Below are 288358 nucleotides of genomic sequence, written 5' to 3' on the forward strand. Positions count from 1 at the left end.
CCCACACTTGGTGTCAGAAGTGGGATATGAGATGGAGGCTCTGATGAACAAAATGGCGGAGGGACAAGACAAACTAGGAAGGATCATGGAACGTTTTCTGGCGGTTGCAGAAGATAGGGAGAAACTACACAGAACCCTATCAACACAAAGCCAGATGCAAGAGTTCACTATAGAGAAGCTGGCGGATGCTCTCAGTCAACAGCGACCCCAAACAACACTTCCATCGGTAGTAATGAAGAAGTACATGACTGGAGAAGATCCTGATTTTTTTCCGCCAACTTCGAACGCATGGCACGATCAGCAGCCTGCCGATAAATGGGGCCAGTATCTTGGTCGCCTCCTCTCGGGGAACCTTCAAGCTGCCTACCAGGCTGCCAACCCCTTGGGTCTCACCCCCTACGAAGACGTGAAACGGAGCATATTGGAAGGAATGGGGGTGGACGATGAGACTTATAGGATGCGACTGCGCCAGATTAAGGATGGAGCGCAAGAAACCCCTAGGGCCTTGTATTATACAGTAAAAGACATGGCTGACCGATGGTTGAACCCCACGGTCTTGACTAAGGAAGAATTAATAGAGAAAATATATCTGGAGCAGTACCTCTCCTCCCTTCACCCCCCCATACAACGGTGGGTCCAACAACACTCTCAGCTAACCTTAGAAAGAGCGGTAGAGATAGCCAGTGCATATCATCGAGCTCAGGACATATAGGACAGGCTATTTCCGAATCGATCATACTTGTATGCACTGATTTACTCTGCCGCGCTGCTGTACTCTTGCATCTCAGCCAATTTGAATTGTTTTTATAGACTGTTATATTGTGTTTTAAACATTTCATGTGTAATTGCAATTTGCACTGCTCTGAACTAAAATTGAATATCAGGGGCTACCTCAGGTAAAGTGTTCCTTACCGACTAGTACGGTTTTTACCTGTAAAATTAACTTGAATTGATATAACGCTTGCTTACCTCCCTGGAAGCAGCATCTGAACGCGCACTGTCCTTGGGGGCTTTATTTTCCTGACTTCCGGTGAGTGCCGGTAGCAATTTTGGGTGCCGGGAACTTCCGGTTAGTGCTCTAGATGCGCACCCACGGGGGCTTGTTAAGAACGGCCACAACGCGGCTGCGCAGCAGGCGCACCATCGGTGCGCCGAAGGCACGACAAAGGCAAGCTCATCTGCGCCCGTCAGCACACCAGCCATGCACAGCGCCAGCCATGCTGCCGGTTTTGATCCTCAATTCGGGTGGAAGCCACGACAGATGTACACGAGGGAGCAACTCCTACAGATAAGGGAAGGTAGGAGCAATGCCTCCCTCCACACCTCCTCCCTGCAGGTTAAAGCACAACTTGAGAAAAGTAAGCTGGGTAGTCTCAATTGTGGTTTGATTAATGCTAGGCCCCTTGTAAAGCACCACCAGGAGATATATATATTGATTGATTCCCTTAAGCTTGACCTACTATTTCTCACTGAAACCTGACTCGCCTGGACTCTGAGGTTGAACTGGGAATGGCATGTCCAGCAGGGTGTAAGGTGCTTCACAAACCATGGGTATCTGGTAGAGGTGGGGGAGATGGTTTGATCTTTAACGATAGCTGGAACTTTGTGCAACTCTCTATTGACGATACCGAGGGCACGGAGCTCATGGGGCTTCCCCTGATGAGACCCAGTGGACACCTGTTCTCTGGCATGGTTTGCTATCGCCCCCCAGTAAAGTCAACCTAATTTCCAGAATTTCATTAATAATTTGTTTAATTTGGCTCTCTCTCATTCCCACATGGTGATTGTAGGAGATTTTAATCTCTGGGCCAATGGGAACACTGGGTCGGCACTTAATGATCTCATGCAATCATGTGAGAATCTGAACCTACAACAATTGGTATTGGATCCTACTCACCAAGGTGGTCACATTTTAGATTTTATTTTTGCCGAGGAAAACACAGCCAAAGTTGAGGCCATCTCGCCTCTTTGCTGGACTGAACAGTTACTTTTACAGTGGCCATCCCCAATAAAAACCAAGACCTTGCTACCGCGCCTAATTATCGCCGAGGCAGGGAATGGAACAAAATGCCTGATATTGCAAAACAAACGTCTATATTCACGGGCACTCTTTTGTTTGACGTAAACAAGCCTGTGGAAACAAACTATTTGGAATTTTGCAAACAGATCACTAAGGCCCTTGATCTGAACCTCCCCGTAAAAAATTTAAAGACTACGCGTAAGCTATCCGCCCCTTGGTTTAACGAGAATCTAAAAAATCTTAAAAAGTGCTGTAAACTGGCAGAAAGAAAATGGAGGAAATGCTATGATACAGCTGATAAAGCATCTTTGAAGGTCATACTGAATAACTATAAAAATGAAATTTCTAAAGCAAAAGCTGAGTTTTTTGCCAACTCAATTTTAAAGGCTCCCAACAAAATCTGTAGGGTCTTTAAGATAGTCGATGAATTGTCCAATCCTGACTTCTTAAAAAATAAAACTATCGCAACTCAAGAACTATGCGAAAGCTTAGCTACTTTTTTTAAGGAGAAAATCTCAAAATTAATTACCGGGTTATCAGAAAGTCAGGAAAATTCATGTGACTCTGTATCTGAGGCTTGCACTCAGCCATTAGCCTTTAAGATAGAGGAAGGGGCTCGCGAGAATAGACCTGCAACTCTAAGCCAGTTTGTTACACCCACGGAGGAAGAGTTTTATAAACTTGCTATGAGCACCAAATACGGGTCCCCGATGGACCCCTTCCCCCACAAGGTCTGGAAGGAGTACGGCAGGGAGCTATTACCACAGCCCCATTGGATCTGCAGCCAATCCTGAGCAGCGGGACAGTTCCTTCCTGCTGGAAACAGGCCATGGTGACACCTCTGCTTAAGAAACCCACACTTGACCCTCAGTGTCCAAATAATTATTGCCCTAGTTCCCTCCTCCCATACCCTGTAAAAATTCTTGAACGACTGTTCAGCAAAACTCTCTCTCTCTCTGTTCCTGGAAACCAATCTGAGACTTGAAGATGTGCAATTTGGCTTACAACCAGGTCATGGGACAGAGAATGCACTAGTAATGGTCTTGGACGAACTTAGAATGCGGGCAGACAGAGGTCAGTCGACTGTTTTGATTCTACTGGACATGTCTGCCGCATTCGACACGGTCAATCATACAATATTACTGAGGCGGCTTGTTGAACTTGGGCTGGAGGCCTGGCTCTTAACTGGCTTCAGTCCTACCTGGAGAATAGGCAACAAGCTGTGTTCCTCCCCCTTTTCTATCGAAATTTAGAACAGTTCAGCATGGGGTCCCCCAAGGGTCATCCATTAGTCCGATCCTTTTTAATATCTATTTAAGACCACTGATTCCCATCATTAAATCCTATAACAAGCTGGTGAATTAAGCAGACGACACGCAGCTCATCTTGTCTCTTTAAGGCAGAGCGTCTACGTCACTCAGTGACTTCCACAAATGCACGCAGAAGACTGCGTGCATTTGTGGAAGGTTAAGGTTAACAAGGTTAAGTATAGCGCGAGTGCAGGGGAAACGCAGGGCTGCATCATATTCCTGTAAATATTGGTGCAGCCCTGTGTTTCTGAAGTGGCGGAGCGTGTCGTTAAGCCAAGGAGGCTAACGGCACTCTCCGCCACTATGGGGGGTCAAGGCAATATCCTACGCGGACGACACGCAATTAGTCTTCCCATACACAGACACGTCCGAGGCAGCATTTAGCAAAATCAGGGGCTGTCTGCAAGACGTGGCCAAGTGGATGAACACAAACAAACTTAAAATGAACGCGAGCAAAACGGAGGTGCTATTCTTTGGTAACTCCAAACATCCCCCTCCGGATCTGTGGTGGCCAACGGAAATGGGCCCTGCCCCATCTCCCAGCCCCCATGCAAAAAATCTAGGAGTAAAATGGGATGAGAAGTTGTCTTTCTTGCCGCATATACAACAGCTCACCACGGGCTGCCTGCATAAACTCAAAAATTTGCGTAAATTTCTGCCTTTGCTACCACTCGAGTGCCGGAAAACGGTTGTTCACGCAACAATCACCTCTCGACTCGATTACTCTAATGGCCTCTATCTCGGTCTACCTAAATATGCGGTGCAACGCTTACAAATCGTGCAGAATGCGGCTGCGAGATTAATAAAATGGGTCCCTTTTAGGCAGCACATCTCTCCGCATCTGCACGAGCTGCACTGGCTACCAGTGGCAAGCAGAATTAAGTTCAAAGTGCTAACCCTGGCTTTCAGAGCGCTAAAAGGCACATGTCCAAATTATCTGAAACTCCGACTTCCTCGCTACCACCAAAAACGTGAGCTACGCTCAAACTCCCTACTCAAGCTAACTGTACCGCACATAAGGAAAGCGAGACTTGGAGGCAGATCCTTCTCGGCCGGCACGGCGAAACTTTGGAATACCCTGCCTCCTGCCATCCAATCCGCTACGTCAGAAGCAAGTTTTAGGAAACTCCTAAAAACCTGGCTTTTTACGCAATAATCCTGCCCCCCTTCCTGACTACTTACTCTTGTTGTGGGACTCGCTAGCGCCGGGACACCTCCCCAGAGGTAGCTGTTCGCGCTCAATAAATTTCTGTATTATTATTATTATTATTATTATATTGAAAGAATTTTCAAAAAATTAAGAACATTAATGGGAAGGTTTTTGCTGCATGGCTGTGACTAACTTTTAAATGGTTGGTTTTATTTCGCAGTACGAGGCTCCTGCCAGGGCAAGACTGGAAACCCAAAGCAGCCCTGGCAAATGTTTTCAGACCTGTCCCTATACGGTGCACACCAAGTGCAGTGAGTGAGCCTGACCACTACAAAGGGGTCTTTGGGATGCTCTTCACCCAAAAAAAATTTGGGAAACAATGGTGCAGTCTACAACTCAGTTATCATTACATATTGAATTGTATTATCTTTTAAAGAATAGTAAATGAAGTCCTTACTATGTACCAGAATACGACAATCTTTTTGGGGGTTCTTCAAATGATTCCCCCACTATCACCCTCCAACAGTGCCTCTCATCTCTTCATAGCCCCTCTGTCACATGTCTAATTGTTTTTATAGCATCTCTCATACCATTGTAGGATGTCAGAGCACTTTACATCACACACATATAAAGACAGTGAAACATACGTATAAATCAGTGTATAGAAAATATCACATAAGGCAAAGGGGAGTACAAGGTTTAGAATTCACGTCATTCATACTGGTAGGCATTTTTAACGTGTGCTTGGTCTGGAGAAGCACAAACTCAGGATTCAGAACATAACACAGTGGTTAGCATTGACTTTAACAATAAAAATGTATTTCCACCCAATTAAACCTTTTGAGCAGCATCAGGATAATGAAAGACTGGGGCAAAACATGTCACTAACTTGTACCTTGCAGTTTCCAAGCAGCTCTTTGATGACAGTTTAAAGGTCACTGTGCTAGATTACGATTGTCACTTATGAACTGCACCGTAACAAACTAATCTCTGTGACAAAAGCAGTAACCCACTGACCTATGCACATAAAATACTGTTTTTTAAAATGCATGGTACCTACATTAGATAACTCAAAGCTGCCACAGGACAAAACTCTCATCTCTCTCCAGCAGGTACATTAATCACTGGTGTTATCTTGACACTTTTATTGTTGTTTGAAAACTGCTAATTATACAAGATACTTTGCACTGCTTTTAAAACTGCTGCCTGCGGACCCCCTGGGAATGTGTCACGGACCTCCGGGGGGTCCGCGGACCACAGTTTGGGAAACACTGTGGTATACCACTTTACAAGGGACTTATAAGTAAATTAAGTATGCCAGTCAGGTGTTATACAATTTTACCATGTTTTAGGGAGTGAACACAAGCACTTTAGCACTGGTTAGCAGTGTTATAGTGTACAGGTTCCTACGACCAAGAAAAATGAACTCCGCAAAACAGGAGGGGAGAAGGCAAAAAGTTTGGGGAAAGACAATCCTAAGGCTGACAGGTCTAACAGGGGACATGTTTTAACACTGCATCTTGTGCACATTTGACAATGCCAGAGAAGTGTATAAGTCAGACCTGTTCCTGACAAAAAACGTTCTCTTAGGGGCACGGATATGAGTTTGTAGACATGGCCAAATAAAGCACCTCAGCCAGACATACTGCACCTTATTTGGAGTCATAGTCACAATAGAAAATCTATAGCAATAAAATACAGTGCATTATTATTACAGCAAAACGAAAAAGTCCCTGAACTAAAAATACAATGGGAGGAATGAATAGGGAAAGCCCTGACATATAGAAATTGGGGGTGCAGCCTGGAATGTGTTAAAGCAGTGTGGAGAATAGGTGACTAAAAGCCCCTCTAGTAATATACATAGATATGTCTTTTTATTATGATTTCTTGGAGAACATGGTGCTGGTGTTACAGATAAATTTGGTCCTAGGTTAGACCTACAAAACGTTCTGAAAGCTATCTGGCAAGTATGTGTTTAATTGTAAATGTGAATGATATATATGGAGACTCAAGGCCAGTGAGATAACGGTCCTGTGTTTCGAACTATTGCTAGAGAATGTCCTTCTTATCCTGTAGTTTACGTTGCCTGTTATTTAGCACTATCAATGTCATCTTAGATATATTTTTAGGGACAAATTCCACTTTTGCTTTTCTTTCTTGTATTTGCAATGTTTATCTTGAATGAATTTATGTGTTCACTATATCTGTTTCCTTAGTCAATATGTGATACATATATATATGTAAGCTTTTGTTAATGCACATGTGAGGACTTTAACTGTATGAGCCAAAGTTCATATTTTTATTATTAGCTATAATAGAGTTTCATCATTGGTAGTATTGTGTTTCTGTTGTGTTTTTCACGAACATGCGTGCTGTAGATTCTTGCTGCTGAAAAGACATTCAGTCCCACATTATTGAATACACCTGATCAATTATAGGTTTAAAAGTCACGTTTTTAAGCACTTGCAATGTACTGGAAGTTGACCTGCATGTAACAAGTAGGGGTAGGGCTTCCACCAGAGATACAGCTTTGCCTCCCATTTTTACTAGTCATTTTTGACAACTGTCAAAGAAATTTGATTCACCAACCTCAACTTCAAATGAGGCAAGCAGTGCCTAAACTTTGAAGCAGGAAGCTGAGAATTCAAACCTTGCCCGTAGGTAGGGAGAATGGGTAATTTTCTGTCTTGGCTAGAGATATATATTTTGATCTCTTTGTACAAACAGCCTACCTACTGTTGACTGTCATAGTTTTCTTTTAAAATTGTTTTTATTGGTATTTATTGTTAAAAGCAATAAAGGCGGCGTATCAAGGATGGGTACAAGGGGACATTACCACATGTACATGATCCAATACAGGCATCATACGTTAGCAACTGCATACATATCATTACAGTAAAATGTTCCAGACACAGCGTGAGGGGTATCACTAGTAAGACTATGGATTGCATTGAAAAGCTCCTGCATAACGGGGCATGTGAACAGCTTGGATGTCCAAACAATTGCTCCCTAGTCCATGAGGGGAATAGACGAAGCTCCAACAAGGCATGGCATTTATGGCCTTAAGTCAGATGTGGGTGAGTCAGAGTGTTGTTGGCGAAGTCAAATTATAAATTGCTCACAAATATCTTTGGGATGAAAGCAGAGGGGCATGAGTTCCCAGAAATTAGACGGTTGCTCTTGGCAGTATGTAACATCATGCAGCCATGCTTTTATTGTAGGAGAGGGTCTCCTGCCCCAGTGTATGGCCACTCTGCGCTTGGGTAGCAGGAGCAACATGGCGGTAAGACGATGGCATATAGTGGGGGTGTCCTTAACATAGACCAGGAGACCTACCAGGGGAGAGTGGTGTACCTCTTGACCAGTGATCATTTGTATATGTGCATACACCTCCCCCCAAAAAGATGCAATCTCCGGGCACTGCCAAGCAAGGTGGAGAAAGGAGTCCTGCGGGCCCTGCAAGGCAGACAATATGGGTCAGGAGCTAACCCCATTTGGAACAGATGTAGAGGGGTGCGACAGATGCGGTGTAAGGATCTGAAGTAAATTAGCCTTAATCTGTAATTCGAGGACAGAAGTTGGAAGTAGGTGGGGTATAACCAGAAGTGTAGATATTGGGTTTGGCCACAATAAGCATTTGATGTCAAGTCTAGAGCACCCATTCCACCTAGTGTAAGTGGGGGAGTGAGAAGTTTCCAGGAAAACATTGGTTGTTTACCGACCCATATTATAGTGACCATACAGGATTTTAAACATTTAAAGAACTGAGACATGAGCAGAAGTAGAATATTGACAAATAGATAAAAGAATTTAGGAAGGATAATCGTTTTTGCCATCGGAAATCTGCCAGCTAGGGATAAGGGTAGTTTAGACCATATAACTATCTACTCCTCGAACCTTGTCACAGTCAGGTCATAGTTCGCCCCCCACAATTCCTCCGTGTTGCCACTGAGCCATATGCCCAGATATCTAACTTAGCAGTGGAGGACAGTCCACCCACTGCTAAGGGTATTCAGTTGGGAATTGTCGTGTGTGTTCAGTGGGAGGAAGTATTATGGATTTGGCAAAGTTTACTTGTATGTCTGAGTAGCCACCAAAGCAGATCCATTCCCGGGTCAGGGGAGCTAGACTTTGCGGATCACAGGTGTATAGGGTGATATCATCCACGTACATTGTGACTACCAACCCATTAGTGGTGAAACTAATGCCCCTGTTTGAAGGTGTTGCCAAGGACTCGTCGTCAATGGCTCCATCGTGATGACAAACAGGAGCAGTGATGGTAGGCACGCGTGGCGCATGTCCAGGAAAACAGGGAGGGGTCGCAAATTAGCCCATTCAGGCTTACCCGTGCAGTAGGAAGGGTGTAAACTAATGTATTTGCTTAATAAAATTAGGGCTAAGGCTGAGCTGGGCCAGAAGAGGAAAGAGGCACGCCCATTCCAACGAATCAATCGCCTTAGTGGCATTGAGTAGGGCAGCTACTGCAGAGATTTGGGGGTCGAGATGATGCAGACGGCCCAGAATAAAGCCGGATTGATCAGGTCGTACTGTCATGGGTAAGTGGAGTTGCAAACTATTTGCAAGGACCTTGACATAAATTTTATGTCAACATTTATTAATGAGATGGGTCGGTATGAATCGCAGAGGTTTGCAACTTTCCCCGGTTTAAGGAGTGCAATAATAACTGCCTCCCTTAAGGAAGGTGGCAGAACACCTGTAGCCAGAGAGACTTGGAGCATGGCAAGAAGGTGTGGGGCTAATAGGGAGGCATACTTTATTTTTTTTTTACAGAGTTTTACATAGCGAAATCTTGACCCGAATCGGGTATCAGAGTGCTTTACATAGCACCAGTTGCATTACATGAGGACACATCCATTTTTGTTAGGCACGGGGCGATTAAGTGATTTGCCCAGAATCACAAGATGTTCGGCGTCATTGCTGAGACTCGAACCCAGTTCCCCAGATTCGAGGTCGACCGCCCTAGCCGTTAGGCCAACTCCTCTCCCTGCCTACATAAAAGGTAGTGGTGAGTCCATCTAAGCCTAGTGCCTTATCACCAGGTAGGCCTTTTATACCTTGCTCGATCTCTCCAGTGGTGATGGTTTCGCAGAGATAGGCCCGGTGTGCCCGATCAAGCTAAAGCAATTGCATGTTGTCGAAATAATCGGACAGTTTGGCTCTGTCCGAAGTCGGAGTTGCAGAATATAAGTGAGCATAGAAGGAGGACATGACATCTAGCAGGTAACGTTGGGGAATGGACGGGTTTGGACTCAGGGGTCAAATAATTCAGTAATATAAGCAGACGTCTGTGGCGCACGTAGCAGGGTGGCAAGCGTCTTACTCAGGTGGTCACCCTCCCCATACTGTCGAGTCTGAGTGTGACAACGTCAAAAATGAGTTTCGAGAAGGGTTTCTTTCTGGATTTGTGAGAGATTGCCCCTAATACTGGCCAGAATATCAGTGTTGTTGGAGTGAAAGTATTGTTCCTCCAGGGTTAGAATATCTCTTTCAAGACCTGCTAGTGTTCCCTGAATAGCCTTTACCAACCCAATTGTTTTGCGACCACCTTGAATGCCATCCAGAGTGTAAATAGTAATTCCACAGAGCCAACATTATGCATAAAATACTGTGTTATTTCTTTGTGAATCTCCTCTCTGAACGCTGCATCCAGCAACGCTCCTGCTGGTAGGCACCAGGTGAAAGCGCAAGGAGGTGCCTGTGGGATTTGAATCAACAATAAGATCGGGGTGTGATCAGAAAGGGTGCAAAGAAAGTGATATACCAAGGAGGTCTGGATCCCTCTGGACACCAACCAGAAGATCAATATAGACCAGGCATTGTGAAAAGCCAAAAGGCAAGTGTTCTCCCCGGCATGAGGATGTATCTGTCTCCAGGCGTCTACTGAGTAATTGTCATGAGTGATCGTGTTCAACGCTATCATGGTGTGTGGATGCAGACTTCTAGAGGCACCATAATGGTGCAGTTGAGCATCCATTATGGCATTAAAACAGGAGTAGTCTTTGACCAGATAGATAAAAAAGTTAAATTGTAGAAGTATTGGAAATACGACCATGGAGGCTCATTTAGTGCATATGCAAAAGGTTTTTCAAAGTAATCAGAGAAAATTGCAAAAATACTTTTTAGAGTGGCTTAAAGTCACCCCAAAACATATGTATCCCTGGCTAAAAGAAGGGACATTCGATGATAAAATAATTGAGCATATTATTACATATGTTAGAAGTAAATATACCGGAGCCAAATTACAAATTAGAAGAGCGAGAAGCCACTTTAGCTTTATGGCGTGTTTATTACGAAAAATCTAAGGACTCAAAAACGTTGATACCCCTAGTACCCTGTCTGTTTCCCAATCCCCGTATGATCCTATGAGCACCTCTCCCAAGATACCTTGTATTTATCCACTGGTGCAGCTACAAGAAACCACAGTGGGTTTTAAGAATCCCAACATTGAGACCCCTTCACAGTTTCCATAAGTTACCCTTAATGTTACCCCACAAATGCCAAAGTCAAAACCTACAAGCACAACTAGGCAGCAAGTAAGGGTAGGTGACTCCTAGTTTTCAGGACAGCTAGAAGCACAGTTCACACTACGTTTAGATCCAGCCTCTCCCCAGGAGGATAGCAGCGAAGAGCAAAGTCCAGGAGATAGTGATAATCAGTCACTGGTTTCATCAGCAACATCGCATTTGTTGCAGAAAAGAGATACAACAGAAAGGGTACTTAGGGAACAAAAGTCTAACTCACATCAAAGAGATGCAGATGATGCTAGATGGAATGACTTTGTGGATAGAGCTGCTAGTATGGAACAATGGCCAGTATCCCAAGAAAGAGATAGGACTGAAGGTAGTCTACCTCCTTGGTGGAAGGAGAATGGGAACGTTATGGTTCAACCGTAAAGTGTTCAAGAATGGCTATCGCAAACTGAGAATAGGAGAGGTGCAATGAAGTGACTAGAGAGAAATATCACGATTACTTTTCAGGACAAAGTCATGGAAGTTTTGGGAGAATAACAAATAGGACAGAGTTTATACATACGCATGTGGATAGTATGGGTGAAATGCTTAAGCCCCAAAAGCTAGGCACCGTACCTATGATGTTTATACTCCAAAAAGCACCCATATCGATTTGGATCTCCCAAAAAGTGCAAGGAGATTGCCTAATCATACTGATATTGGAGCAGGAGAGCAGGAAATGTTTTCTAAAGTTCGGAAAACTCGAGCGACATAGCTTGACCGGTTGCAGTTTCAGGGAACTCATTGTCAGCCAGACCCCAGGATGGGATCTTGTGAGGCTATGGGAGGATTGCACTACATGATAGACTAGTACAGCAAATGAGTGTTCAATCAGTTTTGCACAGCGCTGATCTCACCCCTAGTGAGATAGTTGCTGAAGGAGAGAATAGCGGGTACAATGTTGTGCCATATGTAGATAGTTTAGTAGATCCGTCTGGTTAGCTTCACAAATGTATTAATAGCCACAAGAAGGGTCCTTTGATCTACGCGATGATTGTATTCTTTATGGTGAGGGATATCCAGACTGGGATTATCCCTGCATGCAGAAATGATTGCATGCATGGCAGAAATGCTAGACAGTACAATCCCCAGTGTTCTACTGCTCCCTTACATCAGATGCCTCTGGGACCTGGGGTACCACATTATGTTCCTTGGACACAAATGGACAAGGGAAATCTTGAAAAAGTGTTGCAGTTGCTTACAGAGGGAGCACGGAATCAGATTAGAGCTTTTAAAAAACAAACTATAGGTATCACCTTAGCAGTAGGGGATATAAAGAGTCTGCTTATTTCTGTTATAGGAGATAAAACAGACGCTGTATTTCAAACGAGTGTAATGAGAAATGTTACCCTCACTGAGACTAGATATGATGGGTCTCCCTTTAATTTGGTAAGAACAGTGGGTTGGGATCAGCTGAGGAAAATGTATCCTGATAGGCCAGAAATAGGATCTCTCATGGCTCAGTCAATGCAGCCAAATGAGGATTCCGCCCGTTCCTTACTAGGCTGAAAGAATAATGGACCTAAGAAGCAGGTCAGAGTTGGGAGGTAACAGGAAGAAATGCTGTATTGTTTTGTAACATCCTGATAAAAGGGTTACCCTCTGACGTACAGGATAGTTTAGACAACAGTGGCATTGGAAGCCAAGCCCTGGACAGATATACAAGTGCACATAATCCATTTTTTGCAGGAAAGAGCAGGAGAAAGAAAGGAACAAACAGGAGGTGACAGAGACAGCAGCAGCCATGTTAGTGCAGCAGAAGTTGGCAAATAAAGGAGCAGTAGAAGGAGCTGTATTGGCAGCCGCCACTCAGACGACTGCAATGTCCGTGGGATGAGTCCCAGGAAACACTCAACAACAATACCCACAACTACAAGACAATGTAAGGATGCAGAGAAGTAGTAGAGGAGGACGAGGAGGAATAGGAAGAGATAGGATAAGTCCTCACATGATGGATCAGGTATGTCATTATTGTCAGAAGTATAGACATTGTATTAGAGACTGTAGAACTAAGAGATGGGATGAGCAAAATGGAAGGGTAGGAGTTTATAATCAGACAGGAAACACAGCAGTACAGCCACAACCAAATCTGCGAATCATATATGTGCCTCAGGCGCCATTACAAAATACTCAGCCACCTGTAATGCCTTAAAGACAACAGGTGTCGCCTCAGCAAAATTACCAAACGCCCCCACTGGTGACTCCACTTCAAGAGTGGACCGGGAGGTGTAGTTGTAAGAGGAGGGAATCCTTTCCAGATGAATCCACTGGGAGGATACACACTATGAAGGTGCCTGCAGAGTATTTCTATGTTTCCAGTATTGTCAGTGACACCCAGGCCAGTTGAGGAACCCACTGTGACAGTAGCTATCAATGACAAAAGGTATGCATTCCTCATAGACACAGAACACCTGGATTCTGTATTAGAGAGGGAGACCTTCCGATTTCTAACAGATCAATGGACACCCAAGGTTTGTCTGGGGAAATACCAAGGGTTCCTTTTGCTAAACCAGTGGAGCTGGAAGTAGGAGAGGGGTACATTGATGCCAGCTAATTTCTTAGGAAGAGATCGTATGGCCAAATTAAATATGACTATTCATTTTGAATCTGATGGTACCATGGTTTGTTCTACCCCCGGAGTTCCACCTTTTAGGATTATGGCATTAACATTAGATTCCTCTACTGGAGATCAGATTAGATCATGACCTGCTGATACAGAGGCATTTACTACAGCGGAATATACAAATATAGGAGAGACACCAGAGTTACCGGCAAAGGAGGTTCAGTTACATAAAAAAATTATTTTTCGGCAACAAGGGCAAGACTCTTGGATGCCTAATGCTAAAATAATATTGTAAATAGAGGCTCCCAATCAATCGGAATTTTGGAGTGCGCTACTCACCCGTACGGGTCTCAAGGCGCTGGGGGGTGCAGCTCCTGTAAGTCAAAGAGCCAGGTGTTGAGGGTCTTCCTGAAGATGTGAAGAGTGGGGGCGTGTCTGATTTTGATCGGGAGATTGTTCCAGGCCTTTGCCGCGATGTAGGAAAAGGCTCTTCCACCCGTTCTGGTCCTGCATATGCACGGGGTTTCGGCGAGGGCGAGGTTGGCAGATCAGATGTTTCTCTTGGGTACGTGGAAGGAGATTCTTTCGTTGAGATATTGGGGTCCGGTGTTGTGGAGGTATTTAAAGTCGTGGGTGAGTATCTTGAAGGTTACTCTCTTCTCGACAGGGAGCCAGTGAAGGTCTTGTAGGTATTAGGTTAATACTAGCTGCACATGAGGGTTTGGCTTCAGCACACACAGGAATTACTGCTAAAGTTTCATTATTGCAGCGCTGCTCTTGTTGGCCTGGTTCTACTAGACAAACCAAGGACTTTGTCCTTAAATGCGACATCTGCCAGCAGATGAAGGTCTCTGCCATAGCACGTCCACCACAGACACCTTTATTGATTTCAAACAAGCCTCTCGCTTGTGTCTATTTGGACCACTGCAGCCCCTTAGATCAGATATTCAGATTCTAATGGTTGCACAATCAAGCACAAGATACTTTGTGAACAAGTGGTAATGCTGAAAGATTGCTTGTCACAGGCTCATGTAATACACACATTGAGTCATCAACGTGTTGGTGTTCACGTTGTAGGGAATTCCATGGTGGTTGTAGCCGCTAAGGCAACAGTTCATAGTGCTGCAGTTGCTGCAATCTCTTGTTCTAGATGAGGATAGACAGAAACATCTTGGTGGCTGTCAATGCTGAGCGCAATGACACACAGCTCTTGAAAGGCTTTCCACTCAAGTACTCCTATAAATTAGATGCACAGAACATACCATATACTCATATTCCAAGAGTGGAGGATAGAGTCATACCATATAAAGATCGTAGACTGGGGTTAATACTAGCTGCACATGAGGGTCTGGGTTCAGCACACGCAGGAATTACTGCTAAAGTGTCATTATTGCAGCGGTGCTCTTGGTGGCCTGGTTCTACTAAACAAACCAAGGACTTTTTCCTCAAATGTGGTATCTGCCAGCAGATGAAGGTCTCCGCCATAGCACGTCCACCACAGACACCTCTATTGATTTCAAACAAGCCTCTCACTTGTGTCTATTTGGACCCCTGCATCCCCTTACACTCTGATGGGGCTTACAAGTATATCTTGGTGGCAGTAGATTAATGCTCAAGATTCCTGTGGGTATAGCCATAGTGGTCAGCGGACACCCAAACTTTTATCAAAGACTTGTGAGTCTTCATCGGGACATACGCAATTAGCACACTACATTCAGACCAGGGTCCGGCATTTAGCTCTTGGGCTTACAAAGAGGCCATGGGAAGTTTGGGTGTGGCCTTGCACTACTCCTCTCCAACAATAAGCCAAGAGGGCTTCTGGGTAACCACTGCCCTCCTCTCACTACCGCAGGGGAGGTTCAGATGGAAGATTTGATAACTAAAGAAGATTCCTCTCTTCAACAAGAAACAGTAAACAACAATGAAGTATACCATCTCCCTGTTGCAACAACTACTGTGCAATAAAAAAAGCAACTAGTACAGAAACGTACATTTCTATTTGACACGGACACACCAATAAAGATCTATGTCAGTATGCCACAGATTGAGTCATCTTTGGTTCTACTAAAACTGCTGAACTGACAAAATAGACTGAATGGCATCTGGCTACTTTGTGGACCATGACTCCTCATCGGATTCAAATGAACCTGAGACACCACTGACACCGCCTCTTCATTTCAAGCTACAAGTCCATGCTCTCTATATTTGACTGAAAAAGACATACTTTGCTATATCCTAGTTACACCTTTGGATTACTATTCCTGGTCCTCTGGTTTGGTGACTGTCTTTTTCTTACTTCTGAATGGACATTATCTCCCAGAACGTTCTGCAGTACAATTGGTGAACTTGGCATTAAAACCACGTGCATCTCTGCACCGTGAACAAAGAGATCTGCCCTGGTGAACATTACAGCGGTTCCATTTCCCAAAGGAATAGCATGAGAGAGGGTATCGTATGATGTGCATGGTCCTACTGAACTTTTGGATATTCCGTATTTGTTTGGAATTTCTTTAAATTATATAATGACCAATTGTAATATTTCTGATGATTGGGACATTGATACAGTGCATAATTCGCTAAAAGATCTAGAGCAATCAACTGTATTTTCTTCTGGTGAGTTGTATGATGGTACATCTAATTACAGTGATATGTTTTGTTATCAACAATGTGGTCATCAATTTCTGCATAAAGCAAGTATAAAACAAGTTACTTACCTGTACACTGTGGTTCTCCAGTATTTATATATTTTATAGATTCACATGCTTGAATCTTCCCCGTCGTCATGGTGGGAGTCCCACGGTAACAGTAGAGATAGCAGTACTGGAAAGTTACCATAGACCTCCATAGAACAGAAACCCCACTTTAGTAACCTTTAAGCCTTATTTTATAACATCCAAAGTTCAGCCAATCACAGCAGAGACCTCAGAGTACCCTTCCCCTACACAAGTGTGTGTGTATATATATATCAAAGCTCCATGGTTCCCACCTGTGGAGACGCACTCTGACATCCACTGCAGCAACCTTCATGAGGTAAAAGCCGGATCTGCGGGCGGATCTAGTTTACAGCATGCCTGTCAATTCACGCCTGACGCGTTTCGTGCTCATTGCGACAGTCATTTTGGCATAGAGGCCACACCTCCCACTTAAAAATATGAGCCCTCGAATGGCTGACTTGAATGAGTCCGCGTTGGTTTGTGGGTCTTGTAGTGTGTGCCTCAGTTGTGACTGTCGAGCCTCGGAAGAGTGCAATGAGCACGAAACGGGTCAGGCGTGAATCAACAGGCATGCTGTAAACTGGATCCGCCCGCTGATCCGGCTTTTACCTCATGAAGGTTGCTGCAGTGGATGTCATATATTATATATATTATCTACTGGCGGTCGCCAGTAGGTAGTTATAGTTAGGACCACGTTTCCATAGGAAAAGCGTTTTTTAATGTGCATTATAACTTTGGCGTCATTTGACAAATCTTTACGAAATGTTCCAAAAAGTTTCTCTTTTTTGATCAGCTTCTATCTTGAAAGTATGGGGTTGATTGGTCAAGGGGGGCTGAGAAAAAAGGGGTGTCCCAAAACGTGTTTTCTCAATGCATTTTCCATAGGAAACTTTAGACAAGGCTACAGGTCAAACTGCTGAACAGAATTATGCCAAATTTGGCAGGGAGAAAGGTCTTGGTCCAGAAAGCACACTTTTGTTTAAATGGTGTAAATCCGTTCAGTAGTTTTTGAGAAATATCAAATCTTACAGATATCGATATTTGAGAATTCTGACATCTGATTGGCTGAGGGGTTACAAGCACGAGCTCGCGGCTCATTGGCTGTGAACGGTTGAAACTAGGAAGTGTTGGCAGGCATTTTGTGACTTAGTCCGTCAGCTCGTATCTCTCCATGTAGAAGCCATGGGGTCTGTAGTTTTACCTCTGCGAGGCAACAGTGGCATCTGTGTCTGTGTGAGATACCCCTTTCACGCTACCTCTACCCACATCACCAGGTCGTGGCTATGCCTTTTGAAGCCAGTCCGTCAGCTCGGATCATTGTGAGTCAGTCCATCGGCATGACCCTTTACACTACCCAAACACCACTGCACTACCCTAAACCGTAAAACGCTATCCCCAGCACGACCCCGGACACTACCCAAACACCACTGCACCATCCTAAACCCTAAAACAGTAAACACAGGACGATCCCCTACACTACAGAAACACCACTGCACTGCTGTAAACCCTAAATCTACCCCCAGCTCGACCCACCTACACTACCCGAACACCACTGCACTACCCTATACCATAAAACACTAGCAGCCTGTTAACTCACAGCTCTGCGTTTGGGAGCCGACGGCCCGTAGCTCTCAGTGTGAGAGCCGAGCCCACTGGCTGCAGGTGTCCCTCTGCGAGGCTGCTCAACGGCCCGCAGGTCTCCCTGTGGTAGCCGGATCGCACCTGTCACTCTGTGAACCGATATTGGGAATATAAGGGGGCTCTTAAAAGAGCCTTTGTGTTTATTAGTTGGAGCTACATATAAGTGCAGATGCACAGCTTCAGGTTATTCAGAAAAACTTGATTTCCCTGATCTGTGGAGTGTACTCCATCACTTATACCCAGTTAGTACCTATGCAGTTTAGGAATCCTCCTGTCAGCCCCATGCAATTCTCCAATCACCCATCCAGCACTATCTACTTATCCTATCACTCCGCCAATAGCTAAGCACTTATAAATTCATCATGCACTCTGTTTGCAGCACTGTAATCATTCTAGTTATAGTCATGTGCTTATGGAATGGCCTAGCCAGTAACACAAGTATTGCTACAATATTCTGTGCACTATGCATGCAGACCTCTAAGCAGCTACATACTATTGGTACACTCCTCTAAATACCCAGTTAGTACCCATGTAGTCTAGGAATCCTCCTGTCAGTCCCATGCACTTCTCCAATCACCCATCCAACACTATCTACTTATCTTATCACTGCACCAATACCTAAGCACTTATAAATTCACCATGCACTCTGTTTTCAGCACTGTAATTATTCCAGTTACTAGTCATGTACTGATGGAATGGACTAGTTACTTACACAAGTATCCACTATTATTATTAATAGTAGCTTTCAGTGAGGATATAGTTAGAAATTAGCATTTAAAAAACCTTTGAAATTCACTGAAAAAACCATTGGTTTCAGGGACATTATAGTTAGTTGGACATTTCACCCATACAAACCCATTGAAATTCCGCCGTTAAAGTTAGTTGAGCTAACTATTACTCGTGCAGCCCGCAATGCACTGCTGATGACATCACATATTACATCATTCATGACCTGGTCAGTGACCTGGTCAGTGACATCACTGATTACATCACTGATAGAACACCGAGAAGTTTGAGGATCAATATTTTTCCTGCTGTTGAAGACTTAGATGAACAGAAGGCAGAAAGATGGGAGGAAAGATTGAAGTCCACATCTAAAGAGCTTATGTTAATGCTTATAGAGTTTGCTGATGATCAGAGAAAACCTTTATTGATAGAAATAGAAGAGATAAAAAAAGAGATAGAAGAACTAAACTGTCCAGACAACACAGTTAAAAATTATGAGATATTGGAAAAAGTTATGGACACTTATCAAGTGGAAATGCAAGAGAAAAAGAGGATTACATTTTCAAGAGACGAAAGAGACTATAAATATGGTATATACATATGCAAGGATATTTGATGGAGCATTACGGAGTGAAGATAAGATCTCCAGTGCCAGGGAGAGAAATATCACCTTAAGTGAGACATCTAGTACTGGTCTTAGCAGCAGTGAATCTGATTTGGAAGATACAAATATAATAGATCAAGGAGCAGGAACTAGGTCTTCGTCTTTTTTAAGGGAACTACGAAGAATGCGGAAATTACAATTTCAAACAGGAGGGAGAGAAAGAGAAGTAAAAAGGTGTTAGGCTAACTGCTTGTGAAGAAGGAAAAAATTTGCTCAATTGATTTCTGAGGCTAAGCAGGGTTGGGCCCGGTTAGTACCTGGATGGGAGACAGCCTGGGAATACCAGGTGTTGTATGGTTTCTGTAGCCCCTAAAGGAGAAGGTATAGAAAACATGGAGGCAAATATAATTTGTATTTGTAGAGCTGTGTATGTATTTCACATCAGTGTGTTAAATAGATTTACTATGCTGAATTTCAAGTTGTATTTTGTTTAGATTCTAATTGTAATGTTCTATGTTTGTAAGCAGCCCTGAAGAAGCGCAGTGGAGCGCAAAACACGTGTTGGCTTTGTACAGACTGCGGCTAAGTTTTGACTGCTTAAGAAAAATAAATACCCAACAAAAAGAAATGAACTAAGAAGATTTGATTTTTATTGATGTCTTATGTGTGTATGTCTCAGTGATGGTTTTTGATAATATATATTATATATATATATATATATATTATATATATATATATATATATATATATATTCACTGAAAAAACCATAGGTTTCACACATGTTATAGTTAGCTGTACATTTTACTGATAAAAAACCAATGAAATTCCCCCGTTATAGTTACTGTAGGCAACTATAACTCACGCGACCGTAATCCTCTGCTGATGCTAATACTGTATTTAGACACTTATTTGCCCATGTCTTCTTCCATTAAATTTTAGCTATACATATATTACAAATATTTTTTTTTCATAAAGACACATATGTCATCAGCAGAGCATTACAGTCGCGTGTGTTATAGTTGCCTACAGTAACTATAACGGGGGAATTTCATTGGTTTTTTATCAGTAAAATGTACAGCTAACTATAACATGTGTGAAACCTATGGTTTTTTCAGTGAATTTGCAAGGTTTTTCAAATGCTAACTTACTTTACGCCATTCGTGGCGTGTGCGCCCAGTTAACGCAGTTCGTTCCGTGCGCGCACCGTGCGCGCACAGTGAGTACGCGGTGCGCTTCGCGCACCGTGCGCCCACTGTACGCAGTTAGTGCCATGCACGCACGGTGGTCACGCGGTGCGCGCAGCGCACCGCGTGCCCACATTATGCGGGATGGGCCATGTACGCACGATGCGCTTCGTGCACCGTGCGCACATGGGGGACATATTATGCGCATCGTTGTGAAATGTTTTGTTTATTATTTTCGTTTAGTTGTTAAGCCATGCACAAATGGTGCCATTCGGGCACCATTTGAACATGGGGTGGGGAGAGTGTGGATAATTTTTTTTTTTTAAACAAATTTTTACCGTACGCGTACGGTAAGCGTAATCGGCGATTTTTCGAAAAAAAAAATAATATTTTTTTGGGCCTTGGGGGTTGTTTGGGGGCCCGTATATCACTGCTGGGTGATTATTATCTCAATATACTGCCCCTTTACACATTTTTGGGCTTCATTTATGCTGCCCCACTCAGAGTGCGAGAGAGAAAATGGCGGCCGTCGCTTCCTGGTTTCGGCCGATTCGAATGTTTACTAAGATCTAAGAGCCAATCAGAATCGCGCTTGCGCACATCACCGTACGCGTACGGTAAGCGCACCGTAAGCGCACCGTAAGCTGGCTCAGATATATATATTGATTTAAAGGCTATTTTCTCAGAATCTACTGAACAGATTTACACCAAACCTACAAAAGGCACTTCCTTGACCTGAGGACTACCTCTCTGCCAAATTTCAAGTAATTCTGTTCAGCCGTTCGGGCTGTAGCTGTGTCTAAAGGTCCTATGGAAAAATGCATGGGAAAAATGCGTTTTGGGACCCCCCTTTTATCTCAGCCCCCGCTTGACGAATCCCCCCGAGACTTTCAGGGTAGGAGCGGAGCGTAGCGCCCCACCTATTTTGAAAAATTCGCGAGGATTCGTCGACCGGCGCAAAAGTTATTCAAAATAGAATGTTGCGGATTTCCTATGGAAACGTGGTCCTAACTATAACTACCTACTGGCGACCGCCAGTAGGTAATATATATATATATATATATATATATATATATATATATATATATATATATCTTTTCGTAATCCTTTCTGACAACGGTCTCTCACGATCCAGTCCCCAGAACCAAGGAAGGCGCGAACTCCACTTTTTGCAGTGCAAGTATAATTTTTTATTCTTTCAGTGCACGGCCGCCATGACGCGTTTCGAACCTCCAAGGGTTCTTGATCACATGACACACCACGTCATTTCCCCCCACTTTTAAAGTGACAAGTGCATAGTTTTTTTCTTTTTCTCTTTTCCATTGAAATAATGGAGCAAAAAAACATACTATTTGTGCGGTTTCTGCCATATTGCTAACAACAATAATAATAAATTCATGACAATTGTGTTTACTTTTCTTATGTTTGCATAAATGCCCAACATTATTAAACAGTGGAGATGTTGTTCAAATTTTGATGACTTTTGTCAGTTACTCAGTAACATTTTTTTGACTATATCATTAACATCCGTGCAATGGCCATTGCTATAACTGCATAATGCAAAAAATGCGTTAGAGGCACAGTACATCATTATCTAATATACATATTGATTATTATAACGATATAAATACGAATTTCAAATACATCATGACATAATGACTGTTTATCTCTTCGTTATACTCATGTTGTTCCTGTGCAAAGTACGCTAATGGATGTAAACATTTCCGACTTATGTAAACAATCAAATTGTCATACAAATATGTAAACTCTAATGTTTGTGCAAAATGGCAAAAAAAGTGCTAGTGCTTAAACTTTAACTGTGCCTATTGCTAACTTATCTAGAGGTATATTGTGCAGTGCACATGAGCCCATGTGCTTACCATAAACTCCTAGACTGAGGAAAACGAATCTGGGAGGGGCGTTTTCATTTCTTTATCATGATGCCAACCTTATACCGAAGTCAATGATATTATAGCCACGTATGTAAGTCCTCTGTTGTATTTAAACCATGTGGGCTTTTGCTGTCTAGTTCTAGAATATATTTGGTTTCTAGACGCCTCAACATGGCTTCCCTGTTTCCTCCTCTTCTTGGGGGTGGCACACTATCAATTGCATAAAACTTTAAGTGTATATATATATATAACATGGAAGTATAAAATAGCCAACCGAAAAAAAGGAGGCTAATAGCCACCTACATTAAGCAAAGAGGCGTTGAATTGCAGCTTGCGCAACAGCTATATCTGTCTTCTTCCAACCTTTGCGGCAGTAATGGTTCGTGAATGGGTGAACATTCGCCAACGTTACCGCCCTGCAGATGTCAGGTAAAGATGCTCCTGCAAACAGGGCTGAGGAAGTTGCCACTTTCCTTGTTGAGTGAGCCGGAGTTTTCGCAGGCAGTGGGCACCCAGCCTTTTAATGACAGAAGACAATAGTTGAGGATACCCAACGAGCAATGACAGCCCATGGTAAGGCTTGTCCTTTCCTAGGTGCAGAGAATGAAATCATCAACTGAGAGGATTTACGAAAGGCCTTCGTTCTTTGTAGATAAAATTTCAAACAATGTTTAATGTCCAATCAATGCAAAGCTCTCTCCGCCACCGAGGATGGATTAAGAAAGAACATGGGTAAGATAATAGGTTCATTGAGGTGCTAAGTTGAAGGCACCTTGGGTATAAAAGAAGGATTAGTGCGCAGAATAACCCTGTATGGCAGAAACTGAAGATATGGTTCTTTCATGGTGGAAGCTTGGATTTCCATGATACATCTATTAAAGTAATGGCCAAGAGAAAAGCCACCTCCCAAGAAAGGAACTTTAAGTCGCATTTGTGCACTGGTTCAAATGGAGGATGCATTAGCTGCAAGAGGACTGTATTTAGTTGCCACAGTACTTAATGAGCTTTAACAGGCGTGAAAACTCCAGAGTCCTTTCATAAATTCTTTGAGTCGACTGGACCACAAGGAAAACTGACCTGAATGTCTTCTATATTTAGAAATTGAAGCAAGGTGAACTTTTAGGGAAGAGTGTGAAAGTCCTGACTTGGCTAGGTGCAAGAGATAAGGCAGAACCTGCTCCGGAGTATATGAAAAAGGATGCAAAGTGTGAGATACACCATGTACAGAATCTCTTCCATTTAGCTGTGTAACATTTGAGAGTGGAAGGAGCTCAAGACGTTTGTAGTATTGATGTGCATTCCTCGGATAGGCTCAAGTCTCCAAATTCAGCATGGTGAGGAGCCACGCCGGTAAATGAAGAGTGGGTCTTTGCAGATGAACCACTTGGCCCTGGTTCATACAGAGAAGATTCTCCTTTGGAGAAAAGAGAATTGGAGCACACTCTAATAGGCAATGCAGCTCGGTGTACCAGAATTGCCTTGCCCATCTGGGGGCAATGAGAATGCGCCAACCTGGCTCTTGCTTCATTTTACTGAAGGACTAGAGGGATGAGTGGGAATGAGGGAAAGGGGTAGGCGAACATCCCCGCCCAAGAAATCTGGAAGGCATCTCCCCACGATTTCGGATGAGTATTCCTGCTTGCGAAAAGAGGGCATTTTTTGTTGATGGACGTAGTGAACAGATCTAATGTTGGATAACCCCAGGACTGGAAGACCACCTGCAACTGTTCATGGCATTGCTTGGAAACCCTGCTGAGAGAGTTGGCTCGCTCATTGTGGACACCTGCCACTTGTTACACTCACAAGGAGATGTGGTTGTGAAGAAGCCATTCCCAAATCTACTGAGCTTGAAGGGAAAGTGCTCAAGATCTCGTGCCGCCTTGCTTTCAAAAGTGAAACATTGTAGTAGTATTTTCCGACCTGATGAGCACCGATGAACCCTTGATTTGAGGAAGGAAAGCCTTTAGGCCAAGGAATACTGCCGTGAGTTCCAGAATGTTTATGTGGCAATCCGACTCCTGTTTGGATCATTTGCTGTGTACCTGTAATTCCTGAAGGTGAACCCCCATCCATTGTCGGTGAATGAGCCTTGAGATTGAATTCACTGCGCATCGAGCTGCTCCTGCAGTGGTTGCATGCAGAGACAGCAATTGGGTATTAACAGGATGCCAGAGGACATAATCCCCAACATGGACATGCATTCTGACACAGAAACCAACTTTTTTATTGAGCTAAGCCTTGTTGTTTCCTGAATACGCAATATTCTTTTGTGCATGGTGAAGGCTTTGCCGAAATCCGTGTTGAGGCGTGCACCCAGAAAAGTCAGCAATTTGGATGAAATGATGGGTGATTTTTCCAGAATGAGGTGAAGACCTAGAGACTGGGAGAAATTCCATTTTTGTTGAAATTTTTGCCGCCTGAACAGTTGGAGCTGTTATGAGCCAGGTAGGGTAACACCTGGTGACCGGAACGTCTTAGAAAAGCTGGTATTGGTACCATGCACTTGGAGAAAACCGTGGGAGTAGATTTTAAACCGAATGGAAGCACTTTAAATTGGTAACGGCACCCTGCCACCTCGAACCTGGGAAATTTTCAATGCTCGGGGTGGAAGGGAATATGAAAATAGGTGATCGAGAGAAGACAGACAAATCCCCTTTTTCCATGAGAAGAAGAATCTCCTGGAGAGCGAGCATCCTGAAAGATTGTTTCTTGATGAACTTGTACAGCATTCTGAGGTCCATGACCTGCCTCCATTTTCCTGTCTTTTTTTTGATGAGGAAGAAGTGAGAATAAAACCCCTGATTGAGCTGAATGAGGGGTATTCCCTCTATGGCCTGCTTGAGAAGTAGTGATTTTATCTCCTTTTTGAGCCCCGGAAAATGATGGAGCGGAATTTTCCGCAGTGGACCATTTAGAGGATGCTGACCGAATTCTTGGGTGTGACCATGATGGAAGATGTCTAAACCCCATTTGTCTGAAGAAATGGCGTTCCATTTCAGAAAGAATTTGGAGAAAGTGGGATCAAATTTTCGTGGGGCTGTTGTGGCAGGGCCTGACAAATTTCATTGCCTCCTACTGGAATCCTAGGATTTTCCGGCAGAGTGCTGTCTCTTGCGTCCTGTTGGTCTGGAAAGCATTGGATTGGAAAATTTGGTTGTATGGCTGGTAGGTTTTCTGTAAATATGGCTGGCAATGCTGTTGGAATTGTCGGGGGATAATTAGTACTACCCCTGAACCCTATCCCAAAAGGACTGCAAATAGCATTGCTGGAGACTGCCTAAAGCTTTAGCTGTGTCTGTGTCCGCTTTTATGGACTATAGCACTTTGTCTATATGCTTACCGAACAGGCACTCTCAGGCAAATGGCATATTGAGTACTTTGGCCTGTACAACTGGATGAAAGGTGGTCACCCTCAGCCAACCCTGATGACACAGCACTGCTGCTCCTGCCATCTGGCGAAATGCTGTAGATGAGACATCCATGGCTATCTCAATAAGCTCTGAAGACTCTCTTTCTCCTTCCAACAGAATGTCCTTAGCCTTTTTATCGTCTGGAAGATACTCCAACAGTTCAGAGATGTCTGAGCACATCTGTCGGTCATATGTCCCCAGGGTGACCATGGCATTGGAGGCTTTAATAGAGGGAGCTGCCAGCACAGAGAATCGCTTTCCTATGTTGTCAAGGCGGCACCCTTCCTTGTCCGGTGGAGCTGTACATGGAGACGCCGGATTCTTGGCTCTCCGTTGCGCTGCCTGCATGTGTCAGACCTGGCTCTGCAGGGTTCAGTCGTTGATGAAAAAAGGGTCCACCTCCTGATATTACCAACTCCCTGGTATTGAAATATCTACAGGGCTTTCGAACTATCAGGTGAGGGAAAGGAAGGGGAAGGGACAGCATGGGAATAGAACCTGAAATGACAAAGACAACAGGTTAACACTAGAAGTCTGTCTACTCTCATGCCCTTCTCGCTAATGCAGTCCCCAGGATCTACCTGAAAAAGAACAGCCGACGGCAGTGTACGTGGGTCCCAGCGAGCCTTGCTAGCACTCCCCTGAAATGACAAAGGTTCACGAGAGTTACCTCTATCCCTATACCTCCTCAGTGTTATATACACATTCATTCACACACCTACCCACAACAGTTGGCTTTGCAGTCCCTTCAGATAACCTGGGTTCAAATGGCTGGCAGAGAAGAGACCACAGCTGGATGCAGTACTGGGGTTGCGTCACCACAGCACTGGCTCCACAAGAAATAACACTGCAGCTTCTAGCAACACATAGGGTTCCTCAAAGGAACATATTTTGTCTTTCCAGGCGAGTCGGTAACTCCCAAGCTGTTCAAATGAAAAAAGGGGTGATAATCCAGTCTACTACGGTAATACGCGGTTGCGACCACCGCCGTATTCCACCGTAGCTGGAGGAAGAAAACACACACAAAGGGGACCTGAGAGCGCGTCCGGTAATACGCGGTTGTGACCTCCACTGTATTACGCCGCCTCTCATGTGGACGATAATGCCGTGCTACTCCGGCATGGCAGGGCAAAGGGATGTACGCGAGGGTGCACTCGATAATACGCAGTTGAGACCGCTGCCGTTTTCCGCCGCCCCTCACGTGCTTCTGTGGTGGTAGACACCTGGAAGTTGTAGCGTGGGTCAAGGTTCCGTGGGCACACACGCAGTCTGCATTGACTGCAAAAGTCTCAAAATGAACCGGGGACAGCAATAAGCGGATTAGATCTCTGCCGCATCCCACTCCATTGTATCTCCCGCAAAGTACTCACGGTCCTCAGATGGCCGAGGGAACGACTCTCCGAAGGCTCAGTAACTGCACAGGACGCCTTCCTGATGCTTCGTACTCCACGGCCGCGAGAAATCTCCGAAACGGGAACAGATTACGCGCAACTTCCCGTGCGCCTCTGTCGCCTAAATCCCCCCTCCTGGGCAGGCCTTCTGGGAGTTGTAGTTCGCTGAAAGTTAGGTAGGCACGACACGGTTGCCTCTTGACAGCATGATGACCGAGTCCAGCTTTAGATGACCAATGAGGCATGTGGGCGAGTTGTAAGGGTCCTTGTACATTTTATCCAGTTTTGACATCACTGCTGGAATGGAAGTAGGTATTTTCATTAGCTTGAGTCCTTTCGCCATGACAAAATCGATGATAGAGATTGCCCTGATGGAACGCTGAGTGCCTAGTTTGAAATCATATAAAAACCATTGTTTGTTTAGCCGGCATTAGCAGATCGAAACGTCTGGAGGCACGCTTCAAAAGATCGTGGAATCCACCGATGTCTGCAGGAGGAGAATCCGAAGAAGGTGGGATAGGGGATGGTGGCATGGGGGCTATATAGTCATCCCATTCATCATGGACATCTGCGTCAGAGTGGATTTCACCTTCCTCTATCTGTTGATTGTCCGCATCTTGGATGTTATCTGTGATAATTATTGGATGAGACAAAACCATTTCCCTATTGGAATTGGGAGTACTTTGGCCAGGGAGATCACTAGGAACCTCTTACCGAGGCAAAGGCTTTGTGGAGCATTAACATCTGGGAAACGTCTAAAATATTTGTCAGTCATATGACGTAGATCCGACATTAGGGATGACTGGAACGTTCACTGATGGTTCTCTAAAATGATGGCGTTCCTCCTCCCAATCATCATAAGGGTAGCGCTCTTGGAAGGAATCAGGCTGCTGCATAGAAGAAGGGTCTCTATCTGTAAAAGAATATTCCCCTGCAAGGTAAGAAGATGGATCATTGCCCTCAATGTCCTCATCATCTGAATCTTGACACTTTACTGTATGCAGGGTCAAACAAACCTTCATCTTCCGAATCTTGGTAGTCCAAAAGGTGAGCTGGGGGGCAAAGGGGGAATCTTAGAGAAATCCAGTATGTGCTTGGGCTGGAGGAAGCTGGTTTTTCCCTCAGTTGATGGCCCATCGACGTGCTCGACAATTGTGCCGTCTCCGGTTGAGTCATCAGCGACACCATCGATGCTGCGTAGACGGTCTCCGTCTGCAGGGCCGTCGTCACTGGAGTCATAGATGGATCGGTGTTTGCGGGGGAAACTCTTGCCGACATTGAAGGTCTCGCAAACGATGATGATGTAGTCACCATTTGATGCGATCCTGCCGACGTTGCTGTCATCGACGTCTTGACTGTCATCGTAGTAGCTGTCGCCAATAGGCAGTCGATGGTGCGGAAAACTCAGGTTTTCTTGTGGAGCCTGGATTCTTCTACGACGAAGCCATGGACGAACGCGAAGACTGGTCTCTGACAGGAGTCAGGGGAGCAAAAGCTAGAGCTGAAGAGGATTTTGAAGCCGCCACCTGAGGTTTTTTGTGGTGTTTCACCTTAGATTTACCCTGGGAATTCGAACATTTTAGTCCCCTTGATGGGAAGAGGAGCTGTCTTCCCTTCTTTCTTGAGGAAAAATAAGTTTTTGCCTCGTGTTCAGACTCCGAGTCTGAGGCAGACTTCTTCTGGAGCCACAGAAGCAGTCTACCGTCCCTGTCCTTGACAGTTTTGGCTGGAAAAGTACAGCAATATTTGCTTTCCCTGGGTTAGTGGTCAGGGTAGAGGCAATATAGGCCCTGTTTGTGGGGTCTTCAGAGAACAGCCTACTCTTCCCACAGGTCTTAAAGGACCTAAAAAGCCATTTTTTAGGCTCTAGCATCTTGATATGAAGAAGCAAAAAATATATAAATATAGTCCAGAAATACCTTGAAAGTAGCAGAAGCTGTAACTGGAGGGCTAAAGTTGAAGATAGAACACTGTAACTGAGCAAAGCTCACAGAGACTCCCTATCACACAACGTGCAGTAAGAAATCTGAGGTATGGTGGTTCTGTGCGGGGGAGGGCTACTCTGAGGGCTCGGCTGTGATTGGCTGAACTTTGGATGTTATAAAATAAGGTTGAAAGGTTACTAAAGTGGGGTGTCTGTTCTATGGAGATCTATGGTAATGTTTCTACTGTTGCCGTGGGACTCCCACCATGACTATGAGGAAGATTTACAATACTGGGGAGCCCACGTGTCATTTATAATTTCACCCAATGGGAAGACTGTCCAGCACCACCAAAAGGTAGTAAAAAAGCATTTGTGCAGGAGGTTGCTTATTTAACTGGTTTCGACACATCAGACCCAGTCTCATATTTTACAGGCTTGCACCTACATGTGCAAAGAAAAATATACTAACAAACACCAAGCTGATATACTCTGCTCCTTTTCTTTCTCAGCTAACTCTATAGGGTGTCGACTTTTGGAAAGACACGATAGATACAAAGACTGGTTGGGGGACAAAAGATTGGCAAGTTCAGTGAACTGAGGCCTTGTTTAGAGCATGCCTAATACCAAGCCAAATGATTTTCCTGAACAAAACTGTATGCAACAAACATGTCTTGGAATAACAAGATGAAAGACTTGAACACACCACAAATTCCCACATTTGCACGTTTTGAAAATTGGCAACACTTTACACGCTATGGTGAGGATACACCAAATGCCATGCTTCGCAATGGCTCCTACAATTCATCAGACCCCAATTGGAAGGGATTGTTGGTTTGGGCTTTGGACACTAATGGGTGTCAATCCAGATTCCTGGGTAATGCCGAAGGGTTTAAGATCAAAAGACTTGAGCAACGTTATGTACAATCTGAACATACAATGTTGGGAAGTTATGCCTTGACTGGCTAAAGACCTCAACACTGTCTAAGGTGAAACAACATGTGTCCCTTCCGTCAGATGACCTGGATCTCAGGGATTTCTTGTTAGGACCCCAGAACCCACGTCAAAAGCGCCTTTTGTATACCACATACAATGAACTATGGAAAGTTTCTCAACAGGAAGCTGCTGTGAGGCTGTGTGATATTGATAGGATTAATTTAGAAAAGGCTTTGGCAGTGGTTGCCAATGGCATGACCATGTCATTCTTTAGGATATGTTAATTGGATAACATAGTATCATCTGCAATTGACATAATGCAGCAAGACATGTCTATTTTACAACATAGATAGTCACATCTTCGGTCCACTGTGTTTTTTAAGCTGGATACTTCACATTATACGGTTTGGCCACATGTCATACGATCTCATTGAACCACAGATATTAATGGTACTAAGAGATGCAAAGAATACCATGTTGCAAAATGAAAAACTAGAACGATTACCTTTCACTGTTGAGACGCCATCCACGGATCAGATAATCCATGCACATATTACCCTACCAGTTACGACATTCCAATTCCAATATTGTCTACAACATCACCAGGTAGGCAGATATGAAGAGTTAGGGGAAGGATTTGTGCATGAATACTTGGAATTACCTTTCAAGTTTGATTAAGATTTCTCAGCGGTTCTGACTGTGAGAATGCTCTAAGCGGATCCTTAGTATGCAAGGACATTTCACCTCACGGGGTTTGTAATGTGTCGGTTGTGAACTTGTCCTGTCATCTGAAGGATTTTCTGGCCACCAAGATTCGTCCAGTTTTCAAGCTACTCTCTAATGGAAGTTATTTGATGTTGAGCAATCAAGGCTGTTGTGAAATGGAACCAGACATCACTTATCTGGTGATGGTGTTGGTTAATTCCATAGTGTCATGATCTCGTCCACTTCCTCGCTCCCGACGGCCGGAAGCGAGGCCTTCCACGGGACGAGACTCCTCCCCTCTACTGGCTTCTCACTGAGTAGCGGTCTAGTGGCTGTGATCGACTCGGCCACTGTCATTGGCCGTCCCCCACTTCCGGCGGATTGTGTACTTTAAGCCGACGGACGCCCACGCCGGTGCTTCGGATTCATTCCACGGAGCTTCGCCGGATACGCAGGAGCGTAGCGAAGGCTTTAACAGCAACCAGACCTTCCGTCTGGACCGCGCATGGGCGCCTACAGCTGCTGTTCACCGAGACTCGGGTAGAGTCTCCATCGCCTTTTCTGTTCCCTCTCGCAGCGCAGGAGCGCTATCTTCCTTGCTTCTCCACGACTCGTGCAACGGCACGGAGTCGCCCTTACCTTGCCCCTCCTTCACTAGCGCTGGTGCGCTTCCCCCTTGAGCACCCACGACTTGTGCGATGGCACGGAGTCACCCTTACTTTGCCCCTCCTTCACCAGCGCAGGTACGCTGCCACGCCAGGTTACCCACGAGCTTCCCCCCTTGGACCGATTCCTGGTACCCATAAGCACACAGCGCAGGAGCATATGCTTCCGCCACGCTGACACCCTCTCTCGCCTCCCACCCAGAAGCGCTTGCCGACTTGTCTCATCTTTCCTGCGCAGGAGCGCCACCTTCAGGTAACACTTGCAGTGAGCGATAACCGGGGGGTTAGTGTTTGCGTACCTGTGCCTCTGTTTTCCTTTCCTGGAACCGCACTTACCCCTCTCCTATCTGTCCTGATTAGGTGGGATTCGCGCCCAACCCAAGACCCCGGTTGTTCACGAGAGACGCCCCATCCCGACACACCACCCTCACCTGCTTCGTGGCAGCCTCCCCCAGCTCCCTCTCTGTCCTGGTTAGTGCACTTGGTCCTTCCAGGAGGAAAAGGGTCCAGGAGGGGGTTGTCCTTGTCATCCCTGTGGGATCTCTCCACAACAGTAAGGTAAGAATTGTGGGGACCGGACACATAGTTACTTGTTGCACACAAGTACTGTTTCCGCCTGCCCGCACAGTTAGGGAGGCAACGCTGTGGCCTTCGATAAATGTTTCTAACATACGCTTTGATTCTTTGAGCAAACTGAAAGTCATGCTTTTTCAAAAGGATGTGGCCTTAACATCTGCCAAACAGATGTTTGATCTCCAGGTTGCCAGGTCCTCGTCCATAATACAGATGCTTCTTGATACTAACTTCCCACTACATTTTGGGGAGCTGGTCAACCATATCTTTAATATGTCTGATACAAAAGAAGTAGCACACTTTTAAATGTATTGGCTCTGGATTGGTTAGCACCTTTCAGACAATTTTCTGAGTAATTCCATCAATAATTCACACTGTCAGGAAGTGTTTTTGGAGAGCTTCCGCTTGTCCTGCTACTGGTGGCTGGTATTTTTATTTAAATTTTTCTGCTCCACAATGGATGTCCAGGTTCGACACCAGGGCCGGACTGGCCGTAGCGGGCACAATGCATTTTCTGGGTGGGCAGGAAGAGTGGGGGCCAGTTTTGGACTGGTGGGGGCCGTTTTTGTTACTGGTGCATATTTTGCAGCAGTGCTGCAATTTGGGCCCCCTGTAACAAAAGCGCAGCAGCAGTTTTTCCCACCAGCACCCCCCCTCTTGGGGCTGGTACGTCATAATTGCCAGGGCTGGTTTACGTTCCCAGTCCAGCCCTGTTTGACACGGAATGGAGACAAAACTGCCTGTGCTGCAATGCCATGAGTGCATGATTCATTGCTTCGGCACACCTTGGCTTTGACAACTAAATGAGCATTGGTTCTTATCATTTAGGCCTGTATGGCATTACAGTGTTCAACCTATATTCTGCTGTCTGCTATGCAGTCATGAATGGGTACGCCTCGGATCGCGCTTGGTTGCGCCATTGGACATTGAGGTACTGATGGACCCTTTAAAGGCCCATGGATATTGTTGTCCCCAGTGCATTCCATTGCTGCTGAATGGATTCTTTGATTCACCCTGCGATGCTTTGGCTCCTAGTGAATTGGATACCGGCTCTGCTGAACGCTTACGGCTTTAGTCCTTCTCGGCGGCTGCTGTGGGGACTGGATGGAACCAGCTTTGCTCTATAAACCTGCTTCAAGTTGCACCTTTGGGAACGTTGTCTGGAGTTGCTGGCGAGGGCAAAGTTGCGACGACAACTCGGAACACATACACAATTGGCTATTCTGTTTGCTGAGAACAGTTTATTTGGTCTGTTTTAAAAAATTATAAACAAAATGATGTTTTTCTGGTCTCTTCTTCTACTTCTAGCACTTTGGCTTTCTGTGTGCTTGGTGGCTTTATTTTTAACGAGTTTTTGAAGGTTACTTATAGGTGATTTTGGGCTGGTTTTAGTGTGGTTTTAGATCTTAGAGTAATTTATGGCCCGCTGTTTTTAGATAGCATTTAGATCGACCCTTAGTATGAGGAGTGGGTGTTGTGTGCCTGAGTTATACCCATGCAGAAATGCTGCACATTCTCTTACATTGCCCTCTTTCTGCACAATAACATTCTATGATAAACTTTTGCACATATTCGCGTGCGTGACAATGTGGGATTTGTTTCTTTTAAACTTCTTTGCTTACATATTTAGCTTTGGGAAACATTATCACGATGCCTTGAACACCAAGTAAAAGGCCTTTGCACACGCTATACAATTTCGTTCTATCTTCTTCCACGGGGCAACAGGGCTATATGCAAACATATAACAATGCTAATCTGTATATACATCGCAATGATGCATTTTATTATAAATAAATACGTTTTTCCGGAGGTTAGCCAGAGGAGACACTTCTGCGGACATCAAGAGGTCCTTGCATGCTGATACTTTGCTAAGCAGCTGCCTAAAATCTCCCAGTGAGGGGTGTCCAGTTTGTGACCAAGACAGGGTCCTACATTCTTTCCTGGCAGGTAATGGGGTTGGATCATCCCATGGGGGGATTCTTGGCTACACACTCAAACACACCCTAGACACATATAGTGTAGGGATTGCATAATAGGCGTATGCCTGATTACTACCTTGTTTTATATTCCTGCATTTATACACTGTTTTTTGCACCATGGTGGAACTATACCTGCTATTTACTATTTTGGTGCTTGTAAACACTTTCTTATGCTTCTGTCTACTGATTATCGCAGCACATGTACAATATACAAGTATAAAATTGGTTCAATAAATATATTGAAGAACGTCCCATTGTACATTTTCAGTATATTTCTCTGAGAACAAGAGTGCACGAATGACTGAGAGAAAGGGTTCTAGATCTGTTACCATGATCCCTGAGGGGTCAGGGTTGTCATGTTCTGTGGTTGCCAGAAACCATTTGCTCCCTGTTAGGGTTGGGGGGCTTGTGGGGGCACTCTGAGCTATCTGATCTCTAGACCAACATATACTACGGTTGCATGGAATCAGTCTAGGCACCTCACCCAAAGATTATGTTGTCCACAAATGCCCCAGACCTACTGAGTAGTGGGCACTTCACAACAGAGATGGGTTGTGGAACAGTTGTGGCAGAATCTGTGTGCCTATGTGGCTGCTTGTGTAGTGGGTAGATGCCCCAGAGTCATACATAATTGCTGGAATATACAATGTTTCAGGGTCACCGTAATCAATCAATCAATCAATCAGGGGTTTATAGAGTGCGCTACTCACCCATGAGGGTCTCAAGGCGCTGGGGGGGGGGGGTAGGCAGCTCTGGCTCAGTCAAAAAGCAAGGTCTTGAGGTCCTTCCTGAAAATGTGCAGGTTTGGGGAGCGTCTGATGCTGACTGGGAGCTCGTTCCAGGTAATATAATAATCCACATTTGTAAAGCGCGAACAATCACTCGTAAGGGTCTCTAGGCGCTTGGGGCCGTCGGGAAGATTAAGCAAGCTATTGCCCAGAGTCACATGGTGCTGGGCTAATCTGCCGCCGGCGCTGGGGATTGAACCGTGTTTCCCAGATTCCGGAGTCAGTCGCCCTGGCCGCGGCGCCACACCTCTTCCTGGAATTGGCTGCGATGTAGGAGAAGGCCCTTCCTCCTGCTCTACGTGGGTCTCTACGTGTAGAAGGGTCCTGTTGATGCTGGCATAGAGGGCGTGGGTGATGGTTTTTCTGTGTTCGGGGGGGATATATTTGAAGGTCTTTCGGAAGATGCGGAGGCAGATGCAGCTGGTGGAGGCAACGGCATTGATCTGGCGGGTCATGGTGAGGGAGGAGTCAAGGATGATGCCGAGGTTCCGAGCGTGGTCTGTCGGGATGGGAGGACTCCCGAGGGTGAATGCCCACCATGTGGTGTCCTAGGTGGAGGTTGAGGGTCCCAGGATGAGGACCTCTGTTTTCTCCGTGTTGAGCTTCAGGCAGCTGTCCTTCATCCAGGCCATGACGTCCCTCATTTCTTCCTGGAAGCTGAGCCTGGTATCTTCGTGATCCTTCGTGAGAGAGAGGATGAGCTGGGTGTCATCAGCATAAGATAATATGTTGAGCCCATACGGTCTGACGATGGCGGCGAGGGGGGCCATGTGGATGTTGAAGAGTGTGGGGCTGAGCGATGATCCCTGTGGTACTCCGCAGTTGATCTCTGTGGGTTCGGAGATGAAAGGGGGGAGTCTGATCCTCTGGGTTCTGCCGAAGAGAAAGGATCGGATCCAGTTGAGGACGGTTCTTTGTATTCCGGCGTCGTGCAATCTGGCTGAGAGGGTGTGGTGTGAAACGTGTCGAATGCTGCGTAGAGGTCTAGTGCGATGAGGGCTACGGTGTGTCCCTGGTAGAGTAGCATGCGGATGTCGTTAGTGGCGGTGAGTAGGGCGGCCTCGGTGCTGTGGTTGCCGCGGAATCCGGATTGGGAGGCATCTAGGATGGAGTGCTCTTCGATGAATGCAGTCAGCTGGGCATTTACGAGTCTTTTGCTGATTTTGATGGTGAACTTGAGCAGAGAGATGGGCTAGTAGTTCTTCAGGTCTGTAGGGTCGGCCGTGGGCTTCTTAAGGAGGGACTTGACTTCTGCCCACTTCCAGTCATCAGGGAAGATGCCGGATGTGTGGTTGGCAGGGGTCCGTGGGGGCTCCAGACCGGGTTTTCATCATGGTCGTGGTGAGGAGTTCCACCGTGGCGGGAGTCCAGGTGGTGATGGTCGGCTGGTGGTCAGCCGAGGGGGAAGGGGTGGTGAACGGCGTCTGGTCGCTGAAGTGGTCGTAGAGGGTCTTGATCTTCTGATGGAAGTAGGCGCTGAGCTTGTTGCAGAGTTCCTGGGATGGTGTGACGTCCGAGGCCTCGCTGGGAGGTTTGGTGAATTGCTGTATGATGTTGAAGAGTTCTTTGACGTTTGTTGCGTTGGTGTCGATTTTGTTCTTGATGAAGGTCCGTTTGGTGTCCGTTATGAGCTGGTGGTACTCCTTCAGGGCGCTCCTATGGTTGTTTAGGTCTTCTGTGGTTTTCCGGGTTGCCATTTTTTTCAGGCGTCTGTGGGTGCGTCTGGCGACTTGGAGTTCGGTGGTGAACCAGGTGGCCTTCAGAGGGCGTTGTTTGGCAGGGTGGCGGAGAGGCGCGATCTTGTCGGCGCATCTGGAGATCAATCAACAGCATTCTTAGGCTGCCGAGTTGGCGTCAGTCGTGGTGGTGGGGGGGTCTAGGAGGAGGGTGGAGTTGAGGTGTTCCTCTGTGATTTTGCTCCAGTTCGTTTGTGGTGGGTGGGGGGGCCGGTATGGGTGCAGTGGTGGTGTTGAAGGTGAAATGTACGCAGTGGTGGTTGGTCCAGGGGGGCTGCGTGGTGTGGCTGAAGTGGACGTTTGACCCTCCTGCGAAGATGGGGTCGAGGGTGTGTCCTGCTCTGTGCGTGGGGGTGTTGACGAGCTGCTTCAGTCCGAGGTTGGAGAGGTTGTCGAGAAGGGCGGTGGAGTCGGGGTCGCTGCGGTTGTCGAGGTGGAAATTCAGGTCTCCGAGTAGGATGTAGTCCATGGAGGTGATGGCATAGGGTTCGACAAGGTCGGTGATTGCTGTTGTGGCCAGGGAGCGGGGTCCCGGGGGTCTGTAGGCGAGGGTGCCGTGGAGCGTGGTCCTGGGGGAGGTCTGGAAGTGGAGGTGTTATGTGTTGGAGTGGAGGTCACTCGTGCTGGAGGTGGAGAGTGGGAGGAAGGTCTTGTGTGCGATGTTGAGTCCTCCTCCTGGGCGGTGTGGGCCGTCCTTCCTCTGGATCTTGTAACCGTTGGGGATTGCGGTGGCGATGTCGGAACCGGAGGTGGCATCGGTACAGGTTTCTGTGAAGGAGACGTTGGGCGCAAAGTTGTCAATCAGGTCCCAGATATCTACGGTGTGTCTGTGGAGGGAGCGCACGTTGAGGAGGATGCAAGTCAGAGCTTCGGTGGGCTGGGCGTCCCATGAGCCTGCGGCAGACGTGGGGGCGCTGTAGATGGTGCAGGAATGTTGGCAGTGTCTGCAGGAGAAAAGTCAGTGGATGGTGTTCGGTGAGGAGCTCTGGCAATCCAGGTGTCTTCCAGGGTTGAAAGCGAGGAGGGTGGTGGCGTCATATCGGCGGGGCCCTGGGGAGCCAGGGATCCTGGTGCTCATCACGGACGGGTCGCAGATGGGCTTGCCTTAAGCGCGCCTTTGGCGTGCCAGCGGCGCGACCGTGCAGTGGTTGGCATTTGTAGGGGCAGGGAGGGACGGTCAGCTGGGAGGCAGGAAACGGGTAAGGGCAGGGGGGAGGGGCCGCAGGTGAGCAGCAGCGGGTACCGGGAGATGGGAACGGCGAGGGGATGCGAGATGGGCAGTGAATACAATGCAATGAAGTAAATGAGCAGGAAAAACAGAAAACAACACAGTGAAATGGGACACAAATGCACACTCAATGACACTGACAATAATGAGAATAATAAAAAAACTCCTCCAGGCCACCTCCAATTCAACAAACTACAATTAGAAGCAACCGTACAGTCCATCGGAGTACCATCCACATGATGTAATGAGGGTCCGTGGCTAGCTCCTGTATGCTCCGCTGCAGACCACGTTGGCAGGCCCCCAGATCAATATAATTCCAAGGTCTTCCATTCCCCCCATGGTCACGCTGCACCTCACCTCACCACCCCACTTCCTCATTCGCCCCAGGCAGCTCATGAATGATGCCAATGCCAGTCCATAAATTCAAACAATATCATCAGCCACTCTGTGTCATGCTCAGGCCTCTTGTAGGCCCCATCTCTGAGAACACTGAATCCAAGTTGCCTGTGCTGTCCATGTGGCGGAGACAAACAGTGCAAATCAGCGATTTGCTTCAGCACATCAGCCACCACCTACACTTATGCTTCTGCTGCTTCCTCCATTGTGGGATGATGGCCTGGCCTCTGATGTCACGTCTCCTTGGGCTGAGCTTTGCCAACTATTCCCCCATGCCATCTGCCTCAGGTGGCACACTGATGCCCTTAGTTTGGAGACAGTCCCAGGCAACCTTAGGTGAAGTAAAGACGTTTGTTTTATCCTAGTCAATAAACTTTCAATTTAGCCGGGTACAGCAATGAGTATTGGAGATCTAACACATGAAGGTGTTTTTTAATGTCCATGAAGTAGCATTGCTGCCTCTGGACCTCCGCAGTGTAGTCAGGGTACATATTGACCAACTGCACTTGAGCCCTAGCAATATGTGGTCTCTGTCCCTGTAGTTGAAGAGGTGGACCACAAAGCGACAAAGAGGAGCCCTCAGTGAGGGTGGGTGACTAAGAATTTTGGTATCTTGCCCTTCAGTACCTCCTTTGCCAACCAGTTTATGATGAACACGTCTGGGACAGGCCCCTCCTCTCATTCTGGAACTCCCACTATTCAAATGTTATTGTAATTGTAATTGTAATTGTAACTGGGTTTTATATCGCGCCAACTCACCGACAGGTCTCAAAGCGCTACTGACCAAGTACAGAAACAAAGATGGAGGAAGGTGTATAGGTCTCAGGACAGCCGTCGCCTATAGAAGCGGGAAAGCGTCTTTGAAGAGTAGAGACTTCAAAGACTTCCGAAAGCGGAGAAGATTAGGCTCTCTACGAAGCACCTCTGGTAGTTTGTTCCAACCGATAGGGGCCTGCACTGAGAAAGATCTGCCTCCTTTGGTTGTAAGCTTGAAACGGGGTTGAGACAGTAAAAAAGATCCAGATGAACGCAGGATACGTTTTGGTTCGTAAAGTTCAAGCCTTTCTTTTATATAGGCTGGCGCCTGTCCGTGGATTGCTTTGTGGCAGATACACATGCTTTTAAACTCCACTCTCTGTACCGCGGGCAGCCAATGTAGACGATGGAGCAGGGGGGAAGCATGGGTCCTCCTCGACACTCCAAAGATCAGGCGTGCTGCATCGTTTAGAATAACCTGAAGACGGTTGATGGAATTCTTCGGAAGGCCGAGATACAACGCGTTACCATAGTCTATTCGAGACACTATTGTGGCTGAGACAATGGTTTGCAGCGTGTTCCTCGAGAGCAGGGGGGCGAGTTTACGTAATTGCCTGAGCAGGTTAGTGCAGCAGCTGACTACAGCGGAGACTTGATTGGCCATTGAAAGTTCTTGATCGATTTTCATCCCCAGACTCTTAACATTGGGGCGTGGCTTTGGGGTAGGGCCTAGTTCTTGTGGCCAGAACAAGTCGCTCCAGGGGGAAACAGAGGTCGAAATGACAAGGACTGCCCTTTCACATCCTCTGCACGCAGTTCAAGTATTTCAACCTCCTCTTGGAGGCCTTTCACCTGCATCTGACATTCTTGAACTGTCGGGTGCAGGGCAGTAAGCATGGATTCTGCGTCATCTAATCTGTCCATCCATTTCCGGTGATACACCCTGAGTTCATGCTACTGAGTCAATCTCAGCCTCCAAGGATGTCTTAGCAACCTGTTCAGCATGCAATATTGAGTCGAATTTGCTGGAATGGCCATTCAAGGTGGAATCCAGATTGCTCAGCACAATATCTGCAAGCCTCTGTGGCGATTCCCTTACACTCTCAGGCAGACAGCCCTGCAGGGGCCTGACGTGCTTAGTTTTGCTCATGGCCAATAACTACATGGATAATATGCCAGTCAAGGTGATGATTAGTGGACAATAATTTCACAGGGTCCAAGAGCTGTTCAGTTCAAGGCTGGGGCAGTCCCAGAAATCCCTGTCACATGTCTGGGAAAACAAGGGGGGACATCCTACCCCTTTATGTAAAACGATCCAACACCTTCGTGCCCTATGATGCAGCTTCACTTTGCAGCGAGCAGGAACTGCACACCTGCCCTTCTCCGCTCAGGCTGTATCCCTGTTATATATAGCACATTGTTGAGGGGGGCACCAACGGTGATCCCTGGGGGCCCCTATGAAATCAGGGCATCCCTCCCAACTCAATGGTTTAGTGCGGGGAGAGAACAGAAAGGATAACAACAGATGGCCAGCCGGCTGCAGCAGAACCTCAGTCAAGCACGTCCTACCTTGCTGCCATTTAGGTCATGCCTTCTCAATGGACTTTATAGTGTTGATGGTAAAACCCAGATCGTGTAAGAGGTTTATGGTGACCTGTCGGTGTGCGCGCAACATTGATGTTGTGTTGCGTACATACATGGATGCCCTGCCTTCGCTGGTGTGTGGCTACTACCGCGAGGCATTTTGTGAACACTCGATGTCTGGGGTGACCCTGAAAGGTAACACCTTGAACTGATAGTGCTTGCCACTTACCACAAAGTGGAGTTAGCGACGATGCCTTGAATTAATCAGGATGTGGAAATAGGCGTCTTTGAGGTAAAGTTTCCATGTTGTAGCAGTGGAATAACATCTTGAAGAGAGACCATATGGAAATGTTCCAACAGGATGTATTCGTGGAGGGGTATGAGATCCATGATAGGCCTGAGAGACCTGTTCTTTTTGGGAACAAGGAAGTAGAGGGAATATACTCCTGTTCCTTCTAGGTGTTGTGGCACAGGCTCTATGACCTCTTGGAGGAGGAGTGCTTGAATCTCTTCCCGAAACAGGTATTGATGTTCTGGGGAGAGGACATGTCTGCAATGTTGTATGTTGGAAGGTGTGGAAGGGAGGTCCTAACAGTAACAGTGTTGAATTAGGCCTTAATACCCACTGGTCTGAGGTGTTCCCAGGTGGGACAGAACCCTTGAAGTCATCCCCTGACAGGTGTTGTGTGGTCGGGGAGGGTTAGGGCAAGTCACTGCTTGGTGGGGATGGTTCCTTTAGAGGAGCCGCCCTTGCTGCTACCCTTCGAGCTATTACCCTGGTATGCCCCTCTGAAGTAGCCCCTTGTGGAGGGTTCCTGAGGCTGCTGATGCTGGAAGGAAGTGGAGGTGTCTGGGGAGGTGGCCTTGGAGCGGCCTCAGTAGGCTGACCTGCAAAAGGACGCACAAAGCATGGGTGTCTGGAGGGCACCCATGGCCTTCACAGTCTCTGTGTACATTTTTATCTTTTCCAGCATCACATCAACCTGTAGCCTTAATAGGCACTCTGCATTAAAAGGCAGGTTGAGGAAATGGTGTTAGACATCCGACTTGAAGCCAGAGACACAGAGCCAAGCGTCTGCGTAACAGCACACTGGAATTGATGCTGTGAGCTGCGATGTCAGCAGCATCAAGGGCACTTTTGAATGTAGAGTTAGAAATTAGCTTGGTTTTCGAGACTATCTCATGCCCTCTTTTGAAGTACTCCTCTGGGAGATGTTGAACGATCTCTTCCATCTCATCCCAGTCGGCCGGTTTGTATTGGGGAAGCAGGCCGATGGAGTTCGCGATGCACCATTGGTTGATCGATAGTGCCATTGCATGCCATTACGTGCTTACCAGCTGCGCCAATACACTTGCTTTCTTTGTCCGGTGGTGGCATGTCGCCGGGAGCATGTTTGTGGGGTCATTTGAGTGTGTATGCACCCCCAAAGAGTCTGGCAGGAGTTGAGCCAGATGCAGATTGAGTCAGAATGGGAGGCCTTGTATTTTTTTAATACCGCAGGGATGAATACACACACTTTACCCGGCTCACTAAAATAGCCTGAGGCCAGTTTTAGCATGCCTTTAGGCATTGGGAGGCACTGCATGGAGCGCTGTGAGGAGGATAAGGTTTCTAGCAGAAAAACCTTCTCAATGGCATCCCTATGCATGTCAATCTTATGAAATAAGGCCGCCCTGCCAAGGACCTCATGGCAGGAAGTAGGGTCATCTGCCGGTAAGGGATGGGCGGGGTAGAGATAGGGGTCCATGTTCCCTGGAGGGTCCACATCATAAGAGTCCCAGGCATCATCCTGTGGGGGCATATCATACGGGTCCCCTGTGTGTTGATACCCAAAGTCAGAGTGTGTTGACCTCAGTGGTGTGTAAAGACGTGGGTCAGTGGGGAGAGAAGATGGGGAAGGTGAGGGTTAAGGAGGGGGAGAAAGTAGGGAGGGGACAGATGGCTGAGGCTGTAGAAGAGGGCTGGGAGCCTTTAAGCGGCCTCTGCTTAGGTCACATACTTAAAGTTGCATGCTGAATATTGTGTGCTGATATGATACACAGAAGGCATGATGTTTATAGGATTTCAGAAGTATAAAACCTCATTATAATTCAGTTGCACATGCATTATTTAAATTGAATGTAGGCATACACATATTAGTGTGTCTAAATATTTACTGTGGTCCTGATTAACAAAAGGTATGTGATAACTACAAAAACTTTATATGGTAGATTTACATCAACAAATGTAACCTATTAATGGCCTCTCAAGTATTCACAAACTGCTCCTGGGGTGCACACGTAAATTTAAGAAAGTCCAAGACTATGGTTATTGGAAATCAAGCTGAACATTTTTATCTACACTGAGCAAATACTTGCGGAGAACCCACTTGCCCGACAACTTCCAACCCTGTAAACTTGCCTATTCAGTGACTTTATAGGGTGGAAAAAAGTAAGGTAAAAGATTTATGGATACCCACAAATTTAAGGATTTGGAGTGTCCAGTGTGTTTTGCATTTGCCCCACTCTTCCACCTCTAAACCCTCTTTCTCACATCTCTCCTTAAACTTTGTGTAGCAGAAATCCACAATACAAGCAGAATTTTCACCAGACAAAGTGTAAACTGCGGGCTGCGGGTATGCACTTCTACAGATCCTGATTCTGTAAATTAGAATCTTAGACTGCATGAAACAGATAACTTTTTCCACATTTAAGTTCAACTTAGGTCTGCAACAATGTTTGTGAACCTGGCCGTTTTGATCTTTTAACGTAAGTTGTAGCTATTTCCTTGAGCAAAACACAATGCTAGCCCATTATTACAGCAACACTGTCATCTAACTTATACATAGAGGAGAGTATAAGACAACCACTATAATGTCAGAGGATAACACCTGAATCATCAGTCACAAATTTTGTACTAAATTTAATATCACTGTAAACTGTTTTAAATAGGACAGATCTGGTGAAAATATCTGAATACCAAATTCTAATGTCAGTCTCCATATCTACATTATTGAAACCTCACCTCTTGCTCTCGAACAAAGTGCACCTGATCCATTTTGTCAATGTGATCCTTGTCGGCAGAGGATGTCAAAACATCAGCAAATTTCATTTTATTTTTTATAGGCTCACTAATTAATGAGTCACTGGATTTAGTGAGAAAAGTGGATATCTCTTTGTTGAGCGATTCTCTCACAATGCAGTCTAGTAAAGGCTCTTGCATGATTGTCAAACTTCCTCCATCACAGTTTAGAATCTGGTCATCAGGGGTCACTTGGATACCCGTGTTTAGCCGAACGTTTCTTCTGTTCCATCCTCTACTCCCTCCAGATCTGTTAAATGGTCCCTCTTTGCCTGGTAAGAGATATGGCTTTCTGGTGGTGTCGCTCCAATGGTAGACAGTTCTTGAAAGCTGTTGCTCTGGACTATTAATCTTTGTTGTTTAAAAGATTCCTTCCAGTCGTATCCATAGCCAGACTCATTACTAATTGTATCCGCATCACTTTTACTTAAAATGAACTTGCATTTTGGGGAACGATTTTCAAAATCTGCATCTAATTAAGAAACATAAATAGTTTTTTTGTTTAGATTGTTTTGTTAAACTCTGTATGACTAGTGTACAACAGGAGCTCAAAAGGAAATCTTCACAAATGCATCAAATAATAGTCTTATTATACATATTAATACAGGTGTTTCATATTTGACTGCAAACAATATGTTATGACTGTAAAATCAAAAAAGAGATAAAGAAATGGAAAATTAATTTTAGGTAAAGACTGGGGACTTCTATTATGCATCAACGTTCCGTCTTTAATCACTTAGCAGCCAGAAACTGAACAATAAAAATAGAACAGGCAACAGTTATAGAAAAAGTCACCTCCCAGAAGTTTCGGAGTCTGAACTTAAACATATTCCCACAGTGGTCTCATTGGAGAAGTATATAATGGCAGGGCACGAATATTTCTTCCTCTTTCTTGCTGCAAATAGCAGTTAGATTTAAATGTGTGTTTCTATATGTGGGTTATTGACAATGTTTTTAGTCATTGGTAGGTCTTGTTTGTTTAATAATTTATTTGTTTTATGCAGTTCTTGTCTGGTTGCGCACATTTTCACTGCGACACTCACCTGGCTTTCTACCCCAATGTCGTGCAACTCTTTTTGAGTTTGAGTTAAGGTTTGCAGGGGTCACCCAATGCTCGTTTCCCCACTGGCCGACTACTTGCTTCCTCACATGAGCTGGAAGTTCTTTTCTCAAGCAACAGCAGCTTGGTTTTTTAGGTCTCGCCTAGCGTTGCAGCGCGAATGCGCTGCCATCGCTTTGTGAGGCATGCAGTATATACTGTAGTGTTGAAGCTCCGTGGAAGCTCCGCCCACTCTCTGCCCATTCGCTTTTGTCTTAAATGCTGCCTTCCGATTGGTTTGAGACTTGTTAGTCCCTCCTCGTTCTTCATTTAAATTCTTCCACTGCTATTGGCCCCTTTACTCCTAACACTATTTTCTTCCCTGTCTCCCCACCCCATCGCCCCTCCTTCAGTCTGTGACTTCTCGCCCTCCCCCACCCCACCCTACTCCCGTTCGTGTTTTCTTGCCTGCCGGCACTTCCGTTTTCATCTTTATTATTGCCACCTTGAAATATGCGAGTTCACGATGCGTGCTGTACAAAAACTTCTCATGTTTAATGAACTAGATTTTAATGTTACTCTAAATATTATAAGACTCTAGGCAACATTCGGGGTAGGCATGGCAACTGACGCCTCTTAGTTCACAAACGGTATTGTTGTCGGGTGGGAGGAGCAGCAGTGTTTTAACTCATGCTTAAAACAAGCACTTTTAATAACTTCCTCTCAATTCAGTGCTATAATCTTGTGTACTGAGGTGACGCGCTAAAGAAATGCACTTTTTTGAATTCTGAAGAGACATTAGCACACATTTACATCATGTTTCAAATGTTTCATCATGATTCAAATGCCGATCATTTTCATCGCTCGCCCACTGGCTCGTACACGCTTGGCTTGTCTCCGGCTGGCTCTACCTGCTAATTAATATATTGGCTCGCGCACCTCTAACAAAGAGAGATGAATGGATACATGACAGTGAGCCTGGTAGATGGTAAATAAATAGACTGGTGCAGACAAACAGACAAAGTCAGTCTCCATTGTCTCATGTCAGAATCATCACTTTCAATAACCTGGAAATCTGCCGGCAACTTCCGCATGCCCCAACCTCATCCCCCTCACCTATTCTTAGCAGTAGCGGCAGAGTCTGAGCTGTGCCCTGCTGTTGCAGAGGAGCACGGCAGAGTCTGTAGAAGCGCTGGGATCCCTAGCCTCTCAGGGCGGGCACCTAAGCCTTCCGGGTGCCTTCATACACAGGATGAATGAATACATTTTGTTCTGTGCTTTAGTCACCCCTCTGTGAGCACTGTCTTGTAGATGGAGCTCTGTGTTAATAAACACATTCAGAGAGGTGGTTGTGCACAAACAAACAACAGCCACAATACCGTACGTTTTGAACGTGTAGTTAAATACCTGCTCATCGAGTACCTCATTGGCTGATCATTCCATGGCACTACCAAAATTACATTTGGAAACATTTGTTCAACTGTAAAACACTCCGTTCTATGGGTCATTTAACAACTCGGGGCTTTGGGGTTAGGTAACCTACTTTGGATGCTGTGTAAAAGAGTAAATACAAAAATTAATGCAATGAAACTAAGCAACCAGTACTGTCTAAAACACTGTGAAAACTGACACGCATTCTGGCATTTTGTTTAGTTAATGTTGATTTTCTCATAGATGCGAGTAAAGTACTCTTAATATCTTAATGAAATCTGCACACTTTTAACTAATAGCACCGGGTGACCTTTGACAGCTAGGCAATAAATACATTTTCATGTACCCCCAAAGCCTCCCTGCCTCAACGCCCCCTTGGCAAACTTCATTGCCTCCCAGTGTTTGAAGGATAACCAAGACGCAGGAGAGTGAGTCAAATAGTCTAAAAAATGAAAGAGAAGCCGGGATTCGGATTCACATGCTCCGATCCCGATCGCGTTGGTTAGTCTGTAAGCACTACTTTTATTAATGAGTTTAGTATTAGTAGAGCACCACGGTGTGCATGTGTGGCGACACTTCACCCATGAGGTACGTGCCAAACAGTTGTTGACACAATCCACACTTTGCGTCTTCTTCAATATATTTATTACGAAGTGCAGGACCTTTCCAAGGGATTTTGCAGACTACATACATTCACTCCAAAAATAAAACGTGTAGGTAAAAAACATTGCCATTTACAGCGTCAATAGCTCTATCTCACAAATGCGAGACCTATTTGCATTGCAAATGCTTGTCTTTAGCAAGCTACCTCAAAGAGCCTGATTCTTGGTGACGCTTTCTATTTATGCTTTACATGGACCGAAGGGAAGCGCCTTTCAAATAATTCAATTAGCTGTATTGTTTGTTCACAAATCCACATGCACATTGTATATGTACAGGTATTGGTACCATTCTGCAACATAATGAGCGTCCCATTACATTCAGTAGTACAAGATGATACAGAAAGCTATATTAATGCTACTGAAGAAATATTTAAAGGTAATTTGAGAAATATTTTAAATGATTATGCACAATTTACAGTGCATTTATCTATGGGTGCAACAGTGCAAAACACTGCAAAGCATGTCAAAGAAATTGTTGCGTCTCAGACAAAGTCTGCTGGAGGTAGTAGGTCATCCTATTGTTCTCATGAAGCCGCTGATTGTCATGAAGTCAGTTATGTTGTAAGGTTTCCTAATGAACCTATTCAGAGACAACCTTTTAAAGAGGACTTATAAAGCCTAGCACACAAACATAGATTCTACAGGCTCTTCTGCTCATTGCCATCCGAAAGCAGTTAGTAGTGGGATTTTATTTTTATCCTCATTATGCAGCAGGCAGGAGTTCCCTAGGAGAGGGGACGTTAGAGTCGCGGTCTCCCTACCTATGCGCCCCATACTAAGCAAGACCTTTTCCAACATCAGGTTCCTTGATTGTCACTGGACCTGGTGTATCCCAAGTTTGGATCACAGGTCTTAATCATTGGAAACCTTCCAAGTTATTTTCGGCTCTGCTCAAGTGCCATTCCTTCCCCTTTTTCTCTAGTGGCACCCACATCTCCGCCTTGCTAGGTATAGAACAATCGTAGTCTAGCATACTGCCTCGCTTCCCTGAAAGTCCCCACTCAGTAAGCTCCGAGGAAATAGAAGATACACATTTCATGTGTATCTCCATTCTTGCCAAAAAGACCATTACAAATAAAAAATAATTTCTGATTCTTAGGCAAATTGATGCTTGCCCCTTTGGCCACCAAAATACAAAAAATCATCAGTGCAACGCTTATCTTTATTTCTCTACCTAACATCTCAGATAGAGCTTTGCCAGAAGAGTTGAATACCGGGACACTACATAAACATGTGCAAATCATCCACCATTTCCAGACCACATTTAGGACACGATTTCACCGCTTGTTTTCCTAATAATAAAATATAATAAGTACAATATTGAGGGAGCATGGAGATCCGAATTCCCTCAATTTAAAAACTACAATTAATATCATAAAACATACTTGAAATACAGACAATTCATGATTAATCTAGGCCTATCGCTCTGTCTTTTTTCCAGCTATAATTCAGAGCCCATATACACCTTCCTAGTTTTCTTGCCCGCTGTCTCTTCCTTTCATACATCCCCTTTTCAAGATTAAAAATGGATAAAAGCCATGCAAGCCATAGTTGAAATGTTGGGGCGAGTGGTTCCAACCAAGCTGAAGAAATACAAATTCTAACCACTTCCATGGCCAAAAACAAGAACTACTGACCCCCAGCAGTATTAGTTCTGGTGTTAGCGTGGCTTTTATTGTCAGGGATTGATCCAATACATTTTCTATATCCTTCTCCAGAGTTTCTAGCAGGGGACAAGTTGAAAACATATGTATTAGATCTGCTTCTACACTACTGCAGCGAGGACAGCAAACCCCAGTTAGGCCTCCCCATTGAGCTATCTTGGCCAGTGTGTAATACAGCAAGAAGATAATTTTCCAATGCTGCGCCCGTAACCCGGCTGAACACAGGATAGACTGGGCTAATTTCAATGAGTCTAGAAACACCAGAACTAATACTGCTGGGGGTCAGTAGTTCTTGTTTTGGCCATGGAAGTGTCAGGTGACCCCCCCCCCTATTCAATCGATCCACGGAGTTCCCCCCCACTAGGCCATACATATACTGAAGCACTGCGGCCCAATAGTACATTCTTAAGTCTGGGGCGGCCCATCCTCTCTCCCTAGGAAGTATCATAAATCTCAGGGCTCTCCTTGTCTTCCCAAATGCCCATATAAACCTGTTATCAAGTCCTCAATTCCGTTAAACCAGTGTTTTTTGATTTTCAGCAGTATTGCTCTAAAGAGGTAGAGGACTTAGGGTAGAAAGATCATCTTAACTATATTGCACAGACCAACAATAGACAGATGTAGGTTATTCATCCTATCAAAATCCTTCTTCACTTTTTGGATCGCCGGGGCTAGGTTTAGCTCCACAATTTGCCTTAGCTCTGACTTTATATTTACCCCTAGATTAATTGTGGACTGTTTCACTCCAGATAAACCATGCTATTTATTACTATTTGCGTTTTTTGCTAATTGAGTGAATACCCAGAAATCCACCCAAACGATCTGGTCCCTTTCTCGATTTCTGCTAACGCTACCTGGGGATCAGATGTTACAACCGCCAGATCATCAGCATAGCCCGAAATGTTGGTGTCATGCCCTTGAAAACACATTGGTTTCATTTTCATATTGGCCTCAATTTTACAAATCGAACAATCTATGTAGCATGCAAACATTGAGAACAAGGACAACCCTGTCTTGTTCCCCGTGTGATCAAGAGTAGTTTTGTATGGCCCCCATTTAAACGAAGCCGGGCATCGGGGGCCCGATACATTACCCGTATAGCTCAAATAAAACCCTTGCCTATATCAAATCATTCTAGGGCAGCCCACAGGTAATCCCAGCAGACCGTATCAAATGCTTTTTCGGTTCAAGCAGGATCAGCGCCATAGGGTCTCTAGCGATCGCAGCAGCATCAAGCAGTGTAACATCCCTGCGCATGTGATCCTTAGTTCCTCTGCCCAGAATAAATCCATGCTGCCGGAGAGTAATCCCCTTACCAATAATCAGGCTAAGCCGGCAGGCTAATACCTTTATAAGTATCTTAATAAAACTACACACGGTTCAACCCATAACCAGTAAGGGTAGGCCCTAGTAATAAGAACACAAATGCCAATACTGATATTTTTTTGTAAAATCATTCACTCATGAGATCACACACACGTTATGAGCCACAGCAATTTATTTCTTTTTCAAATAGTTCTTATTTTTAGATCAACATGTTCTTCAAGTGAATAATTTCAAAACTCAATTTTCCAAACATCATTAGAAAAATCACTACACAGAAAGAACATCAACAAACATGTAGAAAAACTAAAGGTAACAAATGAATCACTTTCTTTATACAAAAAATTACACCACAATCACAATTATACAACAAACAGTTATTTTTTTATTTTTTAATATTGCCCACAAAGCTAATTGAGATTATCAAGTTCTTTACTCAGCAGGTCAACACCAAACGGTGCCATTACTGGGCTCCAATGGAGATCATCAATCTTTCAATAATAAGTTTTCTCGGAGCTGGAGTATTATCATAAAAAAGCACTAGTTTGGTGTAAAATTCAATTCAGTCTGTCTATTGCTGCTTGTATGACTCTTTTGGGATATCCTTAAAACATTTAGCCAAAGAGTATAGCCCAATAAAGGCATACAAGCAGCAATAGACAGAGCTGTATTGAAGGGCAGAAAACAGCTTCTGAAAAAGGATAACCCGAAGGACAAATGTGAAAGAACAGTATTTGTATCAAAATACTCCACTAGGAGCTGTAAGGTAAAAAACATAATCCTAAAGCATTGGCCAATGTTGCAAACAGAAGCACAATTTAGAGGTATCTTTAAACATCAACCACTTTTTGCATACCAAAGATCAAGAAATTTGAAGGAACTATTATCTAAATCAGATGATCACGGTAGTTAAACACACAATGGAATCCTACCTTGTCTTAATAGTGGCAATTGTAACAGCATTATCAAGGGTACAACATTTAGACTTCCTACCCAAGGAACTGAGATAAAATTGAAAACCACAGCAACTTGTGACTCAAAAAACATAGTGTATCTACTAAAATGCCCATGCTGATTGGCTTGTGTGGGAAAAACAGAATGAAAAATTAAAGTGAGGTTGACCGTACATCAAAATAATATTCGCACAAGGAATTCAAAATCAACCATTGCTGTACATTTCAGTACTCACAATCATAACATAAGCCAACTAAGACGCTTATCTTAGAAACTGTACCCATAAAAGAAGGCAGAAATAATCAAAAATACCTTCTTCAAAGAGAGGTTTATTGGATTAAAACAGGGGTCTCCAACCAGTAGCTTGTAAGCTACTGCAGCTCTCCAGCTAGCTCTGAGTAGCTCACCTGTGTGAAGCTCATCTTATAAAATTAGAATATACAACACTAATAACATTAGTAGCTCTCATTGAACATAAGTTGCTCTCAGTACAGAAAAGGTTAGAGACCCCTGGATTAAAAGATTGGACTCAGTGATTCCAAAAGGACTCAATGAATGTGTGTACTTTAACTGCTACTTGTACCCTTGAATGAGTTATTTGACGTAATGCTGGAACTTCTGAGATATAACTAATAACTATGTGTATAGTTTTCATTGATCCGTTATATTCACTAACCCTAGTATACAGCAACACTGTAGTTGACTATTTTTCTAATTTTTCACTTATATTTGAATTGATTGGTCACGTCATTATCAGACATCACCTTATAACATGGCGCTTTGGTGCATTTCCGTTTTTTTCTTTTTCTTTCTTATTTACATGCTTTTATTAAGGGTGGGCAGACAACTCCGTTCCGCCCACGGAATGTGCGGAGATTTGCCCTTTCGCTTTCCGCGATAATAGGCGGAGAAACAGGGCAAATCTCCGCACACTCGGGGCATAACGGAAGCTGTCCGCCCGCAGTATTAAATACATAAAGAAATAAATGTTTAAATAACCTTACCTGATCGGCGGCGTCCCCGGGCTTCAAATCTCTTCCAGCTCGTCTTCTTCTGAGAACTGCGCATGCGCGGGAGCCCGCGCATGCGCATTCCTGCCAAGGGGACGCTGCCGATCAGGTAAGGTTATTGAAACATTTATTTTTTTATGTATTTAATACTGCGGGAGGGAGGCGGGATGTGCGTATGGGAACTATGCGGAGAGTACGGAGAATGGTTCCATCTCCGTGCCTCTCCGCGTAAGTCCCATACGCACATTACGCCCACCCTTAGCTTTTATCTTGTTTCAGCATTTGTTAGCTGCCCTTATTTTGACTTTGAAGATAGTAGTCAAACTATTTACCCTTTACAATATGGCGCTTACCTTCATCTCTAACGGGGCCCTTTTCCAAAAGGACTTTTTCTATTTCTATCCTTTCTTTTATTCTATGCTTTGACGGCTTCACTTTCAAAGCATGGAATTGGCGTCTCCTATGGCGCACACTGATACTTCCTCACCCTAATAGGATGGTGTGTAATCTTTAATCCGTACTATCATGTTTTATTAATCCTTTCCGCCCTATGAGAGCACTGACGTTATCTACATAACCTCTTGATTACGGGTTATATTATTTCATTATATATTTTTTTCACTCTTTTCACCTTTTCACATTAAGCCGTAGCACTGGGGTACTATCTTCAAAATCACTGACTATCTTTAAGTTACTCTGAAACATCGCGGTTACTACACTCAAGATTTTCGTACTTCTTGGAGACAAATTTTAAATATTGTGTTTATACTGAAGTACTCACAAAATGTTCACATATTTTGTTTTTCATTAACGTCACAAATATTGTCAAATGGCGATCTTTGGCAGCACTAACTTTATCTTGTAAGACACAGTTGGAATCTGTCACTCGTCACAGCCAGATTTAATTAATGGGTATTTACTTTGTTCACTCATTTTCTGGCATTTCATCACTTTCACTGTTATTTCACGATTTTCGGTTTTACGCGCTCAAGTGCTTTTGACACCACTAAATGTAGTCACTCATCTGAGGACTTTTGGAATGATGGACATTAATATTACTCTTTTTCTACTTATGTCCCTTTCTCTGAAATTCTTTTGACTATATATCAATTGGTTGCACGGTAGTATTTAGACTCATTTGATTTATTATATCCTAGGAATTTCCCCTGACGAAGGGCTTTCCCAAAATGCATTGGGTCATGGAAAAACAAACATTTGATGTATAAATATTGAAATAGTGTGACTGAACAACACTACACAAACTGATGAGATTCTATCAAAATAAATGAAGATTGAATTTAACATTTGATGAACAAGCGTTTATTATTGAAGAAAGTTTACCTAAATTTCCCTATGGAGTGACATGTGGGGATGTCTTTCCTTGTTCTAAAGACACTTTGCTTCCTTGATTCCTACGCCTACTGATCAGAAGGTGATACCCACCTGCACTCTTTAAAGTACTCACAAGGATTAAAATTGTGTATGAACCCAAGGAGTGCGATTTTCTCTCATATTTTGTCTCATTCCTTACCCTTTATTGCCATATCCACCTCTCCTCCATGTGTGAACTCATGTAGCTGACATCCCCTGATGAAGACCTTTTAGTCCTCATATACTAACTAGGCTCCTGGTCGCCCTATCCAGTCTCCTTGCAAAAATATGTTTGTAAATCTTGTAATCACAGCTCAGCAATGATATTGGTCTATAAGATTCACAGAATTGTGGTTCCTTGTCAGGCTTTAATATAACACTAACTGTGGCTTCTTCCCAAGACCTTGTGAAGTATTTCCTCCAGAAAAGTTGTCTTTCAAAAATCCAATGAGTACTGGGAGTACATCCGCCGCCAAGGCTACATGTAGCTCATTTGAGAGGCCATTGGGGCCTGAAGCCTTTCCCTTTGTTAGCTTCCTAATTGCCACCCTTACCTCCTCTTGTGTTATCTCCTGATATAATGCCTTTTTCAAAACAGACAAGAGCTTCGGAAGCAAATCCCTAAACCAATTCTCTAATTGTTCTTCTAACACCTCCAAATCCTCCTTATTTAAGTCCTGATAGAAGTTGGCAAAAGCCTGCTCTATATCTCTCTTCAGTACACCATTCTCCTGGTCTCTATCTACTTTTTTCCTGATAATGTTTCTTGTATTGTCCACCTTGGTTTTCCAGGCTAATAGCTACCCACATCCTTTTATGTACTAGTGGAGGGTTAACTTACTGGCCTCCCATTTCCCTTGCCAGATGCCTTCCAGATAAGTATCAAGCTCCTCCCTTGCCTTCTAATCTCGCTCTTGAATCCACAAATGGATATCGCTGGCCTTCTGAGTTGTAAACTTAGATGTTTGGTCTAAGTTTAGACCAAATGTCTAGGTTTACCTTTGTGAATCGGGCCCGATGTATTTACATGCCTCTATACTTATAATACTCCCTCTAATGAAAACTTTGAAGGCATCCCAAATTATGTGCAGGGAACCTGATCCACTGTTCATTTCAAAATAAGCCACCGTATCTTGTCTCAGCTGATTGATTATCTTTTGATCAAGCAATAGTGTCCTATCTAAGGTCCATCTAGGGAGATCACAGCTCTAGCCCAAGTACAGATCTAACCTATCTGCTGAATGATCAGAAATATGTTCAGGGAGGTGACTCACCCTACTGACTATTCTAGAATCTATAAGAAAGAAAGAAGTTCTGGAGAAATTACCATATTTTTTATTGTGAAAATTGAAACTTTATTCCTACCGGCCCTCTGTCTCCACAAATCACATAAGCACAGACCCTTCATCATTTGCCTCACTTGTGCTAACTTCCTTGGGGAGTTAGCCATTTTCCTTGTGGTGGATGTATCAAGTGCAGGATCATGTATTAAATTAAAATCCCCTTTATCACTATCGATACTGCTAGTCCCAAAAATTGGCAATATAGAGCCTGAAGAGGACCATGGTCATCAATATTCGAGGGTGATAGAAAGCTACTATTGCATAACATACACTATGCACCTGATTTTTAGCTATCAACCACTGCCCAGCGGGATCTGCTATATTGTCTCTTAAAGTAGCCTGGGCAGACATTTTAATCAAAATGACTACCCCCTTCACATAACACATCTGGTCCAAACATGCAAAGTCACTGATCCATCTTTGCTCCTTCTGTGCTTCTTCACACTCCTTCTTCAGTAGATGTGTCTCTTCCAGTATTATTACTCCGGCTTCTGAGAGCCTGAGATCTTCCTCCTTCTGTTTCTTACTGTAATCCAGTTCCCATTCCATGAAAGGAGCTTCAAGTTAATTTCTCTAGCAACCCCTATCATTCTTCCCAGAATCCTTACTTCGCCAGTGCCTAAAATAACTTCCTCAGTAGTCCGCCAACTACCATCTACTCTTATGCCTTATGTCACACTTTGCTACAAATGAGGATTTTTTAAATCTCCTAATGCTCTCCACCCACTGCCACATCTTCACACCATTCAATTGTATCAGCCCTCAACCCAAACTCTCCCGGGAAGGCCTCCACCCAACCCCTCCGGGGAACCATCCCTTGTAACATTTTGGGTACTCTCATTATACCCATTTGAGCCCTCTCTCTAGTGCCATTATCACTTCTTTTATGCCCTGATTTGTTTAATTAAGTTTTCCACTTCATCTGTCTCTCTGAAATTATGCATGCTATTTTTCCACATCATTTTAAGAGTTGCAGGGAACATTAGGTGGGCTGCACAGAGACTTCTATTTGGTGACCATTTCATCAAAGACATTCCAAATTATGGCCATGCTTTCACTATCGACAATGCCCAATCATTTCTTTGTAAGTTTCTGATCAGCATGTTTTTGCCAGGAATTGCAAAAATACTAATTTCCCAAACAATCAAGTGGTATGAGATGCAAAACGTAACCACCGATATTGAGGCCTGAATTCCAGGAAGCCCCCACTCCTCTTTCATTTTTGTCCATAGTGGCATTAACACAAGGCCAAAAAAAAACAGGAGATTTCGATAATGGATATTTTTTGGGTAACCATACATTGAATCACTTTAAATATACCTTACATGTGACTTTATTACTGTATCCTAATCAGTTATGCTTGTTTGTAGGTAACAGTGCATATGCCTTGCCTTATGCTCATGGATTATGACACCTTATCTACCCCCCACAACACCAAAGGAACATCGATAGAATGTAGAACATTGAAGAACAAGGGGCATCATAGAATGTGCGTTTGGGCTACTAAAAAGCCATTTCAGATGTTTATATACAAGTGCTGGTGCCCTACAATGTTCACCTGAAACAAGTTGCGATATTGTAGGAACATGAGAAGGGCTGGACTAGGAACACAAACCAGCCCTGGCAATTCTGCTGCCCCGGTGGCTGGGAGGGGCCAATGGGGGTGCTAGTGAGAACCGGCACTGCTGCCGCTTTCGTTACAGGGGGCCGATTTTGTAACACTGCTACAAAACTGGCCTCAGTAACAGAACCGGCCCCCACTGCTGGAAAAACACCCCCCAACCTTCAAGCCCACCAGAAATGCCCGGTGCCTGCTACGGTCAGTCCGGCCTTGAACATGAGCTATTCAATAGGAGTCCTAACTTTACTACTCCTAAACTGAGAAAAATCCTAACTTTAAGACTTTCGGTATTCACAGAAGACATTTAGGAGTCCTAAAGTTAGGAGTCCTAACTATACTACTACTAAACTGAGAAAATTCCTAATTTTAAGACTTTCGGTATTCACAGAAGGTATTTAGGAGTCCTAAAGTTAGGACTCCTAACTTCTGTGAATACCGAAGTGAGTAAGTGTCTTCTGTGAATACCAAAATGAGTAGGGGCCTTCTGTGAATACTAAAATGGTAGTAAGTTTAGGATTTTGTCTTAAGTTAGTTCTGTGAATCGGGCCCAAAGTGTAAATAGGTCTGGGGCGACGATTCATCATAGGGACAAAATAGTATATCAGCAGGTGCAAATTGCTCTTGAGGGAAGTAAAAAACACATCTAATAGAGCATGCTCTAAAGCGCGGTAATAACATCCATTCCCAGGTATTCTGTATGATGGAGAAGTAATGGGCTCCTTCAGTGGTTCGGAAGATACAATAGACTGTTGATTTCATTATTTCCCTTCTCTCTGTGCCCTTCTGTGGGTTAGAAAATAGTCCTTAATCCACCCTCTATCCTTCTTGGTAATGCTTTCAGGATTTTCAAAAATATATGGCCCTCAAGCAAGAGTGCTCTCTCTTATATATTTCAGCCAGGGGATATTGGGACCATGATGGCATAAAAGGCAATCAGTTATAATTGCTCGGTTAACACCAGCCTCAACATTCGGCAAGATTGAGCACCATAATACTAGAAGGACAAGATTTAACTGGTCTTCCACGCATTCCAAGCCAAGCTCCTGGTGGGTGATAAATGGGGGGTTGAGGGAGGAACTCCCAAGATCAGCCTACAGACTCTATTCTCTTCACCTTGCACCCTGCTTATGTTCCTGTGGTTCCATACCTGCCAAACTGTAGGTCAAAGAAGGGAGGCATTTCCTCTTATAGATTTCCAATAGAGGGATAATTGGTTTGCCCCCAAAGGAAGTGGCCAGGGAAAAAAATAGAACATGCTGTTCGAGAGTAGCGGCCTATCCTATTTGCAACGCATGGAGCCCAAGAACACGCCTCATCAAATGTCAGTCCCAAATAAGGAAACTGGCTTACTCTAGTAATTAATTTCCCCCCAATGCTTATAGGGCGTGTTTTTGTGTTTTTGGGACTGCATACCATTATATAAGTCGTAGAAAAGTTGGTCTGTAGATTTAATTTCTCCATAAAGCTAATAAAGCTTGTTATCAATAGCTTCAGGCCATTTGCACTCCTAGCCAACAGTACGGAGTCATCCGCAAAGAGGAGAGCCAGCATGGGCTTGTTGTTAACTGTAGGTACATCAGCCCCCACATTCACAAGCATCAGTTTAAGCTCATTTATGTGGAACAAAAACAGGATCAGAGCGAGCACTCACCCCTGCTGAACCCCATGATTGACTGAAAAAGTGGAGGAACACTGATTGTTTTTGCCATACCTAACAGACGCATTCAAGTCCCAGTGAAGATGGCGCAAGAAAGCAACAAGGCCAGCTTCTAGGCCCAGCGATGTTAAAATGCCCCACAGCTTCGAACAATTAACATAGTCAAAGGCAGTTAACATGTTCATAAATGCCAGCTAGAGAGCTTTCTTTGGCATCCTTGTATTTAGCTACTAGGAGGTGGAGATTTAAAGACGGCTCAATAATGCCAAGGCCTTTTCTAGTACCCTATTGGGCGGGAGAAATAATATTTCTCTCCAATGTCTAGCAGGTGATTCAATACGATACGCCCAACTATTTTTGTCACTGAGTCAAGGAGAGATATGGGCCAGTAATGCAGCAGGTCACACACATATCCTTTATTGAAGACTGGGACAATAACTGGCTTGCGCCAAGTCGGCAGGATGCCTACCTTGCACACAGAGTTGAAAACATTTGTCAAAAGTGGGGACCAGTACTCCAGATTAACTTTGAGCATGTCCATGGGCACACCATCTGGCCTAGGGGCTTTGTTTATAGGGCTACTTTTGATAACCTTTAGGACTTCCTCAACAGTAAAGCTAAGCTGCAAGGGTAATGGTACGCCCAACAACCCATACTCACTACAAGGGATGATAGACAGGTATATTTTAAAAAATGATCTGTCCAAATGTCAGGGCCAATGTGGGTCGCTACTAGATCGGGGGTTTCCTCCAGGAGCAGAAGCTGATTTGACTGTTTTCCAAAAGGCCTGTGTGTCCCTTGCCTGGCAAGCTGCCACTAATGTACCCCAGTTCTCAACCATCAGGTCAGCCTTTCTATTTTTTAGGGCCAGATTGTAATTCTTCCTGCAAGTGCTAATGGCCCTCTTATCCCTTGAGACTTGTTTTAATTCTGAGCGTAACCTTTCGTTGGATATTTGACATACCTTAACAAACCATGACTTTTTATTTCTAAGCTTGCTGTGTATCAGCTTAGATAAGAGGACCCTAATATCCACAGTTAGGTTGATAAAACTTGTCACTACATCTACGGGCCCCAATATCTCTGATGTAAACGCTGCCACTAGATCAGCACATTCATTGGAAAGCTGGGTTGTTACACCATTCAAATCAGCAGGGTGCCTGACAAGTATGTGTCCTCCACATTTGATGGTCAGGAGCTGTTTACTCCGCCTGATAATATATGTCCCGTTTGTGATGGAAATTAATAAGGCCAGGGGGTTTATGGTCACTATGGAGAGTGGGGATAACTCAGACTCATTCCTATCAGTCCCAGCGGCACTCTGACACTACTGAGGGAATCTCCCAAAAACAGTGGGACCAATTGTGGTGAGTTATACCCACGTTGTACAGGAGCATACCCCAACGCGAGATGGCATACAAATTGATGACCCGATGGTTCTATACCCCGGCATGCCTGCCCACTATGTATCCCTCTGTCTCTCTGCTGGAGATGTACTTCAGCAACGGGCAACTTCTTTCACATCTGGTGGGCCTGCCCCTTCATAGCGATCTATTGGAAAGATATCTTAAGCCACATCATGGGGGTTGTGGGCTACCCACTTTCTGAATCATACAAGACAGTGATACTTGGCATACACCCTCTGACAGTAGCGGCCATAACACACACTAACTGACGTCTTATAGTCCATATGCTGGGAGCAGCCAACCAAATAATTGCCCTTCACTGAAAGAACACCTACTCCCCGTCGATGGCCCAGTGGGTCCAACACCTATGGCATGTGATGGCCGTGGAACTTTTATCTCATTGGGTGTCTCACTCTGATAAAACATTTAGCTATAGCCGGCAGGTATGAGTGAGCTCCACTCCACGCTGGAGAGGCTCACCTATCTTTTCTCACCGCCATTTCTTTATTTTTGTCTTCCTTTTATCTCCCATTCCTTTCTGTGTTTGTCGCTTTGGATCACTAACCTGCTGCATGAAAACCTTGATTTATATGGCTACATACATTATCCTAGTACAAACAGTGTCTACCCCAGTGTAAGGTGAGGTCCCACGTGGACTGTAACCTCTCCCAAAACGGAGTAAGAAAAATGGGTGTATAAGTGTATAAGGAATTTTTTTAAAGAAAACCCACAGTGATGAGAGGCCCGACAATTTTATATTGACAGGATTGAGTGACTGTGAATGACACGGATGTTTCATTAATGTTGAAAACACACACCAGTGAGTGAAAGGAGACAGAATGTGGCTATTTGCCGCCACCACACGGGTAATAAACAAAATTGAATGTGTGATAGACAAATGCAAGTGCATCACACTCATTACTGCGTTTGTCACCTTCGTACCACTACAACACGGGGGTAACAGCACAACGCATGATAATTCAATCATTTCTGAACATGAATACAATGGTGGTTTGTGTTGTCTTTTTCTTTTCCTTCCTCAGATGGAGTGACACCAAAAGCAAACGTTCAAGTTCAACTAAGGAGCAGCTACCTGCCCTTATACAAAATAGTGTAGGGAAATTCTCTTACTATTCCTCATTCCAGGGGGTAACCATTCCCGCCCTGAAGAAAGTCCAGCACCCTTTATGGGGAAGCAGCAGACTGAAACATGTTGGCAATAGGGTTTTAGGACCATAATATCCATTTTGACCCATACTTTCCGTTTTTAATGTCCCTGGCAGATCCAAGAATAAAGGGAAACTGGGATCGGACAGTGGATTTTTTAAATCTTTAACCCCCTGGCCAAACAGGTCTCACTAAGTGCTCCCTGAAATATGGTTGAGCCCACCCTGACTTTTTGGCGTCAGGGTGTCCCGTGATGAAGCTTGACACTACTAGGGTGTGTGAGGGAATATAAAACAAAAGGACGTGCCACCTTTCCCACTTCATAGTGGTGGAATATTCATAGCTTCACATAGGATTTTCCACCAGTGTTAGTTCAGGAATTGTCCTAAAAACGTAACCATTATCAACGGTTAAATAATCAGGAGAGTACTCTTTGTGAAATAGTGCTACAACACAGGAGGGTGCACTCCCCTCTTGAATTCCTCTCGCCCCTTCTCCAAGAGAGTAATCTCTCTCGCTTGATTTGTGTACCACGCTATATATGGCAGCCAGTGATAACCTATCTCACCCGAGTGGAATACTCCTGTTTTACTCCACCCTGGAATAAAGCCCTTAAACTCTTTGACTAAGCCTCCCTCCCATTACAATGCTCACTTACACGTGAAGAGGCCGATTCCTCCCCCACCTGGCTCCCCACCCTTTTCCCCCCACTATTCCTGAATCCCCCAACACCTTTGGCCGGGAGACTCCCGCAACCAACACTTCCAGCATAGCCACTGCAGAATCTATGTCTCACTATGACCTTTCCCAAGTTCAGAGACTGGACTTCCCTTCCTCTATGGTGGAGTGGTGTATCCGTCCTCTCTGCTCTCTTGCTGGTTTGACACTAATATAACCTCAAAGGGGGGCTCTCTTTGGAACCTTGAAATACTTCATATCGCTCCTGTAGCCCTTGATGACTTTCCAACTGCGCACAATTTTGTTATTCTTGTATTTGTGTGTCTTGGACACCTCAATAAACAGATTTTTTACAAACATGTTTTAAACCATATTTGGCATTACAATGCAATATTGATATAGGGACAGAGTGGCTAGGAGCAAGATGGTGGCCGGCAAGTCGGTCAGGTGAGTCGGCTTTCTCTCCTCTGTTGATGCAGCGGCAGGTCTGAACTGCTTCACGAAGAAGGCCGGGGGATCCTGAGGGAGGTGCTCGCTGCCTCGGAACTGTGAATGCGCTGGAGAGTGTTCTCGCTTGGTGGCTGGAGAGACCACGGAGCCTTATCTTTCCATTATCTCGTTGGTTGCAAGCCGCGGCACACGAGTATCTGGCCGATGATGGCGTCGAAGGGCGGTTCTCGAGCCCAGCGGGGGAAAGGCACTGCGCTGACGGCAGGGACTCCTGTCAAGACCAGGAATGCTACGGCTACGGCTTCGGCTGTGGCGGGAGCAAAGACAGCGAGTAGACAAACCCTCAAGAGCACCAGTTCCGTTACCCGAAAGGGCTCGCTAACACAAACCCTATCGCCGCTGGATATGGATTGCAATACAACATCGCTTGGAGGCTCGGCAAAGATGCAGGTAAACACTCAAAATCTAGCCGCAATTGTACCTGCAATCTGTTGACGGGTTCCGAAGAAAGGACCGGCTCTCGGGTTAGCGGTTGCACCTGTGGAAGGTAGCAGTAGAGCGAGCAGTGAGGTGGAGGCTGATTTGGACGGTGCTGCTGGTGTTGCTGGTGAGTCCACGATTCTTCCCGTGGTTGGGTCGATTTCAGTCTCTGTTGTGGGCCCTCCAGATGGGGTTTTGGGGTCAGGCTTGGATCTTCTGCGTACTGAACCCGCTTCAGAAAGCCTCAGCAATCATTCATCAAAACAATGCATTCTGGGGACTGGAGCCTTCCCGATGAATCTCTACAGCCACTAGAGCTACCGATAGTGTCAGGACAATTCCGGCAAGAGCTGAGGTTTTCAACAGCAACGAGAGCAATAAATCACAATATTGATCTTGGCATAAACAGGGTGGTCAGTCATGTCCATGAGAATTTGGAGGCTCTTAATAATTTGGATATCCCTGATAAAATGTATAATCCTGATGATTTTTTTTCTTTGTCTGAGCATTCTTCTTCGGAAAGTTTAGCTAAAGAATGGCTGGAAGATTCCAATTCAGATGATGATCGGAACCCAGACATGTCGGGTGTTGCTATGACGGAGAAACGGGCAGTGCGTAATAAGGCCAGTCTTGTGGTGGATAGACAACAGGGATCTGACACTTCATTGTCATGGGACTACCAGCACTCCCCAAATATAGATACTTTCTCTACCAACGTGGCCGGGACTATTCTTGCAGAGAAAGATCTAAGCTCGGGGGAAATTACGCTCACTACTATCTATGACCTTATAATGGCCCATAAAGCCGAAACTCAGGCAGAGAGTAATCGTGCTCAGAGTGCTTGTAAGCGGCTACAAAATGCAATACGAAGAGTATCTAAGTCTTGTGCTGATATAGCAACACGGGTTCGTGAGACTGAAACTAGGATTTCAACCTTAGAAGATGACTTAGTAGTACAGAAAGAGGTAACAGCATCTCTGCGGTCCCAGAGAGATGATATGCAATGGAAATTAACTGATTTAGAGAACAGGGCTAGACGCAATAATCTCCGCATTCTAGGGGTCCCGGAGGGAAGCGAAGGTTCTGATGCAAGGAAGTTTGTTATTGAGCTATTGAGCGAGGCTTTTCCAGGACTTGGTGAGTGGGACTGGCAAAAGGAGGTGTTGAGGGCACATTGTTTTCCGTTTAACCAAAAGAAGAGTAGGGGGCAGAAAGAAGTTACACCACGGGCTATTCTCATCTCACTCAACAACTTTTTAGCGAGAGAGGCTTTATATGACCTGGCACGTCCTCAAAAAAAAGCCCAAGGGAAGGGCTGTGAATTTTTTGTTAGACCGGATTTTTGCCAGGCCACGGTCGAGACCCGCTGGAGAATGCGTCAGATGATTCCACTTTCCAGGCTAAGGGGGCACAATTCTTTTTACAAAATCCGGCTAGGCTAAAAATAATTTTCAAGGGTCATACACAGGTCTTTTTTTCTGAAGTCAAAGCTAATGAATTTCTACAAACCATATGCCCCTAATGATGATTCCAATAGTGGGTTTTCAAGGCTTAATCTTAATTCCTTGGTACATTGGTATATTGCTATTTTTGGTTTATGTTTGGCTAGGCTTTTTTATTTTTCTATAGAGGCTTGCACTGCATCGAGGAGGAGGTCATGGGAGAGATCGACTCCACATCAAAGGGGATATTTGTCCCCAAGCTCCATGGGTTGGGTGGAGGGGGTGAGGGTGCGGGGGGGGGTTGAGGGGGGGTGGGGTACAGGGGGGGAGGTGGGGGGGTGTTCGGGGAGGGGGGAGAGGGGGGGATGAAAAAGAAAATTGTAACCAGGAACTTTTGTTTTTTGATTATTATAGCTATCGGATATTTCGTATTCCAGCAAATTGTGTTGTTGTTTTTGATTCTTCTTGTTTCCCTTCCTTGCTTTTTCTTTTCTTTTTGAGGTGCAGATCACAAAAGTATCGGTTTCTTGTGCAGATTGTCCATTTGCGTCCCTAAATATTTTTATTTTTTAAAGGCTAGGGGTATAAGAAATCTAAATCATTAAATGAGGAAATTAATTTTGTGTACCCTAAATATTTCTGGGCTAAACAATCCTAATAAGCGGAAGGTGCTAGCTGGGCTAATGAAGTCTCAAGGCTGGGATTTAGTTTGTCTTCAGGAGACTCATATTTCATGGGCTCATAGAGCATGGTTGGGTATGCTCGGGATGGAATTATTGGGTTGTTCGCGACAATCAACCAATACTAGGGGGGGGTCGCTATATTGTCGAAAAAAGGTTTATTGGAATGCTAAAGGAAAAGGGAGGATCCGTGGGGAAGATGGGTGATTGTGGAACTGAGGATCAATGGGGAGGGTCTTACAGTTTGTAGCTTGTACGGCTCCAACCTGGATGATGCCGAATTGATGGACTCAATTAACAACGAATTGGCACTCTGGCCACAACCTTTAGTAGTATGTGGAGATTTAAATATACATTTGGAGGCCGAGTTCAATGTGGATACAGGGCAGCCCTATGTGGGGCAAAAACCTAGTGTCTTCAAAAGCTTAAAGGGATTAATGCAGGATCAGGGACTATGCGATGTTTGGGCTAGATTAAGACCCAATCATCCAGGGTATACATTTTTTTCGGCACCCCATAGTAAGCTGGTACGCTTAGATTATTTTTTGGTCTCAAACTCTATATTGGTAAGATCCTCCATCAAAAAGCTACCAAGAATAATATCGGATCACAATCCTCTTATTTTGGAAATTTCTGGTCCTGACTCTCCCTCATTAATTAATAATTGGTCATTTGATAGGAAACTTCTTTTGGATCAGGACTATTATTTACATATTGAAGAGTGGATTAAAATGTTCTTGATTAATAAGGGATCTGCCTCTGAGCCCATAGTTTGGGACGCTTTCAAGGCTGGGATTCGTGGTGAAACATTGAATTTTGCGGTGCAAAAGAGAAAAAGAGTTAAAGATAAACTCGACAGAAGCTTGGCTATCCTATCGGAAGTGGAGAAAGAGTTGACACAAAAAATAAAAAACAAATTAGATCTAGCAGAATGCCAGGCAAGACTTGCAGCTAAACGATCAATGATTTACCAGCATTTTTCAGAGGAAGTGGCCTCAAAATTCGAGGCTTATAAGAGAGAGTGCTATGAATTCGGGGAGCAAACCGGTAGGATTTTAGCCAAGAGACTACGCCAGAGGGAGTCTCAAAACAGGATTTTAGAAATTAAAGATTTGCACGATAAGATACAGACTTCTCCATCAAGTATAAGGCAGGCATTCAGGGAATTTTATCAAAGACTCTATACGAACGACAAGACTATGAAAGCGGAAGGATATTTAGCGGGGACTGAAAGTCCAGTCCTATTAGAAAGCAATAAAGATTATTTAGCTTCTCTAATCACTTGGGAAGAAGTGGAGTTGGCGCTCCTGTCTCTTTCACGAGGGAAGGCAATGGGTCCAGATAAAATTCCTCTTGAGTTTTATATAACATTTTGCAATGTTTTAAAAATGGAATTGCTTTCTATAATTCAGGGCACATTTGATGGAACGCCACTGAATTCATGGTCAAAAACCACAATCGTGGTATTTAAGAAAAAAGGCAAGGATGCCATGGAACTCTCGTCTTACCGCCCCATATCTTTAATAAATGCTGACAGTAAACTTTTTTCTAAAATTTTAGCCAATCGGTTGGGGAAAGTTATTACCCCGCTATTATCCCTGAGGCAGCATGGTTTTATATCTGGACGAAGCACTACGGATAATATTAGACGGGTGATAGCACTATTTGACTGGGCTCAAGTGACGAAATCCCGAATGGGACTGGCCCTCTTAGACGCCGAAAAGGCATTCGACAGGGTCTCGTGGGACTTCCTATGGTCAGTACTTGCCTGGAAGGGCTTCCCGCCGATTTTTATTGAAGCCATACAGGCTTTGTATAAGAATGCTTCGGCCACTATTAGGACCCTGCGTGGAGAGTCCGATGAATTTGTGGTGAACAGGGGTGCCCCTGCACACCCCTCCTTTTTGCCCTGTACCTGGAACCCCTAATTCTTAAATTTGAGACAGACCCTTTGATATTTCCTGTAGCCTCTCCGATAGTAGCTCCCAAAGTTTTAGCATTTGCGGATGATTTGTCAATAATATCCTCTGACATCAAAAGCGCATTGAACAGAATTGAAATTATAACTAACTCATTTGGCGCGGTCTCAGGGTATAAATTAAACTTAAGCAAGACTCAAGTCCTTCATTCCGAGGTGGGTCTCCCCCAACAGGTCGAAACTGTTTCTGAGGCTGTTTATCTGGGTATTCGCATTTCTCCTGACGACCAGAAGATACCAGAGGTTAATATAGACCCGATCGTGGACTCTTCGAACAAACTTTTACAAAAACTCAACTGTCTACATTTATCCCTCTATGGTCGATCAAACGTACTGAAAATGGTAATATTGCCCAAGTTTCTATATTTATTTCGTGCTATTCCTTTGGTTTTTTCCAACGCAGTTTTCAGTAAGATAGAAATAATGTGTGTACGCTTTATGTGGGGATATAAGAGAACTAGGAGGGCGATAAAGTGGCTTAATCTACCTAGATTACGCGGTGGCTGGGATGTGCCGAACTTTAGGTATTATTATTGGGCTTCCCTACTCCAGTATTTCGGAGGTTTAATAGTTGATGAAGAAGTGATGCACGACCCTGCCCATACTCCGTCAATCTATAAGATGATTTTAGGTAATAACGCCCGATACCTTTTAGTAAGGTTTCTAGAGCCGAGTTACTACAAAAGGACTCGGTTTAAGGTTCTGGAGGCTGCCTTTTTGATTTGGAAAAAGGTACGCATTATGTATAAGATCTCAAAAATATCATTCCTGACTCCCTTTGAATCTATAGGGTTACTCCCTAGTATTTTCCAAGATGTTGTTTCCCGTAGGTGGGGGTTGTCTGGCATTCGGGTTATTGGGAATTTATATGAATCTGGGCAGCTCCTGTCTTTTGCACAGCTTCAGGATAAATTTGGTCTGCGCAGGGGCTATTTTTTCAAATCTCTCCAGATACACAGCTTTTTGGAGCATGCCCGGTCGAAAGGACTCTTTCAGGAAGGGCGAAACAACTTGTTAAAACTGATTACAGCCAAGTATAAAATTGGTCAGATATATAGATGCTTAATTTCCGTTCAACTAGACGATTTAGATGTGCAGCAGGAAAATTGGAAGCGTAGACTAGGCGATGTTCCGATTGACATGCAGTCGATGTTGGAAATGGCTAATTCAGTGCTATTTGCGGGGAGATTGAGAAGTCAATTTTATATGTCTGTTTTCAATCTTTATTATACACCTTCAAAAATTGCTAAATTGGAAGGTGGGACAAGTGTCCTAGATGTAAGCTTTATGCTGCTGATTCAGTACACATGTTTTATGCTTGCCCCCTGCTTGCTGCATTTCTATCTGAGATTCAATACTTCCTCAACTCCTCTCTGGGTATAACATGTAAATTGACTGCTGAAGTTGTATTGTTTGGAATGTCATCAAGTAGTGGAAATGGGGGGGGGGGGGGGGGAAATGCTCCAGAGTCTCGTTTTCTATTCATTTGTATGTCTAATGCTAGATTATGTATTACATCAAAATGGATCGATTCAGATCCCCCCACGTTTTGGGAGTGGAGAACCAGGATTCTGTCTATATATCATTTAGAAACTGCTTTGTACAGGCTTAAACGACTTGGAAAAAAGAGATTCGGATTACAAACTTGGGACTTTATAAAAAAATGGCTGTGATCTTCTTTATTTGCCGGAAATTCCAAATGTATCATTTTATATGTATCCGGTATTGTCTCTTTTTTGTTGTTCCTGGATAAATAAAAAAATATTTTAAAAAACAAACAATGCAATATTGAACTTACCTTGAGAGGTTCCTGACATGACCGAAGTGTCAATTGTGCCAAATCCACTGACAGATTGTAGCTACAGTGTTGTTTATACCAGTTCCTTAATTGCAGTTAGTTGGGGGACAGTGGGATGTCCTCCTCCAGTTCCTCTTGCCTCACTTGGGTGGCTTACCACCTTTATCTTGATACGTGCTCTGAGATCATACCATCTCTTAAGTATCTCCTCCATGGATCACTGGGTCACTCTGACAGAGTTAATTTCTTTCTGCATTGCCCTTCATATTTTCTTTTTCTGAGATTCAGACACTGCGAGGGATGATGGGTCAATACGATGTCAATGAATGTCATGATATGTGCAGGCCCGACAACGACAATATCAGTGAATGCAATGTGAACGTATACCACAGCCTGTGCCCTCATGGCCTCAACAATGCCCGTCAATGCAATGTATATCGTAAGCAGTGCCCACATCAGCAATAGTGGTACCAATGCATGCCATGATTCATGCTTGTACGATAATATTATTGCTGCTAATAAGAACAATGTCAATTTACATTCAAACCAAAGCAAACATACCTTTGACAACACCAGTATGAACAATGTCAAAGAGTAAAATTAAAACAGTATGCACCATGTTGGTAATGTTGGGAATGTCAATAAAAATTACACCAGTGGCTGACATATTATTTTTAGGAGTTCCAATGAACTCACATCATTGCTGTCGGATTCACCCAAGGTGACCTCCCCATCAACCCAGAGTCACAGATACGTGGTCAGGCAGGTCCTGTGAGCCATGTCACGCTTATCCAGTAACAAGTCACTGGTGAGGTCCCTCATAAATAGCAGGCAAACACGCACCCAGGGATAATCCTGAAAGATTCCACAGATAGATAGTTGCACCACAAACAAGTCTGAGGAAATGTGTTCCAATAAAACCCATTTGGCCAAAGACTTGCGTCCCCATGAAAAACCACAAAGCTAGATACCACATGTAGATAGGTACACTCAACCAATCAGGACACGACATGCACACCATACATAGCAATAACAGCCTCCTCACACCGGAAATCTGGACACATTCACACTGGCCCACACTCCCTTCCCCCCGGTTGAGAGCCACCTGTGTCCTTATCAGATGTGCACATGTGATTGATTTATGACCAAGATGATCTTTTGGAATGTAGAGAACATTTTATTGCACCTCATGAACTGTATAAATTGACGGCCAAAACTTTGTACATAGAGAGATTCTGAGCAGATGCATTCTGTCCAGGCTCTCCCGGCCACAGTGTTTAATTAGACCAACTTGTTCCTGTTTTGCCAAATGCCGCTTGTCATTTCATTTATTTAAGACAAAATAATTTCTGAGCTACAATGACTTGCCAAACAGTTCATCATGGTGTCGAGCACACTCCTCTGTTAGAATTTCTAATTTGTTTTCTCATAACTTTAATTTCCTTTTTCTGCCCCCAGCATCCTTGTCACTGTCCTTTCTTGACATTTTTAGGTTTAACAGGGTGGATGGTAAAAACACAGAGTGATTTAATTTGAATACTGTTAGGAGTCTGCCAAATGCCATGCTCGCTATTTGTGAGTCCATTCGGTATTTAGGTAATCCCAAATTGTGATTTCCTAAATACCGAACCAAATAAATATTAATTAGCTACATTTTATGTGTGTTCTCTCACAAAAATAAATTGCGATTACCAAAGTGCGATTTGTACTCATTTGCAATTTGGCAATCGCTATTCATTTGCCTCATACATCTAGCCCATGGTTCTTTCCAGATAAAAATATATTGACCTCCTTCAGTCAATTCAACAAAGCTATCTCTCTGTCTTTAACTTAAACAGAGACTGAAAAAATTGAGGTAGGAATATCATCCTAGACAGATACATTTCAACATTACATTCAACAAAGGCAATATTTCTCTCTCAAGTCTACTCTATCATTAAAAAATGGGGGATGAGGTAGGAAAAAAGTTCAACCTCTAACCTGTGGGCTGACTGGTGCCTGACGTGATGTGAGAAAGACTGGGTTAAAAGGAGCAGGCCAATATTTTCTTACAGCTTGCAGGCTTATTGCAGGAGTGAGGAACACCACTATCAAGACATCAGTGGATGCATTTTGTCTGTTTCATTATCACCAATGTTCTCCGAGGGTAAGGCACTGGGAAGCTCAGGGTGTAACTTTCTATACATTTCCATTGCAGACCAGAGTTTGTTTCAGTTTTCTGAAGGTGTGCAGTCAGATGAGTTATTAAGAATGTGTTATTCAAGTGTGCCACTTTACAATGAGTTTGAGTTTCTGTTGGACACTACTAAAAAGGCAGGACCAACTGTGCATGTATTTTCACAAGTGGTAGGTGTGTCTATTGCATGGCAAAGGTAAAGTGATGTGTAAGGAAGCTGATGGTAGCATGTACTGTTGGGTGCGTTTATCGTTAGCTAATGGCATATTCTGCTTTTTTGGGGTGTTTATTCTGAGGGCTGCCTTAATATGTGCTGTTGTATACTGGAAAGTAAAGTGTCTTGAAGAGCAGTGCTGTTGTGAGGAAGCTGATTAGGAGGCATTTTTATTCTGTGTTGGATATATCTGTAATTCTCATTCTGATGTGGGCTGCTGGGGTCATGTTTGTGATGTGTGATAAGCAAAGATTGCTTAGGAGCATGCTGACACATAATATACTGAATATTGTACTGTACTGGACGTACATGCAGTACACTGTCTAATCCACATTAATGTATGTTTTGCATATGAAATATAATGAGTGATTAAATGAGAGCTGTGTGCTATTGTGAACATTTTTATATCAAGCTATATGGAATATATGTGCTTTGTTGGAAGTATTTGAATCATTCTGTTCAATAATTCTTGTTGAGAGCGATGCAAATAAAACCATACATATACATATACATATATTTGCTTATTTATATGTATGTATTTGGTATTTCGATTGTGCAAACCTAGCTAACAGGCAGTGGAGCACTGCAAAGGTTTAAGGACAAGCATGAAGTCAAAGAGTGATAGGAAAGAACAGGATTGTGTACTGTTAAAGCATTGTGATGCAGTGTTCTTTGAAAGTGGTGCATCCTCAACTTCTAAATTGGAGCAGCTCTGACACAGTCCTGATGGATACTGGGATGCTGTTCCAAATCGTGGATGCATAGATGAAAATGGTCTACTGACTTGACTTTTCTTTTTTACATCTGCTGTCAGATGGTGTCCTGGCTGCATGTGTGACGAGAACCACCAGAGATGGTGAGCATGTCTGCAGCGTAAGCTCAAAAGCTGGTTGTGATGATTCCGTAAACAATGCAGCTGGTTTAGAAGATAGTGCAAGCTGGTAAGGGGAACCAATGGTATTCTATTCGGATGTGGTGATGTGATCATATTTCTTCAAGCCCTGGAAAAGGACATGCTGCATCATGTAGGATGTTCTTAAGGAGTGCTAGTGTGGAGTATGAGAGGCCATGGAATAGGGCATTACCACCACCCAGATGCAAGACCATAAGGGTTTGAACAGCTGTTCTGAATTCGCTTTCTGGAAGAAACAATTTCACTTTCTTTGGACCAGAGAGCTGGTACCAGGCCTTCTTTGTTTTTTATCAATAAGTTCTTTGAGGGTGAGGTTATGGTCCAGGATGAATCCAAGTGACTGTGCATTAACTGAAAGTTGGGGTTTGAAGCAGTCAAGGCTTATGTCATTGAGCCAGGTTTGTAGTGTTTCTTGACTTGGCAAATAACAGGAATTCTGTCTTGGTTGGGCTGAGCTTCAGGTAGGTGCTGGACATCTAGGTCTGAATGGAATACAGGCAGTGGTTGAGGCATTGCATGTCTAAAACAGAGGAGAATATCAAGTAGAGGTATGTATCATCAACATCTTGGTAATTTTGTATGCTGTTATCTGTCAGCAGAGCACCAAAACATTACAAATGTAACATGCTATATGACACAGCAAATAATTTTTGTATCACAGTAACTCAAGAAGGAACAAGATATGTCCTTCTGTCCTGTTTTGCCCTGAACACATTAAATAATTCAGAAATTAGACTTACCTGGTGGAGAGTGTAGGCATATTAGAAAACTTGCCCAAGAACCCAATTATAATGGAAAGACTCTGCAGCACCAGTATGGAGAAGTCTACAAGTAGGAAAAGCAAGCAGCAAAAATGCAACTAAGTATCAAAGTCGAACGAGAGGGAGACTGAGGGCATCGAAAAATGAGAAAAATAACAAAGATGCAGAGACAAAAGGCATGGATCAAACTAAGGATAGAAACTAATAAGTCATAACAACCACACTGTTGGCAGACCCCTGCTTTAGTGCATTTTAGGTCTTTATACAACTCTGCCTGGGTTGACCTTCAAAGGATCTTGCTGTAGTGGCTGGTGTAGTGTACTGAATTATAATGCCCTAGAAATATTTGTCCTGCATGCTTGTAGTTTCTACTGCCCTAGTCCTTGTCTCCACATATGATGTTGTTTATGGCTCTTCAAGAATTGTACATCTATTGACCTGACAATTGTTTTGACAAAGATATTTACAGTGAACTGTGTCTGGATACCGAAGACCTCAGTGGAGACTGTGGAAAGAAAAACAAAAACTGCCTATAGGAAATCGGTCTTTTGTATGTTGTCACCCCAGATTTTTCACCTTTTGCTGAGCCCTACATTGTTACTGGCTTTAAAACTCTGTCACTTTAATCCTGCTAAGCAGTGATAAAGTGCCTATGCTCCCTCTTTAAAAATGGCTGAAGTGCCATATTACTAATTGGTATATATTTTTTTCAAAGCGGAGGTGCACTGAACGTGAGACGCAAAAGTCCAAAATATTTCTTTTCTTGAATTTTATTTCATAGTTGTACACAACAACAGCCAACACATTTCGTTCCTATATAGATAATTAACGGAACTTCTTCAGGGCTGTAACAAACATAAAAACATTTATATAAGATACATTAAAATGACGGACAATGACATAAATTACAGAACTAACATAAACTTGACTAAACATATCTTTTCCAAACATAAAACAATTAAACAGAGTTTTTCTTTTTTTACAATATAATACACACTGAGAGTAACCATAACAACATATAATTTTAATGACATGTTCAGAAGAAAGGACAAAACATTCAATACCTCAAGAAAAAAGACAACAACAAGAAACATATAAAGATTAAAAAAAGACACAATCATTTTAATTAATTGTACTATTGAAGAAAAAGGAAAAAAGGGGGGCAATGCAAGGGGTACTCCTATTTTATATATCTGACTCTATTTATTAGATCTAAGAGAACTAGTTGTAACCTCACCTTCACTTTTTGTAGCACAGTTTCAAATTTCCAATTAATATTTCTTAGATGTAATGTGGATGTCATCTGGTACCAAAATATAAATCAATCTAACTGAAAAAAGGGGGTGGGGGGACAGAAGCAAGGGAGGCCGAATACATTATAAGATCCCAAAAAGATGCCGGTCAAAAATATTTATTTCTTATATCATGATGTTTCTCACCTCGAATAATAAATAGATAGACCGTAACGCTATCCAAGGAAGATCTTTTCACTATTTCTTCAAAAATATACAGCTGAATACCTGCAGCAACATATCTTTCAAGAAGAGATATATTAAAATCTAAGTTCTGATTCTAAGCAGTATTTGAAATGATTACATGAGCCCTATAAGGCTAAACTACATTATATATCTTACCTATGTATATGAAATAGTATGGACCTCAGTTTATTCCTTGAAAATTATATTCACAAATTTTTCAGGCCATATCAATCCTAATTACTGTCTTGGTACCATCTACACGAATCAAAGCAGAATTAATTGTTATATTAAATCAAATATCAGTGCTACAAGTACTTTATACAGTTATTCTCTGTATCTCAGCTTCTTTTTGAGAATATTAGTCTCACCGGTTTAGTTGCACTAGTGTGTCAGGATGGAACGGTTTCAAATAGGTCATCACCCCAGATTACGGGCACTTTTTATATCACTTGGCTGTCTATACACAATAGAGAAATTATTCAAATATCAGCGATAACGGCAGCAATAACCTTCGAGCGATTTCTTGTCGACAAGGCAACTTTTGCCAAAGATTCAGGAACCAAAAGAGAGGATATTACCAAGAGCAGGAACAACCGCAGAAATATCTTCAAACCAGAAGCCAACAGTATTGGAGAACTAAAATACTATACCGGTGTTCAACTTATCATCTGAAATCATTAGCACCAAAACCGAGGCTCTCCTTACCAAAGGACTGTCATTTATCCCTACTGCTACCATAAACAAATTTGAACTGACGAAGGATCTTTTCTCATTTTTCCATAGAATAAGACTTAAACAATTCTTCATGACCAGAGATACCAACACGGATAATAATTCATCAGGACTGAAACCTCCATATGATTTTATCCCCAGCTTAGATCCACTGGAACCCGAAGTGGAGATTTTCGAGAAATCAGTCATGATTAAGGTTCAACAGGCCACCAGTTTTGTCCCAAAACCACTGTTTAATATTTCCAAAAAAAGAGAATATGCATTTAAAAGAACTTAAAAACAATGACAAGGTCATCATCAAACCCTGCGACAAAGAGGGCGGCATTGTTATTTTTGACACCAAACAATATAACCATAAAATGACAGAAATGCTGGGGTCCCAAAGGCAATATAAGAGGATTAGATACAACCCTGAACCCACCCTCAAGAGAAGGATTGCCACACTGGTAGAAGAAGAGGCAGCCAGTGGTATCATCTGGAAGAAGGAGGCTGAATTCCTCACCCCAGTGGACACACGCATTCCCATTATCTATGGTGTCCCTAAAACACACAAGGACGAATCTAACCCCCCACTGAGACCCATAGTTTCTACCATTGGAGCAGCTACTAAACCCCTAGCCAAATATATGGACGTCTTTCTTAAACCTATCGTACACAGATTACAATCGTATATTAAAGATACGGGACATTTAATCTCCAAAATAGAGGACCTTCCTTTCGACGATCAGAGGGATTTTAGAGTCACTATGGACCTTGAGGCCCTCTATACCAACATCCCACAGAAGGAAGCAATGAGGGTCATAGAGGACGTTCTGAACAGAGAGGCCAACTGCGACAACAGTCAGTTTATTCTTAACTGCCTGGACATCGTTCTCAATGAGAACGTCTTCGAATTCAAAGGGGACCTCTCCCAGCAGATCCAAGGGGTCAGTATGGGGCCGACATGTGCCTCAAGTATCACTTGTCTCTACATGGGGGATTTTGAAATCCATCATATCTTTAATGAAATAGCCCCCTTCTTTGAAAATGTTGTCCAATGGGCACGTTTTATTGACGATATCTTTTTCATCTGGAGGGGTCACGAGGAAACCCTGGCGGAATTCATATTGTGGATAAATACCTGTGACCCCATCCTTAAGTTCACTGCACACATCAGCAACGTGAAAGTGGAATTGCTGGACGTATGGGTAGACCATCATGATTGCCATCTCCCAGTGTCATTATACACGAAACCTATAGCCATAAACACGCTTTTACAATTTAGCAGTTTCCACCCCAGATGCCAGAAACAAGGGATCTCATTCAGCCAATTTCTCCGCTTGAGAAGAAACTGTACCACCATGAAAGATTTTCTTATTCAAGTGGAGATCCTTGACAAACTCACGAAAGACTCTCTGAAAAGAGCCCAATATTATGACCTGGCCAACATGTTCAGGCCGAGCAACAAACTGAAACAAGAAAAACTAGTGGATGTAACCAAACATTGTAATCTGGACAACAGAATTCGCCAATTATAAACACCCAATGGCATCTCCTAAACATTCACAATGAGGAGGGCAAATTACACAGACCCCTCTTCGCATTCAGGAGGAACAAAAACCTACGAAACCTTCTGGCAAAGCCAAAAGAACAGAAAACAAAACCTTCTGTCAAAAATCCATCTCTGGCAGGGATCCCATCAATGGCAACCGCAAATGTGGGTCATGCTAGGCATGTACCTATGCTATTGTGGCAGACAATATCAGAATTAATAACAGAACAGTGTACTTGAACAGAACAGTGTACTTAATAACAGAACAGTGTACTTGGCCCGTTGGGCCAGGGATACGTATGGTAAACTGGATGCAAATGTAGGAAAAGGATAGGCGAAGACAAATCGAACAACCACATTGGCAAACACACTGCCCCGCTGGTCCAACACTGGAAGGATCTCAAATACATGGGTAGCGATCTCAGGTGGATGATCATTGAAAAGATCATATCACAGGAAGGAAATGACACTGAGCCATCTGCAAAAACAGGAGGTATTCTGGATCTTTTCTCTCAGGACTGAGGAAAAGGGCCTGAATGAACAGATCCCCTGGGAGAATGCCATCGAAGTGCCATCTATGGGACCCCTTTTTGGGCATGATTAGTTTTCGTGCCCCTCTGTATCTGCTTTTTCCCATGGTTTAGGTCCTGTGGGAACTCCCAGAACTTGCCTGGTTCTTGGCATTTTATCCCCTCATGAGGCAGCCTGCCTCAAATATGGGACTGCCTCTGTATATATGGTTTTTACCATTTGGGTTGTCTTTGGCCTCACATCTTCACCCTCTGTATCTTATCCTATCATGAGGTAGTCCGCTTCCAACTCGGAACTGCCCTATGATATTTGGTTTCTGCCTCTTGGGCTGCCATCGGCCCCACATCCTCCCCCTCTGTGAGGAGTTTTCCCTCCTTTGGAGCTAGCCCCTCTCTATTGTAGCATCCTTGGTGATGTATTCTTTCCCCGTGACCTCATTTTTTCTTCCCTGTTTTTTTCTTGCCATCTAGGTTTGCGCACTGGGGTTGCGCACTAGTTTTCCCCCTGGGGACCTGTCTGACCCAGCGCTATCTCCAGCAGTAAGATAGTGGACTTCCGCCCACGTGGTAGCCGTGAGCCACGACGTGCTCACGTTATGCTGACGCCGCTTACACGTGGTATCCGCGGCCCGGCGGGCCTCACATTTCGGCGAGCTATCCAGTTATGCCCATTGTGACTGGCACTTATTTCCGCTGCGGTGAGTGTTTGTTTGCTTGTTTTTTCTGCGCAACTTGGGTGTGACATCCTTGCCGTGTACCCCGCTGATTTCAGTGTCCACAGGCATTGTTTAGCATTTTCTCCTCGCTCCTGATTATTTTATTTCCAGTCGGGTGACGCGGCCTGTTATTATCCTGCGCGGAGCCAACCACTGACCCTGTTGTAGCCTTTCGTTTTGAGAGTTCTGGCCCCCTTTGTATCTTATCATTTTCTTGCCCGGCCCAGCTAACCGGGATTCCTTTTATCTACCACTTTTGGACCCGCTCTAGTGACTGTATTATATTTGGAGTGGTGGCAGTTAGATTCATCCCTATTGACCAGACTACCTGCGACATTATAATCTTGGGGCCCAGATATTTAGATGTGCTTTTCTGTCTATCTTTTGCCCCAGGTGCAGGAGGACCATTGCTGCCTACTGCCCCTGTTAGACCTGTCAGCCCTTTGGGTGGTCCCTCCTCATCATTATTTATTTTGTCCCACTTTTGCCTCAAACCCTGTTGGTATTTTTCCTTTTTGGGAACCACCAGATTTTTTTTTAGTGTTGCTGCAGATTCAGGGAGCCATTTTATCTACCCCTGGAACTTCTGTCTGAGGGCCTGGAGCACAAAATGGTGGCCACCTGTGACATCACCAGCACCCTCTGGAACCTACTAGAACCTTCTGCAACATTCTGGAGCCCTGTGACAGTTGGAGGCGGTTTAGAATGTTGGGAAGCTAAGACAGAGAGTTGGCAGTTGGAGCTGGCAGTTGGCACCTGACTGGTGAAGAGTGAGCAGCAGAAACCTGAAGGAGGAAGGAGTGAGGCAGCAGGGGTGGAAACTTGTGCCTGGAGTGGGGTCCATAAACCCACCCTTGATACTAGTCCCTACTGACTGAGCCCAGCCTGGAGCCCTGTGTGGGAAGAAGCAAGAAAAACCATCTTAAGGACCTGGACAGCAGGAACAGGCCTTAGAATCCAAGAACAGCAAGATCCTGACCTGGATACTGGTTTCCCTGGAGTCCGACGTCGAGTAGCCTGGAGACCTGGAGCCCGAGGTGGAGAAGCGGCGCTGACTGGAACAGCAGACGTCGTACCCGGAGCCGCCAGAGGTCGAGAGAGGGCGCCGACGGAGGTCGGAGAAGTACCAGAGGTCGAGGAGGAAGTCACCCGAGGTCGAGTGAGCGGCGTCGACGGGGGAGTGAAGTCCACCCTCCGGAGTCGCCGGAGACCGAGGTGAAGCGTGCCGGAGGTCGGGAGTGGAGGTCGCACTCCGGAGTCGCCGGAACCTGAGGAGAGGAGCACCGGAGGTCGGGAGTGAGGTCGCACTCCGGAGTCGCCGGAACCTGAGGAGAGGAGCATCGGAGGTCGGGAGTGGGGATCGCACTCCGGAGCCGCCGGAAGTCGACATCGAGCCAAGGCCGGCCGACGTCATCGAAACTGAGGTCGCCATCGGACCGGAGCCGCCCGAAGTCGACATCGAGTCAAGACTGCCCGACGTCATCGAATCGGAGGTCGAGATCGAGCCGAGGCCGCCGACATCGATCCGGAACCGCCTGCCGGCGTCGTCAAGAACTGACATTGCGCCGAGGCCGCCGACATCGAACCGGAACCGCCTCACGGCGTCGACACGACTCCAGCGGCGTCGGAGCTTCAGAAAAAGGGCAGTAAGTGGAATAGAGGGCGCCTAAGGCCCTGTGGAATCCTAAGAGACTACTCTAGGGGCTGGAGAGGTGCTGGAACCAGCTTGACTGTGCCAGGGATGAGCTGAGACTAATTCAGAGGGGTTGTGTAGAGTGAGAGAGCCAGGTCTCTAGTATCCCCCCTTGATCTACCTCAGTTTAGGCCTCAGCCTTGACCAAGCCAGGGAATAGACACCCTCAAGCCATCCACCTAACCACAAGCTGTGCCTGGGCCAAATCAGCCCATAGTAATCTCAAATGTGATCTGATTCTATAAGTGTCACTGTCAGCTTTTAATTATTTATTGAGAGCACTGTATTTATTATATTTAACCTATTTATTGCTTCACTGTATTTATTGTTCCACAGTATTTATTGTCGCACAATATTTATTGGTTTGCAGTATTTATTGCCTCAGAATATTTAATTGCCTGTATGTATTGCACTTATATTCATGCCTTTATTATTTATGATCACCCCTAACTATTGAATCATTAAGACAGTATTTATTTGATCTGCACTATTTAGAAAGCCTTGTATATTGTGATTGTGTTATTATTTATTTAATCAGCAACTAAGAGAAAAAGAAGATAAACAGAGATATTTTCATAATTTTTACGGTGTAGAGTCGTTTTTGGAACGGATGCACGCATGGTTATTGTATGGGTATGTCGTATGCTTAGCACGGTGCCTGATTCCTGACCACTCGAGCTAAGCTACCACAGTGTGTCCTGGAAAGACCCCGTTACCACCACCCTTTCCGGTGTGGGAGTGGAGTATTTCCAACAGCCCCAAATCATTATTCGAACTAAAAGGGAAGTGGTTCACATGTGACCTGAGGAATATCCACCTTTGTTTCTGGTGTGTGTGTCGCGGGTCCCCACGCAACTCAGTTCTACCCTGCTTTATCAGGTGAGGATCTTCTGGAGTAGACTTCTTTCTTGCTATTTCAGACTTTGAGGGAAATTGAATTTCTTCCTTATTATTTCCAGACTTCCTCATTGATCTTTGGGAGCCTGGCTCCGCTGCATTTTGAGGTGCTCCTTCTTGTGTACTGGCCTGTCATCTGGTTTGCTTTCTCCCCCTTTTCTTATATAATAGGTGGGCTCGCTGAATACCTCAGGTGCTTTCATTTTCATTTTTTTTATTCTTATGCTATTTTTACTCATTTGTTACTGACTTGTTACGCCTACTCACTACCTTCAGACCCGTCCTCACATTCCTGACTGTCAACACTGGGTGATACATTCGGGACGCTAGTTGTTTTGAGTACTTTCCAATATATGTTACCGACGCATTTTGTATCCTGGGAATACCCTCCTTACCTGTCCCTGGGAGTCCCGGGTGTAGTTGCCCTATCTGCGGGGACCATTCCTTACGTGGGGCATTTCCGTTTATTATAGGTACCCCAGGTGCCCTACTTCGCCTGTTCATCCCCATCTCTGCGCCTTGAAGAAGTTGTGACCCATCCCGGGTCGGTCACCGAAACGCGCGTTGGCCTGGCTGTCAATTGACTTATAAGTCTCCATTTCTTACCACCTGATATATACACACCCCCATGGCTAACATGTAGCCTCTTGAGTATTATTCAACCATCGACCATTGATGATCCATGTCTGTTCCGTGACTGCAGCACATTGAGCAACTACTATAAAGCACTGCATACTGAGATGTACATTAAATACCACCCTTTACCCTCCTAGAAGATTTTCTATGGAATCAGTGGAAGGCCATTGAATCCCTTGTTGTGTGAATGAGTCAGCATGAATCTGTGGTATGTATGGTAGGAGTTAGTGAGTGTCTGTTTTGCACCTGTGTACTATTTTCACTTATAGCATCTCGAGGCAAAGGATGTGGTTTTTTATCGCAATATTTATTTCATGTTCTAATGAAACCTTTGACATTTCTTCTAACTGAAAATGCTGAATAAATATAATACTAGTAGTAGTAATAAATATCTTTAATCGATTTTGCATTAAAACCATAAAAGCACATCATGTACAATTCATTGAAAGAAGGGAAAAACATTTTGAGAAGAATAATTGGTTGAGGAAACCGAGACTGTCTGTCTCCGAGGTCTGGGTTAAATTACTATGAAATTTTAGTAAAGTACATAATGCAATACCATTTAAAACCAAAGATAACATTTATGATAAAATTAAGATATTTACAAGTATAAAAACAAATTCATCTATAGCATATTGCAATAACAGTTGACCTATACATGCCGTACACCTATAAGCGGATTGTGATACCCCTCAAATACATTTGGTCAAGTTAATGATAATACTATTTGCATGAAAAAATTCCATCAAGTATAAAACAAAATGCCTTCTACATATTATCACGGTCTTCCTTTCACTATAGATCCTTCAGCCTGGCCTATTTAGTTTTATTCATGATTTTTACTGTCCTGCTTCTTATGGTCCATGCGTGGAACAGGTATCTAGATAGAGCGAAGACCATGTATTCTGTAGTGTCACTTTTCAGGATTCTAGTGATTTCGTTTAAGCGGGTTGCTGCTAAAATCCGGCAAGTGGGGTTTATCAATGTTATTCTTGTTTCTTGATACATCGGACAGAAGTACACGAAATGTGTTTCTGACCATGTTCCAATTGCTAACAAAACTATTAATTGGTAAAATACCATACCTAAATTTTAGGTATAATATTTTAGCAAGGGGCGGCTCAATTTGATTTAAAAATTCCTCTTGTAGCACGTTATCTTGAAAATTGAGGAACCTGCATGACAATTCACCTGCAAGACTCTTGCTGAGCCAGCTAACCATGACGTGATTCCAATAATTCTTTTTATGGTGATTTACCTTCTTTTTTCAATTTTGCTGGGGGTTAGCCACAGATCAAACATGCCAAGTTTGTTCAACCATGTCTTGATGTGGTTAAACCACTCAATACGTCCTTTGGTATCTAATAGTAGTATGTCTTGAATTGACTCTTTCAAGGGTAGTGGTGAATCATTTGCCCATATGTGCATTAGGCCTGGGCGGCAAATTCCGTTCCGCTCGTGGAATTTGCGGAATTTCGGTAACTTCGCGTTCCGCGGAGAACGCGAAATTGCCCAAAATTCTGCTTTCCGTGACTTCGCGAAATTTTTTCTTGTTCGCGTTCTCAAAATGCGTGTTCGCGAGATATTTCTCCCCGAGCACGCAAACAGCAACTGTGAACAGGAAAAAAGCATCGCGAACAAGCAATTCCGCGTGTTCACGAAATTTCTGCGTGTTTGCGGAGATTTTTTACCGTTTTGCGGAGATTTGCGTAACGCGATTACGCAAATTCCGCCCACCCCTAATGTGCATCCAATAGACTAATGGTCGGAGAGCGATTACGTGAGAAATGCTCCTCATTCCTAAATCTAGTCGCATGGGTATGAGTGGTGCGTTTCAGGGAAGTTCCATTATTGATCTGATGAAATTATTTTCAGCCTTCTCAATGGCTGCTACATTTACGTGACCCCATAACTCTGCACCGTACAGCGCAGCCCCTAGTCCCTTTGCCAGATACACTTGAGTGACTGGGATCAATGGTCTGAAGCTTGACTTTTTTAGCTTTTTGCATAAGGCGGATCCCACATGTTGTAGTGAGACTTTTTTGTATTTTGGGTGCCCACGATAGTGTGTTAACAAATCTCACTCCCAAGTAATCAAATAGAATAACTTCCTCCAGAAAAGTTGAGCCCAGTTTTATATTTCGATTAAAAGACTTGTGACGATTAAAAACCATGAATTTCGTTTTTAAGTGATTGATTTCCAGCCCCTGTTCCTCACAACCCCGCCCAACTTGATCCACTAAATTTTGGAGCGCCATCGGTGACCTCGAAATAAGCAGGGTGTCGTCTGGGAAGAGTAGTGCAAGCACCTCACATCCTGCAAGCTTGGGGGGGATCATGCCTACAGTCCCTTAGCTGATCAATCAGGCCATTTATATAAAGCGTAAATAGTGTTGCTGCCAAAACGCATCCCCGCCTTACTCCGCGGCTCACACCTATCTGGTTAGTTAATCCTCTGTTGTTGCCCCATCTTATTTGGGCATCATTTTTTGTATTGAGTCTAATAAGGATCTGCAAAAGGTTTGGTGGTAACCCAAGGTTAGTCAAAGCAGTCCAAAGTTCACCCCGTGGTACCAAATCAAATGCGGCCCTTAGACCTACAAACACCACGTATAGAGAGCCTTTACCTATTTTTACATATTTCCACAGGATCAAGAGGAAGCGAAGCAACTGATCAACAGTGCTTATCTTCTATTGAAACTCTGCCTGCAGAGGTGATAATAAATACCCCTGGCTAATGCATTCATTCACTCTCTTCAGCAATTGCCGACAGAATATTTTCTGTGCTATGTCGATAAGACTAATCGGCCTGTAATTTGTTGGGTTGCCTTTATCTCCTTTCCTGTGGATAGGCACGACTTCTGCGCCCAGCCATGTATCTGGTATCTCTGCTCCACCCAATATGGCATTAAAAGTGTAATTTAAGATCACACTCCATATTTGGGGTTCAGAGAGATAACGGTCGCCCGGAATTAGATCTAGGCCTGGGGCTTTCCCCCACTTCATGGTCATGGTCATGATTGCCTCGTGGGTTTTCTCTACTGAAAATGAAAGTCAGACAGTGTCAGCTCCCTGTTGAGAAAATTCCCTGGGTACTGCTTCACTTTCCTCTGTTCCTGTATATAATCTAGAAAAGTGATCCTCCCAAACCTGTGGAAGGATGTGAAGGCCGTCTTCCACAACTAAACTTTTTGTCCATTTGCAATTAGGTGCCAGAAGTCTGCCAGAAGTCTGAATGATTTCTAGTCTGAGCAGCAGCAAGTAGGTCTTCCCACTGCCCTTGATGCCAGTTCCTATGTGCCTCGTGTTGGGCCTTTTTGTAGGCTCTTCTATAGTTCATAATGGATTCTCTTTGGCCAGACTTTATTGCATCCATCAAGGACTGGCGCGCTAATTTACAATCACCATTGAACCACACATTTGATTTGGACCTTGTGGTTATATTCTTACTAGAGATTTTGTAAAAAAAATATGTTGATGTTATTTAAAAAAATCCTGAAAGTGTCTACAATCATTAGTAAGTCCATGTTATTAGGCCCTAAGGACACCAAACAATTGGCAACAATGGTATAGATTTTTGACAGGGACTCTGCATTGTTCCTTATTTGTGGCCTTTTAATCCTTCTTTTGTTGTTGCTTGTAACAATGTGATTCTGGGGATTTGGTTCCCCAGATGGACGATAGGAGCCAAATACCTCTTTTAATTCTAGAGAGAGGGCATTATGGTCACTATCATTCCTCTCTAAAACCTGCATATCAACAAGGCTTGGCCATAGTTGGATGTCCATCAGGAAATAATCTATTTTTGTTTTGGAATTCTCCCGCCTGTAGGTATGGTGAAGACCGAGATCTGAGATCGATCGACCATTCACAGCTCGTAACCCATATTTGTAGGTAAGGGAAGCCACTTGAAGAGCCACTTTAATGTTCTTAGCTAACTTCTCGTGGCCCAGGGATGGAATGCCCAGTTCCATGTCTTCTTCATCGGTGATGTTTTTAGTAACTTCTAAGGGCTCGAATGTTACATTAAAATCCCTATTGTTATAGACACTTGTTCCTATTATGTGTATCCGATTGTTTGCCTCCATGTAGCCCCCTGGTTTCTTTGCTCCCAGGAGACTGGATTGAAAGTTTCCCTTGTGTTTTTTTATCTCCGACATGTTGCGGATTTATTAAATTATTCAGGCAGTGGGGTTTTGCTTTGCTTTGACTTCACACTTACTAATTAGCCAGTAGAAAGTATCCCCGTTGGGTAGAGATTTTCAGCAAAACTGTGGACTCTTCTTGGAAAAAATGAGGTTCCATTTAGCCATGATGCTCATTTGCCATAAATTAAGCCTCAATTGTAAGAACTTACAAATATAAACATAGCAGGTGCCCCAGTTGAAGCTGCACTTCAGTAAAGCACAAACGATTCTACCGTCTTGGGCTTCGCAAAGTCAAAGCAAGTGTGTTTCCTCTCGTATTCTGTGTTGAAAAAGTATATTAAATCCTTAGTGGAGGTGAATGCATCAGTGATCTTTTGGAGCGCAATCTGATCTGTAGTGACTGTGGCTGTGATAAGTGGTTTCTTTCTTATCATATGCTGGAGAGAGCAGAGTCCATGTTTGTCACTTTTAAATACCGTAAGTATGCAAATGCTCAAAAGCATAGTACCACTCACACACCCACTCTCAGACCCACACAGGCACTCACAGACCCACTTAGGTAATCACAGACCCATTTACAGATCCACACAGGTACTCACAGACCCACACAGCCACTTAACAGACCTACTCACAGACCCACACAGGTACTTTCACACCAACCCACACCCACACAGGCACTCACCAACCCACACATGTACTCATACCCCCACTCACACATGCACTCATAGACCCACACAGGCAGTTACAGATCCATTCACAGGCCCACTCATACACCTACTCACACACTGACTAAGACACTTACATACCCACAACTAATAGACCCATACAGCCACTCATACACCCCGTCATTGCCCCATACAGCCACTCACACACTCACTCACTGTCCATACAGCCACTCACACACCCACTCACCGACCCATACAGCCACTCACACACCCACTCATACATATACCAAAACACTCACTCACTACACATACAGCCACTCATATACCTACTCAATGACCTACATAGCCACTTACACACACAAAGGTGACAGGTTACAGTTAGGAAATTAAATAAAAAACATAGAAATTCACTACATAAACCAAAGGTTACAGGGACGTTTTAGTTTGGCCCAGATTTCACTCATACAAAACCATAGTAATTCAGCAGTTATAGTTACCTGAGCTATCTACAACTTTCACCCCCACAATGCACTGCTTATGACCTCACATATTACATCACTTATGACATGGTCAGTAACATCACTGATGACATCTCAAATGGCATCACTGATTACATCATCCACATAATCACCCCTATACAACCTCTCATATACCCACCCACAAACCCACACAACCACTTATAAACCCACTCACTCAACCATGAAGCTGCTCACACCTTCTCAGTCATCTATACAGGCACTCATATAGCCACTCACTCACCCGTACAGCTACTTACACAACCACTCACCCACCCATACAATAATTCACACAGCTACACGCTCACCTGTACAGCTACTCGCATGCCCACTTATTAAACCACACAACCACTCATACAGCTATTCACTCACCCATATCACCACTGAATACAGCCATACACTCATCCATACAACTAATTACATACCCACTTATATACCCACACAACCACTTACATACCCATTCACACATCCAATCACTTACACACCCACTCACTCACCCTTACAGACATTCACACAGACATCAGTCTACAATGCAGCCACTCACACACCAACTCATTTAACCAAACACCACTTGAACAGACAAACACTCACCCATACAGCCACTCATATCATATACCCACTCATTCATAGTCACTCACACAGCCACTCATTCAATGATTCAGCCACTCATACACCCATGTATTGTATCCTTAGAGCCACTCACCCACCCAGACAGCCACTGACATAGCCACTAACTCACCAATACAACTACTCAACAGCAACTAACCTCCCCATACAGCCACTCACAGCCATTTATTCACTCACACAACCATACACACATCCACTCACCAAACCATACAGCCAATCAGACTGCTACTCACTCACCTATACAGCCACTCACTCGCCCACTTACTCACCAATACAGCCACTCACACAGCCACTCACTCACCTATATGGCTACTCACACACCCAATTATTCACCCATACAGCCACTCACACAGTCAATCACACAACCATACAACCACTGACACAGCAACACACATAGAGCCACTCACAAAATATATATTAGAAATAATATCACTCACTAGTAGTACAAAAATAACTTAACGTTTGCAATAGCTTAGTATAGAAGCTTAACACTCATAAACCTTTTTAAAACCCTCACAATCACTGGATGATTTCTTCAGTGATGTAATTTGAGATGTTATCAGTGATGTCATCAGTGATGTCACTGACCATGTCATGAGTGATGTAATATGTGAAGTCATAAGCAGTGAATTGCAGGGGCATAAGTTGTAGTTAGCTAAGGTAACTTTAACTGCTGAATTTCTATGTTTTTTACGAGTGAAATCTAAGCCAAACTATAAAGTCCCTGCAACCTTTGGGTCTTGTAGTAAATATGTATTACCTACTGGCTGTTGCCAGTAGGTAGTTATAGTTAGGACCTAGTTTCCATAGGAAAAGCATTTTTTGACTAGACTGTATATAAGGAAGTAATTTTTGAGAAATTTAAGTTGAAAATTATATATAAATCTCTGGCCGTGGATATTTCGCAATGATTTTGCAATGAATCGCAAATGCACGCGCCAACAGGAATGCTGTGATTGGCTGAACGCAACCTGAACAGATAGTTGCGGCCACCAGTTTATCATCCGGGAGTGGTTCCTGGACTGAAAATGTATGGGAAAGCTAATACAAGGGGTCAGGGTGGCGATACTATGACTCCATGTTTGAGAAATGGGTGTGATCGTGACACAAGTCAAGTGTTCAAAATTGATTTTTTTCGATAGCGCGCGATATTCGCGACAACACCGTGACGGCCCTGTGTACCATTGCGGGGTTGTCTCGACTGTTGGGACGTCCTCGCGCATATTGGTGGAAATATAAAAAAATATATCACTGAATTATTAATATGCATTGTTATTGAGATATTGAGATTGTGATAGAAGTTTTTATAGAGTTAAATAGGTAGTGAGTTATCAAGTGTGATGGTTAGAATGAATTATTCTTGAATATGGTGGTGGCTATAGAATACCTGCTTCTGCTTTCCGCTTTCGTGACGTAACAGCAGGGATCACAATGATCAACGTTATAGCGATCTCGGGCCTCACCGTGAAAACGGAAAATAGGTTTTAGAGATGGTTGTTCTAGAAATACACTTGAAAAAAAATGAGGTTAAAGTGTAGAGTAATAGACCCCTAGTGTATAAAATACTGTAATATGTGTGTATATATGTCTTTTTCACTTTATGGAAAAGGCTCGATAATCGCAGTTAACGGAAACTTGGTACTAAAACATAAGTTTAAACATGTTATTTATATAGTAATATGTGTAGCACAATGTTTTTATGGATTTTTTAAGTTAACATTTCTGGATGTGCTGGTGGCCTTTGAATGCCTGCTTTTGAATTCTGGTCTCGCGATGTCTCTGCGACCATCGCAACGTCCTTGTGAAGATTTCCAAAAACTGAAAAAATATCTTTTTAACGAAGATTCATATTTCGGGCACTAGGGTGGCTCTGACAAGAGCCTTTGTGTTGATTATGTGTATATGACAGCTACAAGTAAGATAGGATACAGTTTCAGGCTACTTAGAAACACCCTGTTGCCTATGTCTATAAAGTGTACTCTATCATTTCTATAAATTGCATGCATGTCAAAATGCAGATTGTTGTTATAGATACAGTCCATGAGACGGTCTCTGAGGAATGCAGAAACAGTTTTATTAACATGTTTCCTGGCTTTTTTGATTTGACCACTTCCATGTCTGTCTTTGCTATATATTAGATTACACCAAGACAGTGTGAAGGAAAAGCGACATCAGTTGTGCAAAGGTATCTTTCATTAGGATTTCCAGCCCTATCCCAGTCAATGTGCCACCACAGTGCACAATCATGAGGTGAGGAGCTTGACAATCCACAATGGATTTAAACAAAGCCAGCAACTGATGAAACTTTAACCCTCTCTGGCCAAACCAAGTAATCTCCACACATGGCAAACCCAAGTCCCTGGCAATACCTCTTTTTTGACAGCCTCTTTAGCCCAACACATATAGCTGTGGCCCACAACCCACACTCTAAGCATTTTGAAAGTGAAGGAGCAATAGCAGTCAGGAGAAGGCTGGAGATGCATGAGAAAGTTTTACAAATGAAAAGAAGAAATGAAAGTGGAGTTGTTTTTATTTTAAAATATATCTTTCATTGGATGTTGTCAGCATGAAAGTGAATAAAATTAGGTAGTGTGTTGAATGCCTTAGCAAGAAGTCCTATTATTGGCTGCTGTTTAAAAAAAGAAATGTAATACAGACATGGATATGCTTTTGAATCTGCTGTGAAAATTACACCTGTTGAATCTCATTTGGAAGTAGCATGTTCTTTCTAGAATGTGCTGTGAACATGTGACCTACTGGTTCCACTGGGTTGCTAGGTACACTGAGCTAGGAGTGTACTGGGGGGAAGAGTGTTAAAGAGACAGACATTTTTTTTTAAAGTTGTGGCGTTATGACACAATTTAAGTAATGGCGAACTTTAATTTCCAACTCAGGACTATGTAATAAACTATTGTTCAGTATTTCAATTAAAAAAAAAACTGAATCTAAATATCGGTTCGTGCTCCTTTTTTTCGCGATTTCCCCATGATGATCGCAAAAACATCGTCAACATGAGGAGACAGTAACCTCGTTTTGAAAGAGAGGGGAAGGGTTCACAGATGATAACCATTCGCAAGTGGAGAGACAGAAGTCTAAAATGAAAGACATTATTTCATTTGCTGCCTTTCTCATGATCATAGAGTGGAAAGTTGAAGAGGTTGCCATTTTATAGTTGCTTCCTATGAGAGTGCTGTACCATTATTGTGCTTAGTTTTTGCAACTCTTAACAGTGTCAAAACTATCCAGAAAGAGCTAAAACAACAATCTAATCTATGAACTCCATTTACTGGTATGTATGTAACGTTTTAATTATTTAAAAAATGTACATTAGAAATGAAGATGTATATGGAGGTTTGATTAAAAGAGTTATCACAGTAATGTGAGAAAACAATATCAGATGAACTGTATCTGGCAGAGGGTGTGTGTTTAAGATGTTAGTACTGTTGAAAGTTGCCATGATTAATGCCTTTAAAAATGACAATGTTTTAAATGTCTAAGCATCACGTGCAGAACTGATAGATCTATGTTTTTTGCATTCTGGATACTGTAGTGATTTTAGTCACATTATTTAATAGAAGTAGTGCAGTCATGAATAAAACATAAGAAAATGTGCTGTGCCTGTATATAAATAATATAGTAGAAATACTTGTTAGGAAATGTTTATCAATGTGATTTTTAACTTATATGACCAGTTTGCATATGTTTGGATGGTGAGATATGTTTTTTCTGGTTGTAGATAGTGATATGTGTGCTAGCTTCACTTGGCATGTAACCTTTCTTTGAGAAATGCTGACTATATGTTTTAAAGACACAAGAAATATTTGCAATATGATGTAGGTATGCCATAAAGAAAAGGTTTTGGGCCAGATGTACGACCCTAAATTGCATGCGCAAACCCACAATTTATTTGCGATTCGCTATTTAGGAATTGCGAGTCACAAATTACCACGCTCTTCAAGAGGGTGGTAATGCATGATGGCCGGCAGCCGTCGTGCGCAACGGTGCTCGTGTGCACAGGATGGCTCCCGCGCGACGGCTCCCGGCCGTCCTGGCACATGGCACCGGAAATCCCTCTGGTGCAGGCACCAGGGGGATTTCTTTTTTTTCCCAAAAGCCTCAGGAACCGGGCAAGAGCTTCCCCAGCTCCCAAGGCCCCCTTGTGGTTTCTGTGAAATGACGATCAGCGCGCACGTCGCGCTGATGTCATTTCATAGAAACCGAAACTGAAATGTGCTCAGGGGGCTATCTCAGCCACCTGAGCACGTAGAAAGACGGGAAAGGTATCATTAGAAAGGGGAGAATCTCCCCAGTGGATCCCTGCTCGAGGATTGCCCCAGGAGGGTGATCCTCAAGCTGGGATCCACCACTAGACACCATGGAGGGGGGAGCGGCCCCTTGGGCAAGGGCCTTTGCTCCCCCAATAATATTGGCCAAATGCAGTCTTTCTGCCCTCCCTAGGGAGGCAGATGGGGGCAGTAGCCCCCAATGTGCCCCCCCGGGGGGCAAAAAGCCCACAATAAGCCAGGGATTTTTTGGGGGGCAATTTCAATGAGGGTGGGGGCTGCCCAAAATGTGCATGCCACTGCCTCCACCCCGCCACAACTACAGCCTTTCTGAGATGGGGCAGTAGCCCTCAATCTGTCCCCCCCGGGGGGTAGAAAGCCCACTAGACACCAGGGATTTTTTGGGGGTAATTTTAATTAGGGCTGGCTGCCCGCCCAATACGGGCAACCGAATGCCCACAACGCCCCACCATAATTACAGCCTTCTGCCCCCCCCCCCCCGGGAGCAGAAAGCCCCCTACACGCCAGGGATTTTTTTGGCAATTCTAATTAGGGTGGGAGTTGCCCAAAACAGGCATGCCAATGCCCCCAACCCTGCCACAATTACAGTCTTTCTCCCACCTCTGGGAGGCAGATGGGGGCATTAGACCCCAATCTACCCCCCGGGGGGCAAAAAGCCCACTAGAAGCCAGGGATTTTTGGAGGGCAATTTGAATTAGGGTGGGGGCTGCCCAAAATGGGCATACCAATGCTCCCACCCCCTGCCAAAATTACAGACTTTCTTCCCCCCCTGGTGGGCAGAAGGGGTCAGTAGCCCCCAATCTGCCCCCCCGGGGCCAAAAAACCCACTAGATGGCAGGGATTTTTTTTGCCAATTTGAATCAGGGGTGGGGGCTTCCCAAAATGGACATGCCAATGCCAATGCCCCCACCCCCGCCCGCAAAAATTCCAGTCTTTCTGCCCCCCCTGGGGGGCATATGGGGGCAATAGCCCCCAATCTGCCCCCCCCAGGGGGCCGAAAGCCCACTAGAAACCAGGGATTATTTTTGTATTCATGTAGGGGTGGGGGCTGCCTAAACTGGGCATGACAATACCCCCACCCCCCCAGAGAAATTCCAGTCTTTCTGCCGCCATGGGGGGCAGATGGGGGCAGTGGCCCCTGATCTCCCCCGGGGGGGCAGAAAACCCACTAGGCGCCAGCGATTACGCTGGCTTTTTTTATGCCTGGGGTTGGGGGCTGCCCAGAATGGGCATACCAATGCTCCCACCCCCCACAAAATATGGACACAGTCTTTCTGCCCCCCTTGGGGACATATCGGGGCAAACCCCCCTTGATTCCCCCAGGGAAAGAAAGCCCACTAGACAACAGGGATTTTTTTGGGGGTAATTTTGATTAGGGTGGGGGCTGCCTGAAACAGGCATGCCAATGCCCCCACCCCGCCAGAATTACAGCCTTTCTGCCCCACCCAGGAGGCAGATGGGGGCAGTAGCCCCTAATCTGCCCCCCGGGGGGGCATAAAGCCCACACTAAGCCAGGAATTTCTTTGGGGCAATTTGAATTAGGGTGGGGGCTGCCTAAAATGGGTAAGCCAATGCCCTAAAAAATTACAGTCTTTTTGCCCCCCTGGGGGGCAGAAAGCCCACTAGACACCAAGGATTTTTTATGAGGCAATTTTACTTTGGGTGGGGGCTGCCCAAAAAGGGGCATACCAATGCTCCCACCCCCCTGCCAAAATTAAAGACTTTCTGCCCCCCCCCTGGTGGACAGATGGGGGCAATAGCCCCCATCTGCCCCCCCAGGGGCCAAAAAATCCACTAGATGCCAGGGATTTTTTTTGCCAATTTGAATCAGGGGTGGGGGCTGCCCAAAACGGACATGCCAATGCCCCCACCCCTGCCCGCAAACAGTCCAGTCTTTCTGCCCCTCCCGGGGAGCATATGAGGGCAGTAGCCCCCAATCTGTTCCCCCCGGGGGGCAGAAAGCCCACTAGAAACCAGGGATTTTTTTTTGTATTCATGTAGGGGTGGGGGCTGCCTAAACTGGGCATGACAATACCCCCACCCCCAGAGAAATTCCAGTCTTTCTGCCCCCACAAGGGGGCAGATGGGGGCTGTGGCCCCTGATCTGACCCCGGGGGGGGCAGAAAGCCTACTAGGCGCCAGCGATTATGCTGGCTTTTTTTATGCATGGGGTGGGGGGCTACCAAGAATGGGCATACCAATGCCCCCACCCCCCAAAAAATTGCCACAGTCTTTCTGCTCCCCTTGGGGACATATCGGGGCAAACATCTCCCCCCCCCGATTCCCCCCAGGGTGGCAGAAATCCCACTAGGAACAGACTGTTTTTTAGCAATGTGCCTACCTGTGGATTTTGGGCCCTAGCGCTGATAGCACATAGGGAAACCTATCAAACCTGTACATTTTTGAAAACTAGACACTAAGAGGAATCCAGGATGGGTTGACTTGTCTGGCTCTCACCAGGTTCTGTTACCCAGAATCCCTTGCAAACCTCAAACTTTGTAAAAAAAAAAAACACATTTTCCTCATATTTATGTGGTGGAAAGTTCTGGAATCTGCGCGGATCCCCAAAATTCCACCCACCCCGCGTTGCCCAAGGTCGTCCAAGAAAAATGGCACATCACTTGTGTGGGTAGGCCTAGTGCCCGGGACAGGAAACAGCCCAAAACGCAACTTGGACACACCACATTTTCATAGTGACAACGGACCCTTTTTTTGCAAAGTGCCTAGCTGTAGATTTTGAATCGTAGCTCTGCCGGCACATAGTGAAACCTAGCAAACCTATACATTTTTGAAAACTAGACACCCAGGGTAATCCAGGATGGGGTGACTTGTCTGGCTCTCACCAGGTTCTGTTACCCAGAATCCCTTGCAAACTTCAAAATTTGTCCCCCCAAAAAATATTACTCACATTTCTGTGGTGGAAAGTTCTGGAATCTGTGTGGATCCACAAAATTCCACCCAGTCTGCATTCCCCGCGACAGGCAAGGGCCCAAACCTATTGTGGTGACTTGAAAATGTCCTATCACAAAACAACCTGGTTTTGCAAGGGGGGGTCCCATGAGTTTTTGGCCCAGGGCTCGGCGGCCATCTAGAGAAACCTACCAAACCCACACATTTCTGAAAACTAGACACCCGGGGAAGTCCAGCAAGGTACGGCTTGTGTGGGTCCCCCAACATTTCCCTACCCAGAATCCCCTGCAAACCTCAACTTTTTCTCAAATTTCTGTGTGGGAAAGTTCTGGAATCTGTGTGGATCTACAAATGTCCTTCTACACAGCATTCCCCCAAGTCTCCCAATAAAAATGGTACCTCACTCGCATGGGTGGGTAAAGTACCCGCGACAGGCAAGGGCCCAAAACCTATTGAGACGACATCAAAATTAATTATCACAAAACAACCTGGTTTTGCAAGGGGGGTCTCATGTGTTTTTTGCCCTGGGCTCGGCGCCCATCTAGGGAATCCTACCAAACCCACACATTTCTGAAAACTAGACACCCTGGGGAGTCAAATGAGGTATGGCTTGCGTGGATCCTCCAACATTTACCTACCCAGAATCCCCTCCAAACCTCAAATTTAGCTGAAAAGAACACATTTTTCACATATTTTTGTGTGGAATCACTGTGGTGTCACAAATGTTCCACCCCACAGCGTTCTCCTTAGTGTCCCGAGTAAAATGTGTTTTTTTATATAAATGTTTTGGTTTGCAAGGGATTCTGGGTAACAGAACCTGGTGACAGCCAGTCAAGTCACTTCATCCTGGATGCTCCTGGGTGTCTAGTTTTCAAAAATGTATAGGTTTGCTAAGTTTCCCTAGGTGCCAGCAGAGCTAGGGTTCAAAAACTACAGCTAGGCACTTTGCAAAAAAAGAGTCATATTTCGCTGTGAAAATGTGGTGTGTCCAGGTTGCGTTTTGGGCCGTTTCCTGTCACGGTCACTAGGCATACCGACACAGGTGAGGTACCATTTTTATCAAAAGACTTTGGGAAATGCGGGGGTGGGTGGAAGTTTGTGGATCCGGGCAGATTCCAGAACTTTCCACCACAGAAATGTGAGGAAAATGTGGTTTTTTTTTACAAATGTTTTGGTTTGCAAGGGATTCTGGGTAACAGAACCTGGTGAAAGCCAGTCAAGTCACCCAATACTGGATTCCACCGGGTGTCTAGTTTTCAAAAATGTATAGGTTTGCTAGGTTTCCCTAGGTGCCGGCAGAGCTAGGGTTAAAAAACTACAGCTAGGCACTTTGCAAAAAAAGGGTCATTTTTCACTGTGAAAATGTGGTGTGTCCACGTTGCATTTTGGGCCGTTTCCTGTCACGGGCACTAGGTCTACCGACACAAGTGAGGTACCATTTTCTTGAAAGACTTTGCGCAACGCGGGGTGGGTAGAATGTTGTGGATCCACGCAGATTCCAGAACTTTCCGCCAGAAAATGTGAGGAAAAAGTGTTTTTTTAGACAAATATTTAGGTTTACAAGGGATTCTGGGTAACAGAACCTGGTGAGAGCCAGTCAAGTCACCCCATCCTGGATTCCCCTGGATGTCTAGTTTTTCAAAAACGTATAGGTTTGCTAGGTTTCCCCAGGTGCCAGCAGAGCTAGGGTTCAAAAACTACAGCTAGGCGTTTTGCAAAAAAAGGATAATTTTTCACTGTGAAAATGTGGTGTGTCCACATTGTGCTTTAGGCTGTTTCCTGTCGAGGGCACTAGGCCTACCCACACAAGTGAGGTACTATTTTTCTCAGAAGACTTTGGATAACGCGGGGTGGGTGGAATTTTGTGGATCTACGCAGATTCCAGAACTTTCCACTAGAGAAATGTGAGGAAAAAGTGTTTTTTGGGAAAAATGTTTAGGTTTGCAAGGGATTATGGGTAACAGAACCTAGTGAGAGCCAGTCAAGTCACCCCATCCTGAATTCCCCTGGGTGTCTAGTTTTTAAAAATGTATAGGTTTGCTAGGTTTCCATAGGTGCTGGCAGAGCTAGGGTTGAAAAACTACAGCTGGGCACTTTGCAAAAACAGGGTCATTTTTCACTGTGAAAATGTGGTGCGTCCACGTTGCGGTTTGGGCCATTTCCTGTCATGGGCCCTAGGCCTACCGACACAAGTGAGGTACCATTTTTCTCAGAAGACTTTGGATAACGCGGGGTGGGTGGAATTTTGTGGATCTACGCAGATTCCAGAACTTTCCACTAGAGAAATGTGAGGAAAAAGTGTTTTTGGGGAAAAATGTTTAGGTTTGCAAGGGATTATGGGTAACAGAACCTAGTGAGAGCCAGTCAAGTCACCCCATCCTGAATTCCCCTGGGTGTCTAGTTTTTAAAAATGTATAGGTTTGCTAGGTTTCCATAGGTGCTGGCAGAGCTAGGGTTGAAAAACTACAGCTGGGCACTTTGCAAAAACAGGGTCATTTTTCACTGTGAAAATGTGGTGCGTCCACGTTGCGGTTTGGGCCATTTCCTGTCATGGGCCCTAGGCCTACCGACACAAGTGAGGTACCATTTTTCTCAGAAGACTTTGGATAACGCGGGGTGGGTGGAATTTTGTGGATCTACGCAGATTCCAGAACTTTCCACTAGAGAAATGTGAGGAAAAAGTGTTTTTGGGGAAAAATGTTTAGGTTTGCAAGGGATTATGGGTAACAGAACCTAGTGAGAGCCAGTCAAGTCACCCCATCCTGAATTCCCCTGGGTGTCTAGTTTGTAAAAATGTATAGGTTTGCTAGGTTTCCATAGGTGCTGGCAGAGCTAGGGTTGAAAAACTACAGCTGGGCACTTTGCAAAAACAGGGTCATTTTTCACTGTGAAAATGTGGTGCGTCCACGTTGCGGTTTGGGCCATTTCCTGTCATGGGCCCTAGGCCTACCGACACGAGTGAGGTACCATTTTTCTTGAAAGACTTTAGGAAACGCGGGGTGGGTGGAATTTTGTGGATCCATGCAGATTCCAGAACTTTCCACCCCAGAAATGTGATGACAATGTGTTTTTTTGGACACATTTTTAGGTTTGTAAGGGATTCTGGATAACAGAACCTGGTGAGAGCTAGTCAAGTCACCCCATCTTGAATTTCCCTGAATTGTGAAATGTGGTGTGTCCACGTTGCGTTTTGAGCCGTTTCCTGTCGTGGGCACTAGGCTTACCCACACAAGTGAGGTACCATTTTTAGCAGGAGACTTAGAGTAACACAGGATTGTAGAGCAACTGTTATTGCCTATTGGCTTTTGATGCATTTCTGCCTTCCAAATGAAAGACAATGTGTAAAAAAGAAGACATTTTGAAAAATTACCTATAATTCTCATGCTAGTATGGGTACTCCCAATTTTGGAAATTTGCAAATATCTACTGTTTCTAAACTCTATATTTTGTTCCCATTTCAGAAACACATAGGTGTCTTTCATTCTGATCTTTCCATGTATAGATTTTCCCAAAAGAATTGCTATATACCCAGTACATAATAAACAACCATTGCAAGACGCTGCTCAGTTATTGGCTCTGGGTTCGTCGGGTTCTTGGTGAACCTACAAGTCCTATATATCCCCACAATGAGAAAGGTCCAGCGGATGTAACGATATATTGCGTTCAAACAGTTGTCATAAATAGATGAAGTTACAGGTGAAAACGTTGACACAAATGGCTGTTTTTTTAACTAATTTTCAATTTTTCCTATATTTAACTGTTAGTTTCTAAAGAAACCTTAAAGGATGTACACAAATTACCCCTTGCTGGATTCAGAATTTTGTCTACTTTTCTAAAATGTATAGCTTTTCAGGATCCATTATTGCTTTCATATCCATTTCTACCATTAAATGGAAGGAGGTTGAAAGGACAAAAAATAGCAAAAATAGGCTATGTCCCAGAAAAATGCCAAAACTGTGTAAAAAATGTTGGTTTTCTGAAAAAAGTCTGCTTGTCCTTGAAAGCTGGGAAGATGGTGATTTCAGCACCACAACCCCTTTTTTGATACCATTTGCAGGGAAAAAAACAGATGTTTTCATCTGTAGCCCTTTATTCCCATTTTCCCAAAAAAAGAAATGTGCTGTATTTGGCTAATTTCTGGGTCCTCCCAAGGGAAATCCACAAAACCTGGGTACCTTTAGAATCCCCATGATGTTGGAAAAAAAGGACGCAAATTTGGCGTGGATACCTTATGTGGTAAAAAAGTTACAGGGGCCTAAGCACAAACTACCCCAAATAGCCGAAAAAAAGATTAGCACGGGGGGAGGCCTAGCAGTGAAGGGGTTAACACTTTGGTTGATGTTTATTTAAAAACCTAGTACAAAAGGGATAAAGTGGTATTTTAGTGTGTATGAATGAGAACTGAGATATGGTGCAGCTGTGCTGTAGGAGAGGGTGCTATAATAATAAAAGGTAAGTAAATTAAGTTTTGTGTTTTGGTTTGGGATTGGTACATTGAAGTACATGCTTGCAGTTATGTAGGTAGGTTGATTTGTAGATTTAAAACTGCAACATAACATAAAAACTGTTTTTCAATTATTCAGACAGAATGCCTACAAAAGCTTGGAGGAAAAAGGAACAGAAGCAACTACAGTATCTATGCAGAACTGAGACACAAAAGGGACAAAATGAAGAAAAAGTGGTGAAAGAAAAAAGAGCTACTGGTAAGAGAACAAAGTCATTTCTTTAAAACATATGTGGACATTTCCAAAAAATTACGAAATAATGAAAATAAAATTCAAACTATGAGAAAAAATAACAGTGCACACAATCTATATAACAAGAAAAGGAAAGAATGTAACAAAGATGAACACATCTTAACCAGGAGACAGAAGCAGTTTTAGGAAATCAGAGACAGGATGATTTATAGTAGAGTAGTTATAAATCTACTGAGAAATATAGTGGGAGGAGGGAGACACTGAAACAGAAAGAACAAGTTGAGAGAGTAGTAGAGAAGGCCTTTGCTCTGAAGAGGAAGCTTTTATCTTGATTATAAATAGAATAAAGACTCTTGGGGTTGTGCATGAGGAGACAAATCCCGAGAAATATATTAGTGAATAGAAGTAGCTTTTGTACAGTTTTTAGTGGAGAATGCATACATAGTTCTGTACAGAGTCTTCATTTAATGAAGAAAGCTATCTCCAGGATAATAGATTAGTTCATGCTATTGATTACAGAGGATGATGTTATGAAATGAAGAATGGCACTCCTATAGCAAAAGAAGTGATGGTATCTACAAATGTAGAACAAGATATTGGAGAATAGGTACAAGGAAGGTGGAGTCAGTCGCCTGTATAAAAATGGAATTGGAGCAGTGTTTGAGGTACTCAAGAGCAATCCATTGATATATTAAGGACATTTCTACATATCTTTCCAAGGTGAAGTTTAAAACACAAAATAAGTACTTTACAAGGATTGGATTCTTGCAAGATTAGAAAGCATAAAAAAGTTAGGGACACTCACTAGCTTGTTAATCAAACAAAGCGTGCAAAAGCACCTTTCATCATTTCAGGATGTTTGTTGTACATCACTCAACAATAAGAGCTTTAGTACGGAGGCTGTACTATGTGAAATCTCCTGCTTTATGTTTAGGAGAAATGAATAGAGAGCTTTTGTATGGTACTGTGGCAGATGTAGAAAAGGTTTATGGTGATGTGCAGTTTCCTTTCTTTTGGTCCTCAGCAGGATTCTAGGGAAAATGAACAGTTATTAAGAGGAGGAGTTGTAGAACAGGACACAGATATTACAGTTGATAGTTTTGAGAGATTAAAAAATTTAACAAAGTATGGTCTAAACAACCAGAGTACTTTATATGTTGTCAACGCATTCACTGGAAGATTTCAACACAGACTGTTGACTTGTGTTTAAAAAGTGAAAAAGTAAATAATGGTAACTGGCAAACGTTAGCTGTGTATTATTTGTAGAGGGACTGGTCTGTACGGCAAGTAATATGTAAGTGGTGTTAAAATAAATGAGAAGATATTAAAACGAACAACACATAGACATTAGATACACATTTTGTAAGATAATAAAATGCCTGCTAATGTAGAAAAACGATGAATGGCCAAAAATAAAAAAAAATTAAAAATGTATGATTCTTTGCAGCGTTGCGAAGGGCTGTTATGGACTGCTCTCCAGCACTCACTAAAACTCCACAATCCATGCAGTATGATGACATCTGGGACAACTGTGGAGCCAAATCTGGAAGTTGACATTGGACCTCTGAAGGGACTCTCTGCCTGAGTGTTGTTGTGGCAGGTATTGAAGTTCAAGGCTTGAACACTATTGCTGTGGTATGTTTTTAGATGGTAAAGCATGGACGCAGTCCCGTAAAAATATTTTTTATTTGTACCCCTTGACAATGACTTGTGACATATTGTGCATTGCTCAAACCTGCTCACTATGAACTGCTCTTAAAGAATGTTCAAGATAGATAAATAAATGGGCGTGTTCTTCTTATTGTTTTAGTTGAAAAGTGTATTATCCAATGATATTCCTTTATTTCCCAGTGACATGATTTTCTGTTTTGTTTCTACATTTTTTTTGTGGTTTTGTAAAGTTGTAAACCTATTTTCTTAGTTTTATGTTGGAGACATTTTCTATGTTATGTTTTAAGATTATAGACCATGGATGTCCAGGGAAGACATGGCTTGGCAGTTCGGGCTGGACTGTTCCCATGAGGCACAGGGTCAAGACTGATTTGTATATAGCTGTGTCTGAACTGGGGCGGCAAAGTGAGCTAAAGAATGATGATGGATTCAACCCAGATCTGTGACTGGGGGTGAGTGTTTGAAAAGTTTCAGCACTCCGTCCATCACCTCCTTGTGTTTGCTTTGAAATATGAGATTACAGCAAGACAGTGTGAGGGAAAAGCAACATCAGTTGTGCAAAGGTATCTTTCATTAGGATTTCCAGCCCTATCCCAGTCAATGTGCCACCACAGTGCACAATCATGAGGTGAGGAGCTTGGCAATACACAATAGATTTAAAGAAAGCCAGCGACTGATGAAACTTTAACCCTCTCTGGCCAAACCAAGTAATCTCCACACTTGGAAAATCCAAGTCCCTGGCAATACCACTTTTTTTGACAGCCTCTTTAGCCCAATACATATAGCTGTGGCCCACAATCCACACTCTAAGCATTTTGAAAGTGAAGGAGCAATAGCAGTCAGGAGAATGCTGGAGATGAATGAGATAGCTTTACAAATGAAAACAAGAAGTGAAAGTGGAGTTGTTTTTATTTTTTTAGTTTAAAATACATTTTTCATTGGATGTTGTCAGCATGAAAGTGAATACAATTAGGTAGTGCATTGAATGTCTTAGCAAGAAGTCCTATTATTGGCTGTAATTTAAAAAAACAAATGTAATACAGACATGGATATGCTTTTGAATCTGCGGTGAAAACCACACCTGTTGTTTCTCATTTGGAAGTAGCATGTTCCTTCTAGAATGTGCTGTGAACATGTGACCTACTGGTTCAACTGGGTTGCTAGGTACACTGAGCTATGAGTGTATTGGGGGAAGAGTGTTAAAGAGACAGAACATTTTATTTTAAAGTTGAGGCGTTATGACACAATTTAAGTAATGGCAAACTTTAATTTCCAACTCAGGACTATGTAATAAACTGTTGTTCAGTATTTCAATTAAAAAACAACTGAATCTAAATATCGGTTTGAGCTCCTTTTTTTCGCGATTTCCCAGTGATGATCGCAAAAACATTGCTAACATGCGGAGACAGGAACCTTGTTTTGAAAGAGAGGGGAAGGGTTAACAGATGCTAACCATTCGTAAGTGGAGAATCAGAAGTCTAAAATGAAAGACTTTACTTCATTTGCTGCCTTTCTCATGATCATAGAGTGGAAAGTTGAAGAGGCTGCCATTTTATAGTTGCTTCCTATGAGAGTGATGTACCATTCTTGTGCTTAGTTTTTGTAACGTTTAACAGTGTCAAAATTATCTAGAAAGAGCTAAAACAACAATATAATCTACGAACTCCATTCACTGGTATGTATATAACTTTTTAATTATTTGAAAAATGTACATTAGAAATGAAGATGTATATGGGAGTTTGATTAAGAGAGGTATCACAGTGATGTGAGAAAACAATTTCAGATGAACTGTATCTGACAGAGGGTATGTGATTAAGAAGTTAGTACTGTTGTAAGTTGCCATGAGTAATGTCTTTATAAATGACAATGTTTTAAATGTCTAAGCATCATGTGCAGAACTGACAGATCTATGTTATTTGCATTCTGGGAACTGTAGTGATTTTAGTCACATTATTAAATAGGAGTAGTGTAGTCATGAATAGAACAAAATGTGCTGTGCCTGTATATAAATTATTAAGTAGAAATAGTTGTTAGGTATGTATTGGAAAATGTTTATCAATGTGTTTTTTAACTTATATGACCAGTTTGCATATGTTTGGATGGTGAGATATGGTTTTTCTGGTTGCAGATAGTGATATGTACAGTGGGACAGTTAAGTTTATTTAAAGATGCAGAGAACTATATATTTTTGGAAAGATGGCCTGAAGGTGTATATCTATTATGAAATCACATATATGTTTAAATGGAGATCCATGTTCTTCAAGGCTGTAGAAAATGTCATGTATATAGTGAGGGTTATGTATTTCTTTCAACACGCTCTGCTTAACATTGGGGAGGGTTAATAGTGCAGAATGCCTTTTGAGAGTTTGTGTGCTAGCTTCACTTGGCGTGTAACTTTTCTTTGAGCAATGCTGACTATATGTTTTAAAGACACAAGAAATATTTGCGAAATGATGTAGTTATGCCATAAAGAAAATGTTTTGGGCCAGATGTATGACCCTAAATTGCATGCGCAAACGGGTTTGCGACCCGTTTGCGCAAGCAAAATGGCCCAGGGCCATGTACAATTCCTAAATAGCGAGTCGCAATTTATTTGCGACTCGCTAATTAGGAATTGCAAGTCGCAATTAGGAAGGGGCGTTCCCTTCCTAATTGCGTCCGCAAAACAATGTATGAATGTTTTGTGACCGCAATTGCAGTCTCAAAACACTTGTAAATTACCACCCTCTTCAAGAGGGTGATAATGCACTCACAATTGGGAAAGGGTCCCCTTCCCCCCTGTGACTGTTTCTAAAAATATTTTTTAAGGGCAGCCAGTGGTCCCAGGGACCACTACCTGCCCTTACAAAATGAAACAAAAACGTTCATTTAAAAAAAAAAAAAAAAAATGCTTCCAGTTTTCCTTTAAGGAAAGTGGCTGCATAAAAAAAATGCTTTATTTAAAAGCAGTCCCAGACATGGTGGTCTGCTGAGCCCAGCAGTCCAGCATCCCTGGGAAGGCCTGTCATTCTCAATAGGCTCGCAAATTTCGAGAGGCTCATTAATATTCGTGAGCCTCACAACTCGCGACCTCATTGGGAATCGCAAACTGTGTTAAGCACACTGCTGTAAAGGCCAAATAGCGCCTCGCAAATTTTGAGTCGCAAATGAGTCGCAATTTGCAAGCCGCTATTTTTGCAGGTCGTACATCTGGCCCATAGTGCTTTCAAAAGGTGAGAATTGTTGTTTTCAATTTTAGAGACTTACTGATGCATGTGCATGCTAAGTAACAGAGCAATGTATACACTTAGAGAGGCATGTATGGAATTATATACCAAGTGTGATATCAAGACTTATTCAATCACCCAGGTACTACACATGCACTCTTACGATCAAACAGGCACTAATTATGTACTCACTGTACTATGCAGGCAACACCCATGCTTTGTTCCAATCACCCAGATAGTAGCAATATAGTTATGTGAATACACAGGCACTAACTATGCCGATATGGAACCACTGATGTAGTTCCTACATATTCTGAGAATCACACAGGCACTCCCTATATTATGAGGGAATCACCTAGGCACTATCTATGCACTCATCCAATCATCCAGAGAGTATTATTGTACTCAACCAAAAACACATGTATTTACAAGTTTTAGTGAAGAATATGTACTCTTTTGGAACCATGTGGTGAATTATATATGTAAACTGTCACACACTGTTTGCATGTACTCTGAAGAATTAGTGAACTATATGCTGTGATACAGATTAATGTGCAGATTTATATATGCAGTGTTTCCCAAAATTGCAATCTGACTCATCTAAGCAGAAACGTATTGAAACATTAAATCTACCAGTGACACAGTGGTAGAGAGGCACAGAAATAGCTCTTATGTTGTGCTTTCGGATTTACAGTATTGGGACACTGTATACTTTAACACTTTGGTTGATGTGTATTTTAAAACCTAGTACAAAAGGGATGAACAAGTTACTTACCTTCGGTAACGCTTTTTCTGGTGGATACAGTATCTGCCCGTGGATTCCTCACCTTGTGCATATCCCCTGCGCCAGCAACATTCAGAATTTTTTCATAGCTCTCTATGCCGACGAGGACGACGTCACAGTAGCACGGCTCCGCACGCGGATCCGCTGACGTGACTAGATCCATAAGAGGACCTCGTCGGCGTGCTGACGTCAGTTCCGCCCTTTTTTTCCGTGTCTTCGAGGCACACGGACGGACCGACAACAATATATATACAGTATACACAGTACATAATATTCAAAATAAACACACACAGTGTGAAGTCAATACAGAAAAGCAAAAGAAATAACACACTTCCTTTGACAGCAACAGATACATTTTGTCACCTGTAGTAGGTATACAAGGGTGGACAACGGGGAGGCGGGTGGGTCAGTGAGGAATCCACAGGCAGATACTGTATCCACCAGAAAAAGCATTACCGAAGGTAAGTAACTTGTTCTTCTGATGGATAAATCTGCCATTGGATTCCTCAACTTGTGAATAGATTCCCACAGCAGTCCCCACTCCCGGAGGAGGGTGTCCACCCTTCTATACCAAAAATTCCTGAAGGACGTAATATGCAAGGTGTCCGTCCCTCCTCACCTCGGAATCTAATCAGTAATGCTTCGCGAAAGTGTGGAGGGAGGCCCAAGTTGCCGCTCTACAAATGTCCTCCACAGGAACACCTCTAGATAAGGCAGATGTAGAAGACTTTGCCCTGTTCGAATGAGCTCTTATGCCCTCTGGAGGTTCCTTACCGGCTAAAGAGTAAGAGATCTTTATGCACAAGATAATCCATCTGGAGAGGGTGCGCTTGTGCACCGCTCTGCCTTTCCTGCAGCCAATGAAGCCCACGAAGAGCTGGTCATCCACTCGAAAGTCTTTAGTTCTATCGAGGTAAAAACTCACCGCTCTTTTAGGGTCCAAGCGGTGAAGCCGCTCCTCCTCCTTGCAAGGGTGATGGGGAGGAAAGAAGGTAGGAAGGGTAATGGACTGCCCCAGATGGAAAAGAGTTACCACCTTAGGCAGAAAAGCAGCCCTGGTCCTGAGTACCATTCTTTCAGCATGAATGGTCAAGAACGGGGGTTTTGATCTTAGAGCTTGAAGCTCACTTACCCTCCTTGCCGAGGTAATTGCAATGAGAAAGACTGTTTTAAAAGATAATAGCCTTAAGGGACACTTGTGCAAGGGTTCAAAGGGAGAACCCATCAAGTAAGTTAAGACAAGATTTAAGTCCCATTGAGGTACAATAAATGGAGTGGGCGGAAATTTGTTGGTAAGGCCCTTAATGAAACGTAATACAATAGGTGATTTAAACAAGGACGGCTGATCCGGCAAGCAAAGGAATGCCGACAAAGCCGATAAATAAACTTTCACAGTAGCTACAGCAAAGCCTTGCTGAGCTAGAGAGAGAGCAAACTGAAGGATGGTGGATAAACGAGCCCTCAAAGGGTCAATAGACTTCTCTCCACACCAAAGGACAAATTTGGACCACCTATAGGAATAGATAGACTTGGTGGAGTGACGCCTGGGAGACAAAATCAAGTCCACCACGTCAGGCGGGAGAGAAAAAGAATTCAGATTGCCCCGTTCAATCTCCAGGCATGAAGGTGTAAGCTCTGGAGGTGGGGGTGTAGAATCTGCCCCTGCGACTGCGAGAGGAGGTCTGCCCTGAGAGGGAGACGGAGCGGAGGGCACGAGAAGAGGTGGAGAAGATCTGTATAGCACACCCTTCTTGGCCAATCCGAGGCAATCAATATGACTTGGGCCCGGTCTTGGCGAATCTTCCTCAGAACCTGAGGAATCAAGGGTATGGGAGGAAACGTGTAAAGGAGAAGTGAGTCCCATCTCAACTGAAACGCATCCCCCAAAGCTCCCTGCATCGGATACTGGAGACTGCAGAATGACGGGCAGTGAGGGTTATCGTGAGTGGCAAACAGGTCCATCCGAGGAGTTCCCCACGTCTGAAAGAAGTGACGAACCACCTCCGGGTGGAGCCTCCACTCGTTGTCGACAGAGAACTGCCGACTGAGACTGTCTGCACGCACGTTCAGAACTCCGGCCAGATGATTTACCATCAGACAAATCTGATGATCCTGAACCCAGGACCAGACGCTGAGCTTCTCTACAGAGACAATGCGACCCCACTCCTCCCTGCTTGTTGACATACCACATCGCGATAGTGTTGTCCGTCAGGACTTGAACCGAATGACCGCGAAGGGAAGGGATGAAGGCCTTGAGTGCCAAACGTATCGCCCGCAACATCAAAAGGTTGATGTGAAGCAACTTTTCCTCTGGAGACCATAGACCCTTGATCTCCAGATCCCCCAGATGCGCATCCAACCCTAAAGTGGATGCATCCGTTATCACTGTGGCCACCGATGGAGGTAGATGGAAAGGCTTTCCCTGAGACAGATTGCCCTCCACGCTCCACCAAGACAGATCCACTGCAGCTTCTCTGGAGATCCTCACAGACTCCCTGAGATCTCCGTTGTGCTGATACCACTGCCTGCGGAGGCACCACTGGAGCGCCCTCATGTGCCAGCGTGCATGGTCGACCAACAGAATGCAGGAAGCAAACAGACCGAGCAGACAAAGGACCTTCAGGACTGGAACGACCGCTCCATTGTAAAACAAGGGAATCATGTCCTGTATGTCGAGAATCCTTTGTGGAGGTGGGAATGCTCGACACACAGTAGTGTCCAGTACTGCCCCTATGAACAGGTTGCGCTGAGAGGACACCAGAAACTCAATTTGTACAATAGTTGAGTTGTAACCTGCAGATGATGAAGCACCTTCTCTGGCGACTCCGCTTTGATCAGCCAGTCATCCAGATAGGGGAAATCTGGAATCCTCGATCTTCTGAGATGGGCTGCCACCACTGCCATCACCTTGGTGAAGACTCGAGGTGCAGTAGTAAGACCAAACGGGATAACCGCAAACTGATAATGCTGCGACCCTACCGTAAAACGGAGATACTTCCTGTGCGACTCCAGGATCGGAATATGAAAATACGCATCCTGCAAGTCGATCGACACCATGCAGTCCTCCTGTTGCAGCGCTTGAAGAACCTGCGCAAGGGTGAGAATATTGAACTTCTCCTGCTTCAGAAAAAGGTTCAAGATCCTGAGATCCAGGATTGGACGTAGCCTGCCATCCTTCTTGGGTATCGGGAAATACCTGGAGTAGCATCCCTGACCCCTTTCCCGCTCTGGAACCACCTCTAGCACACCTTTATTTAGTAATGTTAGGACTTCCTCCTGCAAGGAAGGTAATTTGGAGGAAATTCCCGAAAGGGAAGAGCATACCCATTTTCTACAAGATTTAGAACCCAAAGGTCTGTAGTGACCGATTCCCAATCTTGCAGAAAATGGGTAAGCCGACCCCACCACAGGATCAACATGATCCAGAATGGTGGATCTAGGGCTGCTTTGCAGTAGTAGGAGGGAGGGAGGGAGGAAGAGGAGGAGGAGGAGGAGGAGGGCTGACGACCTCGTGGACAACCTCTGTTTCTACCCCTGCAGGTCTTATACAGGGTATTTTGCTGCTGCTGCTGAGGCTGCCTGTAGGTCCGAAAGGACGACCTCCCAAAACCTCTGTACCTTCTGAATGAGGAACCTCTAGGTTGAGCCTGCAGGGCCAGAGACTTAGCTGTGGCTTTGCTGTCCTTGAACCTCTCCAAGGCTGCATCTGCTTTCTTTCCAAACATTCCAGAACCATCAAAGGGTAGATCTAGAAGTGTTGCCTGCACATCTGCAGAGAACTCCGACGACTTAAGCCAAGCACTTCTTCTAGTGGCAACCGAAGAGCCCATGATCCTGGCAACAGAGTCCGCAGTGACCAAACCACTCTGTATAACCTGTCGTGCAGCAGCTTGAGTGTCCGACAAGACCTCATTAAAATTTTGCCTGTCCTTCTCTGACAATTTAGGAGCCAGCTGTTTTGCAGAATCCATCAGGGCATGGATGTAACGGCCCAAAAGACAGGTGGCATTTGTGGACTTCAAGGCTATACTTGCCGAGGAGAACACCTTCTTGGCTGTCTGGTCAAGCTTTTTAGACTCTCTATCGCTAGGAACTTGAGGAAAAGCTCCAGAAAACTTTTTCAAACAGGCAGCCTGAACCACCAGACTCTCAGGAGAAGGATGGGATGGTAGAAAGTCCTGATCTCCTGGAGCCGCCCTGTGCCAAACCTCCATAACTGGCTCAGTGATGGCATAATTAAAAGGAAGCAAAGGTTCTACCACAGTGGAGGGGGAATGAAGAACTCCGTGAAGATGTTTGACTTAAATTCAGCCGTTGGGAGCTGCAAGTATAAGAGCTCCGCTGCATTCCTTATAACTGTGTGGTAAGGAACCACATCCTTAGAGGGAGCATCTGATGGAGGAGAAAGCTTCCATTCTGGGGACCTATCAAGGCCACTTGCCTCCTTTAATTCTTCAAAAAAGTCATCCGACTCCTGAAGTTCATCCTCTTCCATTTCCTCTGCCTGATACTTCTGTTCTTCCAAGATCCTCTGCACCTCCCGCCTGGATCTCATCCTCGGAACCGGCGTCGGCGGCGCCACACACGACTCCGACGGACAGAGGCTGTGCGATCTGGAGGCACAGCCTGAGTCGAACGAGGTTGAGCTGGAGCCGGAGATGAAGGTAACGGCGTCAACATCCTTGGCGCCGGGAAATGCCAGGAAGGCACCGCTGGAAGGAAATGCATAAAGGGAGCCTGAGCATAGGCCTGAGGAACCCCCAAATTAAAGGCCATTGGACCCATGGGACCCAAAGGTGCTCCACAGGGGTACATTGCTCTTGAAAAGACACCAAACATGGCATTTAAGTAATGCAATGGGTCTTAACCTGGGCCAGGGAAAAGTGGGTAAGGGCTCGATAAAGGCTCAGGCTGAGGCGTTACCGGATTCGGGCCAATCGGCACCAACGGTGGAGCCAATGGAGTCGAAGACTCATCAGGTATCGGAGCCTCTTCCACCGGAGCCGGAGAATGTGTCGGCGTCGGAGCTGGAGAACGCTCCGGAAAAGCTGCAGGCGAGGCCGGACAAACAGGTGAAGCCGGATTTGAGGCCAAAGGAGAAGGTGAAACATAGTCCTTATGACGCCGAGGACCTGGCGAAGTCGATTTCGGAGCCGTCTCCTTATCTGAACGGCTTCGAGAGCCGTGCCTCTTCTTCTTCTTATGCTTCTTTGATCTTGAAGCATGACCCGATGTCGACTTCGAACCCGACCTCGACCTCGACCTGGACCTCAATCTCGATCGCCTTCGACCTCTCTTCTCCTTCCTTATCTTCGCGATGAAGAGCTTGGCCTCTCTCTCCTTTAAAGCCTTCGGGTTCATCTTACGGCAGCAAGAGCACCCCTTGACGTCGCGATCCGACAACCGGCACCAGACACAATCTTCGTGCGGATCCGTGATGGACATATGTTTACCGCACTCTCTACAGGGCTTGAACCCTGACTTCCTCGACGACATCTTCAGGAAGAAACAAGAGAGGACCAGAAAAATCCAGAAAAACAAAGTAACCAGACAAGCTACGGTGAGTCCCAAAAAACCGTTAGCGTTGACGGCGTGGAAAAAAGGTAACTGACGTCATGGAGAGCTAAGAAAAAATTCCGAATGTTGCTGGCGCAGGGGATATTCACAAGGTGAGAAATCCACTGGCAGATGTATCCATCAGAAAAAGTGGTATTTTAGCGTGTATAAATGAGAAGTGAGATATGGCGCAGCTGTGCTGTAGGAGAGGGTGCTATAATAATAAACGGTAAGTAATGAATTAAGTTTTGTGTTTTGGTTGGGATTGGTACATTCAAGTAAGTGCTTGTAGTTATGTAGGTACGTTGATTTGTAGATTTAAAACTGCAACATAAAATAAAAGGAAAATGCTACTTACCAGTATGCATCTGTTCTTGGCATGTAGAGCTGCAGATTCGTATACTTTTGCATAGATCGCCATCTGGTTTTGGGTTCGGATGTTTGCAGTTTGTTTTTGTCTTGGAAGAAGTCTTTGTAGTCACAAGGTTGGAGACTCCATCCTTTGATTGTTTTTGCACGAAGGGTTACGATGGAGTAGTAAGAAGTAGAAAGAGATGTCCATGTGTAATGTATCTAAATAAGATAGTACTGGAACAGACAGAGGTATCCGGGGAGGCAGGTGGGCGTATACAAATCTGCAGCTCTACATGCCAAGAACAGATGCATACTGAAAGTAACATTTTCCGTTCAAGGCATATGAGCTGCAGATTGTATACTTTTGCAAAGACTATACAGCAGTTACCTCCTCAGCGGTGGCTACCTGTATCTGTTGCAGTGGTTTGAAAAAGTGTTCTTAATACAGCCTGGCCCACACTGGCTTGTTGTTTTGCCTGCACATCTACACAATAGTGTTTTGTGAAGGTGTGTGGTGTAGCCCAAGTTGCTGTTTTGCATATGTCATCTAGGGGAATGATCCCTAAGAATGCCATGAAGCCCCTAGTTTGTGCGTGGAATGAGCTCTAGGGGGAATGGTTAGCGTGCGTTTGGCTTTGAAATAGCATATTTGGATGCATTTAATATTCCACCTTGCAATGCCTGCCTTTGAAATAGGATTGCCTTTATGAGGTGGGGAGAAAGCCACAAAGAGTTGTTTGGTCTTTATAAAAGATTTTGTCCTTTCAGTGTAGTAGAGTATTGCTCTTTTAACGTCTAACGTATGAAGGGCACGTTCTGCCACTGAGTCTGGTTGAGGGAAAAACATTGGGAGTTCAACAGACTGGTTGAGATGGAAGGCAGACTTTGGATAAAAATTTAGGGTTAGTCCTAAGAACCACTTTGTTATGATGGATTTGTAAAAATGGTTCTTGAATGGTTAATGCCTGGAGTTCACTAACTCTCCTGAGAGATGTGATAGCGACCAAAAAAGCCACTTGCCAAGTGAGGAACTGTAGTTCGCATTTGTGGAGAGGTTCAAAAGGGGGACCCATGAGCCTGGTAAGGACCACGTTTAGGTTCCACAATGGAGAGGGCAGGACTCTGGGTGGAATTATTCTCTTAAGTCCTTCCATAAAAGCTTTAATAGCGGGCACTCGAAACAAAGACAAATGTTGTCTGTTTTGGAAATGGGCTGCTATGGCAGCTAGATGTAGCCTAATATATGTATATGCTAGGATACATTGTTGTAGATGCAAGAGGTAGCAGATAATGTTCTGAATAGAAGCATCTAGTGGATTGAGTTTGTTGTTTGTGCAGTAAATGGCAAATTGTTTCCATTTTGCTGCATAGCATGCTCTGGTGGTAGGGCGTCTAACCTCTTTAATGATGTTCATACAGTCTGGCGGAAGATTTAGGTAGCCAATCTCTAAGACCTCAGGAGCCAGATCGCAAGGTTGAGCTGATTGGGATCTGGATGTCTTATCTCTCCATGGTTCTGGGTGAGGAGCTTGGGTGAGAGACATCGTTTTTGATGAGAAACTACTGATAGTTCCAATAGGGTTGTGAACCACGGTTGTCGGGCCCATGTTGGAGCAACCAGGATCATTGTGAGGGAATGCTGTTTGAGTGTCCGAACCACTAACGGAATGAATGGGAGAGGCGGAAAAGCGTAAGCAAATTTTCCTGACCAGTTCATCCATATCGCATTGCCTTTGGACAGTGGGTGTGGATACCGGGACGCAAAGGTTGGGCATTTTGCCTATTGGTGTGTGGCGAACAGATCTATTTCTAGGTGGCCCCACATGTGAAAGAATGGAAGAAGAACTTGAGGATGAAGTTCCTATTCGTGGATCTGCTGTGTTTGTCGACTGAGGAGATCTGCTATTTGATTGTGTACACCTGGGAGGTGTTCTGCAAGGAGATATATGTTTTGCGGAATGGCCCATCTCCATATGCTCTGAGCTAGGTGTGAAAGCTGCAGAGAGTGTGTTCCCCCCTGTTTCTGTTTGTAGTACATTGCTGTCATGTTGTCTGTGCGTATCAGGACAGCTTTGCCGAGGAGGTTGAGTTGAAAAGGTTTCAACGCTAGGAAGATTGCTAACAATTCCAGGTGGTTTATGTGGAATTGTCTTTGTTGGGGAGTCCATATGACCTGAATGGTATGGGTTTGAAGAAGAGCTCCCCAGCCGGTGAGCGATATGTCTGTTGTTAGCACTGTCTGTGGAACCGGGTCGAGGAACGGCTGCCCTTTGGAAATGTTTTGTGTGTTCCACCACTGCAGAGAGCGATGAGTGTGGTCGTCCACCAACAGCAGATCTGTGAGCTGACCTTGAACCTGGTTCCACTGACGTGCCAAACATTCCTGTAAGGGACGCATTTGGAGTCTTGCATAAGGTACTAGAAGAATGCATGAGGCCATCATCCTGATTAACTGCATGAACACTCGTGCTGGCAGGGAGTGTTGAGGCTGAAATTTTTGGATTAGAGCCTGTATGGCGCTTATCCTGACTTGATTGGGATATGCTAGAGCTTTTGTATTGTTTATTGTAGCCCCTAAGTATTGTTGTATGCTGGACGGTTGTAGATGGGATTTGTCGAGATTTACTGTGAATCCCAAAGTATGAAGAAGCTGAATTGTCTTGTGTGTGTCGCACACAACTGTTGTGTCATTTGGCTTTTATGAGCCAGTCGTCCAGATAAGGGAAGGCATGAATGTGCTGTCTCCTTAAGTAGGTTGCAACTACTTTTGGGGAAAGGGGTTTCGGTACTCGTGGACCGCTGAGCCGGGGTGACTGTCTCCTCTTCAGCGGCGGAGTCGTCGGCTTTGGAGACGGGGACGTCTTCTTCATCACCCGATTGTTTCAGCTGGAGTTCGGGGTCTGTACCAAAGACGTCTGGAATCAAGCTGGTTCCGCGAGACATTTCGTGTCGTCGAGCCCGACGATGGCGGATGGTTTCCTTTGACCTGAGTGATGCACAGGCCTTGCAGTTCTTATCTTTGTGCTCGGGGAGAGGCAGAGATTGCACACCTCGTGCAAGTCTGTGTGTGGGAACTTAGCACCACACCCGGGGCATTTCTTGAAGGGAGTCCTTTACATTGACTGCAGGCATGGTCGGCGCGGTGAGGTCCAATGGCCCGCGTCGAAGATGGTGTTGAAGTATGTTTTGAAGATGCGCACCGGAGTGCAACAATGTACATCCGAACAATGGAATGGAGAGTCCTAGAAAAAACGATACGCGTCCATGGCGTGCAAAAAAGGGAACTGACATCAGCATGCTGACGAGGTTTTCTTATGGCTCCGATGACATCACGCGGAGTAGAAAGCAGAGCAGTGCTATTGTGACATCCTTGGCGATGTGGAAGAGCTATGAAAAAAGTTTCTGTGGAATGATGTGCAAGGGGTAATTCAAAAGGTGAAGAATCCACAGGCAGATGTATACATCAGCAACAATTGTATTAAAATCCAAAATAATACAGGTTTCAGTAAAAAAGAAACAGCTGTTGCTGTGGTGGAAATGAAATAGTGGTGTCAGTGCTTGCATTACAGTTCTAGTGTTGAGGATGCATAAGGTTTGAGCTTGCGTAGACGGAGCTTTCTTTTGAAGTATCTTTTTCAAGGGTGAGTATACAGTTATTTTTGCAGTGACACTTTCTCATAGTCCATAGGCTCTTTCCCATTGTCAATGTATGAGTAACCCCCTCACCTACTAACAGAAGAGGAAACTGTTGAAAAAGCTACTACAGCACTGTACCCAGTGTTACAGAGACATGCGCTTGAGTTGTGGCACACCCCCCTACCTTGTGCACTTACCCATCCTTGCCAGGCCCCTTCTTAATCTGGTGCATAAGTTTGGCTGGTAGCCAAAAGGTCATCAGCGCAAGGAAGATAGAGCTGCTAGAAAAAATAACTGTAAACTACTCCAACAACCTGGTTCTTTCCCATGGAACATTTGAATACATTCCACAAAACTGAGAATGAGAACAGAAGGAGGAAAAGGCAGCAGGAGGAAGCCGATATCTAGGCAGTGTACAAAACAATTCATGGACAAACTAGGCATCACTCTGGGAAGTAATCTCATGAGGATAGTGACAGAATTGAATTAAGGTGGCCAACACAGCTGGTGGGCAGATCCATCAGAGAGAAACATGCCTGCAGGATCCCATCAAGCTGGTTTCTCCCTCTTGGATGGCGCTTAGACATTGGATTTGGCTATCCAGATAGAACCAATGAGAGAAGAAAGTGAAACCCTTTGCCACTGGTTGGCTTAGCAAGATTTAAGACTGCATCAATGCTTCCAAAGATTATGAAAAGGTTGGCAGAGCTATGGTTCTAGCAATGTAAAAATGCAAGGCTTTATGATGTTGGGAACATAGGTTATTTTTCTGAAGTGAATATGGTTTGCAGCTAGCTAGTAAGCAGGGCTGAAGTTATTGTGGCAGAAAGGCAGACATCAAGGCATGAACTTTATGTGACAGAGGGCCTTTAGCTCAAATGTATTATGCATGAATCTGCCCAAAACTGGATTAGGGTCGACAGTCGGGTATCCAACCAGAGAAAAGAGGTGACTCAGAACAGTCATAAGGCATTTGACAATCACAGTGGCAAAGGCTTCTCAAGTTCTCTTGCAGCAGGCCCAATGACCACTATGCAAGCCTTGCAGGTGCCCACCTGAACTCCTGATCTGTCCAGATGACGAATAAAGGTCATCACACCATCTACAGAGCAAGTGAGCAGGTTGAGCCTCTGTGGAACGGCGCAGTAACAGAATCTCCTTACAGCTGCCCAGATCTCCAAGTTTTCTGTACAAAGATTGAGGGGGCAAAATCTAATGTTTTAAGAATCAGGTGTTCATGTTGTTAGGTTTGTCATCTGTGGATGGTGTGTGTGCTCTCTTTGAAGCATAAAACCAAATTTGGCGGGGCTATGCTGGAGCCAGCAAGATGACTCAGCACTTTCAGCTTTCTTTGATCTCTCAGGATCAGACGAGACAAAGGAGATGTATTTTGAAATGCTCCTCGTCAATCCAACATTAGTCTATTCACAAGGCTGCACCAGGAGTTCAGTTGAGTATCAGAAGCACTGAAGGCTTGGCTTCTCTAGGATTAAAAGATGGAGTTGAAGAGTTTCGTACTGAATTTTTCACACATTGAAACACAGGTTTACACTATCTGTCGTAGTGTTGTCGACTTCCTAATGTTGTCCCAAATTGCAGAACATGCCACTCTTGACCACCCACTTCAAAATCTTCACTGCAAGCTGAGAGAGTTGCCAGGAGTGTGTGTCTCCTTGAGTTTGGCCATAAAAGATAGATGATGTGTTGCTCAAGAGTACCTTCACCACTCAGGACCTCATCTTTTACAGAAAGGTTTTCATTGCTAGTAAGACTGCCTTCAACTGCTGCAGATTTATTGCACACAATGTATTAACTACAGATTTTTGATGATGCACAAAATCCTAGTTGAGCACCCCCGAAAATTCACGCACATTGACTTCACTGCACAGTCCGTCTACCATGTAGACTTCAAAATATTAGTCACATGATGGACAATTCACTGAAGAACACATGCTAGAAATGTTCGAAACCATATTTTGTTTCTTTTATTTTTCTCCATTCGTAAAATACTGTGGAACAATCCTTCAAACTCCCCCTGCCCCATACTCTAAGAAAAGGCTTACTCCAGCTATTTAATGAGTACATTTGAGTGCACTACTGTTATATCCTTTCTTCCTTTACCTTGGTATGATCTGTCCCCCCTCCTGTTACCCTCTCCCTGGTTTCCTCCACCTGAAGCTCACCTTAGACTGTTGGCACGGTTGACAGTTGAGGAGAGTGGATGGCCAATGAAGCAGTACTGTGACCTATTCCTGTTCCTGTCATTCCTTACTTTCAACACGGACGATGATTTACTGCGAAAGAGGCAGTGTTGGCCATTTCCACTCTGTGTGCTCTCTCCAGATGCAGACAGTGTGACTTCAGGATTACAATACAAAGAAGAAGTACGTGGGCACTGACGGATCAACAGATCGAGATAAGAAACTTAAAAGAAGACAGTAAATTCTACAAGAAGGATTAAGCAGTATACTATTACCGCTCTTCAGGTTTAATTAAGGTGAACCAAGTAAGCACTGTGACCAGTTTGCAAAGACCTGTGAATTTACTTTTTCCGTGTTCCTGATGTGTATTGACAAGACTTTTAATGCGTTAAAAGAAAAAAGAAATGCAAGCTTAATTTTCTCCTGTCAAAAGTAACAGTAATGAGAATCGGGGTGCAACCTACTGCTTTTCTAGATCCTGAGGAGATTCCTGGCATTCGAGCGTGCACGGTGGTTGATGAAGCTGTTACGTAAACCTCTTGCCGCCGCTGCCTTTGCTGAGGTGGTAGTGTTCAAGTACCACAGCGGCAGGGGATGATGAGAAGTCTGTGTTCCTGTTCTGCTCTGACGGTGAGGGACCCACCATTAGAACACCGCTGCACCTGCCGACGCCAGAGCATGACGAGATAGCGGACCCCCGTCACTGAAGTTCAGGGAGGAGGAGCCTACCGCGCAAGTTCATTCCTGGCGTCTTTCTGCAGGGAGTAGCGTCCTTCCCTCTGCCCCACCTTTCTGGTTCCTGTCAAGATTTCTGTGCAGGCACCATGTGGGGACAGCGCACCTTGTACCTGTGCACCAGTTTTTGCCGCTCAGGCGGTAAGAATCAGTTTCACCAATGCCTCAGGAGGACATTCATGTCTCACTTTCAAGAATTTTTTTTAATAGAATAAATAAAAGGAAGGAGAAATTCTCTAAGGACCTTTTTCCAAGATTCCGATTTTCTGATAAAGCTTGTAAGTACTCTTAAACATCGAAACAGCAAGACAATTTTTTGGGGGACATCACTTATATTGTACTTTTCCATAGCGTATTACCAAATATAAAACATTTAGTCCTGGTTTGTCTCCTAATAGTGTTAGTGTGGTAGCAATTTTCAGAGCACTGTTTTGTAAAGCATTTTTCTTAGACATCTAGGGTTCCCCATCCTAAATCCATCTTCCCTCTAGTACAATTTGCCATAGCTGGCTCTACTTTCACCTTTTACTACACTCCCCAGTTACCCATTTCCCACCATCATGGCTGCAGAAAGCATGAGCCAACCTCCTCCTTTCTTAAATGAGTTAGGAGAGCCAGAAATAAGCTGGAAGGAGTGGTTCAAATTGTTTGAATCGTATCTTATAGCCATTGGAGGGGAACGATTTAGTTCAGTATGCAAGCAACACATTCTCCTCCAAAATTTGGGTGTTTATGGGCGTAAGATATACAAAACATTACCAGAACCTGAAAGTGAAGGAGCAGATAAGGGAATGGATATTTTTGTGAGCACTATGAACAAGTTGGAAATACACTTTGGTGATAAGATACATGTAGTTTTAGAGCGCCACAGGTTTTTTAGCAGGACTCAAGATAAACAAGAGTCAGTGACAAATTACGTGGCAGCATTGAGGGGTCTCACCCAATTATACGAACTTGGCAACCTCACTGATTCCTTGATAAGAGCCCAACTTGTTTGTTGTACTAACAATGTTCGCATCCAGGAGAAGCTTGTAGCCAAGAACTCTAGTCTAAGAGAGGCAGTGGCTATTGCTTAATCAGTTGAACATACAGCAAAGTGCATGAGCGAAATGAAGTCAAATGCAGAAGGGGTAGCTAGCATACAGGAGGAGGAGGAAAGGAGTGAGGTATGTAAGCTAAAGAATAGGGAAGGCGTGAACAACAAGACCACTAATAATGAAAGAAGTCTAAAATGTTACAGGTGTGACAGCAGCAATCACCTGGCTAACAATGTGCATTGCCCAGCAAAAGGTGTAACTTGTAAAAAATGCAACAGAAGAGGACATTTCGCAAGAGTATGCAGAGGGGGTGACCCCCATATCAAGGAGGGCGGCAGTGTAGAAGGTTCTATGGTCAAAGGAGTAAAATGTGTACAGCCTTTTGAGAAGAAATATGTTTTACAGCTTAAAAGATTGTTCAAACAGTGTCAGTGTCATTTATCCAAAGTGTGAGGTCATGTTGAATAACAAATGGATAACAATGTTTGCAGATTCCTCTTCCCCTTTTACTCTTTTGAACAAAAATGATTATAAGTGCTTTAGGGAACAGCTAGGGAACACGTTGCAGGAGGCTGGTATCTCACCCACAGGGGACAACAAGGAGCTCATACCCCTTCTAGGAATGAAGGAGATGCATATTCAGTTCAAGGGAGGGGTTACCTATGGAAAAGTATACATTGTAGAGTCGGGGTCCAACCTGTTAGGATGGCAGCACCAGAAGGAACTAGGAATCATTTTAGATCCCAGCAAAAAAGAACAGGTCCTTCTTACTGCTGAGGACCCGGCTGGGGGCAACATTTGTGATGAATTTCCCAGATTGTTTCGGGAAAAGCTGGGCCTTTTACAAAATTTCCAACACAAAATTAAACTCAAGGACAATGCCAAACCCATTGTTCACAAATTGCGCCCAGTTACGCATCTAATGAGGGAGCCTTTAGAAAAAGAACTGAATAAATTGTGCGACACGGGAATTATTCAACCCGTGGAATGTTCAGAATGGTTGGCGCCAGTTGTGATCACAGCCAAGGCCAATGGGGAAGGCATCTGTCTATGTGTAGACTTGAGGAGCCTCAACAAGAGCATCTGGGTAGAAAGACACCCACTGCCGAACATCAATAAGATGCTCAGTACCATGGGACAGGCGAGGTACTTCAGCATCATTGACCTGTCAATGACTTATCACCAGGTGGAACTTCACCCAGAATCGAGACCACTTACCACGTTCATAACCCCTCAAGGTGCGTATATGTTCAGTAGAATGCCGTTTGGGTTAGCGTCCGTTGCTGCGGTTTTCCAAAAGATGATGCAGCAAGTCTTGAAGGATGTTGACCGCTACTTGTGCTTCAAGGATGATATCTTGGTGTATGGACGTACTGTGGAAGACCACAACTGCACACTTAGGACTGTCTTCCAGAAGCTCATGGATGCAGGTTTGACAGTACAAAAGTCTAAGTGCAAAATAAGGGTGACGTTGGTCGACTACCTTGGGCATTCTATTTCTTAAGAAGGGTTTAAACCTAAAGGAAACCTGCTTGGTGCTGTGAGGGACTACCAAATTATGTGTTCACCTGAATCACGTAAAGGATAACAATACAAGTGACGAAAAAGTTTTTGTCTTTATATGTCTTTATGTGTGTTTTGTCTGTTTTTCTTTTACAGGCGTTACTAGCCCCGGAATTGTAGGATGGCTTTGCGGTAGAACAGTGAGTTTTACCGCCCAAACGCCACTGGTAAGGGTGCACCTTAACGTGTGCATACCGCCGTGGTGTTCTCTGTGGTCCTGATGAATGCTTAGCCGATTGGGCATGATAAGCAGAAACATGTTGACCTTATCTTGATTCGGACGAGCCCTGGCTTACCTAATTGGCCGGCTCCTGTCCAACTCACTTGTTTTTATTGGTCTTTGGTTTACCAGGATTAAATTGGTTATTGGTTAAAACCATTCACCTTTTAATTTCACTCCCTTCTCATTCAAAAACCAGCTCCGCTGTAACTCAGGCATCGCAGCACACCAGAGAGGCACTCGGCCTCTCTGGTGGGAACCCGATGATGAAGCATGTCACCAACTAGGTTGGTGAGTGAGGGTTCTTTTAACATATCATTTTGGTTTTTGCCCACGCTGTTACTCTTTGTTTGCTCCTTCCCCCGTTCACTCTTTTGTTGTTGATCTATTAAGCTAGGGGGATCAAGAGTGATTTTCCCTCACCCTCTCTTTGTTATTGTGCTGTGAGGGATGCTCCATATCCAAAAATCAAGGATGAACTCAAGTCTTTCCTAGGGCTGATGAAATACATGACCAAGTACATAAAGAACTTTGCGTCCAAATGCAAACCAGTGCGAGAATTACTAAAGAAAAATAAGGACTTTGAATGGTGTGAACGGCATAAATTCGTGGTGGATACGCTCAAAGAAGAGATCCTAAGTTCGCCTGCTTTGGGGGTTTTTGATTCTAAGAGAAAGACCATCCTTACCACAGATGCATTTAACAAAAGGATTGGGGGCCACACTATTACAAAGAGATGCGAAGGAAGAAAGGATCATCGCCTTTGCTTCCCGGTGCCTTACGAATGTAGAGAAGAATTACTCTGTAATTGAAAAGGAGGCCCTTGCGTGCTTCTGGGCCGTGAAGCATTTTAAATTCTTCCTGTGGCAGCTGGATTTCACCATTTGCACGGATCACAAGCCCCTCACCTTCATCTTCACCGAGAAAGGTATGGAGAACTGCACTCCACATATTGGGAAATGGATTCTTGGGCTGGAGAATTTTAATTTCAGAGTGGAGTTGCCGACTTCTTGTCAAGAACACCCTTGGAAGTGGAACACCCCGAGGAGATGCTAGACAGTCCCATCATGATGGTGGATGACCCAGCAATTACAAAGGATGAATGGAAGAAATGCATGGAAGAAGACGAAGTTTTGGACAAGATTAAGATCAAATTGAGAGAAGTGTGGCCTAGCAAGTGCAGTGATCTGGAATATGAACTCAAAGACTTCTGGGAAATCAGGAATGACTTAAGTGTCATTGGTGACAGACTCTACCGGCAAAATAAAGTTGTACCGCCTGCAGGTCTCAGAAAGAGGATAGTCGAACTTGCGCATGAAGGACATTTGGGACACAGCATTACCAAAAGTAGAGCACGTGCAACCTTCTGTTTCCCTAGAATGCACACCATGGCGGAGCAAACAGTGAAGGACTGTGTCAGTTGTGCCAGAAGTGATAAGTCTAAATCCCTACGCAAGGCCCCTTTGTCCCCTGTTATCGTACCCCTTACGCTGTGGAGTAAACTAGCCATGGACATTATTGGACCCATGGACAACTTGAGTATCGAGAAGAGGTTCATGTTGGTTTTGGTTGACAACACTTCCCATTGGGTCACATAGAAATTTGTAAGTCGCATAAACACTAATGCCATCCTGGATATCCTCAAGGACGTGTTCTCCAAGGAGGGCATACCTTCCACCATAGTCACTGACAATGGTGTACAATTTACATCTCAACTCATGAAGGAATTCTCAACCAATATGAACATCAAACACAAATTGACTGCCCTATATTGTCCAAAAGCAAATGGCCTGGTTGAGATGACAAATAGGATGATCAAGGAACACATTTAACTGGCCAAAACCAACTCTCATGACCTGGAGTCATCCCTACGTGACTGTCTGTGGGCATACCACACCACGCCTAATCTGAAAGCAGGGATTTTCCCTTTTGTTTCTCTCAGAAGGAGAGAGCCCTGCACAAAACTTAACCCTAGTTGGTTGGGAGGAGGTAGAGCAGTAAATCCTAGCCCTGAGGAGCTTTGCAGGAAGATCGACCTGCTCCAATCTAAGTATAAGGAATGGTACATCAATAAGAATGGGGTCAAAGCCCCCAGTTGGAGAGTAGGTGATGTGGTGCAGATCAAGGGAAACTTGAAAGACCCACACAGTCTATGCAAATTCTACCCTCCTTGTCACATTGTAAAAGCCTTCAACAATATAGTTCTCCTTGATAATGGACAATGGTGGAGTTGTGATAAAGTTGTAAAGTCTAAAATGTTTACATGATATGTAGAATCTTCTTCTTTAGCTATTAATTTGTCCCTTGTAAGGAGGGAGGTATGTTATATCCTTTCTTCCTTTACCTTGGCATGATCTGTTCCCCCCTCCTATTACCCTCTCCTTGGTTTCCTCCACCTGGAGCAAACCTTAGAATGTTGGCAAGGTTGACAGTTGTGGAGAGTGGATGGCCAATAAAGCAGTACTGTGAACTATTCCTGTTCCTGTCATTCCTTACTTTCAACAACTACCATGTCGATTTATAACCTGCAAACTCTTTTCTAAAACTGATCTGCAGGTGTTCACCAGATTTAGTACTGCCAACTCCAGATTACTTAATTTCCCATCCTTACCCCTTTCATTTTGACTGTGGAAATCTTCTGTGCAAGCAGATTATTCACGTTCATAAATTCAATCTGAAAACAGAAATGTCAGAAATATGCAATTTCAAGGTTTGCATTGGCTTGTTGACAGAAAACAATTTCCATTCCGACGGGGAAGAACCAACCCCTGGGTTTCCTGATGCATCCCAACGTAGGATGAGGGGAGGAGATAGTCACTAAAGAATTAGTACATTTTACTCTCAATTGTCTTTTGGGTAGGCGGATGTGTATTTATATTCCTTTCTGTATCAGACGAAAATAACCTAACCAGAAAAATACATATAGGTTGCTTGTTCTATTACCCTAGAGAAAAAGTTAAGGCTGCACTATGCATTGTATTCCAAGATTGCAACCGCCAGATTATCCCTGCAGTCTTTGCTTGTAGCGGAAACTGATCTATAGTGGTTCCTGTTTCTGGGCTTTAAAAAGGGATACAGTAATTGCTTCACATTGTCTATGCAACATATCTCATTCTTTCAACGCTCGTTCCTGATTTCATCACAACTTGTTTTATTGCCGACTGATTTCTTCATTCTCCGGGACACCCCATCCATACATAGCCTCAGAGGAATACTTCAATAATTGTCTGATCAGCAAAGCCTTTAGCCTTATGCCCTCATAATGGTGGTGCAATTGGGCTACAGGAAAATAGTGAAGACAGTGACACTAACACAAACTCTCTGTTGTGTCCCACTTTTTCCAGTTCCTGAAGGCCCACTTTTTACAATCCCCACATTCTCACGGATATGCCCTTTCCACAGTTTACTGTCTGTACGGCTCTAATAATCTTGAGAGGAGTAGGGGTTGCTGATTTGATTCCATGTCCTCTGAAGTTTGCTTGAATATAAAAATATATCAAGAGAGTTGCTGGGCAACGTACAGGATCTCTGTTAATTGTTGGGAAGCACATGTTGGTTAATGATTATATATTTTCTAAAGTAATACCTTTTTACCACTACTTAAACCCTGATAAACATTCATAAACCTACCTTTGATCATCACTTCGTCAACAGACTTTCTGGTGCAAAAGGAGAGGTAGTATTGCAAAACTATTTATTAAAACATGTAGTAATACAGATATAAACTAGGACACATCAGGGAAGTTATGATAAAATGAGGAAAGCATACCACAAGATAAATATTTAATATTAGGACGGAAAAACTTACTTTCTTCTCGAAAAGTCTTGGCTTCTAAACAAAACGCAAAGTCTTGTTTGTTTTTCTTCATGAAATCACTGACTTCATCCTGCAATTAATTAATGCACAGCTTGAATTATAATTCGGTCATAGCTTGTAGTACAATTTGAAATTATCGGCATATTCAATGCTCTGTTTTAAGGAGGCCACTAAGAGTGCATATGAAAAATGCTCTGTTCTTAGATAGAAGAGTGAAAGGAAAAAATTTAGCAGTTCAAAGGTTGCCTCAGAGAGAGAGAGAGAGATATGAATATAGAGGGAGGAAGAGAGAACAAAGGAAGGGATTGATCCCAGCAGCATGCATTTCTAACTTTCATATATCTGTAATTTCCCACGCATTTATAGAGCTATTGTACCATGGAGGTTTACACCCTTCGTGTTTCTTATATAGGGAGATAAGGCAAGTGAGGCACAGAAAATTGACAAGGATCACAGAATATGGACAAGCTGGGTCTAATCCATGAACAGTAAAATAATCATTGGAACATATCCCCTCTCCCATTTATGATGTAACCACAGATATTATTGAGATATTTAAGATCAACTTCCTCTGTTAAGATGGCATAAATTGATAAACTAATTGTGGGAATTTATCATAGGAATACGCATTAATTATCTCGCTAATCTCAAAGAACTAACAAGCAAAAGTTACTTGCCCCTAAAGCAAGGTCTCCATTAAGGGAGCAACCCCCTTGAGTTCCTGCTCTCCCAGCGCACAGCTCCGCAGCTATAACCAGGCAGTGCTCTGCCTCTGTTCAGCAAAGACCAAGGTTTAAGGCCTACTCCTGCCTATTCTGTTTTGCTTAGTTTCTCTTTTATCTCCTTTTGTTCGTTTCTCTTTTCTCCTTTTTATTTCATTCTCATCATTTCATCTTTCTTATTTATTAAGCCTTCCCGCTGCTGCTGCCCCCGTGGCCCCTCCCTCGTTTTTCCCGCTCCAGGCTCCCAGTTTTCCCGCCCTCCCCCACCCTTAACTTAATGGAGGCTGCTGTGCGGCCGCGCACAGTGGGCATGCCAAAAGCGCGACAAAGGCAAGTCCATCTGTGACCCGACAGCAACCAGTGCCAGGAACCCTGGTCCTCCGACCTGCCAACGCTACAGTTCTGCGGTCCTCCACGCACTCAACGTCTGCCGCCACTCCCTCATCCTCGCTGAGAGCCAGGACCCACCTCCACCGACTAGCAACAACTTCACCGTAGCCCAAACCCTGCAATGCATCCTGCTCAACGTCCGCTCCCTCCACAGACATGCCACGGAAATCTGGGACCTTCTCGACTGCACCACTCCGGACGTCACTTTTCTTACCGAAACCTGGACCAACGACTTCTCAGGACCATACATTGCGATCACCATCCCCGAAGGCTACCAAATCACCTGGAATAATCGCCGAAACCGCCCCCATGGGCTGCATCGCCACCGCCCATTAGACCAAAGTCTGCCTGAGCACCTACACCGACGGGCCCACAGACCTAATGGATCACCTCCACTTCAAGATACTTCAACCCGACCACCACCCTTCGAGGCACCCTCATCTACAGACCTCCCGGACCACGCTCACCTTTCTCCGACTCCATCACCCCACATGCAATTACCTCCACTGACTACACCTTGCTGGGAGACCTCAACTTCCACCTCGACAGCCGCCAAGACCCCAATACTCGACTCTATCTTCACAGCAGGAAAATCCATCTCCTTCAGCCACACCTCCGAACTCCCATGGACGGACCATCACTGTGTCCACTTCACCTTCAAAGCAAACATCTCCTACAGATGCCCACCCCAGCTCCAAAGCAGAAATTGGAACAAGATCTCCGACGACCAGCTCGCTGCCACCCTCAGTAGCTCCACTCCCGCCACCTCAGACAACAACCCCACTACCGCCGCCTGCACCCTCCACAAATGGATCACTTATTGCACCAACACCGTCGCCCCCCTCAAGCAATCCTTCAACCCTCACGCCAAGAAGGCCAGCTGGTTCTCCACCGAACTCCGAGAATCCAGACGAACCTGCTGATGCCTTGAAAAACTATAGAGGAACTCCAAAACCCCAACAGACCTTGACAACTACAAAACAGCCACCACCACAAACTCATCAGACATTCAAGTAAGAGAGCTCTCCAGGACAGAATCTCCACCCACGCACACAACAGCAAAGAAATCTTCGGCATCATCAGAGTTCGCCCAACCCAACAGTGAGTCCACTGACATCCCCCCTTCCAGGACCTCTATGACAGCCTCAGCGCCTTCTTCCATCACAAAATCAAGACCATATATGACAACTTCAACGACAACAACCTCCATGGAGAACCCTCACCCACAGCTTCCGACAACACACAGCCGACACTGGACAGCTGGACTGCCCTCAGCATCGAAGATACCCTAAAGACTATGAGGAACATCCACTCCGGTGCCGCCACTGTCCCCTGCCCCCATCACATCTACCACAGAGCCGCAGACATCATCGCCCCTGAGCTGCAAAGAATCATCAATCACTACTTCGAGACTGCCTCCTTCACCGATGACTGGAAACATGTTGAGATCAACCCTCTCCTGAAAAAGACCCCACCAACCTTAAGAACTTCAGACCGATCTCCTTACTTCCGTACCCAGCAAAAGTCAGTGAAAAAGCTAACAACAGCCTCCTACATCCTCAACTCTTCCCAATCAGGCTTCAGTAAAAACCACAGCACTGAAACCGCCCTCATCGCCACAACAGACGACATCCGCTCCCTCCTCGACAAAGGAGAGACTGTGACCCTCATCCTCTTGGACCTTTCCGCGGCCTTCGACACAGTCTCACATTGCACCCTAGGCCACAGACTCCATGATGCAGGAATCTGGAAAAAAGCCCTCGACTGAAACCGCTGACTCCTCTCCGACAGAATGCAGCAGTTCAGACTTCCTCCTTTCCTCTCGGAACACACACCGACCACCTGCGGAGTCCCCCAAGGATCCTCCATCAGCCCCACTCTGTTCAACATCTACATGGCCCTGCTCGCAACCATCTTCAGAGCACACAGACTCAACATCATATTGTACGCAGACGACACCCAACTCATCCTCTCCCTGACCAATGAACCGAACACCTCGAAACACAACTTTCAAGAAGGAATGGAAGCTGTCGCCGGGTGGATGAAGAACAGCTGCCTACAACTGAACACAGACAAACCAAAGTACTCACCATAAACCTAGAACGACACCTGGTAGCCCCCCGCTCTCAGGAACCCACTCCCACCCACGGGCCACGCACGCAACTTCGTAATCATCCTGGACTTCGAACCTGAAAATGGACCACCAAATCAATGCCGTCACCTCTTCCTGTTTCCATACCCTTTGTCTCCAATGGAACATTTTCAACCGGATTCCCCTCGAACACAGGAAAACCACCACCCACGCCCTCATCAGCAGCAGACTGGACTACGGCAACACACTCTACGCCGGGCTCAACAAAAAATAGTCCTTAACCTACTGCGCCACTGCAACTTCACCCAACACCTGCGGGCACTTCATTGGTTCCCTGTCAAGAAGAGAATCATTTTCAAGCTTCTCACCTACGCCCACAAAGCTATCCACAACACCGGCCTCGCCTACATGAACACCCCCTCTTGTTCCACGCATCCCTAAAGACCACTCCGCTCAGCCCAGCTTGCCCTTGCGACGGTGCCACGCATCAAGAAGGCCAGAGCGGGAGGCCGCTCCTTCTCTCTCCTCACGGCCAAGGCATAGAACACCCACCCGCACCACCTCCGCCAGACACCAACTCTCTCCAAGTTCCTGAAGGACCTCAAGACCTGGCCCTTCACCGAATCGCCATGAGCGTTCAGCAACTGCACAAACCCTGGTGGACCAGAAAGTCCTAATGAGCCCTGGAAGACCTCAGGACCTACTTGCCATCCCAACGGTACTCCGTAAGCGCCAAGGAGCTGCATGCACCCCCCCCCCCCCAGCGCCTTGAGACCCTCCCGTGTGAGTAGATGCTCTTAATAAACCTTTGATTGATTGACTAGCTTAATGATAAAGGTACTTGGACCCAAATAACCAAATTGAGGCACTACATATGTTGCAGTCAATGGTTATGGTAACTAAATTTCATCAGAGCAGGATTTGGGACTATCCTTGTACTAGTAAACACCATTCCTAGATATGCTGCCTGGGGTGATGAGAGCTTGGGGTAGAAATATAAGGAAACCAGGACTGAATAGAGTCCACTATCAAGTGGTTCATGATCTCAGAGAAGATTCTCGTTATGGAGAACTGCTACTACATGCAAGTACCAATTACCTCTCAATTGTTGGATCTTCACTAATACCTGTAAAGAACACTCATAAGAACAGCAAGTTAATACTTATACTCACAAATAGTGAAATAGAAAAAATGCAGACACAGAAGTAGAACTGCGCAGATATGGATTATTTACTTTACCTAAAGAGGATCCAAAGAAACACCTGGCTCACCTGGACATCTACTCTGAAGCCAAAGTCTATTCTGACTTGCCTTGAAAATATGTGATTATTTTACAGGTAGCTGCAAAAGAAATAGTAGTTGGTATTTTAACTCTAAGTAAATAAGCCTTGGGCTATTCTGAGATGGGTCTATTTTCACTCTGGAAGTGAGGGGTTATACAGAAACAGTCTAAAAGGCAACAGGGTGCCTAGATGTTCCCATTCCTATATGAAAAGGCACATAATTGCCAAAAGGCATGTTAGTGTTTCTTTTTCTTATTTATTTAGGTTGGCAAAAATACAGAAGGCATGACTGCGTTTATTAAATTTCAGAACTGCTCATAAATGCATGGTAGCATGCTGAATAAACACAATGCATAACATTAATAATAAAGATTAGTAAACGCCCATATGTTATGATACGACAATACAGTTTGATTATTTCTGCAGTATTCTTAAAAAATCTTTTTAAGCAATCTCAGTGTTTACATAAGCAACTAAGATTAGTACATTTATCATATATTATAATACTAAGATCTGGATCTTGCCCCAAATTCTTAAAAATCTTTGCAAAGATTTAGTCTTACACAAATATTTTCCAAGTTCCAATAAGGATGATTTGAAGTTTTCCAGGCTTGTGCAATTAATTAATATGCAACCAAAATCCTCAAGAAAACAATAGGATCATAAACATGTTGATTAATCCCTATCATAACTACTACTGAGTCAGAATAACCTTATATTGAGGACCTAATGAGATCTGGAAAAGCTCCCGATTCCAGGACAGGATCAACCCTAAGCAGGCAACAAACATATGAACCCTGTTGGAGGGGGTTGTGTAGCATTGGGCGCCTTTATGATTGAATCCGAGCTCGCACTTATTTAGCTTATCATGGGTATTATAAAAAGTAAACATATTACAATAGTGCTAGAGACTGTATACAACAACTTTGATTGCATTAATACTCAATTTAATGGAAGTCTGCAATGTATTATTAGAAATCTTTTCTCAAAGCTATCTAGACAATTGAAGTGCCCAGTCATCAAGAGTGATTGGGCTCAGGTTCGAGAAAAAGGGGCATAATAACCCGCTATTTTGCATTGATATTTTCCCAATAGAGCATTACATAAGCAAGGTTGTACATAATATACAACGTCCATATTTTCTGATAATACTAATGCCCTTGGCAGTAAATAATGAAAGATCTCTTTGGCGGTTTTTCCATCTCCCATCTTCTTGGCTAATTAGTTGAAAATATTTTAATATTCCTTGCAAGAACAACTGATGTACAAAGGTGATTTGAAACCGTGACAACCTCATTGGTAGTTCAATATAATTGGAAGTATGCTGTTCCACGGAGGGATAGCCATGCAATCAAGAAAGTTTGAGCTTTCTAAACATATCAAGCCAAACCCAACCTAAGCCCCATAAAGTCATGAGAGTTGGGAAGTGAACAACGCTTCAGAGAATGCCGGGTCTGGTGTCTCAGTGGACTAATATGTCTACTGCAGGGGCCTTTGTTCGACCTCATGGTCACATGTTCAAATCCCGGCGGGTCCACTCAGCCTTTCATCCATTTGCAGTTGATAAAATGAGTACCATTGCGTTGGTGACAATAAACATCTGTTATTCAGCGCCAAGATGCCTACGGGTGAACATGTGCTTTACAAATAAACATGTCATGTTATGAGTAGGGGCAAATAAAACAAGCATTTGCAATGCAATAGGTCTCGGATTTACACGAGTTTAAGCTATTGGCATTGTAAACGGCAATGCCTTTTATTTAGGTTTTAAAATCAAAAACAATAATACAAGGCATCGTCATTTACAATGTCAATAGCTCAAACTCGCGTAAATGCGAGACCTATTGACATACTGTGAAAACAGCTCATTTCTTTTGAGTAGTTCGGTGCCCTGAAGGAACACATTTTTAACATACTCCTGTTTGCATTAGTTGCCAAAGAGGCGCCGCTACTTTATTAATTTCAAGGTGTCAAGGCAAGTTAGGAGAGAGAGGTGGAAGCGTGCTTTGATTTTACAGTTAAGCAGCTATCATCTGACCTTTCACAAAGATTATTATCTACGCAATAAATCTCCCATGTATCTTCACACGATGTAAATGTGTGCTCAACATGCATTTGTCAAATAAAACAAATTGAGCAGCCATTAAAACTACTTTTTCTTGTTGAACACAATGCAATAGGTGTGGCCCTCTAAATAACTAGATCATGGTTGTGTTTGCACAGAGATTCCGATCCATGGGTGATTATGAAACTGAAAAACATTAACAGTTGTTATTTACCTCAGGAGGCGGGACTAACAAGCCAAACACCAATCATAAAACTGAATTTATGAATAAAGCCTGCATTCAGACCAGGTGCCAAAAGCCTACATCTTACTATAAGAACAGTATGGACAGTATTTAGGCACCAGCCAGCATGTGTACCACCTGACCATCGATAACATGCGAGCATTTAAAACGTGCACACGCCTGCCCCCTCAGAACACATCTTAATTACCAGCATTCTGCGCCGACTGTAGATCTGAAATATTCTTTTCATCTGAAATGATAAGATAACGTAACCGCAGCAAGCTCGAAGCATTTGAGATTTATAACAGAGAAGGTATTATACCATCTTCTCTAGTGGGTGTGTGCTACCTTCGGCACAAAAATACTTTACTTATCAGCAAGGAACAAAAGGAATGGATATTATTTCAGGCTGCCAGCATTATTTATGCTGCACTGAAACCTTCATTAAAATGTTAGGCGGCAATTAGAAGCTCCGGCATAAATCTGACTGCAAGCAGGAACTAATTAGATGTTTAGGTGATCGTTCTTACACTTATCTTGTTTGCTGCAATATTGTGATTACACAGTCATTTGCATATTTCTCTAGAAAAACACATCAAGTTATTTAGTGCATGATTTATCTACACAGAAACACCCTTAGTGTGGAGTAACCCGGCACCTTAATTTGTGCCGGGAAGAGGTCACACGTAGGGTTGAATAAAATGATATGTTTTACACTGTTTGCATTAACTTGATAGCATATCAATATATGGAATATGCGTTGCATTTGTAATGTTTAGGTCTCGCCTGACCCAGCGCATGCGCTGGTCTGGCGAGACTTATTGAGAGGGGTCCAAAAAGTGCTACCAGGCTAGCCTAGAGCTACAGTGCATGTGCGCGGGTGCGCGCGCCGTGCTTTACCGCGATTACTTTCACTTTCGTGGCCGCTTTGATGTTTGATCGTGATCGCTTTCACTTTCACGGCCGCACGGCCGCTTTGCATAGCCAATAGGTCTCGCTTTTGGGACGTTATAAGTATTTAGTTATGCAACTGTTGCATGGCTAAACACTTACAAGGTCCCAAAAGCGAGACCTATTGGCTATGCCAATGCTTGTTACGTGTGCCGGTGGGTTCAGCTAATTGCAAAGCATGACAAACACTGAAATGAATGGTTAGTGTTTTCACTGCCAAACAGCATCGCCCCATTAAGGGAAAAAGAGGCTCTGGTAATGGAAAATGGAAAGTCGGTATAAATAGCACGGAAGCAGCATCATGAGAAGAGGTATTTCTTACTGTTTGTATCTCAGCTTAAAAGCAACGTGTTTTAGTACTGTGGTGACTACTTTTTTTCAACCGTGGCTTTTATAAAATCACAGCGACTCTAATCTAAATCTGGACAAAAGAAACTGTATTTAAAAGCAAATGGAACACGCTAATGCTTTTCTCCAACTTTTGGAAGGGATTTAGAGTGTCAGGTCAGGGCAACCCTTGTTGTATACGCTGGTTGGTCTCTGAGCTTCGTAGAAGCAAATGCACCAACAATGTGCAACGACCGGCCCTACTCACCGGACTGCGAGGCTCTGATCCCCCTCTGTGGCATTGGTGCAATTGGGGAAGCTCAGTCTTCCTCTGTGCATGGGAGCCCCGCCCACACTACGGTGCGAAATGCCTGACTTTCGGTCTTTGCGACTACGTTTCAGGAGGTGGGCGTGCTAGTGACTGGGCACTATTTTTAAAAAAGCATTTGCAATGCAATACGACTCGCATTTACGCGCGACGTAATGCATTACAAATGGCAGCTTCGACGTTTAAAAGAGCATGAACAGGAGTGGGGGGGTGAGGGGCTGGGCGAAAAAATTGCAAACTGCGGGAGGGGGTGGGGGGACACACAGGGAAGCAAATACTGTTCGAGTAAAGGAGCTGATAGCCTCGGAAGGAGCAAAATGACGACATAGGCGTCAGGAGGAGAGACTATCAACCCAAACACCAATCACAAAACAGAATTTATGAATAGAGCCAATCAAAAAGATGGGCAGAAAGTGGGTGGAGCTTCCCCCACTATAGTGTATACAGCATCTCTCGAGAAGACAGCGCATGCGCTGCCTAGCCCGAGACCTAAAAAAGTGAAAGCTCGTCGTGGTTTATAATGAGTCCTGACAAACGAGCTGACTAATCCTTCTATTTCTTAAAGTATGGAAGATAGCCTGGAGTAGCCCTGAACAACAATAATAGCGTGGCAAAAAGAATCATCTTGCTAATATTCTGTCACCCTATTAACGTAGTGGGGAGTCTCTCTCAGTTAGCCAAAAGTCCAATACTTTCATGGTAGAGTGGCTGACAAGACAATAATTCTCCATAGGTGTGGGTAAGCCAGACCCACGAGTAACAAAGCGGTTTGACATATGCCAGGTTGGAGGTATGTATATCTACTGAAATAATTTTCGTTTTTTTCAACATTAAGCTTATACTCTGATAGTGTTCCAAAGTGATTAGTGAATTGGTAACACCTATATTGCTTTAGGGGTAAGAAACAGGAGATCATCAGTTTGACTGCCATCTGGGGAGTTCAGATAATTTCTATTAAAGTGTTGTGTAACAGAGATTAGCGTTTTGACTAGGCCTGGGCAAAAATTCCGTTCCGCTCGCAGAAATTGCGATAATTTGACATTTTCGCGTTCCGCGGAGAGCGCGAAAATGTAAAAATTTCCGCAATCGGCGTCTTACCAGAATTTTTTTTCTTGCTCGCACTGTAAAAAAATACATTCTCACGTGCTCGCGATCGCCTTTCCTGAATCCCCGCGTTCGCCAAAAAGTTTTCCCGATCCGGTCGCGTTCTCCACGAGATGTTGGATTGTTGGTAGCCATTTGCGCTGTCTCGCGACAGTTCGCGCCCGCATTAACGTCATTCGTCGCGCGATCACGTCATTCGTCGCGCGATCACGTCTTTCTTCTCGCGATCATGCACCGCGAGAGTATGAGATGATTGAGATCTCGAACACGTCATTCTCCACCGTGAGCGAGAGCGTGAGCGGGCGGGACAAGTGAAAACAAGATGGCCGCGCCCGTGAGCAACCGCATGGGTAAGTTGGCGAGCCGCGATCACGCAGAAAATACCGCAAACGGGACGGAAAAAAACTTCTGCGTCTTTGCGATATTTCCGCGTGTTTGCAGAGATTTTTAACATTTTCACGATAGTTTGCTAAAGTGAATTTCGCAAATTCCGCCCACCCCTAGTTTTGACATATAGGGCATATAAACAGGCTGACAGCAAGCATTATTGTTGAGTGTCTCGCTAACATTGACTTGGGGTGAGGTATGCCAATTGGTTGGTACTACACCAGACAGATGTTGATAAATTATCTGAATCATTATGCAGAGTCTTCCAGGGATCCATACATGTTTTTTAATTTTCTATAGAAAATGCCATTGGACAGCGTGGTAGGCATTTCATGCATCCAATGCTCCGTAACGAGACCGCACCTGCACTTTGTTCCTGGACCCCTGCCCTGCACTTTGGCCACAGCCCCAGGAGGAGGGCGGAAGGTACTTTAACCCGGAGCAGGTCCCGCAGTGCGGGAGACCGCTCCGCAATGAAAATGCACTTGAACTTTGTTCCCTGACCCCTGCCCTGCACTGCACACTTTGGCCACAGCCCCTGGAAGACGGTGAAAAGTACTTTAACCCAGAGCAGGTTTCGCAGCGCGGGAGACCGCTCCGCAACGAGACCGCACTTGCACATTGTTCCCAGACCCCTGCCCTGCAATGCTCACTTTGGCCGCGGCCCCTGGAGGAGGGCGGAAGGTACTTCAACCCAGAGCAGGTCCCGCAGCGCGGGAGACCACTCCGCAATGAGACCGCACTTGCACTTTGTTCCCAGAACCCTGCCTGCGCACTTTGGCCACGGCCCCTGGAGGAGGGTGGAAGGTACTTCAACCCGGAGCAGGTCCCGCAGTGCAGGAGACCACTCCGCAATGAGACCACACTTGCACTTTGTTCCCGGACCCCTGCCCTGTGCACTTTGGCCACGGCCCCTGGAGGAGGGCGGAAGGTACTTCAACCCGGAGCAGGTCCCGCAGCGCGGGAAGCGCACGGGCTCGGCCCCGGGTGAAGACCGGGCCAAGACAGGCCCATCTTAGCCTATCATAGACCAGAAGAGGCCGGGCTGGGCCACGGCCCTTAACTCTGCGCTTAAAGGTACTGTGATTGTGACTCTATGACAAGTTAAGGAGAACATTTAAAAATGTCTGAACTTTCATTGACTCTTCCCTCCTTCCATCTGGAACAGTTTTGGTGGACTATATTTTATTACTTAAATATTGTAGTTTGGTAAACATCATATCTCATAGCCATATTCCATAGCCAGCCAATACTGATTGTTGTGATTGATTAATATATACACTTGGTGCGCAATTAGTGCCACGGGGAAGAGAAAAACACCGAGCGCCAATGTTAAAACGCACCCTAAGCCAGGGGGACAGTCTTGCCAGACTTTATTAAGTTATTTAACGGGCACTATGGGAGTCATTGAGCAGCAGATTATTACAGTCGAGGAGTCCCTGAGTACGGGGAATTTAGGTGTGGAGGGAGCCACAGTAGAGGGTAATATAGTACAGGGGGGATCCGATGCACATGTAGATGCACCCAGGAGCCCATTAGGCATAAACGGCTGCATTGTAAATATATCGGATCATATATCAGGAAGCGATCAGGAGTAAGATACTTAACCACAGACTAGGCGTGCCAGAAACCCTGACCCCCCTTCCCCTTAATAATAAAGGTTACAGGTTCATTGGTTAGGGAGACCCCCCTAAAAGCACAGAAAAAGGCCACAAAAAAGGATAAGACCTCGTCATTACATAAACTAGATAGCTGGGAAAAATCCTTAGCCAGTTCAAATGCATGTACACAGAACGAGGTGGCAAAGATACAAATTAAATTGGAAAAATAAAACACCTTTCTCAGAGAAACACTAAACAATTTAACATGCAGAATAGGAAAAATGGAAGAAGTTTTATCTAAATGCCTCGAAAAACCTCTGAAATCTGGCGAGGAGTTAATAGATGGTCACGTAAGCAGCCAGTATGGATTAACTAATAACACACAATGCCACATTACTAATCTTGCTCGTGACAGTCAAAGATTCAACACATGCATCACACATTATAGTACAACAGACTACTACCCGGGAGGTACTAACCACTAAAATCGCCCCGGCCCCAAACATGCCGATGTATCCCCTAGGCTCCAATGGTAATAATTACAATAGTATCCGAGATCGCAATGAAGGGGAGTGGCACAAAATATATTTGGATTTACCACCAGCAGCAACCCCTTATGTAGTGGTACTAGCTAACGTTCGAGTTTACAACCTGTAATGGTCGAACAATGGGAGATTTTAAGGAATAAATCATTACATTGGTTGGGTGTGAGAACGGGCTTAACGGAGAGGCTATTCGATGAATTTAAGATGGTCAGGAGAGTGAACTGGGTAGGTAGAAAAAGTAAAAACTTGGCAGAAGATTGCGTGGTGCTGACCTTTAAAACCCTGCAGCTGGTGAGAACGATCCTAAGCAGAGCAGGAAATCACACAATTTCTGGGCAGGGTGTCAACTTAGTTCCATTAGGCTACTTCAACCAACCACCACAAATTAAAAATGTCACTAAACACAGGGAATTTCATACAACAAGTTATTTACATCGGTTTAATGTTCCTACCTTTAATCGCTTTGAGACACATACTTACCTTGAATCAGTCGATTGACCACGAATGGTGGAACCATCGCAGGCTATAGCACCCAGTAGTTCGGGTGCACTACCAGATAAATTCGGTAAATATCCTCCCCCAGGATGTAGTTACGGTAGTTAATGTAGATGTAGAGATAGTATATGATTCAATTATTGACACTCAGGCTGTTTCCACTTTCCCTCCTTCTATACAAGCTAATCCTACATTAACTGACACCAAAAGTGGGACAGGAAATGACTGTGGTGAAGAAGGGATGGATAATTGCCAGTTCCTGTTTTGGAATATTGCGGGATTACAAGCTAAGGTGACCAACACTATATGGATGGAGTTTGTGAGCAAATTTGATATTCTCAGCCTGCAAGAAACTTGGGCGGTGGATCCCATCCATATAAGTGGATATAAAACCTTCCACACACCAGCAATTACATCATCTTATGGTAAGGTAAAAGGGGGTCTCTGCACATACATCTCAAATTACTTGAATATAACGAAAATTGTATTAAACGTTAATGAACCATATTATCAAATTATAAGCCTTCACTTTGAATACGCATTCTGTATAGTCATACTGAATTTTTACAACAATGCTACCCCAATGTTGATTGAGGGAATACTGAGATCTAGGAGCCATCATTTATATAACCTACAGTTCCATGTTTCTAATGATGTATTTGTTATCTGGGGTGGGGATTTTAATTCTCCCTTGTGTCAACATTCTGACAATGAGGTTCGTGGTATTTCCTATGTAAAAGGATCTAGTTTCTCACACTTCCCGCAAACATTGTATGGAAATTTCTTGAATGATGTCATGTTTACTTTGGATATGGGTTTTGCTAATGATCTGTGTTCACCAATGGCCCGCTTTTGACCCACGTTTAACGGTCGAGGAATTTTCTCTACTATTGATTTTATATTAATATCAAGCAGACATGCCTCACGTGTTAAGAATTTCAATACTCATGAGACTGCTCTAAGTTGCCATTTTCCCTTAACTGTAGATGTGACAGTGTACAACCAAGGCATCAATGCTAGAGCTGTTCCATCTCACTCAGTAGATAATATTATCCTGAGTAGGCAAAATGGATATGCACTTAGATGGGCAAATTTGGACTCTGAGGAATTTATTAAAAGAGTTGGGCTGAACTGTAAAGATAAGTTTTTAACATGTTTGGATGAGAAGTCGTCCGACTAGGAAATTATAGAAAATGTTATTGCTATCTCAAGATATGTTAAAGAAGCACTTTGTGTTAAAGCTAAAAAGCAGGTTACCCATAAATAGGGTTGGTTCGATACTTACTGTATAAAGGCTTATTCCAAACTTAAACATTCCCTACATGCTACAGTGAGAAACCAGGAGTATATCAGAGAGGCAAAAAGAGAATATAAGAGGGCATTAAAAGTGAGAAAGACAGCACTAAAAGAGGAAGCATGGCGTACTCTGCAAGAAGCCTTGGAAAATTGAGATTCCTCTGCCTTTTGGAAAGCCGTAAATGCACCCTTTCTTCTGGCTGATAAGGATATAGCAACTATCGAGATTGCTATTACTGAATGAGAATGGATATTACACTTCTCAAAATTGTATGATAATTCAGCAACAGATGCCCAGGGCACTATGTCAAATATAACGGACAGAATGCCTGCTTTCGAACCCCTGGAACTAACACTTGATTTTAGTCTTAGTGAGGTCAACACAGCAATAAATTCAAGTTCGGGTGGCAAAGCTCCATGGTATTCCGGTGGACCTTTTTAAATCCAATTTAGGACTATAGGGGCTACACAGGTTTTTAATGCATGCTGCTCACGAGGTCTACTATCAACCTGGTACGAATCCGTAAGTGTGCCAATCTTTAAAAAAGGCGATAGGATGAATCCAGCCTGTTACCGGCCCATCTCGTTGCTCAACAATTAAGGTTATCGGGCAAGTTCTATTGGATAGAATGCAGGCATGGGCAGAGGAATGGGCTATTATAAGTGACCTACAATATGGCTTCCATAAGGGCATGGGCACAGTCAAACAGGGCCTAAATTTACATATAGTATTAGATAAATATACTAGGGCAAAAGGGGGAAGATTATTTATGACCTTTGTCGACTTAACGGCGGCGTTCGACTGTGTTATTCATGATAAGCTGTGGCCGATTTTAGAGAGTATGGGTATGGATGTTATAATAATTACTTTTCTGAGGCAGCTCTATTCAGGGGCTAGGACGAGGGTTCGGTACGGGATGGGCGGCGAATGCACAACGCACTTTAGTGTGTTAAGAGAGGGAGGCAAGGCTGAGTCCTTGCTCCGTTCCTCTGTACATTATACATAAATAATCTAGAAACTGTTTTAGTTAAGGAGTGTAGGGATATGCCAACAGCAGCTAAGCACCCTATCCCTGCACTCCTATATGCGGATGGCGCGGTCTTAATGACCCGTACGCCGCTCGGTCTCCAAAGGGTTGTTAGCTCCTTCTCTAATTTTATGTCAAATTTGGGGCTTAGGATTAATTAACTGTTACAAAACGTTCACAATGAACTGTGGGGCGGGTTCAAATAAGAAGAGTAATACCCTTTTTATAGACTCAAGGCCCATCGAGTGTACTAAAACATTTTCCTATCTAGGGATTTTATTTGATAGGTCAGGAAGTTGGACTCAGGCAGTTAAAACTAGACGGCTGTTGTTTTCCAAGTCACTGATGGCACTTTCTAATTTTAGTCGTAAATTAGGTAGACGTCCACCTGTGGAATTGCTACGCATTTATAAGGTAAAATGTGCTGGAATCTGGGGCTATGCTGATGTAAATGCTCTGCAGATTGCGGAAAATTTGTTTTTTAAGTTCCTTTTGGTAGTTTCGGACAGTACTTCAAATTATATTTGTCATTTGGAATTGGGCATTCCATACTTGGAAGACACGATTAAGATTCAGCCTGTTCTTTTGTTGCACAGAATTTGGAGCACAGATGAAACTGCTTTTAATCTTCATGTATTAACTGATGCTCTAGGGATGGACGGGGTCAAACACATAAGATGGCTAGAATATGTCAAAATGTTTTTAATTAAACTTGGACACAGAGAATATTTTAATGAGCCATACTCTATGTGTAACGTGTCTAGGAAAGATCTCAAAACTAGTTGTACACGTTATATGGGTGAAACTAGAGCTATAATTGAACTGAAAAAATCAACGGTTCAAGCCCACCAACTTACATTGTTGACCCCTAGTACACAACCGTATATTTCTTTAATTACTGGCGATTATGACCGACTCCTGTTGCCACGCTTCAGACTGAACATCATACATAGATCCTTAAGTTTCTCTGAACTAAACGACTGGTCTAAAGACCTATGTAAATGCCTGTGCGACGATGTCGCTATACAGTCAACTATACACATATTATTCTTTTGTAAATATTATATCAGACCGAGAAGGGGATGGATTATCCAGGTATTACAGAAATTTGGACTGAGACAATGTCGCCCAGCATTATTGGCATTGCAACTTTTGGATGAAGTAAACGTCATTGCTGCTGTTATAGCCTTTAAAAAAAATGTTTTTAATTATCGTAAATCCATGATTATGTGATCTTATTTAAGTATTTAACATGTGCATAATGAAGCTATGATATGATTGTGGTTTTATAGTGGAATTTGTCAATTGTACTGTGCTTTTATGGTTATTCTTATGGTAACCGAATAAAGATCTTTGACTTTGATAAAGGAACTTGGTGGTAACCCGGTTAGTGTGACCCATAGTATCCCATCCTGGAAAAAATCCATGTTGCCATGATGAAACTATTTGAGCTATTTTAGAAATTACGTCTGTGAGAGAGAATTCTAAAGTAGATCTTATAATATGAGCAGCGCAAAGAAATAGGGAGATATGAGTCTACTAACTGGGGTGGGTTACCTTTTATTATTATTATTATTATTTTTACAGAAAACCATTATCTTAGCAAAGTTCAATGAATCAGAAAAAGACCCTCCTTGCTATAAGTTTGAAACCAGAGCATGAAATAGCAGAAGTGCAGTAAAAGTCAGTTGCTTAGGCCCTGGGCGCTGTTTGATAGTATTGCTTATTTCTTGCATAATAAATGTGGAGTCCAAATCTATCTGATCTTCTAGCACCATGGTAGGTAGTTTACATACATTAATAATATCTGAAGCATTGGAACACAGTAGCTGGGATGTATATAGTGATTGATAATATGAGGAGAACTCCCTGTTTATCCCACTACACCAGAGACAATTTCACCCTGGTCAGTAAAAATGTCAAATATGCATGTAATGTAGCACACTTTTAGACATCTTAATACAGGACAAGACATGAAAAGCTGAAAGTACACTTTGCATACGTTAGAGACAGTGACATTTGAAACAGAAACACGTGTAGTAGAAGCACCGTAAAAGCATGCTTTAAATCGTGAGATGAAGAAAATTAAGTAGAAGCTTGAGACCTTGCATAGTAATACTACAACAAGGCTGTGAAGCTTATGAAGAACTAAAAACAAGACTTTTCTAGTACGAATTTAGAGAATCATACATTTCTATGAATATTGATAAAAATTGTGGTAGTAGGGTATTTCTAACGTTAGCTATTTTCATGTAATAATGACTAATGAACATTTTATATATTCTTTATTATGAATTGATTTAATTTCACTATATGTGACATTGGTTTAGAGCTCATGTCATTTAAATGTGCAATGCTAACTTAAAGGCCTTTTCGAAATGCTTTTCTCTAGTGCTGATCTTTCTCCGGATTTAACACAATGGTTAATTTTGCTCTAGAGAAAAGTTGCTTTATTGATTCTGTACATGTGTAATTCCTGACATTTCTTTTAATGTTTCTTCAACGTTCACAGTGTATATTCCCGTGGGAACAGGATTTCAGCTATAAAACACAACTTTGTATTTCTTGTATGTGGACTTTCAAACTCTAGTTTCTCATGATTAAAATGGGAAAGCATCTCAAAGTTTCACGTATCTCAGGTAACATTACGTGATTCTGACCATACAATGGTCTTTCGATGGTGGTGTGATGCCACATCACTGAAATTGCTTCAGACTTTATAAAAGAAGAAACCTTAAAGGAGGGGCAATGCCATATTTTCCTTTTATCCTTCCAAGAGGATCCTAATTCTGACCGATTTTTAATGAACTTTTCTCTTACTTTTGGACTGCATTACTGCTGCTACAGTCAGTAGCTGATGGACTGAAACCACCTTTGCCGAACCATTATTTTGCATTTTTAAATGTTGTATATTTCTTTGTTTATGCTTATGGACTCGCCCTTAATGGACTTTAAGTTTGAATCCTTCCCCCTTTTTCCTTAGGACCTGAGCTGTTAGAGAATTAAACCATCCTTCTCCCTTAATGGTGGTGGGACTCTATAATTCCTAAGTGAATTTTATTTAGAACTATTCAAGAAGGTGTTGCCCAAATCTGTGGTGCTTTAATGCAAGCTGTGATATTCTTGACAGAAATCCTTAAGAAACTGCTTATTGCAATGACCTTCGAATCTTTAATAAATTAACCAAATTAATCTAATATTTGTTTGTGTCTATTGTTCAGTCCTCTTGGTTCTTCCATTTAATCAGTGTTATTCTACAAATTATTTAAATGCACTGTTGGGAGAATCAGAGAGCTTCATCAGAACATCAAGTTTTACTTGTTTTATTCTCTGTTGCTATTGTCGAGGTTTTCGTTTGTATAATTTTATCTCAACTTAACTTCTTCAGGAGGTTGAGTCTCCCAGTTGCTATTCTTTATTTCTACAGCATGGTCTTAAGAGTGGTGTATCTCAATCTGAATTTGAATTTGTGAGTTGGCTGTCAATTAATGGTCCTCATTGAACAGCTACCGTGGTGTTTGGCTACCCTTATTCCCACCCCTCCTATCAGTGGAGAAAGATTCACCAGAGGATCATTGCCTCTGTGGTAAATGGAAGTGCTGTGGATTGTCTAATCATAAAGGGCTTAGTACGGTTAGAGTATTAAAAGAGAGTAAGCCCACAATAAAAATGTTACCATGCTTATAACTAAGAACCCCTTATCCGACTAGCTTAGCGTCACATTCGTTATCCGAGATTTAGCTCGGCGGTCCCAATGTATAGACAACCCAGAACATGCGACTTAGTTATTCTCAGGAATGGTGGGAACCCAAAATACCCGTTTGCACATATATATCAGTCCACAACAGAATAACTAAGACACAGTAAAGTTTAAAGAATTTATTCATAAACCTCGAGTCCTGTTATACAGTACTTTGGCTAACATAAGCAGACAAATGGTTAAGATCATTACCATTGTTACAATTCCATAGAAAATGAAAGGAGCGATCATATTAATAATGACAGTGGAAAACAACCACCCTCCTTTCTCTAGCAACTAATAAAATATTATTAGACTAATAGAAGGTCTCATAGGCTTGCATAGGGGACCCCATACCGTATAGATCAGCTTAGGTGTATCACATCACAGGATCAGCTCAGTGTTCTCTGCAACAGCCCTTCTATCGAATGCCCTAACAATATGCTGCGCTGTAATATTAAAGCCCACGACTTTCTGGTATTTGCAGCTGCGTGCATGTTATGACTAAACAGTGGTACGATCACCCTGAACACAATCAGCCGGCCCCGTCTAGTGTCCTAGAACAGTTCTTTACTCGATGTACAGACCAAGGGCACTAGCAACTGTTAAGGATGTATAAATAACATTCACTTGAGACAAGAGCGAGTCTGCATTTCTCAAATGAATAACATGTAACAACAGGGTCGAGTGCAAAGGTAGCAAAAGCAACAAGATGGCTTTCCAACAGCTAACGTGATTGAGCTAACTTAGCACTGTAAATAGGGAGTGGCCTAAAACCACGTGACAATGGGGTGCGCCAAGATGACACCCACTGATTGACCTCAAGTTTTTACCAAGTGCTTTAGAGCAGGAATCAATCAACTTGCCACTCTTCTTGAGGGCCCACATAAACAAATTAAGACAAATGCATGTAGTTCAATCCTTCCCCCTAAGGATATGAAATATAATGGGGTCAAAGAAAAGAGAAACTTCTTCACCCATGTGCTGCATAGTTGGAGGAAATAAAATCAAACATGAAGCAAACAGAGAGGAGGGTCCAAAGACTAGATTCAAAGAAGTTGTCAAATGAGGTCAAGCTCATTCGCATGGGGATGACATGTGGGAGTCATTTTGCATGGGAGTCATTTTGATTAATTCATGAACTGTGCAATTAAGTCAGTGGTGTACCTAGATAAGGAGGCAGAGGAGCTTGCCAAAATAGCCAGAGCAGAGCACGGACAGAGGAAGAGGATGAAAACGTCTTATTGTTATGTGTCATAAGGGAAGATTGGAAATCCACTGCAGAGGGAGGCTGGGCAATATCAAAACAAAAGCTTATGACTTTTTGGGACAGCATGTGTCACATCATCCCAGAGGAGGAGAGAAGAACTCCAAGTTAACAACAAGGAAATGTTGGCTGTGGGACTTAAGGTGCCATTTTGATTCCTGGATGTGCTCATTGTGTCTGTAGACGAGAAAGTGCATGAATTCTCTCATTCTAGTATTTCACAAGGCTTAATGGAGAGGAGAAGGTGGTATAGAAGGAGCTCCAGCTACTTGGGAACTCAATAAGTCAGGCGGTGGAGTGATTTTTGGCAGTGACTGCAGAGCTTCAAGAAAATTGACTTCTACACTTAAAAGACATGTTAATTCCAGCATACCTTTGTTCTCTCCCAATCCTTTCCCTCATATTTCACATGCTCTTCTAGATATGAGAGCTAGTGATATATGATCTGATTTTGTTCATCGCTGGGTATATTTAATTATATGTACTGCAATGGAAATATTTGATGTAAACTTTGACTCTATACAAGGTTTAATGTACTTGATAACAAAAAAAAAAGATTTTAAAAACATAGAATGTGTGAGACAGTCAGGTTGAAGACCTCTCAGCTTCCCCAAGGGTGTTCATGTTATCTAGTGGAAGATATATATGCCTGTAAAAAGGAAATTCAGGAACCAGGCCACAAAATTCAATGGTTTTGGTTTGTGGTGCAGAATTCAGTTCTGCACTGTGGACTACAGATCAAGGCTAGGCTGATCTGGTAGATTAACTCTCATTTATACTTATTATTATTAAGGAGTTCTATATAGCACTGGCCAGACATGAGGGTATCGGAGCGCTTTACAACAGATTCAGAGCAGGTATCAGACAAGAAAAAGGCCCGGCGTGCTGAGCAACATTGAGGTAAGGAAGTCCCGAGATAACTTCGATGAGTGCATGATGTCTTGGGCTGAACTTCATTCGGGGAGGGAGAACGAGGTAGGGATCGGAGAGAGGGGAAGAGGATTGTCTTTGTGAAACATTGTCAGGGGGCTGCAGAGTATAGGCTTGTGCGTTTCGGTGGCGTTTCTCTGTTCGGGAAGGCACGGTTGAGGAAGAAGCCTTTTAGGAGTCTTTTGAATTTTACAATGGAAGGGATAGTCCTGTTATCAGCTGGGATGGAGTTTCAGATTTTGGGCGCGTTTCCAGCAAATGATTGCGCAGCAGTTTTTTGTTTACGTGTTTTCATAGGGATGAGTAGTAGGTTGTTGGGGTTTCTTGTCTGAACGGCTTTCTTGAGTTTGGAGGCCAGGTATTCAGGTTTCCCAGTGTGCAAGGCTTTGTGTGTGAGGCAGGCAGTTCTAAAGCTGGCATGCATTTCGACTGGGAGCCATTTTAGTTCTCTGTGTGCGGGTGATATGTGATCGAATTTCTTAACTCCGGTGACCATTCTGGCAGCAGCATTAAGAGTTGTTTTGAGGGGGGCTAGGTGGGATTTTGCTGCACCGGTGAGGACAGCATTCCCATAGTCGAGTCTAGATAGCACCAGTTATTGGGTGGCTTGCTTGAGGTCCTTGGGTAGAATGAAGGGTTTTATTTTGCGGAGTAGCTTTAAATTGAGGAAGGCACTCTTTGCAGGGATCTTAATGTGTTTGGCCATGGTCAGTTTTGAGTCTAGGGTGATTCCATTTTTTTTTTGTAATTTTCTTTATTGATTTTTATATCATCAAAAAGCCAGAACACAAACATTATATTAAGTATGAGCCAATTAGTTATATCATCAGATAGATCACCACATAACCAATACAGAAACATAAAATTCTATTCATAACCAATTAAGAACTGGGGACCATAATTTTAACCCAAGTGCCCTTCTATTCTTGCCCTTTGTTTTGTAAACAGCAGTTTCCAAATGATAAACAGACAATAATTTAGCTCGCCAGTAGCTAAAGACGGGTGGTTCAGCATCCAGCCAGTGCGTAGTGATACAGCAACGAAAGATTGACATGCATATAAATAAAAATCTATCCTCCAAATCAGTTCTTAAACAAACGCTGCTAGTTTGTACACCCAAAATAACAAGTTCTGCTGATATTTGTGTTTGGACACCTAAATAGTTTGACAAGAAATTCTCTATATCTCTAATAAATAGACTTAACTTTGGACACAAAAAAAACATATGTATCGTGTCTGCAGCGTTTAAATCACAGCGGTTACACTTATTCACTTTACCTGGTGCCCATCTCGCTAGTTTAGCAGGTGTATAGTATAAATCATACATGGACATAAAATGTTGACTCATTAATGATCCATTATATAGCGTTTTAAGAGAAATTTCTATAACTCTATGCATGTCAAGTCTTTGCACATTAAATTTCTTTATCCATTTATCTTCCAGCATCGGTATGTCATCTTGATAATTCGCCATCAGCAATTGATAAATATGGCCAATTCTTGGTCGTTTCCGAAGTGCTTCAATAATTTTGACCTTCTGAAACGCATTTTGATTTTCAGAACAATTTCTATCTAAAAAACTCCGAACTTGTAAAAATTTAAAGAATTCTAATCGTGAAAGACCATATTTTTGTTGTAAAGACAAAAAAGACATTATATGTTGACCCTCCATCAAATCACCCAGTAGACTTATGCCAGCCCGATGCCATCTATATATAATAGGGTCTTTAAAGATATCTGGTAACAAAGGGCAATTAATTAAAGGTGTATAATAGTTTAAATTAGTAGCAAATCCAATTTTTTTTTAAATTTTCTTCCAAATCTCAAAAACGGCTAAAACAATTTTAAATTTGGTTTTCTTATAATAACTCGGTTCAATAATGCGAACTAAACATTGACGTGCTTCCTGTCCCAATAGCATCTCATAGATTGAAGGTCTTATTGCCTCATCCAAATAAATTTCTTTAGACAACAAGACACCCATATTCTGTAAAAAAATGGACCAATAATATAATTGAAAATTAGGAATTGCCCAACCCCCTCTATCTCTAGGTAAAGTAAATTTTTTTAGAGCTCTTCTAGATCTATGATAGCTCCAAAGAAACCTGGAACAAATTCTTTTAATCCGATTAAATATAGATATGGAGAATAAAAGTGGGATAGTTCTAAATAAGTACAAAAACTTTGGAAAAATAAGCATTTTCAGGACGTTACTGCGACCATATAGTGATAAATGAAGATTGTCCAATTTCTCTAAGGTTTTGTTAGCAGAGGCAATTACAGTATCAGTGTTTATTTGAACAATTTTGTCGATATCAGCAGTTATTTTTATTCCAAGATAAATAGATTCCGCCTCGAAATGCATATCTTGTGGGCGTCCAAACTCTGAGTGAAGCAGTTGGGTCTTAGCAACGTTAAGCTTATATCCAGAGTACCTACCAAAATACTCCGAAGCTTGTATTAACTTGGGGAGGGCAGACTTAATATCTGAAGTGACAATAGCTATATCGTCTGCATATGCAAAAACCTTATAAGCTATGTCATGTATACAGACTGGTTTTATTCCAGCATTATCATCCAAGCTACTTAAGAATGGCTCGATATACAAGGCAAATAACAGAGGCGATGTAGGACATCCTTGCCTTGTCCCCCTAGTGATTATGATATTACCAGAGAGTTGGCCTGCTATACGAAGCGCTGCTTTTGGATTTTTATATAAAACCTGAATAGCCTTAATAAATTCCACCGGAAAGCCCTTCCAAACTAAAGTTGACCACAAAAATTTCCAACATACCCGGTCAAACGCTTTTTCAGCGTCCAATAAAGCCACTGCAACAGAAGAGCTTGTAGCCTGTGCCCAATCTAATAAGGAAATAATCCTATTAATATGATCTGTCGTATCACGCCGTGAAATAAATCCATGTTGTCTCTTAGATACCAGTAGAGGCATAAAATTATTTAATCTGTTTGCAATAATTTTGGAATAGATTTTGCTATCCGCGTTAAGAAGGGATATCCGTATCTAGCTTCCCTTTCTTCAAAAAAATTACTATAGTGGCCATTGACCAAGAAGCCGGAGAATTACCCAAAAAAGCTTGTTAACACACTAGCAATAATTCATTTTTTAGCATATTCCTAAAAGTACGATAGAACTCCAAAGGAATCTGATCCGGACCCATTGCTTTGCCCAAAGCTAAGGCTAATATTGCTCTTTCAACTTCCTCCCACGTTATTGGGGCCCTTAAACATACTGCCTGTACTTCGGTAAGTCCTACGGTTGGGACTCCCGACAAATAATCCTTCCCATCATAGTCTGAAATCTCAGTAGACGTGGGTTTATAAAGGGATTGATAGAAGTTTTGAAAAGCCCCCAGAACCCCTTCTCTCGTTTCTTGCAAAACCCCATTAACGTCTCTAATTTTTGTTATATCGTTATATGCAGCTTTTAGCCTTATTCTTTTAGTCAGAACTTTTCCAGTTTTTTCGCCAAATTCGTATGCCAGCTCCTTATATTGTTTATATTTTAAGGCTATTTTATCCGCCAGATTAGAATACACTCTAGCCCTATTTACAGCCAGTTCTTTTTGAGCACATTCTAAATCCTTACCCAACCTAATTGTCTCAGCCAATTTCTGTTCGGATAACATAACCATCCTAAAATCTTCTTTATATTTACTTAACAGTTGTTTACGTCGTGATAGGGAGAAGCTAAGAGTTTCCCCTCGGACTACTGCTTTAAAAGCGTCCCATATAGTTTGTATGGATGCTGTGCCTTTATTGATCAAAAAAAACTCCTGTAACACTTTGACCATAAATTGGCGATATTCCCTATCTTCGAGCAAACTCCGTTCAAAAGACCATGGATGTTGCCTATTCTCTATTTGTGCATCAATTAAAAATCCCAAAACTAAAGGATTATGATCAGATATAAGTTTAGGTAAAATCTCTAACTCAATTTTACCTCGATATTGTAGAGAGACAAAAAAATAATCTAATCTAACGAATTTTTTGTGCGGAGCAGAATAAAAAGTATATCCTAAATCATTCACATGAGTTGCATTCCAAGTATCAAACAGACCATGATCTATGATTAAATCCCTTAGCGCTGTAAATAAACGGGGCTTCCTACCCTTATATAATGAAGATGTCCTGATATTTAAATTGGCATCGAGATGGATATTCAAGTCTCCACATAACACTAAAGGCTGTGGCCATTGGGCTAACTCGAGGTTAAGAAAATGAATAAGTTCCGTATCATCCAGATTAGGTCCATAAAGATTGCATACTGTAAATCTACAATGTCCAACCTGACATAAACTGATCACCCAACGCCCCCATTTATCCTCTGCCGATTTGACACATACCCCCAGACCTCGTTTCATGAGGTTAGCAACTCCCCTCTTCACTCCTGTTTGTTTAGAACATGCGATCAGTTCTAATCCAAGTTTCCTCAAACAGTTCCTTTTAGCCCATGGTATGTGTGTTTCTTGTAAGCAGAGTAAATCAACATTTATAATCTGAATACATTTAGTAAAAACCTCTCTTTTTTTCACATCGTTTAGTCCGCAAATGTTAAGTGAACAAATTTTTATTTTCTTAGCCATGAAACCGAATTAAGAAACCGAGTTTGAATAATAAGACCAACATCTTCTCACAATACCTAACCGAAATAATTAAGATGATATATTGTTTATAGCTTTTTTTACCCTTAACATGAAAATTTAAGTTTCCCGACTCAAAGAATTCGTGTGTCCAGGCAGTTGATGATTTTTCACCCCCCGTGCACCCAACATTCAACACCCCACCACAACCCCGAAAGCCCAAACCTCCCCTCACCCCCCCACATCCCACCCATCCCACTCAAACCACCACATGAGGCATAGGGTGATTCCAAGTGATTTTACAGAGTTAGCCAGGGTGAGATTACCATTGAGAGTATCAATTGCTTTTAGCCATTCTACGATTTGAGGGTTTTCTTCTTTGTTGGAGATGAGGAGGATTTCAGTCTTATTAAAGCATGTTCCCTTCCTAAGCATAAATACGAAATTGCAGAACTGTTAGATAAGCAACAACTAGATCTCCTATTTATTACAGAAGCGGCCCTGATTATTGCATAGCCACCCCACCAGCTTTTCAGTGTACAGACACGATAGATTAAAGAAAAGAGGTGGTGGGCTGGCACTTATATACCATGACATTTTCTCAGTTAAAGGCGAGATGGTTCCTTCCACGGTATGCAAAGCATTTAGTTTTAATATAGCACTTTCAAAGCAACAATGATTTAAAGGCATGCTCCTCTATCATCCTCCTAGACCCAAGGGATAATTTAGGGCACATACTAGAGACCACTGCCTGTGAAAATAGTTTCACTATATTAGGGGATTTAAATTTTCACTTAGACATTATGGACGACAAGGACACAGTAACTCTCATGGACACTTTAGGATCTTCAGGGCTCTCACAAAAGATCAACTCTTCCACTCACTCAGCCGGTCACATATTAGACAGCTTTTTGGGTTAAGCATTCAGGACCTCCTGTATATAATTTATATAGGTATATATTCTTTGTGGGCTCTGGAGATCAGCCCTAGGACTTGTCTGCTTCTGCTTAGGGACTTTTTTTCTGTTCCACTGCCTCTTTTTAACTGTCTTGATAGAAAACAACCAGTAGAGGTCAGTAAAATATCAGAATTGCTTTCTGCTTGTTCAACTGCCTCTATTTAACTGTCTTGATAGAAAACGACCAGTAGAGGTTAGAACATATCAGAATTGCTTTCTGCTGAGGAACTTTCTTTCTTTAAATTATTCTGGCAATTGCCTTTATTTAACTTTCTTGATAGAAAACGACCAGCAGAGGTCAGTAAAATACCAGAATCACTTTAGCATTCTCTACATTTCAGTCCATAGAAATTTTCTTCCACGAGCACCTGTAGACAATAATTTTTTTTTTAAATCTTGTATTTTCAGTGATATGACCACCGAAGGCCAAGATTTTATATTAAAAACAGAGCTTTGGAGTATACCATTTCCCGAAGAAAGGCAATATTTTTCTCCATGTGTTCCCATACCTAGCATGCCACGCAGTTTGGTGCTTACTTTCCTTCCATGTTAAAGAACAGTAGATGTTTCTGAACCCAGGCTAATGCACTGCATAGCAAAATACATATAAAGTCCCAAAGGTGAGACTGACTGCATTGCAAATGCTTGTTTACTAATAATTAGCAGATCATTATAAAGGAGGTTCTTCCTCTGGTTTGGTCTGACCACCACGCCATATTATTTGATTTAAACTTACTGGAACGACCATCTCACACCAAACCATGGCTTTCTAAACAGTTTAGATCCTGGAAAAACATAGACAGCTCTCTCCTCACACTACATCTATCCAATTCACACCACTAGAGTTTTCTCCAGACACAGATCAAGCATCCCAGAGCTATACAGACTGGCTTCAAACCACTTTTTCTAAATCGGTCCCATACAAGAAGATATACAAAAATAGAAAAAATCCATCACCCCCATGATTTTCCGAAGCTCTGAGGCTCAAAAAACAGCAATGTAGGCGACAGGAAAGACGTTGGCGATTGTACTATGATCCCCAAGAGAAAATGCATTACAAGCAAGCTTTGTCCGACTACAAACAACTCCTTGTAACGTAAAAAAGTAACTATTTCACACAAGAAATAGAATCCGCTCAGGATTCCACTAAACAATTGTTTCAGGTGGTGTCCAAACTTGTGACATCACCAGAAAAATCACTCCAACACTGTGACTCAAGCTTTCTGTGATTCTCTAGCCCAGGACTTTCATGCAAAAGTAAATCAAATTTACTCTAAGTTCGAGGCTTTCCCTTCTACTGAGACTCTACCTGACTTAGATAAGGATAGGTCCAAGTTTTTTGCTTTTATGGAATTCTCTCCGGTCATCTCAGAACATTTAGCTGCCATGGTGAGCAAAGCCAAATCAGGCTCACTGATCCCTGCCCACAGTCTGTTCTGAAATTCATTCCGGACCTAATAGGTGCTAATATGGCAAATATTTTTAACACTATGTTTATCACAATGGAAGAAGGCTTCTATTCTTCTGCTGTTAAAGAAATGCAACTGATCCCAACAACTATCGACCCATCTCACGTCTTCCTCTGCCTGCTAAACTGGTTGAAAAAGTAATGAATAGTCAACTTACACAATACATTCAAGATAACCAGTTGCTGGAAACACAATTCGGGTTCAGAGCCGGTCATAGCACTGAGACAGCACTGATCAAAGCCAATGAAGAGACATAAGGGTCGCCCTAGACAGAGGAGGGGCAGCAGCTCTTATTCTCTTGGATTTATCAGCCGCTTTTGATACAGTTGATCACGAGCTGTTGATCAACCGTATCACCACTCTATGCATCAGGAATAGGGCTAAATCTCTGCTGACATAATTTCTGTCTGAGGGCATACAATCAGTAAGCTTGGGCAGCTGTGAATCAGCCACTTTCTCTCTCCCATGTGGGGTGCCACAGGACTCTTCCATCACCCCCACGCCGTTTAATATTTACGTCACTGAACTGGCACTTGTAGTCAAATCCTTTGGCCTGGTGCTTACCTCCAATGTGGATGATACCCAAATAGTTCTGTTCATTTATAAAAATGGGTCAGCCGTATAGGCAGCGTTCCATAATGGTATGCTACCAATTAGCTCATAGATGTCCAGGCACTGCTTAAAACTGAACTTAATGAAAACTGAGGTGACTGTGTTTGGCCAAAGCAACAAACCTGGGTGTCATATTAGATGGCAAACTGAACTATAAACCCCATGTCAATTCTCTGGTCTCTTCCTATTTTTACATATTCAGAATGATAAAATAACTGTTTCATTTTATTCCTGCGGAAACAAAAAGGACAATAATCACTGCTTTAGTCATATCTAAACTGGACTATTGCAATAGTCTATTGATCAACACGCAGGAAACTATTCTTAATAAGCTTCAAATGGTACAAAATGCAGCCGCAAGGATTCTCTATGGGACCCCCAAATATAAATCTGTATCTAAGGTCATAAGACAATTACATTGGCTGCCAATGAGAAGCTGAATAAAATTCAAAGCACTGTGTATTACCTATAAGGCAATACACAATACAGGCCCTGGGTTTCTGAAGCACTCGTTGCAGATTTACACACCTGGCAGACAGTTGCGTTCCTAAGGGGCAAAACTTTTAACCATTGCTAGAACTTACACAACCAAGTGGGGAGGTAGAAGTTTGGTGGTAGGAACTACCAAGCTGTGGAACAACTTCCATCCTCATATCAGATCCCTGCCCACTCATCTCTTTTAGAAGACAGCTAAAAACCTGGCTTTTCAATAAGTAGCCGTCTCTGACTCAAGATCAGACAGCGTCAAGACACCTTTCGGACTCGGGAACAGATAGCGCCAAGACACCTTTTGGGTATATGTACGCTTTACAAATTTAATTAACATAACATAAAAAATTTTGTTTGCGCTCTCTTTTCTGAATAAAAAGATTAAAACCTAAGAATTTTATTACCAATTAAATGACACTCAATCTACGCACCTTAGAAGAAAAAAAATCTGACTCACCCTCATTCAAAGCTTTCTGGAGGACTTATGCTTTTTATGTGTTTAGAATATACTTTTTTTAAACATGCTGGTTGTGTGATGTCCATAGCACCAGCAAGACTGTCGGCCTATACATGAGTCATCTTGAAAGGGGGAAGAATGGGTCAGCAGTAAAGGTGGGTGAGATCAGTGTTGCATCACACGCCACCTAAGATTATCTTATATGGTAAACATAATTTACAAGTGAAATAAAAAGATGAAGAAAAGTAGAAGCACACATATCTCTAGGTTTGCAGATATCCATTGTTTTGTAGTACACATAGTGAAACAAATGGAAAAAGGGATCAAACTGTAACTTGATACTAGGTAACACGGTAAATTTAAGGGAAGCGTCACTAGCCTGGCCAATATAGAGGCTGCCTAAGTGCTGAGCTTCGATACAGGCTCTATAGTCCACCAGAATCCTTGGCACAGGAACCCAGACAAAGGCCTCAGCAACTTCCCAGGACTGCGGGAGTGTGGGGGAACCGCATTGGGCGTTAGAGCGGTAAGGATTCAACCTGTAAGCAAGGAGGGTCAGCCAATGGAGCCGGTGGCCAGCGACGCCCCTGGATCTTGACCGCCAAGAAGTGCAGGACCTACAATGGGTAGAGGTGGCAGGCCCACGAGGGGTGGAGGCGTGTTAGACCTGCGTACCCTGGATGGAGCTGAGGCTGCAGGCGACTCACCTTAGCGAGAGAAGATGAGAGCCGGAGGGGTTGCGGTCGAGGTGTTACCCTGGCTAGTTGCAAAGGCTGGGTGGTACCCTCTGAGTGGAGGAGAAGGACCAGGTGGGGACTGCGGTTGCCCCGAGGACAGCGAGATCCCCCTGAAGGAGAGTGGGGCCCAGTACTGGAGCAGCGGGGCCAGCGGTAGGATTAGCCCAGCCGGAGCACCTGTGGGGGCTGACAGGATCCCTGCCAGGCCAAAGACCAAGGTGCCCTGGATATTGATGAGTGCCTCGAGCTCCTGCAGCCTGTGGTGGGGTGGAGAGGTCCCCCTCTAAGACGTGAGAGCAAGGTGGGGGCAAATGGTGCTTGGAGATTACCCCCAGGAGTTTGTCCATAGCGAAGAAGTAATGCCTATTTGGGGGCCCTGATGGCAGCCCTTGCAGGAGTGCTAAGTGACATGGGGCCCAATGCCACCCAGGCAGTCTGTGTGGGGGGCCCTCCTTTGGAGGTGGTCCAGAACTTGTGGGCTGCTCGTCCTGTGCTACGCATATGCCTTTTGAGGTGTTAGTGGCTGCAAGCCGGCCTGCATCAGTGTCTGCCCCCTCCCCTCATGGATACCTGTCAGCTAGATCCTCATTATCTTCAACGTGATGAGGTGCACTACATGACTGAAACTAGACCAACCATCTCTTACTCCTACAGAGGCGCACCTCAAACAATGGAATCCTCCAAACTGGACGTTATGCTCCGGGCATTGTAACCTCTCAGATCTCTCTTGAAGTAAAGATTGACTCGGTGGCAGTGGAATCGACTCTCTTGCGTGATGATCATCATAAGTTCTCAGACTGAGTCACTCAATCAGAGAAAACCCTGACCGTGCTCTCGCCTCAGATGACTGGCATTCAGGTTTGGGTAGCTGACCTCAGTAAGCGAGGCATGTTCCTGGATGACAAAGCGGAAGATGCAGAGAGCCGCTCCGAGCGGTGGACATGGCGGAGGGCAATGAGTGTCCTTGAGCAGACGAATTCCTGACACATCTGGCTCCGTGAATTGGTTTCGGAGCAGGAACAGGCCCCATATTTCTCAGTGGAGCTAGCCCATATGGTGCTCACTTGGCAGCTCCCACCGGGGGTGACACCCGGACCCATGGTGGCCAGGATTCTCCACTAAAAGGCGCTATCCTGCAGAGGGCTAGACAACCGGATTACATCATCAGTGACAACCATAGAATTCTCCACTTTCCGGACTACACCCTAGCAGTCCAGAGGAGGAGGAGTCTATCCTAGGAATCAAACAACAACTATGTGACCTGGGTCTGCAGTATGCTCTACTCTTTTCAGCTAAACTCAAAATCAAAGATGATCAAAAGACAAATATTTTCACAGACCTGGAAGATGCCTGGAGTTGGGAAGCTCGCGATTCATCTGCAGAGGCTGGAAGGTCCTGAGGACACCCCCATGGTCGCCTCAGATGTGCCGGCATCTGTACCAAGGGAGTCCGCCGCGGAGACGAGCATTGTTGACCGCACCATCAGCAACCCAGGTCCTCAACAGCTAGTTTTCCGCTCTGAACACAGGTGCAGTATTCCACAGCTCCCGCCCAGAGCGCTCTGGTCCCTCTGGAGGGGAGAGGTGGGATGATAACTCCCTCCCTTCCCCCTCGACCCCCGGGGTCTTAACCCCCTGCCTCACGCGACCCCACAGACTGCAGATGACATTATCTGACTCCTCTGTTTAAGGCTGACCCCACCGCCCCGGAACTGTTACTTGGGATTAGGGGCTGCCTACCTTGGAGCCCTGGCTGCCCTGAATGACCTGGCACACTGCCAGATCAATGATCCACTGGTGCCTGACAACTGATCCTCTGAATGAAGACCGGGTCATGGCACCTCCATTTTGCGTACCTTCTCACCATGTGCCCATAATATCCTTTCTCTCCATAAGCCCGGTCCAACTTTGAATTTACATTGCCACCTAGCACGGCCAGACCCCATGTATGGACGGTCACACTGAGATTTAGATGGCAACCTCAGGGACTGTTGTCCATAGTATTTTCTGTTGTTGATACCCTGTTGATGTCTTGTACACTGTTTTTTTGGTTACCAAAACACTCTCTGCACATGCACTGCCTTCCCAACTCTGATACCCTTTATCCCAGATGAGTCCACGGACTCCCACACCCCATGGGAATATATGGGGAGTTGACTGGCCATAATGCCCCAACCCTGCACTTTTCAGATCATCTCCTTGAATATTATAGGCATGCATACTCCCATCTGCTGTTACAAGATACTCTCCTATCTTAAACACAGGCTGGTTATCATAGCGTTCCAGCAAGAATCTCACATTACGCTCATGGAAGTTGAGCTTCTCCAGCATTGCTGGAGATATCAAGTTTATTCCACTAGCTACTCGCCGTATTCTAGAGACACCCTAATCTGGATACAAACGGGTATTCCCCTACAAGTCTCAGCCCAGAAGATAGACCCAGAGGGCCGCTATGTTCTACTACAGGCTAAACTAGATGGCACCATCCTACTATATTTATGCTCCAGATTTTGACCAGATGACCTTTTCCCACCCCCTGTCGAACTAATTGTTGCATTGGGCTCACCTGCCGTGGGTTATAGGTGGGGATTTCAATTGCGTCTACACCCCTCTTTCGAAAGATCTCACTCCCCACTTCTGACAGCTTCTAGGATAGCTAAAGCCCGTAGGCTTTCTTCCCAACTTCACCAGTGGTCCCTTCAGGACACCTGGCAACCTTTATGTATGCTTAGATCACATAGCATGCTCCACCTCAATCTGCTCCTTGGTCTCCTCCCCTATCTGGGCAGGGAGCTATCAGACCATAACCCTTTATTGAGGGGCTTCCACTGGGGGAAGCCTCCCTCCACAATTCCCATGTGAAAACTACAGCCACTGCCCTGGGGGACCCCACCTTTTCTGCAATGATATCAGTCCAGACTGCAGATTATTTCGAGCATAATGTAAGGTCTACCTGTTCCCCGACCACAGAGTCACCTTGAAGGTGGCTCTTAGAGGAGTTTGTATCCGCACTATATGCGGTGAATGGCGTAGCCTCTCGGGTGTTCTGTTTCAAGCGGAACAGGACTATTTGGCTGTGGAGAGACAAACAGTGGATGACCCAGAGCGGCCAGCCTACTGAACACCGCTTTGGGAGTGGGAGGCTCACCTATTGGAGCGTCTCCATTGTCTGGGCTACCAGGCATACATTGCTGGACAGCATTCACAGGGTGACCAACCAGGCCGACTTCTGGCCTGCTAATTCAGAATGAATCACATCAGCCCTCTATACTACATCTCCGTCGGGAAGTTGGCGCCGACCCTTACTCCCAAGAAACCATCTACGAGACCTTTGTTTATTCCACACCTCCCTTCATTCCACATAGTAAGGATTCTGGATGCGGTCCTTCTCCCAACCCTCTCTGCTCTCAAGAGTCTTGAGACAGATGCATCCCAGTGGCAGATATTAGGGAGGTAATTATGGGGGAGCCAGGGACCGATGGGTTTCCAACAGATTTCTACAATAGATATGCAACCACTTTGGCCCCGCGCCTGGTAAAATTGTTTGACACCATACTGGAGTCGGATCATCTCCCACGGACCATGAGTGAGGCACTACTGCTCTCCCTGCTGAAACCAGGGAAATATCCCCTAAGCCCGTCCTCATACCGTCCGATAGCTATTTTAAATAGGGACTATAAAATCTTCACCAAGATTCTGGCCTTTAGAATACAAAGTGTCCTTCCACAACTGATTCATTCAGGCCAATGCGGATTAGTTCTGGGCCGTAATACAGCATATTCTGGAGGGGGAGCAGCCCAACTGGCCACATGCGGCTGCCCTGGTTCTTGACTTGGAGAAGGCTTTCAACTCGCTAAGCTGGGAGTATATCTTTACGATGCTTTGTTGCTTTTTTCAAAGCCTGTTCCTTTAAACGTATTAGGTTACTTTACGAAGCACCCACGGCAGTGGCAGCTCCTCCGCAAAGGCGGAGGAACGTTGCCCCACTAATTTTTTGCAGTGTAAGGAAAAATAAAAATGATAATAACTCAATGTTATTAGTATCTTTATTAGGCTCTCGTCACCCCTTTCGTATTACTCGAGATTATTTTGCTATCGTGGTGCATCCGCCCTCCTCACACTGGACGGCTCTATCATTTACTTCACACGGCTACCTACACCTCTTCATTGGTCACACGGATGTGTCCAAGACTCGCATCCCGTTTGATGAATCCTCATAAGGTTCTTTGTCACTCAGGGGCCATACCGCTCGCCCTACATCCTCACCCACAGGGGTTCACCACAGGGATGTCCCCCGTCTACAGGCAATTCTACGGTACCACAGGGACTTATTAACCCCCTTGTGGACAACCTAGCCGGGTTGGAATTATCACCGTCCTCACGATTTCTCCGCATCACCCCGCAGTTCCTTACAGCCCTGAAGAAGTCACGGGATAACTCCCTTGTGTGACGAAACACATGTTGGCTGGTTGTTTTTCGTTGTTGGATCATTAAAAACATTTAATCATCACACTGGTGTGGACCGCAGATACTGTCAGAATACGAGACTCTTTACACCAGAAATGTATCCTAATTACGTGTGCCCGGGACAGTGTCTCTCATTATTGTTGTGGGTTGCTTGACTCACATATTTATGGGGGTTACAGGGTATTTCCCCCTACCTGGCAGCACCGTGCATACACAGATCATAGTAAACACAACGCAAACTAGCCTGAGCGCCAATCTTCCAGTCATTACTAAAAACCCTACACCGATAGACTGAAAAAAAGTAGACCACACTATCAGCTCTAAACAGGATGGACAGTCTGAAGTACTTACACTAATGGCTCAAAGTACGCCAGCGGGCACCAACGGTAGAAACATGATGGTGTGCCCAACCCTTTTTAAAAATGTAATTTGCATTTTCCTAAGAAGTTACCAAAACACCAATACAAATGAAACATTGCAGAAATAATAGATACAAAGACTGATTCCAAACCACAATGCTGATGAGATGTCCCGCAGAACTATCAGGTCCACCCAACCCTAACCAAAGCGGATGTTCAGTTTGGGGGACAGGGTACATAGCTGTATTTCTGGCAGAGTACCTTGCCTGCAAAACCCTAAATTGGGTCATAAATAAATTACACAACAACAACTTCTTTCCATGCACCAAATTGTCTCTATTATTACACTTAGTAAGGAATAGGTTACCTGTGAAATATCAGAGGCTAAAGCACTGCTTTCATATTCGAGGAAAGAATCTGCAATAGGCAGATCCAGAGAGCAGCTAGCAAAAGAGCTGAGTTCTTCATCAGCAGTGATCACCAAAGGATCTTGAGTGCACGCATTCTCATCTGATTTACTGATTTCAGCAAAAGGTGCCAACCCTTGACTTTCTTCTTCTTTAGATCCAGAGGGTTGGAACATTCCTAAAAAATAATGGTGTTTTTCTTTAAACTACAGCAAACATGCAAGCAAACTGCACTAGTTCTTAATCTCACTCACTTTCTCATTTGTACTTTGGCTCATAAAAACCATAGGTTTAGCATAGAAAAAAGAAAATACTGTGCATTTATATTTATTAAGAAGGTCCTGGGAGAATGCCAGTACCTGGAGTCTTGGAAATGTGTGCAGATTTAGACCACCTATAATGACAGAACGCTGCTGCAAGGGTCTAAGGGTAACAGCTGAAATTATTATAGGTGGAGTTGCATGCAGTCCAAAATATGTGCCAGTAAAAGTCAAAGGAAGGAAATACAACATTTGCCAAGAGGCCTTCTACTACCTATGAATGTTACATAAAATGGCATGCCAAGTTAGGCATTTGATATACAGGGGTACATTGATTTTCCATTTATACTTAAATTAGCTTTTATTGTTGCATAAGAAAAACAAAGCGAAGACACTTTATAAAGCTGTGACATCTGAAAGGTTCAGCTTCACCATGACGAGTACATTTTTTTAGAATAAACTCCCTGTAGCCCACCCTCCCCCGGGTGCTCATCAAGCCTTAACTATTAGAGAGATCATGTATTAGCGGGGTTTGTAGACGGATTGTTGGAGTAGCTCATTCTGCAGGACTAGTCAGTCGGAGCAACTTCAGATATCTGGGACAGGTCAACTCCGTAGACTCCTGTGAGAGTAGCGTGATAAATGGTTGCCAGATATCCCGGTATGAATGCCCTTGCTGTGTAAGTGTTAAAGAGAGTCTCTCCATCTCCTGAACATACAAAACACGCTGTAGCCAATTCTGCCGGGATGGCACCTTATCTGTTCCTCAATAAGCTAGGATGGACTGGTGTGCCGCTCCCAGTGCCAGAACTATATGTCTGCCCCTTTGGGATTTAAGTGGGTATGTGAGAGGGTTGGGAAGTCCCAAAATGATCTATGAGGAGAATCTAGGCAGCTGGGTATTAAAGTGAGTAACAATGTCAGGCAGGATCTCATTCCAAAACTGTGTTAGTCTAGGGCATTCCCATAGGTTAGGTACCAAAGTTCCAGGGGAGTCACAATGCCTCCACACCTATCACTACATGCTGGATTCCCTCTATGCAAGCGAGCCGGGGTAAGGTACCAGTAAGTGGCAATTTTCGTTGCAGTCTCTATGCTGGAGGTGTTAGATGCTGTATGTCAGGCACGGTAATAAACATCCTGCCACGCTTTAGGGGACAATTTTCTGCCATCTTCTGATTCCCACTGGACCTGCGCAGGGGATTTTGACCTAGACTCCTCATGTAGCAGTATCCCATATAATTCGGAAATGAGGCACCTGTCTAAGTCCTTGCTGAGAAGCTAACACTCGAATTTTGTCCGTTGCCATTGTACGGCCTCCGTAATTGCTGGCTGCATTAGGCAATGTCTGATTTGTGTATTTCGAAAGCATTCCCTTTCCGGGATAGCAAAGTCAGCATGCAGGGAGACAAATGGGATGGGGCCTTCTGCATCGAAAAAGTGGCCTATGGCCCGGCAGCCCACCTGTTGCCAAACTTGGAACAGTGTGCTAATCAGACCTGAGGTAAAGTCGCTATTTCCCACAACTGGAGTTATGGGGGAGGGAAACAATGTAGGGCCTCGCCGGGTCTCCAGACTATCCCAAACCCTCAGGGTGGGCGTGGTGATGAAGGATAAGTAGAAATTCACGGGGCGGTGGGTGCAGGCAGGAAACGGAACGTTCCGATGAGCCATTCCTGCTCTCTCCATAATCAACCACACCTTCTCCGACTCAGTGCGATACCACTCTACCAAATATCAAAGCTGTGTCACCTGAAAATAATGGATTAAGCATACAACTGCCAGGACCACCTCGATCAGGGGGCACCAACTGCGATTGGATTTTTGATCCAGGTAAGTTTACCAGCCCTCATGAAGCACTGTAGTGTACCTTGGAGAGTCTGAAACATTCTGGATGGGGGCTGTAGGGGGATTGTTTGGAAGGTGTAGAGAATCTTGGGTGGAATCGTCATTTTAAGGGCGGCAACCCGCCCGAGCCAGGCAAGGGCGTAAAGCTGCCAATGTGCCAAATCAGCCTTCACCCTCCAAGTAAAATCTTGATAGCTAAGGATCGTGATCCTGGCGTCAGTCTGAGCCAGCTGGATACCCAGGTAAAGGATAGATCCTGCAGCCCATTGGATCGAGTGATTCTGGGTCAAGTAGTCCTCTACGTTGTGTGAGACTATGAGGTGTAGGGCTAGTGATTTAGCAAGGTTCATATGGAATCCCAACTCCGCTCCAAAGTGTCTCAACTCAGTTAAGAAGCTAGGCAGGGCCTCTCGAGGGTTGTCTAGGTAAATAATAATGTAATCTGCGTATAATGTCATTCCTCACCCCCAAAGCTTACCCCTGTGAAGTTCGGGTTATCCCTGACCCTCTGGGCAAATGGCCTCATATAGAGCGCAAATAGTAGGGGAGACAAGAGCACCCCTGCTGCGTGAAACTGGGCTGAGCTTCTCCTATTGACTCTGACAGAGGGCTTCGGTTCCCCATAATGGCTAAGAGTCCAGGCGCAGAACCGTTCCCCTATGCCAAAGTAAGCCAACATGTCGGCTAAGTAGGGCCAGTGAACGCAGTCAAATGCCTTTTCAGCATCAATGGAAAATAGCATGACTTCTCTCAGGGAACAATTGCTTTCACTATGAGATGTAAAATCTGTTTGGTGTTGTCTGCGTAATGTCTGTTGGGTATAAAACCCGTTTGATTAGGGCCCACCAGTCCGGGCATTAAGGGTGCGAGGTGGGCTGCTAATATGCCCGTAAATAATTTCACCTAAACATTTACGAGGGAAATGGGTCAATAGGACACACTGTGCTACTTGTCTTTGCCTGGTTTCACGAGGACCACAATGGAAGCTTCAGTCATTGAGGGAGGAAGCGAGGCTGAAATTATGATGGAGTTAAATACTCTACTAAGGAGCAGAGCTTTGGACGAACAAAAGACCTTGTAAAAGGCCACCAGGAATCTGTCCGGACCAGGTTATTTAAGGGGTTTCTACCCTGTGATCACTGATATGACCTCCTCTTTCTTATTGGACCAACGAGTCCCGCTGCCTGCTCTTCTGTCAAATGAGTCACTTTGGATTTGGATAATTATCTATGTTAGGGGTGGGAAGAGCCTGTGCGGAGTAAAGGTCTTTGTAGTATTGCCCGAACAGTGCCACCACAGGCCCGTCCCCCTCAAGAAGAGCTCCCGCTTCTGTCAGTAAGGAGTTCACCATGGTAGATTGACGTTGGGCCCTGAGTTTATTCTCCAATAATCTTCTACATTTGCTCCTCCCTACATAAAATGAGTGTCTAAGGTAGACATTGGAGTTTTCTGCGCTATCTAGATCCAGCCTTGCTAGTTGTTTCTGGGTGGACTAGTTCCCTAACCTGCTGCAGTAATTGTGTACGTTTGCACCTCCTTATTTTGGTGTTAGCAGATGAGATGGTGATAAATTTCCCCTGTATGACCGCCTTCAGCACGTCCCAGAAAATCGAGATAGGGTTATCAGGGGTGTCATTAATTCTCAAATAATCCCCAATCGTCCTCTCTATTTGCTGGATCACCCCGGGTCTTCGCAGGAGGGTCTCCCGCAGCCGCCAGGTGCGGGTAGTAGTGTCGCTGTGTAGAAGTATAAGGTCTAGCAAAAGGGCAGAGTGATCAGACAGTGAGCACGGTTCTTTTTCCACCAAGTTGACTGCCATCTGCACATCTCTAGAACCCAGGAAGTGGTCCAATCGGGCATATTATTTATGTGCGTGCGAATGTAAGTTGTAGTCTTGCATTAGTGGATGGATATCCCGCCATAGATCCCTCAATCCCATGTCCTGGAGCCAGAGGGTACCATCTGCTGTATTAGCTCCAGCCGCCCCTGCCTCTGGGTGGAGCAGTCCAACTCAGTATGTAAAACTAGGTTAAGGTCCCCCCTGAGCACACCCCACCGGTCCTGTGTTGTCATAGTGTCCGCTACTGCCTAGCGCAAAAACTGTTCCTGTCCCTCATTGGGTGCTTATAGGGATCCTATTATTAATGTAGGTGAACCAAAATGGATGCGATAAATCAAAAGATGGCCCCTATTTTCTGCTACTTTGGACCCCACTTTCCCTCGAAAAGAACGTGACAATAAAATTGCCACTCCTGCTGCCCTACGTACCAAGGAGGAGAAATATTGTTGGGGAAAGATTCTGGACATGAGTCTATGCCAATCACTTGCTAGTAGGTGAGTCTCTTGTAATAGGAAAATAAAAGCAGGTGTATGTTCTAGATAGGAGGGGATAGCGCATCAGTTAACGGGATTATTGAGGTCTTTAACGTTGAGAGTCACAACCCTCAAATGTTTTTGTGGAGATGCCATACTGTAATTCTCTCACGCGAGAAACCTGCATCTCAGCTCCAGAAGGAGCCCCTTCCTGCCTAGCACTAGGAAGGACCCGTCCACTCCGCATGTAGAAAACGTAAAATGACTAAGACCTAGTGATGAGCACCCCAGAACAAATACCTCAACAAAAATGGAAACATCCAGTGTCCCTGGAACAAGGAGGGGACCGAAGTATCCAACCTCAGTCCAGTGGTGAAAAGACAGAAGGGGACTGTGGCCATTACTTTTCAGCCCAATGCAGTCCTCCCCCTCCCCATGCCGCCCGACCCCCAAACAGCGCCCCACAGGATCAAGCTGCAATATGCTCAGACGGGGTCTCTTGAAACAGAATACTCTGTAAGCTTTTCCAGCAGAGCATTTCTCTCTGAGGCGATCATGGGGGAATCCGGCCTTGCCCTCCCAGGCCTGACAGAGGCTTGTCTCCATCTCAGGCGCCTGTCAGCTCTGCGCCCCACAGACGCCGACCCTGGCTTGACTCCTCCTGAGTCTCAATCTGCAACAGCTGACAAGAACCTGTGAGGGAGCAAAATTGATTAAGCTATGCATGCCATCAAAAGATGATTTGAAAGGGGTGTCCCCAGGAGTATGGAACATTTTTGTCCCTGAGGAATGCTGTAACAGGGCAAAACTCCTGTGTCATCTGGAGTGTGGTGGCTGAGAGATCCTGGAACAAATGTAATGTTTGACAACAAAACTGTCCCGGCAGAGATTCTCGGGCTTTGCGGAGAATCCATTCCTTTAAGGGGAAGTCATGAATGCAAGTCAAGATATCTGTAGGCAGTGTCTCTCTAGGCCTCGGGCGGACCACCCTGTGGGTTCTGTCCAGGCAAATCTCTGAGGCTTGTGTGTCCCTAAGGATCTGAGCGAATAAAGCAGACATGTAAGCTTTGATATCTTCTCCTTCCGCTGCCTGTGAAACCCCCTTATTCGTATGTTGTTCCGTCGGGATCTATTTTCCAAATCCCCCGTGTGGGCCTGTAGGTCTAACTGTTGATCTGAGAGACTCCTGTTGCAATTGCTCTATTTCTTCATCCCTGGTAGTCTTATGGTTTTCTAACACATCCATTCTATCTCCACTGTCCGTCACCTCATTTCGAACTGCTTGCAGCTCAAGCGCTAGGTCTTTCTTTACCGCCAGGAGGTCATCTTTCAGTGAGGCAAACAGGGTCTCCAAGTATGGGCGCATGACTGGGGCATCTAGATTCTCTTTAACTGGCGAGGCCACCCCTCTAGATGCCATCTGGCAGTCCCCCATATGGGGACCCGCAGTCTTCGCAAATATGCTCTTGAGGGTGCCCCCTTCTTATTGCGTGTGGACGTCATCTAGCTGTTCAGGTCAGGGTCAATATTCAGATGTCAGGTGTCCACAGGGCAAGCCCCCCTGGGTCTTTTTTCCTACATCCACTACTCCAGCCTCAATCAGCCATGGTCTAGCTCACTAGGGAGTGGGCTCTTTCCTGTCTGTAGGCAGCAAAGCCCAGAACTCTTCTATTATATAATAATACTTCTTCTTAGCAAGGAGAGGGAGATTAGGCACTATAGTCTTTTCTCCATTGTCTTTCTATGATGACATCTCCCTTCATGACATATGGTCTAGCTGCTATGTTGACTGTATTTGTACTATGCATTTTTCTGCTTGTTGTGGCACGTATACTGCATACTAGGGCATGTTAGTTAAAATAAATATTTTCAACTGTTTCGTGTCTCTGCAAGATCTCATTGTGGACAAGTACAAGAGAGTGAGCTAAAGGGTATGTCTTGTTACCGCGATTCCTGACAGATCTGGGAGTGTTGTGTTCTGGGGTATTTGATTCATTTGTTTCTCTGTGAGTGAGTAGGAGAGCAAGTAAAACAGTATTTCTAGTCGGTCCTGGGTTTGTTGGTACTAGGGTGGTAGGAAGATCCAGTCCCTATACAACAAGGTCCTATATTCCTGTGCATAGTTCTGTATTTGTGAAGAATACCTGCAACATGGCGCCACCAACGTTTGATCTGATACTTATTCGTGATACCCCTGAGTAGTGCTTGTGCTTGTCCACAATCTCCTCACACCGGTTTCCAGAGACATCCGTGGTGTGAGGGCTTAGCTTCCTATATTTGTGTTTCATAGGTTTTTCAAGCTTGAAGTTTAAAAGGTTTTGTTTCTCTTTCTGACCCAATTTTGCGCTATCATTCTACAGGTTTATTCTTTTTCGTTTTTAGTATGGCGGTCGCTATTACGGCACCTAACCGTGCGGAGGTTACAGCCTTCTTGACTCAATGTGGAGTCCCCAATGCGAGGGCGTCCTTTATCTTTGTTGTCAGGGCAGATGCAGCTTACCGCTTCAAGGCTTTTTACGCTTGGGTTACATTTCCGGCAGTGGATGGAAATGATAATTTGTTTCATGAATACACGGCCGCCGTGGTTCAGCTGAATTATCGCCCTTATGCATTACTTGAAGTTCCGTTGATGGTCTGGGAGCATACCATCTGGTTTAATGGCGCCCTTCCTCACCCTGTTTCAGTCATCCATTTAGGCCCCTTATCATTGATGAGGCCACTTGGCCAGTTTTGGCTGGTTTTACACCGCATCCAAATTATCTTAATGTGACACTTGCAGAGCTACGTCAGTTACATAGAACCCTGATTCATATACACAGAAGCATCATACAATTTATGTCACATAATATTCAAGTGGCTCCGGTTGGAGCTGCTCCTCAGCCACCTGGACATGGTGGTGGTCTTGTCAATATGATTAATTCAGTGATGGGTAAACGTCCTCAGAATAGAGATGATTTGCAATATTGGCTGGCAGAAAACTTTGAGCAACTCGAGGCTGTTTTTCCAAATACTACTCCAGTTGAGAAACATAGGTTCCTGACAATGAGTTTACCGAGTGGTATTATTCCCGCTTTGGCTGATTGCACCACCTGGGGGACGGTGTTTGCTGCAGTGTACACACTGTGCTTTGGCACCCCTCCATGAGCGTTCTACCTAGCGTTCTGAAGAAAGTTTGAAGATGAACACGGGGCTGGTCCAGTCCTGGAATTGGGGATGGGATTAGTAGGAATGTTCCCTATTGTCTCTGAAATGACTCTGGCCAAAGTCAAAAGTGAGGCAGTTAGCTTGCAAGTGTATCAACGCCTCTCAGCTGTGGCCGACGTTGACAGGCAGCGGCAGTTGCCAATTATTATTGCGGATGTTTATACATCATTGGATTGCAATAGTTTGAGAGTAATGCCTTTTACTCAGGTACAGAATAAATGTCCTCCTGAAAAGGAGAGTCGCCCGGTCTTTCCTAAAAAGGCTTGGAGTAAAAATATGCGGCAGCAACAACAGAAGCCTGGCTCTCGTGCTGGTTCGCCACCACCTGACGCTTCTGAACGTAGATATGATTTGCACTACCGCTCTAAAATTAAGACACCCGAGAGGTTCCAGGTTCCTGATCCTCATTCTCCTCGTTCCTTTCAGGAATCATCAGATCAACAGTTCGGTAGGGGAGAGCGTCAGGATAGCAGACAAGGCGAGTCCAAGTAGCCACGATATGACCCGCAGGGCCAGTTTGACGTAAAAAGCCAAACCGAAGGTACCACTTCCGTATCGTGCCCCATTTCAGAACAAAAAAGCTGCCTCTTTGACTGCGAAGTATGGCTCAGACAGTGAGAACCCTGCTCCTTGACAGGAGTTAGGCGGTGACCCACCTGGACAGCGCAGCAGAGGTTAACATAGTGCGGCAGACACTCCACCAACTTCTGGAGGCGAAATCAACTGACACTTTTATTACAGTAGAAACAGCTGATACTCGAGTCGCTGCTCCAGATAGACTTTATGGAGTAACCCTCCAGATTGAAGGTGATATTCAATGCCATATTAAAGCAGTATTTGGGGAAAATCTCACTTCTTCTTATGACATTTTGTTGGCAGAGGTTGATTGGCCTCCCCCTTTTGTCCTAGCATCTTCTAGAGGGGAAGATGGTATTCTTGCAAGTTTTTCAAAATATGTTCCAGATGATGACAAAATGGTTTATGCCTCCAAGTGGGCTTTAGCCTTAGCCCCGGCATTATATTACAATCAGGCAGGTTGGGACGAGTGTTCCCCAGTACATGTGATTTATTTGTGTAGCAAACCTCAGCCCCAATTAAACGCGACGCGAAACCGTCCATAAGTGACATCTTGACCAAATTGGAATATCAGGGTGTGATTGAACCCTGTATTTCATCAATGAATAACCCTCTTTTTCTGAAATTGAAACCGAACGGTTCATATTGTATTGTTTTAGATTACAGACATTTAAACAGTCATGTTCGAACCTTTGCGGTTCAGAACACACATAGCTCTGCATTCGTGAATAACATTGTTTGAAAAAAGTACAAAGCCATTTTGGATATTTCCAATGGATTTTTCAGTCACTCTTTGGCTCCTGAGAGTTGCGATTTGACTGCATTCAGTGCGCTGGGCAATCAGCACCGATATGTGAGATTGCCTATTGGATATTAGAATAGCCCTGGTGTGTTTGCGGCACGCATAGTGTCCTTTTTGCATGAGATCGACCCTGATGCCTTCTTGTACATCGATGACATATACTTGACGGATGATGAATTACACCCGCATCTCTTGTGTGAGGACCGCATTATCACACATTTTGCAAACTTTGGTTACAAATTTAATTTTGCTAAGTCTCACATCGCCTTCTTGGCAGTCCTTTTTCTTGGTTACAAACTCAACAATGAAGGTCGGGGTTTGCCCCCACTTTCAGGAGAAATGTGCTCAATTGCAACCTCCATCGACTCTTAAAAAATTGCAATCTTAGCTGTTTTTTTTAATTTTGGGAGGACATACATTTCTGATTATGCGCAGCGTGTCAAACCTCTTTACTCTTTGATACAACCTTCTTTCTCAGCTTCCTATTGGCTTCCGGAACATACCCCAATTCTTCCGTCTCTGCAGTCTGATCTGCTTGTGACCCACTTCTTGTTAACACAAGACAATTCTACAAATTTGGTCATAGGGATTGTACCAGGGGTGTACAATTTCACTTACTTTCCGTTCGATGAAGGAGACACGGTCCCCATTGCTTATAAATCGCATTTGTACACTTCAGCTGAGATGCGTTTCTCTTCTACAGAAATCATTTTGATAGCTGTCCAGATTACTATTCTGAAAGAACGCTCTCTGGCACAGGGGAAACGCATTTTCATGGTCTCGCCCGTACCTGCTTTAGAAGCAGCTATGAAGGCTAGTGTTCCAAATTCCAACGCCTTGCATCCACGTTGGATACAATGGGCAACTGACGTCGGCTGATGTCAACTTTATCTTTGACCCTCCTTTACAGACACAGGAGTTTTACAATATGAATATGTTCTTCCTCCTCCTTAATCATTACTCCCACTTGATCAGTACAAATGTATTATTTACACTGATGGTTCTGCGCAGCTGGCCATTTGTTCTAAACATGCTAATTCAGCAGCCTGAGCTATTGTGGCTGGTACGATTGTTGATGGAGATTTTAAATCCTCCTTAGTGCACACACAGTCTCTTGGTGATTGCAACGCTCAATTGGCGGAGCTACGTGGTTTGGTTTTGGCTCTCAAATGTGCTAATCCTGATGTTCCTACTCTTGTAGTGTGCAATTCATTTTATTGTGTACAATCCTATAATGACAACTTGTTCTTCTGGACACAAAACAATTTTTGTGATTTTAAAGGTAGCGCACTTAAGCATAAAACGCTTTGGGTTGAAGTGGCCGTTCTTAAGGAGCGCTTGCCACTCACACATGTTATCCATACTTTGGGCCATCAACGCATGGGAGCACACGCTGTTGGTAATTCATTGGCTGATAAGGCAGCCAAATCTGCAGTAGCCACTTGTTCAGTAGCAGCAGTCACTAGGTCCATGACTAAAATTGATGATGATATTTTAGCAGCTATTGCTGCTAAGCAGGTTGGAACAGAGTATCCCTAAAGTTTCCCTTCACGTCACACATATCACTTGTGGTCTGATCAGCTCCAATTTGCAACTATTCCATCCGCTGGGGATCAGCAGATTCCCAACGAGAACCGCAGACTTTCTTTAATTATTGCCGCTCATGAAGGTGTGGTCGCTGCACATGCCGGAGTAACTGTGGCAATTTCACTTTTACAGCAACATTTCTGGTGGTGTGGTTTAGATCAACAGGCACGTAAATATGTTCTTTCTTCTTTCTACTGTTGCATGTCCACCCCACACTCAACTTTACATCTCTAATCAGCCGCTTGGCTGCATGTATCTTGATCACTGCGGTCCTTTGATATCTGACACTGCTTTTAAACACATTTTGGTTGCAGTGGATTTGTGCACTAGATTCCTTTGGGTTTGGCCGCAACGTAGTGCTGACGCTCAAACTGTCATTAATTAAAGATTTGCGTGTCTTTGTCGGTACATTTGCCTGTGGCACCTTCCCTTCTGACCAAGGTCCTGCGTTTGCTTCCAAGCATGCAATGAAGTCTCTGGGGGTGTTGGTACAATTTTCATCTTCATATCGGCCTGAGGGCAATTCAGTTGTGGAGCAGATGAACTGTGACTTAAAGCAATCTTTGACAGCGAGAGTCTTAGGTACTGGCAGGGGTTGGCTGACTCATCTCTATGGAGTCCGACGTGCACTAAATATTCTCCCTAGGAGATCTTTGGGTGGGCGGATTCCATACAAATGCTCTTTAGGATTAAAATGTTAGTCCATCATCCCCTTTGGTTTTATTAAAATGTTTGTGCCAGACCTTGATGGTCTGGGCGTTGTGGAGGCTGCCGCAACCTTTGACGTAGGCAATCACTGTCCTATGTTATAGGATCTACAAAAAGCTTTTGCTTCATAAACAAGAGCCCAGTTGCCCTCTTCCGTGGATCCAGCGGTGCTGATTCGTGTTTCTGGCTGGCCTCCTAAAATTGGAGATTTGGTCCAAGAACAGGTGGAGAACAAAAAAGAATTTGGTCCATCCTACCGTGCACCGGTCAGAATCCTTGGGTTGAAAGGCACCTGTAGTGTGATACTGCCTCGTTTGCCTGGGCGTAAGGAGAATTGTTACATTTCAATTGAACATGTCAACCTACACCATATGGCCGATACTGAATAGTATGCCTCCAAGTATTCTGCGTCATGATCTCTCACTGAATCCGATGGCTTCTGTTTCTCCGACTACTCCCCAGCAAACCGAAGGGGGGATGGAAACTTAAATTGAATTATTGCCTGTTTTTCCTTCTACATCCACATCTGCTGATACTGAGTATGCTTCTCCTCCAGTCGAGGTCATAATTGACATTCATGAGAGTACCATACATGATCCATCAGATGCTGCTCAAACCCCTGTTGTTTCAGTTGGGGTTCAGTGGATATTATATGGACCGCAACAGCTTTTCTTCTGAAACGTCTTCATCATCCTCGTCTGTGGAAAAAAGCCCTACACGTACCAGTCTTTTTATCTCCTGGTACAAAAAGACATACCTAGTCCCACCCTGGACAAATATCTGGATGGTGCTTACGATGATATTCCTCTTCATGTGGATTGGATTTTTGACTGTGTTTTTCCTACTCATTAATGGTCATTTCTTTTTCTTTTTTTTTTATTTCTTTTTTTTAGGCATGGGGAGATTAATTGATTTGCCCAGAATCACAGGATGTTGAGCGTCATTGCCGAGACTCGAACCCGGTTCCCCAGCTTCGAGGTTGACCGTTCTAGCCATAAGGCTACATCCTCTCCATTATTTACCTGAACGCTCTGCTGTGAATGTTGTTGACGGAGTTCTGGCCCCTCACACGTCGTCCCATATAATGAAAAGAGACCAAGCCCTTGTCAATATGTCAGAGTTCCCTGTTGTTGATGGCATTGTCTGGGATAAAGTATCATACGACATCCATGGCCCACTGAAATTTGGAACTTTCCATACGTCTTCCGTGTTTCCTTGGGAGATGTGGTTTTGCCCGACATACATTCAGATGACTGGGATGTTCATGCCGTTTAATCATTGTTCTCTGATTTAAAATATTACGCTGCTTTTGACACTGAGGATTAGTATTTGAATTCGGCTAGTTACGCTGATTTATTCTGTTATCAACATTATATCCATAACTTTTTACATAAGACCAAAATGCAGAGACCCTTTTTTAATTATAATTGAGGCTCCCTATTTTCCGTTTTTACTGATTTTTGCAGATAAATACAGACAGAAAACCATCTATTTTCCTGTCTGAATTTATTTGTAACCCCTTCGCTGCTAGGCCTTTCCCCCCCTGTGCTAAGCCTTTTTTTGGCTATTTGGGGTAGTTTGCGCTTAGGCCCCTGTAACTTTTTGACCACATAAGGTATCCACGCCAAATTTTTGTCCTTTTCTTCCAACATCATGGGGATTCTAAAGGTACCCAGGGTTTGTGGATTCCCCTGGAGGGATCCCAGAAATAAGCCAAAATATAGCAAAAATACTTTTTTTTTTGTTGAGAAAAACGGGGAAAAAGTGCTGCAAATAAAAGCGTCTTGTTTTATCCCTGCAAATGGTATCAAAAAAGGGTTTGTGGGGCTGAAATAACCATTTTCCCTGCTTTTATGGAATGACAGACTTTTGTCAGAAAACCAAAAACGTTTACACCGTTTTGGCATTTTTCTGGGACATAGCCTATTTTTGCTATTTTTTGTGCTATCAATCTCCTTCCAGTTAATGGTAGAAATGGGTATAAAAGCAATAATGGATCCTAGAAACCTATACATTTTTGAAAAGTAGACAAAATTCTGAATTCAGCAAGGGGTCATTTATGTAGATCCTTCAGTGTTGTTTTTTTATAGAAACTAACAGTTAAATATAGGAACAATTGAAAATTAGTTGAAAAAAACAGCCTTTTGTGTCAACGTTTTCACCTGTAACTTCTTCTAATTATGACAACTCTTTGAAAGCAATATACCGTTACATCCGCAGGACCTTACTGGTTGTGGAGATATATAGGACTTGTAGGTTCACCAAGAACCCGACGAACCCAGGGCCAAAACCTGAGCAGCGACTTGCAATGTTTTTTTATTATGTAGTGGGTATATAGCAATTACTCTGGGAAAATGTATACATGGAAAAATTGGTATGAAAGACACCTATGTATTTCTGAAATGGGAACAAAATATAGAGTTTAGAAACAGTAGATATTTGCACATTTCTGAAATTGGGAACACTCATACTCGCATGAGAATTATCAGTCATTTTTCAAAATGACTTCTTTTTTACACATTGTCTTTCATTTGGAAGGTAGAAATGCATTGCAAGTCAATAGGTAATAACAGTTGCTTTACAAAACTTAATTACCCTACGTCTCCCAATAAAAATGGTACCTCACTTGTGTGAGTAGGCATAGTGCCCACGACAGGAAACGGCTCAAAACGCAACGTGAACACACCACATTTTCACAATGAAAAATTACCCTTTTTTTGCAAAGTGCCTAGCTGTAGTTTTTTTAACCCTCGTTTTGCCGGCACCTAGGGAAACCTAGCAAACCTATACATTTTTGAAAACTAGACACTGAGGGGAACACAGGATGGTGTGACTTGACTGGCTCTCACCAGGTTCTGTTACCCAGAATCCCTTGCAAACCTAAAACATTGACAAAAAAACACATTTCTGTGGTGGAAAGTTCTGGAATTTGTGTGGATCCACAAATTTCCACCCACCCCGGGGTCCCCAAAGTCTTCCAAGAAAAATGGTACCTCACTTGCATGGGTAGGCCTAATGCCCGTGACAGGAAACGGCGCAAAACGCAACGTGGACACACCACTATTTCACAGTAAAAAATGACCCTTTTTTGGCAAAGTGCCTAGCTGTAGCTTTTGAACCCTAGCTCTACCGGCACCTAGGGAAACCTAGCAAACCTATACATTTTTAAAAACTAGACACCCAGGGGAATCCAGGATGGGGTGACCTGACTGCCTAACACCAGGTTCTGTTACCCAGAATCCCTGGCAAACCTAAACAATTGCCAAAAAAAACACATTTTCCTCACATTTCTGTGGTGGAAAGTACTGGAATTTTCGTGGATCCACAAATTTCCACCCACCCCACGATCCCCAAAGTCTTCCGAGAAAAATGGTACCTCACACCACAATTTCACAGTGAAAAATGACCCTTTTTTGGCAAAGTGCCTAGCTGTTGTTTTTGAACCCTAGCTCTGCCAGCACCTATGGAAACCTACCAAACCCACACATTTCTGAAAACTAGACACCCAGGGAAACCCAGGGAGGTATGGCTTGCATCGATCCCCCAATGTTTCCTTACCCAGAATCCCTTGCAAACCTCAGATTAAGCTGAAAAAATCACTTTTTACGCACATTTTTGTGTGGGAAAGTTGCTGACACAAAATTCCTACCACCCAGCGTTCCCCCGGGTCTCCTGATAAAAATGGTGCCTTACTCGTGATTTTTTCATCTAAAATTGAGGTTTGCAGGGGATTCTGGGTAAGGAAACGTTGGGGGATCCACGCAAGCCATACCTCCCTGGAAGCCCCTGGGTGTCTAGTTTTCAGAAATGTGTGGGTTTGGTAAGTTTCCCTAGATGGCCGCTGAGCACGGGGCCAAAAACCCAGGTGACCCCCTTGCAAAACCAGGTCGTTTTGAAATAGGCAATTTTGATGTCGCCTCACTATGTTTTGGGCCCTTGCCTGTCGCGGGTACTTGGGCCTCCCACACGAGTGAGGCACCATTTTTATCGGGAGACCCTGGGAAACACTGGGTGGTAGGAAATTTGTGTCAGCCTGGTGATACCACAACTTTCCCACACAAAAATGTGTGAAAAAAGTGATTTTTTTCAGCTAAAATTGCGGTTTGCAGGGGATTCTGGGTAAGGAAACGTTGGGGGATCCACGCAAGCCATACCTCCCTGGAAGCCCCCGCATGTCTAGTTTTCAGAAATGTGTAGGTTTGGTAGGTTTCCCTAGATAGCCGCCGAGCACGGGGCCAAAAACCCAGGTGACTCCCTTGCAAAACCAGGTCGTTTTGAAATAGGCAATTTTGATGTTGTCTCACTACGTTTTGGGCCCTTGCCTGTTGCGGGTACTTGGGCCTCCCACACAAGTGAGGCACCATTTTTATCGGGAGACATGGGGGAACACTGGGTGGTAGGAAATTTGTGTCAGCCCAGTGATGCCACAACTTTCCCACACAAAAATCTGTGAAAAAGTTGATTTTGTCAGCTAAAATTGAGATTTGCAGGGAATTCTGGGTAAGGAAACGTTGGGAGATCCATGCAAGCCATACCTCCCTGGAATCCCCGGGGTGTCTAGTTTTCAGAAATGTGTGGGTTTGGTAGGTTTCCCTAGATGGCCGCCGAGCACGGGGCCAAAAACAAAGGTGACCCCCCTTGCAAAACCAGGTCGTTTTGTGATAGGCAATTTTGGTGTCGCCTCACTACGTTTTGGGCGCTTGCCTGTCGCAGGAACTTGGGCCTCCCACGCAAGTGAGGTACCATTTTTATTGTAATACTTGGAGAAAGGCGGGGCATAGGACAGTTGTTTCTTTCTGCAGCGTGAAAAATTTGGCACAATAATGCAAGGAAAATGTTACAGACATTTTGAGGTTTGCAGGACATTATGCGTAAGATAACGTGTTGGTATCCACAAGAGAGATATCACCATGTATTCCCATGGGTGTTTAGTTTACGACAATATCTACAGTTGGTAGGTTATTCTTAGATGGAATGTACACCTTAGCAGAGAGACTGCAAAAGACAAAGATTCCTGCACAGCCATCTGTTCCTCAAGCACACACACATACTGGTTGGATTTGGCACGAGGGCGAGTGATGGTTCAGTATATAAATTTTATTAACAAGACATTTCATAAAAATGAAATGCACTGTCAATAATTAAGCAGACAAAAAACGGAACCAGTGACTAGCAGCTCGTGAGCTGTAAAGCCACGGCAAGGCACCAACCACTTTACAGGCCATTCACACACCTTTCATACGTGATACACACAAGACCATTCACAACACCAGGCACAAAACCGACACATTACAACACTCACAAAAAGGGACAAGGTACACCCTGCTTGAGAAAGACAGAAAAGACAAAGATTTCTGCACAACCACTTATTCTTCAAGCACACAGACATACTGGTTGGATTTGGCACGAGGGTGAGTGATGGTTCAGTATATACAGTTGTATTAACCAGAGATTTCACAAAAATGAAATGCACTGTTAATAATTGAAAGGACGAGAAACTGAACCATTGACTCACAGCTTGTGAGCTGTAAAGCCACGCCAAGGCACCAACCTCTTTACAGGCCATTCATATACCTTTCATACGTGTGACACATACAAAACCATTCACACCGCCAGCCGCGGGCCCAGCACATTACAGCACTCACACCAGCAGACAGCGCCATTCAAGGGCCCATCACTTTCACACGCCCACATTCCTGATACAGCAACCACACCAGCTCACGGATTGCATAGAGTGGCGTTTGGTTAGCAGTGTGTGTAGTGACCAGCATTAAGTCACTACTCACACACCGCCAGCCATGCGCCAATCCATGCACTCTGCCAGCCAAGCGCCAGCCCACTCACCGCCAGCCAAGCCCCCATCCACGCACACTGCAGCCAAGCGCCAGTCCACTCACCGCCAGCCAAGCGCCAGTCCACGCACACTGCCAGCCAACCGCCAGTCCACGCATACCGCCAGCCAAGCACCAATCCACGCACACCACCAGCCAAGCGCCAGCCCACTCACTGCCAGCCAAGCACCAATCCACGCACACTGCCAGCCAAGCGCCAGTCCACGCACACCACCAGCCAAGCACCAGTCCACGCACACCGCCAGCCAAGCACCCATCCACGCACACTGCGAGCCAAGCGCCAGTCCACTCATCGCCAGCCAAGCACCAGTCCACGCACACCGCCAGCCAAGCACCAGTCCGCGCACACCACCAGCCAACCGCCAGTCCATGCACACTGTCATAAAACAAAATTTAAACAAGAAATAAAACACAAACCAATTGCAATTAGATACAAAACTATAACTACAAAAACAACAGCAGTAACTAAAGACATCATTCTATTGCCAAACGTGAAACTGAACAACTATATAAAATCATACTGACCAGGCAGTACACTATTAGACTCACGGTTGCTCCCAAAAACTCTTTTTAGTGTGATACAATCTGAAACATGAGGGCACACACAGCCAAGGATAAGAAGGACAATCGTCACAGTGCATACAACTCTCCTTCCGCACACCTCTTCGCAAGCAGACTCTACATCTCTTACAGGGATTGTTTTTTTGGGGAGTGGGAGGAATTAAATCAGGAAAGTGGCCATCTTTCAATCTATTAGAAAAACAAGTAAGCAATAGGGTCTGAGGGATCACACGACCAGCCTGGACAAGTCCCCCTACTAACAATATATAAACTCAGAAGTCCAGGGGTATGGAACGGCAAAACAACCAAGAAAACAAAACGAACAGATAGTGCAGTGAAGCTCAAAGAGCCTGAATGAAAATAAACTAAAGCCAAGTCAAAAAGTCCTCATAAAGAGGACATAATCCCATCACCCACAACAACAAGGCTGCTTATCACAGACTGCTGAAACTGAACACAAATCAACTTTGTCTCAGGAGAACACTCCTTGTACACAACAGAAGCATTGAAAGTTGCTAGATTGAAGAGATGGATGGGCAACTTTTTATACCAAATGTAAGACTTACGAATAGCCGTGTAAGGTTCCTGCCTCTGATCTACTCTATCAACACCACCCATCTGCTTATTGTAGTCTAAAATGCACACAGGTTTGCGTACTTCAGCAAACTGACCCCAGACATCCACAGGTAAAGTACTCTCATCATGGATGGTAGTCAGCATGTACACATCCCTCCTGTACACAAATTTCACAGATAGTAGTTCATCACTACGCAAGGAACTGCACTGTCCCCTCTGAAGTTTTTTGGAAAAAAGCTTTTTTGGATAACCTTTACGGTTAGAGCAGATTGTGCCACAAGCAACAGTGTCCACTTTGATCAATTCCTTAAACAATTGCACAGCAGTGTAGAAGTTATCAAGGTACAAATGGTGGCCTCTGTTAAACAGTCCTCTAGCAAAATCCCACACAATTTTCTCAGAAACTCCAAAAGTGGATGGACAATCAGGGGGGTCAACAGGGGAATCCCTACCAGTGTACACACAGAAATTAAAAACATATCCTGTCCTACTCTCAGACAACATATACAGCTTAATTCCATAACGTGCCCTCTTGCTTGGGATGTACTGCCTAAAAACCAAACGCCCCTTGAACAGGACCAAAGACTCATCAATAGATATTTCTTTCCCTGGAGTATAGATCTCTGAAAATTGATCTACAAAGTGACGTGGCAACGCCAAAGTATTGTCAACAAAATGCACCATCCAAAGCAAAAGTAAATACCGATCACGGGTCATAAAAGCAGGAAATATGGCCGTTGCAATCAAGGGACTGGTAGACCAATATGAAGCCATGGACGGCTTCCTTATCAAGCCCATCAAAAAGATCAAACCCAAAAACTTCTCCATCTCATCCAGATTAGTGGGAGTCCACCGGGTAGCTCTAGAGTGGGGCTTAAGTGTGGCACTGTTGTCCCTCAAAAACTGTTCAGCGTACAAAATAGTCTGCTCAATAATCTCAGCCAAAAATACATCATCCATAAACAACTGAAAAAACTGTATAGGCAAAAAAAATTCACAATCCACTCTACACCCTGCATTCACACTAAAGGCAGACAACACCGGCTGCACCATGTTTGGATCAACCCAGAGTCCAGCACTTCTAGTAGGAAGCCTTGCAGCCTCAGGCAGCAAAACCAATTTCTCTTGCTGCACCATCGGCACATTAGTGTCCCCCTCTAAAACAGGCACATCATCCGCACTGAGAGCAGCTTCATCCGCACTGAGAGTATCTTCATCATTCAATGATTCCATGTGGTGAGAAAACTCACTGCCTGAATCTTCCCCTCCCTCCTCTCCCTCAGACGCACTGTCAGTCTCATAATCCTGCTCAGAGGAAGATTCAAGAAGCATACCAACCACCTACTGAGCAGTCATTCTACGGCTAGCCATAATCCTTACTAATAAAGGTACCTTGTCAAACAAGTCAACAACAACAAACACTTTGCAAAATAAGTAATAAACAAAATGCGTCTTTATCAGAAAGACCTATATACTCCAAAACGATACCACTCACTTGCCAGAAGCAGCTAGACTCACCACCACCTACTCTGCACAGACACAGTAAGGATCAACAATATCCCACTAAAAAAGAAAGGAAAATTACACAAAAGACAATGAAAAACACATCGCAAAGAATTTCATGCTCAAAACACTAACTAAATATGCTGCCTTTATGACACCACTTACAAAACAATTCATTCATGCATGACAATAATACTCAAATGTTTTTCTTACAAAAAAAATGCAACTACGCAAAACTGCAGAACAACCACTGCCGATACCACAAACATGAATCAAAGGCTTTACACTACAATAAAAAGGAGAAATAAAACATTAGAATAACATATGCAAATAATGCACTAGTCCCCATACTATCCACCAGCCAAGCACTGGTGGTAGGTGGGCCTAAAAGCATAAGGCCGATCTGGCCCCACAGGGAGCAGAATCAGCCAAGAAATTCACCTTCATAAAGGGGGAGCGACCCTTGCACAAGTGGTCGCTCCCCAACACCAACATTTAAAAAGCCCTGGTGTCTACTGGCTTCTGACCCCTAGGGGACAGATGGGCCTGAAAACATATGGCAGATCTGCCCCCAAAGGGGCAGAAATGTCCACAATAAATACTCCATAAAGGGGAGCGACCCTTGCCCAAGGGGCCGCTCCCAACACCACAAAAACAATCCCTGGTGGCCTAGTGGGCATACAATAAAATTAATTGTTTATTTGGGTCGATCTGCCCTTCCAAGGGATCAGAAACGGCCCAAATAAATGCTACCCAAAGGGGAGCGACCCTTGCCGAAGGGAGCGCTCCCCAAAAACATATTGCTCCCCCAATAGGAGCGACCCTTGCCCAAGGTGCCGCTCCCCAACAATGCTAAAACAATCCCTGGTATCTAATGGCTTCTGCCCCCCTTGGGGCAGATAGGCCTAGAAACTCACAAGGCCGATCTGCTCCCAAGGGGGGGCAGAAACGGCCAAAATAAATGATCCCCAAAGGGGAGCGACCCTTGCCTAAGGGGCCGCTCCCCAAAAACATAATTTTATTTTTAAAAAATCCCTGTTGGCCTGGTGGGCACAGGGAGCAGACCCACCTAAACAATTTGCTCCCCTAAAGGGAGCGACCCTTGCCCACGGGGCCTCTCCCCGATACAAAAGGGCATTTACAACAAAAAAAAACATCCCTGGTGGCCTAGTGGGCACACACCTACTTTTATTTTTTTTAATCAGATCTGCCCCCCAAGGGGGGCAGACCCAATTAAACAAATTGCTCCCCCAAAGGGAACGACCCTTGCCCAAGGGGCCGCTCCCCGACACGCAAAGGGCATTTACAAAAAAAAAACATCCCTGGTGGCCCAGTGGGCGCCACATACTTTTACTTTTTTTAAATTATCCGATCTGCCTCCTCCTTGAGGGGGGCAGAAACAACTACACATTTTTCTCCCAAGGGGAGCGACCCTTGCCCAAGGGGCCGCTCCCCAAAACAGAGAGGGCATTAAAAAAAAAAATCATGGTGGCCCAGTGGGGTCACACACACCTTTTTTAAAAATTAAATATTACGGATATGCCCCCCGAAGGGGGGTAGACCCAACTGCACAATTTTAGCCCCCAAGGGGAGCGACCCTTGCCCAAGGGGCCACTCCCCGACACAAATTGGGCCATTTAAAAAAACATTCCTGCTGCACGATTGCGCCCCAGACGCAATCGTGCAGCAGGAATGCATTTTTTAAAAGACATCGGAGGAAAGGAAAACCCTTCCCTTTCCTCCGATTCCTTTTAAAATATACCCCCCACCCACCAAGAGGCAAAACACACCTCTTTGTTTCTCGACGCGCTGGAAGCAAATGGCTTCCAGCGCGTCAGGAAACAAAGGAAAACCTCCAATGACGTCAGCGCGCCTTGCGCGCTGACATCATTGATGACGTGGAGGGGATGTGGGGGGAGGCACCAAGATCGGCGTCCCATGGGGGAGCGCCAGCTTTTCCCCCGTGGGTGGGTGTCACGACGGCCGGGAGCCGTCATGAGCACACGCCCACTGTGTGCCATGACGGCTCCTGGCCGTCGTGTGCACCAAAGGGGTTAAATATGGATAAAACCAGAAATATGGGTTATTTTTGAGTCATTCTAAATGCTGTCAATCATGACTGCCAGAACAATAGCTATGCGGATTTACAAGCAAGGGGATTAAAAAAATATACGGGTTTTAGTAAAGAGCCTTAAACAGCATTAGACTTGCACAACCTTGTTACTAAAATTGACATATTATCGTACAAGTGCATATTTTACCATCTGAGTATGTATATATCATTGAAACCTGTCATGCATTGAGGCACAAGTGCACATTAACGGGTTAAATATATGCAAAAATATACACATTTCAGCGTAATTTTTTCACAAAACCTAAAACAAATATGGATAAATACAGGTAAAATTGCAAAAAATAAATAAGGATAAATACAGACTGTTAGACCTGTCAGCCCTTTGGGTGGTCCCTCCTCATCATTATTTATTTTGTCCCACTACTGCCTCAAACCCTGTTATAATTTTTCGTTTTTGGGAACAACCAGACTTTTTAGTGTTGATGCAGGGTCAGGGAGCCATTTTCCCTACCCCTGGAACTTCTGTCTGAGGGCCTGAGACACAAAATGGTGGCCACCCATTGTCACCTGTGACACATCTAGAACCTCCTAGAACATTCTAGAATCTTGTGATAGTGGGAGGCAGTTTAGAATGTTGGGAGGCCATCTCAGAGTGGCAGTTGGCAACTGACTGGAGAAGAGAGAGGACAGATATAGAAGGAGGTCGGAGTAAGGCAGCAGAGGTGGAAACCAGTGCTTGGAGTGGGGTCCAGAAACCCACCCTTGATGCTAGTCCCTACTGACCAAGCCCAGCCTAAAGCCCTGTGTGGGACCAAGACCAGAAGAACCATCTTAAGGATCTGAACATTTGGAACAGGCCTTAAAGAGGAAGAACAGCAAGTTCCTGACCTGTGCAGCAGTGTCCTCCTGGAGTCCTGACGTCGAGAAGCCTGGAGACCTGGGGCCTGAGGTAGAGAAGCGGCGCTGACAGAAAGCAGACGTCGTACCCGGAGCCGTCAGAGGTCGAGTGTGGGCGCCGACGGAGGTCGTGGAGAGGCACCGGAGGTCGAGTGAGGGCGCCGACGGAGGTCGTGGAGAGGCGCCGGAGGTCGAGTAAGGAGTCACCTGAGGTCGAGGTGAGGCGTCGACGGGGGAGTGAAGTCCGTCCACCGGAGTCGCCGGAAACCGAAGTGAAGCGCGCCGGAGGTCGGGAGTGGAGATCGCACTCCGGAGACACCCGGAAGCGGGGAGACCGAGTCCCTGCGACGCCGGAAGGCGACATCGAGTCGAGACCGCCCAGCGACATCGAGTCGAGACCGCCCAGCGATATCGAGTCGAGACCGCCCAGCGACATCGAGTCGAGACCGCCCAGCGACATCGATCCGGAGCCGCCTCACGGTGTCGACACGGCGCCGAGCGGAGTCAATCGTCGAGGAAGGGACAGTAAGTGGTAGAGGGGGCGTCTGAGGCCCCGTGGAGCCCTAAAAGATCATCCTAGGGGTTAAAGAGGTGTTAGGACCAGCCTGGGAGTGCCAGGGGTGAACTGAGACTGGTACAGTGACCTCTGAAAAGGGCTGTGTAGTTTGGAGGGCCAGATCTTTAGATTACCCTTGTTCTGCCTCAGCTTAGGCCCAAGCCTTGACCAATCTAGGTGGGACAACCCCATGCCATCTAAATGTCCATAAGCTGTGTTTGGGCAAAGTAAAACCAAGTGACCTCATGCAAGTGATCTGATCTGTAATTGTCATTGATTGCTTTACCTTATTTATTGAAGGTGCTTTATTTATTGTCTTCCACTAATTTATTCTTGCACTGTATTTATTGTCTGACTGTATTTATTTGCCGTCTATATTTATTGCACCCCTATTTATTCTTTGCTTAATGATGACCTGAACCTATTTATTGAAATTCTGAAGTAGCATTGTTTATTTGACCTGCTCGTTTGAAGGAAAATCCTATTGTATTGTATTTATGATGTGAGGCCTGCAACTAAGAGAAAATAAGATAAAGACATATATATTTTCATTTTGTCTTCCATGATTTTTACGGTGTAGTGTCGTTTTTGGAACGGATGAACGCATGGTTATTGTGAGGGTGTGACGTACGCTTAACACGGTGCCTGACCCCCAACTGCTCGAGCCAAGCTACCACTGTGCTAGGAACCTGGTGACTGCTAACCCGGTTGCCCGGTTTCCAACACAGACGGAAATGACAAAAATATAAATACCATAAAACCGGGAGCCCTAATTATACTCAATGGGAGCATTGCCCAACACCGTTACAGGGAAGTTCAAAGACCCAACAAAGAAAATATGTGTATGTTTCTGGTTACAATCTGTCTGACCCACAGTCCTATTTTTGTAAATTGAAGATGCCATGCTGAGCTAAATTTATGTTAACACACACCAAATTGGTTTACTCCATGTCCTTCAGGAATGATTTGTTAGTGAAGGATTATGAGCATTGGAAGGACACAATTGATTTAAAATACATTTGGGATACTAGAGATTGGCGAGTGCAGGGCACTGAAGCATTGCAGGGTGCATGTCTGATACCATCTCAAATCAATTTTTTTAATTACTCAGTACAACAGACCACTTGTTTTGGTTTAGCCAAGGCCAAAAATCTAAATATTCCCTCCACACCATTAATGGCTCTAAATGAGACATGGCAAACACGCACTTACTACACAATTGAAGATTTAGCTGTCTTATTTCAAAATGGCACACTTAACTCTTCCAATATTGACCCCTTGGTTAGTGTGGCTGACAACTTCAAATGTGTGTCAATTACGTTTTTGAATACTACAACAGGCTTTACACAAAGTAGACCTGATCCAGGCTTCCCCTATTCGTATACAGTTACCACATATTCAGTGGGTAAATTATGTCAGCAATGGTTGGAACATTCCACACTATCGTCTGTGAAACAACACCTTTCTCATTTGTCAGGTGACATCGATTTGGCTGATTTTCTTTTAGGTCCAAAGTCCCCTCAAAGAAAAGGTTTTATTTGTCCTGCATATAATGTATTTTGGAAACTGTAGCAGATGGAAGGTGCGGTGCGTCTCCAACAGACTTGACCAGGCAAATTTAGGAAAAGTCCTTGCAGTGGTTGATAACAGCATTAATACACTGTCTTACCGTTAATATACTTTAACCCCTTCGCTGCTAGGCCTTTTCCCCTCCTGTGCTAAGCCTTTTTTGGGCTATTTGGGGTAGTGCGCCCTTAGGCCCCTGTAACTTTTTGACCACATTAGGTATCCACGCCAAATTTGCGTCCTTTTCTTCCAACATCTTGGGGATTCTAAAGGTACCCAGGGTTTGTGGATTCTCCTATAGGGTTCTCAGAAATTAGTCAAAATACAGCAAAATTTTGTTTTTTTTGTGAAAAATGGGAAAAACGGGCTGCAAATGAAAGCTTCTGGGTTTTTCTCTGCAAATGGTATCAAAAAAGGGTTTGTGGGGCTGAAATCACCATTTCTCCAGCTTTTAGGGAATGACAGAATGTTGTCAGAAAACCAACAGTTTTTACACAGTTTTGGCATTTTTCTGGGACATACCCTATTTTTGCTATTTTTGTGCTTTCAACCTCCTTCCAGTTAATGGTAGAAATGGGTACAAAAACAATATTGGATCCTGGAAAGCTATACATTTTTAAAAAGTAGACAAAATTCAGAATTCAGCAAGGGGTCATTTGTGTAGATCCATCAAGGTTTCTTTATAGAAACTACCAGTTAAATATAGGAAAAATTAAAAATTAGTTGAAAAAAGCAGCCTTTTGAGTCAACGTTTTCACCTGTAACTTCTTCTAATTATGACATCTCTTAGAAAGCAATGTACCGTTACATCCACTGGACCTTCCTGGTTGTGGGGATATATAGGACTTGTAGGTTCACCAAGAGCCCAACGAACCCAGAGTAAAAAACTGAGCAGCATTTTGTAATGGTTTTTTTTTTAGTTCTGGGTATATAGCAATTATAGTGTGAAAATGTATACATGGAAAAATTGGTATGAAAGACACCTTTGTATTTCTGAAATGGGAACAAATTACAGAGTTTAGAAACAGTGTATATTTGCACTTTTTCGAAATTGGGAATACTCACACTTGCATGACAATTATTGGTCATTTTTCAAAATGACTTTTTTTTTACACAATGTCTTTCATTTGGAAGGGAGAAATGCATCAAAAATCAATAGGTAATAACAGTTGCTTTACAAATCTGAACTACCCTAAGTCTCCCGATAAAAACGGTACCTCACTTGTGTGGGTAGGCATAGTGCCCACGACAGGAAGTGGCTCAAAACCTAAGGTGAACACACCACATTTTCACACTGAAAATTTACACATTTTTTGCGAAGAGTCTAGCTGTAGTTTTTGAACCCTAGCCCTGCTGGCACCTAGGGAAACCTAGCAAACCTATACATTTTTTAAAACTAGACACCCAGGGGAATCCAGGATGGGGTGACTTGAGTGTGTCCCACCATGGTCTGTTACCCAGAATCCCTTGCAAACGTAAAAAATTGACCAAAAAAACACATTTTCCCCACATTTCTGTGGTGGAAAGTTCTGGAATCTGCGTGGATCCACAAATTTCCACCCACCCCGCGTTCCCCAAAGTCCTATGAGAAAAATGGTACCTCACTTGTGCGGGTCGGCCTAGTGCCCGCGACAGGAAACGGCGCAAAACGCAACGTGGTCACACCTCAATTTTGCAGTGAAAAATGACCCTTTTTTGGTAAAGTGACTAGCTGTAGTTTTTGAACCCTAGCCCTGCCGGCACCTAGGGAAACCTAGCAAACCTATACATTTTTGAAAACTAGTCACCCAGGGGAATCCAGGATGGGGTGACTTGAGTGCCTCCCACCATGGTCTGTTACCCAGAATCCCTTGCAAACGTAAACAATTGACATAAAAAACACATTTTCCCCACATTTCTGTGGTGGAAAGTTCTGGAATCTGCGTGGATCTACAAATTTCCACCCACCCCGCGTTCCCTAAAGTCCTACGAGAAAAATGGTACCTCACTTGTGCGGGTCGGCCTAGTGCCCGCGACAGGAAACGGCGCAAAACGCAACGTGGTCACACCTCAATTTTGCAGTGAAAAATGACCCTTTTTTGGCAAAGTGACTAGCTGTAGTTTTTGAACCCTAGCCCTGCCGGCACCTAGGGAAACCTAGCAAACCTATACATTTTTGAAAACTAGACACCCAGGGGAATCCAGGATGGGGTGACTTGAGTGCCTCCCTTCATGGTCTGTTACCCAGAATCCCTTGCAAACGTAAAAAATTGACAAAAAAAACACATTTTCCCCACATTTCTGTGGTGGAAAGTTCTGGAATCTGCGTGGATCCACAAATTTCCACCCACCCCGCATTCCCCAAAGTCCTACGAGTAAAATGGTACCTCACTTGTGTGGGTCGGCCTAGTGCCAGCGACAGGAAACGGCGCAAAACGCAACGTGGTCACACCTCAATTTTGCAGTGAAAAATGACCCTTTTTTGGCAAAGTGACTAGCTGTAGTTTTTGAACCCTAGCCCTGCCGGCACCTAGGGAAACCTAGCAAACCTATACATTGTTGAAAACTAGTCACCCAGGGGAATCCAGGATGGGGTGACTTGAGTGCCTCCCACCATGGTCTGTTACCCAGAATCCCTTGCAAACGTAAACAATTGACATAAAAAACACATTTTCCCCACATTTCTGTGGTGGAAAGTTCTGGAATCTGCGTGGATCTACAAATTTCCACCCACCCCGCGTTCCCTAAAGTCCTACGAGAAAAATGGTACCTCACTTGTGCGGGTCGGCCTAGTGCCCGCGACAGGAAACGGCGCAAAACGCAACGTGGTCACACCTCAATTTTGCAGTGAAAAATGACCCTTTTTTGGCAAAGTGACTAGCTGTAGTTTTTGAACCCTAGCCCTGCCGGCACCTAGGGAAACCTAGCAAACCTATACATTTTTGAAAACTAGACACCCAGGGGAATCCAGGATGGGGTGACTTGAGTGCCTCCCTTCATGGTCTGTTACCCAGAATCCCTTGCAAACGTAAAAAATTGACAAAAAAAACACATTTTCCCCACATTTCTGTGGTGGAAAGTTCTGGAATCTGCGTGGATCCACAAATTTCCACCCACCCCGTGTTCCCCAAAGTCCTACGAGAAAAATGGTACCTCACTTGTGTGGGTCGGCCTAGTGCCCGCGACAGGAAACGGCGCAAAACGCAACGTGGTCACACCTCAATTTTGCAGTGAAAAATGACCCTTTTTTGGCAAAGTGACTAGCTGTAGTTTTTGAACCCTAGTTCTGCCGGCACATAGGGAAACCTACCAAACCCACGCATTTCTGAAAACTAGACACCCGGTGGCTTCCAGGGAGGTATGGCTTGCGTGGATCCCCCAACGTTTCCTTACCCAGAATCCCCTGCAAACCTCAATTTTTGCTGAAAAAAATCACTTTTTTCACACATTTTGGGGTGGGAAAGTTGTGGCATCACCGGGCTCACACAAATTTACCACCACCCAGCGTTCCCCGAGGTCTCCCGGTAAAAATGGTGCCTCACTTGTGTGGGAGGCCTAAGTACCTGCGGCAGGCAAGGGCCCAAAACGTAGTGAGGCGACATCAAAATGGCCTATCGCAAAACCACCTGGTTTTGCAAGGGGGGTCACTTTGGTTTTTGACCCGGTGCTCGGCGGCTATCTAGGGAAACCTACCAAACCCATGCATTTCTGAAAACTAGACACCCGGCGGCTTCCAGGGAGGTATGGCTTGCGTGGATCTCCCAACGTTTCCTTACCCAGAATCCCCTGCAAACCTCAATTTTAGCTGAAAAAATCACTTTTTTCACACATTTTGGTGTGGGAAAGTTGTGGCATCACCGGGCTCACACAAATTTTGCACCACCCAGAGTTCCCCCAGGTCTCCCAGTAAAAATGGTGCCTCACTTGTGTGGGAGGCTCAAGTACCCGCAGCAGGCAAGGGCCTAAAATGTAGTGAGGCAACATCAAAATGGCCTATCGCAAAACCACCTGGTTTTGCAAGGGGGGTCACTTTGGTTTTTGACCCAGTGCTCGGCGGCCATCTAGGGAAACCTACCAAACCCATGCATTTCTGAAAACTAGACACCCGGTGGCTTCCAGGGAGGTATGGCTTGCGTGGATCCCCCAACGTTTCCTTACCCAGAATCCCCTGCAAACCTAAATTTTTGCTGAAAAAATCACTTTTTTCACACATTTTGGGGTGGGAAAGTTGTGGCATCACCGGGCTCACACAAATTTACCACCACCCAGCGTTCCCCCAGGTCTCCCGGTAAAAATGGTGCCTCACTTGTGTGGGAGGCCCAAGTACCCGCGGCAGGCAAGGGCCCAAAACGTAGTGAGGCGACATTTGGGGTAGGCAATGTTGATGTCGCATCCCTACGTTTTGGGCCCTTGCCTGCCGCGGGTACTTGGGCCTCCCACACAAGTGAGGCCCCATTTTTACTGGGAGACCTGGGGGAACGCTGGGTGGTTGTAAATTTGTGTGAGCCCGGTGATGCCACAACTTTCCCACCCCAAAATGTGTGAAAAAAGTGATTTTTTCAGCAAAAATTGAGGTTTGCAGGGGATTCTGGGTAAGGAAACGTTGGGGGATCCACGCAAGCCATACCTCCCTGGAAGCCGACGGGTGTCTAGTTTTCAGAAATGCATAGGTTTGGTAGGTATCCCTAGATGGCCGCCGAGCACCGGGTCAAAAACCAAAGTGACCCCCCTTGCAAAACCAGGTGGTTTTGCGATAGGCCATTTTGATGTCGCCTCACTACGTTTTGGGCCCCTGCCTGCCGCGGGTACTTGGGCCTCCCACACAAGTGAGGCACCATTTTTACCGGGAGACCTGGGGGAACGCTGGGTGGTGGTAAATTTGTGTGAGCCCGGTGATGCCACAACACTCCCACCCCAAAATGTGTGAAAAAAGTGATTTTTTCAGCAAAAATTGAGGTTTGCAGGGGATTCTGGGTAAGGAAACGTTGGGGGATCCACGCAAGCCATACCTCCCAGGAAGACGCCGGGTGTCTAGTTTTCAGAAACGCGTGGGTTTGGTAGGTTTCCCTAGATGGCCGCCGAGCACCGGGTCAAAAACCAAAGTGACCCCCCTTGCAAAACCAGGTGGTTTTGCAAAAGGCCATTTTGATGTCGCCTCACTACGTTTTGGGCCCTTGCCTGCCGCGGGTACTTAGGCCTCCCACACAAGTGAGGCACCATTTTTACCGGGAGACCTGGGGAACGCTGGGTGGTGGTAAATTTGTGTGAGCCTGGTGATGCCACAACTTTCCCACCCCAAAATGTGTGAAAAAAGTGATTTTTTCAGCAAAAATTGAGGTTTGCAGGGGATTCTGGGTAAGGAAACGTTGGGGGATCCATGCAAGCCATACCTCCCTGGAAGGCGCCGGGTGTCTAGTTTTCAGAAACGCGTGGGTTTGGTAGGTTTCCCTAGATGTCCGCCGAACACCGGGTCAAAAACCAAAGTGACCCCCCTTGCAAAACCAGGTGGTTTTGCGATAGGCCATTTTGATGTCGCCTCACTACGTTTTGGGCCCTTGCCTGCCGCGGGTACTTGGGCCTCCCACACAAGTGAGGCACCATTTTTACCGGGAGACCTGGGGAAACGCTGGGTGGTGGTAAATTTGTGTGAGCCCGGTGATGCCACAACTTTCCCACCCCAAAATGTGTGAAAAAAGTGATTTTTTCAGCAAAAATTGAGGTTTGCAGGGGATTCTGGGTAAGGAAACGTTGGGGGATCCACGCAAGCCATACCTCCCTGGAAGCCGCCGGGTGTCTAGTTTTCAGAAATGCATAGGTTTGGTAGGTTTCCCTAGATGGCCGCCGAGCACTGGGTCAAAAACCAAAGTGACCCCCCTTGCAAAACTAGGTGGTTTTGCGATAGGCCATTTTGATGTCGCCTCACTACGTTTTGGGCCCTTGCCTGCCGCGGGTACTTAGGCCTCCCACACAAGTGAGGCACCATTTTTACCGGGAGACCTGGGGAACGCTGGGTGGTGGTAAATTTGTGTGAGCCTGGTGATGCCACAACTTTCCCACCCCAAAATGTGTGAAAAAAGTGATTTTTTCAGCAAAAATTGAGGTTTGCAGGGGATTCTGGGTAAGGAAACGTTGGGGGATCCACGCAAGCCATACCTCCCTGGAAGCCCCCGGGTGTCTAGTTTTCAGAAATGCATGGGTTTGGTAGGTTTCCCTGGATGGCCGCCTAGCACCGGGTCAAAAACCAAAGTGACCCCCCTTACAAAACCAGGTGGTTTTGCGATAGGCCATTTTGATGTCGCTTCACTACGTTTTGGGCCCTTGCCTGCCGCGGGTACTTGGGCCTCCCACACAAGTGAGGCACCATTTTTACCGGGAGACCTGGGGGAACGCTGGGTGGTGGTAAATTTGTATGAGCCCGGTGATGCCACAACTTTCCGACCCTAAAATGTGTGAAAAAAGTGATTTTTTCAGCAAAAATTGAGGTTTGCAGGGGATTCTGGGTAAGGAAACTTTGGGGGATCCACGCAAGCCATACCTCCCTGGAAGTCCCCGGGTGTCTAGTTTTCAGAAATGTGTGGGTTTGGTAGGTTTCCTTATGTGCCGGCTGCGCTAGGGCTCAAAATCCACAGGTAGCCATATTGCTAAAAACAACTCTGTGCCCAGTTGGCTTTCTGCCACCCGGGGGGGCATCGGGGGGGAGGGGGTTGCCCCGATATGCCCCCAAGGGGGGCAGAAACACTGTCGTTTTTTTTGGGGGGTGTGGGCATTGGTATGCCCATTCTGGGCAGCCCCCACCCCCACACATAAAAAAGCCAGCTTAATCGTTGGCGTCTAGTGGGCTTTTTGCCCCCCAAGGTGGGCAGATTGAGGACTACTGCCCCATCAGCCCCCCCCGGGGGGCAGAAGGTCCACTAGATGCCAGGGTTTTTCTTGGGCAAATTTTAATTAGGGTGGGGGCTGTTCAAAATGGGCATGCCAATGCCCCCACCCTAATTAAAATTTGCCTAAAGAAATCCCTGGTGTCTAGTGGGCTTTTTGCCCCCGGAGGGGCAGACAGGGGACTACTGCCCCATCTGTCACCCTGGGGGGCAGGAAGGCTGTAATTTTTTCGGGGAGGGGGTGGGGGCATGGGCATGCCAGTTTTGGGCAACCCCCACCCCAATTCAAATTTTCTTCAAAACACTCCCTGGCGTCTAGTGGGCTTTTTGCCCCCCCGGTGGGGCAGATTGGGGGCTAATGCCCCCATCTGCCCCCCAGGGGAGGCAGAAAGTCCACTAGGCGCCAGAGAGTTTTTTTGGGTAAATTTTAATTAGGGTGGGGGTTGCCCAAAACGGGCATGCCAATGCCCCCACCCTAATTAAAATTTGCCCTGAAAAATCCCTGGCATCTAGTGGGCTTTTTGCCCCCCAGGGGGGCAGATTGGGGGCTACTGCCCCATCTGTCCCCCACGGGGGGCAGAAAGGCTGTACTTTTTGCAGGGAGGGGGTGGGGGCCTGAGCATGTCCGTTTTAGGCAACCCCCAACCCAATTCAAATTTGCCCCAAAATAATCCCTGGTGTCTAGTGGGCTTTTTACCCCCCCCCCCCCAACAGGGCAGATGGGAGGCTGATGCCCCAATCTGCCCCCCAGGGGAGGTAGAAAGTCCACTAGACGCCAGGGAGTTTTTGGGGCAAATTTTAATTAGGGTGGGGGCTGCCCAATACGGGCATGCCAATGCCCCCACCCTAATTAAATTTTGCCCAAAAAAATCCCTGGCATCTAGTGGGCTTTTTGCCACCCGGGGGGGCAGATTGGGGGCTACTGCCCCATCTGTCCCCCACGGGGGGCAGAAAGGCTGTAATTTTTGCAGGGAGGGGGTGGGGGCCTGAGCATGTCCGTTTTAGGCAACCCCCAACCTAATTCAAATTTGCCCCAAAATAATCCCTGGCATCTACTGGGATTTTGCCCACCTGGCAGGGCAGACTGGGGGCTGACACCCCCATCTGCCCCCAGGGGAGGCAGAAAGTCCACTAGACGCCAGGGAGTTTTTGGGGCAAATTTTAATTAGGGTGGGGGCTGCCCGAAACGGATATGCCAATGCCCCCACCCTAATTAAAATTTGCCCCAAAAAATCCCTGGTGTCTACTGGGCTTTTTGCCCCCCCCGGGGGGTGCAGATTTGGGGCTAATGCCCCCATCTGCCCCCCAGGGGGGGCAGAAAGGCTGTCATTCTTGCGGAGGGTGGGTGGGGGCATGGGCATGCCCATATTGGGCAGCCCCCACCCCAATTTACAAAAAAAATAAAAAATCCCTGGCGTATAGTGGGCTCTCTGCCCCCCGGGGGGGGCAGATTTGGGGCTAATGCCCCCATCTGCCCTCCAGGGGGGGCAGAAAGGCTCTCATTTTTGCGGAGGGTGGGTGGGGGCATGGGCATGCCCATATTGGGCAGCCCCCACCCCAATTTACATGAAAAAATAAATCCCTGGTGCCTAGAGGGCTTTTTGCCCCCCTGGGGGGGCAGATTTGGGGCTAATGCCCCCATCTGCCCCCCAGGGGGGGCAGAAAGGCTGTCATTTTGCGGAGGGTGGGTGGGGGCATGGGCATGCCCATATTGGGCAGCCCCCACCCCAATTTACATGAAGAAATACATCCCTGGTGTCTAGTGGGCTTTTTTCCCCCCCGGGGGGGCAGATTTGGGGCTACTGCCCCCATCTGCCCCCCAGGGAGGACAAAAAGACTAAATGGCACAAAAAATATTTTGGGGGAGCAAAAGCCCTTGCCTAAGGGGCTGCTCCCCCCTCCCTGGTGTCTAGTGGGTGGATCCCTGCTTGGGGATCGCCCTCCTGGGGCGATCCCCAAGCAGGGATCCACTGGGGACGGGTACCATTGGAAAGGGGAGATTCTCCCCTTTCCAATGATACCTCTCCCGTCTTTCTATGTGCCCGGGGGGCTGAGATAGCCCCCTGAGCACATACAAAGTGAAACTGAAATGAGCCTAAAGGCTCATTTCAGTTTCGGTTTCTATGCAATGAAGACAGCGCGACGTGCACGCTGATCTTCATTGCACAGAAACTAGGGAGGGGGCCTTGGGAGCTGGGGAAGCTCTTCCCCGGCTCCCAAGGTCAAAGCCATGAAATAGAAATCCCTCTGCTGTCTGCAGCAGAGGGATTTCGTGCCCCTGGCCTCATGACGGAATGGTTCCGTCATGAGCACAGAGGCACCGATGCTCATGACGGAACCATTCCGTCATGAGCATCGAAGGGGTTAAATAATATTGTATCATCTGTCATTAACATTGTTCAACATGAAGTGTCTGTTTTGTATCATGGTCAAAATCAGTTACGTACTGTAATGCAGTTTGCTTGGACATTGCAAACACTCAAAAATGGAAAAGTTCCATGGGATTATTTGAACGCTTCTGCACTATTTTTGCCGTTCAATTCAACTAATAAACAGAAATTAATGTCCAATGTAAGATGCCACATACACATTGTTACACATTTAACAATTAGAACAGTTACCGTTTTCGGTAGCCGAGACTGATTCAGCTGTGTGGTTAGTACATGGGGTTATTTCACTGGCTATCTCACTTTTTCAGTTCACAGCATGCATGAAATATCATCTCCTTGGGAGATATGAGCCCCTCGGCAATAATTATATTAATAAATTATGGTCATTATCTTTCACCTACAGATGTCAGCACGCAGATAAGAAAGTTTTCCTTACAGGGGAGAACTGTGATTCCGCAGTAGGACATTCCCTAGTCTGTAAACGAGTAAAGTTTCACAGAGCCTGTAACGTTTCGGCCCCTACTCTGGCTTGTTTTTTATGAGGTATCCCTGTCCCAGTTATTATTCTCGTATTAACTTCACTTTCTAACGGTAGTTATCTTATTTTGAATAACCATGACTGCAGCGGCTTGAGAGCGGACATCCCGTATTTAGCAACGGTTTCTCAACAAGTTACATGTTACAGCAATGTCCTGTTTCCACCCCCGCATGGGATTGTAGATTGTTCACTTTAGCCTTCCATTCCAACTTTGAAAACAGATTTCAACAAGCTAAGCAGATGTAAAGAGCTATTGTTTCAACAAGAAGTCGCTCTCACATCAGCTCGAGAGACCTTTGAATTGCAGGTGGCAAGAACCGCAAGTGAGATACACTCGCTGCTAAACACAAATCTCCCACTCCATTTTGGAGAATTGATACACCAAATATTTAATGCGCTTGATATGGAGGGCCTTGCTCACTTTTTTAAACTTGTGGGATCCGGCCTTCTTTCTCCCTTTCAGACTATTTTTGGAGTAATCCCACCCTTTATTCATTCAATTTTTTCCAGCACCTTCGGCGGGTATCCCCTGGTGCTCCTATTGATTTGGGGCGTGCTGGTTCTCCTATTATTGCTTCGCAATTGATGCTCAATCTGTGGAGCTGCCAAACCTGGTCCGGTTGCAACTGTACCGTGATTGAATGCGCCAGCTCTTTGGTTTTATGCCAGTGGAGTCTTTTGCCATTGACTAATGGCTGACCTTCCATTATGCCTACTTCACCTGCGTGCAACCTGTGTTCCACTGCCTCCGGTGCTCATTTCAATGGGCAATGAATGTCTGCCTATCCAATACCACACACGCTGCCCTGGAATACAATCTGTTAATGGGTCCGTTGAAGGTCCATGACGAGGAATGTGCCATGGGTAAGCGTTTGGTTTGTGACCCTCTACTCAGACCTACGGCAGACTTGAGTACCGGTGCTCTTGCGCAGCGCCTCACAGTCTGGAGTTTCATCTAGGTTAACACAGGTTGCCCTGAGATGCTCCTAACAGCTTCTGGATATTGGGAGCATGTGTGCTCGTTCGACCTACTCAACTAGATGGCATACCTTTTTACAATGGAAGGGACAACTTTCTGGAGTTCATGGCATTCAGCTTTTCCCGCAACATTTTTGTCTTTGAAGACTATGAATGGATATCATTTTTTGAGCGCCCAATTGGCAAAATGTTTTTAAACATTATAACCTTGCAATACAAAAAAGAAATTGGGCTTCATAATTACACCAGTTGGGCTTTGACTGAGACGCTTTGCCTCTGCTTTCCACTGCTTTTTGTTTTTCGCATAGGGCTAATGCCCTGGCCAAGGGGAGGGTGTCACGTGGCCCATAGGGACATTGTTGTTTTTTCACTAAGTTAGCATGAGCACGTTGCAGCTTGTCTGGTGCTCTGCGCACATTACTACACGCTTTACTTTCAATGACTGTTTTCACATCAGAACTCATCGCTGGGTTTGTTCTCTGCTTGTTCCTGGGATTTTGACTGAACATTATGTGCAAGGTCAAGCAACAATGCCCCTTGTTATTTTGTTCTGGCCACACCTTAGCCCTCAGACAAAACATACTAAAGCAGCTGGTGTTCGAACAGTGTACTTGGGTTTTTAGTGGGGTACACAAATAGGTGACACACACTTGGAGAGGGACCTCTTCAGGGAGAAGAGCATGACACCACCTATGATGTAGATCTACCATCTATAGGCTAAGGTATGGGGTCTGCTGACAAAGCCCAGAGATCTTCTATTATATGATAATACTTCTTAGCAAGGGGAGGGAAGTTAGGCACTATGATCTTTCCTCCATTGTCTTTCTATGATGACATCTTCCTTCATGATATACGGACTAGCTGCTATGCTGACTGTATTTGTACTATGCATTTTTCTGTTTGTTGTGGCATATATACTGCATGTTAGGGCACGTTAGTTAAAATAAATATTTTAAACTGTTTCGTGTCTCTGTCGGATCTTTTTCTGTGCAAAAGGGCGTGTCTTGTTACCGTAATTCCTGAGAGATCTGGGAGTTTTGGGTTCTGGGGTGTCTAATCATTTGTTTCTCTGTAAGTGAGTAGGAGAGCAAGTGAGACACTACAGCTAGTCGGTCCTGGGTTTGTGGGTACTAAGGTGGTAGGAAGACAAAGTCTCTCTACACCAAGGTCCCATATTCCTGTGCATAGTTCTGTATTCGTGCAGAATCCCTGCAACACTGTGTCTCTTCCAGCCTTCAAACTGCAGGGCATGAGGCTACCCCCAGTGCGGAGGGAGGCCCCCAGTTCAGACAAGGGGGGCCCAGCCAATTATGCGGGATAAGGGCCCCACAGAGTGCTGCTCAGGAGCACGACCGTCCCGGCCAACCACCAGCGCCAACAGGTTTCCCCAGCTCTCTGAACAACTTCACATTAGGCGGCCCGCAGCACCTCCAAGTGGGGTCCGCCGCAGCTCTCAGCATCTTCTGGGGGCCGATCAGGAGAGAAATAAACAAGGGCATCTGGCAACCAACCGCACTAACAGGTCGGTGCGCAGGTGAGCGATGCAGCACGGCTACCCCTAGAACTTTTAACTGTGGGGGATTCCACCTCAGCAGGCCCAGCAGCGTCCGGTCCCGGCCGCACCATCTACACCAGAATCCACGTCTTTGGGCAGGGATCGCAGCAGGCCCACCACCAACGTCGAGAGGCCACCCCAGCAACCTGGGCTAGTTCACCTTGGACAGCCCCGCTGCACCTCCATGCGGATTCCGCCACCGCTCTCAGCTTCCTGTGGAGCCCAATCGTGAGAGAACCAGCAAGTGCACCAGGCAACCGACCGCACTAGCAGGTTGTTGTGCAGTTGGACGATGTGGAGCAGCAGCCCCCGGAACTCCTCACCATAGGGGACTCCGCCTCAACAGGCCAAGCAGCGTCCAGTCCAGGCCACACCATCCCTGCCTGGATTCACAGCTCCGTGCATAAATCGCAGCATCCAGGGGGGGGGAGGGCTCCACTGTTCACAGCAACTGCACGGCTCCCGCAGCCCCTCGCCTCAGTCCGATTGAAGGGCAGGCAGGAAGGCTGGGCGAAGGCGAGGAAGGAGGGACCAAGAAACTCACCCTATCTGTCCGCCATCTTGGCCACGCCCCTTGATTTTCCATTTCAAGAGGAAATGTATTTGTACAGTGTGGTTTACACCTGCAATACTCAAGAGTCAACATTTTCATTCTGAAAGACGGATCTCTGACAATCTTTTTCACCAATCAGGTAGTATGTTGATGTTGTCTAAATGATATTACTATCAATTGTCTGGTTAAGACCAACTGTCTAAAGCTGAACACTGAAAATATTGAAATTGTGAAAAGCACTTTACAATGGGACTCCTCCTGGTGGCCAACAGAGCTAGGACGGACCCCCAAGCACCCATGCTAAGAACCTCAGGATCATGATCAAAATTAAACCCGGCATGACTTCCCAAGTCAGCGCCTTCATTGCCTCATGTTTCCATACCCTCAAGATGATGAGGAAGCGTTTCAAACGGCTCCCAATCAGCACCTGGAAAAATGTCATGCATGCCCTCGTCACAAGCAAGCTGAACTAACTATTGGACCAGCCTCTATGCTGGGGTCAACGAAAAACTCTCCGGAAGGCTGCAGACAATTCAGAACTCAGCAGTCAGAATTACTCTCAACTGCTCATGCTGCACTCACATCACAACACACCTGGAGGGAGATCCACTTGCTCCCTATACACTAATGAGCACATTTCAAACCCCTCACTCACACTTTCAAGACACAACATATCACTGGTCCAGCATACCTCCACAAACTTCCCACACACCTTTGCTTTTCTGGACATCTACCCACACACATCCCATGCATACGGGCAACTAGATCTGGTGGTCGAGCCTTCTCCTACATAGCTTATAAAGAGTGGAACAAACTGTTGCTACATAGAAGAGCCTCCTCTCTTCTTGAATTCTGCAAGAAGCTGATGATCTGGCTTTTCAAGTAACCCCACTAGGCCCTAAATTTGGCTAGACTCATACTTTCTCAGTGCCATGATACACTCCCGGGTGATAGTGTGCTATACAAATCTGCAAAACATAACGTAGCACAACATATCTCCACCAACAATGGTGAAAATGAAAGATTATTTAATGGAAGTAAGTGTTACCATGCACTGCATTTACCAGAATGCACCTGAGAGTACTGGGTGCTAGGATGTAAAGGCAATGTGATACCACCCTCTTTTTTTTATAATGCTCCCTTCAGCTGGTTGAGCTGACGAGCTCTGAGTAATGCACCTGTACTCAAGGAGTGGTACTGTGACCTGAAAAGACTATGTAAGCAGCATTACCAGCACCTCTAATTGTATATGTTTCTCTCTACGGATGAAGGACAACTATCCTGAAGCATGAGTTTATGTCTAGAGATAATCTGCACTGGTTGCACCAACCATGTTGAAAACGAAAGATGGTTTAATGGAACTAAGTGTTACCATGCACTACATTTACCAGAAGGCATCTGAGTAAACTGGGTAATGGGATGTCATGGCAGTGTGCTCCCACCCTGTTTTTGTTACATAACATAGCATAACATAACATAACATAATATAACACAACATATATTGAACTGCCTTGGGGCAGTGCAAGGACTAACCTTTCTGGGAAATCAATGAATAATGCAGAACCATATAATGAGAGGAGGGGTCTTCTCTCATGTATAACATTCTATACTAGACTAAAGAGAGATCAGAGCACAATTCTTTTCAAAAGAATCCATATGCACCAAAGATTAAAAGTATTAATAGATAAGGGTCAATGTTGGTTTGATTCAAAGCAACTAGTTTTCACTCCTCTGATATGGTTGATATTCAGAGCAGTCTGAACCTATGTGACACAGCCAGATCCCAGTCATTATTAAGCTTTCACCTAGGACGCTGTTCAGTTGTGCAGATGGTACTAAACAATAATTCATCATCATCAAACTTTATTCGGTCTTTATGACAATCAGAGTGCATAGGTGTACAATACAGTATATTAGATAAGACAAAGGTTTTCATGTTAGGAATTGTGGGCCAAGATGGATGACATTATTTATAAAAAAGCAAAACATAGTAAAACCAAACCATTAAAAACTGAGAAGCAGGTTAAAATGACAACTTCAACAAGGTAAAAAGCTAAAAACACATAAAAGAATTCCTGAAACAACAGTTCACATAAATCACTGAAGGGGACACAGTTGTTGTACAGGATAGAAAAAAAAAGATGGAGCCATAGATATACATAAGGTGCTAGTGCATGACATGCAAGAATGCAATATTGCACAAGTTCTCAGTAATTAAGGCACGAGTCATGTATTAATATGTACAAAGGATATCGGATGTGGACTAAATACTAAATGAGGATTGATATTTGATCTGAGGGTGTACTTAGTTCATTATTTGCATCTGCCTCCTGATAAACCACATCCTTCCCAGGAATGTAGCCACTGCACATACTATTAGTGGCCTTGTATCTGTTCTGAGGATACATAAAGCCTCTAAGTGACTACTGGTTCCTAGTTGTCTACAGGAAGGGGCTAACCATTTAGAACTTGAAATTTTATAGCGAGGGCATGCAAAAAGGATATGCTTGGTCGTCTCCTCTGTCTCAATGTAGTATGAACAGTGGCAAAGTGTGTCTGAAGAGCCCCTGTTCCATGACGCAGTAAAAGAGTTCAAGGGGAGACATCCAAATCTAAATTGGATAAATAACTTCCTCTCTTGGGGGACAGTGATGAAATCCAGATAAGGTTCATACACACTAAGCACCTTAAACTCCATAAATGCTATCGTGAGGCGACGTCCTATTGCATGTGTAAAAGTTCTCTCTGCCATTTACAGACTTAACCCATTCTCTACTGGGCAATAAGCCGTTTCTTCCCAAAGGTTTCCCAGACCTACTTCGAAGAGCAATGTTTTAATGTTACGGAACCAGCCAATTTTTTTTAAACAGTCCAGCTTAAGAACCTCCACAGTAGCAATCGCATAGTGGATACGCTCAGGTGTTTTTTTAATGCAGAGCCAAAAGAGAAGGGGGCGAAGCCTCGCCTTATCCACTATTGTAGTTCTACCCATGTCTAACCTTAAAGGGGTGAGCGGGGTACTCTGGGGAATGGAGCAGAGTGATCTTAAAAATGTATATTCAGTAAGAAGCAGGCCCTCCAGATTGTCAAACCCTCAGATTTCCGTACAGGGCCGAGCCAACCACCTTCTGGTCATATATCTGTAGCAGGGCTGCAATCGGTCTTGTTTGTGATTTCCTATGTTCTGAATTAGGGCCCCAGAAGTCTTTCTCTGCTGTAGGATTTGCATTGAAATATGTTGTTTCCATGCGATTTTCTCTGTGAGAGTTACACCGAGATATACGATGGAATCCACCCTTTCCAGTGGAATCCCCCCAGTGATATTTTCCCTTTAAAAGATTTGTAGGGATTCATTAGAAGGAGTTTTGTCTTGGAGGTGTTGACTTCTAATCCTCTCATTTCACAGAAAGACATGAAGCGATCAATTAGAAGTTGAAGGCCACTGGGGGTTTTAGAGACTAGTAGCGTATCAACCGAAAACAGCAAGGTAGTTATTTTTACTCTCCCAAATGAGGGAGCATCTGTATGGACTTTGTTAGACCTGGCACCTTGGCGTGAGTTTCCCTTCCACTTTTTTGCTGATGTGCCTCATGTGTTTTGTTGGTGTTAGCTGCTCAGGGCACTGTGCCACTGCTAATCAGTGCCACAGTGCAAGTGCTCCCTTTTGTAAAATGTATACATTGATTGGTGTCCATGTTTGGCTTATTTGGTTTACTATCAGCCCCTAGTAAAGTGCACCAGGAGTGCCAGGGCTTGTAAATGCAAATGCTGCTGGTGTGCTTGCAGCACTGGTTGTGCCATCCACAGAAGCGGCCTAGCAAAATGTGACAAAGGTCTGCCACTGCAGAACCTGCGTGCAGTCTGGTACTGTCGCGCTGATTGTGTAAGTGCACCTACTTGCCAGTCCCCAAACCTTCACTTGACTACATATTAGTCACCCCTATGGTAGGCCCAAGGGCAGGGTGCATTGTAGGTATAAGGTAGGACATGCCCTGATGTGTGTGGCATGTCCTTATAGTGAATTACAGCCATTTTCGTTTTTCACTATTGAAGGCTACCTGCTCTCCATAGGCCAGAATGGGCTGCTGGAATTACTACACGCTGTAATCCCAGTGGACTCAAGAGAGCATGGTAGAAAGTCAAGTTTAGTATGCCTGCACTCAGAATAATAAAATACTTCTTTTAGTAAAGTTTATTTTAATATCCTGTGTTTGTAAATACTACTTTTAGACAGTTAGTATTTACTGACCTGGCCATTTCAGTCCGCCTCTGCTGTGTGTGTGTGTGCTGCCTAGTTTCAGTGGGGAGCAGGGCTGGGGAATTCCAGGAGACAGGCTGGCTGCCAGGTGGTGGGTAGAGAGATTACACCAGGATGGGTGGGAGGAGTACACCTTGACTCTGAATAGACCTGTGCTCTGCCACCACAATGCCGGCTCCGCCCCCTGTGGAGCGGCTAATGTCTCTGCCCTGCTGCTGAAAGGAAGGAGCAGAGTCAGCACAACAAAGTGCTCCAAAACCGGACTGAGCCAGGTCCAGGCCCCCTGGCGACAAAGAACAAAAGAATTGCTGTATAAAAGAAGGAGCCCTGCTCCCAAGAAATTAGATCAGATCCTGCTGAAACAAGAAGAACCTCTGCCAGAAGAGAAGGAACTGGGAAAGCTGTAGGAGGAGTAACTGTCCCTGACCCGGGGGATTGGCCTGCAGTGGTTGCCTTGCTGCTGAAGGAGAGGAGAAAAGACTACAAAGACTTTTATTTCAACTTGTGCTTAAAGATCTCCAAGGGCTTGAACTGAGCTTGCCCCCTGAACGAAGTCCCAGGACCAGTGGACTTCATCCCCAGCTCCCCACAGTCTTTGGGAAGTGCATGCTGCTGTTGTTGGGCCTTCTGAGGGACTGCGTGTCGCAAGGAGCTGGAAGCGCGACACAAGGAAGAGAAGCGTGCCGCCGTCGGAGCTGTTGCCGTCGCATCTCGCAGAGAGTGTCGCCGCTGCAGCATCGCATCGAGCGGAAGCGTCTCGCATCATTCCGGAAGTGTCTCGCAACGCCGAAGAAGCGTGTCGCCATCGCAGCCATCGCAGCTGTCGCATTGCACCGCATCGAGAGGAGAGTCTCGCATCGAGGAGATGGCGTGTCGCCATCGCAGCCATCGTAGTTGTCACATTGCACCGCATCCAGAAAAGTGCCTCGCATCCACGGAGAAGCGTGCCGCCGTTGGAGCCGCTGCCATCGCATCTCGCAGAAGGGGTGTCGCCGCTGGAGCATTGCATCGAGCGGAAGCGTCTCGCAACGTCGGAGAAGAGTGCCGCTGCCAAGGCCGCTGCCGTCGCATCTTGCCAAAGGTGACGCCGCTGTAGCGGACGCATCGTGTCGAGCCTTCTCGTAACATCGGAGAAGCGTATCGCATCTGGAAGATCACGTCTTTATTTCTTTTGCACCAAGAACTTCAACGCATCTGCATCGCTGCAACACTTTCGTTGCCCTGTGTGTCGCATCTAAGGTACATTGACTTAAAGTGTCGCATTTAAGAACTTAAGAGAAACTAAGCAATCTTCTACCAACTAAGCAACCGTATTGTGAATTTTTAATCGTTTAATGGTCTTGTGATAATCCTATATAAAGATTCCTTATTTTTAATATATCTACCTGTGTGGTGTCCATTTGTAGTGTTGTCACTTGGTTACTGTATGTGTTCACAAATGCTTAACCTATAACGCTCTGAGCTAAGCCTTGTCTGCTCGCGCCAAGCTACCTTGAGGGTGAGCAAGGGGTTGTTTTAGTAGTGTAACCCCTTACCCTGACTAAAGGAAAGGTTCCCTGCTTGTCACAAGTACCAACCTGTGCCAACCAGAGAAACCGGATTCTAACAGACTTCCACTAGGTGTTTCACCACCCCGTTTATAAAAAGAGAAAATAAGGTGGGGGCTAGAACGCAGCCCTTGCCACACCCCTCTTAGGACCTTTATTGGGTCCATCAGTTGCATTTGATCTCCCCATCGTACTTTAACATAATTTTCTTCGTGGAGCCGTATTAGAAGTGCCAGAATGTTGTGAGGGAGCCCCAGATCTTGTAGGACTTGCCAAAGTGTGGCCCTAGGGATAAGATCGAAAGCTGACTTCAGATCAATAAAAGCAGTGTAAAGATTGCCCTGCTCTAATATCACAGACTTCCAGGCCAATAGTGTGAAGCGAAAAACTTGGTCGATAGTACTAATTTTTCTCCTGAACCCTGCTTGGAAGGGGGATAGTATGTTGTTCTCCTCCATCCAATCGGTGATTTTGGAAAGCAGGGCACGGGAGAAAACTTTCTGTGCCCCATCTATTAAGCTTATCGGCCTGTAATTTGAAGGCAGCGATCAATCCTCCTTCTGGTAAACTGGGACGATCTCCGCTCCTTGCCACGAAGGAGTTATAGGGGCCCCAGCAGCTATACCATTTGCTAGTAACCACAAATAGTTAGACCAATTGGGAATATCAGCTAGAAAGACGTCCCCAGGTATTCAATCTGTACCTGATGCTTTGTTTTTAAGTATAAAGTTAATACTTTCTGTAATATCAGCTACAGAAAAGAAATCAACATTGGGCTGCAAATTGGTTAACTCTAGGGAAGAGCCTCCAGTGATGGTTGCATCTGGTCCAGAATAAATACCGAAAAAGTGGTCAAACCAGGCGGCCTATGTGATATTGTTAGTGGATGATCTAGGTCTTTCAGCTTCTCCCCTTTTTACAAGTCGCCAAAATTGCTTTTGATCTTTCTGTTTACAAGCGACATCGATCTGCAACCAACGATCCTCCACCCACTCCTTTTTTGCTTCCCTCTGAGTTTTCTTATATACTCTTCTAGCCAATCTTATATTGATGGGATTCTTAGCTTTAATCTTAGCTGCCAGATATGACCGTGCTCCCTTGCATTTTTGGTTAAACCAGGAGTGCTGTGAGTTGACTAATGTCTTCTTACGATGAGATCTCGGGCAGATAAAATGGGAAGCTAACTGTATAAAAAAAGAACGAGTGTATGTCTGTAACCGTTTTAAGCTCATCTTGCTGTTCAACTCTATATGAAGCATTTTGATGCTTTCTTGAAGGGTTTGATTTATAGCTTCAGTCTTAATGGTGTCCATTGCTACCCGCGCCCACTTTAATCGTCTATTGTCATTCGTGGGATAGAGATCCTTAGACGAGAGCATTAACTCTGAAGTATCATTGGATTTACTCCAGAGTGGGGTCATGGAAAGCTCAAGCGGGTTATGATCGCTATCAATTGTTTCCCCAACCACCATATCCAGTATTTCTGGCCACAACCTAATACCTATCAAAACATAATCGATTCGACTCATATTAGATGTCCTATTGAAAGTATTTGTTCCCATCTTATCAGAGTTAGTACTGCCATTTGCTGCCCTAAGCCCATAACCAAGAGTTATGGCCTGGAGCTGTAGGGCAGTTTGTGTCCATTTTCTGATTGGTGGTGAATGGAGGAGGGGAACATGCCAATATGCCTCTACCTGGTCACTGTTGGATACATCTATTGTGCATAATTGTTTGTACGTACAATTAAAATCTCCTGCAACTATCAGAGGTAATGATGACTCCCTCTCCTCAAGAGTGTTTTCTAATGCTTGGAGGGTTGGTGAACATGTGCCTGCCTTGGGCCCACGTGCATAGACATTGAACATGTCCATCATCCTATCATTTATACCTCTGAGGCTAGTTGCAAGTATGTTGGGACTATTGGTTTTAATCTCTCTAATTGTGCATAGCAGATCCATCCTAATCTAGGTCAGTAGCCCCCCTGCTGGTCTTCCTGATCTACCAGTAACAGCCGGTCGACACAACGTAACATACCCTGGAATGTTAACCGGTGTGGTCGCCCAGGTTTCTTGTAAAATGCAGACATCAAATTGTTCGATATATGCAATCCAGTGTGGGATTGCCATTTTAGATCTTATTCCAGCCACATTACACATCAGTACACGGAATGTTGAATTAATGTCTCCTGGGATGGTTTGAGGACATCTCTATGATACATTGCACATCTGTGGAACTCGGAGAATGATTTGCTGGTCTGGCCTTGCCATTATTTGAGTTCCAACAATAGAATGCAATGGATCAAGGGGCTCAAAATAGGGAGGCGGCATTGTAGTCAGGGAGGCAGATGAAGGGGCTCCAAGTTGGTGTATTTTCGAGGCCCAATTGGTGTTTTTATCATCGTGGCTGGGGTTCTTACAGAGTGTAATATTGTAACACCTCAGTCAATCGTTCTGAGATAAGGATGAGTCAGACCCCATCAAGGCACTAACTCTTCTGTGTACTTGTGGCTGTGCGAGACAGAGGGGCTATATTTCAACTGGATATTTGTGGTTGTCAGGGAGCAGGTTCTTGCCTCTAGAGCAATTAAATTGTGGACTAGGTTTTCATCTGTTAGGTGGAGTTCGATGGAATCTGTAAGGGAGGCACCTTATGAATTTTTTTTTGTCCAGATAATATCGTCCCTAATAATGGACCTACACCCCTTTATTTTGCGGATCCAATGGCTTAATTTGTTGAGTAATGAATGGTGGTCCTCTTGTCTGCCTACCGATTGGACTTTAGGCACATTAATCATAAAAATACTCTTAGAGCCCTTAATGGGGCCATAATCCTGGATCTGCCTTGAGGTACGGGGGCCTCTATTCACCGCCCGCCTTAATCTGGGAGGACTTGTATTTCTACATTCTAATGGGTGACATGTTTGGGTGGACATTAGGGGAACTGGATTACTTATAGGCCTTACAGAGGAGTTACTATCTATTGCTGGAGCATAATTTAGTAAAGGACTAGTGGCCAGGTCACTAGGGTTTGCTTTCCAATGCTCATTTGTTACAAGAAGCTTCACTTGATTTGAGAGCACTAAAATTAGTGATTTCAATGAATTAACTTCATCCCTTAGTTCAGCAATGATCTTACAGGAGTTACTCTCTTCGGTTGGATGCTGTACTCGGGAAACCTCCCTCCTCTCCCCAAGGACTTCATTCTGGCTATTCGTACATACAACACCTTGGCTGAGCTGCGGGGTATTTCCCTGCGCTTCTTCCTATCGATCCACCGTTAGTTCTGTCTGGTCTTGGAGTAGCGAAAATCGGTTAGATAAGGGGATATTAGTGGTTATATGAATGTCATTCCTACTATTATCGGCATTAACGCCTGCCTCTAGAGTGGAAGGGGGAAAACTTCCTAACTCCCTATCACGCTCCTCAGATGTGCACTGCATGTCGGTATTATCCCCAAGGACCTTGGGGACAGTGCTTTGTATAGTGCGCTTAGTGAATATAGATGGAATTTGCATAGTTTTACTAGCGTGATAGGGCTCTAAGTCTGGTTCAATGGTAGAGTGCTGTTTCCCTAACATAGATGTAATAATAGGAGTACTACACGGTGGAGCTAGGATATCTTGACATTCTACCAATAAATCATCTATACGATCTAAGACACAGTTTTGTGCTGCAGATTTGAAAAGCAATTTTAGCTTTACTAATTTTCCAACGCCCCCCCCAGGTGACCCACCCTCCTTGTTGTTGCTCGCAATTGTTTTCCTTTTCCCCATAATCACAGGTAGCTATTGGGTCAGAGACTGGGATAGATCTTTAATTGCCCAATATATCCAGCTTTTCATGGGCAAATATGCAATAATGCCAACTATCCAAAGTTTGTGCGTGTTTATGGGTATATAACTCACAGTTTATGAGCAGCTACAATCCACAAGTCCACGAGTCCCAAAGGGTGCCACTATATCCTCGGTAAACGGCAAGCCAAGAGGGGAGGCAGGGCCTCTTCCTGGCAATGACGGGCAAGGACGGGCCCAACCTTGGCCCGGGCGCAGCCTGCGCATGTCCCACGCTGCGGTAGATGATGGCGCTTTTTAAGTGCGGCAGCAGCAGTCTCCTCCCTCCAGGGAGCAAAGGAACCTGGGACTAGGAGTCCCCTTTGGCAGAGTTGGTGTCCAGCAAGCAGCAAACAGCGCGTCCTGTGCTGCGGTAGATGGCGGTGCTTTTCAAGAGCGACAGCAGTAGTCTCCTCCCTCCGGGGAGCAAAGGAACCTGGAACTAGGAGTCCCATTTGGCAGATTAGGTGTCCATCAAACAGCGCGTCCTGCGCTGCGGTAGGTGGCGGCGCTTTTTAAGCGCAGCAGCAGTAGTCTCCTCCCTCCAGGGAGCAAAGGAACCTTGGACTAGGAGTCCCATTTGGCAGAGTTGGTGTCCAGAAAGCAGCAAACAGCGCATCTCGCGCTGCGGTAGATGACTGCGCTTTTTAAGCGCGGCAGCAGCAGTCTCCTCCCTGCAGGGAGCAAAGGAACCTGGGACTAGGAGTCCCCTTTGGCAGAGTTGGTGTCCAGCAAGCAGCAAACAGCGCATCTTGCGCTGCGGTAGATAATGGTGCTTTTTAAGCGCGGCAGCAGCAGTCTCCTCTCTCCAGGGAGCAAAGGAACCTGGGACTAGGAGTCCCCTTTGGCAGAGTTGGTGTCCAGCAAGCAGCAAACAGCGCATCCCAACAATAATTAACCTACTACATACATTTTGTTTAAGAGACTTAATTTGAAGAATTCAACCAATGCAAGTAGCTGGGATAGTTCATTCACATCTAACAAAGGGCGTTGCAAATAGGGGGTGGCAGAAAATCCAAGAGGAGCCAGGTTTATTCAAAGTAAAATAAATAGGAACCTTTCCACATAGACATAGGAAGCAACTCACTGAATAACATATTCACCTAAACACAGATAAACATTCTCTACTGCCCAACACATGTAACTCCCTTCACAAAATGTACAGATCCAGACAGACATACCACTGTAAAATCCTTCACCCTTGCTACCGCATCTATTATCATATCGCTTTTTGTGCTACTCCTGATTCGTTCTACAATCATCCTTATATTCTTCTATACCAGTGATTCTTAACATGTGGTCCTAAGGCCTCTGAGGGTCAGCAAGGACTTACAAAATAAATAATGTTGGAAACGCCCACTCCCACTCCGCAGGGTGGTGGTGGACTCCCCGAACACACTGTGGTAGCTTGGCTCGAGTGGTCAGGAAACAGGCGCAGTGCTAAGCATACAATATACCCATACAAGAACCATGCGTGCATCCGTTCCAAAAACGACTCTACACCGTAAAAATTATGAAAATATTCTTTCTTTATCTTTTTCTCTTAGTTGCTGATTGGAAAAATAAATAGGTCAATCACAATATACAAGTTTCAATTAGTGCAGGTCAAATAAATATTGGCTGTTTGATGAAATAAATAGGGGTGATCATAAATAACAGGGCATAAATACAAGTGCAATATATACAGACAATTAAATACTTTGAGGCAATAAATACTGTACCAATAAATATTGTACACCAACAAGTCCTGTGGACCTATAAATATAGTGCAGCAATAAATAGGTAAAAACTCAATAAATACAGTATCCCCAATAAATAATTAAAAGTATACCGCAACCCTCATATAATCAGATGACACTTCAATTCTTAAGGGCTGATATGGCCCAGGCACAGTTTGTAGGGTTGTGGAAGGCTTGAGGGGGGCTACTCCCTGGCTGGGACAAGGCTGAGGCCTAAACTGAGGTAGATCAAAGGGGGGAATACCAGTGCCCTGGCTTTCTCTCTCCACACAACCTCTCTAGGTTAGTCCCAGTTCACCCCTTGCACAGTCAGGTTGGTTTCAGCACCTCCCTAGCCCCTTAGAGCAGTCTCTCAGGTCTCCACAGGGCCTTAGGCGCCCTCTACTCCACTTACTGCCCTTTTTCTGATGTTCCGACGCCGCTGGAGTCGTGTCGACGCCGTGAGGCGGTTCCGGTTCGGTCTCGGCGGCCTCGGCACAATGTCAGTTCTTTGACGACGCCGGTAGGCGGTTCCGGTCCGATGTCGGTGGCCTCGGTTCGATCTCGACCTCCGATTCGACGGCGTCGGGCAGTCTCTTCACGATGTCGACTTCGGGCGGCTCCGGTCCGATGGCGCTCTCGGCTCCGATGACGTCGGCCGGCCTGGCCTCGATGTCGACTTCCGGCGACTCCGGGGTGCGATCCTCACCCCCGACCTCCGGTGCTCCTCCTCACAGGCTCCGGGCGACTCCGGAGTGCGATCCTCACTCCCGACCTCCGGTGCTCCTCTACCTCGGTCTCCGACGACTCCGGAGGGCGGACTTCACTCCTCCGATGACGCCGCTCGCTCGACCTCGGTTCACTTCCTCCTCGACCTCTGGTATTCCTCACGACCTCCGTCGGCGCCCTCTCACGACCTCAGGCGGCTCCGGGTACGACGTCTGCTACTTCAGTCAGCGCCGCTTCTCCACCTCGGGCTCCAGGTCTTCAGGCTACTCGACGCCGGACTCCAGGGAAACCAGTTCTCAGGTCAGAATCTTGCTGTTTTCTTGGTTCTAAGGCCTGTTCCTGCTGTCCAGGTCCTTAGGATAAGTTTCTTCTGTCTTCTTCCCACACAGGGCTATAGGCTGGGATCCATCAGTAGGGACAAGTATCAAGGGTGGGTTTATGGACCCCACTCCAGGCACAAGTTTCCACCCCTGCTGCTTCACTCCTTCCTCCTTCACTGTTGTGCTCCTCTCTCTTCACCAGTCAGGTGCCAACTGCCAGCTCCAACTGCCAACTGCCTCTCTTATCCTCCCAACATTCTAAACGGTCTCCAACTGTCACAGAGTTCTGGAATCTCCTGGAATGTTCTGGAAGGTGCTGGTAGGTTCCAGTGGATGCTGGTGATGTCACAGGTGGCCACCATTTTGTGCTCCAGGCCCTCAGACAGAAGTTTCAGGGGTAGCTAAAATGGCTCCCTGAATCTGCAGCAACACGAAAAAGTCTGGTGGTTCCCAAAAAGGAAAAATTCAAACAGGGTTTGAGGCAAAAGTGGGACAAAATAAATAATGATGAGGAGGGACCACCCAAAGGGCTGACAGGTCTAACACGCGTCCCCCCCAGCTGAAAGTGGGGAGAGCTACCCAACCCCTTGGGAGTTCTCATCACTAAGGCGGAAATACCTTGAGAGACCGTCTGCATTGGCGTGGTCCACTCCAGGCCGATGTTCCACCTGAAAGTCCATCCCCTGTAGGGAAATAGACCACCTCAACAACTTGGGATTCTCCCCCTTCATTTGCATCAGCCAACGAAGGGGTCGGTGGTCGGTCTGAACTAGGAAGTGCGAGCCAAACAGGTATGGCCGCAACTTCTTCAGAGCCCATACCACTGCAAAGGCTTCACGCTCTATTGCACTCCACTTCTGTTCCCTGGGAAGTAGTCTCCGGGATAGGAAGACCACGGGTTGATCCAGACCCTCTTCGTTGAGTTGCGATAACACTGCCCCAATGCCATGTTCTGATGCATCTGTCTGGACAATGAACTTCTTGGAAAAGTCTGGGGCCCTTAAGACCGGGGCCTCGCACATGGCTTTCTTCAATCTCTCAAAGGCTTGCTGACAAGCCTCCGTCCAGACTACCCGTCGAGGTTGTTTCTTGGACGTGAGCTCCGTGAGGGGGGCTACGATGGTACCGTACCCCTTCACGAAGCGGCGGTAATATCCCGTGAGGCCCAAAAATGCTCGGACCTCAGTCTGTGTCTTGGGGGGTTCCCAGGCCATGATGGCCTCGATCTTCGCCTGGAGGGGTTGCACCGCTCCCCTACCCACCAAGTGTCCAAGGTACACTACCGACCCCTGCCCGATCTGGCACTTGCTGGCCTTGATCGTCAATCCAGCTTGTCTCAGGGCCTGGAGAACAGCTTGCAGGTGACGCAAGTGATCCTCCCAGCTGTTACTGAAGACGGCTATGTCATCCAGATAAGCAGCAGAGAAACTCTCCATTCCGGTGAGGATCTGGTTTACCAGGCGCTGAAACGTGGCAGGTGCGTTCTTGAGCCCAAAGGGCATCACACAGAACTGGTAGTGGCCATTGGGCGTGGAGAAGGCTGACCTTTCCCTTGCTCCATCAGTCAAAGAGATCTGCCAGTACCCCGAAGTAAGGTCAAAGGTACTTAGATATTGGGCAGCTCCCAGCCGGTCAATTAATTCATCCGCCCTAGGGATCGGATGTGCATCAGTCTTTGTCACTGAATTCAGTCCCCGGTAGTCCACACAGAACCTCAGTTCTGGTTGGGCACCCGGTGGTGCAGCTTTCGGTACTAACACCACCGGACTGGACCAGGGGCTGCTAGAAGGTTCAATCACTCCTAGCTCCAGCATCTTAGTGACCTCACTATGAATGCTGGCCTTCACCTTGTCTGACATCCGGTAGATCTTGGACTTCACAGGTGGGCTGTCTCCTGTGTCCACGTCATGGACGCACAGGTGAGTCCTACCCGGGACAAGGGAGAACAACGAAGAGTACTGCCCCAGGACCTGGTGACAGTCCTCCTGCTGTTCAGGAGTTAGAGATGGGGAGAGAATCACTCCCTCCACCGACCCATCCTTTTCCTGAGACGCAAACAGATCAGGGAGAGGCTCGCTTTCCACGTCCTCTCCTCCGTCAGTCACCATCATCAAGATGACTTCGGGCCTCTCGTGGTGGGGTTTGAGGCGGTTGGCATGCAGCACCCGCAGGGGCTGACGAGGGGTCTTCAGGTCCACCAAGTAGGTAGCCTTACCCTTCTTCTCCAACACCTCAAAGGGTCCTGACCAGCGATCCTGAAGGGCACTAAGCTCTCCTGGTTCGATCACCCACACCTTCTGGCCAGGCTCCAACTCCACCGGGTGAGCGTTGTGGTCATACCACGCCTTCATCACTGCTTGGCTGGCTTCCAAGTTGTCAGAAGCTTGCTTCCACAACTTAGCCATTTGGCTCCGGAAGGCCAGCATGTAGCTCACCACATCCTGGGGAAGCTTTCTGGGAGTTCTTTCCCATCCGTCTCTCACCAGGTTAAGAGGTCCACGTACAGGATGCCCATACAGAAGCTCGAAGGGGCTGAAGCCCACTCCCTTCTGTGGCACTTCCCTGTAGGAAAAAAGTAAACAGGGTAGGAGGACGTCCCATTTCCTCCGCAGGCTTTCAGGCAGACTTCTGATCATGCCTTTCAAGGTTTTATTAAACCTCTCCACCAGACCATTGGTCTGGGGGTGGTAAGGAGTCGTGAACCGGTAGGTCACTCCACACTCCTTCCACATTGCCCGCATATATGCTGACATGAAGTTGGTCCCCCTGTCGGACACAACTTCCTTGGGAAAACCCACTCGGGTAAAGATTCCCATCAGGGCCCTAGCCACAACAGGTGCTGTTATGGTCCTCAGAGGTATTGCCTCTGGGTACCGTGTGGCATGATCCACCAGAACCAGGATAAACCTGTGACCAGCTGTAGTTGGTGGATCTAATGGACCCACAATGTCGATGCCCACCCTTTCAAAGGGGGTGCTAACGACAGGAAGTGGTTCCAGGGGAGCTTTCAGCTTCACCCCTGTTTTCCCACTGGCTTGGCAAGACACACATGTCCGGCAGTAGGTATCGGACGACACTTTCATCTGAGGCCAATAAAAGTGTGGGACAAGACGGGCGAAGGTCTTGTCTTGCCCCAGGTGTCCTGCCAATGGTATCTCGTGAGCCAACTCTAAAAGGAAGGCTCGATAACGTTGAGGAACTACCAAGGCTCGTGACGATCCATGTAGGGGTGCCTTGGGTTCACTGTAGAGGAGGCCATCCTCCCAGTAAACACTGTAGTTCCCTTCAACGTTCCCTGCTGCCTGGGCTTCGGCCTGTCGCCTCAGCCCCTCAAGGGTAGGGCACTCCCTCTGGCCCTGGCAGAATTCCTCCCTGGACGGGCCTCCCTCCACGTGCCACTCGGCCGGGATGGGTAGGTCCTCCAGGTTGGTAACGTCCCCCTCCGCAGACTCCTGGTCCACCACCTCCGGTGGCCTATCCGTCCTACGGGGTGGAGACGCCGAGGCAGGCTCCTCCTGTCCTCGGTTCTTCCCTTGACTGGCAGCTGGCTGGGCCTTTGTTCCAGGCTCCAGCCGGAATGAACTCCCTCTTCGGGTAGTCGCGGACCTTGTGCTAACACAGGCCCAGTCAGGTGTACCCAGCATCTCGGTGTGAGTCCGGTATTCCACCTCCTTCCAAGCGTTGTGCTCCATGTCATTGCCCAGCAGACAATCGACTGGCACGGCAGGGCTTACGGCAACTCGAAGTGAACCTGCAACCCCCCCCATTCAAAGGGAACCTCGGCCACTGGATAGTGACCTGTTCTGCCGTCAGCCATCGCGGCTGGGTGGAGTACATCGGGAATTACCTGCTCTGGAGACACCAGTTGGCTACGCACCATAGTCATACTGGCTCCTGTGTCTCTCAGAGCCTCCCCTCTTTGGCCGTTGATGGTGATCCACTGCCCATACTTTGCGGTATTTGCGGGTACCTGGATCTTAGGAACCATCTCCCGTTCTCCCAGGGACACTAAAGTGACACCCGCCCACTCCCTTCCCTTAGTTAAGGGCATCTCCTCCCCGAGCACTACACTAGCTACTCCGGGGGGCTTTCCTCCAGTGGGAGGGGGTGATCGTTTCTGACACTTCGGATCTCCTTTATAGTGTCCAACGCCACCGCACTCATAGCAATGGACAACCCTTGGCTGCTGACTCTGGCCAGGATTAGGGTTTCTGGGTGGGTTAGCCTTAGAGGTGAATCCTGTTCCCTTCCCTTGGAAGTTATTTTGGGGGCCTTTGGAGAACTCCTTTTTCTTTTCCCCTCCTTCTTTCTTCTGGGGGGCGCCCTGTCCGGCCTTTTGAGTATCCCCTCCAGTCCCCCTTGTGGACACCCGGGTACTAGCCCAAATGTCCGCCTCCTCAGCAAGCTTCCGGGGGCTGGTCAGCTTGCTATCCACCAGGTGTTGCCGCAGTTCAGGGAAACATTTCTCGAGTAGGTGTTCCTTCAGTACTAGGTCAAACAGCTCCTCGTAGTTCCTTACTTCACTGCCCTGAATCCAACCTTCCAGTGCCTTCTTTGCATAGTCCAGGAAGTCCACCCAATTCTGTGTGCCCAGTTTGTGACTACCCCTGAACTTCTGTCTGTACTTTTCAGGTGTTAGTCCAAACTTTCTGATGAGCGCCAGTTTCATGGTGGGGTAGTGGGTCTGCTCATCCTCTTCGAGGGCCAATAAAGCATCCCTACCAGCTGGAGGCATGTACTTATACAATCCCCCTCCCCAGTACTTCTCTGGAACCCCATGGGCCCTTAACGAGACCTCATAGGCCGCTAGCCACTTGGCGATATCATCACCCAACCCATAGCTAGCTACTATGTCCTTTGGCAGGTAGGGTTTGGATTCCCTGGTGATCTCTTGGTCTTTGCTGCCACCATTAGGAACAGTTGGTGCCCCAATTCTTAGGATCTGAAGCTCTATCTCTTTCAGTCTTATCTCATGAGCCATCTTCTGTTTCTCCGTCTCATGAGCCAACCTCTGTTCCTCCTTCTCCTTCTCCAGCTTTGCTAAATCCCATGTGAGCTGTCTTTTCTCTCTCCGATCTGCTAACTCCACGCTGGATAAGCCCCCGCTAGAGACAGTGCTGCCCTTCCTAGAAAGTGTCCTGGGCCCTGCTGACAGGTTCCCCACCTCAGGTTGGTACATCTCAGCCCCCTCGGGGTCAGGCTCTCCATCCCTGTCTTCCTCCTCAGCCTTGCTTTCTCGGCGTGCCTCCCCCCAAGCCCTTAAGCTGGTTTGGAGTGCACCCTTCTTTGCTCCTGGGGGACAGTACACCCCCTCCCGCTGGCAAAACTCCCTGAGTTGGGCCACAGTGTACGTGTCTAAGTCTTCCAGTACAAATTCCATCTTGCCCACTCAGGTTAGAGGACAGGTTTTGTGCAGTAACAATGTAGGGTGGTACCTTTAGTAATACCTCCTCCCACCACCAGAGTAAATTTGGAAAAAACAAAAACCCACAATTAGGAAGGCCGCTGTGAGAAAACTCCCGGTGTAGGCCTATGGACTACCCACAGTTATTGTTGAGTATATGTAGGCACAGCTCTATCCCACCGCTGAACACCAATTTATGTTGGAAACGCCCACTCCCACTCCGCAGGGTGGTGGTGGACTCCCCGAACACACTGTGGTAGCTTGGCTCGAGTGGTCAGGAAACAGGCGCAGTGCTAAGCATACAATATACCCATACAAGAACCATGCGTGCATCCGTTCCAAAAACGACTCTACACCGTAAAAATTATGAAAATATTCTTTCTTTATCTTTTTCTCTTAGTTGCTGATTGGAAAAATAAATAGGTCAATCACAATATACAAGTTTCAATTAGTGCAGGTCAAATAAATATTGGCTGTTTGATGAAATAAATAGGGGTGATCATAAATAACAGGGCATAAATACAAGTGCAATATATACAGACAATTAAATACTTTGAGGCAATAAATACTGTACCAATAAATATTGTACACCAACAAGTCCTGTGGACCTATAAATATAGTGCAGCAATAAATAGGTAAAAACTCAATAAATACAGTATCCCCAATAAATAATTAAAAGTATACCGCAACCCTCATATAATCAGATGACACTTCAATTCTTAAGGGCTGATATGGCCCAGGCACAGCTTGTAGGGTTGTGGAAGGCTTGAGGGGGGCTACTCCCTGGCTGGGACAAGGCTGAGGCCTAAACTGAGGTAGATCAAAGGGGGGAATACCAGTGCCCTGGCTTTCTCTCTCCACACAACCTCTCTAGGTTAGTCCCAGTTCACCCCTTGCACAGTCAGGTTGGTTTCAGCACCTCCCTAGCCCCTTAGAGCAGTCTCTCAGGTCTCCACAGGGCCTTAGGCGCCCTCTACTCCACTTACTGCCCTTTTTCTGATGTTCCGACGCCGCTGGAGTCGTGTCGACGCCGTGAGGCGGTTCCGGTTCGGTCTCGGCGGCCTCGGCACAATGTCAGTTCTTTGACGACGCCGGTAGGCGGTTCCGGTCCGATGTCGGTGGCCTCGGTTCGATCTCGACCTCCGATTCGACGGCGTCGGGCAGTCTCTTCACGATGTCGACTTCGGGCGGCTCCGGTCCGATGGCGCTCTCGGCTCCGATGACGTCGGCCGGCCTGGCCTCGATGTCGACTTCCGGCGACTCCGGGGTGCGATCCTCACCCCCGACCTCCGGTGCTCCTCCTCACAGGCTCCGGGCGACTCCGGAGTGCGATCCTCACTCCCGACCTCCGGTGCTCCTCTACCTCGGTCTCCGACGACTCCGGAGGGCGGACTTCACTCCTCCGATGACGCCGCTCGCTCGACCTCGGTTCACTTCCTCCTCGACCTCTGGTATTCCTCACGACCTCCGTCGGCGCCCTCTCACGACCTCAGGCGGCTCCGGGTACGACGTCTGCTACTTCAGTCAGCGCCGCTTCTCCACCTCGGGCTCCAGGTCTTCAGGCTACTCGACGCCGGACTCCAGGGAAACCAGTTCTCAGGTCAGAATCTTGCTGTTTTCTTGGTTCTAAGGCCTGTTCCTGCTGTCCAGGTCCTTAGGATAAGTTTCTTCTGTCTTCTTCCCACACAGGGCTATAGGCTGGGATCCATCAGTAGGGACAAGTATCAAGGGTGGGTTTATGGACCCCACTCCAGGCACAAGTTTCCACCCCTGCTGCTTCACTCCTTCCTCCTTCACTGTTGTGCTCCTCTCTCTTCACCAGTCAGGTGCCAACTGCCAGCTCCAACTGCCAACTGCCTCTCTTATCCTCCCAACATTCTAAACGGTCTCCAACTGTCACAGAGTTCTGGAATCTCCTGGAATGTTCTGGAAGGTGCTGGTAGGTTCCAGTGGATGCTGGTGATGTCACAGGTGGCCACCATTTTGTGCTCCAGGCCCTCAGACAGAAGTTTCAGGGGTAGCTAAAATGGCTCCCTGAATCTGCAGCAACACGAAAAAGTCTGGTGGTTCCCAAAAAGGAAAAATTCAAACAGGGTTTGAGGCAAAAGTGGGACAAAATAAATAATGATGAGGAGGGACCACCCAAAGGGCTGACAGGTCTAACAAATAATATTTAAATTAATATGTTAAAATTAATAAATTAGATATAATTAAAAAAACAAAATTGAAACTTTCTATATTTGATGGAGAATTAAACTTGTTAAATATTTGAACATTTGTTTGGTGTGTACTTGTTTTTGTATTTTTGTATATTGTTTTGAGGTTCAAATCATAAAAACTGCTTAGGCTGGGGTCCCCGCTGCCAATAATGATTCAGTAGAGGTCCACAGAGGTCAAAAGTTTAGGAATCACTGCTCTATAACAATTCTTCTGCCTCTGAGTTTCAATGCTCCGCCTTAACATCAATACTTCATCATACGCCACTGACACGTTCAGTGGCTTTAATTCTAACAAATTTCCCTTAAGTACATTTTTGTTTGTTTACGTCTCATGACACAATATACTATGGTGATCCAGAATCCGGTAATCATTCTCTTAGGGTCCCAGTTGATTCTTATTTTACATGCTGACGGGGGCCATGTCTATGAACTGGGTTGATGCTAGCCTTCCTTGGAGCATTCACATTATTTTGTTCCTTTTGCATTCTAATTTGTTATACTCTAAAAAGGGCCACCCTTTCGATTCAAGAGAGCACAGGACTAAACTTAATCCTAAAAACTAAAGGAAAATAAAGCTCTTTCTTTTTTGCAAATCCCCCGCAAATCATGACAATAGTGTTAGAAGTGGGGTTTTGGGAGAACAACATAGAGGCCAAAACCCACTCAATTAGGCCATCATCCCGGAACAACAACAAGCCCAAATGGATAAGCAAATAGTTCAACAGGTAATGCTAGCACAAAGGACCAGACAAGCACCAGTACAAGAGAAGAAACAGGATGCCATTACTCAGAAGACGAATGCTATAGTCTTTACCCGGGTACACCCTAATATACCCTTCTCTGTACTTAAAAATTACAGCCCAGGGGATGAATTCAAAATTTCTTTACAGTATTTGAAAAACATATCACACCAAAAGACTGACAATCGAAAAGGTTGGGAGGACATTAGAACTAAATGTGCGAGTCTTGTCCCACTTGCAAGTACACGAGATGTTGAGAACTGAGTTCCTGGAGCTTTTAGTCTAGAACGACCTTGCCCAAGATTAATGGCCACAAACAAAAACCCTGCTCAAATGAGAAAATACCTGTGGAGAGAAAGAGAGAATGGACGAGTTGCAAGCAAAGAAGATGGGAAAAATTGGAAGATGTTTTCAAAGGGATGACCACAAGTTATCCAGTCCATCCATTTATTGGAACTTGGATAGTTATACCTTTTTTTGAGATGAACAAAGCCAAAATGCAACTCTACAGAATGCACTAATCCATGCTAGGTAAACGACAGTGCAGAACCCCTTACACAGTGCCCATGTAACGACTGCTTGGTCTCTTAAGATAATCCCATGTATGTCTCAGAAGCAACTGCTGGTTCTGTCAGTAGCACCCCACAGACAACCCTTTTGAACAGCTGTTCGGACACAAAAACTTTCTCAGAATATGCCCTGGAGGAATGATAAGAAGAATCAACAACAAACACACCTTGGTCAACTATGAATTAGCACTTCAGAAACGATTACGAGTATTTTGTCAAACAGCAGCAGAAAGCGTAAGAAAGGTTGAAGATCGGCAAGCAAAGTATTATAATCACAGGGCCAGAGTTAGACAATTTTAAACAGGAGACAGAGTGTCAGTGCTCTTCCTAACCACAGAGAACAAACCACTGGCTAAATGGCATGGACAATAAACTGTCAATACACCATTAGGACTTCTGCCCTATCCTTTATATCATATACATCTTCTAAAAAATGACTGACAGCTTTTCTCTCTCTACAGGAAAAAGGACAGTATAAAGACACTGAATTTGCCACCCCTAAAGGGAAGAATTGTGTGGGGCAGACAGGAAAAGATTGAATAGACTAATTATTTAAATACTGAAAGTAAAGCCATGAAGTTATATTCCTCTAAAGGGAAAATGCTAAGAGAAGTAGAATTTGTTTATAGTGAATAAACTTGTTATGTATTCTCATGACCTACAGTTTAGAGCAGAGTGTCAAGTTCTTCACAGGCCTATTATCAATGTTCATGCAATTCTGCATACAAATGTTCTAAAATGATCTGACGTATACATGCTAGTTAAGTATCTCATTCTTTGACAAATATCACATTTTAGGCATTTTTAAAGTCAGTGATGCATAAACTCTTGTCACTTACTTACCCTCTTGTATATGGAAAGTACTGACTTAAGGACTTTCCCACTTTGGTTAAAGCTTTTGTAACGCTGGGAGTATTATTATACACAAGTAGCTGATTAAAACACTCTCAACACACTAAGACCACCTTTCATCTTTCTACAACAAAGACTGGATCTCACATGTCATTTTAGAAACAGTATAGTAGAAATTTTAGATCAAGTTCCATTAAGTCAAAAAAGACTTTAGATGCTCCTTATTTATTGTTGGTTTGGTTTCAAACATTTCCTCAACCAATGTGTCCCTTAGTTTGATACCCACGGACAAACCTTGTACCCTACATTTGACAAGCAATTCTATTTTAATTTCTGATGTACATCTTGTGAATGCAGCAAAATGCAAAGTGTCAGGTACAGAGGATATGTATCTGGGTAATACCTTAAGTAATGGGAGGGTGAAACCCCAAAAGAAAAAGCTAAAGGTCATGGATAGGATAATTTGCTCTTGCACAGTAACACAGGGGTAGTTCTTTGAAGATTTTGTTTAATTACTATCACAAGTTCTGCTGCCCCCCTCAAAGAGCACTTAAAGAAATATGTCTAACCAGATGTCTTGGTATTCCCTGCTGAAAGAGGCATTCTTGCACCTGAAAAATGCCTCAACTGGTGATCCAGCCTTGTGTTGCTAGGAATTCACTTTGCCCTTTTGGCTACAGTTTGATGCTTCTGGGGCTGGTTAAGGTTACGTCTTATCTCAAGATGATGGGGATGGAAAACATCCAGTCCTCTTTATCAGCCATAAGTTGCTACCCCAACAGATTGGTCCACTCAACCACTGAGAAGGAATGTCTTGTGATTTATTGTGCCATTGAGGTACTCCGCTATTATCTTTTGGCCAGTACTTTTTTTACTCTTAATTATCATGCCCGTTTGTCTTGACTATCGCAAGACAACAATAGAAACCATGGGGTTCTCTGTTAGTTTTTGGCGTTGCAGCCCTTTTCCTTCATGGCTATGCATAATACCGGCTCACAACAAGTTAATGTGAATTTCCTCTCCCGCTCCTTTTCACGGTCTTTTTTTTTAACTTTTATATAATGCAAACTCGATCCAAATGGATTGGAGCGCTTTACATGGGCACCAGTTACATTAGGCAAGGACATATTAACTTTTTTGTGGGCACGGGGAGTGTGAGGAGTTCAGCAGCAAGGCAAACCGGAAGTGGCCGGCGGACAGTTGGGACGCGCTACACAGTCCGGAAGAACCGAGCGGTCTAGTGGCAGCGCAAGGAACCGAGGGGCAGCTGACGTCATCGGCGGAGGATGGAAGAAAAAGCATCGAGGACATAATTCACTTGTGCGTTGTTTTGTTTTATGCACTGTGGACGCCCCTTACTTTTCCCCCTCCCCTCACTTCACATCGTCAGGTGGCGGGTGCACACGTAGCGGAAGGCCAAACAACCCAGTAGTAACCCTAGCTTCTTGTTTCTCCTTCTTTTCCCACACCCTGGGCCTAAGAGAGAGGGAGAGAGACGCCCCAGAGACCCTCCTGTGACAATACCCCGAGGCACGAAGGAAGGAATCGGGAAGAACCGTGGAGGACCCCTTTGATTTGTCTAATACATTTATTGTTGGCTCCACATAGTCTGGAAATTCCAAAACAAAGGTCCAAGAAGAGCAAAATAAAAGCCTTCAAATTCACTTTTCTATGTGTCCTGTGTTCTCTTACAACCCGTGATCCAACAGACTGCCCACAGGGAGATAAAGACTTGAAAATCTTTTATAACAGTTCGAGCGTCAGCGGATCACTGTGGCCCCGCCCATACAAATCTAGAACACGAATCCACTGCAAAAGAATAAATTTAGATGAACACTTTAAATTTAGAGGTCCACTATGGTCAAGATAGACTCATGTCAATGGTTTGTTTAAAACTAAGAGAGGTGTCTGCAGTGGGCAAGCTGCTGTGGAACTACTAATTTGCTGACAAATATCACAAAGTTAATACATATTGTTTAGTCCGTTTGTAAAGACCATGCCACCAATAGCGTTTCTGTAGCAAGGAAACAGTAGCTGCCACACCTGATAGCAGACGCTTAGCCCACATGAGCAGCTATAATTAATTATGGTCTGCTGCCTTGATTTGGTATCACTCGATCCCCCACTCTGGGAATGTGAGCATATGGTATGTTTAGGGAACTCAGTACATAGGAGTATTTTGTTTGACATTTTGACATTTTATCAGCCAGTGAATTCCATGCAACGTGTATTCCAACATGCTGATGACAATGTATGAATTAAATGAGCCTGTGGCAAACATTCTTTAAGGTGAGCCAATTTTCCCCAAATCAATTTATGTTTGATAGCATTTCCTTTTGAATCTCTGAATCCATTCAAGTGCCAATAAGGTAAAAGACTAGGCGTAGTAATATGAATCACACACAATGAGTGTGGGGAATTCAGGATCGGTATTTTCTACTGCCAGAATTAAATCTTTGAGTTCAACCTGGTGAACTGTTCAATCCCTAAAGATTTTGTAAATGTGTTTTGAGGACGGAATTCTCCAGTCCTTATGACACCACGTAGTGGGGCAATTGCTGGGGAATATTGATGTTTAGTTCCAAGAGCGGGCTGGGCTCAACAATCAGTATATATTATATAGTCATACTGATCAAGAGGCAAAAAGTTACTTGGACTTGTTCATATTGGAGGAACTCTTGTGTTTGTAAAGTGAGGTCAAAGACATAGTCAACATCAGTAGCTCTTAAAGAGGTGGCCCACTGTATGCATCTAGGATGTAAGGCTTTCACGATAGAAACACCGGCCTTTGTGACAGCCTCTAAGGCTGGATTGAGAGTAACCACAATTATGCGTTTCCCCTGAGCCAATGATCTTTCCTTTACAACAGCTGTCTGAACTGCAGTCAGTATTTTTTCTGTAGGGCAAAATGCATTTAATCTTTTGAATATAAATGTGATATATATGCAATAGGTATGTAAAACATCGATTACAACGCAGTAATCACATTGCACTGCTTTTACAACGCAACTGTTACAACGCAACAGCATTTATATTGCATGCCATTACAACGCATGTATTACAACGCATGTCACTACAACACATGCCATTACAACGCATACCATTACAACGCATGCCGTTACAACACATTATATGGTAAGTAATGGAGATATACCCCTACACTATCCAACACTTAACCTACTATTGCACTCACTGGAGTGGGAATAGTAATTTTTACCCCTACACTATCGAACACTTTCCACACTCACTGGAGTAGGAATAGTCATTTTTACCCCTACACTATCCAACACTTACCCTACTGTTGCACTAAAAGTATTATCCATTGCAATGGTATGCGTTGTAATGGTATACATTGTAATGGAATGCATTGTAATGGTAGTTTTTAAAAATGCCTTGTAATGGCATGCATTGTAAAAACATGAAATGTAATGGTAGTTGCTATGTAAATACCGCATTGTAAAAGCATGCGTTGTAATTGTTTGCGCTGTAATGTCATATATTTAATGGGTACAGTATCACCTTGTTGAAAGTGACATATGTATAGCCAGTTTATCCCACAATTATGCGGATCACCAAGTTTGTTGTGTTGAAAAATGTGTATAAGTGTCTGAATTCATAAAACGATTTTGCCCATTGTGCATAGTTTGGTATATATGTTCTACCAAATGCCAGAAAACTGAAAAGTGACAGTAGCTTTTTATGGTGTTTTGTGGTTGCAGCAGTGCACATTTCACTAAGAAATGTAGTGCAAGACTTTTGCTTTCATTTGACAACTCGTATCCCAAAAATAGGAGACTGAGATGGGCAATTTTGGTCATCGACATAGGACAATGCATCTGAGTCAATTTTAAGTAGAATTGATGTTTCCCGAGCAGAGAACAAACCAGGGTCAGCAGAATGTGTTCTGGACCCCTAAAGTGGTGAATGAGGTAAGATCCCTGTAAACAGGCGCTATGTTTTGACAGAAAAAGCCATTTGAAATGTCCAAAGGGGTTTTGTATTTTTTGCACACTATTTTGTTCATTAGTGCTGCACTGTACACATTTTTTATTGCGAAAGCGCGTGAATGACTGTTTAAATGTCTGTAGTCTAGGACTAGACGTTATGAATGATCGGGTTTCGGTACTGGAAACAAAGGATTGTTTATTGGGGAGATACAAGTCTCAATTACACCTTGATATTCTAGTTGTGCTAGAATTTCTTTAACTGGGTGATTAGCTTCATGCTTAGTTGGAAATGATGGTTGCACTTGTGGGCTGGGCCCTATAGGTATAACATGATAAGATAATTATTTATCCCAGCCTACATGATTGTGGTATAATGCTAGGGCTTGTGCAAGAGCTCAATCCGTAGCATACGCTTCCTTGCCAACTTCAGAAACAAGAACTAAGAAGGATGGTATTATGGTATCTTCCCCCTTTGGGACTGTCCTAAAAACCTCAGGTGGCCAATCCACTTCAGCCAAGAGAATGTCAGGTTAAAATTAAGGTTATATTTTTACGGAACATTACTTTAATAGTATGCGGTATGTCATCCTCAATTTGGATGTCCAAATCATACAGTCTGCCAGCTAATCCACTGATCTGGCATTTCAACTTGAATAAATTCATTACTTGCTCTCGAAACCAGTAACACTTAAAGATTCTGGCAAACTATTGTGACCTCTGCCGTCCTACTATTAGCTTCAGTGCCCACTTTTTGTTCTGAAGTAGTGCCTCAATGTGTGTTACATATTTTGTGCAAATACCTGCCACTTTCTTCTTTTTGAATTGGGTTTTTTGTTGTGGAAGTTTATCTTCCTTTTTTATGATGAAGTCAGACGAGCAATATGAGTCCTTTCTCGGTTCCACATACTCTTCTTGTCTGCGCTCTGATCATCCTCCTCTGTCTAAGCGTTGGTCGGGTGAGTCCTGAAAGAAACTAGAAGGACATGTATCAGTAAACAGATACCTCTCAGGCTGTTTAAGTGAATCATTGTTACACAGGTTATAACATTTTTCAGTGCACTCCTGTTGCAGAGATCCAGCCTGTTTTTTTTATTTATTTTTTGGTTTATCCCAGCGTTTTTTAGAAGTCTGTTCAGTGTTATACTTCTCGGAATTACCCTTAAGCTGTGGCTTATTTGATCTGGCCCTGAAATTATCCCGACCTATAGATGTATAGGTTTCAGCAAATTTCTTGGTAGTTTGCACTCTTGGTCTGCAATGGGAACCAGGGCGAGACATTGGTGTACTGTCAGTGCCGCTGCCTTCCCTTCTATGTTACTTAAAATAATTGAGGCTATCGTGGCATAGTTGTCAATTAATTTTGTCCCAAAATTAAGGGCAGGGGCAGCCCCGTCTTCATTTTAAATCTGTTGTAGCACTTTGGGCAAAACAACAGCGATAGATGGTGTACCATGTGTTATGGTATATATTGCAGCAAAGACTGTATCCCAGGTGCCACATACATCTACTGGTTGAACCATCCCTAGTGGTAGGCACATTGTGAGAATTCTATGTTTGTCTTGGGATCCCGCATAGGGAAACACTGTTTCAAGCTGGTTTGTTCTTTGTGCAATCCAGAACGTAATTTCCTCCTTTCTGGTGGAAATTTTTTCCATAATTGCGTTGATAGTTACTGAACTAATTGCAGGCAAGGCTAAATGTGGCTTCGCAGCTTGAACAACCCTCACTGGAGTTGCAGTTATTTTCCGCATAACAAACTGTGTTAAACGTCATGTGCAGACTAACTAGACCTGTGCATAGAGCATAGCGGTCTACAACATTTAATGGTGCTAATGTTGGGTATGGTGTATAGCCAGCTAAGACAGGCCAGGTTGCTCACTCATTACTGAGGGGACCCAGTCTTACATTGTTTAGTGAATGTGGTAATGTGGCTTGGAACCAATTCTGATGTTCCTGAAATGTTAATAGCATTTCTAAATTGCCATAGGCTCATCTCCACCTGTAAGAGGGAGCCTTTGTTGTTGTAACATTGTTGTGACAGCTTGTCTGCAATTAATAGGAGCAGTTGCTGCTTGCACCATATTTAATGAAGGGAATTAAAAGAAAGGAAAAACGATAGTGGGGTGATCCTTTTAAAGGGTTAAATCTTGAACAACCTGCAGACAGAAATTGGGTTTTCCTATTTAGCTGGAGAGGATTAATCCCTAACACCACGGATGTCTCTGCATTTAGCATCAATCTCTTTGTCCTCATAAAACTCAATACACGATGCATCAATGTATCATATTTGTTTTCGGTTCTGGCACTTACTGTTATCGTGTTAGAAACTGGTTACCTCTTTCACACCTTTTAATAAACTGTCCACAACAGATTTATGATGAGCACTCCTCCCCCTTGTCTTCTAAAACCTCTGCTGCCTGTTTTCTATTACTCTGTTGATCCACATTCATTTTCCCATTTTACTCACCAATGGGTGCGGACCGTCTGAGACCTTTAATGGAATCTGCGACCTCATACACAGCTTGCTGACAATGTGCCACCACAGGGGCATTTTCCATCCTCAGGCTTCTCCACTGTTAGTGGAATGACGAGGATGGTGTCAGTACCTTCCGACAGGGTGGGCGCATCAAAGTGAGGCCAGGGAACAAACCTCTCTTACCCCTGCAGATGCAAGCCCCAAGTCACAATAGCAATAAAAGAAGTCCATTGGCACAAGTATATCCCTTACTCTGGAGATCATGGAGGTAGGAAAGTGTAATTCAAGTAAGAAATACCACTAATCCCAACTCCATCTGATCAAATGTATATGTTCCAAGACTAGTAATTAAAGATGTAAAGTGTCTGTATCCTTCTTCTAAGCCCACCTTGTGATCTGCTAATGAATGGCCTAAAGTAATAATTCGATCAAATTTCTTTTTGCCTACACCTGTATGTACCTCTTTTCCAACAAACGTATATCTGCCTGTGTTCTCATAGTGACCCCATTTATTCTTACACCTGAAAGAACCTTACTTTTTTTTTTTGCAGAGTTTTATATAGTGCGAACTTGACCCGAATCCAATCAGGTATCAGAGCGCTTACATAGCACCAGTTCCAGTGACGTTACATGAGGACACGCATTCATTTTTTGTTGGGCACGGGGAGATTAAGTGATTTGCCCAGAATCACAGGATGCTCAGCGTCATTGCCGAGACTCAAACCCAGTTCTTCATGTCCGAGGTCGAACGCCCTAGCCATTAGGCCAACTCCTCTCCCCTACTTGATTCTTTATTGATGAAACACCTCTTGCAGGAATGCCACAACTTGATGATTATTCACAAATGCCCAATCTGGCATTAGGAGTTCATAAATCTTGAAGGTCCCATACCAAATGGGTAAGGGGAATGGGAAAGGAGAGAACAGCTGGTACTGAATATGCTGCATCTCTTCAGTGAATATTCTGCTTCATCTCAGCTATTCTCTACCAGATAACATTCCTGAAAACAAGAAAACAATGCCTTTAAAATGATTTTACATTTGAAAACTTATGACAAGATCAAGTATTAATTCTATCACCCACCGTAAACTAAAGGAATGAATTTGAGATACACTGAATGCATATGGTGTTCTGCAGATCATGCATAAAGGTATATCAAACTAAGATGGAAGGAAAATGAGTTTGGTATTAATAATGACATCAGTTTTGTATAAAGTCTTTCTCAAAGCCGAAACGTAACAATATAAAAAAAACTACAGTACCCTTTTTATGTTTAACGACTATTTAGCTATCCCAAACATGGTTTTTACTCACATCTTTTCCAGAAGACCAATTCCAGAAAGAACCAATTTGAAGTTCTGCAGCAAATAAATCCAGCAAAAGGAAGAAGTCTCTGAAAATCCTACAGAACCTTGCAAACACAACAACTCCACAAGTCAGTTGCAAGGCAATGGCAAGATGCTGAACTGCATGCTAAGAAGGTTGGTCACAACAAGAATGGCCACCATAATATTGTAGACCAGAAGACCAGAAACAAATAGCATATTGAAAGGGCCAGTTTTCGTTTTTAGAAGCCTTCACGGGGACTACATCACCCCATCTTGGGAGTCTTCATGATCCTGTTTTTTGTGTACTGAGCACAATCATGGTTAAGGAAGATGTTTCATTAACCCTGTTTTAAACTTTCCGATATCCACATTTCGTCATTTATACTATTACACTCTGTAATCCCTATACTCACAGTTGTGATAATACATCAATACATTGGCAGGCTGTCCAGTTCTCCTACAACACTTGCTACTTCTTCAACTTGCAATAGTATATTCTTTGCCATGTTCACATAACTTTTCTCTATACACCTCACTTTACTAGCACTGAGATTTTGCCACGTAGTCTAAAAAAGGTGGTTGCATTCACTTTTTCAACATACCTCTGGAAAGACAACACTGAGTTAAAATCAATTTGGGGGACACAAAATTGGCAAGTCCAGGGCAGCGAGGCTTTGTTTAGAGCTTGTCTAATCCCTAGACAAATGATTTTTTTGAAGACAGTGCAGCAAACAACCTACCTCGGTTTGGCTAATGTTAAAGACATGAACACACCTAACATTCCCTCTTTTGCACGTTTGACAATTGGCAGCACTTTGCGAATTTCACAGAAGAATAGCTCAATAACATGGTACAGAATGGTACATATAATTCTTCACTTTCCGGTTCAGACAGGTAGTTAGTGTAGTCAGTCGACATCAATGGTTGTCATGCATGTTTTTTAAACACCACAACAGGTTTTAAAGCAAGCAGACCAGATCCCGATATGTGCAGACACAACACCCAGGAGTGGTTACTACCCTACAGTGTAGGAAAGTTATGCCAACAATGGTTGCAACATTCCACTTTATCTGCAGTTAAGGAACATTTATCTCTCCTTTCGGATTACATGGATTTACAAGATTTCTTGCTGGGTCCTAGATCATCACGTTCTAAACGTTTTCTATACGCCTAGACCTTTAATTAGAAGAACACAGTGTGGGGTTTCTAAGAAAAATACAGACACTTTACATCTTTTATTTCTAGTCTTGGAACATATTGATTTGCTCAGATGGATATAGGATTAGGATCAACATTATCAATGTGATAGCGAAAATGTTTCTTTAGTGTTTCAAACAATGTATTTAGGTATGTATGTTTCTTAGTGATATTTCTTTCTTGAAGTGCACTTTCCTACCTCCATAAACTCCAGAGGAAGGGGAATATTTGTCCCTGTTGGACTGCTTTTATTGATATTGTGACTTTGGACATGGATCTGCAGGGGTAAGAGAGGTTGGTTTCCTGAACTTGCTTTGATGCTTCCACCCTGTCAGCAGGTGCTGAAACCATCCTTGTCATTCCACTAACAGTGGAGAAGCCTGAGGATGGAAGGAGCCCCTGTGGTGGCACATTGTCAGCAAGCTATATGAGGTTGCAGATTCCATCAAAGAACTCAGACTGGCCGCACCCATTGGTGAGTAAAATGGGTAAACGAATGGGGCTCATAAGAGTAACAGGAAATGGGTTACAGAGGTTGTGGAAGACATGGAGGAGGAGTGCTTATCATAAATCTGTTATGGACAGTTTATTAAGAGGTGTGAAAGAGGTAACCAGTTTCTAACATGATAACACAGTAAGTGCCTGTTGGAAAAACCACTCCCACTCTGAAAGGGTGGTGGTGGTCTTCCGGACACACTGTGGTAGCTTGGCTCGAGTGGTCAGGAATCAGGCTCCGTGCTAAGCATACGACATACCCAAACAATAACCATGCGTGCATCCGTTCCAAAAACGACTCTACACCGTAAAAATTATGAAAATATCTTTCTTTATCTTCTTTTTCTCTTAGTTGCTGATTGGATAAATAAATAACAATCACAATATACAAACTTTAAATAGTGCAGGTCAAATAAATACTGGCTTAATGATTCAATAAATAGGGGTGATCATAAATAATGAAGACATAAATATAAATGCAATACATACAGGCAATTAAATATTCTGAGGCAATAAATACTGTAAACCAATCAATATTGTGCATCAATAAATACTGTGGACCAATAAATACAGTGAAGCAATAAATAGGTTAAATACAATAAATACAGTGCCCCTAATAAATACTTAAAAGCTGACAGTGACACTCATAGAATCAGTTCACTTTTGAATTCCTAAGGGCTGATTTGGCCCAGGCACAGCTTGTGGGGATGTGGAAGGCTTGGGGGTGTCTACTCCCTGGCTTGGACAAGGCTGAGGCCTAAACTGAGGTAGATCAAGGGGGGAATACCAGAGACCTGGCTCTCTCCCTCCACACAACTTCTCTAGATTAGTCCCAGCTCACCCCTGGCACAGTCAGGTTGGTTCCAGCACCTCCCTAGCCCCTTAGAGCAGTCTCTCAGGTCTCCACAGGGCCTTAGGCGCCCTCTACTCCACTTACTGCCCTTTTTCTGATGCTCCGACGCCGCTGGAGTCGTGTCGACGCCGTGAGGCGGTTCCGGTTCGATGTCGGCGGCCTCGGCACAATGTCAGTTCTTGACGACGCCGGTAGGCGGTTCCGGTTTCGATGTCGGCGGCCTCGGTTCGATCTCGACCTCCGATTCGATGGCGTCGGGCAGTCTTTACTCGATGTCGACTTCGGGCGGCTCCGGTCCGATGGCGACCTCAACTTCGATGACGTCGGCCGGCCTTGACTCGATGTCGACTTCCGGCGGCTCCGGAGTGCGATCCTCACTCCCGACCTCCGGTGCTCCTCTCCTTAGGTTTCCGGCGACTCCGGAGTGCGACCTCCACTCCCGACCTCCGGCACGATTCTCACAGGTTCCGGCGACTCCGGAGTGCGATCCTCACTCCCGACCTCCGGTACACCTCACCTCGGTCTCCGACGACTCCGGAGGGCGGACTTCACTCCTCCGATGACGCCGCTCACTCGACCTCGGGTGACTTCCTTCTCGACCTCTGGTACTCCTCACGACCTCTGACGGCGCCCTCTCTCGACCTCTGGCGGCTCCGGGTACGACGTCTGCTTTTCCAGTCAGCGCCGCTTCTCCACCTCGGGCTCCAGGTCTCAGGCTACTCGACGTCGGACTCCAGGGAAACCAGTTTCCAGGTCAGGATCTTGCTGTTCTCTGTTTCTAAGGCCTGTTCCTGCTGTCCAGGTCCTTAGGATGGTGTTTCTGACTTCTTCCCACACAGGGCTCCAGGCTGGGCTCAGTCAGTAGGGACTAGTATCAAGGGTGGGTTTATGGACCCCACTCCAGGCACAAGTTTCCACCCCTGCTGCCTCACTCCTTCCTCCTTCCGGTTTCTGCTGCTCACTCTTCACCAGTCAGGTGCCAACTGCCAGCTCCAACTGCCAACTCTCTGTCTTAGCTTCCCAACATTCTAAACCGCCTCCAACTGTCACAGGGTTCTGGAATGTTCTGGAAGGTGCTAGCAGGTTCCAGTGGATGCTGGTGATGTCACAGGTGGCCACCATTTTGTGCTCCAGGCCCTCAGACAGAAGTTTCAGGGGTAGCCAAAATGGCTCCCTGAATCTGCAGCAACACGAAAAAGTCTGGTGGTTCCCAAAAAGGAAAAATTCAAACAGGGTTTGAGGCAAAAGTGGGACAAAATAAATAATGATGAGGAGGGACCACCCAAAGGGCTGACAGGTCTAACACGCGTCCCCCCCAGCTGAAAGTGGGGAGAGCTACCCAACCCCTTGGGAGTTCTCATCACTAAGGCGGAAATACCTTGAGAGACCGTCTGCATTGGCGTGGTCCACTCCAGGCCGATGTTCCACCTGAAAGTCCATTCCCTGTAGGGAAATAGACCACCTCAGCAACTTGGGATTCTCCCCCTTCATCTGCATCAGCCAACGAAGGGGTCTGTGGTCGGTCTGAACTAGGAAGTGCGAGCCAAACAGGTATGGCCGCAACTTCTTCAGAGCCCATACCACTGCAAAGGCTTCACGCTCTATTGCACTCCACTTCTGTTCCCTGGGAAGTAGTCTCCGGGATAGGAAGACCACGGGTTGATCCAGACCCTCTTCGTTGAGTTGCGATAACACTGCCCCAATGCCATGTTCTGATGCATCTGTCTGGACAATGAACTCCTTGGAAAAGTCTGGGGCCCTTAAGACCGGGGCCTCGCACATGGCTTTCTTCAATCTCTCAAAGGCTTGCTGACAAGCCTCCGTCCAGACTACCCGTCGAGGTTGTTTCTTGGACGTGAGCTCCGTGAGGGGGGCTACGATGGTACCGTACCCCTTCACGAAGCGGCGGTAGTATCCCGTGAGGCCCAAAAATGCTCGGACCTCAGTCTGTGTCTTGGGGGGTTCCCAGGCCATGATGGCCTCGATCTTCGCCTGGAGGGGTTGCACCGCTCTGAGGAAATATGAATTTTATGATCAGTTATGTCCCCTATCTTAGACCCCAACGGCTCCATGTACATGCTACAAGTACATGTATGTTCCCTCCAGTTCCAGTTATGAAGACGCAAATACATGTGCGTCCACCGTTAACATGTCCTCTTTCAGATCCGCCATGAACGAGTCGGATATTCCGTTCCTAAACATGAAAGGCCACCGACTTTATGAGGTTCACTTTCCACGTTTTACAGTTCAGGCGAGTAGGCCCTGAATTCTGCCACCAAGCCTTTTCCTGCCTTCTGCCTCTGAAAGCTCCAGTCCGAGCCTGCATCTGTATCCATGAACTTTGTCCTACTCCCTGCGCGGCTAACGGTGCCTGATCCGGCCTGTTGCCTGCCAAAAACTGTATTTCACCTTCAAGATTATCTGCTCCGCTCCTCATCCGATGCATTCCTGTCTAGTAGTTTAGGTAAACATTCTTCCAGCTACCGAGCAAAGGGCCAGGCCTCACTGTCCTCATGCAAGTAATTCATAGCCCCTGTTACCATGGAGGATTCCTGCCCCCTCGCATCTCATGTAGACACTTAGACGCTTGTACACGCACTAACAGTCAGTATAGAATAGATTCTGTCCGAGAGACCTTTCCTTTTGGATAATACAGTTCTTTAAACATAAGATATTAGATATGATTTGGGATTAGGTTGACATGACCCCCCAGACTTCTGTCTCCACATGTAGAGCTAAATGTCAATTCCCCTTCACCCTCTAGTTGCACGTCAATCACACGTCATGCGGCTGCGCACGCATCTCTGCCCAGTATTTCTGCTGACACTGCAGGATTCTTTTATGAATCCACCCACCTGTGACATCATGTTTAATGACGTTTCTAGTCTACGCCTATGTTTACGCCTTTTTACATTACGTATGTGTATTATTATCTATATTATCAGCTGTTACGCCTCCTGCATCTGTCTTAATGTAATACTTTTCATATAAATATCTTTACTTGTCAATAATGTATTGCCTTCCCTTCCTGAACCCTCGTGGTGATGGAATTCGATGCCTATGGTTCGAACCATAATTCCTTGTAAGGAATAAAGCCTTTCAGAACCTCTAATACCACGGATTCTGCCTCTTATTTTTACTGAGTTATTCTTACTAGACTTTACCGCATGAAAAATAGTAAAGGTAATTAAATATTTACCACATAAATTGGCGCCCGAACAGGGACACTTTCTCATCTCACGCGCCGGAGGTGCGTTGCAGGCCCGGTCTCCTGCCACGGCCGGACGGACAACAACGCGTACCCGCAGGATTTCCTGTATGTCCCTCCGGCCAAGCGGGGGCGACTGAGGCTGCGATCAACACCCAGACGAGGCGGTGAGAAGTGCGAAGTATCCCGACCAGAGCCTAGCTGAGAGAGCAAGATCCGAGGTATACAGAGGCCCACCAGGTTCCGAAGTTCCGAGTCGAGTCCAGTCCTGTCCAGTTCAGTTCAGTTCCGAGGCCTTCCGTTCCGTGCTACCCGGTGAGTACCGTTGCTGGGGAGGCAGTTAGACGTGCACATTAATTTGTGCCGGTCCTGACGGGTTTGGGTACACAAATCCGGTCTGCACTGTTTCAGCAGTGTATCTGTACTGTTTAGCAGTATATCTAGTATGTCTTATATATAATCCAGTATTATCTAGTGTCAGTATTATGTCAGTAACTAGTTTCCTATTAGTTATCATTGTTCGTTAACTGTTAAATGTTAAATGTTTTAATACGTTCTACATATTGTGGTGTGAATGATTGTTCATTATTGTGTTTATTGTATTAAGTGTGTTCAAGAATAAGTAATAAGGTCTAAAAATGCCGCTCTTTTCGAAATTAAGACAGATCAAAACCAGAAAAGGGGTACTCGAAGAAGCTGTTCCCATTCCACCTAGGGACACTCCAGGGTACTTTATGTATCATAAGCATGGCCTAGATGCCGTATTATTTCTTGATTTATGGGTGGACTACACCAAAGATTTACCAGAAAGTCAGAGGTGGCCCGCAGCTGGGACTTGGGATGCAGATTGCATCATGAGAGTAGAAGAAGAATTATGGAAAAAGAAAGCCAGACAGTCACAGAAAGATGCCATTGAATTATGGCGTAAAGAATCATATAGACGTACAGAAAAAGCGCTCCGACAGGAAGAGAAAGGTAGGGAGAATTCGAATAAAGCCCGAGAAAATATATTAATTGGGGAAGGTACCCGAGTAAAAACAGAACAAGTAGACAGACAACAAAACACTCTTATGAATGGTATGTATCCGCTTCTGGCCATAGGGTTACCTCAGGCCACCCCGGAAATACCGAAAGACTTGACACCTCCATTACTCCCGATAAAGGCACATCCCAAAACAGCAAAAGATGTTTTCCTTTCTTCCTATTTAGATGATGTAACTCCTGAATATGCTAATGTTCCGCCACGCACACCGCCTACCGATGGTGCTCAACGCCAAGATCATCCGTCTGTATCCCCGCAACAACAAACTCCTACGCACATTCCCACAGGTCCATCTGTTTCTACCGCTTTTCCCACATCTACAGTTTCTATCTTACATCCAACAAATCCTTTCGTGCCTAGCACCTCAGATGGTGCGACAGGAGGTACGACAGAAATTTTTGCCACGCCACCCCGAGGAAATAAATTATCCCTTAGAGATTTAGCATACGAACGTACACCCCAACTAGCAACTTCCGACATGTTTAAAGAACATCTAGTGGATTGTAGATATGATCCTGTGCCCGGTAGACGGGACGGTATGCTGCTGTCATCACTACGTATACGACGAGCTTCAAGGTATTTAGCGACACTACCAGGAATGGTGGCACATTTAGACAATATATACCACTTTGTCCAATCAGGGCGAGGCCCTGAAAGTATTGACGAAGCCATGGAATACCAGAAAGTGGACGTGCAGAGACAACTGTTACGCTTCTTCATAAACTGTGTGATCAGAAACCAAGACAGGCCTGAGGTAGAGCAGAAGGAAATACAAGTACTTACCAGATGGGGTCAGAATATATCAGAAGGGAAACATGATAAACAGACATGTATAGTAGTTATGTGCCGAAAGATCCGCAAAGAAGTAGAACGAATACATAAAGAAAGATTAGAGACAGATCAACATGAATCAGAGGGAGAGGAGGACGAAGAATCAGAATTAGAGACAATGGCTTATGTAGGTAAAGGAAGATCTTTTAATAATACCAGATGCCTTAATGACCCAATACGTCCGATACGTCCAGAATGTAACAGAAATTTCCGAGCCCCTATGTTAAATATAAGGTCTCCTGAACACCTATTCCAAGCTGCTGATAAACTACTCCGAGACCGAAGGGGGTACCATATGCTCGATTCTATGGATGAACAAGAATTAGCCAGGTCAGCAGTACAATGGGCTGACAGTTCTGAGAAATACAGTGATGATGCGTTGGCACACACGTTTTTGAACCTTACCCCAGACGAACAGCGTTTAGCTGGTATATACCTGATTCAACACCTTCTTATATTATATAAAAGCCAACACTCCGATCCTGGACCCCTACCTGACGTATTGACAGAATTACTCACGAATAAATGGAGAGGTTCAGGTACTGATTTAATTAAAGAAATTCTAGAATTTCGAAACCAATATATAGTTTTCGTATGCCCAGAACATGTTCCAGTTCCCACTATGGGAAGAAAAATGTATCACATAGACAGACAGAATCCCTTACGCGAAGTGCACCCAGTCCGAGGTGAGGACAATATTTTTAAACGCGTGTTTGTGTACGCGCCCATAACTAAAATTGAATTATTAGAAATGAAGAAAGTAGTACCTAGCCATGACAAAGACCCAGCAGGTTTCCACCGTGAGATAAAAGACATGTTACTCTTGGGAGAGTATACTTATCCCGACATTATGAAAATATTGAAAGTTTTATTGCCTGCCGGTATTTACGAGAAACTCAAGGAAAAGGAATGGGAGGTGGGGGACCAAAAGATAGATTGGACAGCATTAGAAAACGAAGAAAAGGCCCGAGCTGCAGGATCAGGGCTTGGGGAAAAGACTACAGCGCTACCAGGATTATTAGTGCAGGTATTACCACGTTTATTAACTACGAAAAAGGAAGACTGGGGTGCAATCTCAGCCTGTAAACAAAAGCAAGATGAAGACACTAGTGATTTCTATTCCCGATTTGAAAAATGTTTTGGTATTAATAGTGGCATAAAAGCAAGTAGCGAGTCATATCCACATCTGTTCGTGACCAAATTAGTAGAAAATTCCCTACCGCAAGTTAAGAATAGAGTATTGAAATTCGAGAGTACCTGGCAAGGTAACACCCCGTCACAGATGTTACAGATGTTACAATACCACCACAATAGAATTAGAGAAGAACAAGAACATGAACAAAGACGTATGAAAGACACGAAAATGAAAATGCTTGTGGCTCAGTCAGTTCCAGCTGATGGTCACAAAAAGGGTGATTCCGCAGGTCCGGTGAAAGGGGCATGCAACTATTGTAAACAACAAGGTCATTATATACACGATTGTGCAGTTCTGAAACATAATATCGCCACGGGTAAAACCCAGGAAAGACCACGTCCACTTAGACAGGATCAGAACCAATCACAAATCCCTCAGCATACACAATCGAGGCCAGCTCCGCAACAGGCAGCTCCACAACAGACCGTAGCGACACCACAAGCGCAGCCTATTGCTGCAACACAAGCAACGACACAACAGATGTACCAGTATGCACAAGCAGATTATCCCGATTATCAGCGATACACATGAAATAGCCTAGAGAGGGAAATTGGCTTACCCCTTATCGAGGTTCCTGTAGATCAAGAGGGACCTTATGTACATAGTGAACTATTAGGGGAAGACAGAAAGTTTTTACTTGATACAGGGGCAAGCAGAACAACTATACGACGCAGTGAAGTTCCAGGGGCACCCCTCTCAGGCTCACAGAATATTTCCCTTGGATTCTCAGGAAAGCCGATCATTAATGAAGTATCGCAACCCCTTCCACTTACGGTTGGTCCATTAACACGAACTACAGATTTATTGCTTACTAAATCATGTCCAGAAAACTTGTTAGGTATAAAAACATTGAAAGCTCTAGGAGCTATAATATGTTGTTCTCCGGATGGAGTACGATTATTTTTACGTGACTTCAAAGGTCACTACGTGTCCAGAGACATGGATCACCGGCTGCAGAATTTACCTACACATTTATGGGCACAAGGCCCTACTGATGTTGGTTACATGAGCATTACACCATATCGAGTCACACTAAAAACAGGAGTGGTACTACCACGAATGCGACAATATAAGTTACCACCCGATGCTGTTGTGGCTTTGCTGCAAATCATTGACGAGCTCATTGCACAAGGAGTGGTTGTGGAAACCGACTCCAATGTATGTAATTCCCCGATAATTCCGATTCTTAAAAGAACGGATCCAAAAGCACCACCAGTATATCGATTAGTTATTGATCTGCGCGAATTAAATAAATGTATTGTACCACAATACCCTGTGGTCCCAGATATCTCTTCATTATTAACGGCCATAGATTCAGAAGCAACGTTCTTTACTGTAATTGATCTCAAGAACGCTTTCTTTAGCGTCCCAATCGATCCGGAAAGTCAATATTTGTTCGGATTCAGTTTAAATGGACGAAGTTTTAAATTCACACGCGCACCTCAAGGATTCACAGAAAGCCCCAGCATCTATAGCCAAGCACTGAAACGAGAACTTGACAGTATCCACATGCCAGTTAACACTGCCCTGCTTCAATATGTCGATGATCTGCTGATCACCGCCCGAAGCGAACCTGAATGTGAAAAAGCATCACTGACGGTTTTACATTTCTTAGCCGACAAGGGGCACAAAGTGTCCCCTTCGAAACTACAATTCTGTGTACAGCAAGTTGTGTACCTAGGGCACTTGCTGTCCAAATGGGGGAGACAGCTCACACCTGACCGCATCCAGTTAATTGTAAACATGCCGCCACCCAAGACACAAAAGGAGGTACGGGCTTTTATAGGCCTCACTTCATACTGTAGGCAGTGGATCCCTCAATATGCATTTCTAGCAAAACCACTCATTCAGTTGACAACACAGGAGGCAGCCACATCGACTGTCCTCCCTTGGACTCAAGAACATACACAAGTCTTTGAAAGCTTAAAGAAAGCTTTATGTCAAGCACCTGTTTTAGCAACACCATGTTACAGTAAACATTTTACACTCTTTGTTACAGAACGCGAAGGTACTGCCTTGTCAGTACTCACTCAGGAACAAGCAGGATCACACAAACCATGTGCTTATTTTTCTAGTACATTAGACCCCGTAGCTCAGGCTCTTCCTGCGTGCCTGAAATCAGTGGCAGCAACAGCTTTGGCAATCAGACAAAGCGATGCCATAGTGTTAGGACATCAATTGACAGTACAAGTACCACACGCAGTAGAGGTTCTCTTGAACCGAACGCAAACACAACACTTGACTATAGCAAGACTCACCGGTTATGAATTAACATTGTTTCAGCCACATATAGATATCAGACGTTGTAATACATTAAATCCTGCCACACTTTTGCCAGTAAACGGAACAGATCCATTAGCACATGATTGTATTGAAGTCATTACTATCACGACGAAACCCAGACAAGATTTGACAGATATCCCTTTATTAGATCCGGATCTAACATTGTATGTAGATGGTTCATGTATGAGAACAAGTACAGGAGAGTTAGTGGCCGCTTACGCAGTCACAACAGACACTGAAGTGATCGAAACAAATTGTATTAACACTTTGTCAGCTCAAGCAGCAGAGCTCATCGCTCTGACACAAGCCTGTATTCAAGCCACAAATAAGAAAGTCAACATATACACAGATTCACGTTATGCATTCGGAGTCGTCCATGACTTCGGCGTACTGTGGCGAGAGAGAGGTTATTTAACTTCTCACGGTACCCACATCCAACACGGACCCCTCATTCAAGCTCTATTAGACGCGATTCATCTACCTACTGCAATATCGATTATGAAATGCAAGGCTCATACGAAAGTTACCGATATCATTTCCCAGGGTAACGACCTAGCTGACAGAACAGCTAAACAGACTGCTCAGAACCAGACTCATACAACTGACACGACAAAGACAATAGTTCCGACACCAACACATTGCATGACAGTTAAGGATCCCGCCCTTGATGTAATTGACATACAGACACATGCTACACCAGAAGAAATAAAGAAATGGACTGAATTAGGAGGGATCCAAACGGATCAAGGATGGATGACAAAGGGAAAATCTATATGGTTTCTTCCCGACTCCATGGTTCAAGTCATCATTAACACAATACATAGTCCAGCGCACCTAGGAGAAAAAGCTATGCTAGATAGTATTCAACACATTTGGTTCAACAAACACTTACGAGCAGCAGCTAAACAAAAAGTACGTACCTGTATGATATGTTGTCAGTTTAATCCAGGTAAAAGCATTCCCGTAGAGCAGGGTGGATTTCAACCTCCCGATCACCCTTTTGAAGTCCTCCAGATGGATTATATCCAGATGGAACGATGTCGAGGATTCAAATATGTTCTCGTAGTTGTCTGTGCTCTTTCCCGTTGGACAGAAGCCTACCCGGTTTCAGATTACACTGCCCCGACTACTGCCAAACAGTTAGTTCGAGAATTCTTCCCACGATACGGTTTACCACGTGTTGTATACTCAGATAACGGCCAGCCATTCTCATCCGAACTAATGAAACACGTTTCACTTCTGTTAGGTTACCAATGGAAATTCCACTGTGTCCGACATCCCGAGGCAGCAGGTCTCGTGGAACGTCATAATCAAACTCTGAAAATTAGATTGTCCAAAGTATGTAGAGAAAAAGGTGTTGATTGGATAGTAGCCTTACCAGTTGCGCTCTTTTATATGAGAATGGTAGCGCATTCTCGAACAGGGCTATCCCCGTATGAGGTGATCTTCGGTAGACCACCAAATATGTGGGGGACGCCTATACCTCGTAAAATCACTGATGTTGACTGTAATATGCTGACAGATTACCTGGCTTCCTTGATGTCTGCACTACAATCTTGTCGTTCACAGGTAGCTGCAGCTTTTCCCGATAACACTGAGGTGAAGCCCCATGACGTGGTTCCAGGTGACCTGGTTCTTGTGAGGAATTTTGACCGGAAGACCCAGCTGGAGCCCAGGTGGCAGTCGCCCAAGCTCGTCTTGCTGACCACAAGGACAGCCGTGAAGATTGAGGGACGTAAAGGGTGGTTGCACTCGAGCCATATCAAAAAATTTTATGGACTACCGACCGATGTGAACACTCAGCCCTGCATTCCTTCTTCACAGACAGACTCAAAACTCCCCTTGGTTGACAAGACGGAGACTGAACTCTATAAACTGAAACTAAGGTCTAGCAAGTCAGACAATTTGATTGTTTAAGTCCTCTCCAAGGTGAATCGGTTGAATTTGTCTCTGACATGTATCCTCTAGACCGAAATAGAGAGAGAAATAGACAGATACAGCTTAAAAAACATGCGTACTGTAAATCGCTTCGTAGTCACTGCATAGTGACATTATTAATTATGTTTTTCCTAAGTCTTCTAATCATCATTTCTAGTGTATTGCTACATATGTATTACCCTATTTCTAAGCGTGCTTACAATGCTACTGATGAACATTCTTTTAGCGAATTACCTCTGCATGAGTTGTCTTATAGATTTGCGCTGCGCAACAACACTTTTATTAATATGTTACATCATTCCCATCAGACCAACAATGCTACCAATTGTTGGATATGTGGCCGACTTCCTCCCTATCAGAGCTATAAGGGAGTTTTGCCTCTCTTTCCGTATCCGTTCACACACAATGGCTCCTGTGGAGCATGGTTTAGTTTGATTAATTCCATAGATTCAAATTCAGTAGTTTATCAAGACAACTGGGTATGGGGAAACCTGAACCTAGTTTTGCTTAAAGTCTGCTACCCTAACAAGGAGGGACTTCCCAAAAGAACAGGAACGGATCTAGAAAATGAAGTATATGGATTAGGTAACTTTACACTTAACCTCATGATTCTGAATGTTGAATCCGAAGCTACACCAATCTTGCCCGCTATGTCAGTATTTCCAGTTAAAGGTGAATTATGTGTAAGAAAGAATGGTTCAATACACATGGGCCATAGTAAATGTACCACTGTAATAGAATTCAGTGATCAAGGCAAGTCTACATTTAGAGCTTCTCGTCATTCCTACTTCATATGTGGTCAGACTGCATATATACGCTTACCTCTAGATTGGGATGGTACCTGTTACATAGCATTCCTTCTGCCACCTGTTTTCCTAGCCCCTCCTGATTATCACAGAAATACCCATTAAGTACACAATAGACAGCAGAGAGATCTCCCGATTGTTGACTACACCGAAACAGCATGGGAGCAATACACAGATTTCAATAAAGGTTTCTTTCCCTATATAGGTACAGTCACTAATAGTAAGCTGATACGTAGATTAACCAGAACCCTTGAAGCAGTAGTGAATGAGACTACTTCCGCCCTAGGCAACTTAACGGAGGAGCAGTCTGCGATGCGGATTGTTGTGCTTCAAAATCGTCTTGTCCTTGACGTCATCCTGGCCGATAGGGGCGGAGCTTGTAGGGTCATCGGATCAAGTTGCTGTGTTTTCATACCAGAAAACTCACCGTCAGTATATAAAGCCATAACTCGCCTTCATAAGATTATAAGCCAGATACACCAGAGTCCAGGCACCTGGACTTGGTCCGGTTGGTTCTGGAGCGTGTTGTCAGCCTGGGGATGGAGGATTCTATCCTTCCTAGGTATTGGCTTTCTCATATTATTCAGTTGCTGCTTATGTCTACAATGTGGGCCAGCGATTTGTGGTTTGTGTGCCACATCGTGTATTCCGCATCCAAGTTTTCGTTCAAGATCCCGGAAGAAGAAAGAAGAACAAATGATGCTATATGAACAGATTGATGGATTGATGAAGATCGATATCTCCTGAGGGTCCGTAGGGGACAAGGAGGGAATGAGGAAATATGAATTTTATGATCAGTTATGTCCCCTATCTTAGACCCCAACGGCTCCATGTACATGCTACAAGTACATGTATGTTCCCTCCAGTTCCAGTTATGAAGACGCAAATACATGTGCGTCCACCGTTAACATGTCCTCTTTCAGATCCGCCATGAACGAGTCGGATATTCCGTTCCTAAACATGAAAGGCCACCGACTTTATGAGGTTCACTTTCCACGTTTTACAGTTCAGGCGAGTAGGCCCTGAATTCTGCCATCAAGCCTTTTCCTGCCTTCTGCCTCTGAAAGCTCCAGTCCGAGCCTGCATCTGTATCCATGAACTTTGTCCTACTCCCTGCGCGGCTAACGGTGCCTGATCCGGCCTGTTGCCTGCCAAAAACTGTATTTCACCTTCAAGATTATCTGCTCCGCTCCTCATCCGATGCATTCCTGTCTAGTAGTTTAGGTAAACATTCTTCCAGCTACCGAGCAAAGGGCCAGGCCTCACTGTCCTCATGCAAGTAATTCATAGCCCCTGTTACCATGGAGGATTCCTGCCCCCTCGCATCTCATGTAGACACTTAGACGCTTGTACACGCACTAACAGTCAGTATAGAATAGATTCTGTCCGAGAGACCTTTCCTTTTGGATAATACAGTTCTTTAAACATAAGATATTAGATATGATTTGGGATTAGGTTGACATGACCCCCCAGACTTCTGTCTCCACATGTAGAGCTAAATGTCAATTCCCCTTCACCCTCTAGTTGCACGTCAATCACACGTCATGCGGCTGCGCACGCATCTCTGCCCAGTATTTCTGCTGACACTGCAGGATTCTTTTATGAATCCACCCACCTGTGACATCATGTTTAATGACGTTTCTAGTCTACGCCTATGTTTACGCCTTTTTACATTACGTATGTGTATTATTATCTATATTATCAGCTGTTACGCCTCCTGCATCTGTCTTAATGTAATACTTTTCATATAAATATCTTTACTTGTCAATAATGTATTGCCTTCCCTTCCTGAACCCTCGTGGTGATGGAATTCGATGCCTATGGTTCGAACCATAATTCCTTGTAAGGAATAAAGCCTTTCAGAACCTCTAATACCACGGATTCTGCCTCTTATTTTTACTGAGTTATTCTTACTAGACTTTACCGCATGAAAAATAGTAAAGGTAATTAAATATTTACCACAGCTCCCCTACCCACCAAGTGTCCAAGGTACACTACCGACCCCTGCCCGATCTGGCACTTGCTGGCCTTGATCGTCAATCCAGCTTGTCTCAGGGCCTGGAGAACAGCCTGCAGGTGACGCAAGTGATCCTCCCAGCTGTTACTGAAGACGGCTATGTCATCCAGATATGCAGCAGAGAAACTCTCCATTCCGGTGAGGATCTGGTTTACCAGGCGCTGAAACGTGGCAGGTGCGTTCTTGAGCCCAAAGGGCATCACACAGAACTGGTAGTGGCCATTGGGCGTGGAGAAGGCTGACCTTTCCCTTGCTCCATCAGTCAAAGAGATCTGCCAGTACCCTGAAGTAAGGTCAAAGGTACTTAGATATTGGGCAGCTCCCAGCCGGTCAATCAATTCATCCGCCCTAGGGATCGGATGAGCATCAGTTTTGGTCACTGAATTCAGTCCCCGGTAGTCCACACAGAACCTCAGTTCTGGTTGGGCACCCGGTGGTGCAGCTTTTGGTACTAACACCACCGGACTGGACCAGGGGCTGCTAGAAGGTTCGATCACTCCTAGCTCCAGCATCTTAGTGACTTCACTATGAATGCTGGCCTTCACCTTGTCTGACATCCGGTAGATCTTGGACATCACAGGTGGGCTGTCTCCTGTGTCCACGTCATGGACGCACAGGTGAGTCCTACCCGGGACAAGGGAGAACAACGAAGAGTACTGCCCCAGGACCTGGCGACAGTCCTCCTGCTGTTCAGGAGTTAGAGATGGGGAGAGATTCACTCCCTCCACCGACCCATCCTTCTCTTGAGACGCAAACAAATCGGGGAGAGGCTCGCTTTCCACGTCCTCTCCTCCGTCAGTCACCATCATCAAGATGACTTCGGGCCTCTCGTGGTGGGGTTTGAGGCGGTTGGCATGCAGCACCCGCAGGGGCTGACGAGGGGTCTTCAGGTCCACCAAGTAGGTAGCCTTACCCTTCTTCTCCAACACCTCAAAGGGTCCTGACCAGCGATCCTGGAGGGCACTAAGCTCTCCTGGTTCGATCACCCACACCTTCTGGCCAGGCTCCAACTCCACCGGGTGAGCATTGTGGTCATACCACGCCTTCATCACTGCTTGGCTGGCTTCCAAGTTGTCAGAAGCTTGCTTCCACAACTTAGCCATTTGGCTCCGGAAGGCCAGCATGTAGCTCACCACATCCTGGGGAAGCTTTCTGGGAGTTCTTTCCCATCCGTCTCTCACCAGGTTGAGAGGTCCACGTACAGGGTGCCCATACAGAAGCTCGAAGGGGCTGAAGCCCACTCCCTTCTGTGGCACTTCCCTGTAGGAAAAAAGTAAACAGGGTAGGAGGACGTCCCATTTCCTCCGCAGGCTTTCAGGCAGACTTCTGATCATGCCCTTCAAGGTTTTGTTAAACCTCTCCACCAGACCATTTGTCTGGGGGTGGTAAGGAGTGGTGAACCGGTATGTCACTCCACACTCCTTCCACATGGCCCGCATGTACGCTGACATGAAGTTGGTCCCCCTGTCGGACACAACTTCCTTGGGAAAACCCACTCGGGTAAAGATTCCCATCAGGGCCCTAGCCACAACAGGTGCTGTTATGGTCCTCAGAGGTATTGCCTCTGGGTACCGTGTGGCATGATCCACCAGAACCAGGATAAACCTGTGACCAGCTGTAGTCGGTGGATCTAACGGACCCACAATGTCGATGCCCACCCTTTCAAAGGGGGTGCTAACGACAGGAAGTGGTTCCAGGGGAGCTTTCAGCTTCACCCCTGTTTTCCCACTGGCTTGGCAAGACACACATGTCCGGCAGTAGGTATCGGACGACACTTTCATCTGAGGCCAATAAAAGTGTGGGACAAGACGGGCGAAGGTCTTGTCTTGCCCCAGGTGTCCTGCCAATGGTATCTCGTGAGCCAACTCCAGAAGGAAGGCTCGATAACGTTGAGGGACTACCAAGGCTCGTGACGATCCGTGTAGGGGTGCCTTGGGTTCACTGTAGAGGAGGCCATCCTCCCAGTAAACACTGTAGTTCCCTTCAACGTTCCCTGCTGCCTGGGCTTCGGCCTGTCGCCTCAGCCCCTCAAGGGTAGGGTACTCCCTCTGGCCCTGGCAGAATTCCTCCCTGGATGGGCCTCCCTCCACGTGCCACTTGGCCGGTATGGGTAGGTCCTCCAGGTTGGTAACGTCCCCCACCGCAGACTCCTGGTCCACCACCTCCGGTGGCCTATCCGTCCTACGGGGTGGGGACGCCGAGGCAGGCTCCTCCTGTCCTCGGTTCTTCCCTTGACTGGCAGCTGGCTGGGCCTTTGTTCCAGGCTCCAGCCGAAATGAACTCCCTCTTCGGGTAGTCGCGGACCTTGTGCTAACACAGGCCCAGTCAGGTGTACCCAGCATCTCGGTGTGAGTCCGGTATTCCACCTCCTTCCAAGCGTTGTGCTCCATGTCATTCCCTAGCAGACAATCGACTGGCACGGCAGGGCTTACGGCAACTCGAAGTGAACCTGCAACCCCCCCCCATTCAAAGGGAACCTCGGCCACTGGATAGTGGCCTGTTCTGCCGTCAGCCATCGCGGCTGGGTGGAGTACATCGGGAATTACCTGCTCTGGAGACACCAGTTGGCTACGCACCATAGTCATACTGGCTCCTGTGTCTCTCAGGGCCTCCCCTCTTTGGCCGTTGATGGTGACCCACTGCCCATACTTTGCGGTATTTGCGGGCACCTGGATCTTAGGAACCATCTCCCGTTCTCCCAGGGACACTAAAGTGACACCCGCCCACTCCCTTCCCTTAGTTAAGGGCATCTCCTCCCCGAGCACTACACTAGCTACTCCGGGAGTCTTTCCTCCAGTGGGAGGGGGTGGTTGTTTCAAGCACTTCGGATCTCCTTTATAGTGTCCAACGCCACCGCACTCATAGCAATGGACAACCCTTGGCTGCTGACTCTGGCCAGGATTAGGGTTTCTGGGTGGGTTAGCCCTAGGGGTGAATCCTGTTCCCTTCCCTTGGAAGTTATTTTGGGGGCCTTTGGAGAACTCCTTTTTCTTTTCCCCTCCCTCTTTCTTCTGGGGGGCGCCCTGTCCGGCCTTTTGAGTATCCCCTCCAGTCCCCCTTGTGGACACCCGGGTACTAGCCCAAATGTCCGCCTCCTCAGCAAGCTTCCGGGGACTGGTCAGCTTGCTATCCACCAGGTGTTGCCGCAGTTCAGGGAAACATTTCTCGAGCAGGTGTTCCTTCAGTACTAGGTCAAACAACCCCTCGTAGTTCCTCACTTCACTGCCCTGAATCCAACCTTCCAGTGCCTTCTTTGCATAGTCCAGGAAGTCCACCCAATTCTGTGTGCCCAGTTTGTGACTACCCCTGAACTTCTGTCTGTACTTTTCAGGTGTTAGTCCAAACTTTCTGATGAGCGCCAGTTTCATGGTGGGGTAGTGGGTCTGCTCATCCTCCTCGAGGGCCAATAAAGCATCCCTACCAGCTGGAGGCATGTACTTGTACAATCCCCCTCCCCAGTACTTCTCTGGAACCCCATGGGCCCTCAACGAGACCTCATAGGCCGCTAGCCACTTGGCGATATCGTCGCCCACCCCATAGCTAGCTACTATGTCCTTTGGCAGGTATGGTTTAGGTTCCCTGGTGATCTCTTGGGTTTGGCTGCCACCATTAGGAACAGGTTGTGCCCCGATTCTCAAGATCTGAAGATCTATTTCTTTCAGTCGTAATTCATGGGCCATCCTCTGCTCCTCCTTCTCCTTCTCCAGCCTTGCTAAGTCCCATGTGAGCTGTCTTTTCTCCCTTCGGTCTGTTAACTCCACTTCAGACAAGCCACCGCTAGAGGCACTGCTGCCCTTCCTGGAAATGGTTCTGGGCCCCGCTGACAGGTTCCCCACCTCAGGTTGGTACATCTCAGCCCCCTCGGGGTCAGGCTCTCTATCCCTGTCCTCCTCCTCAGCCTTGCTTTCTCGGCGTGCCTCCCCCCAAGCCCTTAAGCTGGTTTGGAGTGCACCCTTCTTTGCTCCTGGGGGACAGTACACCCCCTCCCGCTGGCAAAACTCCCTGAGTTGGGCCACAGTGTACGTTTCTAGATTTTCTAGTACAAATTCCATCTCGCCCACTCAGGTTAGAGGACAGGTTTTGTGCAGTAACTATGCAGGGGGGTACCTTTAATAATACCTCCTCCCACCACCAGAGTAAATTTGGAAAAAACAAAAACCCACAATTAGGAAGGCCGCTTTGAGAAAACTCCCGGTGTAGGCCTATGGACTACCCACAGTTATTGTTGAGTATACGTAGGCACAGCTCTATCCCACCACTGAACACCAATTTATGTTGGAAAAACCACTCCCACTCTGAAAGGGTGGTGGTGGTCTTCCGGACACACTGTGGTAGCTTGGCTCGAGTGGTCAGGAATCAGGCTCCGTGCTAAGCATACGACATACCCAAACAATAACCATGCGTGCATCCGTTCCAAAAACGACTCTACACCGTAAAAATTATGAAAATATCTTTCTTTATCTTCTTTTTCTCTTAGTTGCTGATTGGATAAATAAATAACAATCACAATATACAAACTTTAAATAGTGCAGGTCAAATAAATACTGGCTTAATGATTCAATAAATAGGGGTGATCATAAATAATGAAGACATAAATATAAATGCAATACATACAGGCAATTAAATATTCTGAGGCAATAAATACTGTAAACCAATCAATATTGTGCATCAATAAATACTGTGGACCAATAAATACAGTGAAGCAATAAATAGGTTAAATACAATAAATACAGTGCCCCTAATAAATACTTAAAAGCTGACAGTGACACTCATAGAATCAGTTCACTTTTGAATTCCTAAGGGCTGATTTGGCCCAGGCACAGCTTGTGGGGATGTGGAAGGCTTGGGGGTGTCTACTCCCTGGCTTGGACAAGGCTGAGGCCTAAACTGAGGTAGATCAAGGGGGGAATACCAGAGACCTGGCTCACTCCCTCCACACAACTTCTCTAGATTAGTCCCAGCTCACCCCTGGCACAGTCAGGTTGGTTCCAGCACCTCCCTAGCCCCTTAGAGCAGTCTCTCAGGTCTCCACAGGGCCTTAGGCGCCCTCTACTCCACTTACTGCCCTTTTTCTGATGCTCCGACGCCGCTGGAGTCGTGTCGACGCCGTGAGGCGGTTCCGGTTCGATGTCGGCGGCCTCGGCACAATGTCAGTTCTTGACGACGCCGGTAGGCGGTTCCGGTTTCGATGTCGGCGGCCTCGGTTCGATCTCGACCTCCGATTCGATGGCGTCGGGCAGTCTTTACTCGATGTCGACTTCGGGCGGCTCCGGTCCGATGGCGACCTCAACTTCGATGACGTCGGCCGGCCTTGACTCGATGTCGACTTCCGGCGGCTCCGGAGTGCGATCCTCACTCCCGACCTCCGGTGCTCCTCTCCTTAGGTTTCCGGCGACTCCGGAGTGCGACCTCCACTCCCGACCTCCGGCACGATTCTCACAGGTTCCGGTGACTCCGGAGTGCGATCCTCACTCCCGACCTCCGGTACACCTCACCTCGGTCTCCGACGACTCCGGAGGGCGGACTTCACTCCTCCGATGACGCCGCTCACTCGACCTCGGGTGACTTCCTCCTCGACCTCTGGTACTCCTCACGACCTCTGACGGCGCCCTCTCTCGACCTCTGGCGGCTCCGGGTACGACGTCTGCTTTTCCAGTCAGCGCCGCTTCTCCACCTCGGGCTCCAGGTCTCAGGCTACTCGACGTCGGACTCCAGGGAAACCAGTTTCCAGGTCAGGATCTTGCTGTTCTCTGTTTCTAAGGCCTGTTCCTGCTGTCCAGGTCCTTAGGATGGTGTTTCTGACTTCTTCCCACACATGGCTCCAGGCTGGGCTCAGTCAGTAGGGACTAGTATCAAGGGTGAGTTTATGGACCCCACTCCAGGCACAAGTTTCCACCCCTGCTGCCTCACTCCTTCCTCCTTCCGGTTTCTGCTGCTCACTCTTCACCAGTCAGGTGCCAACTGCCAGCTCCAACTGCCAACTCTCTGTCTTAGCTTCCCAACATTCTAAACCGCCTCCAACTGTCACAGGGTTCTGGAATGTTCTGGAAGGTGCTAGCAGGTTCCAGTGGATGCTGGTGATGTCACAGGTGGCCACCATTTTGTGCTCCAGGCCCTCAGACAGAAGTTTCAGGGGTAGCCAAAATGGCTCCCTGAATCTGCAGCAACACGAAAAAGTCTGGTGGTTCCCAAAAAGGAAAAATTCAAACAGGGTTTGAGGCAAAAGTGGGACAAAATAAATAATGATGAGGAGGGACCACCCAAAGGGCTGACAGGTCTAACAGTGCCAGAACCAAAAATGAAAATGATACATTGATGCATCATGTATTGAGTTCTATAAGGACGAAGAGTTTGACGCTTAACACATAGATGACCGTGGTGATAGGGATTAATCCTCTTCAGCTAAATAGGAGACCCCTATTTCTGTCTGAAGGTTGTTCAAGCTTGAACCCTTCAAATGGATCACCCCACTATAGTTTTCCCTTCTTTGAACTCCCTTCATTAAATATGGTGCAAGTAGCGACTGTTCCTATCAATTGCAGACAAGCTGTAACAATAATGTTACAACAACAATGGATCCCTCTTACAGGGGGAGATATTACCTTTGTGGTTGAGACTCACAAAGCATGCAAAACAGAGGTATTGTATTCATGGGTCACTTTTCCTGCAGCAGATCCCAAAACACAAACATTTCATACATACATGCTAATAGCAATACCAGACCAATACAGAGCCTATGAAGATTTAGAAATACTATTAATACTTCAGGAACATCAGAAATGTTTTCAAGGCACCCTACCACATCTACTAAACAATGAGCAAAGGAACCTTGGACTAGGAGTCCCATTTGGCAGAGTTGGTGTCCAGAAAGCAGCAAACAGCGCATCTCGCGCTGCGGTAGATGACTGCGCTTTTTAAGCGCGGCAGCAGCAGTCTCCTCCCTGCAGGGAGCAAAGGAACCTGGGACTAGGAGTCCCCTTTGGCAGAGTTGGTGTCCAGCAAGCAGCAAACAGCGCATCTTGCGCTGCGGTAGATAATGGTGCTTTTTAAGCGCGGCAGCAGCAGTCTCCTCTCTCCAGGGAGCAAAGGAACCTGGGACTAGGAGTCCCCTTTGGCAGAGTTGGTGTCCAGCAAGCAGCAAACAGCGCGTCCCAACAATAATTAACCTACTACATACATTTTGTTTAAGAGACTTAATTTGAAGAATTCAACCAATGCAAGTAGCTGGGATAGTTCATTCACATCTAACAAAGGGCGTTGCAAATAGGGGGTGGCAGAAAATCCAAGAGGAGCCAGGTTTATTCAAAGAAAAATAAATAGGAACCTTTCCACATAGACATAGGAAGCAACTCACTGAATAACATATTCACCTAAACACAGATAAACATTCTCTACTGCCTAACACATGTAACTCCCTTCACAAAATGTACAGATCCAGACAGACATACCACTGTAAAATCCTTCACCCTTGCTACCGCATCTATTATCATATCGCTTTTTGTGCTACTCCTGATTCGTTCTACAATCATCCTTATATTCTTCTATACCAGTGATTCTTAACATGTGGTCCTAAGGCCTCTGAGGGTCAGCAAGGACTTACAAAATAAATAATATTTAAATTAATATGTTAAAATTAATAAATTAGATATAATTAAAAAAACAAAATTGAAACTTTCTATATTTGATGGAGAATTAAACTTGTTAAATATTTGAACATTTGTTTGGTGTGTACTTGTTTTTGTATTTTTGTATATTGTTTTGAGGTTCAAATCATAAAAACTGCTTAGGCTGGGGTCCCCGCTGCCAATAATGATTCAGTAGAGGTCCACAGAGGTCAAAAGTTTAGGAATCACTGCTCTATAACAATTCTTCTGCCTCTGAGTTTCAATGCTCCGCCTTAACATCAATACTTCATCATACGCCACTGACACGTTCAGTGGCTTTAATTCTAACAAATTTCCCTTAAGTACATTTTTGTTTGTTTACGTCTCATGACACAATATACTATGGTGATCCAGAATCCGGTAATCATTCTCTTAGGGTCCCAGTTGATTCTTATTTTACATGCTGACGGGGGCCATGTCTATGAACTGGGTTGATGCTAGCCTTCCTTGGAGCATTCACATTATTTTGTTCCTTTTGCATTCTAATTTGTTATACTCTAAAAAGGGCCACCCTTTCGATTCAAGAGAGCACAGGACTAAACTTAATCCTAAAAACTAAAGGAAAATAAAGCTCTTTCTTTTTTGCAAATCCCCCGCAAATCATGACAATAGTGTTAGAAGTGGGGTTTTGGGAGAACAACATAGAGGCCAAAACCCACTCAATTAGGCCATCATCCCGGAACAACAACAAGCCCAAATGGATAAGCAAATAGTTCAACAGGTAATGCTAGCACAAAGGACCAGACAAGCACCAGTACAAGAGAAGAAACAGGATGCCATTACTCAGAAGACGAATGCTATAGTCTTTACCCGGGTACACCCTAATATACCCTTCTCTGTACTTAAAAATTACAGCCCAGGGGATGAATTCAAAATTTCTTTACAGTATTTGAAAAACATATCACACCAAAAGACTGACAATCGAAAAGGTTGGGAGGACATTAGAACTAAATGTGCGAGTCTTGTCCCACTTGCAAGTACACGAGATGTTGAGAACTGAGTTCCTGGAGCTTTTAGTCTAGAACGACCTTGCCCAAGATTAATGGCCACAAACAAAAACCCTGCTCAAATGAGAAAATACCTGTGGAGAGAAAGAGAGAATGGACGAGTTGCAAGCAAAGAAGATGGGAAAAATTGGAAGATGTTTTCAAAGGGATGACCACAAGTTATCCAGTCCATCCATTTATTGGAACTTGGATAGTTATACCTTTTTTTGAGATGAACAAAGCCAAAATGCAACTCTACAGAATGCACTAATCCATGCTAGGTAAACGACAGTGCAGAACCCCTTACACAGTGCCCATGTAACGACTACTTGGTCTCTTAAGATAATCCCATGTATGTCTCAGACGCAACTGCTGGTTCTGTCAGTAGCACCCCACAGACAACCCTTTTGAACAGCTGTTCGGACACAAAAACTTTCTCAGAATATGCCCTGGAGGAATGATAAGAAGAATCAACAACAAACACACCTTGGTCAACTATGAATTAGCACTTCAGAAACGATTATGAGTATTTTGTCAAACAGCAGCAGAAAGCGTAAGAAAGGTTGAAGATCGGCAAGCAAAGTATTATAATCACAGGGCCAGAGGTAGACAATTTTAAACAGGAGACAGAGTGTCAGTGCTCTTCCTAACCACAGAGAACAAACCACTGGCTAAATGGCATGGATAATAAACTGTCAATACACCATTAGGACTTCTGCCCTATCCTTTATATCATATACATCTTCTAAAAAATGACTGACAGCTTTTCTCTCTCTACAGGAAAAAGGACAGTATAAAGACCCTGAATTTGCCACCCCTAAAGGGAAGAATTGTGTGGGGCAGACAGGAAAAGATTGAATAGACTAATTATTTAAATACTGAAAGTAAAGCAATGAAGTTATATTCCTCTAAAGGGAAAATGCTAAGAGAAGTAGAATTTGTTTATAGTGAATAAACGTGTTATGTATTCTCATGACCTACAGTTTAGAGCAGAGTGTCAAGTTCTTCACAGGCCTATTATCAATGTTCATGCAATTCTGCACACAAATGTTCTAAAATGATCTGACATATACATGCTAGTTAAGTATCTCATTCTTTGACAAATATCACATTTAGGCATTTTTAAAGTCAGTGATGCATAAACTCTTGTCACTGACTTACCCTCTTGTATATGGAAAGTACTGACTTAAGGACTTTCCCACTTTGGTTAAAGCTTTTGTAACGCTGGGAGTATTATTATACACAAGTAGCTGATTAAAACACTCTCAACACACTAAGACCACCTTTCATCTTTCTACAACAAAGACTGGATCTCACATGTCATTTTAGAAACAGTATAGTAGAAATTTTAGATCAAGTTCCATTAAGTCAAAAAAGACTTTAGATGCTCCTCATGTATTGTTGGTTTGGTTTCAAACATTTCCTCAACCAATGTGTCCCTTAGTTTGATACCCACGGACAAACCTTGTACCCTACATTTGACAAGCAATTCTATTTTAATTTCTGATGTACATCTTGTGAATGCAGCAAAATGCAAAGTGTCAGGTACAGAGGATATGTATCTGGGTAATACCTTAAGTAATGGGAGGGTGAAACCCCAAAAGAAAAAGCTGAAGGTCATGGAGAGGATAATTTGCTCTTACACAGTAACACAGGGGTAGTTCTTTGAAGATTTTGTTTAATTACTATCACAAGTTCTGCTGCTCCCCTCAAAGAGCAATTAAAGAAATATGTCTAACCAGATGTCTTGGTATTCCCTGCTGAAAGAGGCATTCTTGCACCTGAAAAATGCCTCAACTGGTGATCCAGCCTTGTGTTGCTGGGAATTCACTTTGCCCTTTTGGCTACAGTTTGATGCTTCTGGGGCTGGTTAAGGTTACGTCTTATCTCAAGATGATGGGGATGGAAAACATCCAGTCCTCTTTATCAGCCATAAGTTGCTACCCCAACAGATTGGTCCACTCAACCACTGAGAAGGAATGTCTTGTCATTTATTGTAACAAACAACAAACCAAAACTGGGCTTTGGCTCAAAAAACCAGCAGAACTGAGCCGGAAATACTAAAGAACAAAACACCTAGTCCTCCCTGGATTTAGTTTAAATGACACAATTTTTTATATACCCTTTCATGAATTGAAACACAAAAGATGGGGCTTTATAAATTGCCTATTATTCAAAAAGTTTTTTATTTATTACACATTCTTTTATTGTGTGATGGAGACAAACGTAACAAATACAAACATCTATATACAATATAAATGACAATACAATACAATGAACAGCACCCTAGGCAATTTAAACATCCAATCATCTACCATACTTGGCCAAACCATTCATACCAATAGGCTGACTCATACTCTACTAGACTAGAAGGCCCTTCAACAACTACTCCCTTTTGGGACACAGATAATTTATCCGTGTCAAACTTTTTAAGACAATTATTTTCTTATTAAACACTTAGAACCCGAAGAAAACATCAAGGGCAGGACTTTTTGTGTGGAGTGTGTAAAGGACCAACTGGTCGACTGGTCTACGCGTTTCAAACCTCTAACATTATGAGGTTCTCATCAGGACCCATAAATTCTTGTGAATATTTATGCACGTGTGGTCTTAGCCTGCTTAATATCCAAAAGATTATTCAATCAGCTAGTGCCTGGAGCCTACGATTTCAAATGCTTCCCAAATAGTCGGTTGGTCTAGCGTTCATGTGTCCCCTTTGTTGGGCGTAATCGGGCTTTTAATAATCCGCTGCCATCAAAGACTGGTGATTGCTTCTTCTCGCCCTTCTACGGAGCCGTATACCTCAACCGGGGATTGCCCAACAGATTGGTCCACTCAACCACTGAGAAGGAATGTCTTGTCATTTATTGTGCCATTGAGGTACTCCGCTATTATCTTTTGGCCAGTACTTTTTTTACTCTTAATTATCATGCCCGTTTGTCTTGACTATCGCAAGACAACAATAGAAACCATGGGGTTCTCTGTTAGTTTTTGGCGTTGCAGCCCTTTTCCTTCATGGCTATGCATAATACCGGCTCACAACAAGTTAATGTGAATTTCCTCTCCCGCTCCTTTTCACGGTCTTTTTTTTTAACTTTTATATAATGCAAACTCGATCCAAATGGATTGGAGCGCTTTACATGGGCACCAGTTACATTAGGCAAGGACATATTAACTTTTTTGCGGGCACGGGGAGTGTGAGGAGTTCAGCAGCAAGGCAAACCGGAAGTGGCCGGCGGACAGTTGGGACGCGCTACACAGTCCGGAAGAACCGAGCGGTCTAGTGGCAGCGCAAGGAACCGAGGGGCAGCTGACGTCATCGGCGGAGGATGGAAGAAAAAGCATCGAGGACATAATTCACTTGTGCGTTGTTTTGTTTTATGCACTGTGGACTCCCCTTACTTTTCCCCCTCCCCTCACTTCACATCGTCAGGTGGCGGGTGCACACGTAGCGGAAGGCCAAACAACCCAGTAGTAACCCTAGCTTCTTGTTTCTCCTTCTTTTCCCACACCCTGGGCCTAAGAGAGAGGGAGAGAGACGCCCCAGAGACCCTCCTGTGACAATACCCCGAGGCACGAAGGAAGGAATCGGGAAGAACAGTGGAGGACCCCTTTGATTTGTCTAATACATTTATTGTTGGCTCCACATAGTCTGGAAATTCCAAAACAAAGGTCCAAGAAGAGCAAAATAAAAGCCTTCAAATTCACTTTTCTATGTGTCCTGTGTTCTCTTACAACCCGTGATCCAACAGACTGCCCACAGGGAGATAAAGACTTGAAAATCTTTTATAACAGTTCGAGCGTCAGCGGATCACTGTGGCCACGCCCATACAAATCTAGAACACGAATCCACTGCCAACAGAATAAATTTAGATGAACACTTTAAATTTAGAGGTCCACTATGGTCAAGATAGACTCATGTCAATGGTTTGTTTAAAACTAAGAGAGGTGTCTGCAGTGGGCAAGCTGCTGTGGAACTACTAATTTGCTGACAAATATCACAAAGTTAATACATATTGTTTAGTCCGTTTGTAAAGACCATGCCACCAATAGCGTTTCTGTAGCAAGGAAACAGTAGCTGCCACACCTGATAGCAGACGCTTAGCCCACATGAGCAGCTATAATTAATTATGGTCTGCTGCCTTGATTTGGTATCACTCGATCCCCCACTCTGGGAATGTGAGCATATGGTATGTTTAGGGAACTCAGTACATAGGAGTATTTTGTTTGACATTTTGACATTTTATCAGCCAGTGACTTCCATGCAACGTGTATTCCAACATGCTGGTGACAATGTATGAATTAAATCAGCCTGTGGCAAACATTCTTTAAGGTGAGCCAATTTTCCCCAAATCAATTTATGTTTGATAGCATTTCCTTTTGAATCTCTGAATCCATTCAAGTGCCAATAAGGTAAAAGACTAGGCGTAGTAATATGAATCACACACAATGAGTGTGGGGAATTCAGGATCGGTATTTTCTACTGCCAGAATTAAATCTTTGAGTTCAACCTGGTGAACTGTTCAATCCCTAAAGATTTTGTAAATGTGTTTTGAGGACGGAATTCTCCAGTCCTTATGACACCACGTAGTGGGGCAATTGCTGGGGAATATTGATATTTAGTTCCAAGAGCGGGCTGGGCTCAACAATCAGTATATATTATATAGTCATACTGATCAAGAGGCAAAAAGTTACTTGGACTTGTTCATATTGGAGGAACTCTTGTGTTTGTAAAGTGAGGTCAAAGACATAGTCAACATCAGTAGCTGTTAAAGAGGTGGCCCACTGTATGCATCTAGGATGTAAGGCTTTCACGATAGAAACACCGGCCTTTGTGACAGCCTCTAAGGCTGGATTGAGAGTAACCACAATTATGCGTTTCCCCTGAGCCAACGATCTTTCCTTTACAACAGCTGTCTAAACTGCAATCAGTATTTTTTCTGTAGGGCAAAATGCATTTAATCTTTTGAATATAAATGTGATATATATGCAATAGGTATGTAAATCATCGATTACAACGCAGTAATCACATCGCACTGCTTTTACAACGTCCCTGTTACAACGCAACAGCATTTATATCGCATGCCATTACAACGCATGTATTACAACGCATGTCACTACAACACATGCCATTACAACGCATACCATTACAACGCATGCCATTACAACACATTATATGGTAAGTAATGGAGATATACCCCTACACTATCCAACACTTAACCTACTATTGCACTCACTGGAGTGGGAATAGTAATTTTAACCCCTACACTATCGAACACTTTCCCTACTGATACACTCACTGGAGTAGGAATAGTCATTTTTACCCCTACACTATCCAACACTTACCCTACTGTTGCACTAAAAGTATTATCCATTGCAATGGTATGCGTTGTAATGGTATACATTGTAATGGAATGCATTGTAATGGTAGTTTTTAAAAATGCATTGTAATGGCATGCATTGTAAAAACATGAAATGTAATGGTAGTTGCTATGTAAATACCGCATTGTAAAAGCATGCGTTGTAATTGTTTGCGCTGTAATGTCATATATTTAATGGGTACAGTATCACCTTGTTGAAAGTGACATATGTATAGCCAGTTTATCCCACAATTATGCGGATCACCAAGTTTGTTGTGTTGAAAAATGTGTATAAGTGTCTGAATTCATAAAACGATTTTGCCCATTGTGCATAGTTTGGTATATATGTTCTACCAAATGCCAGAAAACTGAAAAGTGACAGTAGCTTTTTATGGTGTTTGGTGGTTGCAGCAGTGCACATTTCACTAAGAAATGTAGTGCAAGACTTTTGCTTTCATTTGACAACTCGTATCCCAAAAATAGGAGACTGAGATGGGCAATTTTGGTCATCGACATAGGACAATGCATCTGAGTCAATTTTAAGTAGAATTGATGTTTCCCGAGCAGAGAACAAACCAGGGTCAGCAGAATGTGTTCTGGACCCCTAAAGTGGTGAATGAGGTTAGATCCCTGTAAACAGGCGCTATGTTTTGACAGAAAAAGCCATTTGAAATGTCCAAAGGGGTTTTGTATTTTTTGCACACTATTTTGTTCATTAGTGCTGCACTGTACACATTTTTTATTGCGAAAGCGCGTGAATGACTGTTTAAATGTCTGTAGTCTAGGACTAGACGTTATGAATGATCAGGTTTCGGTACTGGAAACAAAGGATTGTTTATTGGGGAGATACAAGTCTCAATTACACCTTGATATTCTAGTTGTGCTAGAATTTCTTTAACTGGGTGATTAGCTTCATGCTTAGTTGGAAATGATGGTTGCACTTGTGGGCTGGGCCCTATAGGTATAACATGATAAGATAATTATTTATCCCAGCCTACATGATTGTGGTATAATGCTAGGGCTTGTGCAAGAGCTCAATCCGTAGCATACGCTTCCTTGCCAACTTCAGAAACAAGAACTAAGAAGGATGGTATTATGGTATCTTCCCCCTTTGGGACTGTCCTAAAAACCTCAGGTGGCCAATCCACTTCAGCCAAGAGAATGTCAGGTTAAAATTAAGGTTATATTTTTACGGAACATTACTTTAATAGTATGCGGTATGTCATCCTCAATTTGGATGTCCAAATCATACAGTCTGCCAGCTAATCCACTGATCTGGCATTTCAACTTGAATAAATTCATTACTTGCTCTCGAAACCAGTAACACTTAAAGATTCTGGCAAACTATTGTGACCTCTGCCGTCCTGCTATTAGCTTCAGTGCCCACTTTTTGTTCTGAAGTAGTGCCTCAATGTGTGTTACATATTTTGTGCAAATACCTGCCACTTTCTTCTTTTCGAATTGGTTTTTTTGTTGTGGAAGTTTATCTTCCTTTTTTATGATGAAGTCATACGAGCAATATGAGTCCTTTCTCGGTTCCACATACTCTTCTTGTCTGCGCTCTGATCATCCTCCTCTGTCTAAGCGTTGGTCGGGTGAGTCCTGAAAGAAACTAGAAGGACATGTATCAGTAAACAGATACCTCTCAGGCTGTTTAAGTGAATCATTGTTACACAGGTTATAACATTTTTCAGTGCACTCCTGTTGCAGAGATCCAGCCTGTTTTTTTTCTTTATTTTTTGGTTTATCCCAGCATTTTTTAGAAGTCTGTTCAGTGTTATACTTCTCGGAATTACCCTTAAGCTGCGGCTTATTTGATCTGGCCCTGAAATTATCCCGACCTATAGATGTATAGGTTTCAGCAAATTTCTTGGTAGTTTGCACTCTTGGTCTGCAATGGGAACCAGGGCGAGACATTGGTGTACTGTCAGTGCCGCTGCCTTCCCTTCTATGTTACTTAAAATAATTGAGGCTATCGTGGCATAGTTGTCAATTAATTTTGTCCCAAAATTAAGGGCAGGGGCAGCCCCGTCTTCATTTTAAATCTGTTGTAGCACTTCGGGCAAAACAACAGCGATAGATGGTGTACCATGTGTTATGGTATATATTGCAGCAAAGACTGTGTCCCAGGTGCCACATACATCTACTGGTTGAACCATCCCTAGTGGTAGGCACATTGTGAGAATTCTATGTTTGTCTTGGGATCCCGCATAGGGAAACACTGTTTCAAGCTGGTTTGTTCTTTGTGCAATCCAGAACGTAATTTCCTCCTTTCTGGTGGAAATTTTTTCCATAATTGCGTTGATAGTTACTGAACTAATTGCAGGCAAGGCTAAATGTGGCTTCGCAGCTTGAACAACCCTCACTGGAGTTGCAGTTATTTTCCGCATAACAAACTGTGTTAAACGTCATGTACAGACTAACTAGACCTGTGCATAGAGCATAGCGGTCTACAACATTTAATGGTGCTAATGTTGGGTATGGTGTATAGCCAGCTAAGACAGGCCAGGTTGCTCACTCATTACTGAGGGGACCCAGTCTTACATTGTTTAGTGAATGTGGTAATGTGGCTTGGAACCAATTCTGATGTTCCTGAAATGTTAATAGCATTTCTAAATTGCCATAGGCTCATCTCCACCTGTAAGAGGGAGCCTTTGTTGTTGTAACATTGTTGTGACAGCTTGTCTGCAATTAATAGGAGCAGTTGCTGCTTGCACCATATTTAATGAAGGGAATTAAAAGAAAGGAAAAACGATAGTGGGGTGATCCTTTTAAAGGGTTAAATCTTGAACAACCTGCAGACAGAAATTGGGTTTTCCTATTTAGCTGGAGAGGATTAATCCCTAACACCACGGATGTCTCTGCATTTAGCATCAATCTCTTTGTCCTCATAAAACTCAATACACGATGCATCAATGTATCATATTTGTTTTCGGTTCTGGCACTTACTGTTATCGTGTTAGAAACTGGTTACCTCTTTCACACCTTTTAATAAACTGTCCACAACAGATTTATGATGAGCACTCCTCCCCCTTGTCTTCTAAAACCTCTGCTGCCTGTTTTCTATTACTCTGTTGATCCACATTCATTTTCCCATTTTACTCACCAATGGGTGCGGACCGTCTGAGACCTTTAATGGAATCTGCGACCTCATACACAGCTTGCTGACAATGTGCCACCACAGGGGCATTTTCCATCCTCAGGCTTCTCCACTGTTAGTGGAATGACGAGGATGGTGTCAGTACCTTCCGACAGGGTGGGCGCATCAAAGTGAGGCCAGGGAACAAACCTCTCTTACCCCTGCAGATGCAAGCCCCAAGTCACAATAGCAATAAAAGAAGTCCATTGGCACAAGTATATCCCTTACTCTGGAGATCATGGAGGTAGGAAAGTGTAATTCAAGAAAGAAATACCACTAATCCCAACTCCATCTGATCAAATGTATATGTTCCAAGACTAGTAATTAAAGATGTAAAGTGTCTGTATCCTTCTTCTAAGCCCACCTTGTGATCTGCTAATGAATGGCCTAAAGTAATAATTCGATCAAATTTCTTTTTGCCTACACCTGTATGTACCTCTTTTCCAACAAACGTATATCTGCCTGTGTTCTCATAGTGACCCCATTTATTCTTACACCTGAAAGAACCTTACTTTTTTTTTTTGCAGAGTTTTATATAGTGCGAACTTGACCCGAATCCAATCAGGTATCAGAGCGCTTACATAGCACCAGTTCCAGTGACGTTACATGAGGACACGCATTCATTTTTTGTTGGGCACGGGGAGATTAAGTGATTTGCCCAGAATCACAGGATGCTCAGCGTCATTGCCGAGACTCAAACCCAGTTCTTCATGTCCGAGGTCGAACGCCCTAGCCATTAGGCCAACTCCTCTCCCCTACTTGATTCTTTATTGATGAAACACCTCTTGCAGGAATGCCACAACTTGATGATTATTCACAAATGCCCAATCTGGCATTAGGAGTTCATAAATCTTGAAGGTCCCATACCAAATGGGTAAGGGGAATGGGAAAGGAGAGAACAGCTGGTACTGAATATGCTGCATCTCTTCAGTGAATATTCTGCTTCATCTCAGCTATTCTCTACCAGATAACATTCCTGAAAACAAGAAAACAATGCCTTTAAAATGATTTTACATTTGAAAACTTATGACAAGATCAAGTATTAATTCTATCACCCACCGTAAACTAAAGGAATGAATTTGAGATACACTGAATGCATATGGTGTTCTGCAGATCATGCATAAAGGTATCTCAAACTAAGATGGAAGGAAAATGAGTTTGGTATTAATAATGACATCAGTTTTGTGTAAAGTCTTTCTCAAAGCCGAAACGTAACAATATAAAAAAAACTACAGTACCCTTTTTATGTTTAACGACTATTTAGCTATCCCAAACATGGTTTTTACTCACATCTTTTCCAGAAGACCAATTCCAGAAAGAACCAATTTGAAGTTCTGCAGCAAATAAATCCAGCAAAAGGAAGAAGTCTCTGGAAATCCTACAGAACCTTGCAAACACAACAACTCCACAAGTCAGTTGCAAGGCAATGGCAAGATGCTGAACTGCATGCTAAGAAGGTTGGTCACAACAAGAATGGCCACCATAATATTGTAGACCAGAAGACCAGAAACAAATAGCATATTGAAAGGGCCAGTTTTCGTTTTTAGAAGCCTTCACGGGGACTACATCAACCCATCTTGGGAGTCTTCATGATCCTGTTTTTTGTGTACTGAGCACAATCATGGTTAAGGAAGATGTTTCATTAACCCTGTTTTAAACTTTCCGATATCCACATTTCGTCATTTATACTATTACACTCTGTAATCCCTATACTCACAGTTGTGATAATATATCAATACATTGGCAGGCTGTCCAGTTCTCCTACAACACTTGCTACTTCTTCAACTTGCAATAGTATATTCTTTGCCATGTTCACATAACTTTTCTCTATACACCTCACTTTACTAGCACTGAGATTTTGCCACGTAGTCTAAAAAAGGTGGTTGCATTCACTATTTCAACATACCTCTGGAAAGACAACACTGAGTTAAAATCAATTTGGGGGACACAAAATTGGCAAGTCCAGGGCAGCGAGGCTTTGTTTAGAGCTTGTCTAATCCCTAGACAAATGATTTTTTTGAAGACAGTGCAGCAAACAACCTACCTCGGTTTGGCTAATGTTAAAGACATGAACACACCTAACATTCCCTCTTTTGCACGTTTGACAATTGGCAGCACTTTGCGAATTTCACAGAAGAATAGCTCAATAACATGGTACAGAATGGTACATATAATTCTTCACTTTCCGGTTCAGACAGGTAGTTAGTGTAGTCAGTCGACATCAATGGTTGTCATGCATGTTTTTTAAACACCACAACAGGTTTTAAAGCAAGCAGACCAGATCCCGATCTGTGCAGACACAACACCCAGGAGTGGTTACTACCCTACAGTGTAGGAAAGTTATGCCAACAATGGTTGCAACATTCCACTTTATCTACAGTTAAGGAACATTTATCTCTCCTTTCGGATTACATGGATTTACAAGATTTCTTGCTGGGTCCTAGATCATCACGTTCTAAACGTTTTCTATACGCCTAGACCTTTAATTAGAAGAACACAGTGTGGGGTTTCTAAGAAAAATACAGACACTTTACATCTTTTATTTCTAGTCTTGGAACATATTGATTTGCTCAGATGGATATAGGATTAGGATCAACATTATCAATGTGATAGCGAAAATGTTTCTTTAGTGTTTCAAACAATGTATTTAGGTATGTATGTTTCTTAGTGATATTTCTTTCTTGAAGTGCACTTTCCTACCTCCATAAACTCCAGAGGAAGGGGAATATTTGTCCCTGTTGGACTGCTTTTATTGATATTGTGACTTTGGACATGGATCTGCAGGGGTAAGAGAGGTTGGTTTCCTGAACTTGCTTTGATGCTTCCACCCTGTCAGCAGGTGCTGAAACCATCCTTGTCATTCCACTAACAGTGGAGAAGCCTGAGGATAGAAGGAGCCCCTGTGGTGGCACATTGTCAGCAAGCTATATGAGGTTGCAGATTCCATCAAAGAACTCAGACTGGCCGCACCCATTGGTGAGTAAAATGGGTAAACGAATGGGGCTCATAAGAGTAACAGGAAATGGGTTATAGAGGTTGTGGAAGACATGGAGGAGGAGTGCTTATCATAAATATGTTATGGACAGTTTATTAAGAGGTGTGAAAGAGGTAACCAGTTTCTAACATGATAACACAGTAAGTGCCAGAACCAAAAATGAAAATGATACATTGATGCATCATGTATTGAGTTCTATAAGGACGAAGAGTTTGACGCTTAACACATAGATGACCGTGGTGATAGGGATTAATCCTCTTCAGCTAAATAGGAGACCCCTATTTCTGTCTGAAGGTTGTTCAAGCTTGAACCCTTCAAATGGATCACCCCACTATAGTTTTCCCTTCTTTGAACTCCCTTCATTAAATATGGTGCAAGTAGCGACTGTTCCTATCAATTGCAGACAAGCTGTAACAATAATGTTACAACAACAATGGATCCCTCTTACAGGGGGAGATATTACCTTTGTGGTTGAGACTCACAAAGCATGCAAAACAGAGGTATTCTATTCATGGGTCACTTTTCCTGCAGCAGATCCCAAAACACAAACATTTCATACATACATGCTAATAGCAATACCAGACCAATACAGAGCCTATGAAGATTTAGAAATACTATTAATACTTCAGGAACATCAGAAATGTTTTCAAGGCACCCTACCACATCTACTAAACAATGTAAGACTTGGCCCCCTCAGTAATGAGTGAGCAACCTGGCGAGTCCTAGCTGGCTATACATTATACTCAACATTAGCACCATTAAATGTTGTAGACCTCTGTGCTCTATACACAGGTTTGGTTAGACTGTACAGATATTTAACACAGTTAATTATGTAGAAAATAACAGCAACCTCAGCAAGGGCTGTTCAAGGCACACAGCCACATTTTGCCGTGCCTGCAATTAGTCTAGTAAATAACAACGCAATTATGGGAAAAGCTACCGCCAGATGGGAGGAATTTACATTCTGGATTGCACAAAAAACAAACTAGCATAAAGCAGTGTTTCCCTGTGTAGGATCCCAAGAGAAACATATAATTCTCACAATATGCCTACCACTAGGTATGGTTCCACTAGTAGATGAATGTACCACCTGGGACACAGTCTTTGCTGCAATATGTACCATAACACATAGTACACAATCTATCGCTGTTTTGTTTGAAGTGATAAAGCAGATTTAAAATGAATGGGGGGGCTGCCCCAGCCCGGGATTCAGGGATAAAATTTATTGACAAGTATGCCACAGTCACCTCACTTATTTTAAGTAACATAGAAGGGAGGTTAGCAGCACTGACAGTACGCCAATGCCTCGTGCAGGATCCCATTGCGGACCAAGAGTGCGAACTACCAAAAATTATTGCTGACACCTATACATCTATAGGTCAAAATAATTTTGGGGCCAGACCAAATAAGCCACAGCTTAAGGGTAATTCCAAGAAGGATAACACAAAACAGGCACCCAAATCTTTAAACAAACGATGGTATAAACCAAAACAATGAAAAAACACGGGTTGGATCTCTGCAACCAGAGTCCATAGAAAAGCGTTATAACCTGTGTAACCGTTATTCACTTAAACAGCCTGATAGGTATCAGTTTACTAATACACGTCCTTCTCGTTCCTTTCATGACTCACTCGACCAATGCTTTGACAGAGGAGGATGGTCAGAGCACAGACAGGAAGAGTATGTGGAACCAAGAAAGGACTCACAACGCTCATCTGACTTCATCATAAAAGAGGAAGAGAAACTTCCACAACAAAACCCCCAATTCAAAAAGAAGAAAGTGGCAGGTATTTACACAAAATATGCCACACATATTGAGGCACTACTTCAGAACAAAACATGGGCACTGGTACTGATAGCAGGATGGCAAAGGTCACGATGGTTTGCCAGAATTTTCAAGAGTTTCAACTGATGAATTTATTCAAGTTGAAACACCAGATCAGCGGGTTAACCCTCCCAACAGACTGTATGATTTGGACATCTAAACTGAGGGTGACAAACCACATAGTATTAAAGTGATGTTCTGGGAAAATGTAACCTTCATTTTAACCTGACATTCCCATGGCTGAAGTGGAGTGGCCATCCGGAGTTTGTTAGGAAAGTCCCAAAGGGGAAAGATACCATAATGCCATCTTTCTTTGTTCTTATTCCTGAAGTTGTCAAAAAAGCGTATGCCATGAAGTTAGCTCTTGCACAAGCCCCAGCATTATACCACAATCATGTTTGCTGGGATAAATAATTACCTTATTGTGTTATACCTATAAGGTCCAGCACTCAAGAGCAACCACAATATCCAATTAAGCATGTAGCTAAATGCCCTATTAGAGAAATTCTAACACAACTAAAACACCAAGGTGTAATCAAGACTTGTATCTCACCAATTAACAATCCTCTGTTTCCCGTAGTGAAACCTGATCATTCTTAGGGCCTCATGTAGGTAGCGAAATACCGGTCGGTAACGGCCCAATTTCGGTAAATATTCCGTTACCGACCGGTATTCAGACAAGTGAGATGTAGGAGACCAAAAACCACTTTTCGGTAAATATGAGGCGGTAAATACCGATTCATATTCACCGAATACATAATCAACGAATCGGTAAACATGAAGTGGTAAATATGAAGTGGTAAAAAGTTAAAATGACATGTAGGAGCACTCGGTAATTAAGAAATCCAAGAAAATCGGTAAATAAGAGTCGGTAATTAACACGGATTGAAAGCAGGTGGTAACCAACAACAGTGCAGCTAAGCAATCCCAAAATGCAACAGCGTGGACACCCTGGCAGCTATGTACGTCATTGCAATGCGCCTACGTCTACAGGCAGCAGGACTGAGGGTTTGGCGACGGAAGGAACGCATCCACAGACAGCGCATCACACTATTCCAGCTGACTGATGCAGAGATACATGAGAGGTACAGGCTACACCCCGAAACCATCATGGACTCAATCAGGGACCCGCACCCACTCCTGGACCAGCCAATGAGAAGGGCGCACGCCATACCCCCACATGTGCAGGTGCTCTGCAGCCCACATCTGCTGGCATCCGGCATTTCTCAGGTGGTGACAGCTGCGGTGGGTGGTGTATCCCAGAGTTGCCTGTCCCGTTCCTTCAGGAATTACTTCCCCCATTATATTGGCTGCATTGATGGGACACACATCCCACTCTGTCCACCAGCTGACACAGAGCACATCTACAGGATCAGGAAGTCCACCCACTCCATCAATGTGCATACCGAATGGAATGATATTGTGAATGGTCCCGTGGATGGCAGAACCAAAAGGTGCGCGTATGCTATTTACAACGAGGTCTGCAAGTTGTCGCACAGTGAGGCGGCTTCCAGACTGAGAGCTATTGACCAAGCAAACATGGAGAAGGCCTAAGCCGATATAGATATTAGCTCTAGCACTCTCACTTCTAGGATTCATACATGAGACAATAGGCACATGCAAGTACACGGCGCATGCAATGTACAAGCCCCGATTTTGGCGTGCTTCCTACGAGGTATCCCAGTGCCTGTGATTACACCTTCTTTCACTGTGCTTGCAAACGGTATTCATTTAATAATGATTGATGAAGTTTGCTGCGGGATGTGAGTGGTAATCCCGTACATAACTGTCTCGCATGAAGTTGTCTGCTGCAATACTGTTCTATTTCCACCCCCGCATGGGCGGCGGGATGTTTCCATCTGGCCTTCGATTCCAACCTTGAAAGCAGAGTCCAACAAGTTGAGCAGAATAGAGCGCCATTGTCCCACAAAGAGGTGCCTTTGACTTCCTCTCGTTAAAATATTTGTCCTTCACGTTGCTACTACGCGCACTGAGGAACAGGCGCCTCTGAATACTGACCTCCCCCTGCATTTCGGCTCTTTGATCCAAAGTATTATCAATGCCTCGTCCACGACCGGCCTGGCTCAATTTTTTCTAACATGTGGGGCTCGGGTCTCGTGACCTCTTTCCAAACAATTTGTGGTGTAATTCCGGCATTTGTTCATTCACTGTTCTCGAGCATCTTTGGAGGTGTTCCGCTGCTTCTGGCGCTGGTGGCAGGTGTGCTGCTTTTACTTTTCATACTACGGAATGGCTGCTCCTTCTGTGCCACACGAGCACCTGTCCCGTCTGCATCTTCTTCGTGATAGGATGCTTGACTTCTATGGTACTTTGCCATTGGCGACTTTGAGCCTGGCTTATGGATTATCCTTCAGGTATTCCTACTTCACCTGCGTACAACCTGTATTGCACTGCCTGGATTGTCCCTTTGAATGGCCTGTGGATTTGTGCTTGACCAACATGGTGTCTCCGGTGCCGGATTTCGATCGACTGATGAGGCCCTTAGTGTCTCACGAGTTGTCCTGTTCTGGTGTCCGGATCATGGCGTGTGGAGTGGCGCATGGTATCCTGGGTAATTGGGACATCTCAGAGGCAGCCTACGACTTCTTGTCCATGAGCTATTTGGAGGAACATTCCGGGTGCCCTCTGATTGTGCTAGAGGCTCCGTTGGTTGGAGAACACGTATGTTCCTTTTCTTTACTCAATTGGATGGCTGAGACTTTTAGTGGCCCTGAAAACGATTGCTTGTTGGAAGCCGTGGCCACATATGCTGCCTATACATTCATGGATTAACTGGATTGTCGTCCATTGCGCCTGTGCTACTGGACAGCACCCTGGCGCAACATTTATTTCTTTTAGTTCTCGTTTTTCTCTTCCTGATGGTCTGCTTGAGTTTTTTACTATACTTGCATTGTGTTTTTGGAATTGTATGCTGCAATTAATTGGACTGTAGGACTTTGGCGCTGCATTGGTTACGCCCTGTTCTGCTCTGACGAAACTGAACTCTGCGTTCTCTCTTTTCTTGCCTATTGCATATTGCTTCGCTCAAGGGGGCGTGTGGTGAGTTCTCCCTGAATACGTACATGCATTGTTCAGTTGGCATTACCACGTTGAATGTTATGTAGCCATGTTTGTGTCTTTGCACACGACACTGCGTTTACATGTTCTTTCTTGAATAAACTGCTGACTCGAGACTTCCTTCAGACGAGTGCATTCTGTTGTTCCCATCCCAAGCTCTGCGCAGCGACCTTGGTCTGTACATGCTGTGACACACAGTCTGGAATTTTACACAATGCATGTTTTCCACTCTAGGTTGTTCGACCCACGATTTAGCCATGGCACACGCGCAGCTGCACATACCTGACAGTTGGTGCTTTTCATATCTCAGACGTCATGTTTATTATTCAGACCGAAGACGAGCCTTCCTGCGAGGAGACTCCTGATGCTCCTGTGATGTGATTTCACTAAGCTGATCTTTGAGGTATGGGGTCCCCTATTCAAGCCTGAGAGACCTTCTATGATGACATGATTGTGATATTGGCTACTTAGTTGAGGGAAGGTGGTAGTGTCCTCGGTATTTTCCGATTCGCTAAATACCACCTCGGTATTTTCCGATTAGCTAAATACCACCTCGGTATTTACCGATTCGGTGGATACCACCTCGGTATTTACCGATTCGGTGACTTCCGATTCGTATTTACCGAATGTTACCGAATCGGTAACTGTTACCGAATTTTTACCTACATATAACTTACCGGTTCTAATTTACCGATTCGGTACGGCTCGGTATTTATGAACCGGTAAAATTTATTTACCTACATGAGGCCCATAATGTCTAGTCTTAGAATACGGACATTTAAACAGTCATACAGCAACTTTTGCAATTCAAAATTCGTACAGTACAGCACTAGTGAACAATATAGTGTGCGAAAAATACAAAATCCCTTTAGACATTTCAAGTGGCTTTTTCTGTGAAAACATAGCGCCTGATAACAGGGATTCAGCTGCATTCACTGATTTAAAGGTCCAAAACAAATTCTGCTGACTTTCTCAGGGGGTTAAGAACAGCCCTGATCTGTTCTCTACTCGAGAATGTTGTTCCCTCAGTAGGTTCTTTAACAGCTGCGTTATTGATGGAATCTAATCTACTGAGTCTGCAGCCAGGGCAGGAAGGGCAGGGACCTTGTGCACGTCAAAGGCCTCTCTTTGAAGTCTTTTCCACTTCAAAGTGGATCAATTCCTGCATTTGGCACCCAAGTCGTGCTTGCTGATGATATAGGGACCACAATCCTACTCAGGGGAATTCAAATACACACCCTAAATTAACCTGTGCTCATCCTCTGGCCGCTTGGCACAGAGCAGAAAACCTGATGCTTGGAGCGGAGGCAGTGATGCATCGGCGTTGATCCCTTCGGAAGAAGGCTATGTGTTGGTTCCTTGGCGATGAGTCGTTGTTGAGAAGTGCAGCTGGCGATGTGATGCCCTCGGCGGCAGAGGCGATGTGTCGAGATGAGATGCATCGGTTCCGACTAGAGAAACAACGGCGATACGTGGATTTTAAAGGGAAACAGCCAGAAAGCCCGCTTCTGGGGGCCCAGACAGGATTGGCACCACTTGGTAGGGTTTCAACAAACAAGAACTGGCACCATGTAGCATCATTTTTATGTAATCTGGACTGAGTGGAGGAAAGAATATTTTATCAGAAACCTCCAGTACCAATTAAATCATCTGCTATAACCCCATCCAGTGTGCTACCAATATTTAAAATTTCAAAGACAAAGTAGAAACAGAAAAGTGTAAGGTCAGTCCACAGATTAATTCAACAACTTTACTCACTCTACACACACCCTCAACAACGGAAAAGGTAGGTGAAAAAATGTGTAAAGAAAGAGAAAGTATCTCACATGCGCACCACCAGAGGAGCTACTGGTTGGTTCTCACCAGCTTGCCCACGTTTATTTCATCATTGATAGCTTTCTCATAAGAAAAAAGTGATGTGTACAGTGCAAAGAAAGACAAATACAAAAAAAGAAGAATGTGTACTGTGAAAACAGGAACAAGGAATGTACCCACAAAGACAAAGAAGGGGTTAGACTCACAATTGTACTTTTTATTTATATTAGGAGTCTATCCCACTATTTAAAAACACAGCATGTTGAATACCTTGGTAATGACGGCCAACATGTTTCATTGCTAATAAATTTGTGGCAAATTCATCAGGGCGATAGAGGTCAAAAAAATCACCTCCCTGGACACACAACAATAAAAAGGACTGACGAACACAAAGAGACAACATAAAGTTTGATTAGTTCAGCGGGGTGTCCACAGTTAAAAGCTCTTATGTATATTCATAATTCATCACGGAAAATTCCATGACTCTAAAATCTAATATATTACCTAGTCGGAGCTATGGGCCCACATACCAGCTCCCAACCAGTCACAGGGGCGTAAAACCTGTTCTGCTTTCGCCTCCCTGTTCACAAAAGCACAACCGTTGCTAGTGCCTGCATCTGTGAAAAGAGTATAATGATGACGAGGATTGAACCCTGGTTCCCACACCATCACCCTTTATCTTAAAAAGAAGCGATGTCATTCCGGCTGTATCATACCAAAAGGTGTATATAAAATCGCGCAGATGTAAATCAAATAGATCAGCGCGCATATAGCTATTACGATTAGCCACTCGTCTCACACAAACACTACTGATTCTCCTCCCATATGAACCAGCTAGCCATAGCCCGCTTAACTGCCTGCACGTTTGAGAACTATTTAAAATATTCTCCACTCATTGGAAAATCGGGCTGCCAAACACTCCCAATAAGCACATCTGAAAAAAGGCAAATAATGTCCGCAATAATGGCAAGTCAAACAATTGTAAGTTAACTTGCGATGATCTGCATATATGCCGGCACATTTAAAACCTGAGCCTAGTCTCACCCCATATTCGAAACTCAAGCCACGCACATAATGCCCCAAGAGCTTAAAGAATAGAGCAGCTATACAACGTTCAATCACCGGGCGAGATCTTTACAGAGCCTCTGCAGCCCCTGTGCTTACCGTATACCTTTACACACGGGCGGTAACTCAACCCAGCATCGAGTTACCGCCTTGCCGCATCCTCTTTCAAACAATCCATACTCGCGCCTCGCGAGATTTTGAGAGTTCCAACACCCAATGTAAGCAGCAGAGAGAGTATGGCGGCCATCTTAACACTGTGTGGAGTGGTTAAATTCGCTTGACACCTGTTTGAAATTCACTTGGCAGATAAGTAGTGAGACGGCCACATACCTTGATCTCGATATCACTGTGGTTAATGACAAGCTCAGCACTAGTGTCCATCATAAACCCACTGATAAAAATTCCCTGTTGCACTATCAGTCTTTCCATCCTAGGGCTTTGAGGGATAATCTTCCGGTGGGCCAATTTTTGAGGTACCGTTGGAACTGCTCCGCCACTTCTGACTATCTGCGGCAATCGGAGGTCCTGAGTGAGAAATTGATTCAACGTTCCTATCCAAAGAGAATCATTACCAGAGCACGTAAGAGGGCCCATAATACACCTAGGGAAGCTTTGCTTGAGAGAAGTCATAAGGAACCGAAAGAGAGTTTACCTGTGGTTCTGACATTTGACCCTCTGTCTATTAAGATCAGGCAGATAATAAAGAAACATTGGTCACTTTTGTCTACAAGTAACTTCCAGATGCCACAGCCCAGGTTTGCGTTTAAAAGAACGTAGAATTTGAAGGACAGATTAGTACATACGAGACCTGTCTGTCATAAGAGGAGCGTCACCCTTCCCCCAGGACACCATCCCTGTGGCGGGTGTTCGGTATGTGAGCTGACCGAGAAGACGACCGAAATCATACTAGGTAGTGGGAGAACCTGGTTTCTTCGTCAGTTCACTAACTGCAACACTTTTCATGTAATATACAGACTTACATGCCCATGTGGGTTACACTACATTGGCCTAACGTCCAGAAAGGTCAAGGTGCGCATACAAGAACATCTAAGCACGATCAGGGCTGGCAAACTCACTACACGTCTGGTACAACATTACCACGATCGTCCACATCACTTTAAATCACTAAAATGGGTGGTTTTGGAGAAGGTGTTTGGTGAGGCTGGCGATGTGGAGAAGAGATTGGCAGTGAAGGAGGCACGCTGGATTTATTTAGAGAAGGGGGACACTGTTGGCCTGAATGACCAAATTGAGTGGAATAAGGTCAGTAGGTAGGCTTTCCACCTTGTGTCTAGTATAACATCGGTGTGTGATTCAGGGTCCGCAGCAGTGGACATGAGTTTATATTACACCTTGAGTGATCTGAATGAGAGTGCCTGTATTGACCCCGGCCATTGCATTGAATTCTGATTTGAAATTGCATATACTATATATTGGCTCCCAGATTCTAAGTAAGTGGAGCATGGTTAATTTAAAGAGTATATGCTTTCAGTTTGGGGAGAAATGACTAACTTCTGTACAAGGGGTACCCCCGTTTTTGTGGGTATCACCACTGAGTTGACACTACTGATGAGGCAGTGAGTGGTGTTTATTTGCGTGTATTACGCTTAGATACAGCTGTAGTTTGTGCCAAGTTGCTGATTCCAAGTAAAAATGGAGAGTTGGGACTTATTCACGGACCATTGTAGCCCGAAATAGTGTTTATCTGCATGTTTCATTGGTATTACAAACAGTGTTAAGATGGCCGCCATACTCTCTCTGCTGCTTACATTGGGTGTTGGAACTCTCAAAATCTCGCGAGGCGCGAGTATGGATTGTTTGAAAGAGGATGCGGCAAGGCGGTAACTCGATGCTGGGTTGAGTTACCGCCCGTGTGTAAAGGTATAGAGTAACACAGGGGCTGCAGAGGCTCTGTAAAGATCTCGCCCGGTGATTGAACGTTGTATAGCTGCTCTATTCTTTAAGCTCTTGGGGCATTATGTGCGTGGCTTGAGTTTCGAATATGGGGTGAGACTAGGCTCAGGTTTTAAATGTGCCGGCAGATATGCAGGTCATCGCAAGTTAACTTACAATTGTTTGACTTGCCATTATTGCGGGCATTATTTGCCTTTTTTCAGATGTGCTTATTGGGAGTGTTTGGCAGCCCGATTTTCCAATGAGTGGAGAATATTTTAAATAGTTCTCAAACGTGCAGGCAGTTAAGCGGGCTATGGCTAGCTGGTTCATATGGGAGGAGAATCAGTAGTGTTTGTGCGAGACGAGTGGCTAATCGTAATAGCTATATGCGGGCTGATCTATTTGATTTACATCTGCGCGATTTTATATGCACATTTTGGTATGATACAGCCGGAATGACATCGCTTCTTTTTAAGATAAAGGGTGATGGTGTGGGAACCAGGGTTCAATCCTCGTCATCATTATACTCTTTTCACAGATGCAGGCACTAGCAACGGTTGTGCTTTTGTGAACAGGGAGGCGAAAGCAGAACAGGTTTTACGCCCCTGTGACTGGTTGGGAGCTGGTATGTGGGCCCATAGCTCCGACTAGGTAATATATTAGATTTTAGAGTCATGGAATTTTCCGTGATGAATTATGAATATACATAAGAGCTTTTAACTGTGGACACCCCGCTGAACTAATCAAGCTTTATGTTGTCTCTTTGTGTTCGTCAGTCCTTTTTATTGTTGTGTGTCCAGGGAGGTGATTTTTTTTACCTCTATCGCCCTGATGAATTTGCCACAAATTTATTGGCAATGAAACATGTTGGCTGTCATTACCACGGTATTCAACATGCTGTGTTTTTAAATAGTGGGATAGACTCCCTAATATAAATAAAAAGTACAATTGTGAGTCTAACCCCTTCTTTGTCTTTGTGGGTACATTCCTTGTTCCTGTTTTCACAGTACACATTCTTCTTTTTTTGTATTTGTCTTTCTTTGCACTGGACACATCACTTTTTTCTTATGAGAAAGCTATAAATGATGAAATAAACGTGGGCAAGCTGGTGAGAACCAACCAGTAGCTCCTCTGGTGGTGCGCACGTGAGATACTTTCTCTTTCTTTACACATTTTTTCACCTACATTTTCCGTTGTTGAGGGTGTGTGTAGAGTGAGTAAAGTTGTTGAATTAATCTGTGGACTGACCTTACACTTTTCTGTTTCTACTTTGTCTTTGAAATGTTAAATATTGGTAGCACACTGGATGGGGTTATACCAGATGATTTAATTGGTACTGGAGGTTTCTGATAAAATATTCTTTCCTCCACTCAGTCCAGATTACATAAAAATTATGCTACATGGTGCAAGTTCTTGTTTGTTGAAATAGTATCTGATTGGAGGGTGTTCTGGCACGTCTTCCCTCTTTAGCTCCTCTTTTTGATTTAACCACTTGGTTGGGCACAACTCACAGTTGGCAGAATCCAGAGGCAGCAGAAGGGTTGGTGGAAGTATTTGATGTCCCCAAGACTTCAGAACAGGAGGCAAGCAAGCAGGCCCTTGGGGTTTGGTTCTGGGGATGTAGAGATACAGGTCCAGTCCTTCTCACTCCCAGGAAAGGTGGGCAGTAGGCAACAGGGCAGGCACAGCAAAGCAGGAGTCCAGCAGAGAGACAGTTCTTTCAGTAGAACACATCAGCCCTTCTTCCTGGCAGAATTGCCCCAGGTCCAGATGTGTAGATGAGTTGGTGGTGTCACGGGTCCAGTACTCATACCCAGTTGTGCCTCTGAAGTGGGAGAGCCTTGAAAGTGAGGCCTTTGAAGTGTACAAGGTCCCTGTCCTTACTGCCCTGGCTCCAGACTCACTACAGGGGGTATGTAGCCCTTTGTGTGGGGACAGGCATAGTCCTATTCAGGTGCATTTGTCAGCTTCTACCTTCCATCCTGCCCAGGATGGGGCAGCAGCCTGGTGATGGCCCATCAAGATGTGAATGGCCCATTAGGCATACCTAAGCTCTCTGTGTGTGGCTGTCTAGAAGGAATGCACAAAGCCCAGCTGTCACCAATCCCAGATGTGTATTCAGAGACAAGCAGAGGTACAGAATGGTTAAAGTAAGAAAATGCCAACTTTCTAAAAGTTGCATTTTCAGACTTGCTTCAAATCCAACTTTACCATGAGTTTTGATTTTAAATTGTGAGTCCAAACTTGAAATATCCATCTTCTCCCAATTGGGAATTACACTTATTAAATGTAATAAGGTAATCCCAGTGTTAACCTATGGGAGATACAAGCACATGCATCAAAAGAAAAAACGGTCGCAAACAGGCAGATTCTCAGAATCTGCCCCTTTGCGACTGGTATTTTTGCATTTGGGATGCATCATCCCAAATGTAAAAATCACTATTTAACCCCTTGCATGCCCGCCCCTTTCCCCGCCCAGTGCCGCGCCTTGCATTAGCGGGCGGAGTTCATGACGAGCTGGACTCGTCATGGGCACAGCGCCACCGCAGCCCATGACGAGTCCAGCTCGTCATGGGCACTGAAGGGGTTAAGTAATCTCTAAATTGCGATTACTTAAATTGCAATTGCATTTAAGGAATCCCAAATTGAGATTCCTTAAATGCAATGCATTAAGGTAAAGAAATTAGCGATTTCACTAATAGGGTGCGCAAATTACCATGAAGTTGAACTTCATGGTAATTTGCAAAACCTTTGAAAAAAGCACTTTTCAAAGTTTCATGTTGCACACACACATGCCTTTAGGGCATGTGTGTGCGCAACATATGTGCACTTGTCAATTCCAGGGGTGCAACAGGGTGTCCTTTTGACACTCTTGCACCTTGAAATTGCATGCGCAATTTGCGAGTACCTATTGGTACTCACGAATTGCGCTTGCAATTTCCCTTTCATTCCTATGGGCCTGTAGAATCTCCCCTTTCCAATGGTACCCTTCCCTAGTGGATCCCTGCTTGGGGCTAACCCCAGGAGGGTGATCCCCAAGCAGGGATGCACCCACTAGCCACTAGGGAGGGGGGAGCAGCCCCTTGGGCAAGGGCCTTTGCTCCCCCATATATTGTGGGTAAAAACAGTCTTTCTGGGGGGCAGATGGGGGCATTATCCCCCAATCTGACTCCCGGTAGGCAGAAAGCACCCTAGACACCGGGGATTATCTGTTTATAGGCAAGGGGTGGGGGCTGCCCAGAATGGGCATGCAAATGCCCCCACCCTACCCCCCAAAGAAAACAAAAGACTTTCTGCCCCCCCAGGAGGCAGATGGGGCAATAGCCCCTGATCTGCCCGCCAGGGGGGGGGCAGAAAACCCACTAAGCACCAGGGATTCTTTTTTTGTTTATATACATAGGGGTGAGGGCTGACCAGAATAGGCAAAGCAATGTCCCCACCCACCCAAAAGATGCTACAGTCTTTCTGCCCCCCCCCACCGGGAGGCAGGTGGGGCAGTAGCCCCCAATCTGCCCTCCCTGGGGTGTCAGAAAGCACCCTTAATGCCAGGGATTATCTTTTTATAGGCTAGGGGTGGTGGCTGACCAGAATCGGCAATCCAATGCCCCTACCCTACCCCCCGAAAAAGGCAAAATACTTTCTGCCCCCCAACAGGTGGGGCAGAAAACCCACTAGGCACCAGTTTTTTTTGTTTTTTATTATTCGTAAGGGTGGGTGCTGCCCAGAATGGGCATGCCAATGCTCCCACCCGATAAAAATGATACAGTCTTTCTACCCCCTTTGGGAGGCAGATGAAGCAATAGCCCCTTATCTGCCCCCCCCCCGCCCCCCGGGGGCAGAAATCCCACTAGGCAGCAGGGATTATTTTTCCAAAGTTCGGGGTGGGGGCTGCCCAGAATGGGCATGCCAATATCCCCACACTCCAAAAAATGCCACTGTCTTTCTGCCCCCCCCGGAGGCAGATGGGACAGCAGCCCATGCTCTGCCCCCGGGAGGGCAGAAAGCCCAGAAGGCACCAGGGATTCTTTTTTCATAAACATTGGGGTGGGGGCTCCCCAGAATGGGCATGGCAATGCCCCCACTCCAAAAAAAACTTGCCACAGTCTTTCTGCCCCCCGGGGGCAGATAGGGGCAAAAGACTCCTTCTCTTCCTCTGGGGGGGTGGGCAGAAATCCCAATTGGCATCAGGGAACATTTATTGTTTTAATTCAGGGGTGTGGGCTGCCCAGAATGGGCATGCCAATGCCCCCCCCCCCCAAAACTGCCATAGTCTTTCTGCAACCCCAGGAGACAGATGGGAGCAGTAGCCCCTGATCTGCCCCCCAGAAGGAATCAGAGAGCCCACTAGGCACCAGTGATTACGCAGGTTTTATTTATGTGTGGGGGTGGGGGTGGCCCAGAATGGGCATACCAATGCCCCGACCCCCCAAACAAATAGCCACAGACTTTCTGCCCCCCTTGGGGGCATACCGGGGCAACCCCCCCCCCCCCCAATTCCCCCACCAGGGTGGCAGAAAGCCTACTACGCATGGACTTGTCTTAAGCAATGTGACTGCATGTGGATTTTGGGCCTTAGTGCAGCCAAGGATCAAGGATGGGGTGAATTGTGTGTCTCTCACCAAATTATGTTACCCAGAATCCCTTGCAAACCTCCAACTTAGTTTTAAAAAAAACACATTTTCCTCGCATTTCTGTGATGGAAAGTTCTGGGATCTACGTGGATCCACAAAATTCCACCCACCCCGCATTCCCCAAAGTCTTCCGATAAAAGTGATACCTCACTTGTGTGGGTAGGCCTAGTGACTGCAACAGGAAACGGCCCAAAACGCAACGTGGACACTACACATTTTTACAGTGAAAACGGACCCTTTTTTTGCAAAGTGCCTAGCTGTAGATTTTGAACCCTAGCTCTGCCGACACCTAGAGAAACCTAGCAAACCTATACATTTTTTAAACTACACACCCAGGGGAAGCCAGGATGGGGTGACTTGACCCGGGGCCACAAACCCAGGCGACCCCCTTGCAAAACTAGGTTGTTTTGTGATACGTAATTTTGATGTCTCCTCAATATGTTTTGGGCCCTTGCCTATCGCAGATACTTGACCCATCCATGCAAGTAAGGTACCATTTTTATTGGGAGACCTGGGGGAACGCTGGGTGGTAGGAAATTTGTGGATCCATGCAGATTCCAGAACTTTACCACACAGCAATTTGAGAAAAAAGTGATTTGTTCAGCTAAATGTGAGGTTGGCAGGGAATTCTGGGTAGGAACACGTTGGGGGGCCCATGCAAGCAATACCTCACTGGACTCCCCCGGGTGTCTAGTTTTAAGAAGTGTGTGCACTTTATAGGCTTCCCAATATGGTCATCGAGCCCGGGGCCAAAAACCCAGGTGACCCCCCCCCCTTGCAAAACCAGGTTGTTTTGTGATAGGTAATTTTGATGTTTCCTCAATACGTTTTGGGCTCTTGCCTGACGCGGGTACTTGACCCGCCCGCGTGAGTGAGGTACCATTTTTATCGGGAGACCTGGGGGAATGCTGGATGGTAGGAAATTTGTGTCAGGCTGGTGATCCCACAACTTTCCCACACAGAAATTTAAGAAAAAAGTGATATTTTCAGCTAAATTTTAGGTTTGCAGGGGATTCTGGGCAGGAAAACGTTGGGGGGCCCACGCAAGCCATACCTCACTGGACTCCCCCGGGTGTCTAGTTTTCAGAAATATGTGGGCTTGGTAGGTTTCCCAAGATGGCCGCCGAGCCCGGGGCCAAAAACCCAGGTGACCCGCCTTGAAAAACCAGGTTGTTTTTTGATAGGTAATTTGGCGTCTCCTCAATACATTTTGGACCCTTGCCTGTCGCAGGTACTTGACCCACCCACGCGACTGAGGTACTATTATTTATTGAGAGACCTGGGGGAATGCTGGGTGGTAGGAAATTTGTGTCAGCTCGGTAATCCCACAACTTTCCCACACAGACATTTGGGAAAAATTCGATTTTTTTCAGCAAAATTTGAGGTTTGTACGGGATTCTGGGTAGGGAAACATTGAGGGATCCACGCAAGTCATACCTTCCTGGACTTCCCCAGGTCTCTAGTTTTCAGAAAGGTGTGGGTTTGGTAGGTTTCCCTAGATGGCCGCCAAGCCCGGGACCAAAAACTCATGTGACCCCCCCCTTGCAAAAGCAGATCATTTTGTGAAAAGTAATTTTGATGTCTCCGCAATATGTTTTGGGCCCTTGCCTGTCACGGGTACTTGACCCACCCACACGAGTGGGGTACCATTTTTATCGAGAGACCTCAGGAATGCTAGGTGGTAGGAAATTTGTGTCAGCCCAGTGAACCTACAACTTTCTCACACAGAAATTTGAAAAACATTTGATTTTTTCAACTCAATTTTGGGGTTTGCGGGGATTCTGGGTAGGGAAACGTTGGCGGAACCACGCAAGCCATACCTCCCTGGCGTCCCTGGGGTGTATAGTTTTCAGAAATGTGTGGGTTTGGTAGGTTTCCTAAGATGGTCGCCAAGCCCGGGATCAAAAACTCATGTGACTCCCTTTGCAAAACCAGGTTGTATTCGGATACATAGGGGGCATATGCGTTTTTGATCCCGGAGTCGGCAGCCATCTAGGGAAACCTACCAAACCCCCACATTTCTGAAAACTAGATACCCGGGGGAATCCAGCGAATTATGGCTTGGGTGGACCTCCCAACGTTTTCCTACCCAGAATCCCCTGCAAATCTCAAAATTAGCTATAAAAATTTAATTTTCCTCACATTACTGTGTGGAAAAGTTCTGGAATCTGCATGGATCCTCAAATTTTCTACCACCCAGCATTTCCCCAGGTCTCCTGATAAAAATGGTACCACACTCGCGTGGGTGGGTCAAATACCCACGACAGGCAAGGACCCAAAACGTATTTAAGAGACATCAAAATTGTCATGATTATACAGTGGAAGATAGGGGTAAAGGGGTTCTTCACACCAACATCTAGGGCCCTCTTCCCCTTTCTCTATGATGGTGTGACTGATGGGAGAATGAGGTATGACAGCCCGATTTTCGGGACCCTACCAAGGGACTACAGGTCCCAGAAGCCCTTTGTATATGGGGCTAAACGGAAAGCCTGGAAAGAACCCGGAGTTTGATCCTCTATAAAAGCCCCACCCTTTCCTGAGGTCGGGGCTTGACAATTCACTTCAGTTTTCCTGTTATCTGCGTTGCTGTGGTTCGTGTTGTCTGAATTTCCCTTCCTGGTTCAGTTGCGGCATCCGAAAACTGTCAAGAGTGCTCTGAGCCAAGCCGGCTGATTTCTCGGAAGTAACCAGTGGGTATCCAGAATCGACAACAACGAGGTATTGTGCCAGAAGACGGGAGTGGAGAGAAGGATCTTCCCACCGCTGTTGTTATTGCCGTATTTCTTGTTGACTACGCTGAACTGGAGTACTCTTTGGATGTCAGAGGTGCTGCTTCTGTGTAGATGTAGTCCTGTTGCTGCACGTGTCATTGTAAGTTACTGGGGTAGCCTCACACTCTGCTTTTGTGCTGTTTGTTTGCAATTATTCAATGCATCACGTCCTCGCTTCTCTTTCCCCACAGTGACTCCGAGTTGGGTGGTGTGGCTTCTGACAGACTCCATATCCTCAGGCATTCAGCTCAGTTGAAGACATCATACCTGGCAGCATTGTTTATTGTTTTATCCACTCCCCTATTCCCCAGAGTGTTCCCTCTCAGAGCAGTCTTATGGTACGCTGTTGGGGCTTACACTAAAGGGAATAGAGGACTTTACATTGAACCATCGTCCCCGCTGGTTGGCATCTTAAAGGTCAGTAACATTCTAGCTGTCTGACAGTTCCCGACAAAAATTACCTATTACAAAACAACCTAGTTTTGCAAGGGGTTCACCTGGATTTTTGGCCCCGGGCTCGGCGGCCATCTTGTGAAACCTACCAAACCAACACATTTCTGAGACCTAGACACCCGGCGAAGTCCAGCGAGGTATGGTTTGCGTAGACCCCCTAAAGTTTTCCAACCCAGAATCCCCTGCAAACCTCAAATTTGGCTGAAAAAATCCAATTTTTCTCAACTTTCTGTGTGGGAAAGTTCTGGAATCTGCATGGATCCAAAAATTTCCTACCAGCCAGCGTTCCCCCAGGTCTCCCAATAAAAATGGTACCTCACTCGCGTGGGTGGGTCAAGTACCCGCGACAGGCAAGGGCACAAAACGTATTGAGGACACATCAAAATTACCTATTACAAAATGTGGGTTTTTTTTTCAAAGTTTGAGGTTTGCAAGGGATTCTGGGTAACAGAACCTGGTAAGAGCCAGACAAGTCACCCCATCCTGTATTCCCCTGGGTGTTTGATTTTCAAAAATGTGAAGGTATGCTAGGTTTCCCTAGGTGGGGGCAGAGCTAGGGTTAAAAATCTACAGCTAGGCACTTTGCAAAAAAGGGTCCGTTTTCACTGTGAAAATGTGGTGTGTCCACGTTGCGTTTTGGGCCATTTCCTGACACAGGCACTGGGCCTACCCACGCAACTGAGGTACCATTCTTCTTGGAAGACTTTGGGGAATGCGGGGTGGGTGGAATTTTGTGGATCCACGCAGATTCCAGAACCTTCCACCACAGAAATATGAGGAAAATGTGTTTTTTGTTTTACAAAGTTTCAGGTCTGCAAGGGATTCTGGGTAACAGAACCTGGTGAGAGCCAGACAGTTCACCCCATCCTGTATTCCCCTGGGTGTCTAGTTCTCAAACATGCATAGGTTTGCTAGGTTTCCCGAGGTGCTGGCAGAGCTAGGGTTCAAAATCTACAGCTAGGCACTTTGCAAAAAAAGGGTCAGTTTTCACTATGAAAATGTGGTGTGTCCAAGTTGCGATGTGGGCCGTTTCCTGCCCCGGGCACTAGGCCTACCCACAAAAGTGAGGTACCATTTTTCTAGGAAAATTTTGGGGAATGCAGGTGGGTGGAATTTTGCGGATCTGCCCAGATTCCAGGACTTTCCATCACAGAAATGTGAGGAAAATGTGGTTTTTTTAAACTAAGTTTGAGGTTTGCAAGGGATTCTGGGTAACAGAACATGGTGAGAGCCAGAATAGTGACCCCATACTGGATTACCCTGGGTGTCTGTTTTTCAAAAATGTATAGGTTTGCTAGGTTTCCCTAGGTGCCGGCAGAGCTGGTGCTCTAAATCTACAGCTAGGCACTTTGCAAAAAAGGGTCAGTTTTCACTGCGAAAATGTGGTGTGTTTATGTTGCGTTTTGGGCCATTGCCTGTCATGGGCACTAGGCCTACCCACACAAGTGAGGTACCATTTTTCTCAGAAGACTTTGGGGAATGCGGGGTGCGTGGAATTCTGTGGATCCACGCAAAATGTGTGTTTTTTTTTTACTTACTTTGAGGTATTCTGGGTAACAGAACCTGGTGAGAGCCAGACAGATCACCCCATCCTGGATTCCCCTAGGTGTCTAGTTCTCAAACATGCATAGGTTTGCTAGGTTTCCCGAGGTGCTGGCAGAGCTAGGGTTCAAAATCTACAGCTAGGCACTTTGCAAAAAAAGGGTCAGTTTTCACTATGAAAATATGGTGTGTCCAAGTTGCATTTTGGGCCGTTTCCTGTCCCGGGCACTAGGCCTACCCACACAAGTGAGGCACCATTTTTCTTGGAAGACTTTGCGAAATGCAGGTGGGTGGAATTTTGTGGATCCACTCAGATTCCAGAACTTCCACCACAGAAATTGGAGGAAAATATGTCTTTTTTTAGAAAGTTTGAGGTTTGCAAGGGATTCTGGGTAACAGACCCTGGTGGGAGCCAGACAAGTCACCCCATCCTGTATTCTCCTGGGTGTCTGACATTCAAAAATGTAAAGGTTTGCTAGGTTTCCCTAGGTGGGGGCAGAGCTAGGGTTCAAAATCTACAGCTAGGCACTTTGCAAAAAAAGGGTCAGTTTTCACTGAGAAAATGTGGTGTGTCCATATTGCGTTTTGGGCCATTGCCTGTCACGGGCACTGGGCCTACTCACACAAGTGAGATACCATTTTTCTCGGAAGACTTTGGGGAATGCAGGGTGCGTGGAATTCTGTGGATCCACGCAGATTCCAGAACTTTCCACCACAGAAATGTGAGGGAAATGTGTTTTTTTACAAAGTTTTTGGTTTGCAAGGGATTCTGGGTAACAGAACCTGGTGAGAGCCAGACATGTCACCCCATCCTGGATTCCCCTGGGTATCTAGTTTTAAAAAATATATAGGTTTGCTAGGTTTCCCTAGGTGCCGGCAGAGCTAGGGTTCAAAATCTACAGCAAGGCATTTTGCAAAAAAGGGTCAGTTTTCACTGTGAAAATATGGTGTGTTCACGTTGCGTTTTGGGCCGTTTCCTGACACGGGCACTAGGCCTACCCACACAAGTGAGGTAACATTTTTCTCAGAAGACTTTGGGGAATGCGGGTGGGTGGGCTGATTCCTGGACTTTCCACTACAGAAATGTGAGGAAAATGTGTTTTTATTTTTACAAAGTTTGAGGTTTGCAAGGGATTCTGGATAACAGAACCTGGTGAGAGCCAGACAAGTCACCCAATCCTGTATTCCCCTGGGTGTCTGATTTTGAAAAATGTAAAGGTTTGCTAGTTTTCCCTAGGTGCTGGCAGAGCTAGGGTTCAAAATCTACAGCTAGGCACTTTGCCAAAAAAAGGACAGTTTTCACTGTTAAAATGTGGTGTGTCCATGTTGAGTTTAGGGGCCGTTTCCTGTTGCGGGCACTAGGCCTACCCACACAAGTGAGGTACCATTTTTCTCGGAAGACTTTGGGGAATGCAGGGTGGGTGGGCAGATTCCTGGACTTTCCAGTACAGAAATGTGAGGAAAATGTGTTTGTTTTTTTACAAAGTTTGAGGTTTGCAAGGGATTCTATGTAACAGAACCTGGTGAGAGCCAGACAAGTCACCCCATCCTGTATTCCCCTAGGTGTTTGAGTTTGAAAAATGTATAAGTTTGCTAGGTTTCCCTAGGTGCCGGCAGCACTAGGGTTAAAAATCTACAGCTAGGCACTTTGCAAAAAAGGGTTTGTTTTTACTGTGAAAATGTGGTGTGTCCACGTTGCGTTTTGGGACGATTCCTGACAGGGGCACTAGGTCTACCCACACAAATGAGGTATCCTTTTTCTTGAAAGACTTAGGGGAATGCGGGGTGGGTAGAATTTTGTGGATCCACCCAGATTCCAGAACTTTCCACCACAGAAATGTGAGGGAAATGTGTTTTTTGTTTTTTTACAAAGTTTTTGGTTTGCAAGGGATTCTGGGTAACAGAACCTGGTGAGAGCCAGACATGTCACCCCATCCTGGATTCCCCTGGGTATCTAGTTTTAAAAAATGTATAGGTTTGCTAGGTTTCCCTAGGTGCCGGCAGAGCTAGGGTTCAAAATCTACAGCAAGGCATTTTGCAAAAAAGGGTCAGTTTTCACTGTGAAAATATGGTGTGTTCACGTTGCGTTTTGGGCCGTTTTCTGACACGGGCACTAGGCCTACCCACACAAGTGAGGTAACATTTTTCTCAGAAGACTTTGGGGAGTGCGGGTGGGTGGGCTGATTCCTGGACTTTCCACTACAGAAATGTGAGGAAAATGTGTTTTTATTTTTACAAAGTTTGAGGTTTGCAAGGGATTCTGGATAACAGAGCCTGGTGAGAGCCAGACAAGTCACCCCATCCTGTATTCCCCTGGGTGTCTGATTTTGAAAAATGTAAAGGTTTGCTAGGTTTCCCTAGGTGCTGGCAGAGCTAGGGTTCAAAATCTACAGCTAGGCACTTTGCAAAAAAAGGGTCCGTTTTCACTGTGAAAATGTGGTGTGTCCAAGTTGCGATTTGGGCCGTTTCCTGCCCCGGGCACTAGGCCTACCCACAAAAGTGAGGTACCATTTTTCTAGGAAAAGTTTGGGGAATGCAGGTGGGTGGAATTTTGCGGATCTGCCCAGATTCCAGGACTTTCCATCACAGAAATGTGAGGAAAATGTGTTTTTTTTAAAACTAAGTTTGAGGTTTGCAAGGGATTCTGGGTAACAGAACCTGGTGAGAGCCAGACAAGTGACCCCATACTGGATTACCCTGGGTGTCTGTTTTTCAAAAATGTATAGGTTTGCTAGGTTTCCCTGGGTGCCGGCAGAGCTAGTGTTCTAAATCTACAGCTAGGCACTTTGCAAAAAAAGGGTCAGTTTTCACTGCGAAAATGTGGTGTGTTTATGTTGCGTTTTGGGCCATTGCCTGTCATGGGCACTAGGCCTACCCACACAAGTGAGGTACCATTTTTCTCAGAAGACTTTGGGGAATGCGGGGTGCGTGGAATTCTGTGGATCCACGCAAAATGTGTGGTTTTTTTTTTACTTACTTTGAGGTATTCTGGGTAACAGAACCTGGTGAGAGCCAGACAGTTCACCCCATCCTGGATTCCCCTAGGTGTCTAGTTCTCAAACATGCATAGGTTTGCTAGGTTTCCCGAGGTGCTGGCAGAGCTAGGGTTCAAAATCTACAGCTAGGCACTTTGCAAAAAAAGGGTCAGTTTTCACTATGAAAATATGGTGTGTCCAAGTTGCATTTTGGGCCGTTTCCTGTCCCAGGCACTAGGCCTACCCACACAAGTGAGGTACCATTTTTCTTGGAAGACTTTGCGAAATGCAGGTGGGTGGGATTTTGTGGATCCACTCAGATTCCAGAACGTTCCACCACAGAAATTTGAGGAAAATATGTCTTTTTTTAGAAAGTTTGAAGTTTGCAAGGGATTCTGGGTAACAGACCCTGGTGTGAGCCAGACAAGTCACCCCATCCTGTATTCTCCTGGGTGACTGACATTCAAAAATGTAAAGGTTTGCTAGGTTTCCCTAGGTGGGGGCAGAGCTAGGGTTCAAAATCTACAGCTAGGCACTTTGCAAAAAAAGGGTCAGTTTTCACTGAGAAAATGTGGTGTGTCCATATTGCGTTTTGGGCATTTGCCTGTCACGGGCACTGGGCCTACTCACACAAGTGAGATACCATTTTTCTCGGAAGACTTTGGGGAATGCAGGGTGCGTGGAATTCTGTGGATCCACGCAGATTCCAGAACTTTCCACCACAGAAATGTGAGGGAAATGTGTTTTTTGTTTTTTTACAAAGTTTTTGGTTTGCAAGGGATTCTGGGTAACAGAACCTGGTGAGAGCCAGACATGTCACCCCATCCTGGATTCCCCTGGGTATCTAGTTTTAAAAAATGTATAGGTTTGCTAGGTTTCCCTAGGTGCCGGCAGAGCTAGGGTTCAAAATCTACAGCAAGGCATTTTGCAAAAAAGGGTCAGTTTTCATTGTGAAAATATGGTGTGTTCACGTTGCGTTTTGGGCCGTTTCCTGACACAGGCACTAGGCCTACCCACACAAGTGAGGTAACATTTTTCTCAGAAGACTTTGGGGAATGCGGGTGGGTGGGCTGATTCCTGGACTTTCCACTACAGAAATGTGAGGAAAATGTGTTTTTATTTTTACAAAGTTTGAGGTTTGCAAGGGATTCTGGATAACAGAACCTGGTGAGAGCCAGACAAGTCACCCCATCCTGTATTCCCCTGGGTGTCTGATTTTGAAAAATGTAAAGGTTTGCTAGGTTTCCCTAGGTTCTGGCAGAGCTAGGGTTCAAAATCTACAGCTAGGCACTTTGCCAAAAAAGGGACAGTTTTCACTGTTAAAATGTGGTGTGTCCATGTTGAGTTTAGGGGCCGTTTCCTGTTGCGGGCACTAGGCCTACCCACACAAGTGAGGTACCATTTTTCAAGGAAGACTTTGGGGAATGCAGGGTGGGTGGGCAGATTCCTGGACTTTCCACTACAGAAATGTGAGGAAAATGTGTTTTTATTTTTACAAAGTTTGAGGTTTGCAAGGGATTCTGGATAACAGAACCTGGTGAGAGCCAGACAAGTCACCCCATCCTGTATTCCCCTAGGTGTCTGAGTTTGAAAAATGTATAAGTTTGCTAGGTTTCCCTAGGTGCCGGCAGCGCTAGGGTTAAAAATCTACAGCTAGGCACTTTGCAAAAAAGGGTTTGTTTTTACTGTGAAAGTGTGGTGTGTCCACGTTGCGTTTTGGGACGATTCCTGATACGGGCACTAGGTCTACCCACACAAATGAGATATCCTTTTTCTTGAAAGACTTAGGGGAATGCGGGGTGGGTGGAATTTTGTGGATCCACCCAGGTTCCAGAACTTTCCACCACAGAAATGTGAGGAAAATGTGTTTTTTTTTACAAAGTTTGAGGCTTGCAAGGGATTCTGGGTAACAGAACCTGGTGACAGCCAGACAAGTCGCCCAATACTGGATTCCCCTGGGTGTCTGGTTTTCAAAAATTTACAGGTGTGCTAGGTTTCCCTAGGTACCGGCAGAGCTAGGGTTCAAAATCTACAGCTAGGCACTTTGCATAAAAAAGGGTCGGTTTTCACTGTGAAAATGTGGTGTGTTCACGTTGCGTTTTGGGTCGTGTCCTGTCGCGGGCACTACACCTACCCACACCAGTGAGGTACCATTTTTATCGGGAGACTTAGGGGAACAAAGAATTGTAGCACAACTATTATTACCTATTGACTTTTAATTCATTTCTGTCTGCCAAATGTAAGACAATGTGTAAAAAATAAGTCACTTTGAAAAATGTCCTATAATTCATATGCTGGTATGGGTGCCCTCAATTTCGGAGATGTGCAAATAGCTTCTGTTTCTAAACTCTATATTTTGTTCCCATTTTAGAAATAGATAGGTGTCTTTCATGCCGATTTTACCCTGTTTATATTTTCCCAAATTAATTGCTATATACCCGGTACACAATAAAAAACCATTGCAAGACGCTGCTCAGTTATTGGCTCTTGGTTCCTCAGGTTCTTGGTGAAACTACAAGTCCTATATATCCCCACAACCAGAAGTGCCCAGTGGATGTAACAGTATATTACTTTTAAAAATCTGTCATACTTAGAAGGCGTTACAGGTAAAAACGTTAGCACAAATGGCTGTTTTTTTAACTCATTTTCACTTTTTTCTATTTTCAACTGTTAGTTTCTATAAGAAAACCTTGAAGGATCTACACAAATGACCTCTTGCTGAATTCAGACCCTTGTCTACCTTTTAGAATTGTATAGCTTTCCAGGATCCATCATAGCTTTCATATCCATTTATACCATTAACTGGAAGGAGGTTGAAAGCACAAAAAATGGCAAAAATAGGCTATGCCCCAGTAAAATACAAAAACTGTGGAAAAAATTGTGTTTTTCTTACAAAAGTCTGACAGTCCCTGAAAGCTGGGAAGATGGTGATTTCAGCACCACAAACCCTTTGTTGATACTGTTTGCAGGGAACAAACAGACGCTTTCACCTGCAGCCCTTTTTCCCATTTTTCCCCCAAAAAACAAAATTTAGCTGTATTTTGGCTAATTTCTGGGTCCCCTCCAGAGGAATCAATAAACTCTGGGTACCTTTAAAATCCCCATGGTGTTGGAAGAAAAGGGCGCAAATTTGGCGTGGATACCTTATGTGGTCAAAAAGTTACAGGGGCCTAAGCATGAACTACCCCAAACAGCCAAAAAAAGGCTTAGCACAAGAAGGGGAGGCCTAGCAGCGAAGGGGTTAAACAAAAACAGAGGAGGAGTAAGGCAAAAGCTTTGGGGGTGACCCTGCAGACAGGGCCATTTCTAACAGTCTTGATAGCAAGATCCAGTGATGATACAAAGACGGATCTGTCATTTCTGGCCTTTTTGCATGTAAGCCACCACACTACGTTCTACCTGGCTTCCACAGACAACATGGTACAATCCGTGTAAGACAGGCCTCTCCACAGATGTAACACCTTTAGCCTCGCAGGCCTCTATGAACGCAGGGAACTAGGAAATATCACCTGGCTGGGGGCTGACAGCGCAGCAACTATCATCGTTAAATGTATGAGCGATATGTCCTCGCAGGCTATTGTTCTCTATAACTCTTTCTTGATTGGTTTAGTCTTACTGGATGGCATTGTAATTACCAAATGTATCCTGAATCCAAAGAACTCTACTCTTTCAAGAGTACTACAGCTGATTTGGGACTGTTCTGATAATGAAGGCCAGACTTTGCAGTAAGTCTCATGCCAGCTCTTGGTGCTGCAGGACAGGCAGCTCTACTTGTGACATGAATCTCGTGTTGTCCAAGACTTCTAATATCTGCGCTCCAAGGAATCTAAGATATTCCACCACCATTCTCCTCATCATGGTGTAGCACCAAGGAGATGAGGATAAACACAAATGAAGCACTTTGAATTTGTACTGTGTCCTTTCCACAACTATTGAAGGAACAGTCTTTGAGGACTGAATACAGGGATGGTGAGATATGCATTCTTTATGCCCAGCCAGACCACCCAAACATGCTGTCTCTAGACATTCCTCAGGAGGTGAGTTCCTTCCATCTTTTTTTTGTTGTTATCTTTTCATTATGTTTTAGACAAAACAGTAAACAAGAACAACCTCCCCCGATACAGAAGGCATGTGTACAGGTCTGCGGCCACAAATGTACAACTTTAGTCATTTCTACAATTTCGGACTGCTGTTTACGGCACAAACTTTACAATTCCTCAGCTGCCCTTCCATGTTTAAATGTATGTACAGTAGAAAGGCATTTAGCTCTCTCAGATGTATTACCAAATGAACATTTAATCCTTCTTATGTGATAGAAAAACACTGCTGATAGAACTACTGTGCTGCCACTTGCCAGGACAATGGCTCCTTTTTGCAGCAATTATTGTACCTCCATATTTGTTCTGTGTGCTGTTGAGAAAAATGTATTTGCTCTAACAGTTGCTGGCACTGGGGTCGTAGAGAATTCTAGATGGACTCCTAGGACTGCTAGTTGTGTTTGTCTTAAGTTAGGAAGCTCCATGACGTGAAGAACTCCTGATTCCTGATTCCCAATCTTAGTTACGCAAAAGGTGCAATCCTTCACTGGTTGCCCAGGCCATTATGTTTGTGCTCCTCTGAAGCCTCCTGTATAACGGTGGTAGCTGCCGGCGCCGCTTATGGTAGGGGGAGACAGTGAGAAGAGGGGGTTGGGGAATAAAAAAAAAATGTTTACGTACCTGACTCTCTGCTCCTGC

General features: G+C 44.8%; 1 protein-coding gene across 1 annotated transcript; it reads right to left on the minus strand.

The window, feature by feature from the left end:
• Positions 1-42649: 42649 nt before the first annotated feature.
• LOC146823027 (uncharacterized) lies at positions 42650-161796 on the minus strand. Its single transcript, XM_085606353.1, has 4 exons — positions 161502-161796; positions 157829-158046; positions 122532-122610; positions 42650-43935 (listed from the first exon to the last, which is right to left on the minus strand). The coding sequence occupies exons 1-4, from the start codon at positions 161794-161796 to the stop codon at positions 43670-43672; spliced, it is 858 nt and encodes a 285-aa protein (XP_085462479.1). The 3' UTR covers positions 42650-43669.
• Between the last annotated feature and the right edge of the window lie 126562 nt (positions 161797-288358).

The sequence above is a fragment of the Triturus cristatus genome, chromosome 5_2, assembly GCF_964204655.1.
Source record: "Triturus cristatus chromosome 5_2, aTriCri1.1, whole genome shotgun sequence".
Taxonomy (NCBI): Eukaryota; Metazoa; Chordata; class Amphibia; order Caudata; family Salamandridae; genus Triturus; species Triturus cristatus.

Bases quoted from the DNA above. Each gene is read 5' to 3' on its own strand.
- LOC146823027 (XM_085606353.1), bottom strand. From the start codon at position 161,796: ATGGCAGTCAACTTGGTGGAAAAAGAACCGTGCTCACTGTCTGATCAC. The intron at 122,611-157,828 runs GTAACCTATTCC...AATTAATTGCAG, and splicing joins TAGCCTCTGATATTTCACAG to GATGAAGTCAGTGATTTCAT. The intron at 43,936-122,531 runs GTAAGTTTTTCC...TTTCTTAATTAG, and splicing joins CAAGACTTTTCGAGAAGAAA to ATGCAGATTTTGAAAATCGT.